The sequence below is a fragment of the Camelus dromedarius genome, chromosome 13 (assembly GCF_036321535.1).
Source record: "Camelus dromedarius isolate mCamDro1 chromosome 13, mCamDro1.pat, whole genome shotgun sequence".
Lineage (NCBI taxonomy): Eukaryota > Metazoa > Chordata > Mammalia > Artiodactyla > Camelidae > Camelus > Camelus dromedarius.
Genome location: NC_087448.1, coordinates 1,294,704 through 1,570,501, shown reverse-complemented (window position 1 = coordinate 1,570,501; position 275,798 = coordinate 1,294,704). Strand labels below are relative to the sequence as shown.

The following is a 275,798-nucleotide window of genomic DNA, read 5'->3' as shown; positions in this document are numbered from 1 at the left end:
CAGAGCTGGCACTGACGCCAAGTGGCCCAGATAGAATTTTCTGATAATTGCCTGACGGAACGGAACCAAAGAGGAAAACAAACATTGCTGGGGGACACTCTGGTCCGTGTCCTGCCATATTCCTGGTGCCGGTCGGGGGCCCTGCTTCTGGGAACCTGGCAGAGCAGTGAGGTGGGGAAGCGCGCGCACCTGTGCACTTTCTGGGACGTCAGGGACGCCTCCGGGTCTGGTTCTGCTCTGCGGTCTGGAAGTGCCGTGGTCTTAACTTAGGGGTCACTAAAACACTAATAAAAACCTGCGTCCCTGGCATGCCAGTGGGGCCCCCACCACCCTCAACTTTTTTTCCTACATGAGATGGTCAATTTCCCATCATACTAAATGCATTTAAAAAGTCTGATTTACTCGGATTAAATGCAAAATGAATCGATAGAAGAATTTTGTCTTATTTAAAGAAAAAGGGCTTTGCCCACTGTTGAGGGCTTCTGGCGTCATTAGGTCAAACAGAGAGCAAAAGGCCTGCCTTTGCCACCAGGCGCCGGAGCACTTGAAGAGAAATGCAGAACCCGGGGCCGCCTGGGCCTCCCTCTGCCCCTGTGGCGGGGGTCTTTCTGCTCTTCTGTGCACTCCGTCCCTTTTTCCTGTTTGAAAAACCCTCACCCAAATACCCGCCAATGTAGCTGCGTTAAATGTGAAAACATCCTCCCTCCGTTGTGCACTGAGCTTGGTGAGCGGCTCTGCCAAGAAAATGCAAACCCGGGGCACAAGCTTTTCAAGCCTTATTTGAAAACATAGGGGAAAATTACTCCCAGAGCCAGGTGATTTCATAAATAAATAAAAGGACAAAAAAATAAACCCACAAAACGAAAATCAACTCCATGGGCCTAAGGTTGTATTCTTGATCTCCAGGCAAAGATATACGGAAGAACCACCTCCCCAGCCCCTCTGACGTTTTAAACGGAAGATTGAATGCGGTCCCCGTGGTGCCTGCCCTCCACCTCTCTCTGGCCCCCTGGGTCCAGAGGCTGCCAGGCATCATTTGTTGATGGTGCTTTGTGGTGGGTTGCACCCTGGTTCTCCTCCCTCTGCAATGCTCCTCCCATCAAGGCAGGGGCTGTTTCTCCATCCCCGGCACCAGGGCTGACCAGGTCTGCAGTGGCCAGCAGCACGTGGGAGGACTGTCCCTGTCCCAGTCCCAAGTCCAGTCCTCGAGAGGCGTTGTGTCTTCCTGTCCCTCTCAAAGCTGCTGCTGCCCCATGAACACGCCCAGGCTCCCTGCTGGAGGCTGGCGGCGGGAGGCCCAGCCACACCAGCGGAAGTGGTGCAGGCTGATGAAGGCTGTCCACAGGTGTGAGACAAGATGTCCCACCCAGGGCGCTGGCTCCCAGAATTGAAATCTAAGCCAGCAGCTGTTGTGCACGCTGCCAGTTTGGGTGGTTTGGCAGCAAAAATGCAGCCGTCTTCATTGTGGTGGTGGTTTCCTGGGTGTGTACCTCTATCAGAATTCGTCATATCGTACATCTGACATATGTGCAGTTTACTGTACAGGAATCATAGCACAATAACAGTGTTAAAAAAAATGAAGCATCGTCACAGGCCACGTCCGTGTTCTCCTGGTTTATCCCATGTGATGGCCGAGGCTCCGCTCTGCCAGGGGTCAGAACCCTGACGTGCGCCTGCCATGGCTGACGACAGACCCTCCCTCAAGCCGCCTGAGACCCAGTTTCTGTTCCAGGCCCTGAGCCTCCGGGGGCCAGCGGGGAGTCACGGTCGGGGGGTCAGGCCCCGTCTGCGCCCGACGTCTCTGACTGGCCAGGGCCCTGCGGTCGCTGGGTGTTTTGCTTGTCTCTAGTGAGTACGGTGCGGGCTGGCGTCCACACAGCGCCTGGCGGTGTCCTGCTGGGACCCCCGGCTCTGGCCACGGGGGGGTCAGCATCCCTCCCGAGCCCAGGCCAGTCCCGGCGCTTACCTGCTGTCCCCCACGCATGTTCCCTAGCACATCCCACATGGGAGACCGAGCACCCGGCCACCGCAGCTCTAGAGAAAGCCCCTCATGTCGGTGGAGCCAGAGGAGGGTGGCGGGCAAGGCTTCTCCAGGCATGTCCAGAGCGGGGGGTCCCTTTGTGGACTTGCTTTTGGAGATCCAAGTTGGAATCGTGCTGTTGAATTGTGGTGCGAGCCCTCGGTTTCTTCCTCTGTGAAGGGGGGACAGTGTGTCTGTGCCGGGAGGTTGGTGCTGGGCTCCGGGAGGACAGAGGGCAGCCTGACCTCGGACCTCAGCTGAGGGGCGGGCTCACCCGCTGATGCGCTGGCAGGTGACATTGGTCGACATCCCTGACTGTCCCTCAGGCCGCTTCCCCTGGGCTCCCAGCACCTCAGCACCTGCTGTGCCCCAGTCACCTTGGACCCGCTGAGCAGGCGGGCTCTGCCCGGAGTCGTGGAAATCACCCTTGAAGACACTTGCGCAGGCATGTCTGCTGCGGGCGGTCACTCACCCTGCCCCCTTTGAACATCCTTTGCTTTGCCTTTTCCTTCCTCTTCTCTGCGGAATGTTCCTCCCGCTGACAGCTCCTCTCTCTCCACTTTGTGAAGAGCCTTGTGCCCGCATGTCAGCCTCCCCAGCTAACAGCCGTCAGCTGTGTTTGTTTCCTTGCTCGGATTTGGATGCACAGAGCAAGCCTGGCACTTTCTAAGCCGTGTGAATGTGTGTGTGACTGTGTGTGTAAATGTATTCACACATCATTCTGGCCGGTTCCACACCAGCAAACCATCGACTCATGGTTTTCTTATTGTAAGCTCAGCTTATAAGGGCAATTTTGACTTTGGGGTTAATATTTTTATTTCTGCAGGAGAAAAGACGTTTTCACTTCAGAGTATTGCCTTCTCCCATGCTTGATGGAGACACACGTGCCCCCTCCGCTGAGGTCCTCACACGTGCCCTCCTCGACCCCCAGGCCCCAGGAGCTCCATGACCTCCCTGGGGTCCGTCGCCTCTCACGTGGTCCCCTGATCTCCCGTCCCAGGTCAGTGTTTCCTTGTATCAGACCTTCATTTCTCTTTGCCTCTTCTCTCCAAATCGTCACCTCTTCTGTTGCCATCGGTTTTATCTCTTATCTAGACTTTTTCTTCTCTTTTTCTTGGTAAAAGAAATCCCTCTAGCTGCTCACTTTCAGATGGGACTTACGTCCAGCGACAGGGAGATTCTGAACCAGATGCAACCCGCAGGACGGGGCGTGTCCGAGTGAGGTGGCATTTCTGGGGCAGGGTCACTCTGCGGGTAACCTGGGCCGCACTGGGCTGCTCCTGCATGGGGGCTGGGGGTGAGGAGTCGGCACTCCAGTAGCTCTGGGTGAAACAAGGGAGAAAATATGTGTGTGGACTGACACCCCTGGGCAGGGGCTCTTGGTGAGCCACGAGGGGCCCCCAGACCACCTCCCATGAGGATGCCCAGTTTGTGGATGTGCCGAGGCCAGGGAGCCAGGTCCACGAGGGTTCTCTGTCCCCACAGCTGCTGCCTCCACCCTGCTCCAGGCCAGGCTGCACCGGGTTGGCCAGCCTGGGGCCTGTTGATACAGCTGAAGCAGATGACTCCGTCCTGACGCCAAGCCAGATGCCACAGTCACACTGACCTCTCTCCTGTCCCTGAAGCCCGCTAGCGTCTCTGGACAGTTTGACCTGACCTCAACTGGCCCCACCTGCTCCCTTGCCTCTCAGCCGGCTCGGCCTCCCTGCTCCGTCTTGACCAACTGCCCTTTCCCCTTGGTGTGGTGGGCTCCTGTCCCAGCCTGGCTGTCCACCCCAGCAGGGCCCACGGACCCCTTTGCAGGGCCCTCTCTTCCACCTGGACGTGGGCCTCACCAGGCCTGGACAGAGCCAGGCCCTGAGCCCTAGGAAGCCTTTACGGGGCACACACGGGGTCAGTGGAGAGAGGGCCTGAGTCAGGAGACCACCCCCTCCCCAAACCCGAGGAACTTGTTACCCATCACGAGCCCCTCTCGATGGTACCTGGGTTTATGCTAATGAGATGACCCCCGCCCCTAGGGACCAGCCCTGGGACGGGAGGATCGGGCTCTCAGCCCCACCCCTGAGCCCCTGGGAGGGCAGGGCCTGGTGACGGAGTGCAGTCAGTGCCTGTGTCGCCGGGGCTGGATTGCAGGACATGCAGCTGGAGACCCCGACCGTCTGCCCGGAGCCACGTGCCCTTCGTGGTAAACGGATAGCTGTCCCCAGGCCCACCGCAGGCCAGGCTGGGCTGTCACCCAGAGAGGCGGCTGCAGGCAGGAGAGGTGGTTGTGTCCTGTCCCCACGCACCACCCGGGAAGCCTCGGAGCCCAAAGCTGGAGGAGCACTGCTCACCAAAGTCCAGAAGGACTTAAACTTGAAACGTCCTAAGTGAGGTAGTGTATACTCTGGGTTGAGTCTGCCTGTGTTCTTCCTGTTTTATTTATGGAAACAGAGGCTAAAACGGCCCAGATGCACCTGGATTCTACGTCCAGACGTGCCTTTACTGTGAGGCCTGTGAGCCAGCTGCACACGGCCGGAGCCTCTGCGCCTTGACAGCTGGAGGACGGACAAAAGAGGGACCAGAGGAGGGGAGCGACTCAGCCAAACCACAGACTTAAAGCGTCCAGGTCATAATTTTGAAACACAGAAACAGAATAAGATAAAAGCTGGGCAGTGAATAAAAATGGAAAGAGATTTTATCCTGGTGTAACTTTTAGGCTTTCTTCTCGAGCAGCGGATGATCATCAAGTTGAACGGCAGTGTCGCCTGCTTCTTAAATGACTGGTGACTATTGACGGTTTCCTGTGTCGCCGTCAGACCCGGGGGAAGTACCCGCCTGGGTGCTTGGCGGCTGGGAGGAAACACCGAGACGCAGGCCTCGCTCCGGCAGGGGCGTTAATGCCCTCCCCACTTGTCGGCAAGGACACGGGGCCCTCGGGGGCTGGGCTCCGGGGACTCCCCCCGGGATACCGTGGCGCTTCCCTTCCGCGGCCTCCCGACTGGGACTCTGTTCCAGAGGCTTGCTGCTCAGGGGACTCGACTCTGCTCGAAGGGATGAAGTGTAAGGACAGAGAGTCACGGGACAGTCCGGACCCGCGGAGACCCAGCGCGGCCTTCTAGCACCCCAGCGACGCGGTCATTGATTTCAGATGGACGAGGACAGCAGCGGGCGCTTCCTGCTGGGCTGCATCCGCGGCTCTGCGGCGGAATCCTGGAGGTCGGGCGGGAGCTGGCAGCTGATGGGATTCACGTGTGTCCGGACCATGAGGCGGAGGCAGAAGGCGACTCCGCGCAGCAGAAAGGAGTCCTAAACTGTGTGAAAATGTAAGTGGGACCTCACAATTTTAAAGAGCCCTCTCCTTCCGGCAAACTAACTTGCGACATTCGAATTCATGGCCATCTTCCCTGCGTACGCCACCCCTTAGCGTTTGGCCTCGGCCGACGGTTGACGCAGCACCGGGCGCCCTCTCTGCTGGCCCTCTGGCCGATGTCCGCGGCATCTCATCCTAGCACCTCATCCAGCACCTATGATGTGCTGCTCCGTGAACCCCGGGCAAACGCGGGGAGCTCCTGGTCTTTGACGAGCTCACAGCTTAACAAATAGGCCGAGGAAACTGGCCCACAAGCCGGGGGCAGATGGCTGCCTGACGGCTAAAACCTGACCTTTCCGGGCTTTTTGGGGGCACCAGCGGGGGAGCTTCCCTTCCTTTTCAATCTTCCCTCTGCGCTTATCTTGAGAGCGTCCTGACCAGGGGGAGGACCTCCTGTCCGTTTTGTGCATCCTGTTGCCCCTCGAAGTTGAGGCTTGTTAAGGCCAGGAAACGGGCTTCCTGGGTCTCGTTCTTCTCAGCGTGCACAGCTGAGGTTGCCGTTCGGAGCCGCGCAGCCGCCTGGCCGAGGGTCTGCCGATGTGCGGGCCGGGTCCCCGTCGCCCGCAGGCGAGGGGCAGCGCGGCTGCTGAGGGTGCTTCTGGGCCCCTGCCCCTTACCTGCCCCGTGTGGTCAGCGTCTCTAATCCTTTCGACGGACAGCAGTGCTTTTCTAGCTTAATGAGGAGGAGGGGTCACCGGGGCTGCTGAGTTAGCCAAGCAGATTCCCAGGGCCCTGCAACAAGGCAGACCCCAAACCTCCACTTCCAGTGAACTCCCCGGTGATCATGATGTCAGGGGTCCAAGGCCCACATTTTGAGAAATTGCCCCTCCGTTGGGCAGGCACCGAGGCCTCACGGCCGGTACCCAGTGCTCCCACAGGCCCGTCTCCCCATTCCCAGCTCTGGTGGACCTGTCCCCTGGCCAGGGGACTGCTGCTCCCTCTTCCCTCAGGCCACCACTCTTCACTCGGACCTGAGTGTCACCTCTCCTGCAAGCGCAGGCCCAGCGTCCCTGAGGCACAGCTCACGTCTCCCTGTAACCCTCCATTGCCCCCAACCCTGCTCTCTGAGGACCGGAGCTGATGAACATGAATGCTCAGTCCACAGATGACGCCCCGTCCCTGCTCCACTTCCCGCTGTCTTACTCTGCTCAGGCCGCTGTAACCAAACACCACAGCCTGAGCAGCTTGAACTCAGGGGTTTATTTCTCAAGGTTCTGGAGGCTGGACATCTGAGACCAGGGAGTCAGCAGGGCACTGTCTCCTGAGACCTCCCTCCCTGGCTTGCAGACGGCCACCTTCCGCTACGTCCTCACACGGCCTTTCCTGGGTGTGTGCATGTGGATAGACAGCACCCTCCCCCTCTCCTTCTAAGGCCGCTGGTCCTGCCAGGTCAGGGCCCCACCCTGACGACCTCATTTAACCTTAATTAGCTCCTAATGCCTGTCTCCAGGTGCAGGCGCATTAGCGGGGAGGGCTTCAACAACTGCATTCTGGGGGGACGACTTCCGTCCAGGCAGCTTTCTGGACACAACAGCAAATGCCCTTAACGTCAAAAAAAAAAAAAAAAAAAAGAGTAAGGTTGATCCTCATTCACAGATTCTGTGTCTGTGAGTTTGCCCACTTGCTAAAACTTGTTTGTAACCCCAAATCGATGCTCGTGGGGCTTTGGGTGTCTCTCGTGGACGGACACATGCAGCGTGGCAAAAACTGCAGCTCGCCCGGCGTAGCCGTTCCCAGCCCGGGTCTGAGAAGACGGCTGCTGCTTCTCATTTTAGTTTTCTCACCATAAACATGTTCCACAGTATGAGAGCCACATTTTTCAAGCTTTCATGTTTCAGGGGTGGTTTGCTGTTTGAAACGGCCCAGGCGTGGCGCTGAAGTGCCGCCTACTGTTCCTCAGTCCAGGGCGGCTGTGAGGCGCCTCGCAGAGGAACACACGCGTCCGATGTCCTTCCTTCAGCCCCGGTCACTGTGCTGTCGGCTGTGGGTTCTGTGTTAATGAACCAACGACAATTAGTAAGTGAGGTGTCTTTAAACAGAAACACGCATAAAGCAAGGTCACATGTTGATCGGTTGGTGACTGTGTTGTGACCAGAGCCTTGCAGGGACCGCCCCTGAGCGTCCCCAGGGACCATGGTCAGAACTTGCCAGTCCAGGGTCCACGGTGACCTTCTAGAATGCAATCACTGTGAGAATTTGACTGCAGACGGTTGCTGCCGGGAATCCCTAAGCAAGGACAGCTGGCGTCAGTTACTTGGATCTTCATTGTCGGTCCGATGTTGAAGCTTAAACACCTGGGAGCACATGAGTGCTTGGCGGAAGCCTGGCCTTTGAAATACGACCTTTGAAAACCGTACAGAGCCGGCAGCCACGCACAGTGACGGCAGGGAACGTCGTCGAAACGACTTACAGCGGCTGGAAACCCTCCTTCCTCCTGGCCGTGGAGCTCGGCTGCGACAGAGGAGAGGACACAGCCCCATCTCGTCTTCGAATTCAACGGTCCTTGGAAAATGGTGTAGCCACCCGGGGCAGTTTTACTTTTTTGGCTGGTTTGCTTTCAAATATCAGCGCTGTTTCCCAGTCGCACACCACGCGTGCCCCGTCTTCACCCATTAAGCCGGGTGGTGCCGCGCAGGCCAGCACGTGGGGGGCCGGCCCGCTAGCTGACACGCGGACTTTTGGGGCGTCTTTCCAGGGGCGGGTGGTCTGGCCCCTCCTGAGGCCCCGCGTGAGCAGGCACGGCCCGGGCCCCCTACACCGCAGACCTGATGCGTGTGGGTTCGCCGAGCGCAGGTTCCCTGGGCACTCCCGCCAGCTTGGCCATTATTGCTCAGATTTTAGTGAAAGGAGAGGCACTGTGCACGTGGAGAAAGACGGTTCAGCACCAACACCTGTGTCACTTAAACACAGACCCCAGACCTCTCTCGTGAGTGACTGAACCCTGGCAGACGTCACGCTTCCTCGGGGGACGGAAACTAACAAGAGGACAGACACACGCCCACGGGTGGCCCCGGGACGGACGTCCCCGCCAGGGGCGGGGGGGGCAGCTGCGGTCCGGCCTCGGGGACGCCAGGCCTGCTTGCAGCCGCGGGATTCTCCCACGTTACAGCGTGAAGATGGAAACATGTTCCAGGTGGGGAGCTTCCCCTCCACGGAGCCCGAGTCATGGCTCCCCACGCCAAGGGCACGCGAAGCCCCTTCACGGTCACGGGCGCCCAACCACCCTCAGCTCCGGCCCACGCGGCGACAACGCCCCGTGAACTTTGTCCCTGGATGTGTGTATTTGGAACGTGCTGGGGTGACATTCAGCCTCTGCATCCGTTTTTATGATAATTCCGAGTAAATTGTGGGGCAATAAACTCTTCAAGCCTGTCTCTCTTGTGAAAGCCGTGAATCAATCAGCTGTGGGCCTCTCCGGGGCTCTTCAGTGTCTGGTGATCACTCAGATTTGACGTGCATTGTGAGGCCTCGGCTCGCCTCCTCTCCCCGGTCTGTCATTAATTCCAGCCTTTGCTGCTCTGAAGTACAGTGAAGGATGACTGAGAAATCATTGCCCTCTGCAGCTCTGTTATTGCACAAAATAGCAGCGCAATAATTTTTTGTCAATGTTTTACTCTAAAAGCTTTCTACGTCAGTTTTGAAAAGGAAGCAATAAAGCCCATTCAATGGTATGAATAAAAATCCTTTGCGGGTTCGGAGCAGAGCCCTTTTTTCTTCAGCTGGTAATCAAATTGGAGCTAAAATGAAATTGAGTTTTCTTATGAAAATAGCCTTTGTTGCTGGGAAGGCTGGTAATTCATAAACAATAACCTGCTCCTTTGTGTGGATAATAATATATTCATGCTATTTCAATGGGGTAAAAGCCAGACCTAGTGCATTATGGTACAGTAGAAACGGCAGAAAGCGCTGGCTGGCGCGATCTCGGGGAAGAAATGGAACAGTCAGTGACTTCAGCTCTCAGCCTCCCCCAGCAACGGCGCTCGGCTTGCTCTGCGCGCTGCTTTCCTTGCTGGCCTGTCGCTGCCATATAATACCTGGCTCATTGTGGACGGTCTCAAGCTGTGCTCATCGCTGCTACGGAGCCCGCGGACGCCCAGCCTGCTGCCACAGGACGTGCATGGTCTCAGGAGCAGCCTCTCGGTGCCACGAGGACCGGGAGTCCCGGAGCCCCGGACGGGAGGTAGGCTGCTGGGTCCCCCTGCAGGAGGGGGTGTCCTGGGGCTGCTCGGGGAGATGGGGCACTGTGGGGGCACAACTTGCCGTGTCTTTTCTGCTGAGTGGGGGGTGCGGGGGGGAGGGTCTGGGTGTCTGAACTGCAATGACTTCCTCTGCATCACAGGTGGGGCCACGGCAGCTCTGCTGTGGATGTGCCTGGCACCGTTTTGAGGGAGACTGGGGGTGTGTGCGCTGGCCGCTGGGGCAGCGCTCGGAGTCCTCCAGGTCGCTGTGTGACCCGAGGCAGAAGGACGGTTTCTTCCTGTGAATCTGTGTTTGCTGAACTCAGCTTGGAAGCCGCCTGGGCCGGAGTGACCTGCCGTGGGGTCAGGCGGGGCCGGGTGCCACCTACGGACTCATCGCTGTGTGGCTGCCGGGGCACCGGAGACGTGTTCTCACTCACGCTGGTGAAGTTATGTTCTGGGGATTGCCAAACTGTGTGGCAGCCCCACCTTTAAGTTTTTGCTGCGTTTGTGGAAGCAGCCACAGTATTTCTAGACCCAGACTGTGGGCCAGGGGAGTCCCGTAGAGGGACAGTCCCCGAGGTCACCTTCTGTTACTGGTTCCCAGCAACACATGAGCAACGTGTCCCTTTGGTGGGGCTCCTAAAGACGCCCTCACTGCGCTCTGGGGAATCAGCTTTGTTGCTCTTTAAGTTCTGATTTCTCGGCTCTGCATAGAGTTCAAAGGACAAACAGAAAAAGGAAGGAGGAAAGAAAAGCCCTTCTGAGGGCTGAGAAAGTACCGGGTGGCGTGGGCAGCGTCTGCGCCGGTCGGAACAGGGTCGCTCTCGCCAGGCTTTGACGGTTTGCAGGGCCGAGCCAGCTTCACTCTGGGTTGCCTTTTTTGTGAGGATCCTGCAAAGTAATGGGTCTTTTTTTTTTTGGCTTAGCCCAGGGCTCTGTGAACCCCATCCTAGGTTTGGAGAAATTGAAATGAAGACCGTGGGGTGTCACTTTGAACTACTGAACTTTGACAGTTTCAGGGAAGCTGAATCAATAAATGAACAGAAACGAACAGAAACCAGAAGATGAGGGGAGGGCGGAGTGTGCATTTGCGCTGAGCTCGGCAGGCAGGGTGTGTGCTAGGCTCAGTGCTGGCTAACAGGTATTTCTGTGTTGTTTTGGTATTTTAACAATGAAACTGTGTGCTTAACAAAGGGAACTTTCAGAGGCGCGGTGCAAGCTGACAGTTGTGATAATACGTGTCATTACCCAATTAGTTTACAGGAGCGTGTGTTTTTATTGCTTAACACACCTCCGCGTGTTTCCAGCTGTAACAAATACGACATTCACTGGAGTCTTTCCGAATGAGGATTCTGATGGTGCGTATTTTACTCTGCAGAAATTACTCTTCTGTGCCTTTCAATATCATGAGCACCTTAATAAATTCTGATTTTTAAATCTCTTTCATGTTCATTTTGGGGACAAAAAAAGAGCCAGGATTCTTTTGGCTTTCATTGTATACTGTGTCAGGAAAACCCTGAGAGCGCCTTCTCACTCTCCCACTGAGAGAGCTGCCCTGACATTGCCAGGGGCTGTATTCTTATGCTAAAGGTAAATCGATGGGAAAGAAAAGATCGCTAATTGTCAAAGAATTGGCTTTCAACTCCCTGTAGAGGAAATGGTCAAGAAAAGTTCACAGAGTATTTTTACTGTGGAAGAAAGGATGAAAAGAGACTTTGTTCATGATGGAAACCACTGATCAGGTGTCACAGCACATTTTCAACCCAAACGTGATGATTTCCTGTGTTTTAAGTCTTTGGTGGCCTTGGGGAAAGTTCTCCCGCGTGGTTCCTGTCTGGACATGCGTGGTAAAGAGCGGGGAGGGCCGGGGGTTGCCGTGGGTGGTGCTGGGGGCCCACCGTCCAGCCGGTGGGCACGTGTGTGGAAGGACTCTGGTCCTGGGCCTGGTTTCTCTCTCCAGTTACTTGAAGAAGAGAAAAGCAAGTGGGCCGTCTTGTCCCCGACTTGGGCGCCAGGTGCATCCTCCTGTCCCGCTCCCGGCAGGGCTGCCCTGGCTCAGGGCATCACAGGCAACTTCCCGGCCTCCGCTGTCACAGCACAACCTGACCCTTGGCCCTGAGCACCAGACAGGTGTTTAGGAGCCCGGGGGGCATTGCACCCAAGCGGCCTTCAGATGGGAACAGAAGACTGGGTGTCGCAGGGAGCAATTCTCCCACCAGACAGGGTGGATGAGGTGTCCTCTGTGGAGTCACCAAGACAGAGCGGATGTGAAGACACCCTCCCCTCCCCTCCCCTCCGCTGACACCTAGATCAGGAGGTCAGCCTGCTTCTGCCCCACTGCATCCACACCCCTGATCTTACTCTGGCCTCGACCTGACCTCGGGCAGCGAGGACAGACTCTCCTCCCCTCCTTAGCCCCTGGCCGCCTCGCACCCCAGGGACAAGCCTCCCTCTTTACATCCTGGGGACATGGGTCTCTGGGGCAACTGGGAGTGGGGGCTCAGCGGTGTGGGAGGGCCAGAGGGCGGACATGCGGGCCAGGCAGGGTCTTCATCCAGAGCTCTCTCAGGTGAGGTGCCCAGCCCTGTCTCCGCAAGTCCTCCCACGCTGGTTGGGTCCAGGCCCTGGTCCCTCCTGCTCCTTCGGAATCCCCGCTCCCCTCCCCACCACCAGCTCACGAACCATGACTGTGTCATCTTCATCCCACCTTGGGTGGCGACCCCATCTTCGGTCTCCAGCCTGGAGAACCACCAGGGCCAAGTGTCCACTCTGCCTCAGGGCTCCCGTCTCGTGCGCTGGGCTCCCCGGCTGCTGACCAGTGTGGGTGGCCACAGCTCCCTCGGTTTCCATGGAGAGAGGGAGGCAGACCACCACCCCCTCCCCATGAGGAGCTTACCTGGAACACAGGTAGCAGCTCACCTTGGACTGTCCTGCATCACGCTGGGCAGTGACCTGGATCCTGGGGTGTGAGACCGCACCGTCCGGGTCTGGCTGGGGCGGGGGTCCCGACAGGTGTGAGACTGACTGACTTCGTTTCCTCTGATGACTGTTTTAAAACTGTAAGTTGACTCTCAAGGTAGAGGAGGGAGGAATAAAGAAAGAGGGTGACTATCCAAGGAGGAAAAAGCCTCACAGGTGACCGGCCCTTTAAGTTAGGAAGCAAATAACGTGCATTTGCGCCAAGATGCTGTCAGTGAAGGCGAAAGGCTTTTCATTACTTATTTTCACAGAAACTCCCTCCTGCCGTTAACGTCACTTAAGCCTTTTGATCCTTGGTTATCAAGTCATTTGTGGTCATCGTGGCCCAGCTGGGTTTTCTCCAAGGCAAGGATGTATCTACTCTGCATGTACAGGGACTTTGGATGTGCGTTTTTTACTTTTCAGAGAATCAAAATGTAGATTAAAACTAATGACTTTTGATCATTAGAAAAAGATAACATAAAAGTTTGAAAAAATAGGCAGATTTTTGGGTGCTGACAGCCAGTGTCAACATTTCAGAGGGAGTTATGCGGATAATGATCTGCCTAGAATTGCATCTCGCGTTTTTTGTTTTGCCTGTTTTAAGCCGTGCTGCTTGACCTCCCTCCGTCTGAAACTCTGGTGACTTGGGTTAAATGCGCTTCTACTGCTCTGTGTGAATCACATCCCCACAGTTCAATGATCTGGTACAGCGCCTGTCACGACTGACTTTATAAAGATCTCCTTTTTGTCTTGCTGTTGAAAACTAAGAGCTGGTTTGCAGAAGGTCGCGCCTCGTCCGTGGCCGACACGTGAGGTTCTCAGACCCTGCTTTATGCGGTGCTCTCCCCCAAGCGCACATTTCACAAACCCAACGGCTGAGTCTTCCTCCAGCTCTTTCTGGAAATTTCACGTCACTGAAAGACGAACCTGAAAACACGCAGCTTTGTGTTTTACCCTGGTTCTAGGTTTTCATGAGTGTGCACTGCTCAGAATGCCACCCAGCAGGCGTCTGGGACGCTTTACCTCGAAAGTGAGGAAGGGTCCTGGCATTCTTTGGAAAGTATTGGATAAAGTCTCAAAATATTTCTTTCTGAAAAGTTAAAAGACTGTTTTAGGATGTGATTGTTCCACCCAAACTCCTGGCCCTGGGAGAAAGCAGTCAGTTGGCAGGATTTTTATCTTTCTAGAAATACCCAGAGTGTGTTTCCAACAAGGGGAACATTTATTTCCTGCCTCGTGTCTTTGATGTCCTTTGGAGCTGACATTTAAGGGTGAGTGTGCTTATTTCTGGAGACAATGGTTGGAGTTATTATTGGAGTTAATTTTCATTCTTTTCTCCATATTACTTTATAGTGCAGGAATCTTTCATTTTAAAGAAAGTCTATAGTAAAGGTGCATTTTATAACACGGATTACCTACCCAGCTGGTTTCACTTGTGGAGTTCTGCTAGAAAACATTTTTGCAGTGACCCTGGTTCACATTCATTCTTTAAAATGGTTGATCACCTTTGGGTGTAAATGTCTGATTTTTCCTTCTCTTGGGTTTATCGATTATTTGAACCCACCCGTGTTCTCCATTCCTGACACTGGCTGCTTCGCTGGGCTTCGTCCTTCAGCTGAGAATAAAGGAGTAACTTGTCCCTGAGGTCATTTAAATCCTTACAATCTTGTTTCCCACAAGCAAACGGCCAAGCCCCAGAGCAGGCGGAGTTGGAGTCCTGCCCCTGATATTTGTGGGGCCCAGAGCAGGACCACAGAGGGGGCCCACGTGCCACATGCCTTGGTATTTTGGTCACAAAGCAAGCTGGCAGACGCAGGCCCTGCCTCTGCTGGGCGAAGTGTCTTCACCGTAACCTGCAGGCCTGTTTGCATGTGGACTTCTCTCCCGTTTGGGAGCTTGGCCCAGGAACCCGGCAGGTTCAGGTAAACTGGCTGCGGAGCCACGGCCAGCTGCCCTGCTCCAGCCCCACGGGCCCACTGCATCTGCACCCACCAGCAGCTGTCACTTCCATCCTTGGGGAGACGACTCAGGAAACGGCCCGCGGAGGCCCGGGAAGGGGGCTTACCTCCGTCCGCACTGGGGGTTCTGAGGCCCCGGCTCCCGGTGCGGTAAGTGGGTCCAGTCTGGGTGGGAACATCCCTTGGTCGCCGTCCACCAGGGTGGCTAGAGCAGGAGCCCGTGAGGGGTGAGGGCTCAGGCAGGCGCCCTCCAGCCCTGGTCCAAGGACGGAGGAATCAGGGCCCCGGCCCGCTCTGCGGTTCTCCAGATTATGGGGCAAGGCTGTGGAACCCGAGGGCTGCGTCTCTGTGGGCCGTGGGGTCTTCACCTCAGGACGTGTCTGCTCAGCTCCGGGCAAGTCTGGCTCTCTTTAAAGGCTGTTTGTCTTGAAATGGTATTTCTTCAAGTTGGCCAATAGTTGGACTTTGTCGAACCTTAACTGGAACTGGAATTAGGCACGACCCGCGAGTAGAGAGTGGACGTCCGTTCAGCTGGAGGCAGGGCATCAGAGGTGAGACCCAGGGTCCCTGCCCTGGCACCGCCTGCGTCTCCCCCAGGCACCTCCCCGAGCCTGGCTTCCCCCCCCCCCCCGGGAAATTGGGACAATAATAAGCCCTAATGTGCAGAGCGGAGCTGAGGATGCGGCCGGCGGTACAGCCGGGGTCCGGGCCACCTGAGCGCACGACCAGCCCTCGGGACGCACGCTGCCAGGGCTGCGGTTCAGTCTCCCGGGGACGCTCGCTTTTTAAAACAATTTACTTTATTTTACTTTTGTTTTGCAGGGGAGGTCATTGGGTCTATTTATTTATTTGCTATTAGGTTTTTTTTTCTAATGGAAGCGCTGGGGGCTGAGCCCAGGACCTCGTGCACACTAAGCATGCACCTACCGCCGAGCTATCCCCTTGCTCCTTTTTCACAGTTTAATTTCTTCGACATCAGAATGTCTGCACTGTCGCAGCTTGGACTTGGTGGGATGCGGTAGTTGATCTGGCGGCCCTCCCACGATTCGCGACTTACCTGAGAATGCTGAGTTTCTGAGAGCGGAAGGGTATCCGGATTGGTTACTGACGGGAGTCTGTCTTCCAGAATCCACTTCCCTGAAACGCTCAGGGAAAGAGGAACCGTGACATCAGTGTTTGGACGTATGTTGGTCAAATCTTTGGCCCGAGATGTGGAGCAAACAGCATCTGGAAGCAACAAGCCCCGCAATCACCACCAGAACGTTTGATGTTCAGAAAGGCCCGAATTGCTCTACTTGGAAAGGGACAAGACATTCTGTCTCACATTCTGGGCACAGACAGACTTCTCAAGAGGAGGCAATTGACTTGAAACCTTTCACCTTCCCTTAGAGGCAGAGCAACTACACTCAGGGTCTAGCGTCAAATCTGCACCAAACGCTCTCGCGGAACCAGCATCTTTCCTGTGACCTTTGTAAAAGGCCTGGCGTCTTACTTGCTCCCAGATGCGCTGACACCCCTGGCCAGGCCTCGGGCAGACCCGCTTGTGCCCGCCCAGCTTCCCTCAGGATGCTGTGTCTGCCCGGGCCTGGGCTTCCAAGCAGGGCTCTCGGACCTGCGGGGCCTTCATCTCCCTCCGGAAATGCAGCAAGGCTCGCCAGGTTTCTGCTCCCGCTGCCCTGGCACCATCAGGGAGCCTGGTTCCTTCCCTCCAGCGAGCCGGGTTCTGTTACCAGGAGGCCGCAAGGGAGGGTTTTCCCAGAAAACGAGGAAATAAGTGCATCTGAGAACCAGGATGGTGTCGCCTTGTTACTTTGGGGCAAGGGAGGCTGGCCGGCCTGCAGGGCTTGACCTCTCTGGGGCGGCGTTCGAGGAGGAGGCTGGAGGCTGGGGAGGCCCAGGCCTCGCCTGGCGGGCGGCCGTGGAGGCCGGCCCTCCTCCTGCAGCTCCTGCCTGCCGGGTAGGGGTAGTCGGCGGGGCCCCAGCGTGCATTCTTACCTTCCCTCCGGGTCACCTGGCCCGGAGAGGAGCCCTGGGAGGGGCCCTGATGTCCACCCTGACTGAGAAGGGGTGGTCGAGAGCCCTTGTGGAAGGAGACTCGGTGCCCGCCGGATTGACCCGTGTTTGTTCCTACAAGTAGCTCAGGTGTTGCTGTTCAACACACCGTGACACTCGCCGGCGGGGTTGTGGCTTGGAACTCATGGCACATTCAGAAAGGGCGGGTGAGGGGCTTCAGGTAAATAACCAATTCTCTATAAAGAGGTGGGCAGGGCTGAGGGCTGGGGGTGATGGGGCAGCCCGCCCCGCTCCCAGGGCTGACGCCCCCGGGGGCCTCTGCCCTGGAGGGACCACCGAGGACCGTGGACCCGAGGGAGGAGAGCGGCCGTGCCGCGGCCTGGACTAGTAAACGAACAGCCCCAACTCCTCTTTTCTGGAATTCTCCAGCTTCCTCAAATGTCTCTTGTTGGCAAGAATCGACCAGGAGCCGGAGAACCAGGTGATGGAGTTTACAGATGACACTTCCGAGGCCCAGAGGGAGGGAAGGGGATGGGGTGCCAGGGGGTAGGCTGAGAATACCCGGCTCCGGGGCCCATAAGAAGCGATACCTTCAGGACAAATAGTTTTTAAAAAGTGGAATAAAGTGACTCCCAATAGCACAGATCCGGGCCTGACAGCCGTGTCCGACGTCAGCCAGCGGCAGAGGGAGGGCCGGGCCCCGGGTTCCCTCGGCCCCCCGGGGCCCTGGGTGGGGGCTGTACCGGGGAGAGAGTCAGGGTGCCTGGGAAGGTTCCAGAAGCCTGCCCCCTCCCCAGGACCTGGCAGTTCTATCCAAGACCAAATGCAGAAATTCCCGGTCACCTGCTGGTCCCATCAATTCTCAAATACGCCACCGATTGACTTGTGGCTGCAGTTCAGGGTCTCTGTCTCCAAGGACAATTCGTTCAAATAGGATTAGCAACATGACATGAGAGAACAGGGCGGGCTGGAACCTGAGTGACGGAAGTAAGATCAGCGCAGTTCTGTCGTCTGTCGCCTACGGTTCCTACAGGCTACATGCAGCTTCAAAACTGCAGTTAAAACTTCTCGTTAAAAATCTGCCCTCAAAAATCTACCCTGTTTGTAAAATCTACCCTGTAATCATGAAATCTCAAACGTTTGTTTGCCCTTATAAAAGTAATATAAGCTCATTATAGAAAATTTAAAAATACTCAAAAATAATCAAAATCACCCAAGGGCAACTGGACTGAATCTCTGCTGTGATTCTTGCAGTCTTTTTTCCCTCTGCCTATAGTCCACTCATATCAAGAGGAAATTTTTGACCTGAAATCCCTTTGCTTTTGTGCAAAAAAAATAAGAAAAATTCCGAACCCATCAGAAGTCAGTAAGCAGATACCGTTTGAATTGTCTTTGGCCTGGGGTTTGAACTGCTGGTCTGTGAGTCACAGCTCTGTCCTGCGTCTGCTGACTGTCCCTGGTGTGTCCTTTGAGCCAGAGAACACTTACCTGCGCGGCCAGGTTTAAGACTGGGAGAAGCCCTCCTGACCACAGCCGGAAGGAAAATGCCCCTCTCCCCTTTCGCTGAGGACAGAAATTCCACCCTTAGAGCTTTCTTCCTTTGACACAACACTAAGACGTGCATGTCTGTGCAGTGAGCGCATCACACCTTTGCCAGAGGAGCTGCCTGTGCACTGGGGGATGCATCAACCACGCCCAGCCTCACCCCCAACCTCCCTGCCGCACGTCCAGCCCTCTCACTGGCTCTCTTCTGGCCCCAGTCTCAACCCTCCCGAGCCCTGGGGACCCAGAGAGCCTTGCACTGGGTCGGCGCTCCCCGCAGAGCACCTGTGCCCTTGGGGGGTGGTTCAGCCCCTCTGTTGTAGGTTCCTTATGTGACAAGTGCCCCCATAGATGCCCCAGGAGGCAGGTTTTGATTTCCTTAGGTTGCAGACGAAGAGGCTGGGGATGGGGGTGCTCACAAGCTCACTATGGTGATGCCACTGCAGGATGGGTGGACTAGACGTGGTCAGCCTGGACCGCTCACCCCAAACCGCACATCTCAAAGAGGTTTTTCCTCAGCCAGGTTTGCAACAACGACCTCTTGTTGAATGAAAATTATCAGAAGTCATAAGTAGTAATAAATTCTTAAAATGCCACTGTGAACAGCGGTCTCGAGCGAACATTTGGAAATCCCCTCAAATGCAGAAACCAGCACTTGGATGATGCCAGGCGCTGGGAACTGAGCCCCTGCTCCGAACACAGCACCCTCCTCACAGTCGGCGCTTGATGAATATTTCCTGGTTTGCATTCTTGCTTGTTGCAAGGAAAAACATAAACATTCAGGACACGTGGGACTAGCGATTTTCTACAGAAGAGATGAGCCAAGGGAGAGAAATGTGCTGCAGCTGTCGTAACTGGATGTTCGTTCTAGAAACAGCCATTTCGTGCTAGCAGGTGAGTGACTACAACTTTGAGGAGAATGTCATCTGTCAAAGACTATGTGCAGTCACAGAGTTTTCAAGAGTGTTCATACAACATTTCCGTCTGCAATGTATGCTTTTTGACAACGCCAGCAAGAGAATGTACAATTAAGGCACTGAGGAAGGTTCTAGATTCTCTGTGGATGAAGTAGCAATGAAGTTCTTGAGCAATGGAAACCAGCTGAAGGCAAGGTGAGTGAAGCGTCCCACAGAATCTCCGATTTTCTCCTAAAGAAATAGTATTTGGTTAAACGTACACGTGACTGAAAACCATGTCCCAGATGTGACGTGGCAATAAAAATTAACCAGTTACCATTCTGTCTTAAGAAAGAGCAGATGAGAGTGTTTGGGCTCAGGAGAGGGAAATGGGCGGTTCACACGCTCGAGCACCTCCGTCCCCTGCCTGCGCGTCCAGCCCCGGCTGCGGAGCACGCTCTGCTGCAGGCTGGTTTGCCTGCGGAGGTCATCGGAAGGCTTGAGGAGGTAAGACAGAGAGAAACTGAGAGTTGTTACGAATCGGAGGACAAGGACAGCGCTCTGAGGACTTGCCACCACCCCACTTTCCCTGGCCGTGGGCGCAGTGTCAGTCGGACCCTGCCCCACGGAGAATAGTTGTCAAGTGGGGGGGGGTGGCAGGGTTTGGGTGGCAGGTGCTCAGGTGGTGGAAGAGATTTTTGCATTCTGAGACACAGGGAAGTTATTCTGGCTTATGCACGGGTTCACTTGAATTTCATGTGCGCTAAAATAGCCGATTTGTGGCCTATCAAACATACATTGGACATCTCCTTTCATTATTAAAGAAAAGAGCACACTGACCAGAAGTAAAGAATGTCCGTATGTGTGTTAGGTCAGCTTCAGTCAGGACCAGGGTACAGCCTGATGGCCCATGAGTTCCCTGTTAATGAAGTGTCCGAAGTGGTCAGGGGTCTCCCGAGAAACAAAACCAACAGGACAGAGACAGATAAATGATGATAGCAGATAGATAGACAGATAAATAGACAGCGATGTGGAGATATGGGTAGAGAGATACATTATAAGGAATTGGCTCATGTGGTTACAGAGGCTGCAAAGCCCTGAGACCTGCAGTTGGCAGGTTGGGACCAGGAGAGCGGGTTTTTAAGGTCCTGCTTGAAAACGGGAACAGACCAACGTCCAGGCTCAGCAGTCAGGGTTTCCCTCTCACTCTTTCTGCTCTGTTCATGCCTTCACCCGATGAGACACAGCCCACCCACGTGGGGGAGTGGGATATCTGCTTTGTTTGGTTCACCCACTCAAATGCTCATCTCACCCAGAAACATCCGCCCAGAATAGCATTTGGCTAAATAGCTGGGCACCTGTGCCCCAGTCAGGTCAACACATAAAATTAACCATCGCAGTGTCCTCAAACAGAAACATGCATAAAACACGGTTGTGTGTTGACCAGTTGATGAAAACAATGTGATCAGAGGCTCACAGGAACCCAACCTGTGTTTCCCTAGAGGTAACGGCGTACGATTCACTAATTCCGTGTTCAAGGCAACTTTATGGAGCACAAGTCCCACAGGCAATGAGAATCGCCATTCATGAAAGCACCCGGCCACGCCAGGCCCTCAGAAGGTTCCTTTATATTCCATTATCTTTCTGGACCTACAGCAATAAACTGAGTAAAATCTAATTATGTTCTGAGTGGGAAGAATTGGGAGAGGAAGAAGGAAGAAGAGAAAAATCTAAACCAACTGTACAGCCGGCCATGTCTTCTTATTCCACCTGTCCCCCTGCCCGACACCCCCGCGGGGCCCCATCTCACGCGTTGTTTGTGTAATTTTATGGATCCATGATAGTGCTCTGCAATGACTTTCCGTGATGGTGGGGATGTTCTGACCCAAGCTGCCCATGACAGTGGCCTCAGCTACACGTGGTTACTGAGCATTCAAAACCTGGCTGGTAAATCTCCCGGAGTAATGGAAACAAAAACAAAAATACCCAAATGGGACCTGATTAAACTTGAAAGCTTTTGCACAGCAAAGGAAGCCATAGACAAAACGAAAAGATAGCCTACGAAATGGGAGAAAATATTTGCAAATGATGAGACCCACAAGGGAAAACAGCTCATACAGCTTAACATAAAAAGCCCAAAGAACCCAATCAAAAAATGGACAGGAGACTTAAATAGACATTTCTCCAATGAAGGCATCCAGATGGTCAACAGGCACAGGAAAAGATGCTCAACATTACTAATCATTATAGAAACACAGATCAAAACCACAATGAGGTACCACCTCACACCAGTCAGCATGGCCACCATCAAAAAGTTCACAAACAATAAATTCTGGAGAGGATGTGGAGGAAAAGGAACCCACTTACACTGTTGGTGGGAATGTAAATCCGTGAAGTCACTATAGAAACAGTATGGCGGTTCCTTAAAAAACTAAAAATAGACTTACCACATGATCCAGCAATCCCACTCCTGGGCATGTATCCAGAGGAAATTCTAATTTGAAAAGATACTTGCACCCCAATGTTCACAGCAGCACTATTTACAATAACCCAGACATGGAAACAACCTAAATGTCCACTGACAGATGACTGGATGAAGAAGATGTGTGTGTGTGTGTGTGTGTGTGTGTGTGTGTGTGTGTGTGTGTGTGTGTGTGTAATGGAATATTACTCAGCCATAAAAAAGAATAAAAATTGCCATTTGCAGCAAAATGGATAGACTTAGAGATGATCATACTAAGTGAAGTAAGACAGAGAAAGACAAATATCATATGATATCACTTATATGTGGAATCTAAGAAAACAATACAACTGAATTTATTTACAAACCAGAATTAGACTCACAAGCAGAAAACAAACTTACAGTTACCAAAGGGGAAAGGGGTGGGGGCAAGGGATAAATTAGGAGTTTGGGATTAGCAGACACACACCACTATATATAAAACAGACAAACAACAAGGTCCTGCTGCACAGCACAGGGAACCATATTCAACATCTTGTCATAACCTGTAACGGAAAAGGTTCTGGGGGGAATGTATATGTATATGTTTAGGTATAATCGAGTCACTTTGCTGTGCCTGACGAACCTGTGGCCTGAAAACTAACAGCACTGTGGGGCAACTGCACTTCAGTGAACAAAACAAAACAAAACCCCACAAAAACAAACAAACAAACAAAAAGCGTGGTTGGTGGGACCGAGGAATTATAAGTTTTAAATTACAATTCATTCAGATGGAATTTGCCATGTGTGGCTGGTGACTGCTGCACAGGAGAGTGCAGATTTGCAGGTCTGGTCCTTGGCAAATGTCCTGGGGTGCGCGTGTCGTGCGTGGAACCTGCTAACTCACCCCAAACCTCCCAAGGTGGAGCGAGTTAGGTGAGGAGCGGGTCACAGGCTGGGAACAAGCTGGGAACAGGAGGGGCTGTCCGTCCAGGAGGGGCTGCCCGTCCAGGAGGCTGCCCACCCTCCTCTCTCCCCTCCCCTCAGACCCCCAGCCACTCCTCCCGGACGTCCCAGGGACCCCAGGCAGTGCTGCGGCCCCAGGGCCAGCGCCGGGGGCATTTTCAGGGTGCCCTCCCGCAGCCCGGCAGGGCCTACTCTCTGGCTCCCCCTCCTGGCGCTCCATGCGGCCCCGCTCTCCGCCGGCCCCACCTCGCCTGGAGCTGCCGCCCTCAGCGGGCTGTCAGGGCATTTGTGTCCATCAGGGGTTACGGCCTCAGAGTTTTCGACCAAGGGAAGCAGAGCCTCGTCAGAGGTGCTTGTTCTGGGGCAGAGGGGCCCTCTGGTTGCCTGGGTGCTTCACTTGCTGCAGAGAGAGATGTGGCTGAAGTCAGCGAGGACCGGAAAGACACGCGGTCAGTGTCGCCAGCTAAACGATAGGTGGCTGACGCTTCCTGAGTGTTCACTGTGCACCAGGCATCCGGCTGAATGCTGTCCTTTCATCCCACAGCCAGTGGTGAGGCAGGTGCTCTGTCGCCTGCATTTCACGGATGAGGGGGTGGAGACCCTGAACTTGCCCGCAGTCACATCTGTGAGTGCCAGGACCAGGCGTCACACCAGGTCCTAGGATCCCACAGGGTTTTCCAGTGGAAGTGACTGGGCGGTGTCTCAGCCAACCGCCCCCTTCCACGCCCTGAAATCACGTTCTCCTAAAACCAATACCCACAGCCATTACAGGACAGAGGAGTTTTGGGGGAAAAAAGGTTTATTTAGCCTCAGACTTTATCAATCTAACAATGTGGAGGTAAGTGTCAGTGAGGCAAAACATGTAACCTGTGGTGGCGACCGTGAACAGGGCTGACCAGCACTTGAAAGGTATTTTTAAATTGTCAAAGTGCAGAGTTGCTGGTGATTTGAGGCCTTGAAACAGCCCTCACGCTTCCCCAAGTACAACAGGAAGCTGCCTGGAGCCCCGACTCGCCCCTCCTGGAAGGTGAGCGGCCCCGGGAGGGGACCATGTGCGTCTTCCAGGCGGGGCTTCGCCGCAGCCTTTCACGTCCGCCCAGCATTCACACGGGACTTGACGGCCGCTGCGCCTGCTGCAAACCTCCCCGCTTCACAGTGTAGCTGCGCGGCCCGCCCTGCGCCTCTGTGATGTCAGCAGCAGGGAGGAGGTGTGGGAGTTTCCCCGCCGCAGGGGGTGGGGGCCAGGTAGTTTGTTCACACAAAAATCGCAGGAGTCCTCTGCTTTGTTGCCGGCAAAACAATAGGGCCGGTAATTAACAGCATTTGGTGATGATCTGGGGACAAAGGTGATGATCTAGGGACGGTGTCGAGTGGAAACTGACTCCAGGCTAAGAACTCGCACCCCCACCGTCCACTCCGTGGTTGGAAAGCCGCGGCTCTCCGGGCACAAAGCGGCCTCTCAACACAGAGACGGAGCCCCTCGGAGCCCCCTCTGTGCAGGCCCCGCGGACCCTTCAGGAGAGCAGCCACTGTGTGTGCGATTCTTTAGAAGGTTATAGACGTGCTTTGTGTTGGCGAGGGCTTTGTAACACTACGTCGGGTGCGGAAGGAAATGTCGCTACTGGGGACGTGGAAGCGGAGACTCTTAGGGGCCGAATTCCCTCTTTCCCAAAGGATGACGGGCCAGCCCCGTCTGCGAATCCGCCTGGAGACAGGTGAGTGCGGGCACACAGGTGGCAGTCCCTTCTCTGATCATTCTAGGAATGACCGGGATAACCTGGGAGGACACTGGACAGTGTCACCGTTTGGACCCTGTGACCTGCGAATTCCACTCGGTCAGTGGACTTCCCGCCCTGGGTGTCCTGTGCTTGTAACTCACTGCAACATTCTCAGCTGTCTGGACTTTTGTGCACAGAAAGTCTTTGCTTTTGCCCTTGCCGTCAGCTGTGCCCGACCTGCCGGGGTGATGTTCTAAACATTTAGCACCAGCAGGACCTGGGCACCCACAGCCAGAAAGGGTGATCTTGGAGAACACGGCCACACCACCAGTCACTGCCAGTCCTTCCGGCCAGGTCTCAGTGGATCGAGGTAGCAGCACAAGGGAAGATTGCTTTTACTAAGATTCCACAGTATTTTTCTGTAGTGCAGTAATTCTCCCACACTTCTCTCCAGTCATTCAGCAAAAGGTGTGCACACAGCCAATTCTGCTGACAGATTGAGGGGTTCAGAGACTCACTGACGTTCTCATGCACCACGGAGCGTTTTCTCTGCAGGGGCGAAAGGTGCAAAAATCCTGCTGCTTCCCTTGCAGGCGCTGCGATCCGTGTTAGCGGAGCCAGAGAGCAGCCAGCTTCCCCCGCTGGTAGAAACTGCAGAAGGGATGACATTCCATTTTAAAATATTCTGGGCAAATTTTTTTTTGATATAAGTTCAATCTTAAAAGCTGCAAGAATAGTCCAGTAAACTTCTACAAACCCTCTAGCTAGTTTTGTCAATTATTTACTGTTTGCACGTTTGTTTATAGTTTTCTCTCTCCCCCTACACTCACACACATACACACACACACACACACACACATTTTCAAACCATTTAAGTCAAGCCCCTTCACCCCAGTGTGTATTTACTAAGAACAAGACATCCTTTCACAGACATACGGTTTAATTATCAAAACTGGGGAATTTAGCGCTGATCCCGGTGTCGTATTAACCTGGGGTTTCTCTCAGCGCCGTCCCGGGACGGCAGCGGCAGTGTCTCCTGGGAGCTTGTGGAAGCGCCCCTTCTCAGCTCCACCCCAGACCCTCTGCCAGGCAGCCTGAGGAAGCGCAGAAGCTCCGTCAAGCCCCCGGGGCGGGGTGCGGTCGGACACAGCGAGGGCCCTAAAGCTGCTGGTCTGATTCTCAGGCAAACTTCAGATGGTACCGGTTGGCTCGGTAAGTCGCGTTGGGTGTTCCTTTCCTGTCGGTCTGGCCCACGAACATCAGGTCCTCTTCGTCGTCCTCTGTCTGGAACAGCTCCCCTGCCCTTCCAGGTCAGCCTTGGCGCTTTTGAAGAGGACGGGCCTTTTTCGGACCGACCCGGCGCTTCCGCATGCATGGTTGGACTCAAGCCCTGCACGGGGGCAGGGCTGTCACCAAGCCTGCTGTGTCCACGGAGGAGGCACTGGTGCCAGTGCTCTGATCTTGGTGACGCCGGCTCTGTCACTGCGAGTGTGGTTAGGGTGGTGTCTGTCAGGCTTCTCCACTGGAAAGTGACATTTTACCCTAATTAATTAGTAATTTGTGGGGACATACACTGAGTCTGCAGAAATTCTGTGTTCCTCATTCAACTCTGTCTGCTAATATTAGCATCAATTTTAGCTTTTCTAACCCCATCATTTCTTCTATGTCTGTTATGTAGATATCACATATTATTGATAAAGTCGGATAGAACACAGCAGAACAAAATATAATGCAATGCAGCACCGTATCATGTAGAGACAGACAAGGGCGTTCTGCCATAAGGAGCAGCTTTCTTCTTTCCAGCCCCGTCTCTGAGCTCTTCCACTGGGAAGCGCGTCTGCCTTGCGGTGCCTGTGACTCCCCAGGGTAACAGCACACCCTTCCTCTGCCTTCTTCCTCTTCTCAAGGTGCTGTCCATGGCCACCGCTCCGGTCTGCCTGCAAATACCTAGTGACCAACATGGCCACTTCTGGGCCAAGCCAAACATTTCTGTGAACCAGTCGCTGGTTGCCTCATGCCTCTGCCCTCCCCGTAAGGATTTGATCACTTTTTTTCCCCCCCACATAATGCATTGAGCAGAATCGAACCCAGGCCCACCGCTTGGAAGTCAGCTATGCTCACCACTGCACCACCCACGACCCCTGACGCTTGCAGACGCCAGCCTCTGTGAGGTCAGGCACCTCGCCAGACTGTCCTCCCTGCCCCGTGGGGTCTTCCCAAGTAGACTGTTAGCAACTCCAGAGACTGAGTTTCTTTTTTCCAACTGAAGTATTGGCAGTCGCAATGTGTCCATTTCTGGTGTCCAGCGCAGCGTCCCAGTCATGCATGTACATACCATATTCGCTTTCAGAGAGATTGATTTTTAATCATGTTTCACTCTGTCCCACCTGCATTGGTGCCTGGTACACAGCAGATGCTCAACAAAGCCTTGCCGGATGAACACTTAATGGCCCCCTGGCATGACTGAAAAAAGTTAGGTAACAGGACTGAGCGCAGGAAGTGTCAGCGGAATGACAGCTGTTACTAGAAACTCAACCACATCAAACAGACCCTCCTGCCTTTGCGGAGAAGCCCGTAGCAGCGCCGCCTTCCGAGGCTGCGGCCAGGGCCCCGCAGGCTGGAGCTCTCCCTTCTCGTCAGTCAGTGCTCAGGTGGCGTGCCATCTCATTCCCCGCACTCGGGCCCTTGCCCGCTCCCAGTGCGTCAACCACTGTGCCCCCGGGACGGGGACGGGGACGGGGACGGCGCGGGCTGGTGTCGCTCGCGCTGGGGGTCGGGGCCGGGGACAGGGCAGGCCGGGCTGGCGGCCTCTCTCTGCGCCTCTCCGCCTGTTGGCCTGGAAGGTCTTTGTTTTGTCTCTTGGGGCCTTGAGGTGGGTATTATAACCATTACAGTCCATTACTACCATCCCAGGTTTTAGGTTATAATAATCCTTGGTCCTGTCACTCTTCTTTCCAAAATCCGGGATTTGAGCAGGAGAAAGATCACTTATATATTATTGCCAATGCGAGGATCCACAGTATTAACGAGGCACAAGGCAGAGGGTGGGTGGGTTACGTGAGTCAGTTGTGTCGGGTGAGCCAGTTGAGTCGGGTGAGCCAGTTGAGTCGGGTGAGTTAGTCGCCCGCTAAGGTTGGTTCATGGCAAACCATCTCCTCTCTCAGGTTTCCTTATTTTGCTTTGTTTTCCTGAGCTTCAACTACAGTCTGCTCCTAAGTTCAGCCCAATTCCTTGGCCACAGATTCACCTTTTTGCTGAGCTCAAAGCTCAACCCCACTGCCCCCTGGACGTGTTCAGGGGACGATTCTGAGACTGGGGGTCCAGACAACACCCAGTTCATCCCAAGCCTGTTCTCGGGACATGGACAGGAGGTGCCACAGTGTTCCTGCCGGAGCCCGTTGGCCATCTCCATCCCTCCCTCCCTCCCGCATCCCCATTCCCCAAGCCTGTGCCTCCTGTTTTCCACAGAGGGAAGATCTGTCACCACTGCTGTGTCACCGAGTCTCTGGGACAGGATGCTCTGTGGCACATGAAGCCCCACACCCCTCCAGTCCCCCGACTTAGGGGGCAGCTCCTGGTCGACAGGACTGTAGACAGGTGGCAGGTGCACGGTTGTGCTCTCTGGCAGGGAGGCTTAGGGCCAAGGGGCACCGACCTGCCCTGAGACGCTGGCTGGGCCTCCGCTTTTGTGGTAATAACTGTCGCCCAGGTTCCACGGGGCCGGGTGGGGGGTTGCGAGGTGGGCACGCAAGGGGAGCAGAGTGTTGACAACATGCTTGGATGGGCCTGAGTGAGTCCCTATATTGGGGCATCCTGGAGGACCTGCAGGTCTCAGTCAACTGAACCAATGACGTTGATGAGTTGATGAACAGCTCACCCACGGGCCAGGTGCCTCTGGGCTTATGACCTGGCGGGGGGTCCTGGGGGGCCCTGTTCATGCATGGTGTCACGGTGTCATGGCATGGGGCTCCGGGGGGAGTCTCACCCTTTACCTGAGGTGAGTGTCCGCTCCAGGAGGACCCGGTCCTCAGCCCTGGCTGGAGTCACAGATGGCGCTCCCGCCCCGCTCCGTCCTCCAGCCATGATGCGGACCCCACGGTGGGATCTGTGCAGCGTGTGTGTGTCCCCAGCGTGTGTCCCCAGCGTGTGCCCGGTCCTGTGGGGGAGGACCTGGCGGCCTCAGATGAACACAGCTGGAGTCATTAAGGGCGACCTTGCCCCCCTGACTCAGTATTAAAACAATGGTCTATTCAACTGTAAACAGACTCTCCATTTGTTCGCACTTCTCCAAACTGCGCTCCCCCTGTTCATGGTAAACTGTCCTTGAGAAGAGTGTTCTCTGCACAGAAGTTTGTCTTCCTCTTTCTTCAGTCTTCAGTCTACTTCTTACCTGGGGACGGGCACTTTGCTGGATTCTGGTTCTTTCCCTGTGCTTAGAGGTCATGCAGTTCTGTTGCTGAATTTTGACATTTAGCAAAAGGTCACTGGAGAGACTCGGCCTCAGCTCAGCCGGCGGTGAAAAGGCCCTGGGGCTCCCTGCGTGTCGGGGCTGGATTTGTGCGGAAGGGGCTTCTGAGACCCGTCCCCTCCCACATCTGCCCTGTTTCCCTGGGGCAGAGGCCAGGCCGCGCCCCCTCCCCGTGGCTTAGCGCCCATGCGGTGAGCACCTTGGAAGGAAGTGCTTATGAATGTGTTCCATCCACTGAACAACCTGCTTGTGTTGGTCCCTGTAGGAGGGACCCTTAGGTGTGCAAAGCCGGGTCCCCAGGGAATGGCCTCCGGGGCGGCACCTTTTGTTGGGGAGGGGCCGCGGACTGGGGGCTGTTTGTGCCTCCTCTCCTCCCCGGGACCACGGCGCCAGGCTGCCGGGCCCCACCCTGCACCTGCCCGAAGCCCCTGTCCCCTCTTTGCCGAGTAACCAGCCTGCTCGCTGGCTGCACTGCTGTCCTCCTTTCCTCCTCCTCCTCGAGTCTCTTCTTTCCCCCAAGGCCAGAGATTTTAAAATGTCCCTCCGACATTGGCCCGTCTCTGCTTAAAACTCACTGATGCCTCCCCACCGTTTCACCCAGAGCAGAAACCAAAGCCCTTAAGTCATGACTCAGCCACTTGGGCTGCTGTCCACACAGTGCTCACGTCTCACAGGCTGGAGGCTGGAGTCGGAGATCAAGGTGCCGGCCGGTTGGTCCCTTCTGAGGCTGCAAGGGAGACTCTGTCCTGTCGCCTCCCTGAACCTTCCGGTGTGGCTGATAATCTCGGGTTTGTAAAAGCAGCGCCCATCCCTGTCTCTACCTTCACACAGGGTTCTCGGTGTCAATCTGGGTCTCACAGGTCGTGGTTCCGGTGCAGTCGTCAGAATCAGCACAGTCACCTTTGATCAGATGCCACCCGTCCCACGGCACATGTCCGCGTTCTGTCATTCGTCTCCATCATGGCCTCTGTCGATGCTTTTTCCTCGTCTGGGGTCACCTCTGCAGATCTGTAACAGTGCTCACACTTTGTCTTTCTCGATATTTGTGAAGAGGGCAGGCGAGTTGTTTTGTAGACTGTCCCTGAGTTTGGGTCTGTCTGCTGTGATTGGATCCCAGTCACGCACTCTGGCGGGAAAACCACAGCAAGATGCAGTGTCCTTCTCGGTTCGCGCAGCAGGAGGCCCAGGAGGAGGAGACAAGGGAGGAGCCGCAGCGGCGAGAGAGCCCTGCAGACTCACTGGGCGAGGTCCTGCCTTCCCTCGTCTTGGCCTCATCCCTTCTCTTCACTGAATTTAGAAAAAAGCGAAGCCATGTCTTCTGCGTAGTGGACCGAGCGCTGCCCACTGGACTTCCCGCCCCACCTTCTCCCCGAGCTGGGGAGGACGCGGCCCCGGCCGCTGCCAGGACAGTCCTGTAGTCAGCACTAATGGCAGATACGAAAGCCAGTCTTAAACCAAACCCGGTGAGGATGGCAGGGAGCACCTTCTAAAAGGAGCAAAGGATAGCATGTCTCCAGCTGGCTAAAAGGGGCATAAGACTTAGAGAAAACAATACATACGTGAAAGGAACTAAATAAAAATGAGTGAAAACAGACTGTCAGATGGGTGAGGACGAAAATAAAGGGCTGGAGGAACATTACTGCTGATCAGCGTCACAAAGACACCGAACTAGAGCTCACTGAGGCAGCCACGCGCGTGTTAGTCCGAGAATGCAGAACAGGTGCGGGCAGAGCTGATTCTGGGAGGGGGGACGTTGCCCCTGCCTGCAGCCGGCGCGACAGCCCGCGAGCCCAGATGCAGAGTCGCAGGGCTGGTGTGGGTCGCTAGGACTTAGCGACCTGTGCAGGTGCGTCAGTTTGTAAGGTGCCCCTTCCCACAAACACACTTTCTGCCAGTAATTACTGATGAGGGTGAGAAGCCTGGGCTGAAGGCCCAGCTCACCACAAAGACAGACATGTACTTGTATACATACCTGGGGGAGGAACACACCTGGGGAGGAACACACCTGGGGAGGAACACACCTGGGGGAGGAACACACCTGGGGAGAGGGACACACCTGGGACAGGAACACACCTGGGGGAGGAACGTGTGGTGAGGGCACAGACTTTGTATCCAGAGGAACATGGGCTGAAAATCCAGGTTTTCCATTCACTGTAAATACAACTTGGTGTGAAACATTTAGCTTTGCTGAGTTTCAGTACTCGAATCCGCAAGCCGAAGACAAGGCTCCATGGAATGTTATTGGGATCACGTGTGATAAATAATGCATTGGATTTATCACATGTGCTCCTGGGGCACAGCGGGCACTTGAGAACTGGCGGTGGTGGTGGTGCTGGTGGTGCTGGTGCTGGTGGTGGTTGTCACGATCGTAATACTGTGCAGCTGATCGAGAACTGAAAAGAGGTAGGAAGTTGAAAGAGTTACCTGGGATTATTTTTACCTTTCACTTTTCTAAAATGTAAACCTGCGCTTTCTCTGACTAAAAGAATACAACGGTGTGTCTTGGGTTCACCTCTGTCAGACGCCCCCTCCCTCGCGGTGACTCGGGGTGCATCGTCTGTGATTTGGGGCTGAAGTGACTGTTGTCAGTCCGCAGCCCTGTGAGGACAGGGCCCTGCGGCCCAACCCCGGGCCCGCGGGCACAGGGAGGCGCCCCGCCAGCGGGAGAGCGCGCTGCTCCCGCTTGCCCTCAGCTACCGAGCCGCGGGTACCTGGGTCTCCAAATCCCCCTTTCCTCACCCATCTGCTCGCCTCTCTCCAGCAGCTTCTCCAGTATCTTTGTAAAGTTATTTTAAATTTTATTTTTTTTTATTCCTAACCTTTTGTCCTTATATTTCTCCTTTTGATTTGGTTTTACAAATACCAACCACCCACCAAAACCAAAGCCGGGCTGACAACGCAGGACCACTTTGGGAGGGAGCGGGGGGAAAACCAGAACTAAAGGGCGCGACGAGGCTTTGTACCTTGGTTCGTGCCCTTGTGTTTTCTGGGGCGTATTCCTAGTTCGCTTGCCTCTTGACGAGAGTGCCACCTTCCAGCCTGCCACCTGGTTGTCGCCAAGCCGGACATCCAAGCCTGGCCTGGAAGTACACTGCAGCCGATGACGCTGGCCCCACTGGCCTCCGGAATCCAGTGGTTATAAAGTGACTGGCGCAGGAAGGAGCAGTGGGGAGCAGTGGGGGGTTGTTTACTTTGCTTTTTTCTGGAAGTTTTAGACGGTTCCCTTTGTCTCCGATACTCCGACATCTCTCTCTCATTCTCTCACTGGAGGAGGAGTTTCTTTCCAAAACATTCTGAGACGCTTTCTTGCATTATGGCTCGGATGCTTTTCTTCAGTCTCTCTTTCTAGACCTGCTTGTCTGGTGCGAGTCACTCCTAGTCTTCCCCTTAGCTTTCTGCTCACATGTCTTTCTTCTGTGTCCTATTGTTCTCCTTTCTAGAAAATTCCAAAACTTCATCTCCTTCACTTTCCATTTTAAACTTTCGCCTTTGTTTTTAGTTTTAAAGTCTGTCTCCTACTATTCAGTACTCCCCTTATAACATCCATTGTTCCCCCTGTGGGTCCAGCAGGTCAAACCAGAAGGAGGGAACTCGGACGCCCCCTCCTCACTGCTAGCAGAGCAGGGTGCTGAGCGCATGGGGAGGAGTGATGGTTTCCCGGGACAGCACTGGGCTCCGTGTCCTGAGAGTGATGACCTCAGGGGCTTGACCCTGGAAAGCATCTTCTGAGAGTCCTCCGCTTTGATTTTCCCTTTTTTGTCTATAAAGCACCTTCATGGAAATCTCTTTTCTCCATGTGTTGGGTGCTCCAGAGGGGTCACAGGATCCCCTCCCATGAAGCTTGGAGGACATCACCCCCTGCTCTCCTCTGGCTTTTGGACAACCACTGGGGAAGGGTGGGGACAACAAGGTGCCCAGCTTCCCTCCTCCCTCCTGTCTGGGAGTGTGGGATTCTTTTCCTCAGCCTGGTTTTCTCTTCCTTATCTCCTCCCACCCATCACAGCGGTAGCTCTAGAGCAGTGATCCTTAAGGGGGGTGACTCTGCCCCAGGGGACACTTAGCACTAGCTAGGGCATTTTTGATTGTCCTACCAGGTGCTACTGGCATTCAGCAGACAGAGGCCAGGGATGCTTCTGAACACCTACGATGCACAGGACAGCCCCAACCAAGGATCATCTGGTCCCAGATGTCCATAGCTCAGACCCCAGGAAACCCTGGTCTGGAGGCCCAGGGTGTGTCTGCGTTGGCGCAGGTGCGTCTGTGTTGGCGCAGGGGCGTCTGCATTGCAGAGCTCCGCTCACTGCCTTCTGCTGTGTTAATCTGGAAATTGAGGCTGAAAGAGGGGAGTCGGCTCGCTACGGCCCAGAAGAACTAATTTAATTTCTCTCCACAGCTACTTAGCGGGCGCGAGTAATACCCGAGTCATTTGTCTCGAGGTGACAGAGGACTTCTTTTGTGCCTTTTGCTTCCAGCCCAGACATCACTAACCCACGTGCAAACAGAAAGGACTCTCCCTGTTGTTGTGTCAGAAACAACAAAGGTTTCTGCCAGCAGACACCCAGCAACAGACGCAGAGGCTGCCTGGATTCTGTATTTTCTCGCGTAAAACCCAACAGCACACGCTCAGGCTTTGCTCTCTCTGGGTGCCGGTTCCAGAATGTTCACGTCTCAGCAGTGGTCATGCACTCAACAGCCGGGGAGCCACTTGCCAATCTCTCACTCCCTGTCTGAGTTTTAAAACATGCAGTAGTCTCTCCAAAGGCCAGCACCTGTCACCGGCTGCCTCGTGCGGTAGCCGTGAGCTGCAGGACTCTGACCGCGAAGGGCCGGGAGGGGAAGTTCCCAGGGACGCGCTCTAGGCCGGGCCCTGAGGAAGCGCGCCTCCCCTCCGGCCGTGGTCCTCCCCCAGACAGCGCTGCCTGCCGGGCTCCACCGAGCGAATCTTCCTTGAGATGCCGTGCGCGGGGAGCGACACCGGGCTTGGGAGCTAAGAGCCTGCAGGACACCGGTGGGCAAGACCTGTGGTTTGGAGCGAGCGCTGTCCTGCCTCACAGCTGCCCCCTCTTCTCCTCTCTTTCGGGGGCGATGCTCTTGGTCCCGAGGTCTAACCGGCTTCTGCACAGCTGTCAGGGTGTCTTTCTCAGCATGAAGACTGTGGTAAGATTTGACAAGCTGCCTCTTCCTGGTCCGCTGCTGACCCCTGGAGGTGTTTTAGCAGAGGCCGGACAGTCAGCTCCTTCAGGAAGTCTTCCCAGGTCTGGCACGGACACTGTGCTGTGTCCTCCGGCCCACTGGGACGGAGAAGCAGGCTGCCGTCGGGAAGCGCCCGGCAACGCGCCCGGGGCCGCAGCCGCGCTCAGCACAGCGGCCCGCCTTCACCCCAGTTACGTCACAAAATGCTCCAGAGATCTCTTGCGAACATTCACGCCCTCTGTCTTCCCTTCTGTTGTCACAGAGGCCTTTCTCTGATTCTCAGCCTCCAGGTTATAAATCCGAGAGGAAAGGGACCTGGTCTTACCTGTGTCCCCCGCAGCGCGCTGGGCAACGCTGGGACTCAGTTCCTGATGGGACGACACTCTTGCACACACACCTGACGCAGTTTCTGAAGAACTGCTTTGTGCCACACACTGTCTCAGGCCCCTGAATCCAGAGGAAAATCAGAACATTATCACACTAAGTGAAGTAAGTCAGACAGAGAAAGACAAATTCCACGTGACATCATTTATGAGTGGAATCTAAAAAAATGATACAAGTGAACTTATTTGCAAAACAGAAATAGATTCACAGATGTAGAAGGTAAACTTATGGTTATGAGGAGGGGAAAGGGGAGGGGGAGAGAGATAAATTAGGAGTTTGGGATTAACAGATATACACCACTATATTTAAAACAGATAAATAACAAGGACCTACTGTACAGCACAGGGAACTATATTCAATATCCTGTAATAAACCATAATGGAGAATAATATAAAAAAGAATCACTGTGCTGTGCACCAGAAACTAACACAACATTGTAAATCAACTGTACTTCAATAAAAAATTAAAATTAAAAAATGGTGCCAGAAAAATGAAATATCCACACGTAAAAAGGGAACTCAGTTCATACCTCATATCACAAAGATAAATGCAAAATACACATCTACATGTAAAATATAAACTTACAAAACTTCAAGAAAAAGACATGGGATAAAACTTCATGACCTTGAATGAGGCAAGGATTTCTTTACGTACATCATTAAAAGCACAAAGGCAAAGGAAAGAGTCGATAAAAAATTAAGAATTTCTGTTGTTCAAAAATGCCTTTCAGGAAATGAAAAGCCAAGCCACAGCCTTGAAGAACACAAATCTGATCAAGACCTTGTCTCCAGAACACAGAAAGGACTCCAGAGACATGCAGATGGAATCTGGTATTTTTTCAAAGGGTTAAATGTCCCCCTACCATGCGGTCGAGCCAGCCCCTTTGTAGTATTTACTCCAAATTAAAAAAAATCATATATCCAAAGACTTGGTCATGAACATTCAGAGCATGCATAACCCCCAAGTGGAAGCAACACGAACGTCCCTCAGCAGGCGATTGGCTGATCATGTCGTGTCCCGGGCAGGCGAGGGAAGCCCCTTGGGAATGGACGGGAAGAAGCTGCCACACGCACGACGGGGGTGAATCCCCAGGCTGCGGGGGGAGAGCCAGGCGGAAGGGTGCCTCCTGTGTGATTTCATTCAGATCCGGTTCTGACAAGTGTGAGCTTGTCCACAGCGATGGCAGAGGTGGAACCGTGCTGTCTCCGGCCAGGGACGGGGGCGGGCGGGAGGATCGCCAAGGAGCACGGGGAACTTCAGGGTGATGGGTGCGTGTGTTCTCTGTGTGCACTGCGGTGATGGCTTCATGGCGTGCATTTACGATAGAACTCATCATATTGTCACGTCACACAGGCCCAGTTCATCGAATGTCAGATACACTTCAGTAAAAAACCCCACCGTTCTCCTCCCCAAGCCCTCCAGCCACCTGCGGAGAAACGCCTTCAGGCAGAGCCTCAGGGAGGCTGTACGTTTCGCGGCAGGCCTGACGGAACCCACCCTCCATAATGTGATTTTCCCCTCACTCCTCTTCTCCGCCGTCAGAAAGACTCAGATTCCGGACAACTAGCTACGAGAGGCTGACGGTGGAGCAGATACGTGGAGAAAGACGCTTGGGTCTGTATTGGGCATGAGGCATGGTTAGCAGAGAGACAGGCAGTCAAACACTGAAGTTCCTGTCTTCTTGGAACGCACCCAGGGCTTGAGAGGCGTCGCTGGTTACGTTCGTGGGACGCCGACTGCAACCATGAGGTGTTATGGACACGTACCTCGGGCTGCCCGTGATGCGCGGAGTGAAAATCCACTACGGCCGGGCCGCTCTGCCTCTGTTGTCGGCGGTGACCCTGCTCCGTGTCTGCCTTCCCAGAGACCCCGGACTCACTTCCGTGCAAGGCGCACTCGTTTATGTCCACTCTTTCACTCCCGTCGCTGGCACCTTGCCTGCCATCTCCAGCCCGGTCACCTTTGAAGGATAGGCTCATTTTCCTCCATTTCCACAGTCCCTTCTTCTGCAGTCAGTGCTAGGACGCACTGAGAGCCTGCCTCGTGAGCTGTACTGAGGGGGGTTCTGGAAGAAAAGGTACCGTCCTTGAACCCATGAGCAAGAAGAACTTACAAGCAAGAAACAGTGCAGCCGTTTAACTTCCTCTTAACAGGGGGAGACAGGGCGCGAATGTGCAGGAGTTCACGGCCTGTCTGGAGAGACTTGTGCTTGGAGGTCTCCCGGTTGTGACCATGATTCGGGCAAGGCCACCTGTGGACATCGCCAGCATTTGCAGGAGCCGCCGCGGGGTGGGGGGTCCCGGGCTGTTCTCCACTGGAAGCCCGTGGCACCAGGGGCAGCAACCGAAGGCGAGGGCCACTTTGGGTGTGTCCCCGAGTCTGCTCGCCTGTGCCGTCATCTTCTCTTGGCCCGTCAGCGCAGGCTGAGGGGCGGCGGGACGGCTGCGTGGGACTCACGTTGTAACCGAAATTGCCCCCAGCCCGGGAATGAGCCTTCAGTGCATTAAACCTCAGCTGACGCCCCGTTTGCTGTCGACCCCCACAAACCTGGTTTCACCCTAATATTAGTGGAGTCTGAGGTTAACTGCACTCTTATCTCCTGGGTTAACGACTCCTAAACAGCGCCTCATCACCAGGCCTCCTTGACCACATGGAAGTCCAGTAACTGCTAGCTGGATGGCGCTCTTCTAGGGCATTCCTTGGGCTCTCTAGTGACTGCCATTTAACAAACTGAAGAACAGCTGATTTGCAGTGTTTTAAGCGTACAGCAGAGTGATTCGGTTATACATATGTATATAAACATGTGTTCTTTTCCAGGTTCATTTCCATGGCAGGTTTGACAAGGTATTGAATGCAGGTGGCTGTGCTCTGCATACACCATGGGTCCTTGTTTTACGTTCAATAGTGTGTATCTCTTAATCCCAAATTCCAAATTTATCCCTCCCCTCCTCTTTCCCCTTTGGTAACCACAAGTTTTTTTTCTATGTCTGTGAGTCTATTTCTGTTTTGTAAATAAGTTCATTTATATCAGTGTCAGCACGCTCGGTTGGACACAGGATGGGACGTTTGGTCTCAGTGGATGCAGGGGACAGACCAGCCTTGACAGTAAACTCCAGCCCCTTTCATAGTCTCCCACGTAAAGCCCCCAGCAGTCAGCAAATAGCAGGAGGGTTCTGGGGGGTGGAGGGTGCGACTGGGGAAGATGCGACCACCTACGGCCTCTGAAGACGACCCCCTGCCCACACACGGTCAACAGGCCAGACCAGGCGGACTCCCGAAGGCGCTAACCGAGGCGACACATGCAGTGTTTTCTAGGGTGGGCATGATTCACAGAACATCCTAAATTACCAGCTGAAAAATTCGCCTGCACTCCGTAGTCCAGATTACTAGTCACGTCCACAGACGTGGCACAAACAACTAAGGTTTTCAAATGTTGAGAATTCTATTGGGAAAAAGTGCTGACATTCAAATAAGAAGCAGTGGGCAAAAAGCAACAGGGAATAATGAAAATAAAAGCACCCCGTGTTCTCTGTTTCCTCCTCATGTTCCTTGGTGAAGTAACTCACAAATGCTTTAGAGAAAACGGAGGAGACAGGCTGTGTGCGTGAGAGAGAGAGAGAGCGCAGAAATATTGACGCCTGATGGGGGTTAACCTCTGAAGCTGGTCTGCACCACATGAAAACTGTTCCCTGCGTCTTGGCGGCTCCGTTGTCAGATCAGTCTCCGGATGCCCGGCCCAAGCTGTGCGGGGTGGTCTCTGCAATAGCAGGCTTGGTGCTCGGCTGGAAGAGGGTTTGCACTAACCCACTTCCTCTGGGCGGCAGACGGCGCAGGCCTCTCTAGTCTGGGGGCAGACTGACACCTGCTCTGCTCTGCTGCCTCGTGAAGGTGCTCACACAGCCGGACAGGGGTCTAGCACCCCTGGGTCCCTTCTCCCTGAGAAAACTGCTGGAAACCGGGCCGCTGGGCGGGCAGGGCGCCGGCCGACGGGGAGGGATTCGTGAGGGTGGCCGCCCTCTAGCGGCGGGACGCAGGGAGACGCCTGAGCCTGGTGCAGACACCGCGGCCGAAACAAACAGGATTTTCGCTCAGTGTGTGTGCTTCTGAGTCACACAGGTACGTTCAAAGAATTTTTTCTTGCTTTTTCGGAAAAGAATGTGCGAACCCCTTTGCACGCAAAGAATATAAGTGTATGGACGCATCTGAGGATTGATGAGCACGGGGTTATCAGAGTCACTGCCATGCCACAGGCGTCCCATCGTGGCATCCCGCCCTGGAGCGCTGATTTTGTCCCCTTTGCGTGGCTTCCTTGTGTGTCTGTGGATGCCTGATGTGTGGTGCTTTCCATCTTTTGTTACCAAAACTAAAATGAAGTTGATGAATATTTAAAGCCAGGGGAGGCAGATGTATACACGGGCACGGAGACACATGTGTATCCTCTCATACTGGCTGCATTTTGTGCATACCCTCCACGCCTAAGAGCTTCGCAGAAGTTACCGGAAACGGGATTTCTTCGTGGTCTGCTCCTACTTGTTCTCTCCTGCAGGGGAGAAAACGGGGAGGCTTTTTTCCTTGCTGCCCTCAGATTTCTGGAATATTCCCTCCTGCGGTTTCACTTCTGTCTGCCTGTCATTGGCTTTCTCCTTATATTTCTATTCTGTGTCTAGATGTGCCACCAAATATTTATTCATTTGCTAACTTAGAGTACTATGGTTTAAATTACTTATGATGCTACATTTATTTATGGATGTACTTATAAATATAGTTGTATAAATTTATAAGTTATCCTGTAGGAGTTTCTAGGGACAGAGCAAGGCTCATCAGGGTACTCACCTCCTCTCAAAGCTGCCCCGTTTCTGGGGCAGGGAGGGACCCCGGGGAAGCGATGTCAGCGTGGTGCGGGATCACGCAGCATCTTCCCTCTGGCCTGCGCGGCCCGGGGTCTCTTTAGGGAGAAAGGTGGAAACGGGTCCTAAGAAGAGTCCGTGTTCAGATGTCACGTTTAATAAAATGGTCTTACTTGTGTCATATTTGAAATCATAGTCACGGCATTTCAGGAGTTATAGTCCTTATTTTTAATTCTCACAGTTTTTGGTCTATTACAACTATAACTTTGTAGAGGTTTTACCAGTAAAGTGTCATGAAAGATTAGATTTTGAATAGATTTCAGGAAGGAGGGAACCGGAAAGTGGTTCTCAGTGGGTTCTCCTTTTCTGGGACATTTCAGCGTCTCTCTCTGCAGCGCCGGTGCAGAAGCACTCGGCAGCTCACGTGTGGGAGGCCACGTGTTAAACTGCTCATTCAACTTGGAAACACGGGTTTAATTATGTTTAGTGAACTCATTGACTATCTTGTCTCTGCCACATCCAGGCCTCTTCTGTTGATTAAGGCCCAATAATGACACGTGTGTGCATGTGTGCTTTATGACCACCTGGGCTTTATTAAGAATATGTAGGCTTAAATGAGATTTTTTAATCTAGTTTTTCTGTTCCTTTAAAAATCACGTTTTAAAAAATCAAGTCAAATCAAATCATATCTTAAAAACACAGAATAGTTGCATGTGATCAAACATGAGAACTCAGTCTCCCCCCCAGTTCAGCCCCTCAGACGTGCTCGCCTCCCTGGAGCTAATGGCTTCTTTTACATCCTCCCAAACTTCTGGATGAAAATGTGAGCGCAGCACAGAGGTGAGGATGCAGGTACCTGACACACAGACGCGTGCGTGGCTTTCTTGTTTTGCACAACTAGAGCTGTGCTGCAGAGCATGTGTGTGTGGTGTGTGCACACGGGACGCGCGTGTGGGTGTGTGCACGTGTGTTGTGCACACGCGTGTCATGTGCGCACACGCGCTTGTATGCAGAAGTCAAGAATGCTTCCAGTCTCTGGAGGCGGGGCGTGGGCTCAGCTGAGGCTCACTGGGCAGCATCCCTGACCCGAGGGGGACCGCGGTGGGAAGAGCGCGAGGGGAGCGCGGGATCCGGACTCCGGCTCCTTCCCTCCGGGGCCGGTCCGGGCTGAGCCGCGGGTCCCCGCGCAGGAGCAGCCTCTGGCGCCACCTGCTGGCCAGGTTCCCCCCCCCCCCCCCCCCCCCGCTCCCAGAGCCGGCGAGGGGGCGGGTGGGCTCAGCGCCCGGACCGCACCGCCTCGGCCCTGTGTGCTGTCCCCGTCTGGCGTGTTCCCGGCCTGGCTCCGGTGGCGTCTCTGCTCCGCAGATGCGCCGCGTCGTTTAAGCAAGCAGCGCGACGCGGCGGTGGGCGCCCGCCCTGCGCGGGCGGAGCCGCCTCGCCGCCCGGACGCGCGTCCCGCCCAGCGGGCCCTCTGCAGCGCCTCCTACCGTCCCACTCGCGCATTTCCCATCGAGGGAATTCTCCGTTTCCTCTTCTGGAAATTAAACTGCGTTCCTGTGCTCTTGGAGCTCACATCTTTCGGGAGGAGCTTCTAACGGGGAGAGGAGAGAGGTGAAGTCTTCACCCTCCCCTAATTTAGTCCGAGCTCACCCCCTCCCCTTTGCTGGGACCCCGGGAAAAAGGCAGCAAGCCTCCTGATCACGGTTCGGGTGGTCCGAGGGCAGGCGACACCAGCCGGGCGGCTGCGCGCTGGGGGCCCCAGGGCTTTGTCAAAGCGGGGCTCCCGACATTTTGAGTTTATTTCGTGTTGCCAGACACCTCATCTTCCCTGAGACCAGTCTGCGTTCAAAAGCCATCCCTTCCACCTTTTGCTGGTGTGACCCTCCTGCTTTAATGTCTGAAGGAAATATGGAATGTTTATGGTTAGTTTAGAGGCAGGAGAATAGGAAAGAGCCACAGAGTTTTGGTCCTAAAGGACCCTGACACCACCTGCTCCAAAGCTGATATTTTATAGTTAAGGAAACGGAAGTTCAGAGAGGGAAAGCTACTCTCCCAGAGTCACACAGCTCATCGGAGGCAGAACTGGGTTTCTGACTCGATTCTTGAAGGGACGTGTCCTTCCATGTCCTGATGCCACACCTGGTGGGACACGTGTGCCCGACCTGACCTGGCTTCTCATCCTCACCCCAGTCTTGCCCTTTTGATCAGGTGCCTTAGCCTCTGAGCCACAGCTTCCCTCTCACAGCAGAGGCCTTGGCTGGAAGTAGCAAGAGTGGCAGCAGGAGAGGGGCTGGAGCGGCCCGAGGCCCTGACGCCCCTGCGGCTCTGAGTGGAGAAGGTTAGGCCAGAGCTTAGGTGTGGGGGGTCTAGGAGCCCCCAGGGGGTGGGGGTGAGGGCTAGTGTGAGCTGAGCTGCAGGCTGTGTGGGCTGGTGTCCAGGGAAGGAAGTGGGAGGAGGCCAACCTCCCGAGCGGACACTGGCTCAGCCCCGAGGAGGCTGCGAAGGGGTGGCGGCGGGAGGACCGAGGGCATCTGCCGACCTGGCCTTGATCCTGGATCCCTGCAGGGCTCGTGCCTCGCAGGCCGCGGACCCAGAGGATCCTAAGCCAGGCTGGGAAGGACAAGGAACCTTTCACTGACTGCGGGCAGGGAGGGCACCATGGCTGGGGAGCCACCGGGGACGAGGTGAAGTTTGCCTGGAAGAGGCCAGTAGGGACCCGGGCCAGCCCAGGACCGGCTTCGGACGCCATGGAAGGAGCAGGTGACCTCCTGGAGAAGTGACTGCCAATCTGGGGAGGGCCTCGGGATCTTTAATTGGCAGAATGAAGTTTTCTGCTCTTGGAGCAAGTGTGGCCAGTGTGACGCTGCCCTTCAGCCTGGGCTGGGGGGGGTGGGGGCGCGGGGGGGCGGCGCTTGTCTGTGCTCCCCTGAGGCCATGGTGTGATATTTGTTCTACCTGCTATGATTGCAAGGAGTGTGAGCGACTGGCTGTTCCATCCATCCCGTGCCTGCCTCCTTTTCGGAAACGGAAGGGGCCCATCACAGGGGGGTCAGGCGTGTGGGTTCCCGCTTTCACACTCACACGTGGTCCAAGTGGACCTAAGATGCAGAGCCCCGGTCCGCAGGGTCCCCAGGGGTCCTGGGGCCACAGATTTACTTTTCCCACAGAGAGCGCCCCCCTCAAAGTCAGCCCAGGGCCTCCTGGTGGAGACAGTGGTGTGGGGCGGGCAGGGGGATGGAGGAAGGCCCAGGGTGAGGGGCGAGGCCCAGTCAGTAGGGGCAGGACACCTGGCTGGCCCGGGCCTCGTGTGAGGGTGAACCGGGGGCAGGAGGATGGGGGCAGTGGAAGGGGAGAGAGGCGCAGTCCCCGAGGGGCCGTTGGGCCTGCAGACCCTTCACACCCCTAAAGTCACGGATTCCCCCTTGGCCGGCACCTGGTGTCTGCTGCGCTCGTCCGTGGATGCTGTTGTTCAAAAGCACTTTCCCAGCATCTGCTCTGGTGCGGTGATCGGGGCAGTGCTGGTGGCACTGAGCGCGAGCAGGGCAGACGCGGACAGCCAGCAGCCTGCCAGGGCCGCGCTGGGGCCGAGGACCTGGGCTCTGCCTGGAGCAGGGGCTTTCAAGTTACTTTATCTATTTGGGCGAACAAAGGAAAGTCCTCGGGTGGAGTCTTCTCCATTCAGGCAGGAAGGGATGTGATAAGGCGTGCCTTTCACTCAGCTTGTTGCGAGAACAGGGCGCCGGTTGCAGGAGAGGGGCCCCGGGGGTGGGGGCTGTCCTCCAGGGGTGGGGGCTGTCCCGCGACCCGAGGACGTGTGGGAACCTGCTGTCTACACAGGCTTTATTTTCTGTTTTTGTTCTGATGAAAAATTATGTTTCACCATTGCAGACAACTTGGAAAAAGTATGAATGTAGAAAGGTGAGGGTTACCGCCTCTGACGACACCTGAGAATAGGAAGCAACTGGCGCGCCCTCCTTGTGGCCCTGGGGCGGAGAAGGGGATGGGGAGAGGCCTCTGTCTCGGGGTCTCCGGGGGCCCCGTTCACGTGGCTCTGGCTCACCCCTGCGTTGTGGGGTCCCCTGTGCTTATCCCCGTGATTTTGTGCTGTAGGTGGGAGAGACATAGCCTGTGCGGGACGCCAGCCACCCCAGAACAGCTGGGAGAACTTCTTGGCTGGAGGAGGAGTGAGAAGGCCCAGTGGGCTCAGGAAAACCGCTCTGGGGTCTCTGGCCCAAGTCGGGGGTCTTGCAAAGGCCTTTGCTGTAATGCTGCAAACAGTCCCATTTTTGGATTGTTGGTCCTTCCTGAGTGTGTTCAAATCCATGCCCCGGCTCCGGATTTGTCATCTTGACCCTGGAACGCGGTGCCCAGAGAGTCAGGATGGGTTTTGTCTCCCTCCCAGGTCCTCAGCTCCCTTTGGGAACACGGAGCCTGGCTGCTCCTGGAACTCAGAGTCCGGACAGGAGCAGCAGGGCTGAGGAGGCGGCACCTTGTCCCTCTACATCCCTTTCTTCTTTTATTGTAAACACCTTCGTTGTGGTGTGGTTCCCAGACAGTGAACCACTCGTGTTTCAGGGGCACAGTTCAGAGAATTTTGATAGGTGCACATACTCATGAAATCAGCACCACAATTACTTCCCTTTATTCTAGGGTCACAGTCCCTAATGGAGGGATTCAATCTCTGTACTCGATTTTTCTAAAAGTGAGTTTTCTCAAATTGCCACCAGATGTCAGTAAAATCCCTCTTAAAGTAAATGTGCGGCTGGGCAGGTGGATTCCTGAGAAGGCAGGGGCCTCGGGGTGTTGGTACCCGGGCGAGGCACGGGGTGGGGGGGGGGGGCTGGTTCTGCGCTCACATGTTGCAGAGCTGATCCCGCCCTGGGCAGCTTCCCTGACAGGTGGCCGTGAGGCCTGGGCTGGTGGCCTGTTTGTGCAGAAGCCATGCAGTAGGGGGTCAAGGGGAAGGGTCCTGGGAGGGAGCCCTGGTGACGGCCCTTCTACCTGCGTCCAGACTCTTCGTTTCTGGGGGGACTGGGTCCTTTAACCTGGGGCTTAGCCCTGGCAGGTGACAGGCAGTGGCTCTGCCTTAGTGTGGTGACACTTATTCATGCGACTGTGGAAACCCCGTGGGGACCCTCCCGGACCAGGACCGCTCTGCATGCGGTGGAGATGACACCCTGGCGGGAGGTGGAGGAGGGACTGAGGAAGGGATGATGCTGGGGGAGGAGGCACAAGGACCCATACTCAGCGTCCGTTTTCTCTTTGCCTTTGAAGCGGTGAGCGACTCCGCCTGTTCTCCAGGGCTTTCCAGGCATTTCCACACGCCACCTCCACGTGCCCCACCAGCAGCGTGGGGCAGCCCTGATGCACTGACGTTTGGTTGTGACCTTACTTATGGGGTTGACGCTGATTCTAGAATCTCCAAACCAGCAGGGGGGTCGGCCGGGCCGGGTGGGCCTGGGGTGGGGGCAGGGTGGTGACCCTGGGCTTCGGAGGGTCACAGAGCTGGATTCAGATCCCAGCTGCTCAAGTTTACTTGGTCACCCGGGGGAGTTTCTTAATTATCCACCCAGCTTCCGCCTTCTGCAGCGACCACAGGGACACCTCTGTCACAGTTTGAGGAAACATCTGTGGTGAGCGCACGCAGAAGGGCCTGGGGAGGACGAGACCCCAGCCGGGGGAGCCCGAGGAGGGCGGCCCAGGTGGACAGAGAGAGCACTTTGCAGTTGAATTTTCTCGTCCTGTCTTACTTGGTGAATTTTATCTCATCGATGGCAAGACCCCGTGAAAACAGGGAGCTTTGAAGAAGAACCAAGCTGAACTCCTAGACACGAGGAGCCAGTCTTTAAAATGAAAACGTAAATGAATGGTTTCAAGAGTTCATTGAATCCAGCCGGAGGGAGGATCTGCTAACGTTCGGAGCAACCACTGGCAGTGAGGTGAGATGGTGGCAGAGGCGAGACCGGTTCACAGCTGGAGACGAGGATGAGCCGTTCTGGTGCGACTTCCCTGACCTGCAGGTGAGGCAGGGAGGCTCGGGGACACGCGGGGTGAGCTCGAGCGTCACACCACCTTCCTGGTTCCGCGTCCCCGAGGTGCGCGGTGTGGACGCCAGGGCACCTGACACCACAGAGGGTGACGTCAGGGGCACGGCGGGGGGCACCCCTCAAAGGGCCCCGGGAGCGGAGGGGTCGACATTGTGAAGGGGCTCAGAAACCTCCAAAGGCCCCTCACGGGGTGACTCGTCCCCACCACCGCACACCCGCCGCCACCCACGCCGCCCACACTGAGAGGCGGGAGCGGAGTGTGCCTCTACCGAGACGCTCCACTCCCCGGGAGGGGACGCCGTCAGCAAACGAGGGCTTACTTACGTTTTGGAAAAGATGGATTTTTTTGGACCATCACTCTCCAGTATTTGAGCAAAACAATACCGTAACGTGTGAGCAGAGGCGATCTGTGCTTCATATCAAAGTGAAGCACGTCCCAGGGGCACGTTTCCTTCCATCCGTCTGCCCCCTCCCGGCCTCCCCACAGCCCATTCCTCTAGTCCTGTGGGTGTGTTACTGGTGCTCAACGCGCACTTTCTCCGGCTCACCACTCCCTGTCCTGCGCTTTCACAGCTTTATTCTGGGGAGTCAGCCGTGAGGGAGGAGCCGTCTCTGAAAACCTTTGGATCAGAGTGGGGCAGACCAGGGGATAAGCCAGCAGAACGGTGACCGCGGGGACGGCTCCGGGGACCGCGCCTGGGGGGGTGTGTGTGACTCCACACTGGGAGCAAGGGGCCGACATCACATGGGGCCACCACGCGTCACAGCGAGGAGCTGTGGGGGCCCAGGTGACGGGCACCTGTGAACACAGCCACAGAGAAGACTGGCCGCGCCCAGTGGAACAGATCGGGGGCCCTTGGCAGCTGAGCAGATACACCCTGGGGACATCGCTGTCACTGAAAGCCCCAGAGGAGCCAGGTAAGTACAGTGGGCGGCCAGCTGCGGAGACAACGAGTCGCGGCTCATCTAGGAGCCCTGGGGGCACCTGGGAGTAGACGAGGTGGCTGCCGCTGGCAGTGCTCCCCGGTGGCTTTCACACCTGTGTCAGGTAGGGTTTCTGGCACAGACCCGGGACCTGGTTGGGATGCTAGTAGGGGGAACAGGAAGCAGTGAATTCTATGTTATCAACACTGTCCGTCTGGGCAGCCGATTTACTTCAGCAGAAGCTTCCTCAGCCGGGGAGGTCTGCTTCCTTGTGTCACAGTGATGTCTCTCCCTGCTTCAAACCTCGGCTTCCTGTGCCCACACTGTTCTGATCTGAATGCTCACATGCAGAAGAATTCCACATCTTTGCGGGTGGGAATCCAGCCCATGCAAGGGGTGGCTGCAGAGGGAGCGGGTGGCAGCCCGGGCGGGGCTCCTGGACCAGCAGTCAAGGTGGTGGGACTGCAGAAGCCCTGGGTGATGACGTGGGGGTACCATCAGCTTTGCCATCATCGGACTGGCCGACGTGTCAGCACGCGGGCCTTTCTCTGCGGCAGGGGGAAAGTGCTGGCCACAACCTGGGGGGGGGGCATGCCCGCCCACCGTCGAGGGCTCAGGGAGGGGCGGATGTGCAGGCCTTGTGGAGGGGAGCTGGCCCAGCGAGCGTGAGCACGCGGCTCCTGAAGGGCCCGGCTCAGCCCGTGCACACCCGCTCGCAGCCCTGGCTGGAGATTGGGCGGGTACACACCTGCTTAGGGACTGGGCAGATGGCCCCTCCTTCAGAGGAAGGGCCAGGAGGAAACCCAGATGGGAGGGAAAGGCGTCAAAGAGGGGAGCTGCCAGGTGGCTGAGAGGACGCTGGGCTTTGTTGTTGGGGGTGTCAGGGGTTGACTGGTGTCCCTCAAAGCCCCAGTCCCTGGAACTTGTGAGCATGACCTGACTTGGAGGTAGGGTCAGATGAGGGCATCGGGGTGTCCCTGATCCAGCGTGACCATGTCCTCACGGGGGGGGCAGTGTGGACACAGACACACACAGAGGACAAGGGACACTGAGGCCACCAGCGCTGAGGGAGGCGGACCCAGTCGTCCCTCAGGCCCCAGAGGGACCAGCCCCCCTTGACCGCAGCCTGGAGGACACACGGGCCACGGTGGCACCAGTTACAGCCAGTCACTTTACTATCGTACCGTTTCAGAGTCTCTTGATGTGGTTTTGAGGACCTGCCGTGTGCTGGGGTATTACCTGCCACGCGGTTGTGTTAAACTTTACTTCCTCTTGCGAATCACATTGTAATTTAAATTAATTTCAAGAATTTATCATTTACAAAAGGAACCCTTCGTAATTCTTCTGTGTAAGGAATACTCAGCTCCTAATAATCCGATTTCAAAGTTTACATTTTCAGCAGGTGGGGCGTTCATTTCATACCCACGCCTCCCCAGGCCCCCTGGACGTTCTACAAAAGGCGTGATTTTCAGACCCTAAACACAAATACCTAATGAGGTGGTGACTTGACGCCTCAGTGAACAATGGAGGCAGAGAGACAAGGGCTCCTTCTCACGGCTCGCGGTGTTTCTTATTACAAGTTAAACTATTTAAAATGATGGCTTAATAGGCGCTGCCGGGAATGTGGGGGAGATAATGAGCATGAAATGCGTAACTTCTGCATTTCCTGGCTTCTTTGTGTTGAAATTAGCAAGTGCACTATCACAGGAAAATGGCTTTTTGGATTTAATTTTCATTCTTTCTACGCCCTCTTCCCGAGAGAGAAACGAGAGAGAGAAACGGGGAGGAGCTGGGTTTGAAAGCAGACCCAGTGGGCTTTCAGAGGCCCTGCTGCCCTGAGCGGGGGGCTGGGGCCAGAGGAGGGATGGGTGTGGAGACAGAAATCAGGCTCGAGATTAAGGCTCACCTGTCTGTCCGCACACCCCTGGGGGGAGGGTGACACGGACTGGGGCGTATTTCCTCTTCCTTCCTGGAGTTTATAATCCACCAGAGAGTGGACACTGGGGGCAGGAGGTCCAGATCACTGTGGTCACGTGGGGGTCCCAGGAAGGGCGGGAAGGGGGCATCACCCCATCTCCTCTGGGGCGGCCTCTCCAAGGCCAGGCCACGTGGACACTCGAGGCTGTGTTAGGATGATCGGTGTTCCCAGGACGGCAGGGTTCCGTCAGCACAGGCGAGCACAGGCGCTGAGCTGCCCACTGATTCTGTTTGCTCTGCCATCAAGTTTTCTTGATTCGAAGAACAGGTGTCGCAGGTTTGACATTCCTCGTCCAGGACTTGACGGCTCACGTGACTTTCCGGGTCTGCCGGCTTCTGTGCGGGCACGGGGAGTGTTGCCCCTCTGGTGCCTACTCGCTCGGGCCCCAGCCGGCCATGGGTCTCTTCTCCGGGGACCTGTCCAAACCCGTGGCCAGCAGAGTGGCCGGTGGGCAGCGCCAGTTCCCGAAGGGGCCTCTCTGCCCCCGGGCCATGTGCGCATTCAGGTCGTGGCCTGGTTTCCTCACTGGCCACCTTCTCCGCTTCCCTCCACCCCCCAGCCGGGCTCCACCCGTCAAAAGCTCAAGGCCCAGCTCTGCTCGGAAGCCTCCCAGTTTCCCCCAACGACGGCGCGGGGCCAGAGCTGGGGTGCGGGCCGTCTCAGTGGTTCCCTGTGGCAGGCCCTCGGACCCTCCGCTTGGACGCCCTGCCCTCCCCCAGGAGACAGGGCGCGGTGACGGCAGGGACTCTCGCGAGAGTCAGAGACGTAACTTGTGCAGCCGTTCAAACCTGCGGAGCAGCTCGCAGCGCCCGGCGCACTCCTGGTGAGCAGAGGACGCAGCCGTGGGATGGAGACGGGGCTCCCCCGGGAAGACCGGGGGTGTGGCCTTCTCCTCAGTGGTAACCTGGCTGCTTCCCAGCCCACTGGGCCTGCCCGGGGCTCAGAAGGGCGGCCAGACCGGCTGGGGACATAGAGAGCGCTTGCATTTACGGATGGCGGTTTCATAGCGAGGGCAGCACCCTGAGGAGGTCCCACAGCTGGTCCTGCTCTGGCGGCCTGGGTCTAACTGGAGGCGTTCATCCCAGAGCAGGGCCGCGGGAGGGTGACGGCAGAGAGTCGTTCAGCGACCCCAAGACCCAGGCATCAGCTGACCCAGCTCTTGGATGTGGTGTGGTGCCTCGTAAAAGGGTCGTTCTGGGTGTGATCATATCGGTGGGGCCGGGGTGTGGTGGCAGACACAGCGTTCTCACGTGGACAGGGTGAAAATGACACAGGACGTCAGGGACAGCACGTTCCTACTGCATGTTTGCCTATTTAAATGCTGTAGCATCGCTTGGGTTTATGTTTTTTGTATAATAATAAATTTAACAGAAATGTCATATATATATATAATTTCCTTCCTTCCTTCCTTCCTTCCTTCCATCTTTCCTTCCTTTCTTTCTTCCTTCCATCTTTCCTTCCTTCCTTCTGTCTTTCTTTCATCTTGCTATGGGAGAAAATATAACTTCGGGGGAATTTCTTGGATTCCATGTGCTTAACTCTTCAAACTTTGCATTAATATACATTTTTCTTTATGTTTAATTTCTGTGACAGCCAAATTGCATGCCTTTAATTGAATTAACACAAATCAGACCTGAAAGGAATTGAGGAATGAGAATCTGGGCTGTTTCTTGAAAGCTTTCTCATTGCTTGAGGCACTCTGAAAAAATCTCTCTTCCTGAGGAACGACACCAATTAAAGGCATAGGAGAGTGATACCGGCAGTGTCTTTCCACAGCGGGCGTGATTCATCACTGCTTCTGATCCTATTATTTCAGGACTCAAATGTCAAGCACTCAAAAGCAGGACTGGTGTCAGGGAGGAGCCTGGGTCTGGGAGGACCGCGCACACTCGGGAAGGGCGGATCCTGGGGAGCTGGGAGTTGACCTGGCTGGAGGGTGACCCAGAGATTCACCAGTCAGCGTGCACCGGGAGAGGGTGTGGGAACTGTAACCTCAGGGACTCTCTTCCAGGACGTCGGGCTCAGTCGTCCCCTTCCCCTCCCAGCCCCCGCTCGAACCCCTCACCTCTTTGCAGGTGACCGCTGGACACCCTCAGCGGGCTGTGCTTACCCCCCGAGAGCCCAGGCCGTCTGCCGGCCTCTGAGTCTCTGAGTAAGTGACCGCTTGGGTGAAGCGGGGCTCAGTCGCCCGTGTCCCAGGCCCTCGGTCCTGGCCGCACCGGGAAGGCATCGCCACGTTTCCACGCTTGCAGGAGTGGCCCTCTCTGTCTCGTCAGCTGCCACCCTGTGCCACGGATTTCTGTTCCTTCACCGGCCCGTCCCTTCTTTCCAACCACGAGGCTCAGATGGCTTCTTGAAGGTGTTGGTCTCCAAGTGGGGTCCGCAGGCCAGCAGCGCCAGCAGCACCTGGGAGCTTCTTAGAAATGCAAACTGTCCAGGCCCCTCAGACCCGCTGAGTCAGAAACGAGGGCGAGGGCTGGGCTGAAGGCTCTGCGTTTTAGCAAGCTTTCCAGATGGTTCCTGCGCTTCTGGAAGCTAAGGATCACTGATCTGGTTTCCTAACTGGTCTGATGCCAATGCGTCACAAGGGTTCAGGAGTCCTGCTCCCTCGGGGTGCAGGGTGGGGCTCAGGAGGGCCCCGGGGAGACCCTGGGCATCCTCGGTGTGGCGGAGGGGGAGGGCATTTCTAATATTAATCTCAGGAAAAATGCTCTGGGAGACTTGCTTCCCACTACAGAGGACCCCCCAGGCAGCCATGGTGCCTTCCTTTGGGAGGTTGGAAAACTTGACTTTCCATTCCTTTGGAGGGGCAAAGACTGGATGGACCCCATGGCTGGGCGGCCTAAGCCAGACTTCTGCGTTGTCTGGGTCCCGGGGACGAAGGCTTGGAAGTCTGGGGCTTGGGGGAGGAGGTGGAGACCTATTTTGTCCCGAGCAGAGCGGGCCAGATACTGGTGTGCAGCTCTTAACCGGCGCGACCAGCAAGCTGCACCTGAGGCAGATCAGAGCCGTGTGTCTCCTTGCAGGTGTGACGGGGTGGGGGCACCCCGGAGTCCCCACGTGGAAGTGTGACAGGTAATTCCCATAAAATGACAGACCTGTAACAAAGGAGAAAGGACAGCCTCCCTTTCTTCCTGTTGTTCTCTAGGGAGTGCATCGGGCAAATGGCCTCTACACACCAGAAGGGCCTTAAGCAGGCAGATGGGCTTTCCCTCTTAGCTGCCTCCCAGGCACCTGTCCGTCGGCTGGATAATCTAACCCATGTGCTCAGTAAGAAAACTGTAACCGCTGACTTTCTGGACTTGTAGACACACTGCCAGAACATCGTCTTGAAGATGTTTAGTGCATTCTAATCTGCGGAAGCACATTGGCTACACCGTGAGGACAGCCCACCCGCGGAGCTGGTCTCGGTGGTGTTGGGATGTGGTCCTCGAGATCTGGGACCTGACCTCCCACCTGCCCCAATGGGCAGTGCTTCAAGGCCACTGGGCCTTTCCCTCACTTTCTGCCTGGGGAAGCCGACCACGTCTCAGGTGTGTCCCTGGTTCTCTGAGGAAGGCTCCTTTCTGTTTGCTCCCTTCCCTCCCTGCCAGGCTGCATGCATCTGCCTTCTCACTGTCCCTTGGGAATTTCCTGGAAGGTGGTCACACAGGCGATGCTACCTGCTCTATCTCCCCGGGCACCATCAGTGCCTCGAAGGGTGGGCAGCCGGAGACCCGGGCTACACCCAGCGCCTGGCGTGTAGCCAACGCCCCTGGAAGGCGTGGAACAAGGCTGCGTGGGCCTCACTTCAGCCCTGCCGGGAGAGCCAGGCCTGGGGACATCTGACTCTGTTGCTCGTTTGTTCCTTTTCCACTTGGCAACGGAAGGACGCCTTTTGCCAGAGTCTCTGTGCTGCATAAAATACAGCGTGGCGTGACTATGGCTCCCTCCCTCTGCACTTTCCCCAGCGGAGGGCTGTGGTCACTCTGGGCTGCAGCTCCGAGTGCTGGAACAGATGCACCGAGAATAAACCGGAGCCTCCGCCGGCTGGCTGTGCCGGGTGATTTTTCATTCGTCAAGGGGACTGTCAAAACTCACCATCCTGGGAAGTGTCTTTCTCCCTGTCACGAGTGAGATAAACTCCCCCAGACGCTACCCTGGCCGAGCGGCCAAGTCCACATTTGCATTTAGTGGTTTAGTTACAAATTAAATGTGTTGCCAGAACACTTTTGTTTGGTTTGGGAAGGTAAATTGTAGTAATTATATTGGGACACAGAAATGCGTACTCAATTTGAAGAAAAACATATTGCCAAGACTTGAATCTGTCATTCAGAGATGATTTTGCGCGTTGCACGGCGGGAAGTGTATGTGCAAACTGTGGTCCAGTCTTTCCTAAGACGAACTTGCCAAAATTAACCAGCCGACTGTTGGTGGGAGCCTCTGAAGGACGGTGGGGAGGCTAACACGCCGGAAAGTGCTGGAAGCCACAGGAGGCCCTCCGGGTCTCGCTGGGAACGCTGCCTACAAGCGAGGTCAAGCCTGCCCCAGAGGAAGCGCGGTCTGCGTGAGGGCCCCGCGTCCACCCCGACGGTCGATACCCGGACAAAGAGGCCTCAAGCTGGGCTTTGTCTAGTTCTGTTCAATAAAAGTGCTTTGCTCGGAGAAGAAAGTGCAGCTCCCAGTTTTGAGGGCTTGATATATATGGATATTAAACTCCTCATCAGAACAGAGTGCCCACTGCGTCTGTTTCCTTTAAGAGGCGGGCGAGGTAATTGGAAAGCCCTGGCCGGGGCCGTTGTGCTGAAGCGGCATAAATCTCCGGGGTGACGGGCGGACAATGGCCGCCCCCCTCCGCGAGCCGGGTGGCCTGGGCCTGAACTATTTATTAGCTGGGATGTGAATGGGCCGGCGAAGGGCCCATTTATATGCTGCACAGGGAGATGTACTGCGGCCGCCTTAAACATCGATTTCCTTCCTCGTTTGCGCTTGGTTGGGATACAGACGCAGAGTTCTGCAATAATGTGGGGGTGTCCTTATCAGATCTTGCATATTTCTCCAGACTGTCTGCAGCCATTAACCTTGCGTATTATCTGACTTTAGTGATTAGTACAAGGCACATAAACTCGCATTGATGGCCAGTCTGGGTGGAGAATGGTGAGCTGAGTTATTGGGGGCTGGATTCTGCTGACTCTGTGATACAAATGATAGTATTATGCTGGTGCCGCGAAACGGCTAATTTGTCATTTCTTTCATGGTGTCGTCCTCGGTGCGGTACCTAAGTGTGGGATGTGGCCGTGCTGGGGCTGTGTCAAGTGAAGCGTGTCACGATGCGCTGTTACCAACTCACAGCCCTTTCCAGAGCTGTGCTGGGACGGTCTCGGGAGCACCATGCTACCACGTTCTAAGTTTCTACTCCTAACTCCGTTCACCCTGCGTTATTGTCCATCCCCACGGGCAGGCGCGTGTGGTTACACCTTGATCACCTGTACTCAGATTCAGAGACCTCCTGCCCTGGGAAAGACACTCTGAGGGGCAGCTTCCTGTGTGACCTCTCTTAGCCTCCAGCAACACAGGTCTCCGGACCCCGTGAATGGGGGCACCCTAAGCTTGCTCTTGAAAGGGAGCCCCAAACAATGGTTCATAGACTGAGAGAAACAGTCCCACCCTCCTCGTAGTGTGGGGTGGATGCCGACCTGATCACGATGGTCAGGACCAAACTCCCAACCTGCACACGGCATCAGTAAAGCCTGGGGCAAACTTAGAGTTCTAGCTCCTTAAAGGCTGGAAAAGGCTGGAATGACTACCTTGCCCAGAAAAGCCTGAAGTCAGCCGGTGGCTAGTGGACCAACCAGTCTGTTCCAGGTCTCCACCTTCCAGCCCAGAGCCTTCCCCATCCCTGGGTCATCACAGATGCCCAAGGCAGCAGGTTGACTGCCTACGAGCTTTGTTCAAAGACTGGGTTTGCTCAGACGTTGCTGGAGGTGGCCAGCTCCTCCTTGTTACGTGTCTGTGAGTGGGTGAGTGCCACCAGTGGACGGTGGGGCGTGGAATTGTGGCCGGTGGACGGCTAACCTCCACAGGCAGTGAGGGAGAGAAAGCCTCCAACAGGGGATTTTCCTCTAAAAAATTTTCAGTTAGACTAGGTGTTACCTGTGCTTTGCAAGGCATTAACAAACTCTGAAGTATGAATGACAGCAACACGTAAATTGGATACAACCATCTAGGTGCAGTGCAAGGCTTCTGGAAGAATACACATTAACAATAGTTTAATACTTTAAGTCTGGGCTTGGGCACCTATGTTGGGTCTTTTCTTGAAGTCAGAAGCCTCCTAAGGACCTGTGTGCAGCCTGTGGGCTTTCCCTACACCGCTTGCTTCCCCCAGCCTCTTGTGCAGGAGATTCTGAGCGTGACCTCACGCATTCATTCATTCATCAGTGCTCACCGAGCACCTACCTTGGACCAAGTCCTGAAGGTGGAGTGGGAAGCAGAGTGGACAGGGGTCTCCCACCTTCAGGAGCTTCCTTCCAGCTCCGAGCTGCAGGTAGACAGCGGGCACTCACCGGAAGGCAGGCATGTGTGACCTGAGCTGGGGTCATGAAGAACCTCCAGGTTGTTCCCCTCAGGACGCCTGGCCTGAGCGTCTCCTGGCCTCCCCTTCCGAGTCTTTCCCCGGGCTGTCTTGTACAGAAGCGAAAGAACACAATATCGGGTCCCCACTTTAATTCCGCTTGGCCACGACCTGAAGGGTGTGGGCCCCGTCTGCTGGTGCACGTAGCTGCTTCTCTCCTGGGAAGTCCCGCAGCGGGTTGTAGAAATCCTTCCTGAGTGGCTGACGGAGGCGTCAGTAAGCCAAGCATTCCCGTCTGCCCAGCACCCACTCTCAGCAAGGCGTACACCACGCTGGGCACCAAGGCGTGGCGGCTTTCAGAGAGGATTTTCCAGGACAGTTCTTATTGTTAAAAGCTCTCCTAACTAAAAAAAATAGTCTTACAGAAAATTTCAAATACATAAAAAAGATCACAATATAGTGAAGCCGTGCATGTGACTCACCCAGACGCAGTCATGGCCGCTTATGGCTGCCCTTTGTTTTCTCCGTGCCTCTTCCCACTTATCCCAGCTCATATTTTTTAAACTAATCCAAGATGGTATCTTATTTGTAAGCTTTTCAGTGTATATTTCTAAAATAGAGGACAAACTTTAATATAATAACATCATCACGCCTGAAAGGCTACCGAGGTTCCCTTAGTGTCACAGATAACCAGTGCTCAAATTTTCAGTAGTTTCGGACTGTCTTTTTTTGTCTTGTTTTTATTATTTGATTCTTTTTTTTTATTGAAGGGTAGTCGATTTGCAATGTTAGCTTCAGGTTTACAACAAAGCGATTCGGCCGTACATACACACACATACATACGTGCATGTATGTGTCTCTTCAGACTCTTTCCCATTACAGCTCATTGCAAGAAATTGACTGCAGTTCCCTGTGCTGTGCAGTCGGGCCTCGTTGATGATCTGTTTTATGTACAGTTGTGTGTATCTGCTAATCCCCAACTCCTCATCTCTCCCTCCCTAGTAACCAGTTTACTTTCTATGTCCATGAGTCTAGTTCTGGTTTGAATCAAAATCCAAGTAAGATCAATACATTGAAATTAAGCCTCTTTTAATTCATAGGTTTCCTCCACCATCATGTTTTCTTCCCTTGAAATTCACCTGTTGAGGAAATCGAGTTGTTTTGTTTGTTCTATAGAGTTTCCCACAGTTTGGGGTTTGTTGATTGCACCTCCACGGTGTGTTTAGCCTGTTCTTCTGTCCCCTGCATTTCTTCCACACTGGTGGTGGGCTGTGGAGGTTCTCAGTGGGGAATGTCACTGCTGCACAGGGCCACGTGGCCATGGCTGGAGACATTTTGGTTGTCACGGCTGTGGGAGGGGGGCGTGCTACTGACATCCAGTGGAAGAGGCAAGGATGCTGTTTAACATCCTAAAATGCACAGGACGCCCCCGCCACCCACAACATCAGTGGTGCTGAGGTTGAGAAACCCTGAAAGCTTGAACAGCTAGGTTGAAACTCTTGGCAAGACCACTTCACAAGCTGCGATGAATTCTCCCACTGGTGGGAGGTACCGTCTGGCTGTCTCCGTGGTTGTGAGTTGCAGTCATTCTTCCCAAGGACGTTAGGGGTCACAGCGTGGTGATGTTCCAAGTCTGTCAGTCTTGTCTCATTGACTGGCTGGAATACTTCCCAAAGAGAAACCTCCTGAACTTTTGAAATGTTCTCTTAACTGCAGATTTTACCGTTCAGGCTGTGTCTCCCGGGCGGGCTCTGATGCCCAGAGGTGGAATAAGAGTCCTTTGCTGGCGTGTCTGTTCCCGATATTGGTCTAGACCTAGAGCAATCGCAACTGCTCTCTTTCCCTGCCGTCAAGGTAATTTCTGACAAAAATAAGGCGATGAGGTCTCCGTGGTCAGTTAGGCAGCACAAAGTGTGGAACGACGTAAGACGGTAAGACAGACCTCAGCAACGGCGCAGTTAAATTGCAGTGTGGTTGTGCCGTCACGGATGCGGGTGTTTAAAAGAGAAGCGTCACTCTGGTCTGGGGAGATGAAGCTGGGGGCGGGGTGTCCGGCCTGGGGAGATGAAGCTGGGGGCGGGGTGTCCGGCCTGGGGAGATGAAGCTGGGGGCGGGGTGTCCGGTCTGGGGAGATGAAGCTGGGGGCGGGGTGTCCGGCCTGGGGAGATGAAGCTGGGGGCGGGGTGTCCGGCCTGGGGAGATGAAGCTGGGGGCGGGGTGTCCGGTCTGTGGAGATGAAGCTGGGGGCGGGGTGTCCGGCCTGGGGAGATGAAGCTGGGGGCGGGGTGTCCGGCCTGGGGAGATGAAGCTGGGGGCGGGGTGTCTGGTCTGTGGAGATGAAGCTGGGGGCGGGGTGTCCGGTCTGTGGAGATGAAGCTGGGGGCGGGGTGTCCGGCCTGGGGAGATGAAGCTGGGGGCGGGGTGTCCGGCCTGGGGAGATGAAGCTGGGGGCGGGGTGTCCGGCCTGGGGAGATGAAGCTGGGGGCGGGGTGTCCGGTCTGGGGAGATGAAGCTGGGGGGTATTTGGTCTGTGGAGATGAAGCTGGGGGCGGGGTGTCCGGTCTGGGGAGATGAAGCTGGGGGCGGGGTGTCCGGCCTGGGGAGATGAAGGTGGGGGCGGGGTGTCCGGCCTGGGGAGATGAAGCTGGGGGCGGGGTGTCCGGTCTGGGGAGATGAAGCTGGGGGCGGGGTGTCTGGTCTGTGGAGATGAAGCTGGGGGCGGGGTGTCCGGCCTGGGGAGATGAAGCTGGGGGCGGGGTGTCTGGTCTGTGGAGATGAAGCTGGGGGCGGGGTGTCTGGTCTGTGGAGATGAAGCTGGGGGCGGGGTGTCCGGCCTGGGGAGATGAAGCTGGGGGCGGGGTGTCTGGTCTGGGGAGATGAAGCTGGGGGCGGGGTGTCCGGCTGGTGACAGGAAACAGCACAGATTCGGGAATGGATTCTCTGGGTTAGACTCTTGTCTCTTTGAGGCCCTGGATGTGTGGCCTTCGCTGAGTCACCTTCCTTAACCTCTCTGAGCCTTATTTCCTCATTGGTAAGTGGGGGTGACACTAGGACATGGATCTCTAGGGGTTTTGTTGGTTCCACGAGGTATCCTCTGCAAAGCACGTTGCACAGCACCCGCGCATAGTGCACAATTCAGCTTGCATGACTCGTGACATGGGAGAGGTGAGTGGATCTGATCTCCTTCCTCGCTCCAGCATTCTGTGACTGCGACCAGAGAAAGCTCCCTGGGAGACGTGGGATCTGAGCTGGGCCCCCAGGGTGGGTTCGGGAAGCTGGCAGGTATAGGAAGGTCCCCAGTGGCTGGACGGCCAGGTGGGGCAGGACCGCTCCAGGTGTCGCCCAAGACGGCGGCCTTCGGACGGAAGACGCAGGTGGTGGTGGGAAAACACAGAGAGGCTCCCCCAGTGGTTCCTGCAAAAGGTGGAGGTGGCACCAGACAGACCCCAGGGTCTGGGGGCTTCAGTTTGGGCTCTAAGGGGCCATCTTCTCTCCCTGCCTGGCCCAGGCCTCTCCTTCTAGCCCCAGAGGACAGCTCAGACTCGACTTCTGATCACCAGTGACAGAGGAGGGAATGTCCTGTTTGCTGGCCATCCCTGGACACCAGGCGTGGGCTGGAGAGCTTCCCAGGGGTCATGGGCCAGCCCAGCCAGGGACGCAGGCACAGGCAGGACCTGTCTCACCACCAGGGTCTGAGCGTGTCATTCAGGGGCGAACAGTGCTGAGGTTCTGTTTTAGCGAAGACTTGATTTGAATGACTGCCTGACTCTCCATGAGCCAGGAGCCAGCCTCACTCAGCTGGGGAGCACGAGGCCCGAGGGGACCCTGCGCTGCCTTGGCTGAGAAGCTGGTCAGTGTCAGGGCCCTTACTTTTGTCCTGCAATTCTGAGATGGCAACATCACAGTCAGTCCAGAAAACTCTATTTTTCCAGCTTACTTCCTTTCCGGCCACTCTTTGTGGCCAAGGAAGTACCTGTGTGTCCCTTTCCTAAGAAGGTCCCTCTGTCTTGCAGGCACGTGGTCTCCGGCTGCCGCTCCGGCTGCACGGGTGGGGCACTTAGCAACGGGCTCCTATTTTAGTCAGAGCCGGCACAGAGGCAAATGAGTCGTTTCCAAGCTCCCCCCTCTCCCTGCATTTGTCACTTGCCTCCCTGCGCCTGCTCAGCCCACACCCCCACTTGCCCAAAGTCATTTAGAGTCACACGCGCTTTCTTTTATTTTCCCTTCCATCAGTCCCCAGAGTTCAGGGTTTTGGAAGTGCTGGAGGTGTAGAGCGCTTTCCAGAAAATGCTGGAAGTTGAAAATACTCATCATTCATTAATTTGCTGTTTAACAGTGCGGTACCTGCACCAGAATGCTCAGCGCGGCGTGTGGTGCAGGGAGGGCGAAGCAGGACACAGCGTCTGCCCCAGTGCTCGGGGCATGGGCCCTTGAGCCGCGGGCCTCACACCTCCTGTCCTGAACCGCGCGCCTGCGGAGAGCCCGGTTTACCCGGGGAGCCCCAGGTGCAGCGTGAGGCTGGGTGAGCCCGCGCAGGCCGGTTCACACCTCTGAAAACTGCTCCTGGTTTATTTTCTGGAATTATCTTCAGTTTGGATTTACAAGCTCCAGAGAACTTAACTTCTTCATTGTGTAAGACCCCAGACGGCAGGGTTGGGCTTCCTTCCCTCCCTCATCCTGTCTTGACTCTGAATGAAAATGCTTCAAAATGCCTGTTTTATGTTGGAACTTAAGAGGGTTTAAAACTATTTGGTGGGAAGGGCCGAATTTAAATGATAGCGTTACGTTCAGTTAATTTACTAGGACACATTAGGCACAGGTATTAGGTTGAGGAGGTGGCGATACTTGACCACCTTTGATCTAGAAAAACAGCAACTTGATCAGTCTGACCCCTGTGACTGCGCGGTCCCTGTGGACTTCCTCTCTCCAGTTCGCGTGGAGTTCTGTTTCCCCTGACCCTGCTCCCCTCACCAGGACACGGGGAAAGCACGAGCTGGGACTAGCTGGTGATGTCTGTCCGGGATGGACCAGCTCCTGTCTCTTTCCTGGGCCCCTGATGGGGTCCTGGTTTCTTCGCTGGTCCACGTCTCAGGCTGCGCCCTCTTCCCCCACCACCCAGTCACGCCTTTGTTTCACGGCTGATGTACTGACCGGGAAGAGCCCCCAGGCAGCCAACCTGGCTAACGCTGGCCCCACCTCCTACCAGCTGAGGGGTGGTGGGCCAGTCCTAATGTCCCTATGGCTCTGTGTCCTCCCAGATTAAAGGGTTGTCGAGTGCTTCCTGCCTCCGGGACGGCTGCGGGAGCAGAAAGTGAGCTTAACGTGAGTGTGTCTTTGGTGCCCGCCACCTGGTAGGGACCCGGCCTACCTGCGGCCATTTTTACTGTCAGTGTGGCCAGTACTTAAAAGTGAAAGCAGGCAGGTTTTACTACCCTCGAGCGGAGGAGAAGAGAGCTTCCATCACGACCGCCTACTGTGTGTCCGCCTCCTGCCAGGTGTTTCCAGGCTCGTGAGTTCATCTGGATGCTCTACTGAAGATACCGGGGCTCAGAGAGGTCGACCGTAAATGCCAGGAGTGCTAAAGCAGCCGAGCCGTGTGTCACTCTCCCTGGGGCCGGGCGCCGACCTAAACTCATTCCTGCCACAATCCTGAGTGGCCACCGCCATTTCCCCGACTCATCAGGCTTGGAAAGTGGAGCACAGAGAGATGACAGGGGTTGTCCAAGGTCACCCCAAAGCTAGACGGAGGTCCGCACCCAGAGTGGCCTGACTCCAAGCCAGCACCGTGGCTCACTTGCCCACAGCCACATGCTCTCCTCTCAGGCGGCGCTCGCTCCGCTCGGCAGCCCTCACGTCTGGGACACGTCAGTGGTGAGCACTTTCTCCTTTGATGGTGCACCTGGCGAGGTCCCCGTAGAAGCATCCTGACACCTCTGGGCTTGGGGCGGCCACTGGGGCTGTGGCCACGGCTCCCCTCCGCTTTTGCCGAGGAAACGGTGATTAGAGGCTGTGCTGGCCCCGACAGCTGCGCCCTCCTACCCACGACGTGGAACTTCTCCCTGGGTGTGTTCCCTCCCTGTGGACTGTCAGGGTTTAAACACTCAGACGTCTCCCTGTCCTGGGTGCTTGCTTTACATGAACGCCTGCCGGGATGGCTGAAGGAAAGGCTCCCTGTAGAAGCGGTGCCAGCCTAGAGTCATTCAATTGCAAAGGTGTGCAAGGTATTGCAGAGGTCAGGCAAATCAAGTCATGCCAACAACAAAGGCTGCCTCTGTGGCCTCCGATCTCAGGGCAGGCACAGAGACGTGGGCTGGAAGGCTGCTCCTCTCCTGCCTGTGTGTTGCGGGCTGGAAATCTGCACAGTGTCCATTTCCTGGAGGTGGACAGAGCCGCTGGCCCCGCCCCTTGGAGCATGCGCAGCCGTGAGCGCAACGGTCCTCCCTGGTCTCTGTGTCCGTGGGGGTGACCGTGTCCCACACTGTCTGCGGGGGCATCCAGAGCCTGGCACGCAGGACGCCCTTGGCACGTATGTCATATTTGTGTTGGGACCTGCACTGACTCCCTCCACCCCTGCTGCTCCTTGAGGACCCGCTGGGGTGGCTCAAGTTCAGGGGTCACCCCTCCACTGCCCAGAGCCGCCCAGCCCCTTTCAATCTGTCCTCCGTCCTTAGAAGTCAGAACGTTCTCAGCTCAGGCTCCACTCAGCCTCCTGCACCCGAGACCCGCAGGTTCTTTTGTCTTAATTACGGTAAAAAACACATAACAAACTTAACCATCTTAACCGTTTTTAAGCATACACTGCAGTGCGTGAACTACGTTCACACTGTTGTGCCGCCGTGGCCAGGACTTTCCCCAGCCTCCCAAACTGAAGCTCTGCCTCTGTTAGACCCCAGCCCCTGTGGCCACCGACTACGCTCTGTCTCTGTGGACTTGACGACACCAGGTCCCTCATCTGAGTGGAGTCACACAGGGCCAGTCCTTCTGTGACTGGCTTCTTTCACTCAACATGTTGCCTTCAAGGTCCATTGTGGTGTAGACGGGTCAGAAGTCCTTCCTTCTTAAGGCTGAATAACACCCCTCGTATGGATGGACCACACTGTTTATCCACCCTGTGTTGGGGGACACTTGGGGTGTCCCCACTTTGGGCTGGTGTGGATGATGTCACCATGAGCCTCGGTGCATAAGTGTCTGTTTGAGTCCCTGCCTGTGGGCTCTCGAAGCCCCTGCCCCACCCCTCTCTCCTCCAGGCTTTCTCAGGTGCTGTCCCACATGGGCACTGCTCCACCCCCAGGCTAACTGCCACTTGCCCTTTCAAGGCTCTGTCTACAGGGACCTCCTGGACAGCCCGGTGGGTGCACCCTCCTCTGGGTTACCGTCACACCCTTTCACCCCCGCCCCCGTCCCACCACCCGACCCTTCTTGCCTGCTTAGTCCCGCAGCTCAACTGCAAGTCACTGGAAGACTTGATTAGGTGTGAACCTTTTGTGACCCCAACAGACAGACACGCATGGACTGGATTAACGAGGAGAGAACCACATGTGGACCACTCAGTGATGGCTGATCTTCTAGTTCACTTTGAACTTCACTTTCACCCCATCCCTCCTCAGTGTCTGCCCCTCTTTCGTCTTCCGCCCCAACACCCACTGCACCTTCGTTCACGAGGCGCTGTTGGGGCGCTCCGTCTCCCCGACCTCGCACCCGCACCCTGCAGACGCTGAAAGCATCACTCGGTGTCCCACGGTTGGGTGGGCGAGCCGAGGGCGCGGGGCATATAGAATGTGAACCCCATTCACGTGGGGAGACATTATGGCAAAATAAATAACGGAAAGCACTTTCCATTGACTTCTCAGGTCATCTGACCTGACCCCGCATCCCGGTGGCCAGCCCTTTGGCTGACTGCTGATGCTGCGCTGAGATTAGCTTTGCAGTTTCGCGCTGATATCCTTGTTTGTCAATTTCTCAGTTTTATGTTCTCGAGTTTGACCCACAACAAAAGCCAGTCCACCAGGGCGACAGCACCTATTTGTCACTGGCCAAGCTGCATACTGGGAGGGGAGTGGTCACAGATCAGCGTCTTCTGAGACAACAGCCCCCATCCGGCAGTCCTGCCCAGAAGCAGTGTCCGTGGCACCAGAGTTGGAAGGATTTGCCCAAGGTCACGGGAAGCCCTACTCTGGTGGTTAACAACCGTCACGCCCGTTGCCACCTCCGTCCTCCCACCGCCAACTCTCTGGCCCTATTTTTATACCGATTTTTAAAGCAAGCGGAGTGAAGCTGCCTCTCCCGCAGTGCGTCTGTGGGTGCTGCCGAGGTTACGTGTTAAATGGCCTCCCCCGGAGCAGGTTTGCGATGAACCTCTCAGCAACCAGCAAGTCTGTGTGTTTGTCCTGGGTAGTTATTTGTTTCGCAGAGATTAAGGAACTCTGAACTTTCAGCGTGTGCTTTTTATTGTATCGAGCTGTGTTTAAAGGAGAGCTACTGCTTTTCCACTGACGGGGGCCTCCAGCTCCCAGCACTTTGAAGACGTGGAAAATGCTCGGTTATCACCCAACGTGAGGGGATCGATGGTAGTTTAGTGGCGCCTGGTAATTGGAGGGGCTGTTAGACACAAGAGCTTCTGCCTTCTTGAGTGACTCTCATCAGTCTGTGGTCCGTCATCATCTGATAATCAGACTGAAAATATGGTGGGGAATTTTCCTTTTTTTAAATCAAGCTGGTGAAAAACATTTGAAATAATGATGGAAAAAAAACCTCCCCTCATTGTTCAACTCAGCAGGGAGGAAAATCCAGGAGCGGGTGGCTTTCTGCTAGACAGATGGAAACCAGTAGGTGTGTGCCCCATCCAGAGGTGCAGTAGGCATCTGAGAAACTCGGGGGTCAGAGCCTGGAGTGGCCCCCGGTCTCCGCCTTCCTGCCCTGTTCCCTCCTCTGCAACCCCGGGCAGGCGTCACGGCATGAGGAGCTGCAGTCAGAGGCCTGGCAGGCATCACTCCGGTGTTCTGACCGTGCCCTGGGGTTCCCATGAACCCTCTGCCTGGGTCTAGGAAGGCCTTCAAGAGGGGAGTTCTATGACCTCGCCAGGAGGCATTCCAGTTCCACCCAAAAGCACGCCCCAGCCTACTCTGCGGTTGATAGAAGTCTCTGCAAACTTCCAAGGTCTGCTTTCGGTTAATCCTCCACCCAGTCAAGAGCTCCTCAAGCCCTGCCTGCCCTCGGGAGACTGCTTCGTGGGGAGGTCACAGCTGTGACCTGCCACCGTCTGGGGCCCTCATACCTGGCCACGCACACCTTTCACTCTAGAAAAGTAAGGAGGAAGCAGTAAACGGTGCAGGGCTGCTCTCCAGGCCTCCGGAACCGAAGCCACGTCTGTGCTCTCGAGACCTGGGGTCCTGTGGGGGCTCTAGGGGCCTGTCCGTCCTGGTCGATGGACCTTGTCCGGTTCCCACCTGCCCGGCCATGTGACTTGCTGCATCTCCCGGGATACCAGGCCGAGGGTGCTGGACCCAGATGGCTTTGGCCAATGGGAGGTCTACAGCTTGATGTGTATGGATGACTTAAACGTGCTTGTGTGGACGGCCTTGACCGCGGCAGCCCTCACCCCCTCCGCCTGGAGGAGAGCACGCCTGGGCGGCTGCCTGGCCAACATCTCCTGCGCTTCCCGAAATGGCCCCCGGCAAGATGGTGGGGGTCTGTGCTGCCCCTAGGGAGGACCCCACCCCTGCCCCATCATACAGGTTGTCCCCACCTGGACCTGGGGAAGGTCGGCCACTTCTGCAGGTGGTCACAGGACCACCGTCTGGCTGGAATGAGACAATGGCATGTGCTCGCGCGCACTTCTGCAGGGCTGACCTCTGTGCTTGCACGGGCTCCTCTCCCGAGTCCTGCCCCTCAGCCTCGCCTCATGTGCCCTCGTCTCAGCCTGACCTGGTGGGAGGAGTGGGCCGGTCCCTCCATGCACCCTGTCCCCAGGCGTGTGTGTGCAAACTCACCCAGAGCCCACACTCACCATGTACATACACACTCACTCATGTGCGCACATACTCACCCAGAGCACACACCCACGTGCACACGACTCACTCATATGCATACCACTCACCATGTATACACACTCATGTACACACACACTCACCATGTGCACCCACACTCAGCTATGTCAACAGGGGAGGGGGTGCAAGTACGGGACCCCCTTGGTGATACTCATGGCAGAGCCTAACTCTCCTGTGACCCTCGCTGCTCACCCACCTCTGACTCAGGCTCCCCTGGACACCCACATGTGGCCTCGTGCCCTCTCAGCATGGCCAGACGGCTGATGTACCTGAACCATGGTCACCAGGCCCCGTGGGCCACGGGCACCACTCTGTCCCCTTCTGTGGAATCATCTCAGACTTTGGCCTCCAGCCATGAGCGGGCACATTTCCAGCACCAGTTTGTGACAGTTTGTTACAGCAGCCCCAGGAAGCTAACACAGGGGCTCTCCTTCCATTTCTCAGACCTCCCTTTCCCCTCTTACCCCTTCCCCCCGACCTCCGATCTTCCAGCCCATCCCAGCCCCAACCCACCACTGGGCGTGACCAGGCCATCACTTTGTGCCTTTACTGTGCCCAGTTCCTCCCCTTCAGCTCACGTCACAGCTGTGATTCTGCATTTGTCCGTGTGAATATGGTTATTTTCTGGTCCTCCCACTGGATAGGAAGCTCCATGAAGACATGGGTTCTGCCTACCTGGTTGGTTTATATTCCAGCACCGAGCACAGAGCCTGCCACTAGGGAGCTACCCAGTAAATGTTGGATGGATGGGTGGCTGAGTGAATGGATGGATAGAGGGGTGGATGGATGGATGATGAGTGGGTGCGTAGATGGATGGATGGATGTTAAGGGTGGATGGGCAGATGACATGGGGGTGGTGACATGGGTGGATGGATGGACAGATGGACAGATAGATGATGGATGGATGATGAGTGGGTGGGTAGATGGATGGATGGATGTTAAGGGTGGATGGGCAGATGACATGGGGGTGGTGAGTGGATGGATGGGTGGGTGGATTGATGAATGAACGGGTAGATGGATGGCTGAAAATGAATGAAAAACAGACAGTATTCTATGACAGTCTTCTGAGTGTATCACTAAACGTAGTCCTCTCTTCCTCCGTGCTGTGCAAGCGTACCAGGCTCTCATAGGCTTTCTTGGAAACCTGGAACAAGATTCTATCCAATGTTTGCAGACAGTTCCTTGAAGAACCCTGTAAACTTTGTACTCTCTGTATTTTACAAATGAGGACACCTAGACTGAGCAGGACCTGCCCACAGTCATGTCGGGGCTTCTGTCTACACCCATCACACACACAGCCACACGTGCTCCCCAGCGCCCGCCGTGGGGATGTGTCAGTGCTGAGACAGAAGTTGTGGGCTGGTCTGGGCAGTGTCTGGAGTCCTGAGTGCCTGTGTGCTGCCTGGTGCTGAGGGCCTGTGGGAGGGCTTGGCTGTCTCACTGGGATGTCCTCCCGGCCTCTCTGCAGCAGGTCCACAGAGAATGAGCTTAGAGAGACCGCCTCCCTGACTATCCTAGAATCCTCCCCGGGGTCTAGCTGAGAAGCTATGTGCCTGACTTCATCCGTCGGTAGCTAGTAGTAAACAGTGACTTTATTTCTAGGGCCTGTCATGACCCACTTATGGTTTGCAAAACGCTTTGGGAACTGATCTTGATCCCCAGACCCCTGTATGTATTTCTGCATCCTCTGGTGGCATTTTTCCAGAAGTGAGCAGAAATTTATGACAGTGTCTGCATAAAACAGAGCTTCTAGAGGACGGGAGCCAAATTAAGCAGCCACAGTGTACACGCACGGTCTTGGCAGTGGGGTTATGGACAGAAACCAACTGAAACTGATGTAATTGTGGGTTCACGGGCAGGGCTGCCACCTTCCTCCCAAAGAGTGTCCTGGCTGCACGGCCCCGAGGAAGGCAGGCATTTCCTGGGCCCCGAGATAATAATACACCTCCTCTTTGTTTGAAATGAACAAGGCACAAGAAGTGAGATTAATGATATGTCCAGTCCCAGGGTAATCACTAAAATTAGCAGAAGCAAGTTGCGTAATGCAAGCGGTAGAAGCCTTTCTGCTGGTGCTTCTGAGCTGAACTGAATGGTCGGGTAATGAATAATGCTAGGCCTGTTAATGAGAACAAGGATGCTTAAATGGGGAGGCTGCAAGCTTCTCTGCTGATTATTATCCACCGCTTATGGATGAATGGTGTTTGGGGTGAAATCTAAGAAACTGCTCTCTGCCTCCCTGTTTCTCCATCTCCCTCCTCTCTCTGCTTCTTCACTGGTCATTTTATTAAGAGTGGTCGGGGTCAGGGAGGCTTAAAAAGACACCCTCAACAGAAAATGAGAATTGGCAATGTCCCCTGGAAGAACGCCTCTGCGGCCATGCCTGGAAGGGGCGGTGACCTTGGCCTTCTCCCCCGCGGCCGTGGACACCTGGCCCAGGCACAGAATCCACCCGGCAGGCCGCGCTGGCTGGGCGGTGCAGTCCCCTGGGCTTGGCGCCCCGGTCGGCTGCATGTTGGATCATCAGCATCAGTTCCTTGTTGCAGCGGCCAAGCAGGTCGGCCAGCGAACGAGAGAGCCCCAGGCGCGGCAAGGCAGTCGTTGCCGAACAGGTACAATTTTGCAGGAATTTAACCACCACAAAAATAACAAACTGAACTCCTAACCAAGAACCCAGTTTTCCTGTAGCCTTGGCAAACACTCCTGACTCATCAGCCTCCTGGTGCTTCATAACACAGCCCAGGGTCGCCTTCAGGGGAGATGACTGTCGTCCCAAAGCAGCGTCTGAGACCACACTGGCAGGGCAGGTGCCTTCCCTGGGGTTTCACGGAAGGTTCCCCGTCCCCCCTTGTTGTCCTTCCCCCTGAACAGCCATGCCAGAGTCGCATCTGTGGAGTGGCCTCGTCCACCTTTCCTCCCCGTATCCCTGCTCTCCCGCCACAGGTGACGTAAGCAGGGCAGGTGGTGGGGGCCCAGTGTCCGCAGTCCGTGGCCTACCTGTCCTCTCACAGCTGTGACCCTGGTGCCCGCTGTCCTCCTGGCCTGTGTCTAGGGCCAGTGTGACCAGAGGTGCAAAGCTGAGGATGCACTTTGAAGTTTGCTTTATGGGACGGGAGATTTTCAAAAACTAAATTTTATTTTTGGTAATTATCTTCCAAATCTAAAGTCAATCGACAGGTTTAAATTTTCCTTTGAATGCTCTCCAGTCTTAATAACCTCCCTGACTGGGGCCGTGCCTTCTCTCTCCTGCTTCATTTATTCCAGCGTAGTTGTTCTTCACACGGAACGGTTCAAACTTCAGATGCGTCCCCCCGTCCTTGGCACCTTCTAATTACAACCAGCTGCACATTTCTTCCTAGCGGTGCACAAGATTTCAGTGCATCTTATAACTGATGGAATCCTGCCTTTAATTTAAAATGTTGTTGCGTGTGTCCTGTCCCTGGAAACGAAGCTGGTGCCTGCTGCCCTGCCCTGCCCTGCCCTGGGGCGTTGGCGTCACCTTCCCCGGCGGCCGGGGACAGAGCAGCAGCGCAGAGCGGCAGCGCTGTGACCGCTGACGCCTACCGTCAGGACAGGTAAAGCACCGCCCTTCCTGATATGGCAGGATTCAGTATTCTGCAGTGTGTGTGTGTTGTTTTGGGGTCGCTGGTGAGTGAGTAGGGTGCTTTACAGATTCCAAATCCTTTTTGGAAGATGAACAGGTTTCTTTTTTTATTTTATACTCGGTTTGCTACTTTGAACGGAGCCCGGCAGTCTCTGGCTTTGCTGTACTAGACGCCCACCGCCTTCCTTCCTTCATCTCTTTCCTTCCCTCCCTCCTCTCTCCTCCCGGCTCCTCGCCTGCACTGACTGCGCTGAGGCTTCTCCAGCTCCTTGCCCATGGCAGCTCTCTCCTGCCCCTGTTTGGCCAGAATGAAACATTCCTTTTCCTGAGGTTTAATTTGGAAATCTGTTGGAGCCTGCGCTGCTTCTGCTCGAAGCCAGCGCTGCCTCCACTGATGGCCTGTTGTCTGAGGCGGTCTGGCCGGCGTCCTGACCTTCTCGTCTCAGCCAATTGCCACACAAGGTTCCTGTGCTCCTGGGGCACAGGGCTCTTCCTTACAGAAGTAACTTCAGTCCCAGTTCTTCTGGGAGGTCCCTGGGAGGCCATCGTTGCCAGTATTTCTCTCAGGGAAAAATGACCACGACCCAGACCACCGGAAGGCCCCCACTCCCCGCTTTGTCCTGTCGCTAAATCGCCTTCCTTACCGGGGAGAAGTGGAGGCAGGAGGAGCTAAAGCAGGAGGGTCAGCCAGACCACTGAAAGGCTTCCCGTGAGTTCGCAGCCAAGACAGCGCTCCTGATTGAGCTGCGGATGGACCACACGCCCTCTTGAGGCCCGTTTTGGCCCTGTGGACGTCAGGATGGCACAGACCACCCTCACCCAGGGACTGGCATCGTTGCTGTTGGTCTGTCTTCAGGTCGCCTGGCTTCTCTCACAAGAGAAAAGGCACCCCCCCCCCCGCCCCCGACATCGTTGAGGAAGGCACTCCATTGAAGGAGGGGCAGGGCTCCTGGGACTGCGGTGTGGGTGTGGGAGGGTGGGGCGGGGGTTGGCAGGAGTCCCTCGGGTCCTTTGGTTTTCTGAAGCCATAGGTGAGTTTCCCCAGAGGGACGGCTGACAGGCGGGCGCGCTGGTGTGGTCACCCCGCAGGCCCCCAGGGGTGCCGGCTGGCAGGGATGCTCGCACAGGCCTGCAGGGGAAGTCGGAAATCTTCCGGATTCCCACTCAGAACCACCCCCAGCGATTACAGGTCAGCCTGAAGTTGGAGCCTGCTTTCACCTGCCGGGTCGGAGGCAGTAGGGTCGGCCGCTGTGCAGCCCCATTTCACTGGGCAGCTTTCGGGTGTGAGCCCGCGGGGAGAGCCGCTGGCCTTGCCTCTCGCGTGCCTTCCAGTGGAAATTGCCTGTGCTTGATCCCGACGGGGAAAACCACTTTTAGGGACGCTGGGGCCACCCTGCCTCTGGGCTTAATTTCATGCAGGTGGAGTATTAGAGCTTGGGATTCACCGGCGGGGGGGATGCTGTATTTTGAGACAGGAGGAAAAGTGTTCAGTTAGACAACAAGGAGACCTGGAAGAATTCCGGCTCCTTGCAGGGCCCTCTGCTTTTCACCCCAGGAGCAAGAGGCTCCCTTTCTCGTCAGAATATTCAAAATCAGAAAGCACCAGAGTGTTGCACTTCTGAACACCACTTCCCTTGCCGGCGTTTTTCCCTCCAGAAACGGGTTAAGGATTTCTACTGTTAGCGTTTTGTTATAGGTTTAATTTCTACTGTGTCACTCAAAAAACTACTAAATATATATATTAAAAAATCTAAAGGTAGAATACATTCATTCTTAGGCAATGTTTTGTATGGCACAAATTTTTTGGGAACTGGATACTGCTGTTTTTGCTGAAAAATGCACTGTAACAGTTTTAAATAGAGCTGGCGCTAGACTTGTAAAATATCGTACAGCGTGAACATGACAGGAATCTGTTTTCATTTATGTGTTTTAGTGCTGGAGTTTCTCCTCCCCTGCTGGGCTCACCGACTCCTGGGTCTATTGCTGGCCACGTTAGGAGCTCCAGGGCTGGAACTGGGGGCGGAGGGAGTTTCCACTCTGAGTTCAGCTGCATTTCTAGCTTTTGCAAATAGATGGCACTTGTGACTCACCCAAGAACAGCCCATGAGCGCTCAGCACAGGAAACACAATGGTCTCTGTGTAAGTCAGAAATGGCATTTGTTACTATTCACATGGAGGTTGGAGAAGTTAAAATTCAGCCTCTCCGAAGACAGCAGTATTGCATCTCTCTAAACTGCTAAAACCTTTAACACACAACTGCCCCAGGTATGGAAATAAGCGCATTTTATGATCTGTTTCTATGATTTTTATTATGCATTGGTGTGTGGCGATCTTTGATCAGGAAAAGCCAAGAAAAGCGGTGTAATGAAAGTTTGATTGGAAGCAGCATTGTGTGGGGGCGGAGGATGTTTTTCGTGACTAATTTGTTGCTAGAAGCCCTTGTGAATATCTGGGTTCCCCCTTTCGCTCCCATCTGCACACACGTGTGTGCAGTCGCGCGCACACGCGTACACAGGAGGCTTACAGCCCCTCACGCACACAGAGGGGAAAAAAACCCGGCTGTTGTCTTGCAAGTGTTACTTATCATATTAATTAAAATCTGGTGACATGATAACACCGCCAGCTGTGTGGGAAAGCGAGGGAAATTAACAAACGTTTGATTTGTTGTCTTGCTAATGTGACACTTATTATACAGGTCAGAGTAAAACAATACCTCAGCCAAAATATGCTAATGTGTGGGGAACTGTTGCAGTTGTAAAAACATTGGTGTTTATTATAATGAGGCAAAACAGCACGTTACCTTTAAGAGAACGGAGTGATCTTTGAATCTATGGGCATAACTACATTTTAAAAAATTAAGTTGTTGGAAATGAAAAAATGTATTAAAAACTTTCCCTATGTAAGTTTTGAAGAAACAATATGAGAACTTGTTTAAAGTGATTTTGGTTCAAATAAAACACGTTTTAGTGCTTAGTGTTTAAAGTGTCTTTACTAGGATGAGAACTAGTGAGTCCCACAGAACACGGGCGAACAGCCATGTCATTATCATGAGTCAAACGTATAAAGACGGGGGTGGCTTAACATCAGGTGTAAATTCACTTGTTCATCTTGGAGGCTATACACGCTTCTACTAAGAGTAACCGTTGAAATTCTTTTAAAAAATAGGCTAAAACAAAAGCGTGTAATTTAAAAGGAATCTGTTACTACAAGCCCTCTTCCTCCTTGCCTGGCTCCCCGCTCCCCCTCCTGCAGTTAAGAAACAAAAGCAGGAGGCAAACTGCCCCCCTTTTCCGCTGAGTCAGCAGTGAGGACGCTGGTGTGGGGTGTGTCTGTGTCCGGGGGAGGGCGGGCTGCAGAGCACTTGAGTCCAACATGACTCGTACCATCCACTTCTTGGAGACCTATTCAGCACTGTGCAAGTCCCTCCTTACCAGGGCGCCCGATTTCCACCCTGCCAAGGGTGCTCCACATCAGCGCTCTCATCCCAGCACAGCCTTCTCCTTCCTCCCTGCTGGTGCTTCAACATGGAAGTGTGAAGTCAAACATCTGTCTGACAGTCTTGGGCAGCAGAGTATGTAGGTTTTCCCCTAGAGAACACCAGTCGTTCAGAATTGAGTTTTGAGTGAGCCATTGAGATCAAAGATCAGATGGCGGGCTCAGAGGGGGCTGGGACCCAGTTCCCAGGTGGGAGCACGAGGCTGGGAGCCTGGGAAAGGGGAGACGCCTTCACAGCCACCTGAACAGCCGAGCCACGTGCAGGTTCAGCAGCTCCTGCTTCCCCGGGTCCTGTTCTACAAAGTGTGAATACTCTGTAAACCGGGTATAGAAGCCACGTGGTGTGCGGGTGCGCACATCTGCCTGCTGGCTCCACCACTCTGGATCCCCGCCGCGACGAAGGCAGTTTCTAACCCGCGTCACTGTAGGTTCCTCTGGCAGAGGAAAAATTGTTTTGTATCTGTTTATCACAATATCCTGGATAATTTCATTCCAGAAGCAGAGGCTAGATAATTAAGTCAAAATGGTAATTTCCGAGCGCCGAGGGATTTGGTAGTTTGGGCTTCGAGCTGTAACTTGAGAAATGCTGCAATAACAGTTGGCTTTTCAAGCCATGTATGTGAGCTCTATTGAGAGGGACCCTTGTCACTGATCAAATCTATATAAATAAACACGGCTGCTTCTGTGTGAGAGCAATGCGATTAGGTTCAAAATATGATACTGTGTACACACATTCCCAGCCATTAGGAGGTAATTTTCGGCTCTGTTCAAATTGACAGAGCATGGAGAGGTTAGCTCGCCAACAAAACTTCCTTTTCTCTAAATCCAGTAGCTTTAATTAAGCCTGCATGACAGAACTGGCATTTCAAAATACAAAGACATTTAACTCAGACAAAAAAAATAGTTTATTTAGCTTTGAATGGATTTTTTTGTGCTTTGAAGAGCTTTTGTTTTTTCTAAACATTAAATTATTAATGAAAGAGCAAAAGCAATAAATCGGGGACAATAATAACTGTTAGCATCGTGGCTGCCAGATACACACTGGAGACAGAATAGAGTTCCAGCGCTCTTAGGGGTTCCCCTCGCGCCCTGGGAGGTACGGGGATTCAGTGAGCAAGCTTTTGTGTAGGCTTCCCACCGCAGGAAGACCTGGAGCAGACCCAGCCTGTGTTCAGTGCCATGAGGGAGGACCAAATCAATAGCAGAGATACCCGGAGTACGAAGTGAATCTATTAAATAAATGTCATCCAAACACCATTATATATATTAAAAAAAACACTTAACATTGATGAAAAATCAAGGTATGTTATTCTATTACGGTAAGATGATTGGACTGGAAAACACACCATTCAGGCAGCCGTATTAAATAGTTTCCGAGTCTGATCCCTCAGCAGGCCCCTCTCAAGCCGAAGAAAAGAAAATCCTATTTGCAGTGGCCATTAGCGTAAGGTGAGTCCTCATCGCGCCCTGAGACAGGCCGATTTGCCCAGGCTGTTAAAATTCATTACTGTGTAGAGAAGCCAATGGCTGGTTCATACAGTCTGCTTAAAAAATAAATTACAAATCACGCGAAGGCAGGCAGTGAGGCCGTGGAGGGCCGTCTGCTGTCCTCACACGGGTGCTGTCCTCAGAGGCCCAGCCCTGCCCCGCCAGGCAGGAGGCGAGAGTCGCCTTAGAAAGAGGAGCCGGCAGGCTTGGACTGAGTCCCGTGACAGGAACACCGTGGTGGCTGAGCGCGCGGGGCCGTCCCCAGCGCGTCTGTGCCGTTCGCTTCCTGCTCTCCCTCCGTGTCAGGGAGGGAGACGGCCCGCCTCGGCCGAGGTATGCTCAGGTCTGAAAGAAGCCTGTCAGCCCGGGAGCCCTTGCTGTTGTGTCTCTCCCGTTCGGCTCCCCACCCTCCCCCGGCTCCCCGAGCCCCCTCCTCTCCGACTCTCCGACTCAGACTCAGCTCAACTGACTGCCGGGGAGCCCACGGCCTCCCGGAGGGTGTTGCCCTCCACGCCGCCCTGCTTCCCAGGAGGTGGTCAGGGCCGTCTCTGCTCTCCGGCTGCTGCCCCTCCTTCCGGCGACATAATCTGTGTAACGTGCTCATGTTAGCTTTCACTGCTCTTCGCGTGACAACTAGGGCAGTGCATTCTCGCAACGCGGCAGACTGTTGTGGTTTCCAATTTGCCTAAAGAATTCGGAAGACCATGGTGTGAAAAGAGACAGCATCACACGTGTCCCTGCGTGGTGGTCCTTCACATGAGCTGTTACAGGCTGCGCTTCTTGAAGTTATGGTTTGCAGTTTTGTCCCGATCCCCTTCAAAACTATATTTCACATAAGACCAGGTGACACAAACCTGTTTTTGCATACAGAAAATGTAACTCTTGCATAACTAATGGAGAAAGGTGTTATTCAGTTGTTCCCTTACCCAAAAGCGAGGTAAGGAAACATCTGACTTTCTGAACGTTAAATGTTGTTACCCCGTCTGCCGCCATAACTCCCCAGCCCTCAACTCACCTTCTTGCGTTTCAGCGGTAGTTAAAATGAGCATTATCCTGGTCTCCCTGCTCCTGGGCTGTGGCAATGTGGCATTAATATACTATTTATTTCTTCTAATTCTCCACAAATACTGGGGAGGGTGCGGGTTAGAAAAAAAGAAATTCAGAATATACCATTTGGATTTTAAAGAGTTTTTTGAAAAAGAGCAATTTCTATATATGCACGCTTTTTGGTGTGATCCACGAAACATTTTGATATGGTTTAGCAAAGATAGCTTTTGCATCAGGAACATTATAGTTACCTCATCTGCATATGCAAAGAATGCAAAATGGAATCACATTAGGTATAAATTCAATGCAAAAAAATAGACGGCTGTCATTAATGCAACATTATAGTAGAAAATTCAAATGCCCCAAAGTCATAAAAGCCAGCTTTCCGGTTCTCACAGCAATCACAGCTGAGTCGCTTTGCATGGCTGGCACTGTGTGTGCAGTGAGGTTTCCACCTGAAGTGGGGGCTTGGGCTGTGCTTAGCTCAGCAATCCTAAGAGGGGAGGACCAGGATGATGAATAAATTGCAAAATGTGATTTTTTTCCCGTTGAATGACAGTTTGTATGTCCAAATGGAAACTGAGGATAGATGGGTCTTTTCTTCTCAGAACACTGCGTGGAATATAAGCCACAGGAGACGCGGCTGAGGCCCTCCGTGTCCGTGAGAACACGAACAATGTGGCCGGGGTGTGATGACCAGCCTTGATACTCCTTGCAACCAAGTGAATGTTGTGATTCTCTGGTGAGATCCCTGGGGAAGGCTGCTGCTTCGTTAATAAATGGTTTGGAAGCAGGTTCAGGAGGCCCACAGCTCAGTCCCGTTGGGTGCTGGCCTCCGCCTAGAACTGAACGTGCTCAGGTGGGCACTGCAGAGGACTGCTGCAGCAGCACTGCCATCTCGTGCGGTCTTATTCCTACTCGCGTGTTTCCTCTTCAAGCCCGAGGAAACAGACTTGGGGGCTGTGCGACTTTTCAGGGACAGTATCCAACTGGCCAGGATTTGAACTCAGGGTTGTCACTGCTCCTTTGTGCTGCAAGATTCTCCCTCCTTTTTCTCCCCGCCAGCTGCTGCTGCTGCTGCTGCTCCGCCCCCATCAGTGCTTCCCCCTCCCCCATCATCCTCATCCTCATCTTTCCAGATGGTGTTTTTTGAAAACATCACTGGATCTCTGCTCCAACTCTGTGGTTACTGGAAGGTGTTCTTACTGTGACTTTTGCATATATCCAAGGTCAAGGCTGAACCAGCCTTGAATCTCAGAGTTCTGACTCTAAATTCCTCTTGCTTTTACTCGCAGCCTTCAGCCTCCTGCCTGCAGGTGACAGGTAGTAGGTGTACCTTTGTTCTGCAGAGCTGGAATCTGGAAGGCTCACAGTGGATTTGGGTAGAGGGTAGTCCATGTGTCACACGTGGACTTGCGCCCAGCTGCTCAGGAGGGACCACTTGACCGCTTTGAAGATTTCCATCTTCCTTTAACTTCTCTGAGATGCTGAGAGGATGCATCTCCCAGGCCTGCACCCCCACACCAGGGTCATGGCCTCTACAGTTACACCAGTGGCAACCAACCCTCCCGGTTTTCCCGGGAGTTGGGACTGTCAGCGCTAAACCGAGAAAGTCCCAGGAAAACCAAGACAGGGGTCACCTGACCACATCGCCCCCGACCCTGGAAACCACTGGTCTCCTTTCCATCACTGGTAGGTTTTGGAGGTGAAGCTGGCTGGTCCAGTCACCCCTGGGGCTGCATCTTACAGTGTGGAGCCTCTGAGCTGTCCTGTCCCTTGGCACCTGGCTCTCTGACTGGGAACAGTTATTCCCTGGTGTGGATGCACCTACTCACCTGCTGAAGGACATCCGTGTCATCTCCAGCGTTTGGTTTCACAGATACAGCTGCTGGGAACACAGGTGCAGGTTTTCGAGTGGACCTGAGCTTTCATGCTCGGGCGTCCTGTGGGAAATGTGTCAGTTTCCTGAGATGGGCTGGGTTTGCCAGAGTGTCCGGTGGCCCCAGGGCCGGCTCAGCGCCCCTTCTTCGGAGGCGCTCGGCATGCGGCCCCAGCCGGGCGGCCTCTCCACGAGGACACAGGAAGCCCCGCTGGGCCGCCCCGGGGGAGGCACCCCTCCACCTGCGGGCGCCGCAGCCCACCGACGGCCGCTGGAAAACATGGGAGAGAGAAACTCCAGAACATCCCGAAAACGAAACCGTGGGTTTGCCACACGCCGTGTTACGGCCCTTCCGAGGGGTCCCCAACAAGGGTCCTCCTGCCCGGGGCGCTGGAGCCGGCGGAACGCGACCGAGTCGGGCTCAGAAGCAAAGGCAGGCTTCCTGGTTCCGAGGGAGAGGCGGCGCTGGCGCTCCAGAGCACAGCCGTCCCCCGGGCCGGCGGGGCTGCTTCGTAGGGTCCAGTGGCGGGGCAGGGGCGCCTTCTCTCCCAGGCTCAGTACTGGGCCTCCGCACACGCCTGCGGCCCCCGCCTTAAATCTCAGGGTCGAGCTCCGGAACTCTGCACACGCCCACAGCCATGCGGGACTGAGGGTCGGGGGCGGGGCTTCTGCACACGCCCCCCGTCACCTTGTTGGACTGAGGTTTCTGGGCGGGGCTTCTGCACACGCCACCTCCCCCCCAACTGCCATGTTGGGTGGGGCGGGCAGTCCGCTTGGCGTCTCCACACGCTCCGAGCTGAGGTATTGGCAGCGCCATTCTGCACCGGGAGCCGCGTCTGAAGTGCCGGTGGGAGGCCTCTGCCCGCCGTCCCCTGTGAGCCAGTGAAGCTGGACTAAGCACAGAGGAGGAAAAGAGGTGAGGCCTTATCCTGTTACCCAGACTCTGTTTTTATTTCCCTGGGAACTGTTGGCGGGCTTCGCCGTGAGGACTGGACGAGCACTTCTGCAGGGTTTAGCCTGTCACGGCTGTCACGGCGCGCTGCCGCTGCGCTGGTCTCGTGAGCAGCGTGGGGGTGGCCCGAGGCCTGTGGGGACGAGGGCGGGTTGTGTGCAGACACCGCGCTTTACGCGAGGCACTGAGTGCCCGCGGTCCCGGAGCAGCGAGCGCCCAGGATGCCGCGCCGGCTGTGCGCGCGGTGCTGCTCTGAGGGCTGCGGGAGACGGGGAGACGTGTGCACGGGGAGACGCGGGTGCGGGGAGATGTGGGTGCGGTGAGACGTGTGCACAAAGGGAGATGCGTGCCCTGGGAGACGCGTGCATGGGGAGACGTGGGTGTGGGGAGACGCGTGCACGGGGAGATGTGTGCACAAAGGGAGACTCGTGCACAGGGAGATGTGGGTGTGGGGAGACGCGTGCACAAAGGGGGACGCGTGCACGGGGAGACGTGGGCACAGGCCCGGTGGAAGCGGCCTCCCCGTCCCTGCCGACGCTGCACCGAGGCTCCTGGGCGCTCTCCCGCAGGCCGCTTGGCCCACCTGGGGTCCCAACGCCGAGGGCCGTCTTTGCTGTCTCGTGGTCCCTGAGGCGCCCACATGCTGCCAGCTTCCTGCAGTTCCCGCGCCTGAGTCGCTCAGACCTCGTGTTAGGTCCCACCCCCCCCCCCCGCCCTCCACCCCACCTCCGGCTGGGGGGAGCCTCGGCGCAGCTCCTGAAGTCGTCTTCCTCGCCAGGCCGCCAGGCCGGTGCCCAGCGCTGGGAAAGCCCCTTCCCTCCCGGTAGCCCCGAGCCGCGCTCTCCCAGCCCTGCACCGGGACACCGGCCCGCCCAGGGCAGCCTCAGTGTCAGGAAGCAGCGCTCTTTGTCAGGTGACAGCGCAGTGACTGTCCTCGTTTTATCTATTCACCACTTGTAATCTTTAAAATAAATCCTGACAGGAGCGGAGAGGGGTGGATGTGAGGCTGGGAGTCAGATTTCGCCTCTGAAGGACTGTGAGCTGGGTGGGGAGGGGCTTCGTGGGGGAAGGGGGGGCCCAGGGGTGGGGATGCGGGGGAGGGGCGAGCCCTAGGCCTGAATCCTTTTCTTGGTAGTTATTGAAAAAGAAGAAAATACGGTAATAAAGTAATAGAAGCAGACACTTGCCTAGACTGAGCAGCGCCGTGGAGCCTGTAGGCATAATTTAAATTTGTTTACACAGCGGAAAAAAAATGTGACAATGAATATATATATGTTCATGTATAACTGAAAAATTGTGCTCTACACTGGAATTTGACACAACATTGTTAAAAAAAAAAAGAAACAAATGTAGAAATCTAGATTATGTGGAAGAGCAATTTGGAGAGGAAACATTAAATTGCTCTAAAATCTTTTAAAAATTTGCTTAATTATAATTTTTAAACAAAAATTAATTTAAATTTTAATCTAATTAAAGTGGAAGAGATTGTACGAGACAGATATTTTGGCTGATCAGTCCCTGCATAGGCCCAGGCTGGTTGGTGGTCCCAGGAGATGATTGAGGATGGGGGTGGGTGTGTTTGTATTAATATGTGGAATCTGCTGAGTTTCTCAGACCCTCTTCACTCTCCAGAATGTAGATCCCACTGATGTGGAAAATGGCCCAGTGCCTTCTTAATTGTTGTGGAAAACGTAATTCTCTCACTAGTCAAGAATTAACAAAGGTAGCATGAAAAAAGATGGGCTATCTTGATGTTCTTCCCTGCAGTGAAATTGTTTCCCTGTGTTTCTAGGCGGTGGAAAGAAACGCAAGTCTGTTTATCTTTTAGAGCCTGAGCAGTGGTAAAGTAATTCGCTTAAGGATTATTAAACCCAAGGAGTGCACAAAAGCTACAGGTATTTAATAAACACAGGCAAGAGCTGACTCCATCGGAAAGGAAGAAGAAATATTCAGAGGAGATAAATCGGTCAGAAAGTCCCTCAAAGCCCCCTCTGGTTCTGCTGAAATATGTTCACCTGAATGTCTGGTAGCATTAGTTCTGGCGTGTCAGTTTCTGGAACAGATGACCCCCGCCTCCTGAACAACACACGTGTTTTTGTAAGCAGTTAACTGGGAAAACATAATCACCTTTCCGTACCTGAGGCTTTAGGTACCGAATCCCATCATTTTTCTTCCCCTTGAAAGATGTTAATTTTTAAATAACAGCATATTTATTCATTTGACTCTAGGTTTCTAATGATAACCAGAGCGACATCCAATTTAGAAGACCGTATTAAGTGATCCAAATACCTAAGTGCCCTTGTAATTAAGTTTACTTTTATCAAGCGCGGCTTAATTGACCACTGACTCTAAGCTGTCCCCAGGCGCAGGCAGCTTCCTGCTGGCTGTGGAGTCCCTTAGCAAAGATGGCAGCAGAGTCTCCCCTTGCCTGCTGTGCACGGGCCACCTGCTGTGGTCGGGGCATTTTTGGTGTCACAGTGGGTGGGGTGCCCTGTGCCCGGCAGTGGTGGGCTGGGTGTGTGGCCCGTCCCCATGGTCCTGATGAGGCTGCTCTTGGGGCAGGGGTGGAGCTGGGTGGTGGCATGTGGAGCAGGATAGGAGGAGGCCCTGAGCCTTGGTGAGAAAGTTTATTTTGTCTGAGAGCAGCACTGGCCACTGACACATCGGGGGTTGGGAGAGCCGTGGGAGGGGGTGGGGCACACTTCCCTTCTCTTTTCTTGAGGGATCACTTTGACCATGTTTGTGGAAGTTGAATTGGAGGATGCCAAATGTGGAGGCTTTTTCTGGCTCCTTCTTTGGATTCCTCAGGCCATCCCACTGTCCACTGGCTGAGCAGCATGCTGTCCTCTGGCCATGATCTTTGACATGTGGCTCAAAGAAAACTCAAAATCCCTGCATGAGCTGAAGGAGTCCTTCGAACAGCAGGTCTGCAGCTCAGATTCAGTGCCCGTCAGGCACCTTGGGTGCAGGTGGGCCTGGGACAAACGCTGGGGGTCTGTACGGCCAGTGGGTGGCCCTTGCTGTGGGGGCCTAGGCCAGGGTCTTGTCCTCCTTCTCAACAGGGTGCCCTGGAGCCTCACCTTAGACTGGATGGGGAACCTAGGGAAACAAGTCACCAGAAACCAAACCACTGTGAGGCCCCCTTGTGCAACCTCAGACCATAGTCCCCACACGCTGGAAAGACCTGTGGTGAGCCTGTGGTGTGCTGCTGGGAAGCCCTCAGGAGGTCAGGCCTCTTCCCCAGCTCTTGGCTGGCTAAGGGTTCTTGGATCAACAGAAATCATTAACCCCGGAATCCGCACAGGATTAAATGAAAAGTCAGACACAGTCGGGAGAGCAAGTATTCAGTGTTCAATACAAACTAATCTTATTATGTTCCCAATCCCCGAATAACACTTGAGATAAAGATTTGGTTTCAGAGGGGAATGTGTGGGTCTGTACATGCTTGTGTGTAAACGTGTGTGTAAACGCATGTGTGCATACATTTGTGTGCACATGTGTACACGTGTGTACGCATGTGAGTGTTTATACATGTAAACAGGTATATGCACACACGTGTATATGTGCTGTGTAGCGTATACGTACACGTGATTCGTTCATGTGTACACATGTGGGTGTGAGCACGTGCATTGTGTACACACGTGAGACTGTAGAAGAAATCACAGGAGGGACCCATGCCAGGGCTGTGGTTTTGGTTGTGATAGTTACTTTCAAGGAACCCCAGTGCTTTGTCAACGTTTCAGACCCGAGCGTAGCTGCCAATGGATAGTTTACTGTCAAGTGTCCTCGTGGTCATCTTGGCAGTTGGTGAAGTCAGGAGCTGGGCAGGTTAAGTGGCCTGACAAGGGTGAGACTGTGTCAGCCCGGGATGCCCCCTGCTCCGGCCCTCTGCAGAGTCCCCGGGCCACCAGCATGTGACCGCTGCTCCAGACCTTGCTGTCCGGAAGGGCGGCGTTTACATACTTGCTCGTCAAAACGCCCAGGGCTAGTGGCCACCCACTCAGCAGTTAGCTTCCTGCGACCCGATTTCTGCCAGGACCACGCTCTCAGTCAGGGAGATAGACAGGTCAGAGCGGGCAGCGGCAGCAGAACCTCTGGACGTGGGGAAGGTCTCTCAAAGTGATGTTAGGTGGGTGAGGGCTTCAGTCAGAGAAGCAAGCTGAGCTTGTGAAGTGGAAAGTGGTAGATTCATGACAAATAATTGCTCTTTAATCTCTGGAATGTGAATTAGAATTAGGTCTTCTCTTGTAAATGACACAGCATTGTAGGATGAAATCTTTGGGGCAGACACACAAAAGGAAGACAAGTGTCGTGTGCCCGTCACCGACCGCAACAAGTAAGCCATGGTGGACGTAAGTCTCCACTCTCCTTCCCCAGAGGTGACCACTATCCTGAATTGGATATTTTTAAGACCAAAATGCAACGTTAATGTGCAGTTGGAAGTGTTACATGAGCAGCTGCCTGGTGGAAGTCATTTGCGTGCTGCTTGCTGCTGCTCAACGTCGCGCTTTAGAGACTTGCTTCTGGGAGCCGACAGGTTTAGCTCACCCATCTCACTGTTGACTACGTCTCCATTGTATGAGTGGCCCTGGTTTCTCAGTCATCTAATTGACAGGTGTATAGGCAGTTCCAGCGTTTTGCGGTATCAGTGCAGTGGTGAGCAGCTGTGCGTGCACAAGTGTGTTTTACTGGGTGTAACACCATGGAGGGATTGCTGGGTTGTAGGGACGCGCGTCTGCACCCTTTCTAAGTATTGCCTTCGTTTTCGACACCCTTGGGTGAGCTTCAGTGCTGACCGTCTTACTCTGTCAGATGACTAATAATCTCTCACCAGCTGCGGGCAACAAGCACCCTGTTCCCAGTCAATGCTGAAGGCTGGTGCCTCGTGAACCCCCAGCTCATCAACAAACAGAACACAAGACTCAGCTTTCACAGCAGTGAAGGCTCCTGGGCCACGTCACTGCTCTCTCTTCCAAAATGGCTCATGTGGGCAGGAGAGAATTTCAGTAAGAAATGGAAATTAGGACTAAAACCCCCTCAGAATTCAGTCATCTATTAGAAACATCCTAGTAAAAAGCTGTCTCCGTTGTGAATATTCTTAATCACAGTCATATTTTCTATGGGGGTGTTAGCAGTTAACCAGTTAACTAGGTGGAAGGGGGCTCCGTAGATGCATCAGCCCCTCGGTAACAACAACGTTGTTCTATGAATAAAAAAAAATACCGCTCCTGGGCGTATATCCAGAAAAGACAAAAACTCTAATTCAAAAAGACACCTGCACCCCAATATGCACAGCAGAACTGTTTACAATAGCGAAGACTTGGAGACAACCTAAATGTCTACTGACAGATGACTGGATGAAGAAGATGTGGTCTATATGTACAATGGAATACTACTCGGCCATAAAAAATGAAATAAGACCATTTGCAGCAACATGGGTGGACCTGGAGATTGTCATACTAAGTGTAGTAAGCGAGAAAGAAGGAAAAATACCATATATCACTTATATGTGGAATCTAAAAAAAAATACAAATTTTATTTACAAACAAATAGATTCAGATATTGAAAACAAACTGTGGTTGTGGGGCAGGGATGAGCGATAAATTAGGAGTTTGGGATTAGCAGATACACACTACTATATGTAAAATAGGTAAACAAGGACCTACTATACAGCTCAGGGAACTATATTCAATATCTTATAATAAATGGAAAAGAATCTGAAGATGTACATATATATATGTATATTTATAACTGAGTCATTTTGATGTGCACCAGAAATTAGTATAACATTGTAAATCAACTATACTTCAATTTACAAAACCAAAAAGCGAAACCCCTGGTGGTCTGATAAAGTGTGGTAAGAGCGGCATCCTAGTCACGTGGAAGTGCCTCCCCAGTAAGGTCGCTCCAGGATGCAACCTTGGGAACAGCTTCACCGGCCGCGTGGCCTGGAGGCCATGCAAACAGGCAAGTTTAGGAAGAGCCTGTGGAAGGAGGGCGGCTGGTCCGCGAGCTCTGATGTCCACTTTGCTCCTTCAGCCCTGCGGTCGCCAGCCCTTCTCATTTCCTGTCCCCCAAATTAACAAAATCCTTTCCTACACGGCTTTCCTGTGTGGAACCCAAGTGAATCCACTTGGCAATGAGTGGGCCCTTCCTGTACCGCTGGCTTCAGAGCGTGCAGAGCTGCAGTGAATGTTGGTCACTGGCTCTGACTGGGGAAAGGGGACACCTGGAGGATGCTGGCCTGTGGCGTCCACGCGCGAGTGCTGTGGGGCCAGGAAGTGGGGAGCAGGCTGCTGGCTGAGCTGGCTTGTGGACGGGAAGGGGAGGGGCAGAGACAGCCATGACGGTGGGGTGAACAAGAAAGGGAGGGGGCGCGGCTGGGGGCCAGCTTGCCTGGAGCGGAGGGCCTGCTCTGGAGGCCACACGCACAAGGGCGGGCGGCTTTGGACGGGGAGGGGCGGTGCCTTTGGCCTCTGGGTTCCATATGTACATCTTGGATGAAAAAGCTAAGGTTTACTTTCTTGGACGCCACTCTCAGATCCAGAGTGGGATGGTCTGTGTCCCTTCCTCTTGCGACTGTCAGTCAGCAGAATAGGGCGCAGTGATGCCCTGGACTTCCAGGAGCGCATCACAGGGATGACGAGCACCTCTGCGTCCTCTTTGGGGATGCTGCTTCTGACACCTGGTCACCGTGCTGTGAGGAAGCCCATGCGGAGTGTGGGCAGGGCTGCGTGGGGAGGACAGAAGTCCTGCCCATGGCCCAGCTGAGCCCCTGGCCTGCAGCGGAACCACCTGCCGGTCATGCAGCCGCATCACTACCAGAGTGAACCATCCAGTCGTGGTTGGGCTCTCCAGCTGAGGCCATACCAGGCAAGTCATCCCTCCCCAAGCGCTACCAAATGACAGGTTAATCAGCAAGTAAGTTACTGCTGTCTTACTGAATTTGGGGGTGCGTTATTACACAGCAATAGATAACTGATAAAACACCCTTAAAAAGTTCACATTGCCACTTCATCCACCTCTGCTGACCTGTCCAGAGGTGGGGAGGGAGTGTGGCCCTGGAGCTTTGTCGTGGTGGCTGCTGTCCTGTCTGCGTGTCTATAGGAACCTCTTGGAACCTCTAAGGGTGGGGGCCCAACTACTCGCCAGGTGGTAGTGACCCAGGGACACAGCTCAGCACAGGTGTCACTCTCTTCTAAGTCCTGGAACCCAGGGTTCACCAGCAGCAGTTTTTCTAAACCCCAACATATTTCAGAGCAAAATTTGTGCTTGTGTCAGTAACAAATGGCCAGAACTAGAATCTCGGGGCTCTGATGGTTCCTTCTGGGCAGGAACACAAGGGGATTCTTCCCCTGTCACTGCCTCTGTGATAGCAGAGCCACCCCCTCCCCAGGAGCCAGGAGTGTCCTTAGACCCAGGGCAAGGCCACAAGGTGCTTTCCTGGGTGCAGGGTGGAGAGGCGACTGGCACGCAGACCTGGGCTCGCTCCGTCCTGAGCAGAAGTCCAGGCTCATTGTGCTGAGGCAGTTTGTGGAGCTGGGGGCTTCGTGTCCCAGTGGCTGAGGACACTGCGCTGTAGAGCCTGTCCTCACATGAATCTGGCAGCAGCAGCCACCTGGGAGCCGCCTGAGATGCAGAACGTCAGGGTCCTGCCCTGCCGAAGTCCTGGTCAGTTGTGGAGTCGGGAAGCCCGGAGGACCCCAGCCTGGGGCGGTGACTCCCCAGTGTCCATGTGCAGTGGGGCCACCTGAGCTACTGAGCTGGAAGGTGTGTGTTTCTGACAGGATCTTGACTGATGCTGATGCAGCCGGTCACACCCGGAGAGCCTCTGTGTTGTAGAGAGAGGCTTTTCAGTCTCAGCTCACCTGCTGACCCCCTGGTCACCTGCTAACCACCAGGGGCTTATATGGCACCAGCTGGGTCCCACCCCGAGATATTCAGAGCTAGTTGGCTGGGCTGCGGCCTGGGTGAGTCGAAGGCCCAGCCCACGCTGAGAACATCTTCACTGTGATGGTTCTGTGTGTGGCCCCAGGCCCGTCGTTTCTAATGCTGCCGATCACCACGAACACAGCACTTACCTAAAGCGTGTTCCGTGTCTCCCAGGTTCTGTGGGTCAGAAGTCCAGGCAGCTGGACCCCCCTGCTTGCCTGGGAGTCTTTCTCACGGGGCTAAAATCCCAATGTGGGCCGAGTGTATCCCACCTGGAGCTCTCTCCCCAATTGTCTGGTTGTTGAGACAGTTCAGCTCCTTGAGGCCATGGGCTGAGGCTCCTTTTCCGGCTAGTCATCTGCCCTTTGCGGGCAGCAGTGAAACCCCTCTTACTCTGAATCCCCCTCCTCACCCAAGGCCTAGAACCTTAAGGGGCTCATCTGACAAGGTCAGGCCCACCCAGGATAAACTCCTTGATCAGTCAGAGCCAGTTGATTAGGGGCCTTGATTCCATCTGCACAATGCCTCACCTTTCCCCAACAAGGTGACCTGCTCATGGGCTAGAAATCCCGTGTCTGTGAGCCCCGCCTACACTCCCCATTATAGGCTCCTTCACCAGGGGTGGGGGGTCCTGGGGGCTATTCAGCCAACTGCACCAGAACTGCAGCCTGCGCGTCACCTGGGAACCTCGTTGCAGATGCCAGCTCTTGGTCCCACCCCAGACCTGCAGCATCAGAAGCCCTGGGGAGGTGTTCTGTGATTTGTTTCCACGACCGTCCAGGTGGTTCTCGTGGTATCCCAGCACCGTCAGGCAGAGTCTACACAGATGCTGGCAAGCGGGGCTGAGAGCCAAGGGTCTGTGCCAACATCCCTACACCTGTCGTCTGGGAGCAGGCTTTGGAGGAGGGTAACTTTATTATCAACATTTCATAACTGATGAGACAGGCGAAGACAAGTCGTGTCACAAGCTGACATCCGACAGAGCTGGGTTTCCTCCGCCTGTCTGACTCCAGAGCGTGAGCTCCTGGTGCCTCACCTGCTTCCCCGAACGGGGGCTCACCCCGGCTGAGTGTGTCTGCAGGGATCCGTCCTGGGCGGCCGCAGGTGTCGTCACCAGCAGGACCTGAGCTTATAAATCGCTGCTCATAATGTCACATGTGAACCACACTGATACAAGCACAGGCTGCTTCCCGGGGGGGGGGGGGTGGCTTCTCCAGCCTGTGAGGTGTAGGAGGAGGGCTGGGAAAGGTCTGGATCACAGAGGACAGGCAGGTGTGGACTTGGACCCGGAGAGTGTGCGCCTTTGTCTGGCTGTGGCAGCAGCCCTGGGAGGCTGTTAGAAACACAGTGCCAGGCTCTGTCCCAGGCCCCCAGCATCAGAAGCTGGATTTGCACAAGGTGCCTGGAAAGTTCGTGTGCGCACTAAAGCTCAGGAGTGTCTGCCACCACTGTATGCGGTGCTCCCTCTCGCTCCCAGCTGGGCCTGTAGGAGCGCTTTGCAGGGTTCCGATGCAGACTCTTTCTCCAAGGTTACTGGGGGTGCGTCTGTGGTCTCCCCGCCCGGCTAACGTTTTGCCTAAGGCACCACAGGTTCTTCCTCACTTGCTGGTTCATTAGAAGCAGCACCTTTTCATAAGCAGACCAAGGGCTTAGTTCGCATGGAAAACAGTGTGAAAACCAGACAAAACAAAATGGCCTCTTCTTCCTTCATCTTAGCACGGGAGCTCTCCTGAGGGCAGCCCCATCGGTGTGTCTGTTGGGGAGGTCTCAGCCCGGCCCACGAAGCCAGTGGGCCGGGGTCTGTGACTGCAGTCGTTGCAGGCTAGCCTGCGCGGGGCTGACATGCACCCGGCCACCTTTCTTAGGCGGAATTAAAGGCAGAAGCGATTCAGTTAGGGCTCAGCTGAGCCGTGCTGTGTGGCACTGAGACCAGGCCCTGCCTCTGACTCATAGGCAGTGGTGACAAATGCTCACACCGGAGCGGGGGTGGGCCCGAGTGGCCTCCCCCGCCCCTGCCTGCCGCCCGTCGCCTGTGACTTCAGAACAGGAGGGAGGAGCGCAGGCTCATCACAACATGCAGACATGATTATAGTGACGCTTCGTTTTTACCGTATTCCCCCTTACCCCTCTGTTGGCAGGGTGTGCCCGTGGAGCCTTCCAACTGCCCCCTTCCACCTGGCGCCCCGACCCCTTCCTTGCACCAGGCCTGCAGCCTATGTTTCCCAGCCCCCTCCCCGTGGACCAAGTTCTACACTTGTTTCGGTGCCCCCAGCGCCTGGCCCTGCGCCTCCACACCCCGGACCCTCAGCAGATGCTCTGAGCGAATGTGGGATGAGTGACCGTGTGGGCCTAAGCCTCAGGGGCGCTGGTCTCTGTGTCGCTAGAGGTGGCGCGTTTTCTGTTGCTTCGGCGTCACTTGCCCATCACCCTGGGCCCTCTTCTCTCCATTCCCCATCTCCTTTTTCAGAACAACACTCATGACTCCTGAGTGATCTTAATGAGTTGCTTGGCGCTGGCCGGGACTCCAGATCATGTAGGAGCAGGCCAGTGGTCCAGGGTGTGGCCCCTCTGTCTGCCCAGGTACCGGGGAGCGGCAAGCCTCTCCCAGCCCTGGAACGAGGCCTCGAGTAGTAAGACGTTATTGACTTTTGCTGAGAACACATATCAGATGTATTGATCTGAAAACTAAATGTTGACCAGTGACAGGCTGTGGTCAATATTTCACCTTGAAGGACAGCACGCTTGGATGGTTTGCAGAAATATGTATTCTTCCATACATTTTGAAGGTATTTACTTTTTTATTGAAGTGTAGTTGATTTACAATGTTGTGTTAGTTTCTGGTGTACAGCACAGTGATTCAGTTACACATATGTATATGTATTCTTTTTCATATTATTTTTCATTCTAGGCTATTACAAGATATTGAATATAGTTCTCTGTGCTATACAGTAAGACCTTGTTGGTTATCTGTTTTATATTTGGTGTGTATCTGCTAATCCCCAACTCCTAATTTATCCCTCCCCTTCCCTTTCCCCTTTGGTAGCCGTTTGTTTTTTATGTCTGTGAGTCTATTTCTATTTTGTAAATAAGGTCATTTGTATTATTTTTTTTAGATTCCACATGTGAATATCATATGGTATTTTGTCTTTGTCTCTCTGACTTACTTCATTTAGTACGATCATCTCTAGGTCCATCCCTGTTGCTGCAAATGGCATTATTTTATTCTTTTTTGTGGCTGAGTAGTATTCCATCACATATATACACACCACACCTTCTTTATCCAGTCATCTGTCGATGGATATTTAGGTTGCTTCCATGTCTTGGCCATGTAAATAGTGCTGCTGTGAACACTTGAATGTGTTTATTAGTGATCCCTAAGAAATAGTTTGTGTGCTTGGGATCCCACAGTGAGAGTTGTCACTTTTGCGCTTAAATCCTCTGAGAAGGGAAGTTGGAAGACTCTTACGGTGATGACCCACTGGGGCCAGGGGACACACTGTCCAGCTTTGTTGTATTGGTCACCTTGGGGAGAGGCTTGGTGCTCTCTGTTTGAAGGACACAGAGCCAGGTTCTAAGGGAACCAGGATGGGGCCAGCTGACCCAGAGCCTCTAGGATGAATATTCAGATGGGTCATTTCAAGTTCAAGTTGACACTACATTTAAACTATGTACATATAAGTATCATTCAGGTGAAGGTTCAGTATTGTGTGACCCTGCCCCTGCACACAGGAAGCCGGATGGGCCACGTGGCCCCAGAGGACAAAGCTGGGCCTGAGGAGGACCCTTGGTGGGCTCTGCAGAGCCTCCCTGGGGCAGCCTGTGCCTCTTGCAGTTTCTCAGACGCCCGGGAAGCTGGGCCTGTGGTGATGTGTTGCAGACTCAGCTGAGAGTCTGTCCTGGCAGTGACATGACCGAGTCGGGTAGAGCTGGCCTCTCTGTTTCTCAAGGGGGCCCAGAAACCCCCAGCCCTGGCCCACGGGAAGGGCTCGCACACATCTCTACTCACCCCCTGTCCTGAATTCATCTGTCTGCTTTGCCCTTTTCAACTCCAGCTTCCCCAGCAGAACCAGAGTTCAGATCAGGCAATGCTCTGCTTCAGCAGAGGTGCCACCTCCGGGGAGCGTTTCAATCCCTACGAGGGAGGAACTGGACCTTCCTCGGTGCCTGAGACAGCCCCACCCACTGGACACAGCCGGGTCCCCGTCACACACACAGCCTTCCCGTTCCTTCCTGAAGGTGGAAAACTTGCTTCTGAGTATCTGAGCCTCAGAGCAGCTGCTTTTTCCAAAGCATTTTCACATAGTTCTAATGCATGCTAAAATCTCCAGAAACGCTCGTGTACTTAAAAGGAGGGAAGGTCATCCTTTGTGTTATTTGGAGCTTTACCAAGAGCTGGTCACAGTTTCAGAAGGCCACCTCTGAGTCACCACGGGCCCCCCGTCCCTGTGGCCATCACGTTCTCAGCAACTTGAATGTCAGTGCAAACCCGGGGTGACTTCATTGTGCCTTTGGGCAGGTCATGCCTGGGAACTGGTGTGAGTCGTGTTACTTCCATCTTGAGTGTCTTCCTTTTCATTCTTTTAGGGCATTATGTTGATTTTTGAAACTATGACTAATCAGGGTAGATTTTACTATTTGGAGTTTCTTTTTAAGGTAGCATAGGAGATGGTGAAACTTTCCTTGAACCTGGCCTGGGATCTGATGGGGCTGAGACCTGCTGTGTCGGCCCACCCTCTCACGTGCTTCCCAACGTCCTGCCCTCGGCCCGCCTCCTCTTGGAACTTAGACTCTGTCGAGGGCGTGAGTCGGGCTGGACACTCCTCCTGGGATTTGACGTATTTCAGGTCCTTCTCCTAACTCTGCTCTGCCCTTAGCTAAGCCTCTTTCTCTTTGTCACGTTTCCACCTTCTCTCTCACTCAAATACAGGATGAGAGATTATCTCCTGTTGCGCTGTGCATCATGACGCGATGTGAGAACTGCACCCCCTCCTTTAGGTCTCCGTGTGGTCAGGTACCTTATTACTTAATACGCACAGGTGTTTTCCACTTGTGTTGTCTGTAGTTTCAGGCTTTTTTTCCTCTGTTCTCATTGACCTTATCATTCAGATTATGTCCATTCTAAGAAACATATAAGTGTTTAGTTTATGACCTAAATCAGAATTTTAAATCGTACTTCATGATATAGTGGCAAAAATGTAAGCTGGCTGATTCATTATAAAATTGCCTTTGATTTTACTCTTGTATGTATCAGTGGATATTTTTAACTTAAAAGGCTTCTTTTGATTCATTTTTTTCTCTCAAAGCATATAAGGTCTTATAACGGATCTCCTGTAATTATCCAGACAGCAGGCTGTTTTGGTTCTGTGAATTCCAGTTGTCGGTAAGTAGTACCCTCTTCAGCCTCCAGCGCCTGCGTCCCCGTGTGTGGTGACGGGGAGAAAACCGCAGTGTAAATAAGACAGCAAACGGAGTGGGGAAAGCACGACGGAGGCATTTTTGCCAAGAGGGGGTCTCCTTGACGTGGCCCTGCCTGTTTGCTAATTCAGTTCCTGCCACTCCGTCCTCCGTCATCAGTCATCAGAAGCGAGCCCCTCTGTCTCACTCCCTCCACTTTTCCCGGGCTGGGGTCCTCTCAGCTGAGGGCAGATGGCCTCCTGTGGTGTCGGAAGCCACGGGGGACTGTGGCCACCTGTCCCGGGGTGTGCGCGGCCGGGGAGCAGGATGGAGTCCGAGGATTCTCCACAGGTCCCCGGCCACACTGCGCGGTGACTGAGAGTGGCAGTGGAGTCTCAGAAGGGGGCTCAGGAGCCCAGGAGAGAGGCCCGGCGCTGGCGAATCCAGAGGTGCACCGTGTGTGCGGCACCTGGACCCTTGAACTGCTTTTTAAGGAAAAGCAAGAGTTTTCAGGCGGGGGCGGGGGGAGCAGTGGGGAGGCGTGCAGGTGGCGGGAACAGCATGTGTGAAGGCTCAGAGTCCCGAGGGGGCCGGCACCTTGGTGACCGCAGGAGGATGGCGGTGTGGGGTGGGGAGTGGTGCTGGAGGTGCTGGGGCTGGGACCAGGCTGGAAGGAGTCTGCTGTGTCAGGAGGAGAGTTCAGATGGCCTGGGGGACCTTGTGCAGGACCACGTCCTGACGGGTCTGTGTTCTGTAGATGGTGGTGCTGACCACCATGCGTGGGGAGAGCCTGCTGAGATGCCGGAGGCTGCACGGACAGCCGAAACCAGGCTGTGGAGGGGGCTGGGTTGGAGATACTTGTCACACGGGCTCCACAGGTAGAACGGGTGCGGGGGGAGCAGGGGGGAAGGGACACGGAGAAGGGGAACATGAACGTTTTCAGATTTCTGGGTTGGCCAACTGAGGAGGGAACTCGATACAACAGGTTTCACTTCGTCTTTTCACTGTTTCCAGTTCTGGTTGATCCTGTGGTTTCTAAAAAGTCAGTAGCAAGTGGATCATGGATGCACGGTGGTCCCATTGCTGAGGTCAGAGGAGGGACGTGTTTTCTGTGTGGGCTCTGCTGGTGTGGGGCCAGAACTCTGCAGAGGGGACATCCAGGGACAGATGTTGGCAAATCCATTCTTTGCAAGTCACATATCCCACAGGCCTTAAAAGACTAGATTGTAACAGTGTACTGTGACTGACATGGAGGCTGGTGGTAGATGTGTTAGGGATGGTGGGCATCCTGGGACCTCTCTACCCATTTCGTAGATGAGAATATGGGGCCCCAAGAGGTTCCAGGAGGGTCATGCAGCTGGTTAAGGATTAGGAACGAGATTGGACCCCATGTGGCCAGGCTCTAAGTTTACTCTGTTTTCAGTCATCCGTGCTGCTGCATCTTGGTTCCTCAGGACTGCAGTGTGTAACGGCCATATAGATGCTTAGGGTGAGGCCTTGACCATGAACGTGGTGGCTGTGTCAGAGGGAGGAGACAGACATTCAAGAATTGTGAGGCAAAAGGGCGTGAAGTATGCCACCTGCACTCAGTGGCCCAGGGGAAATATGTGCTTACCGCATGTCTGTGTACAGACATGTGCAGATACACGTGTATATGTGCACAGATCTCCATCAGTGAGTCATCTACCTACCTGTCTACCAACCTGTCTACCTACGTGTCGAGAGAGAGGAGGCTCAGAGCGTGTAGACGTGAAACCTGGTGGTCTGGGCTGGAGCCCGCACCCTCCACCTCCTGTTACATCGTTCCTTCATGTGGGTATGTGCTACTGTTCGTGGCCCGGAGGCAGCCCATGGTGGTCACCTGCCCAGTCCTCATGGTGGGTCAGTGATGGTGGCACAGTGGTCACTTGCCTACCATAGTGTTAGCACGTTTCAGGTTGCTCTGACAGACGTGACCTTGTCTGTTCTCACCGAAACCTCTCAAGCGGGTGGGGCAAGATTACTACCTCTGTTTCCTATGTGAGGAAACTGGAGACGCTGGTTGAGACTGTGCCGAGACTCACAGAGCTAGTGGGAGACAGACTAGCCTTAAAGAAGGGCCCTGGGGGTTTGTCCTCTGTCACCTGCATGCTCTCCACAGACGCCTGGTCTGTGTTCTTTCAGAGGGAGCCGGTCATGGGGTCTGTTTGGCTGTCCCTGTTTTAAGGTGCCCTGGGTGGGAACCTCAGCGGTGGTGGCGGCGGCGCCCGCAGGGAGCAGTTCCAGCCCTGGGGAGTGTCGTGCCAGGAGGGAAGATGTTGCGTCTTCTGTGGGGGCGACGGCCCTGCGGAGTCGGGCTCAGCTCGCCCCCCGCATTTTCACTCGGTTCCCTCAGCAGCTTCTTCTGGAGGCCAGGCTTCCTGTGCTTCCTTCTTTCTCTTGAAAGCGACGCACCTTAGATGCCCTTGTCAACTGTGCGTCTCTAACTCCTGAGGAATCTGTTCTGTCTGAAATTCAAGAATGATTTGTTCAAAGGCGCTAGAAAAATCTGGAGGAATGGGGAGTGGAGGGTGTTTTTCTGCTTGGGTTTGTTTGTGCACCTTGAAAAAACCTGGACGAGCAGGTGATTAGACTTGTCCCTGGTCATTCTTCTTCCTGGGGGACCTCATTCAAGTTCCGAGCTTTTTTCCTGCGGTTACTTGATACCAGCGTTTTCTAAACTGTGTTCTGAGAAACACTTCTCTGCAGTTAGTGTTAGATAAAAAGTTCCGAGGACAAAGAAATCAATAACTGGTCTGCCTTGCTCGTGAAGAGTCACAGGCTCTCCAGCTCATCCAGGCCCAGGGAGGGCCTGCTGGACCTTGTTGAGCCTGGTGATTTCCAGGTTCATGGACCATAGACCCCTTTTCATGTAACATCACTGACACCTCCAGTGCCGTGTACTCCTTTACGCACTCTTAGGGTAACATTTGCAGAAACACCTAGTTTGGTCATTAGGAAAAGGAAGTCACGAGCTCCGCTTCGACTTGGGACATTCCTTCTGAGCTCCTCTCCGCGGAAAGATTCCGAGAGCACGTTTGGAGTTTGCTGATGTACATTTTAAGAAATACAGAGTGCTTTCAAAGTGTTGATTTTTTTGGAAGCCTGAGCTACATGGTGGGGAGCCTGAAGCTACATGTCCCCTTCAGGCTGGCCCCCGACACACCTGGAGGGTGAAGGGTCCCTGTCCCCCTGGCTGGCCGTGCCCTCTTTCCCATCCCCGCGGGCCTGTCCCCCAACACACTTGTTTGCCTGCACGTGCTCTGCTCTCTGCCTGGTTTGTCACCTGGCTGTCTGTCTCCGTCCCCTTCTGTTGGCTTCTTCAAACCCACACCATCTTTCTGCGTTTGATCTCGCGTTCATTCCTGTCCGCCCGCCCACCGTGTGCATGAAGCTGTGAGCAGTCTTCAAGGACAGCAGCGCTGCGCTCAAGGACTGCGGAGTTGAGCTGAGAAACAGGCCCGTGGAAGGACTTACTCAGACCCCACGGCTCACCATCAAGGCCAGCTCCCGCCCAGTCTCCTCTAGGAACGAGACTCCTTCCCCTGTTTATGTTCCCCTGGTCTCCCTCCTGCTGGAATTATTTATGTCAGTACTGTCAGCTCTTGCTTGTTCCTTTACTGTTTTAATGGAACTCGCTTAGTTTCCTCACCTCCATGGTAGGTTGAGAACCAAGATCATACCTTGGTCCCCCCCCCCAGTGCTGGGCAGGTCTCATGGATGATTGTTCATTTTCCATGAAACTCACTGTGCATTGAGCACTGCTTGGAGATGCGGGCACAGGAAGGACTGAGAATGAGGTCCTTTCTCAGGCTTTCGTCACACACTGTGCGAGATGCTCATCATGGGCTGAAGACACCTCAGTTCCCTCTAGAGCAGTGGATTCACAGCGTTGTGGCCAAACCCAGTACAGAGTGGATTTTAAGTCGGTGCTCGGCGTGCATACATGCACCCACACATGACAGAAACAAAAGCTTCACAAAGCTTCGCAGATGTTGGGCGTTGGGATTAGCGGATAGAAACGGCTGTATACAAAACAGATAAACCACAAGGCCTACTGTAGAGCACAGGGAGCTACATTCAGTATCCTGCAATAACCTATAATGACAGAGCATATACATGTACCTGTACAACGGAGTCACTTTGCTGTACCCTAGAAACGAATACAATATTGTAAACTGACTATACGTCAATAAAAAACCGAAAAATAGAAAAAACAAACTATAAAAACCCTTTACAGATGTAATCAGATTAAGGGTTGCACTGGAGTGGAGTGGGTCCTGATGCCATCTGACCGATGTCCTCACAGGCAGAGGGAGATGTGGATACAGACACATGGGGGAAGGTCTATCATGGCCCTCATCTCAGAGGCCAGTGTAAGGATGAAGTGGGTCAGTACACATGGAGGACACAGAAGAATGCTAGGCTCGGGCAGGCACAGGTGGGGTCCCTCCTCATGACCCTGGGCTGGGCACAGACTGGACACTGCATTCCCAGCTATGACTAACACACACCCGGATGTCTCCGTGCTCCGCGCTCTGCGCTCTGCACCTCCCACTGGGTGCTTGCTCTGGGCACACTCAGATTCTTCGAGTTGTCAGTGGACTCACATCTCTCTCTCCTCCAGGCTTCGGCAAACCACTGCCCTGTCTGGACCTCTCTTACTCCCTCTTCCTCTGACCAGCCCTTACTGATGCTTCAGCTTTGAGTTCAGCTGTCACCTCCCCTGGGAACCTTCCCTGACACTCTTGCCCCCACATCTTGGCACGGTTCCCCACACCCACTGTAATCTCCCTTTGCTGCAGACATGTCCCCCACCAGGGCCCCCATCTACTGTAGGTCACTGATTGCTCAATGAACCACACCTGTCCTGCTTGGCAGTGAGCACAGTGGGGACAGATTCTGTGGCTGTTCTGTGCCTCCCTGGGTCTCCAGCATTGGTGATCTGTCTGGCACACAGTAGATCAGCTTTCCCCCAGTCTTCTTAATGAGTGTTAGTGGTGGCGTCTCACTTGCTCTGAAGAAGTGCATCGTCCATGAACAGCAGATTTGGCAGAAAAGCTGGGTAGGGGCCCATGATCATATAGAGACTAGTGTTCATTTCACATCAAATGTCAAGTTGGTCTTTAAATAGCAGTCTCAGAAGCACAAGCCATTTTATTACCCGTTAAGTCACTTAGCATCCACCATACAATTTTTCAAAGTTACTTTCCCCAGAGGGGTTGCTGGTATACAGTATTCTTGCAAAAAGGGTGGCGGCAGGAGAAGGGAGAAATTGTTGAAAAGAGAGTATTCTGCAAGTAGTCTCTTACTGCGTTTGCTTTATCATTTAGGGGAAGTGCAGACATCGAATTTGAGACAGGAAGTTAAAAGGAAAACCTCAGACACTGCTGTAAACTCAGGGCTGTGTGTGGTGCCGTCCAGCGAGTCTTCTGTTTTGCTGTCTTTGTTGCTTCTCCCTGTAGCCCTGCCGCCATAGGTCCACTGCTCTGTCCCCATTCTGAGCAGGACCCTGTATGAGGCCAGACGCTGGTCAGAAAGAAGCTGGGCCCTGCGCCCCGGCCACAGCCCTGTCTGGCTGAGGGGGCGGGGCCACACACAGAGCAGCCCGCAGCCCTGCAGGCCGTGTGGAGGCGGCCCCTCCGGCCGGCGCCGCCTGGACCTGGGGACCTTGCCTGGGTGACCTTGAAGTGCCGCAGCAGCAGGGCCCCTTCAGCAGCACGGGCTTCAGGGGCCTTCAGACACCCAGAAAGCCGCATGCCGAGTGCCCGGTGTGTGTCTTTGCAGACTTCTTGTTTCCTGGGGCAAGGATCCAGGATTTATGAGACTCTCAAGAAGGTTAGTTCTCCCCACCAGAAATGAGAAGAACATGGTGCCAGAGCGTTAGACTCCCCCAGAAGGACAGGTGAAGTTGAAGTGAAAAGCTGCAGGTCAGCCCGGGGACCCCTGATCAAGTTGCTGCCCCATGAGGGGTTCATAGGCAGCCCTGATGGGTGGGCCTGGGCTAACCCCGCGTTGAGGGGGGTTGCTTCCTCTGGCAGACACCCTCTCAGCTCCCAATCTTAAGTTGAGCCTCAGCAAGTTTGAAATGTGCATGTGTCGCAGACTTTGGACCACCTGTGGACCAACTGGACCAGGGTCCCCGACACAGAGGAGGCCCGTCCGTGTGTGTCCCAGGACGTCCAGGGGTCGTGCTGCGCTCAGGTTGGATGGGGCTGCAGAGAAGCCTCCCTCCACCTGGGTCCCTGTCTCAGGGCCCCTTACTTTTCTAGGCTTTGGATCATTGGGGATTGTGTGAGATTTGGAAAGAAATTTCCTTTTTTTGGGAGTCCATCACCAAGGTGAATCCTTGAGGTCAACCAGAACCTGTGCAGGTTTCTTCAGTTGTGCCCTCCCCACCCATGGGGCCTTAGGGTAGCTCAGGGCGTCAGGCTGTCCCATCTGTGCCCATTGCTGTCCTAGCCTTGCACGCGGGCAACCAGGGCTCTGACTTCCTAACGTGTCTGGAGTTGTTCATGCCCTTTGTTCCAGCCCGGTATCTGCTGATGCCCGTTAGTGGGGTCCTAGTGTCTCCCACGGCCAGGCTGGGCACGTTCACAGGTGCTGGGTCACTGAGGTCCTACTTGGCTCTAAAAGTTTGCATTGGTTTTGGGGGCACCTCCTTGGACCACTCAAGCCTGGGACTCCTCCAGGGTGCTGTGGTCACCCTGTTGTAACAGAATACCCAGACTGGGGCTCACAGACCACAGAGACTGACTTCTCAGAGCCCGGAGCCTGGAAGTCCAAGGTCGGGGCTCCAGCTGGTGCGCTGCCTGGTGAGGGTCCTCCTCCTCGTTGTGGGTGGCCGCGATCGCACCGGGTCCTCCCTTGGTGGAGAGAGAGAGAGATGGTCTCTCTCCAGGTTTCTTCTTATAAGGACACTGATTCCATCATGAGGGCTCCACACACGTGACCTAATGACTACCCTCACGTTGGCCGTTAGACTTCACCACGTGAAATTTGGGGAACACAAGCACGTGTTCCACACATGGGGGTGGAATTAGAAATACTTAATAGCTGCTGTGCTGTGGAGACAGTGAGACAGAGTAGGCTTCGGCCGCGACATGAGGGCACGTCTGGAGCTCCTGCTGGCCAGAGGCCACCTTCTGTGGGGTTTGTGGGCACCCAGGGGCCTAGGCTGAAGCTGTTTACCAGGCAGCATGGGAGCATTTCAGTTCTGCATCTGGTGCAGCTGGATCACAGCTTAATGAGCTGAGAGGTTTGAGTCTGTCTTGCTGACCTCCCCCTGCCCCTGGCTTCTCTGAAGTTCTACAATTCCGTGATCATCCTATTTGAGTCTGGGACTGAGTGCAGGTATGTACCTAGAATACCTTACTTCCAGTTTCCAGAAAGACAGTGTCTAAACTGTCATCTGTTCCCTTTTACTTCCCTCTTCTCTGCAAACTTCCAAACCTCATGTCACTTTCCTGATAAATATCACACTTTTCATCCCTCTAAATCCTGAAATTTAACAGCTCTCCTTAAAAACTCAAAGAGATGGTGGCTGTCAAGCCATTGGGTTCCCACCAGGCAAGCAACCAGATACGGGAGCCTGGAAAAGTCACAGTGTGCTTTGTCCCCAGGAGGGAGTGGGCATTCTCTAGAAGTGGGGCCCCAAAGGTGGTCAGCGGGAGGAGGCAGCCTCTGAGGGCTGGTCCTGCCCAGGAGGTGCGGTCACCTGTCCAAATGTGTGCCCATTTTGTGTCTTTGCTCGGCCGTTTCCCTGTGTGGGATGTTCTCAGCCTACCTGCAAGTGTCCACGTATGCTTACTGTTGAAGGCTAAGTTTGAACGTCTCCGCTTGCTCACCTCCACCTGCTCTGAATGCTCTGCCATCCCCTCTCCTGGATGCATCACTTCCCACCTGCGATTCCAGTTACTCCTCCGCACCTTCTGTCCCCTACTGTGCTGTGAGTTCTCTGAGCCTAAGGCTCTTGCACAGATCCTAATGTTCCCTGAGAGCCTCTGAGACTGTGTCATAAGGCAGGAAACCAAGGGAAGGACAAGCCGATGTGAGTTCCCGACGTTTGTAGGCGGTGCAGGATTGACTGACACTTCGTGTGTGTGTGTGTGTTCACTTGATTCTCACAGCCACCTGTGAGCCGGGTTGATGGTGGGCTTTTTGTACTGGATAATCTGAGCAGGTTGTAGGAATTAGTTTCAGAATGAAATGGAAGCAGCCACTCTCAATGGCTGAATGAATCCTTGATAAATCTGAAGATGCATGTCAACTGTGATCCTGGGATTAATTTGACAGATTATGAAGCAAAATCATCTTTCAGCATTTTTCCTGTGAATCGCTCTGGGTCAACTGGGCTTGTCCCGTACGGCCGTGCGTCAGGGACTCAGCTGCAGGGATAGAGCATTGCCTCAGGTCCCCGAGGAGCTCTCAGCTTACTGTGGGGACAGGGGAGTGGAGGTTGGAGTTACGGAGTGTTTTGTTTTGCTGTGTAACCCACCCCAACAGCAGCATCCCCTGTGGTCCTGCAGGTGGACTGGGCTCAGCTGGGTGGTCCTTCTGAGCGTCTCACTCAGAGTCACTGGTTAGGTGGCACTTGGGGCTGCAGCAGTTGTCTGATGGTGGAGGCTGGAGTGACAGGCCTCCTCTTATGTGTCCCTCCCGCCCTGCCATGGTCTCTCTAGTCTTTCCAGTAGGAGATCCCACTTTTCACACAGGGGTTCGGAGCTTCCCCAACCATGTTCCAGGAAGAGGGCATGGAGGGTGCGGTCCTCTTAGCAGCTGGGCCCCTGTCATTTCAGCACCTTCTGCAAATTTATGGGACTCGGGTCCAGCCAGAGTCCACACGGGGGACATGCCAGGGGGTGTGGCTTTGGGCCACATTTGGAGAAGACCTACCCCACGAGACGAGTGGGTTTTAGGGCACACAGGCCGTGCTGCGGGTGCAGAGAAGCCTTCTGGGAGATAATGCGCCCAGAGCTGTGTGTTTTCCAGTAGATAAGATTTAGCCAAAGGAGGGAAGAGGAATGTTTGGTGGCTGAGTGAGTTAATAAGTGAAGGACTCGAGTCAGAAAGGGAGTACTGGGAATTACTACAAGAACTTCTGGTGAGGGGCATGGAGGTGACATGCAGAGCAGTTTGGGCTCAAACCTTGGCTCGCTTCTGTAGGCTTGCTGACCTCAAGTCGGTTACTCCGTTCTGCTGAGTTTGTGAGTAGACTCATGAGAGGGTGACCATAAAGGTTTGTCATGAAGAGAAAACTAAAACACCCGCCCTCCCACCTGATGAAGTGCGCTCTGCGCAGCCGTCTGTTTCATTTCCAGGAGAGACGAGACACGTCTTCGTGCACCTGCAATAGAAGAGTCGCTGTCGGAGTGCAAACGTTCCCTTTCCTCCAGGCCCCGCCAGCACCACCTGTTGCTGAGAGCACAGGGGCGCCCCCTCCCTGTGCAGCTGTCCACGAGCACCACGCGTGTTCGACCCTGCTCCACAGGTGCCGGCCAGTGGGCCAGGGCGGGAAGAGGGAAGGAGAAAGCATTTTAGAGCAGAGAAGATGATAGCATTGTTTTCAGAGTAAGATTTCCGATCTCGAAAACTCAAGAGAATCAACTGAAAAACTGAAGAACTATTAGGATAATACCAAGGACAGTAGGTGGCTAGTCACAAACTGAATCTTCAAAGACGGGTAGCTTTCTCACATACCAGCGATAGCCGGAAAATACAATTAAGGAAGCATGCTCCTCATTTGGCAGCAGCTGCAAAAGTTTACCTGAGAATTAACTTGACAAAAGCTGTTTAGGACCCAACTAAAGAAAATTATAAAACTGTACCATGAGACAAAAGAAAAACAGAAGATTTGCATGATTGGGCAGGCACACCCTGTGCCCAGCTGGAAAACCTAATACTGCAGAGAGGTGCTTTTACAGTTCCTGTACAATTCCTGTAAAAACTTCAATGAGACTTTTCTTGGAACATGAGAAAAGAATTCTAAGTTTTATATGTAATAAACTGGTAGTAAAAACTTACAAAAACACATTAAATATTTCATCAGATATTCAAACAAATTATAAAGTTATAATAACGAAGATGGTGTTTTGCTGCTCTAAGAGCACTTGGACATACTAATAGACCAAAAAAGAAAACCCCCAAACGGACTCAAATGTATATTTAATACATGAAAAGTGTAATACTTCAGTCAGCGAGGAAAGATTATTTTATCTTGAAAGCTGAAATAATTGGTTAACTGTTTGCAAGAAAAAAGTTAATTACCTAACTCCATATATCATATATAAACAACAATGGATTAAAAGATTAGATGTGAAAAATGAAATCAAACAGTAGGAAGAAAACACAAATGGATATTTATATGATCTTGGAGGTGTGGAGACTAAAAGGCACACATAAAGTAAATTTGAGAGCTTTGGCAACAACAACAAATTTTTTTTTGTTCAAAATATATATTAACATAAAATGACCAACTAGGTGAAACATTTGCAACAGAGACATCAGCCATGACACATCTGACCCTCTGCGTAGAGGGGGTTAGAAGGCGAGGAAGTGAAGATGAACAGCCTGGTGGGAAACTCAAAGGCAATGTAGAAAAGCAGAAGTACAAATGGCTGGTAACCCCTGTATAAAACTCATCATCTCCAGCAGATCGTGGAACGCTGGTTAAAACGAGATGTCATTTTCATCTGTTAAACTGGCGAAGGAAAATTGTGAGCGTCCCCAGTGCTGGGAGGGCAGAGAAACGGACACAGTCCTGCATTAATGACGCAAGTAAAGGCTGCTACAAATATTTTGGGGTGTAATTTGACCTCAGGAGTTTTATAAAGTATAAATGTTACCTTTCAGCCTGGCAGTTTCTTGTCTCAGAAATTACTGCAAGACAAAAATCAAGAATATGCACAAGATTTTTATGGTAACATATTCACAGTGTTATATATAATTGCTAAAAAGGTAAAGATGGCCTACATGTTTACTTAAAACATGTAAAGTGTGACAAACCCATAAAGTGCCATACTGTTCAGCTATTAGAAATTAATGTTTAGGCTCTAAGAAGATGTGAAGAACCGTGTACTGCAGATGTCAAGCAGAAACAGGCCCCGTCCCGGCCATCTTGCTCTGTCTCCCTCTCTGGAGAAGGAGAAAAAGTTACATGCAGATGACGGAAGTTTGAATAATTTTATTTTCTTCTTTGGGCTTTTTAGAGCTTACCCAGTTTTCTACGATGAAACTGTCATTTTTCTTTTTAATCCAAGTGGAAAATGTTGCTTGAAAATGAAATCGGCGAATGTCAGTAGTTTGCTGAGCTCCCTGAGCCGCTCGGACGTGACTTTCATACCCGACGCGGTGTGTCCGCACTGACAGCGCCTGCGTCCCTCCCGGAGACCCCGGCACAGCAGAGGCGCTGGGACACAATGCGCTTTGCTTGGCATCGTGGGCCTTCCGGGCTGCTTTACACACAGCGGCGGCTTAAGCAGCTGACGGTGATTCCTCACGGTTCCAGAGGCAAGAGTTTCTGGAGATGAGGCGCCGGCCCCGTGAGATTCTGGGACGTTTTCTTCCTGGCTTGCAGACGACGACTTCTCGTGTCCTCACGTGGAGGAGGGGGCGAGGACTCTGTCAGCAAAATAATAAACAACCAATAATAAGAATAGAAGAGCGTTTTATTTGAGCCCAACTGGGGACTAGCGCAGAAGCCTGCTTCCCAGATGACTCTGAGGCGCTGCTTCAGAGAAGCAGGGTTTTTAGCAGTTTTATGTCTTGTCAGAACAAAGAACACTACGCAAGTCAGGATTACGTTTCTTCAAGGTTTCAAAAAAAGCAACAGACCAGCACTGCGCAGCGAGTCAGCGTGGCCTCGGCACCTGGGAAGGGAGTCTCACCATCAAAGGAGGACCGGCACTGGTGTCCCAGGAAGAGGGGCATTTCACCTTTGTTTTTAATATGGACCTTCTTTACTTCTGGCCAATGTGCCCTTTTCTTTAGTAATTGTAACAGTTGTACTGTGTATGTTTGATGGGCCACAAACAGCTATTTTGGTGAGCATGAAGTGCAAGTTAGCTCCCGTAAGCCAGAACGGCTTCCCTGTATCTCACCACGTCAGAACTTTTATCAGACCTCTCTGGGGCCTCTTTTATACGGGCACTAATCCCATCTCGGGGCTCTGCCCTGACGACCTGCAACCCTCCCCCACCTCCTCATGCCATCACTGTGGGGCTAGGGTTTCAACATACGAAAGTTGGGGAGACACGAGCATTCAGACCACAGCAGCTGACTTTAATGCTACAGAGTATTTGGGGGAAGGGGTTGGAGAAAGTCAGACTCATGATGACCAGATAGAGGGCGTCTCAGCATAGCTGTTTCTCGGGGCGCTTCACCACTAAAAGCCCGAGGCGCTGTGCCTGGTGCTCCCTGTCAGCACCTCCGGTTTGTTCTGGGAGGGGCCCTGCTGGGAGGGCCCCTGTGAGCTCGGGGGGCTTCTTCCCGGGGCCCTTCTTTCTGAAAAGGGGCTTCTCCCAAAGGGCAGTTTCCACTGTTGGAAAGTCATCCCGGGAGGAACCCCGAGCTCTCGATCTCAGTCACACTGTCTCTGCTTAGAGCCGCTGGGGGTGACACTGAGTGTGGCCCACACAGCCTTTTCCTCCCCGTTCCCTTCCTTGTGCAGCTCAGAGGGGGCACATCTCGGCTCCAGGTGCCTGTGGAAGGGCCACGCATACGTCTGCACCGAGTGCTCTGTGTGCACAGCAGCAGCTGATGGTATGTTTTTCACCCACGTGCTGAACGCAGAGGAGGAGAGGCTCAGCGCTCTGTAGGTTAATTTGGAATGTTTTTTGTTAACAAACACATCTTTTTAAAGTACCAAAAAAAAAAAAAAAAAAAGAAGAAAGGCAAAATGAAATCTCTGACAGCCCTAGTTGTCCTGGCTGTGTCTTTGCAGTGGAGTTGCCCGTCTCCTGCTCAAGAATTCAAATGAATTTTGAGAATCTCCTTAGAAGTGACAGCCCGAAGTGTAGGAATGATAAACGGCTTTGGCCTGGATAATTTTTATTAAGCACTAAATGTCACATTTAACCTGCATTACCGAAAGCAATTACCCGTGTATCAACAGTCAAGCCTCGCGGAGCAATGCCTGGAGCAGCACATTTGCCTCCATCTGGGAATAAGGATTTTCAATTAGGAGGCAAATGTCTGCGGAGGGGCTGGGGTCCTCCACGGCTCCCAGAGGAGGCCCGCCGAGCCGAGGCTTCGCACCGACATCCCGCCAGTGTCAACAGATCAGCCCCAGCCATCTGCTGCCAGAGCCGTGCTCACTTTATCAAATCTCAATATTTACAGACGCTGATCAGCTCGTGGGACCAGGATGGCTCCCTGCCAGGGACTTCTGGGAAATTTATTTTGAGGTGTGTTTCAGGAGGCTAATTAATTTACAAGCACCTGTTTCATCGCTGGGAGCCGTTAGCGCAGCAGATGAGCCTCAGCCCGGGAGGGAGACTTTATCCCGGCTAAATTGATTTCAATTGATTTTAATTTGCCGATGGCACAGTTGTAGGTTTAACGTGAGCATAGCCTGGAGCCCCGTTTTCTTCCCTTTCTGGAGGGAGCCTGTGGTTGGCTTATTTCTTGGCCCTATCACTGTGGGGAAGTGGCCTCAGCAGGAGGTTTGCCTCACAGACACGGGCTGCCATGGGCTCCTGAAAGCGGTATTTACTGTGTCTAATCAGACAGGGTCATGTTGCCAGTTAGCACCCAGTAAGAGTGGATTTCAGATAAACCAGGAAGAATTAGATTTGGATTTCAGATAAACCTTGGATTATTTTTTAGTGCATATGTGTGCTATGGGTATATAGTTCTTTGTTTGTCTGAAATTCACATTTAACTGGGTGTCTTGGATTTTGCCTGTTAACCCTGGCCATCCCAGCTAGGGGCCACTTTGTCTGGGAGCAGGTTTTGCCTCTATCTGGGTAGTTCCCCTGCTGCAGAGAAGTTCTTGTCCTGGAAAATCGGAGTTGGGATCAGAATTTCTACCCCCAGGCCAGGTGTTGGTTGTAATCTGCACACACATACTGTCTGAGAGTGAGAGCCACGTTTCTCAGTCAGCCGCTCGCCCTGGAGGAGCAAGTCTGTTATGTGCTGAGCGCTTTGTGTCCCCCCCAGACTCCTATGGTGAAGCCATAGGAGTGAGGAGATGGGGCCTTTGGGAGGTGATCAGGTCATGAGAGTGGAGCCTTGTGGTGGGGCCTGTGCCCTTAGAAGGGAAGACAGGAGACGTGTCCTCTCTCCCTGCCTCCTCCCACGTGAGGACACAAAGAAGGTAGCTGTCTACAAACCAGGAAGAGGGCCCTTGCCGAAACCCGACCGTGCCGGCACCCGACCGTGCTGCGCCCTGATCTCCGACCTCGGCCTCGGGAACTGTGAGAGGTAAATGTTTATTGTTTATAGGCCGTCCGTCGGTGGCGCTTTGCTGTCACAGCCCAGCTAAGACAGAGTGACGGGCTGGCTCTTGTTGTGCCGCACAGCTAATTAGGGTCAGGACCAGGGCCTTGGCTGGCATTATCTTCTGGTGACAAGCAAGGCTCTTCCTCGTGTCATTGTCGTGGCCCAGATGGAACCCACGTGCACAGGGACTCAGCTCCCTGTTCCGGCGTCCCTGCGGGCACCCCCTGCGCTGCCTTCCCCCCGGGCCCCTCCCTCATGGACACAGAGGTTGTGATCCTCCCGCCTCACCTTGTTCCGTGTCTTCACTATGTCACAGGACCACTGTCAACCTGGTCCATGTCGTTTTGTTCATTCTGCATTGGTATCATCCAGATCTTAAGTTCTCTATTTTTTAAAAAATATGTTTTTATCATTTACTCAAGGCATTTTTATTGCATACCTACTTAGATAAAATGCTGAGCTACTTCTGAGGGAGTCAAACTAAACGTGGGGTCTAGGCCCCTGTAACAAACCCCTGGCCTGTGACGCCCAGTCATTTCATCCTGGTATTGAGACCTAAGAGTTTCCTCTTGGAAGGAGGGCTGCCTGGGTTGCTGAATGCCGCCCTGATGGTAGCCAGGAGGACAGCTTTCCAGAGCTGTTTCTTACAGTGCCTTTTGGACGGGCCACTGGTAAACCCAGGTCCAGTGCAGTAAGAGTCCTAGAAAGGGGCCCCAGAATAACTCTGGACATGCTCGTGGGCTGGCTGGCGCTGAGCAGAGCGCTGGATGCCCACATCCTCACCAGCCTTCCTAGTGGTGATTTCTCTCGGGAACTGTGACAGGCACCCAGCAGCCCTGGCTGTCAGTCAGCCATGTAAGTTTTCACTGCCTGAACAGAGCCTGCCATGCAGCTACTTAATTGGGCTTGAAGTTGAAGGCCAGAATCAGCTGTCCCCCAGACGTCTTCATTCTTATCCGCCTTCCCGGGGTTTTTGCCATCCAAGGGCCACTAGCATATAATGAGCATTTTCTTTAACTTAATTTCTGCTTTAAGACTTAAAGTGTGATTTTCTAAGTTACTGTTTTAGCTTATAAGTGAGCAGTACCATGAAGTCAGCTCTCTCCCACCAGGGCAGCTCCTGACAAGGGCTGACAGCTGAGGGCGGCCCACCAGCCGCACGTCCTGTGTCTGGAGAGCAGGACCTTCGCCTGGAGGTGGGGCTGGAGAGGACCTGCTGCCCAGGGAGGAGGCAGCGTGGTGATGGCTGGTGCTTACTTGCCACGTGCCACAGCCCTTTAGACCTTGTGTTACAGGCCCTCCTGAAAGACGGATGAGAAAGGCATTTTGTCACTGCCATCTGTATATGACAAAGCTCTCATGTAGAGATGGCAGAGAACCTGGCCCAAGGCTCCACACGTTGGGGAGTGGACGAGCCACAGTGTGAAGCCAGAAGGGCTGCCTCCAGGGCCCACCGCACTCTGAGGAGTTGATTTCTGCGTCTGCACACGCACACACGTATGCATCTCCTTTATACACTTGTGCAGTTACACATCTGCACGTGCATGTGTATATGGTGTGGGTACAGGTGTGGATATATTTGTAAATATGTCCCACCCTCACCTGGTATGCTAGTTCAGATGCTATCAGAGGTGATAGTACATGAAAACATCCCTTGGTTGGTGGATGAGATAGAAATATTACTTCCTATTGTGAGTTGAAGACCATTCAAAAAGGAGGGAGGCCCAGACTCCGGAGAATGAGGATGAGTCAGCTCGTGAGGGCGAGGAGGCAGGGCTCCAACACTGGGAGTCCAAGTTTCTGGCCACCATGACCCCATCACAGCCACAACCACGGGGGCGAGTGAAGCAGCACTCGAACGGGAATCCCCCCCAGGAAGGGAGGCGCGGCACAGCGTCCACCCCAGTTCAAGGAGGAGAACCTCACAGTCCACCTGGTGAAGGAGCCGGACTCTCCAGGGAGCGGGGCTGGCACAAGGCCCCTTCCCCTCCAGATGCAGCCACTGCTGCTCCCCATCTGGCCTCCGGCGCAGAGGGTGGTCTGGGAAGCAGAGCGGTAGAAGCTGCCAGAAGAACCTGTGAGACGTGTGTCTCTGCAGTGTCCTGTGGATGACTTGCTGTGGATTAAGGCCTTGAAATTTGGATGCAGGTCAGCATGGCTACAGCTCTTTTATCCTGGAAGAAAACCCCAAACAACTTTTATAACAGGTGCTCATCTCGACCTTTCGGAAAAAATGTAAGTAAATCACCTGTGTAGCAGTGTAGAAAAATGCCATACTGTGAGCCTCCAAGATAAACAGGTGGCTGATTCCCCTCAGGGATAACAGAAGGCGTTAACTTGCTGCTTGAGATGGTTAATTGTAACCTAGCTGAGTAATGGTGCCAGGTATCCATACTGTGGAGCTGAATTCCGGAGTGTATCAGGTCCTCGTTAGTGACGCTAGAACCGGGCCATCTGCAGTGGGAAGTACTCGCGCTTTAATTTTCCAAGGGGCAGAGTGGGGAAGCGAGCGTTCGGGCAACTCATCCAAAAATATACGAGGTTAAAAATACTCTCTTGTTTACCATGTGAGAAATTATCATGTGATTTATCAAAAGGATTTTGCTACCCGTGTTGACACTTGATGTAGCATTAAGGGGCAGATTTTGAATGTGTTAATCACTCGCGTTTCTAAATTGGGCACATATAATTTAGCCCGGTTGGATTACTCTCACATATGCAAAGGTTGAGGATAAATCAATAAAAGCTGTAAATATGTTTGCTTTATGCCAGCTTGAGTTCTGCAAGATGATGAGGAAAACAGCACCGTCTGCAGACTGCATCTGGTGTGCTCTTCATGTACGTTGCTGTCCTGGGAAGCGGGACTTTCCTTAGAAAAGTAAACAGGTGACCACAGAAATAGTGTGATTAGTGTCATGGAAGGTCCTCAGCTGAAGACGGGTGTGTGATTTCCATTTTAAGAACGGCCCGGATCCCTCCAGACAGGGCTCGTTTATTTAAGACAGTTGAACTCACAAGCATCAGAGTTCATAATTCAATTATGGAGGCAGATAATCTTCCTGGGGTGGTTTATTTAACTTCTGATTTTTAATTAATTCTGCTCCGTGAGGGAATCCTGCGGAGAGCAGCCTGGGCCCGCAGTCCCAGGGCTGCTGGTCTCGTTTTCGGCAGCTGCGCCCGGGCACGTGCACGGCGTAAAATGCTCCGCCGGCCTCCGCCTCCTGGGGCCAGCTTCCTGTTGTAACACCTCGATCACCGTGTCACCCCAGTCTGGGGGACAGTTGTGTTTCTCCTCAGGGGCACTTGATCCATGGTGGGCGATCAGTGTGTTAATTGATCAGGTGGAACTTTCTAGAAACCATTGGGCTGCGTCTTAACCCTGCAGAACCTGCTAATGGCCCCCACCCCACTCCCCTCCACCAGTGTGGACACTAAAACTAAGTAATAATAGCAGATTCAGCTCCAGGGAAGACTGTTTAGTTAGAGCCCCGTGCTCTGCGCCTGTCCTTTGGGGGCCCAGCATGTGACCCTAATTTTACCTCCTATGTGGATCCTCACTCCTGCCCCCTTCTCCTCAGGGCTAAACTGTGACTGACTTGAGTGCCCTTGGGTTCTGACTTCTCCCTTCCCAGACCTTTGACAGAGGTGAGGGTGTCGGGTGGCCCTCACCCGTGGAGGCTGACCCCCGGGGCTGGGAGAGGGACAGTAGCTGGACCCCGAGGAGGACAAAGGCTTTGAAGTGTTGATGATGGATGCCACGTGCCGTCCAGGACAGTGATGAGTTGCTGTCAGGTATGTTTGGGGGCGCTGACTGCAGACTTTGTTTTATTATAATTTGCTCACATAGGTGTGTGTACCTCACTCAGTCATCTGGCCAGTCTTGGGGTGACTGCGCAGGACCGGGCACTGGGCGTCCGAGGTGGGCCAGCTGGGAGAAGCTAACTTGTTTGGAGGGAACAGACAGACCCCAGATCTCAGAGACCGCAAACAGGAAAGGCTTATTTCTCATTCACACGATGTAGGCCTGAGGCCCCGTCGGCCCTTCCCTGGGTCCTCCTCCCTCCAGGACCCCTCTCTGGAATTGCCAGCTGCCCTAGAAGTGGGGCTGGGGTCCCAGAAGGCCTTTGTCCAGCAACTCAGTGCTGTGGGTCATTATTTTCTTAGCTCCCTTGAGTATGAAGCAAAATTTACAAAATTTACTTTGTTTTGTGGAATACACCCTATTCCAAAGTTTTCTCTTGTCTCTTTTACACGTATGTTCTCCAGTTCTTTTGTTGCAGTAAAAGTTTTGCAAAAATTTCAGTTTTTTTTTCTTTTCCGTTCTTCCTTTTAGATTGGAGGGGAGAAATTCTGTCCAAGACTGAAAGAAAAAAGAGAAAGAAAACAATTTTTTTTTGATACAAAGTGCCTTAGCCAACATCAATAAATAGTAAGTTAGCATTTATATTCCATGAAATTAGAAAGTTAAGTTAGAAATGTAAGGAGGAGTCTTGATGCCAAAAATTTGGGGATCCAACCAGATCTGATCCAAGACAAGAGCCCGCAGTGATTCCGTCTTCACGAACCCGAGGGACAAAAGCGGGGCAAGAGCAAATGCTTGTTTCTTAATAATTTAATTAATGAGTGAAAGTTAAGTTTCCAAATTGTACCTAAGCTCTGTCACTTAAAAATTTTTACTCTGTAGGTGTGTTCCTTTTAAGATTGAGCCTATTTGTAAAGTGTGAAGCATACATTTAACACGGAATTCTGCTTAGACAACAACCAAAATACAGGGAGGGGACAAAGGCAGAGAAGTTCCCAGGCCAGAAGCCCGGGGGCTCAGGTGCAGAGCCACTTTCGACCCGACTGCCCCTGCACCCCCAGCTCGGCAAAGTTCTCAAAATAGAGGCCTTTTGAGGACTGAGCTTTGCAAACCCAAGCCTTTGAAGTGATAGAAGAATCACAGCGCTTGGAAGATCAGCGTCCATGCATCTCTGTAGTCCCGTTTAGAACTCCCCGTGGTTTCTCACAGTGAGTGATGGGAGCTGGTGGACCACGCTGCAGGCGTCCTCCCCTGAGGGCCTGCTGTCTTTACCTGTGGCTTGTGGGGGAGACAGGTACGGAGACCGCAGCCTCTGATACCGTGCGCTCCGCCTCCGTGCCCCACCCCAGGTACGTGGCGGGTGGGCTGGCAGTGCCTCCCGTGCGCCTGTGGTTGTGTTGCCTACAGGGGTTTGCTTTCCCAGGTGTGCCGACTGGAGCTGCGGTGTGTTGTAACAGAAAGCCGTTGTTAGACAGTGTTAGCCTCTCAGCAAATCGCAGAGCCTTGACGACTGCTTTGGAGACTTCATACACACACTTTTGGGAGCTAATAATTTAGTTCCATATGCAGAGCTGGAGGAGTTATTTAAATAGGTACCATTTGAAGGAATCAAGCAATCAGAGGCTTTCTGGGGGATAATGAAGATTACTCTGAGCTTTTAAACTGGACACACAGCACTTAGACAAGCCGTGTCCCTCAGGCATCTCCTGGCTTCCCTCTTCAGCTGGTTTGTTTATACCAGCAGGACGTTTTTACAGTTTTATCTGGAAACCATGAAGATTTCTGGTTAATAATATTAACTTGAGAAATAATATTCCTTTAAATGTAGGGAATGAAAAATAATTCTAGTGGAGCCTAGGGCAGGGCTGGGGAGCTTTTCAGGAGGTAACTTCAGTGCTAACTCTTCAGTGGTTTCCGGCTTCTTTTTTTACTTTCTGGTTTTGTCCAGATTCCAGCTCTCTGTGTATCAGGTCCGTGGCTGGAGTAAGGGATGACGCGCTGTTGTCGCCCCCGCCCTCCGCCATGTGGGACGTGGAGATGCCTTGCACTTTCACTTTCGAGGCCCTTTAAAGCAGGGAAGCACAGTGCGGTTGGTGGTCCGACCACAGCCCCACCAGGCCATTCCCTCTGAGTCGGTCACTCCCCACGGGGGCTGCAGGACCTGAAGCACAGGGCGTGGAGGCAGGCGTGTCTCGAGCCTCCATGCTCCTGCCTGCAGGTACCGTGCTGCTACTTCAGAACGTCGGCTGCAGTTACCAGTGTCACCTGTGGCCTCGTGTCCCCTTTGTTGTCAGTGAGCGGCAGCTGTGATGCGACGTGAGACACACGCATACAGACACTGCTTCCAACGACTTCACTGTCCGTGTAATCTCCAGCCATGTGTGTATGTGCCCGTGTACACTTGCGTGCGCCCACGTGCAGGGATGAGGGTAGAACTGAACTCTGAAGCTGCCATTTAGAAACCTCGGGTGTACTCCAGGTCCGTCCACATTGCTGCAAATAGCATCATTTTATTCTTTTTTTTTAATGGCTGAGAAGTTTCTACTGCACAGGGAACTTATATTCAGTACCTTGTAATAACCTACAATGAAAAGAATACGAAAATGAATATATGTATGTATATGTATGACTGAAACATTATGCTGTCCACCAGAAATGGACACGGTGTTGTAACTGACTTCACTCCGATTTAAAAAAACCCTCAGATGTGAAGATCAGTTCCCGGGAAGTCTATGATGTTCGCTGGGAGGCATCGAGGACCTCCGGTGCCTCTGCAGGGCTCACCACAGCGGGTCTTGGTTCTGCTCTTACCAGAGATGGCTCAGGCTAGAATCAGGACCTATGAAGTTGCTTCCTGGTTCCACGCCTCCTGCCACAGTTGTCTGTGGGTTTGCAGGATCTGGAACACCTTTCTCATACCGCTCAGCCTGCCTCCATCCCTGGGATCAGAGTTAATTCCTCCTTTCTGACCTTTTGTTCCTCCATCAAACACCTAATCCTGCCTAGTCCTGGTTGGGCGCATATTTGCTCCTCCACTCTGTTGCCAGTCCCTGCGAGTCAGAAGTTCTCAAATTCACTTTGAATCTCTCACCTGCCCGCCAAGGCCCCGTGCACAATAGAGGCTCTCAAATACATGTTACATTAACTCAGAGAGTGAATCACCTTCCTCCGGTAACCGCCTGAGGTTGTACCCTCTCTCCTCTCTTTGAGTCTCCACTGACAGCACGTGTCACCCGCATGTGGACAGGAGGCTTGAGCGAGTGGTGGCTGGACCCACACTTGGCCTTACTCAGCACCTGGGCTGCACCAGCCGCTGAGCTCTGCTGTTCTGATCTCAGCACCTCAAGCCAGTTCCATTCAAAATTTCAGAGAAATAAAATCTGGGTTTCTCACGAATGTTTCTGGGACGAAAGATGTTCCCCGCCTTCCCGGACACAAGACGAAGCCGCGGTTCTCTTTCCCTGCGTGAGAAGTGTCTTTGTGGGAGCGCGCCTTTGTTTGGAACGGAAGAGAATGAGCTGTACCGCGAGGTGCCCCGCCGCCGCCGCAGCTCCGGGAACACGTGTACCGCGGCGTCTCGTGTCACGGTGCGCTGTGGGGAATAGCAGTGAATAGTTTGGACCACAATAATATGCATTGTTGATGTTTGTTAAAATAAAGATATTCAATTCATAATAAAAGGGATTAAAAGCTCAATTCATGCCTATGTTAATATCTGCCTGCGAATACACAGATAAATGGTGCCGCGCCTTATCACGTTGAGCACCTGCGCGCACGAGTTCCTCCGCCGAGATCTCCGTGGGCTTGTGTGTTTCACAGAGCTTAAACTTCCATTTCCCAAAATAATGATATCATGCATTTACAGATATAGATAGGCTCTCCTCACTCCAACTCCATCCTGAAACGAGCATTGTGACTTCAGCTACAAAAACACGGGATTAATTGCAGCCGTGATACGAGCGATCTTCCCGCTCCGAGAACAGATGGCTGCGCACGCAGCAGCCGGCAGCATCTGCACCTCCACTTCGGCGGAGCTGCGGGCTGCACGCGGACCAGCAGAGGGGTTCGGGCACACCTGGCTTTGCGGGAGGTGGCTGTCACAGATGCTTGTAAATCAAATCATGTTTTAAATGTTCTAGGGGAGTTTGCCCTTTGAAAGAGGTGATAAATTCTTTGGATAACGTTCCCTGATGGAAAATTCACAAATGTTTGTGAGCAAGTCTGACGTGATGATCCCTGGGCTAATTACCTAGAAGATGCAAAGATAAGCTTAGGACCAGCTTTCATCTGCCTTCAGAAAAAACTACCATGAGTCAACTACCAGAGGTGCTGAGCTACACATTTTATTCCTCAGGGTGTACGTTGCGTAGATGGCAGATTGTTAATATATTTGAAGCTCTTAGCTGTGTGTTCTCTTCCCGGGGCTGCCGTTATCAGTAACGAAGGACCACAGACCAGGTGCCGAAAGATCAGAACTTCACTCTCTCACACCCTGGAGGCAGCAGTCGGGGAGGGAGGTGTGGGCAGGGCTGCTTCCTCTGCAGGTGCAGGGGAGGGTCTGTCCTGGCCTCTCCAGGGCGTATGGTGGTTCCTGGCAGCATGACTCCAGTCTTCCCATGGCGTCTCCTGGCGTCTCTTCTGTGTCCAGACTTCCGTTTCATAAGGACTCCAGTCGCTGGATTAGGGCCTCGCTCCCCCAGTGTGGCCTCAACTAATTGCATTTGCAGTGACCCTGTTTCCAAGGTCGCCTTCTGAAATACAGGGGGTTGGGGCTTCAAGATATGAGTTATCCAGGACACGATTCGGCCCATAACCCTGGTGTTGGCAGTTACAGTTTTGGGCTAGGCGGGTGACGGAGACCAGCACGAGGCCGGTGGGCAGAGCAGATGCTGCCACACCCAGCAAGGTTCCTGGAGGAGCAGGGCCCTGGGCCAGGCTGAAGCTGCTATCACCAGGGCGGCTTCATCTCTCAGACTTCCAGGAGCCAATGAGAAGAGGGGAACTGTGGACTGGCCCCTAGTCCCTGGGGAGTGAGCTGCTCCATGGCTGGGAGCAGAGGCAGGTGTGCTCCTAGCATCTTGGTGGACCAGGGAGGGGACCGGTCTTGGAGTGGTAACTGTGCTGCTTCTGGAGTCAGAGAAGGGCCTCCCAGCTATGGGTTTGACGTCTTCCCTGGTGCAGGTGGTACTCCTGCCCAAACTGGCAGCTGGTGGCCCCGGGTGTGTTTCCAGGCATCGTCTCACTCTGAGCAGGATGGGAATGAGCGAAGCCCTGAGCACTAATGGTTTCAGCCGCTCAATGAGAGGGAGCTTCCCTGCGCCCTCACGACCTGCCAGGCGCTGTGCTGAGCATGTGCGCTGTCGTGGGGTCTGGCCCTCTCCTGGAGGGAGCCCTGATCCCGCTGTCTGGATAAAAGTGGGTGTTGAGTAATCCTTTGGAGGGTCTTAGCTGTGTGCTGGGCTCTGCCGCATCATTCCGGGTCCAGAGGGCATGGTCTCAGCCATGTGCTATGCTCCCTTCGCCGCAACTACGAAAAGATTCAGAAGGATGCCTTTGAGGAGGCCTTGCGGAGGAGGGGAAACGTGGCGGGGCTGGGCTGTAAGAACTGGTCAAGCCTGGTGTCTGGGTTGGGTCTGAGCACCGCAGATGGTGGTGGGTGAGGTGTGCCTTCAGGAGGTGGGAGTCTGGCTCTCGTGGGCACAAAGCAGTGTGTGCAGTGGGTGGGAAGTAAGCTGGGGAGGAAAAGTGGGAGCGATCAGACTGTGGAAGGCTTTGACAGCAAGCAGCGGTGTTTAAAGTCGAGTCTGCTTGTGTGAGCAGGTGCTGTAAGTTCTTGAGAAGGGGGTTAACTTGACGAAGAGGAGTAAGAGGCAACTGACCAGAGAGTGACCGAAGGTGGAGCCCTGGGGGCCCGGCTCCCCATGGAGGACAGTGGCAGTAACCCAGGTGCAAAATGATGAGCTTTGCAGGATCGAAAAAGAGGTAGGAACATTTTCAACGGAAGGCACTAAATTAGGAACAGACTTGCTGTAAAGAACAGGCAGTTTACATCCCTGATTATTCACAGCTATCGTAATTTCATGTCATTTGATATTTACTGCAAAAAATCTATTGCATATGCACTTAAAGGTGATTTTAACGAATAAACACTGTGACTTTGCATACGAATAAATTCACACCTCTGAGAAGGGTTGTCAGATCGTGTGTCCTGTTACGAGTTTTGGCTTGTAGCTGAGAAAACACAAGTCTAGGAGCAGATGGATCGGGGGAGCTCTGAGCCAGCGTATCGTACCGTGGGTGGGCGACTGTGGGGACAGGCGGCCTTGGCTGGGAGCAGGCACCACTGCAGACACACACAGCTGGGGGTGACCTTGAGGGTTTGGGGACGCAGGCAGCACGTCTCCGGTGGGCGCAGAGCCCAGAGCCCGGGAAATTGGAGAGGCCAGAAACAGCAAGTGAGAGGCAGGTGAGTCCCCAGCTGGGGTCAGAAGTTGGGCTTGTTTCACTTTGTTTGGCTGGACATGGACGAGCCTGGACGCCCAGCTGCGGACTCTGCCATTAGGATGGGAGAAGGATGTCTACCGTAGGCTCTGAGCAGGGAGCACTGGCTGCTGGTGCGCAGGTGACCCAGACTCCCCGGTGGCTCGCCTGACTGCTTTCCTTTGCAGTCTCTCTTCTCTGGTTAAATCTGCTTTTTGGAACTCAGGGAAGGCCTAGGAGGCTAAAGCTTTTCTACAGACAAGAGGTGGGGGCCTGGGGATCTATCCCTGGGAAGGCCCTACGGGGCCCTGCTCAATTTTGGTGACTTCTTAAACCACCCTCTAGAGGTACGAAGTGTGTTCTTTGTTGCTCACCTCTGCTGCCAGCAGGAAGGATGCTGGGAGGGCCAGAGCGGTAGCAGCCATCAGGGGCCAGGAGGCCTCCCTCGGGAAGCAGCTGTGTCTCTGACCTTGGGGGCTTCCTGCTCAGGGCTTCTCACCTGAAGGGGAGATTACCTCTTAATTGGGTGGAGTCACTCTCCTCGCAGATTTTTGTTGCTGTTACTCTCAGCTAAACTTGACCCCAGCTCATACTCCGGGCAGGGGCTTTCCCACACCAACCAGAAGCAGTGCTCCATAAAGGAAGTGTTACCCGTACCCACCAGAGGGAGACCTGGGGCTTACTGTGCGGACAGGAGCCTTTGCCTCATCTCTGCTTCTAGGAAAAGCCAGTTTGAATATAAACTTCTCATTGAATCTGCCTCTATGTAAGGGCGTCACAGTATTTCTCTTTGGGTTAAGCACTCTTTTTGACAGGAATTTGGTCCAGCTGATCTGCTAAGCAAATTACTTAATTTCCATGAACTTCAGTTTCCCTTCCTGTGGAATTGGGCACCATAGCATCGCTGTGAGAACGGGTGGTGAGATGTGCCTGGCAGAGTGCCGAGTGGTGGGATGGACTCAGTTCATGGCGTTGTCAGTGCAGCAGTGTCGTCATGGAACTTCAGGGACATCGTAGATTTAAATAGAATGAAGGACGGGATATTCCGCTTTCCTAACAAAGGTCTGATTCTGATTCCTGTTTTGCTTTTGACTTTATGTGGCTGCTCATTCCAGTAATTTACAATAGATTTAAATAATAGCAAAAATAATCTGCAGGTTTTGATAAGTGGGGCTAATCTCTAAATCCCTGGTATAAAGTAAATTCCCAAATGTGTCCAGTATTCTGTATCTGAATTACTGCACTTTTGAATTTTGGTTGGTAAACTATGGTAAGCTTGCCTTTGGTCTTCTGTAACATGGAGGGAAAATGTGTGTGTATGTGTGTGCGCGCGCGTGTGCGTGAGTGTGGTGGGGGCGCAGTATTAAGCAGTTTTAAATAGCTGGTCAGGCGCCATCCCAGTAAGAGAGTAAATGTGGGTTGACAGGCGCCTGTTTAAGAGCCTCTTTCTACAGGGCTTTTGCGACCCAGTCCAGACCTTTAGGCTGAACATTTAAAAGATAACCATGTTTTGTGGAAAGATGGGTTCCTCCCTCTTCCCTCACACTTTCATTTACACAGAATGACTTTTCTTTAAACGCTGGAACTTCTGTTATGCTAATCAGACAGGAGCCATTTCCAGTTCAGTTTCTCCTGAGCCTGGTCAGCCAGTTCCTTTTGTGGCCTCTCTGGGGACCTTCCTCGTCTTCTAGGCTGTAGTGTGGTTGGAGCTGCTGTCAGGTTCCTGCACTCATTCCATTTGTGACGATATTGCAGACATGTCATCCTGCGATGCTGCTGGCCCGGAGAGCTGCGTGTCCCCAGGCTGGCGGCTTGCCGGCCTCAGTCTTCCTGGCCACGCAGCCAGCGCCTCGCCCAGACGCCCGGCTCTCCGGCTGGTTTGCACTGACTCTGGGGCTGGAAGGTTGGCTCCGCGGAGGCTGACAAGAGACTCCGCTGCTCTGGAGTTAATTAGTGATTTCACCAAGGAGGCCGGGCTGGGGCCACCAGCCCCATTGCTCTCATGCTGACCCGTCTCGGGGGAAATGAGATTCTAAACCCACTACTTTTAAAGTCGGCACAAGAGACCCAGTCATTAAGAGTGTTCTGTGATTAGTTTTTATCACAATTACCAGCTGTCTCGGAAATCCACAAAAGGAACCTTCCTACTCCTGGTCCTGCCAGCCGGTCCCGCATCTGCGTCTGGTGCCCAGTGCTGGGAAAAAGGGAAGAACATGCCTGCCGGGTGGTGCCGGGGCTGAGCCGCCATGAACAAGCAGGGAGCCAGAGAGCAGACCGCCGGGCAGCTGGCCGTCCTGGGAGGTTTCTGTCCTGTTTGTGGGAAGACCCAGAGTTTCCGGATCAGACCCAAGCATGTCACATTGGTCTCCTAATCGTGGATGATTAGTCACAGTGGTCTTAAAAAATCTGTCTTCCTGGAACATGTGAAGGTGCTGTTAACAAAAAATAGGAGACAGAGACAGAGAGAGAAGGATATATATATGGGGGGGAGGGGGGCTGACCTGTGAACCTCTGGAGCGTTCCCTCCCTCTGCACTGTCCATCCCCAGAATCGGTGTTTCCGTGTGGCCCCCTGCAGCTGCAGTCCTGACATTGGGCCGGTGACTGCGAGTTCCCACATGGGGCTTTGGTGTCCTCACTGGTACAATGGGGATGAGGAGCTGCCTTCTGGGGGTGTGTTCCAGGAACACTGGCCCCTCAGCCTCCGGTCCTGGGAGCCGACCCGAGGTGGTCCAAGAGCAGGTGCTGGCCCGCTCCTGTGTGCTCCATTTCTGGGGCCCGTGTGGCCAGGCCTGGAGGCTGCCTGTGGCTCCATGTCCAGGAAGCCCATTGGCCCCCATAGTTTTGGGGGTGATTCTGGAGCTCTAAAGCCGAAACCTCCTGCCTGGCCTTTTGCTAAGTGAAAATTGTAGGGACAGCTCTGCCCAGGACAGCGTCACTCGAGGTCTTGGGAAAACTGAGGAGCCGAAGACAGACGACCACCAGGGGATGCACGAAAAGCGGCTGTCCTGCAGTGACACTTAGTTCTCTGGAGACGCTTGGACAGTGGAGAGCCTTCCACCTGCAGGCAGAATGTGGCTCTGAGTGCCAGCCTTGCCAATTGGAAGCTGGGTGACCCTAGGAGGTTCCTTAACTTCTCTGGGCCTCCATTTCCTTACACGGGAACTGAGGGATGTACTGTCGAGTAAAACAGTAAATGGAGAAGAGCCTGCGGACAGCTTTAGGAGCATTCACATGTCAACTATTTTTGTACTTAGAAAAGAAAGTGCCCAAATCATTTTATCACTTCAGACTAAGGGTATAGTCTATTAATTGGACCTAAATATTACCTACTTTTTAGGAAAGTGTGTCTGTGGCATGGTCAGAATTATGGCTGTGAGACCACTGGCCAAGTTAGAGGATAGTCAGACCCTCAGAGTTGATTTGTTTTTATCCGAGTCCTACCTCATGCTTGATTAAGTAGTTAAGGATACGGTAGGGAACTATGTTTTGTGGTTTTTTTTTTGGTGGGGGAGCAGCATCGTGCTCTGGCAGTTGCCTTTGAACTGTCTTTGTTTCCTTGCAATTGGAAGGTTGTGGTCTGTAAGCACCTTTTAAAGTGTAATAAGCTAGAAGGTGAGAAGTGATCCTTCTTGCAGTCCATTCCCTGGAAGAATGCTTTCCGTACCTGCATCCTTTGATGGGTCTCGGCCTTTACTTTGTCCTGCACGTTACTCATGGTAATAGAGCCCCTTCTGTGTCCTGGGCACTGAGTTTTCCACCAGTGGGGTCAGCATCACACGACTCTTACACATCCGCGTCCGGGACATAGTCTGGTTTGTTGCCACTGCCAGAAAGGACGTGGTCGGCCTCAAGGAGCACTGTGCTCACAGCAGAAGGTGGGAACTGGAGGAGGCGGAGGCGGGCTTGGCACTGCTGCTGGGCTGTGGAGGAGGCAGGCACGACTGTTCACCCTGCTGCAGGATGGGCTTCCCGGGGGAGGAGACCTCCATGGGGTTGGGCATGAGCCCCTGTGTCCAGGGGAGCCTTGAGCAATGGGCAGGTGAGTGATGGAGTTAGGGAAGCAGAGAAGATGGGACCTGCGGTGAGGACCAGGCAGAGGACATCAGCCACTGTGAGAGGCAGTTCAGGCACCACGGTCGACTTTCCAACAGGGGATGGGCATAGAAATCCTATTGTAGTAACACTGCCCAGTGACTGGAGCTCATCACAGGGAAAGGGACTGGGACCAAGAGGAAGGCTGAGTGAGAAACACGGAGACGAGGAGCAGGACACGTGACTGGCTGGATCCAGGCGGCAGAGACAAGAAGAATAGAGGACGGAGAGGCCCCCACGACCCGTCGTTTCTCCTGCACTTGGTGCCCCTTGGCCTTGGGTGGCAGGTCGGTTGCTGCTGATCTTCTTGAAGTGGGAAGCATTGTGAGCCACCTGGAGAGAAGGCCAGGGAACCAGGAAGGACCACTACCTGTGCAGGAGGCAATGCTGGTAGAGGCCTGGGCTCCTGCAGCAGGACCTGGCGGACAGGGACACACCCATGATGCACACTCTGCTTGGGAGGAATTTGGTGCCTGAAATGAGCAGCGACCTCAGTGCTGGTCAGCAGGCCTGTGCAGGTAGGCCGTTCGCTGGTACAGCTGGAGCCTGGGGGCCTCTAGAGTTGTGGCAGTGTGACCAGTGTGTCTGGGGATAACCTTAGTGATTCCTGGCCAGTGAAGAGTCAGTCATTCTGTTTCAAATTTGTATTAAGTTAAAAATCCCTTTTATTTGCGGATAGACTGTTACATGTGGCGACATCTTTCTTTAAGGAGTCCTTCCTGGGTTTCCACCTTCACCTCCTTGCCGGGGCTCTGCAGGAACCCCGACCCGTCAGCACAGGGAGTCTAGACGAGCAGGCAGTTGGAATTCCGCCTGTGATGCACGCCAGCGTGTCCCGGCCGCACGCAGAGCAGCACCTCCCGCACCCACGGCACCGGGGCCCTGGGGACGAGATGCACCTCACCCTGCCCAGCGGACCAGCCTGCGACACCCGTCTTATGTCTGGAAACCTTTCCTTTTGCTCTGAAGTTGTAAACAGCGTCGTCTCAGTCTCACACCTTTGGGGAAGGGAGTCTGGGAAGCACACTGAGCCTCGTCTTCCCGAGATGCTTGTTCTTGTACCACAGATAGGCTTTCCCTCCAGACACTGTGAAGGAGACTGGCCATGGGGGATGGCCTCCTAGTTCAAGTTTCAGCTGTCTCTCTGGGAAAGCCCCGTCCCCTTTCCTTGCAGACTCACACACAGATGTTTGCAACGGCTGTTTTAATTCAAACCTGGTTCAAATGTCGATCATTTCAATGAACTACAATTAGTACACTATTTAAAAAAGATTATTTCATCATTTTGAGTGTAGTTGAGTATTCAGTCCTTTTCAAAATTAAGTCTACTTTGGGGGCTTGAGGAAATCAAATCAGACATCGTGGTGATGAAAAAGAAAGCAAAATGTTACAATGCTGACTGTTGGGTCAACAGACTCCTTTAGATCTACGCTCTCACTTTGACAGTCTCCTGGGGAGAATGGATTTCTGGCAACACTTGTCTCTGAGCAAAACCACATTGTATTAGGGTCAAATAAAATTAAACTGAAGTTGAAATGTGATTTAAAGGTCGATGGGTCTCAGTCACTAACTGCGGCACCCAGGAGAGTCCAGATAAGTGCTCTGCCCCATCAGACCTGTCCTTTTATGAGTCTCACCAACCACCAGTCGTCTGGGGACTTTGGTGACCCGTGGACACTCAGTTAGCTCTGCTAGCGCGGCAGCCACCAACAGCAGACCGAAGTCCCAGAGGTGCAGAAACCCGTCTCTGTGACCACTGCATCCTCCTGGACTAGGAGATGCAGCACCAGTCTCAGTAAAAAAAAAAAAGCTGGAATAAAGGTTTGCTCTTCTCTTGTCTGAGTAACAGCTCCATTTATTAATCGTGGATTAATTGATTTTCCTTCTCATTCTGAAAGAACTCTGAGGAAGCTGGGTCACCAGCCCGGGGAGCAATTCCCATCCTTTGCCGTTCGGGTTTTGCAGAAAGTGTGAAACCAGTCCTGTTGACCTTTCTCGGGAAGCGGACTCACTTTCTTGTCCAAGGCTCAGAAGGGAGCACCCAGCCTTAGAAGAATGTGTGCTCATGCCTGCCTCCCAAAGTCTCAGCTCGCTCCCTCCCCCCAAATCTTTCTCCTCGCCAGCAGTGTCGCAACCTGAAAAAGAAGGTTCTAGCCCCCGGACTCCTTTCCCTTCAAACCCAAGTCTTAGGCAGTGGTGTTTCTAGAACTGAGAAACGGAAACAAGACATGGTCTTTAAGTGCCCACTAGAGCAGTGACTGCTTTTGACTGCTTCCTCCAAAATACAGCTGCCATCTAGCACAGATGGAAACTGAGGCACGGGGTAAGTGACCTTGGTCAAGGTCACTTGGCAAGTATGCATTGGAGCCCTGAGTATCTTGACCCGTGCAGAGCTCGGATCTGGATCTCCCCAAGCCCCCTGGTGTGCTAGCACGGAGGTGGTAGAGACCCCCGGGAGGGGCAGGAAGGCCGGACACAGTCCTCTGACTGTGCATGCTGATGTCTGCGTTCATCCGTGATGGCACGCTGCAGCGAGTGGTCCTCACAGTGGGGACACCGCGTGGAGCGGGAGACTGTCATGGGGCTGGGGCTCCCTGGGCGGCCACTGAGGGGTGTTTTCATTTTGCAGGCTCGTAAAAGCTTTGTTTCGGAAAGGTAGCTTCATTGAGATTTCTTTCCCAGTGGAAACATTCACCACACTGGAGGGAACACTTTGTATGCAAGGTTGTTAATTTATCACCTTCTATGATTCTTTTGAAATAACACATGCTGGCCCCTAACCCTCTGGTCCATTTGGGAAGTCACCTGGTAGTGGCCATTTTTTTAGAATGAGAAAAAGCAAGGATGGTCTTTCTCTGACTATGGAGGAAGGAGATACGGCGATCAGGAGGGTCTCGTGTAAGTGTGGGTGCCACCAGGGACAGACACTCGCCAGACCTTGAGGAGCTCCCCACATCTTCTGCATGCCTTGAAAATACCTCAAAGGATTCACAGTGCCTTGTATGTCACCAAAGAAATATATTCTTTTAATGAAGGTTCTTGAACTCTGTGAAAAGGTCCCAGAGAGGCAACAGCCCTCAACATTCAAGACCTTCAGGAGACAGGGCTGAGCGTGTCACTGGAGTGTGTCTGGGGACTTTTAGGTGAAAGTGTGACTATGCAGATGGTTGGTGACTTGCACATTGGATCAACGGGACTGTTGTGTGTCTGTCTGCATGGCCCTGAACGCAGTGACCACTGCAGTGGTGAGCTCACCCTGGTCTGTTCGCCACAGGGTCTCAGCATCCAAAGGTCAGAGTGGGTGAAGACACCTTCATGGCGCCCACGACCTAGGGGCAGCCACTCTCCACTCTTCTGGTTGTTACTCTGGGATTTCGTGTGTATTTCTAAACACAGTGCTGTTTTTGGCTTTTCATTGTCAGATATGATTTATTGACCCACTAAGGACAAGGAAGATTTCACTTCCTTGCATCTGCCTGGAAGCACACGTCCTCTCCCCTATCCTTTCTGTAAAGGGCTGTTTTATCTTTTGGTTGCACTGACATCCAGCACCCATGTTAACTTGCCGATCTACCTGCCACTCATGCTGAGTCTTGTGGTGAACAAAGGGTGAGCTTTTTTCTTATACTTTGTTTTTTCTGGAGTTTTGTTCCATTTGCATAATTTCCTACATCCTTCCCCTGTTTCCACCCCTAAGATTTAAATACAAGACAGTTGACTGACTCTGTCTCATCTGGGCCGCCTGCTGTCCGACCTGCCGTCTCGCTGATTCTCTGGGCTTGTCTGCTCTGGATGTGCTGGGACAGCTTGACCCCCCGCCTGCTGGGTCTCACATCAGTCCCTCATGGTTTACCTTCCTTCTGGTGGGGTACATCTTCCACTCAGTTTCTAGAGAAGGTGTGTGGAAGATAAAGGTTGGGTCATGGTCTCACTCTCTGCACTCGCCCTTAGCTGGTGGCTTGGCTGGGGACAGACATCCAGATTTGGCATGGTTTTCCCTCAGGTTTGAGAGTTACTGCCCCGTTGTCTTCAAGCTTCTGGTGCCCAGAGTCTTGAGGCTGTTCTAATTCTCCATCCTTGTAACGGACTCCTTTTTATTTCCATCCCTAGAAGCGTTTGGAAGGGATCTTCTTTTGACCTGAGTATACTGAGCTCCGAGACTGTGGTCCTTTTTATTTATATTATTTATGTGTGGGTGTCGGTCTGTCCGTTCTGTAATGGGCAACCACAGCCCAGATACGCACGTTTTTCAGTGGGGGCGTTTCCCTTAGTTCTCTTATAATTTCTTCCTCTGCATTTTCTTTCTTTACTCTTTCTGGAACCATACTGATCACATATTCTGTCTCCTGTATGGCTCATTTAATTTTTCTTATTTTGGCTCTATTTTCCGTCTTGATGATTTTTCTGACTTCTGAGTAATTTCATACTCTTTTTCTATTAAATTTTTAATTTTAATCATATTTTTAATCAATCATTTCTTGAGTGTGGCTCATCTCCTTGTTACTAGGTTGCAATGTCTTCTCTTCTCTCTATGGTACTGTTAGTGATTAGTTGTGCTTATTTTTAAATTTTCTTCTGATCCCTGTCGAGGTCCTCTTCGCTGTTTGTTCATTTGTTTGTTTCAGCCTCTGTCTTTCTCTCGTCTGGTGACTCCTGGCTCCGGGCACGTTTAAGGAGAGGCACTAAGTAAACAGCCATGCAGAGTTGGCTTGGAATGGCTTGGGAGAACCAGCCATTAAATTTTCAGGAATTTTGTGAGCCCATTGCTATATACTGCCGTTATTAAAAATTGAATTGTGTAAACTCACAATTATAAATTATGTGAAAAACCAAAGTAACAAATACTTCAAACATCACTCTATTTCTGTTTAGTGTATTTTACTGTTGTTTATGCTCTTGAGGTTACTTACGTCTACTGTATGCTGGTCGTAGCACATGGTAGCATGTACCACTTTCCTTCCCAACTCCGAGTCACCACTGCAGTGGCAGCTTGACACCAGCCCCGGTGGGGGTGTTCTCACCGTGGGAATTGGCTGGCACTACAGAGCAGGCCTTCCCGACCCCCGACTGTCCTGGAGAGCCTGCTGCTACGTACCAGCACTCCACTGCAAGAGCCCTCATCTTATCCTGGAGCTGGCGCTCACCTGTCCAGAGGATGTCCACTTGGTTTCCCAGTGTCAGTGTGGACTTGCATTGACTGATGCCATGACCCCAGCCTCAGCCAGGGCTCCAGGACTCACACACTTCCCTCCCCAGAAGGCAGAAATTCTTTTTCTCCTCAGTCGAAACCCAGTTTCCTCCAATGTTAGGTCTAAACAAAGACCAGCATTTGACTAACAGTCTTTCTGAATTTCACAAAACCCTTTTATAAAAATGTTCACATTGCAGTTTTGAAATGACTGCTTTCCAAAGACCAAGGCTGTTCCGGAGTAGCTTTTACTTCTCAGTGGGACTGTGGGTTTCAATTCTTTTGTATGTCTAAGAAACTGTAGTTTTTGTGGTATATGCATATTTTATTCTTCTATTGAAAAATATTTATAATAGTAATTAACAGCATATTCTGCAAAAAAGTGTTTAATATTTGCTGTAAAAGGAATTATGGCTGTGAATGCACATTGCATTGTGATATTTTAAAGCAAAATGGAGAGTCCTATAGTTAAGACACAAGATATCTTTGCATTATGGTTGATTTTCTTAAAGTGTTAAAATAAAAATTAAATCATACACATATATCATTTATAACAAAATTAATATTCTCTAAGCTCAATATTTTAATCTGAAAATTATGACATCGTGAATGGGAAAAAATATAAACAGCCAGAATAAGACAATCATGAAGAAATGAGATAATAGTCTTCAGATGAAACAATTAAATATGAATTATGACATAATTACAGCCCCCCCGCTGGGTAAAGAAGAAAGCTCCTGATGATATAATAGTGTTTTCTGTAATGTCTGCTGCTGTTTAGGCTAGAAAGATATTTATTCCATTGAAAATTCTTCTATTATGTTGTCTTAAACTTTCTCAAATATTCCTTTAGACTGGGTTTTATGTGCTTCAATTGAATCAAAAGTAATAATATTGAAAAAGTTTAATGGAAGTCCCAGTGGATTTGTACATTAGAATGCTGTTCCCTTAACTGCTCCTGACAGGCATAGAAACACAAAATCCCCCCCTCCCCCCAGTAATTAGTTTGGTATCATTTCAAAATATCAACAGTATAAACTTGAAAGTCACCAGAACTTGTTTTCTAAATACTTAGGCTGAAAATTTACTTAGAAGTTGAAGGTATTTATGTGGATTGTATCAACTCACATAGGACTAATGTAATTATTCTGGTCTTAAGGTTTAAAAAGCTTTTTGACTTACACACTTTCATTCAGCACATACATTTCATTCAGATGATTGTCATCCAATCAGTCATCACTTTAGAGGGAAAGCTTGGTTTCTGGAGTTATGTAGCTGAGGGGAGACTCTGTAATGTGCATGTAAACAAACATACGCACATTCACATATATATGTGTATGATACTTGTATACCTACTCAAGAAGTGTATTCACATATATACATAATTATAAACATAAACAAATATTCATGTGCATGCACATAGACATATAAACGTACACATCCATCAACATTTATATATGCATTCACATATACATACTCCAGTACATGTGTGATCATTCATATAGACACAGCCACACCGATACAGACCTGTCCATCAACACATACATATTCATGAATATATGCGCATTCGCAGACATAGCCACGTACACACAGAGATGGCTGGATGGAAAAGGTGGTGTGTCTCAGGACTTGTGCCACCAAACTCAGGTTATAGTGTGTTTGGAGGAATCAAATGCGATGCAGCAGCTATTCAGATTTGTCTTTTACTTACTTTTAAGTTAGTGTGAGATTAGTCGCGACTTGTTGACACACTTGGGCACCTGTCCCCAGTTTGATTTGTCAATGACCCTGTTAGTAAATTTACCCACAGCTGTGTTCTGCTCTCCATTGACTTCCAAAGATTAAGGTAAAAATGTACAACTCATTCGGGATCTTTCATTTGTAAATTTACAGCATCCTTTTAAAAATAAAACTTTTTTTCTTATATTTAATGTAATTCCTGGTTATTATAACAATGTGGAAAATATGGCAGAACCAGGATCAGCAGGAGCTCTTTGGCCCCGGTGGTGGTTCACGCAGCCGCAGCACTCAGCCGGAATACCCGTGCCTTCTCTTCCACGGAAGCAGTTTTACAGCGCTGAGGTCCTCCTGTAATAGGGTTTTCATTCTGCCTTTCTTCTAGCTGTGTTACAGCATTAGCATTTTCCCATGTCATTAAAATTCTTGGTCAGTTTTCAGTAACTGTAAAATTTCCCAGGTTTAGCTGCCATGAAACTTACCCTTCCATGGCTCTGCTAGCTGGCAGTTAGAGGCTTTCCCCACTCCGTAGTATTGCAGTTATCTCACAGTGAACACCCTTCAGTTAAGGAGCATTTTCTCAGACAGGATCTTCAAAAATGAAGTTACTGTGACAAGAGATATGAGCCCATCTCAGGTTCCTGATACATTGCCAAATTGCTTTCCCCTGAAAAAGGCCTGACCTTGGAACTTGCTGTTGGTGTGTGAGCCCAGGTTTCACACTCATGCTTCTGCTGAACTTGGTCAGTGTGGTGGTTTTTTCCATCATGCAGTTCTGTTCCATACTGACCCCAGTGTGAAACCCAAGCCTTTGGTTGTTGGCTTTCTCAAAGCAAGCACACCAAAGCCCTTTTGACTTCGTTGTTTCACAAATGAATAAAAAGTATAAATAAAAGTTCTGAGCATGGGGATGGGGCCAGAGGACTGAAGCTGCTGAAGGAACACGTCCACCGGCGTCCACCGGCTTTCCTCCCCTTGGTCTGCAGTGAGGGTGACATCAAAGACCAGGAAAAGGTGGAGGGACAGTGTCCAAAACGAGGGATAAAGCAGGAGCAGGGAGGAGACCTTGTCGTCTCCCTGAGTTAGGAGTCAGGTATTCTTAGGAGCTGCCTCCGTTCTTGTGGGCTGTGATTAAAACGGAGGGAACTCTCAAAAATGCACTGTTTTAGGCCCTGGGGGCAGGCCCAGGAATCTGAACATTAACCAAGGCCCCAGGCGCTTCTGCGGACCCTCCAGTCAGCACCACGGACAGCAGCCTGCCGCTCCTGAAAGGTGGGGCTGCTGCATCCTGGCTGTGGCTGTGGCTCGAGGGGGTCCCCGTCCTGTGCCTTTCTGTGGTTTCTGTGACGTTATGTAAGATGTTCAGTGGGGTTGGGATGCTGGGGACAGTGCACTCCGCAGGTGCATCACTCAGAATGGTTTACGATGACAGAGCTGACACCTTTTTATGTAATTACAGTCCATACTTTTTCATTGTTTTCTGCTTAGCTAGAGATCTATATACTTCCAGTCGATGGAGGACATAACATGGGAACAGTGAGTCTGTATAATGCATACGTGTGTATCCACCCACATTCAATACCTGTGCAGATAATACCTTATGATAATGTGGTACACCAGAGTTTTAATCAAAGCATCCTTTTGTCAGGGTGCAAAACTAATTGTGTTGTTGTGCCTTGGGGGGTCAAAGTTGTTACAATAAAACATCCATCTTGGAGCTTTTTAGAGGAATCTGTTTAAAAAGGTTAAAGTGGGTAATTATCACACCCTAATTTACAACTACTTGGCAATAAGAGTTGCTTTTCAATGAACCATTTATTCATGATCCGCTGCTCCACACTGCAGGATTCTTCTTGACTAGTTAGGAAATGTAATTAATAAATGATAGGATTATTTATGGTTCACGGTGCCAGATTGGGAAACACAATGATACACAGAATGAGCTAAAAATGATTCTCCCTTGCAGCCAGCAGACTTTAATCCATGGATTGAATTGTCATATCACTTGATGTAATGAAGTGAATTCTGGGTGGAATTCGTAGGACGTTTCTGCATGTTGACCTTACTGTTTTGGGGGGCTGATGGAAAGCAGTCATGGTCGTTCCCAAACGGAGTTGCGGCACCGTGTGCCCTTCTTGGCCTGGGTGTGTCTAAGTAGTTCTCTTTGGTGGTGAGGGCGTGGAGGGTGGTGAAGGGATCGGCGTGCAATTACCTAGAGTAGGAGTTCTCTCTGTAGGATGACTTCCAAACATAAAGTAGGACCCAGACTGGACTCATAACAAGAAAAGAAATCTGACATTCTCAACAAGTGTGGCTCCAGATTATCAGATCAAAACATGTTCAGCCTGTGCTGTTTTCCCAAAAGTGATTTTTTTTTGCATAAAAACAAACATTTATGTTTGTTTTCCAGGACTCTCGTGACTGTGGCACATAGGGTGCACTTAGTAAGCACGTGTGTCCTTGAAAATGACTTGTTCGATGGGTGAGAGCCCAGAGCCCCCCCCACGTCCCCCCCACACCCCCCCACGGATGGTCTGGGAGGGTGGACAGTAAGCCGCAGGGCTTGCACACTCAACATCAGCCCAGGGGCGATGTCAGTGCCCGCCCTGGGACAACCACGCCCGGGGCGGGGCTCGTCCCAGCAGCTGTTCCTTCAGGGGTGAGGAGTCTGGGCCCCAAACTAAGCGCTGTGTCCAGGGGGAGGCGCAGCCTGTGTGGACACAAATCGGGCTTTGTTCTTGAGCTGCCCGGGGCGCTAAGCACTTCCTCTAGGTGTTTTACCTTGTAACCCGCTAGCTACCCGTGAAGTAGGCCTGTTATTTATGTTTGTATTTAAATGTGGTCAGTAGGAGTAAAGGGGGGTGGGCGGGACTGTGAGAGAGAAGCAGCCGCAGCGCAGGTGGAGCCGCCTCATCCATGGTCCAGGAGGGCCCGACGGGAGGGCACTGCACCAGGGTTGGGAAGGGCTTCTTGCGGGCCAGCAGTTCTCAGCCCTTTCGGACCAGCACTCCCCCTCTCCTTGTGGGATGTCCCTGCCCTGCCTGCTCTGGGCTAAGTAGTGCCCTCCCCCATTCACGTCCCTCAGGAGTTTGACTTTGCTTGGAAATTGGGTCTTTGCAGAGGTGGTTAGTTGAGGTGAGGCCATGCTGGAATGGGGTGACTCTGGCGTCCTTACAGAGGAAAGTAATTTCTGCAAACTTCCACTTACTGTTGGAAAGTCACAAGGGTGGGGCATGTCTTCCTTAGATGGGGCTCTGAGGACTTCTGGACCATCAGCATCCCTGGTCTCCACCGCCAAGCCCAGAGCAGGCTCCCTACCAGGAGGTCAGACCAGCCCACTGGTCTCCAAACGCCCTGGGCTTTCCCAGCTCCGCTGAGAACCACCATCGGTACTGTTGATGGTGCCAGGGTACACTCCTCGTCCCGTGTGGGGCCATCTGTGGGATGCTGTGGGACTGGAAATCGTGGGTCCATTGGGGCAGAACCCGCGAGGTGGGACGTGTGACTTCCTTTTGTTCGGGCGCAACTTTCTATTCCTTTGGGTGGGGCTGTGTTCGGGTAGAGGTGGTGGTAGGAGACTGTACAGCCCTGGGAGCATTTTCCTGGCTCTGAAAAAGGAAGGTTCAGGCCAGGCAGAGGGACTCCCTGAGCTCCAGGCAGGACCTCTCCAGAGGCGGGCTCCCAAGATGCAATCATGGAACTTGGGGGTCTGCAGGTTTTGGGTTAGATTGCTGCCTGGGTTTTAAATGGATGCTTGTAAAATCCCCTTTTGGGAGGAGAGTCATAGACAGCTATACATTCTTCTCCACTTAGTTTTTGGGTAGGCGGCCGGGGGGTGGCTGCGTTGAACGGAGCAGTCAGCTTCTCAGTGGCACCAGCTGCCACATGCCGAGTCTCCCCTGTGGCACGCACGTTTATCGTCGGTTTTCTGATCTTTCCAATAAACTGGAGTGTGACTATCGTTTCCTTTTCCAGTTGAAACTGAGACCCAGAAGTTAAATATTTACCAATTCAAGGCTAAAAATTTCCAAGTATCTGAGAGAATACCTCTGCCCCACTACCATGCTGTTTCTGCAGTGCTGCAGAATTTTCTGGCTCTTTTCTTGAATAAAAATATTCCCCTCTGACAGAGCTAAGAAACACAAATGCTTTTATGTCAGAAAAAGTTGCACTTACTGTTGAGTTGGTCAGGTATAAAATGAATCAGACATAGCCTTCCATCCCTTCCTGACTTGTCAGTGTTTTCCCAAGTTTATTCATTGGCAACTCTACCCAAATAGGAACAGCAGCTGGAGAAATAAAATTAGAGTAGTTACTGACATTATATTGTAAAGTTCTCGTAAAATGGTTGATGGGTGATGAAGCATCCATTTGATAAAAACGTATGATTGGGAATTGATTTAGCCGTGCCCTTCCTGTTCTTAGAGAATGGATGGTTTAGGTGCCCTAAGTACTATTTTATGTAATGAGATAACTTGCAGCTTTTTTGACAGACAGAGCAATATTTCTTTACCCCAAAGTCTATCATTGTGGCTTTTGAGCTTCACTTAATATTTTGAATAATGAAATAGAAGGATCTTTGTTTGGCAGCTTGAGAGTAGCATGTCACTGAGAGATGAAGGTGTTGGAGCTAATCAGGCTGAACAGCACTGACATTTGCAAGAGGAGATTGCCAGTGAATTAGGATGGGGAAGATGTTCTTAAAGTTGAACAGATTCTTCTGTGAATTTAAAGGGAGAAAAAAAAACACTTAAAAGCACAATTAAGTTTTCCTGGAAGTATTTTCCTCCATGGAATAGAATTTTAGCGTCTGATTCCAAAATTAGTAGTTACAACACCGCTGTTCACTAAACACCTGAGATGGGAGTGAACAGAAAGGAACAATTTGAAAGTCTTCCGCTGTATATATTTTTTTACTGAATTTTTTTAAGGTGGGGAAGGGTTATTCGAGTTTCATTTTTGATTTATCCAGCTTCCAGTTGTTACTTGGGTTTAAAAACCATCTAGTAGAGAGACATCTGTCTGGTCACCGCCCAAGAGCTTCAGTGCCGGGGCGGGAGCCTCTGGTTCCTCCTCCGACATTGGCCAGTGCTTTGGTGGGGCCTCTGTTTTGATTTGGATGCTTGTTTTCGGGTAGGAGATTCGATTCTGCCAATTAAGGTAGAACACCTGCTTTTTCTCTGATTTTTCAGTAGATTTACATTTTGAAAAGCAAAGCAGGTGCTTGAATTCTGTGGCATTATAATGAAATGAAAATTGTCCATGTCACCAAAGTGATGGAAAAATTTCCAAAAGGGAAGTTGAATTCATGAAATGTTATGAGGCTGTGAGACCAAAATTCCAGCGTGGCTTTTAAGGAGAGATTCAGCTGGGGAGCTTGGTGGGAGAATCTGGAGAGACTGATTCTTTATGCACTGATACCCTAGGACTCGATGGATTCCCAGAAAGAGTTTGGGGGGAAAAAAAGGAGTGTCGGGATGCAATTTTATGTAGTATATTTAATACAGCATTTTAAACGTACCGTGAATAGCAAATTGTCAGGAACTCTTAGCAGCGCTATTATATCTGTGATTCTGGAGCCAGGAAGAGAGATCCATGGGAAATTGCGGCAATTACAGTTCCATCTCATTGATTAACGCCGATTGCAAAATAGTCACGAAAATATTGGCATTGCAGCTTCAGTCTGTTTTACCTAATAATGTTCATGCCAATCAAACCAGACTTTTCAAAGGAAAGCATTAAAACGGCAGTGGCAGCCCATGTGCCCTCTCAGTGTGGCAGCTTAATGCACGTAAGGCGAGCACAAGCACACTTCTCCTGAACGCATCTCTTTCCAGCGCTGATGCTGAATTCTCAGTCACCATTTCTTGCTTAATCACGAGACACAGAGGAAGTTACCTTTAAAATGCTGCGTGTTTTGATACGTAAAAAGGCCGTCAAATGGGACGGTCCTGTTACCTGTTACACAGCGAGTCACTGCAGAGACAGAAACCTGGAACCGGATCATTTCTTCCCTGGAAAAGATAATTAGTCCAGGAATTATGTTTCTATTTATATGTCTTTTCACCAAAAAATGAGAGGTTGTAGTTTGATGAAGTTTCCGAGCGTCTGAAAGTTGTTTACATTTCCTAGTGTTGTGTTGTGTTGTTTCACAAGTGATCTTGTTGCCTTTGTTATGCAGGAAACTCTGGTTCCATCTTACCACGTTCTGCACCTTGTCCTGTATCTTGTTCTGTAACTTGTCCATGTCTTTATGCAGGAACACCTTTGGTCAAAGCAAAAACTGTAGATACAAAATTCAGCGCATTCTGCAAAGCTTTCCTTGCTTATGTTAGTGTTCTGCCCAGCCCTTGCCCCTGTGTTTTGGTGAACCAAGAGTGACAGGGGTTGGGAAGATAGGAGACCCTTTCTTCCAGACCTCTAGACGGTGATTGCAGGGCACCATCAGCTCTCTGGAAAGACACCTCCTGAAGTTGCACATCCCCTAGATATGTTTGGTTGGGATGCAGGGAGAATGAGAGAAAGTTCTTGAAGACATTGTGGTAGCCACACTAGAGAAATCTCATTAAAACCCTCCAGTTTAGTTTGTTGCTGATTGAAAGCTAAGAAAAGAGCAATTGTGAACAAGAATTAAGCCAGTCTTACAACTATAAATTCATAAATTGCCAGTCCCCACTAAGAGGTTCGTGTGTACATGGAATCAGCAGTGACAGCATGAGGTATCCATCTAAAAAGCCTTGGAGCCGGGGAGGCGAGCAGAAGTGCAGACAGTGGGTGGCTGAGTGCCCTCCATCCTTCAGCCTGCCCCTGCTCCTCTCCAGCTCGGTTACGTGGGCCCTGCAGCACTGCTCAAGCTCTTTGCACAGACTGACTCTGGTGTTGACTCCCTCTGAGGAAGGGGGCTGATGCTACCTTAGGGACACTAGCCTCAGAGAGGGGTGGTAACTTACTAAGACCACGTGGCCAGTAAGAGGCAGGTCTGGGATTCATGGCAAGGCTGTGTGGATCCATCTTCCATGACACACAAGTGACTGCTGACTGAGCGCCTTCCACCTTAAGGTGTCCAGGGTGTACTGTAATGGTCAGCCGTACACCATTTCTTTAGCATTCAGGGCAAAGTGTTTCATCAGAGATTAAGTCAAGCAAGTTGAGCTATTCTGAAAGATTTTGCTGGATTACAATACAGTTCGTTTTCAGAGTGAGTCTGGTCCAGAGAGTGAAATAAATATGTTAGCTGTTCTCAGATGTTTTGGTTCCAGAATCCCGTTACACTCCTAAAAATTATTGAGGACCCCCAAAAGCTTTTGTTTCTGTGGGTTCTATTCACTGATACTGACCGTATGAGAAGTTAAAACAGAAACATCAAAAATTTTTATTTATTAACTTATTTAAAAATTATAATGATAAACCCATTCTATCAAACAAAAAACACTAGTGAGAAGAGTAGCACTGTTTTACATTTTTCAGATTCCTTTGATGTCAGGCGTAGTGAAGGCGGCTGTGTTTCCATACATGTTCTGCCTCCAGTCTGTTACAATATGTTGTTTTGGTTGAAATAGATGAAAAAAATCCAGCCACACACAGCTATGTAGTTGGAAAAAGAAGTATTTTAACAGTCTTTTCAGAGATTTTCAGATGTTCTTCTTTGGTGCGACACCAGAGCTCGACAAGCCGGAACACCTGCAAGGCTAGCCGCGGTGCGGCACCCGGGCGCGCGCCCTCGGGCTTCCACGCTCTGCTGCGCCAAGCCCACTGCTCTGTGAGCGGGCCTGCTTTACCCAAACGTGATTTGTAGCACTGTGCATTCGTTGGTCATTTGAAAAAAATGCTTCCCTCAGTTGTGTAGATCTTCCAGATGCTCCCAGATTCCATCATCCAATACTGAAAGATCATATTCGTTAAAAATGCCATCACCCATGTCGTCAGAGGCGTCCCTCAGTACTGCCAGGGTGGCAGGCTCACCGAGGCCAAAACTAATTCTGCAGCGTTGGACGTTTCCTTTGAAAGCTCACACATTTGCTTGGCAGCAGATACCCTCATTGTTTTCCTTGAAGTCACCGGGTCTCTTCTGTGTGAGTTTTTGAGAAAACGTCTGCTGAATACCCAGGTCCAAAGAGACACTGGTCTTGGTTGGTCTTGGACACTGGTGTTCTAGGGTAAAGGGTGGCCGGTGAGCTCAGACACTTGTCATATCTCGGACGTGGCCGAGAGCCCAGGAGGACCTGAGCTTTCGTTACAGTCCTTCTCTTCACTGCTTCAGCGGCAGGATGTTCCTCCTCTTGAGTTTTTAGCTCAGAGCACGTGGTGGTTAACAGTCCAGTGCCGACCAGTGGAATCTGGTGTCAGCCTTGACTGGCACCAGGAGCCAGGGCTTTGCCTGCCTGGTGGGAAGAGAAGCTGCTTTCCTGAGCTGCCATGTGGGCTGAATTGTGTCCCCAGTAAGACATGTTCCAGCCTGACTTTATCTGGAAACAGGGTCATTGCTTATGTAATCAGTTGAGGTCACACTGGGGGAGGGAGGCCCTAATGCAGTGACTGGTGTCCTTGTGAAAGGGAAGTCTGGATACAGAAGAGACCCCAGGAGACGCTGTGGGAAGACTGGAGTCATGCTGCCTGGAACCACCAGACGCCCTGGAGAGGCTGGGGCAGACCCCCCCTGCACCTGCAGAGGGAGCGGCCCTGCCCACACCTCCCTCCCCGACTGCTGAGCCCGACCTGTGTGTCCTGTGGTCCTTTGTTACTGCAGCCGCAGGACATTCCTGCACGTGGTCTACGGAGGAGGGTTCTAGGGCACGTGGTGGGCTTGTTCACATAGTGATGCATAACGTTTGACAGTCCTCCAGCTGTGGTCAGCAGATCTAACGATTGTTTTGCTTTTATGCATTTTCACTTCTTTCACAAACTTAACTGAATGTGCTTATTGGCCTAAGACATAAGTGCTTACTGCATTCACCAGTGATTCTCAGCTTTTTCATCTTTGCTTCCTGTTTATTATTATTAAGAAATTTGTTAAAACTTAAAAAATAAACTTTATCCAGCTTTTCTATCTTGCTCTGGAGAGAATAAACCCATCCCCGATTCCTGAGGTGACTGCCTGCAGGACACATCATGTGACGTTTTGGGTGGTTTACGGTCTTTATTGTAACCACCTTCAGTGCTTTCCAGCTCCTGCTCAGGCTCCATCGTGGCTCCAACAGTTCAGGTGTGAAGGAAAAGCCGGGCTGGGCTAACAAGATAACTCACAAATTTAAGTATCGGAATACTGATCTGAGTTCTGCTGGACTAACTTGTAAATCTAAGTTAATTAGTGTTGGTTTGCTGCCTCCCTGCCTCCACTTTTGTGATAATGATGCTGCTAAAGCTGTTCCATGCCTATTGGCCGAATACCCCAAGCTTGTACTTTACCCTATAAAACCTCACGCGCACGTCCTGGAGGTGCTCAGAGCTTCGGAGCAGAAGCGCCTCTGAGCCTGCCGGCGTAATACATCTGAGTACTCCAACCCTCCGAGTGGTGCTTGTTTCTTGGCTGGCCTGTCGTTTCCGTAACACAGGCACACAGAGGGGTCAGACACAGAGCAGGCCTGTGCTCTCGGCTCTCCCGCCGGCCCTGTACGGAGGGAGGGGAGGGCTGGGGGTTCCAGGCTGGTTCCTTTGGAAGCTGCGGGTGTCCCAGGTGCAGAAACAGAATCGCGCTTGCCCTGCTGATAATGTCCCCCCGCAAACCCAGGGAAGCCGGAGGGCCAGGGTCGCTTCGCCTCAGCACGTGGCCCGGAGGTTTTGGCATTTTCCCCCAGACTTTGCTGCCTGATACTCTACACCGTCTCTTAGAAGGACGGTCCTGGAAGCCCCGCCTCCCCTGCCAGCGCCTGCCTGCAGCGTGCAGTTCTGGCTCTTCTTTCCTTTTGAGCTGGCGTGGCTGCCCTGTTGCCATTTGGTGGAAGGCCCGTTTGGAGGGATTATCAAGTGACTTGGTGCTGCTTTACCTTCTGAGCTGCCAGGGAAGCCTCTCTGCAGAGGAACTGGAGTGGTTAATTAAAATGTTAATAGGATTTGTAGGAGGATTAAAGAGGAAATGCATGCAGGAATTTGGAGTGAAGGAGAATAAGGAGCCTGGAGTTCAGGAAGAGGCCTCAGTGAGGAGGGGGCTCAGCCCTCCGCTGCCTCCCCGCCACCCACCCCCGGGCTGCGCTGCCCTCCCTCCTGTCTCTCCAGCCCGGCCAGGGGCTCAGTTTGGCTCACTGAGAAGCAGCTGTGGGACCACCACCCCACAGCCTTTCCACTGGCCCTTCCAGCACCTGTGCTCATGTCGGGTCCAGCCACTAAGTTCCCAACACGTCTTGCCTCCCTTTCAACCTGAGCTTGGAATTTAGAACACGTGACCTCCACGCTCTTATGTTCACACGTTGTGCGATGTGCTTTCACAGGAAGTGAATACGACGTTCAGCAAACCGGCAGACAGACCCTTGGCTGCGGCGGCCACTCACGATGCCGCAGGAGGTACACAGATTTCCTTTTTTTCTGGGAAACATATGGTGCTCCTTTGACTTCAGGCATAATCGAGATAATATCTTGATGTGCATCAACTCCGAGGCCGTCCTGTGTTCTGTAGGTAAAAGTGTCACTTGGGTCTAATTAAACTTATTGGAAACAGTGCTCAGGAAGCAGGTTCAAAGACGCTGTGATCCTGAAGGTGCGCGGAGCCTGCCCCCGTCCTGCGTGCGAAGCCGAGACTGTCTCCACAGCGCCTCCCCACCGCCCCGGGCTCCGGCGCGGCTGACCACCGGGGTTCCGACCTGTAGGAGCTTGTCCCGCTTCCTTGGGGATCATTGCTCTGACTGCTGAGGGCCCAGGAGCAGGTGCAACAGAATGTGCTCTTCGGCTGTGAAACAGCTCTTGGTGTTACGTTTGTTGGTGAAATGAGTCGACGCTCCAAAAGGCTGCGACATTGACTGACTCTGATGGGCCAGCTCTAGGGGCAGCCGGGAGAGGCTTTATATCAGGATCGCCAGCTCGCTCCCCTCTGGGGTCAGAAGAAAGCGTAGCATGGCCGCGAGGGGGGCGTCTGTCCTGTGCTGCCACATTGCAGCCACGAGCTCAGGGAGGTCTTTTCCAGCCCAGCTTCCTTGTTTTTCACATGGGGGTGACATGTCCCACCTCCTTCACGAGGTGGTCGTGAGGAGCAGTGGAGGATGGCTAGAAAGAGGCTGTGTGTGTCATGTAGTCGGCGGGGTTCAGGGAGGTCTACCCTTGGTCTCACCCAGCAGATGCCCCACATTCCTGCCTCTCCACGAAACTCTCTCTGCCTGGGTCCCCTGACAGCCAAGACAGGAGGCCAGTTTTACTCAAGTGGCCCGTGGCTGTGGAGTTTCAGTAAGTGTTCCTGAGAACCACCACTCTTCTTGGCAGACCTGCATGTGTAGTTGTCCCCAACCTGACAGCCGTTTTCTGGCTGGAGAGTCGGATGAATTTATTATGCTGAAAACTCTGTCTTTGTGTTGCTGAAAACGCATCCGCGCAGTCAGTGTGAACCTCTTCCCGCGGTCCCATGGAGGGAGCCCCTCCCCACCCCTTCCCTGCTCCCCTCTGCCTGCCTCCCCCTGCTGCTCTCAAGTCTTCAGACCGGCTTTGATTTGGAGCCTCCTTTCTGCCCTGATGCCCTGGCCCCATGAAGCTCACAGCTCACACGAGTTTATCAAAGAAATGCCACTGACCCAGGAGTTCACTTTGGGAGCCGTAAAATTGACCCCAGAGCATGGAGAGAGGCCGTGCAGAAGTCAGCTTCTAATAGTAAAGAGCCCTGGGGAACCGACCACAGTGCGCGTCTCCATCGCAGAGACGAGCAGTGCAGGGAGAAGTGAGTGATGGAGGGCGATACGGATTCCCTTTGAAAAGGAGTTCAGTGTTCAGACATTTTTGTTAATGGTGTATAAAAACAGCTTTCATGTTAAATGCTGCCGTTTTCTTAGCAGTGTTTCCTGCCGGTGCAGGACAAGCAGTAGGTCGACTGCCCGCTAGACACACAGGTGGGAGTACCTTGGGTACAGCGTGGGACCATGCCTGCCCCCAGGACACGGGCCATCTCGTCAGCCCGCTGCCTGGAACAGGAGGCAGAAGGACACGGGCCTCCCGACTGGGCCATTTGGCTGTCATGACCTGGACCCGCAGCCTGCCTTCCAGCTCCCATTTTTGCACGCCAGCCCAGCGGACCCTGGTGAGGTGAACGGAGACAGCAGGTTCCCAGCGTGGAGCCCCGTCTCCCTCCCAGGCCCCTGCAGGCAGTGTCCACCTCTCTTTCCCTGGCATTCTCAATAAAGCCCTTCCCTCGTCACCGCTTCCCTTGGACCTGAGGCAGCTCCTGTATGTTTAGATGTAAGGTTATTAAATTCAGATCCAGCCACCCTTAGAAAACTGATGCTTTAGAGGACACAGAATTCCTGAAATTATATGCAGGTTTGGTATATATATGAATTTTCTGAGAAGAAAATACAGAACTACCTTCAAATTCTCCAGACTGTTCAGAACATGTTTCCCTGGTGCAGGTTCTCTCTGGAAGGAATGTACAGCAGATCGACATGGGATGTGTTCTGTGAATCTGTGTTGCTCCAAGGTTCAGGGTCAGTGTTTCCGGATCTAGGGGAGGCTGGTAGGCAGGGAGGAGCTGTCGGATGTGGTCTGTGATGGTTGATTCTGTGTGTCACCTTGGCCAGGCTACGGTTCCCAGAAATTTGATCAAACACCAGTACAGACACTGTGGAAGTACTTGCTGATTGTGATGAGCATTTACATCAGCAGACTCTTGAGTAAAGCAGGTTACTCTCCCGGATGTGGGTGCGGCCTCATCTCATCACTGGAAGGTTTTAAGAGAGAAAGACAGAGTCCCTCTTAGAAGAGGGACTCCTGTCCCGCTCTTCCCCAGGCCTCCAGCCCCTGGCCTGCCTGCAGGCTTCAGACTTGCCAGTCTTCGCAATCACAGGAGCCAGCTCCTTAGCTAAATCCATCTCTCTCTCCGTACGTACACACAGACACATACACCCTATTGGTTCTCTGGCCAGTAAGTGGGAACCCTGACGAGTAAGTAGTCCTATTTTTCCATTTAACCCCGATTAGTAATTTCTCAGAGCTAAGTACTTCATATACACTATTTAATTCTCAAAATAACCCCATGAGGTGATGATGGCCCAGTTCTGGGGCCAGGAAGAGAGCTGGGGTCAGGCTGCCCTGCTCCTTCCCTCAACTCCACCAACCCTGCCGCTTTCCCATAGTTCCTGGGCGGGTAGGGGGTGGGCTGCAGCCTTAGCTTCTGTGCGGTGCTGTTCCCTTCCTTAGGGTGGAACGTGTGTTACCCGAAGCTCTTCAGGGTCAGCCGGTGCCCAGCTCCTACTTGTGTTGGTCTGAGGCTGTCTTCTCTGCAGCTTGGCCTCTGCCCCGCCTGCACAGCTCCCTTCCTCTCCCCGCTCCATCCTGGCCGGTGAGCACTTCCCAGGGGAGCCTCGGGATCGCGCTGGGCTCCTTGGACATGGACCCCGGCCTGCCTGACTCGTGAGAGGCACAGACGGACTTGGCGCCAGCACAGCTGTGCAATCGCTCCTGCTGGGACACAGCTCTCTTTCCTGGCCAAGGGACTTGGCAGAGCCTAGACCCCGTGGGGAGGTGAGGGTGCCTCATCGCCTCTTCTGTGGAGCAGGCATCTCCAGCACCACTCACCACGTTGACCACACACTTGAACATGACACCCCTCATCATCTAGTTATTCCCAGGATGAGGAGAGAAAGGACGCAGCCAGGCAAAGACGGAGGAACCCAGGCCCTCAGCCCTGCAGAGCAGCCCCTCTCCTGTCTGTTCTTGGGCTGTCACCTGTCAGAAATACTGGGCCTGCAAGCAGCATTTGGCAGCGCTCTGGGCTCCAGGCTTCTTCTAAACTCTTGGTTTGGTGGTCCTGGGGGCCCTGGAGGGCGGCATGACCCCCTTGCCCCGCACGCCAGTCCAAGGAAGGACAGCGGTGGGACACCACCTCTGGGCTTGAGCCTTCAAGAATAAGCAGGGCACGCTCAAGTTGTCACTGACAGCCCAGACCCATAGGAAGTGGCTGCTTGGCTCCTTCAAGGGAGAGGCAAGGGGTGGAGAAGGAGGGACCAAGGTCAGTGACTGGGGTGATGAGGTCCAGGGGCCTGAATGTGAGGGAGGGTTGTCAGGTGCTGCCTGTGGGCCGGGGTCTCTGACCCCGTGTGTCACCTCTTACTCCCTGTCAGCACCATCTTCTGACATACCTTGTGCTCTTAAGTTTCTTCGGCCTCAAAGGAAAGGTCACCTGGGAGATGGAGGCTTTGCCTTTTGCGTCCTGCAGCCGCCTTTTGCACACTCCTGTCTCTCTGGCTTCCTGAGGACCCTTTGCTGCAGACAAATGAGTTGGCTCCCCCAAGTGGGGCTTGGGTATTTGTTCCACAAGGGGAGCCCTCGCACCCCGTGCCCTCCCGCTTCACTGTCCCCTTACACCTGCGCTTCAGATCTGGTCACGGCCTGACCTTCCCTTAAGCCTCCTCCGGCCGCGTTAGGAGGACCGTCTCACCCATGTCAGTCCCCTGTGGGCCTGATGCAGCAGTGGTCCCTGCCTGCATGGCAGACGGTCTCCATTGGACCCACCTCTGCTTGCATGCTCTTGGAGGCCCATGACCATGGCATGTGCTTCTTTGCAGGCCTGGCACAAGCGGGTGCCTGGTGAACAGTGACACAGACATGACGTGGGTGATCTGGCCCTGATAGATGTCCTCCCTGGCCAGGACAGAGTTGTCGCCGGCATCTTCAGTGACTTGGTGGCTTTCTGAGCCCAAGGCAGAGAGGAGACTGAGACTTAGATTATCATGTGTGTGGAGATGGAGGGTGGAGACAGAGGAGGGAATCTGGTGGAAGGGGAAGGAAGACAGCAAGGTGATCTGTGATGTGTCCAGTTTGGGATGGAACATTCAGGAGGGGAAGACCAGTTAGCGATATGCCTAGAGATCAGGGGCGGGTTCCGGGCAACTGGGCATCTGGCTAGAGGGTGGCCGACCGTGAGAACATGGACGAGATTCTGCAGGAGGAGGACAGAGCTCGGGAGACCGTGGACACTCCCGTGGATGGAGGAGAAAGAATTAGAGTGAGTCAAGGTCAGAGCGAGTTACCAGGAGGAATAAGCAGTCGGTAGACTGACCATGGCTGCCAGGAGGTCAGGCAGCCGCCTTCCACTGGCCCTCGGCCTCCTCTGCTGTCCTCGCCACACTCTCCCATCACGCATGGGTGCCGTAGTGAATGTGGTTGCAAGCATTTCTCAACTCTGGCTGTAACCAATTTAGGAAACATTTAGAAGCAGTTGCCTTTGATGGAAGTCACGGAAACTTCTACAGTTTTTGTAAACATTAAATATTAATTTTGGAGAAAAGCAAAATTCTCCCCCCTCCCCTAGTGCTTCAGAACAGGTCTGAGAAGCTCTGTTCACTGTTTGGAACACGGCTGTCACCCGCCGCACCCCCGCCACCCCGCCACCTTTGCTGCAGGAGGGCGCTCATGTCCCCGTGTTTCACAGGCCGCCTCCCCCGAGGAGGTTGTACGGTCTGTGCCACAGACGGGAGGGCTGACAGGGAGACAGATCACGGCACGTTCAGGTTGTTCTTGCCAGTGCTCCAGGTTCCACAGCGGGGAAATCTAGAAAACGGTCCCTGATCTGGCTCCCCGTCTCGGAAGAAGCACATAACTAACGTGGTGAACCGTCTCCTCTGTCCTTCCTCCCTTCTTTTTCTGTGCTCCATGAAAGGACAGCGATCATGGCCATCGCGTCCCTCGGCAGCTCTGTGCCTCCTCACTGGCTGTTCAGCCAGGAATCTTCGATTGTGCCCACGTTATTTGGACGGGGGGGCTTCTGCGTGTTGTGAGTGAGCATAAAAGCCCCACGGTGCATTCGGCCATCTTGGCAGTGTCGTTCGAGACTTTTTAAAATTAAAAGTCTGCCTCAGAGTATGTCAAGTACTCCTGTGTTTTTGCCATTCTTCTTATTTCTATGGCAACGAAAATATCTCAACATTTACATGGACATCATATTCTTTGCTAATGTACCATCTGAACTGTGTGTATGCCGGGAAGGGAGCCGGCAGAGGCTGCCTTTGCTGGCTGGGAAGCTGGAGTTGCCAAGACAACCAGGGGGCCCAAAGATGTCCTCATTGGGAGCATTAAATGGAAGCTTTAAATTAATTCACCCTCGTGTGTTTTGTAGCTTATGCTGTTAATTGAAATAATAGGAATGACCTTCCCGTACGTTCAAAGCACCTGTCCTATTAAAATCATCTGTGCTGTTTTCTTAAGTACACTCATCTCTCAGGTAAAGCTAGCGTGAAATGGGAGAATGGAAGACACTTAAAAGGCTGCTGCGTATTGACTTGCAGGGACGAGGGAAGCGGCTTTCCTTTTGTCAGGCTTGAAATACTGGCAGTAAACATTTTTATTTTAAAACTTCATTTACTTCTGTTCTCTTCCTTGCTGGCTCCGAATCTGAGAACTCTGTGGGCTGTCAGATGCTGGCGCTTGGTTAGAGAGAGCCTTACAGAGAGCCGCGTTTGCTGTCCCACCAGTGCGTTTAGGGAGACGGAGACACTGACGCGCCTGCTCCACCTGCCTCGCTCCACGAGCAGGAACGATTCCATCAGCCTGGCTCCTAACGACCTGGGTGCCCAGCGCCACCTCTGCCAGTCTGGGTGACCCGCTTCTCAGGATCTTCTACCTGATAAAGTGGTAACTTGGGGATCCTAACTGACTTTCCCTCCACCATGAAAGTCACGGGGCATAAGTGCAGAACACCCTAGAAGGAAGAGTTTTCTCATCCGTGTAAATGGGGAAACCGTGGCTTAGGGCTGCTTGAGACACCTTGCCCACAAAGAATGTTCTGTTTGCAACTGTGGATTTAGAAGCTAAGCATATAAATTCGGGAGATGAGGGGGAGGAATTAAAGCACACACTTAGATGCTCCACATTTTGGATTCACTACCAGCTGTAGAAACAAGGTTAATGGGCTGGTACCGACCAGAAGTGAACAGCCACACCAAGGGTCACCAGTAAGAGCTCGTCCTCCCTCACCTTCCACGAATTCCCTTTTCATTTAATTCTGGTCATTCGGGGATGGTGACTCCATCCACCATCGTTGCCTGGTAACAGCTTTCACGTGTCTGATTGCTGGAGCAGGAGGCCAGTCCCGAGGCTCCGAGGTGATGAAGCCCAGGGCAGGTGCACACCCGCGAAGGGGAGGGTCCGAGGCCCTGGCCAGACGTCTGGCCCGGTCGAGCCTGTGTGGAAGCCTCAGGCTTTGGGAGGAGGGGGAGAGGGAAGGCGAGAAGTTTCTAAAGGCGAACTTCATACATTGCTGCTTCCTATCTTTGTATAAGACCAGCTCACTCGTGTGTGAGCAAAAGTTATCTTTTCCTCTCTTCAGTCCCTTGCACATAGTGCAATTAAGAATTGGGAGTTTGACCCTGTAATCAACGTTTATAGCTATAGAACAAAACAAAAACAAGAAACAGAACGGCGGATCGCGAGCAAGCAGGTGTGCAGAACCCTCTACTGCATTTGGAGGGAAATTCTGTTTGTTCTGGATGTATTAATACTACTGTTTTAGAATGTAGAGCCGTGTCCTGGGGGAGGGTCTCAGTAGTTACTGTTCGTTGTCACCATAGAGTGAGAGCCCGCAGGGGAGGAGGGGGCAGTTAGGCCTTGGGGCAGAAAGGCCAGACTCCAAAGTCGGCAGCTTCCAGACAGCACCCCGGCCCCCCACCCCTGAGCTTGGCTCCTACTCTGAGTCAGTTAGAGGACCACCCACTCTCTGGGTGCTGGGCCCCTGTGAGGTTTCACCCCACCCCACCCCGCAGACAAGCTCCAGTCCACCCCCCCCCCCCCCCGTGTCGGCCGGTCACCCCCATCCCTGGGCCCGGGCTGCTGGTGGGTGGAGCCGGGCCGAGGGCGGCGGCGGTTAGGCCCCAGGCGGTGACACGCAGGCTTCGGGGTGGCGCTCACCCTAATGGTCGTCTGGCTGCCGATTTGGAGGACATTACTAGGAGGGCTTTTAAGTGACGACGTTTGCTTCAAGGCTGCAACGGCTCTGCCTTTTCACGCGTGTGACTGAACCGAGAGCCGCCCAGGCTGGGTTCAGGCAGACTCACCGGTGAGGAGGCGTGAGCGCTGCTTCTTAACTGGTGGACGTTTTATTTTACGGGGGTCTAGCTTTTCTTCATCATTCAGAAAATAATGGTAAATGTTGCTTTGAAGACGTAAGATTTCTCCTCCCGATTTAAACCTTTCTCCCTCCTTTTAGGAGAATTAACAAGTCATTGTGGCTGTATTTCAAGTAATTTAATTGACTTACTTAATTCAAATGACTTCAGTGAAATGGCAATTGAAGGCAGATTTGCTGCCAGAAATAATTAAATAGTAAAAGAAAAAAACAGCTTATAGATAACATATCTGAGCAAGTCATTCACACTCACAGCGTTGTTGTTGCCACTTCAGGATAAACTCTCCAGTTTTCCTCCAAAAAAAAAAAAAAATTAAAGTTTGAATGTCAACATGTGGCTGGTTTTAAAACAAGAATGTGTGCTAAGTGTACCTTTGACCACATACACGCCTGATCACTCCTTGTTACACTGGTGTGTGCAATATCAAAAAGAGAAAGTCTGGTGGAGATGGGGTAGAGCTTCTCAGGAGATCTAATTTGGGGGAACATATTAAAGTGAATAACTGGGCACTTGGATAATCAGAGAGGACGCCTCCCAGAGAGGCGCACCATTCCTTCTCCCGAAACTTGGCTCCTTCCTGACCTGGGACGCGGCCCTCGTCTGGGCGGCTACCTCGATGCCCGCATGTGATCAGCAGGGGTCTGTGCACACACGGGTGCAGGGGGCTGCCAGCCACATCTGGGTGAAAAGTGATGAATCATGAGAAACTGAGAAGGGAGCGAAGGCTTCACGTAAGTCATCTTTCATTTTCTTCCTTGGACTTGCTGAGTTCATTATTTCCTCGTGGTGATTTTCCCATACCTTTGTATATTTAATTTCCTTTTTAATGGACAAACTGTCATGGGAGGTTACACAAGCATTATTATTCAGAGGAATGTTTATATCACCCAGATAAATATCATGGAGAATTATGGATCAGGGGTATATTTATTACATATACAACCGAGAAAAATGACTGTGTATTATCAAGTAAATACATGCTATATTTAAATAACGTGATAACAATCACCAATCACTGAGCTTTTCCTTGGTGTTCTGGAATTAGAATATACAGAAAAGCAAATTAATATTTAAACTCTGTGTATAACTTCGATAATCCGTAATATGCATAACAAAGATGACTCTGGGCCACGCTGGGGTGAGATGATATCACACGTGGATTTACTGCGGGAGGCCAGTGAGAAGCCCGTGTCGGCACCGGGGCCTCAGGGACTGGAGGAGATGCCTCCACACTGAACATAATTCCATTATTATTAAGAGCTTTTGTCTCCCGTGGCTGCTGGTGAGCACCATATAAAGTACTTGAAACAAAACAACTTATGATCTTTTAGAGCTTAGAAATCAAGGCTGCAGATAGGAAGCAGGAGCTGAGGTTAACTGGCTAATTATCAGACACGCATAAGCATGTACGTTGCTTTTGGAAGCCAAAGATGGTAGCTGAAGCACAGAGTGAGCCAGGGGATGAGCAGTTTAGCCAAGGTGGGGCGTCGGCCGGCAGGCATGCGATCCCAGCTCAGCGACTCGGGAGGCCTTGGAAGTGGCTTCATATGTAGGATGGTCCCGTCGGAACGAGGTTCCAGCGTCTGCACTTCTGGGCTCTTCTTCACTTGGGTTTCCACCCTCAGTCTTATCCAGCACGATTTCCTGTCCACCTTGGAGGAGTTCAAGGTGCAGCTCTAAGTTCAGCTCTGCCCCCCAGGTCCTGTGAGCTGTGGTGATGCTAGCCCAGGATGGCCTGTGCTGAAGGACGCAGAGATGGAGCGAGCGACGTGATGCCCTGCGCCACCCAGATATGTTTGTCCTTCTCCCTTCCTTCCTTAGCAAGGAAACGGGAATCAAGAAGCAGTTGTTGGGGCTGGGGGTGGGGCATTTTAGTGGTAGACGCACGCTAGGTGTGCACGAGGTCCTGGGTTCAACCCCCAGTGCCTCCATTGAGGGAAAAAAACAAAAAATTTTTTAAAAAAGGCAGTTGTTACCAGCATACACGTCACAAGAGACCACGTAGTTGGGACTACCTAGTTTACGTATGTTTAGGGAAAGGACAAAGTAGGGGCTCCTGTGTCCAGCAAGACAGCATCTCTGCATTCCCTGTGCATGTCTAAGAGCAGAGACTCCAGACCAGCCACGGCGGTTCATTCCTGGGCTTGCCCCATCCTGGCAGTCACAGGTCTTCTCTCTTCAGGCTAACCAGAATCCCATTCAGGCCACTGGAATGACAGGACTGGCCAAAGCTTCAGAGACTACAGGCACACCCAGTTATTTCCTCAGTAACCGGAGCCCCAAAAGCTGATGCTCCCTGCGCAGGGTTCCCCGAGAGATCACGGCGGAACAGGGTCCCCTCTAATGTGGTCTACAGGGACAGACAAAACCTCCCAGAAGCCGCTCACACCACCACACCAGTCTTCCCGGGACTAGCGGCCCTGGTTCCCTGAGAACGTCCCACTGTCGTCTTTTCCCTCTCTCTAATTTTTAATCAGTGACAGATTGAACAGAATACATGTAATATGTAAATATATAATACAACGTGGTAATGGTACATAAAGACACAATCTTTAATAACCACCTAGTAGGTACCAGCAACTTTGGAAGATTCTTTGAGACAGTATCTTCTATAATCCTCAGAAAAATCCTCGCAGGTAGATAGTATTCATATTGTAAAAGGCAAGGAAAGCGAGCCTCACAAAGGTTGAGCATTGGGCCCTGATGGAGTTAAGAAGTCGTAACAGCAGTGTGACTTCTGTCAACGTCTGATCCCGGGCTGCTGGTGTCGGACATGCCCATCTTCCCGACCCCGTCCTTCTCTAGTCTCGTGCTGAGACTTAGGCACCCCAGTAGGGATGTGAGTGAGGAGGTCCCGGCGATAGCACTCCTTCCTTGCTCAGTGTTCACCTCTTAGGGCCCGCTGCGTGAGCCCGCGTCACTGACCACCCCTCTCCTAGCCCTAATCCCCGTGCTGATCCCAGTGAATGCTTCCGGATCGAGGCTCGGTGAAACCATGGAGCAGGCAAAGAGCACCAGGGTTTGCACTGCGATCTAATAAAGCTTACCAGCACATGGGGACGCCTCACACAGCAGTCATTTTTTGTATGGGAGTTAGCATGAACGGCAAGCAGTCCCATAAATGACAGTAATGAGTTTACTGCCATGGAGCCAAACCACTTCTCCCATTTTCCTTTATTTTATTCATATCTATAAGCAGCATCGATGCAGTGGGTTCCCTAACTTTCCTACAACCTCATCCTCTCTGCCTCGGAGCCCCCGCCCTTCCCCACGCCCTTCTTCCCTCTGTCTGTCTCCCTCTCACACTCCCGCACACTGAAGGTCAAACAGCAGGCACCTGTCTGCCCCACCCGCAGCAGGGACCCTCCCTTTTCCTCGCAGTGGTCTCCTGGTGTCCCGGTGAGGCCCTGATGCTCTGGAGCAGGAGGGCGAGAACACAGGCCAGCAGAGGGGCCAGGTCCTGGGTCTGTTCCTGCGGCCACCCATGTCTCTCCTCCCCTGGGAGCCCTGGTTTGGGGTGGGGGTGTGGAGAGCATGAGGACCCACGACTCTGCAAGTCCAGACAGGGCGGTCGCATCAGTGCGCCGTGCTAAGTGGTGAGACAGCGCTGATTCCCCTTCAAGGAAGTAGCGTCCCCTGACTGTGTTTACTCTGTCACCACAATCACTGAGTATCGAGTGACGGCCGTGTCTGTGCTTCTGAGAAGAAAATTCTCAAGTGACTCTTCAAAGAGCTAAAAGAGGGCGAAGTCATTTATTCGGCCTCAAAATATTCGTTGCTGTGGCTTGGACTCGACAGGAAATGGAAATTGAGTGAAAGGACCCCACCCGGTCGGGAGGCACAGAGCAAGAGAGAGTCCCCAGCCAGTGTGTTTCAGGTTTGCGCTGAGCTGGCACTAGCAGAAGGTGACGGTGGTTAGGGGTTTGTCTACCTTGACGGGCCGAGCCAGGCCAGGGATCCTGAGTGCCGGCTGGGGTCTGGTCCTGCAGCGCACCGAGGGGCCCCGATCTTTCGTGCTCTGCTTGTGTGGTTAGCACGAGCTGGTTGCCTTGTGGTCTCTGGACGGCAGATCCACTGTCAGCGCCGACTGCATTTCAGGCAGGAATGGGGTGTGCCAACCAGGGTGCCCCCGAAAGCTTCCCTGGAGGTGCCCCTTCCCCTCAGCAGCTTCTCTACAGCCCACTGTCCGGGCCCTGATCGCACGACAGCCCTGGGGAGACTGCGAGTGGAGCTCTCCCTGGGCACATGGTCACTGCAAGGGCCAGTCTTGCCAGTAAGGAAGAAGGGAGACTGTCCATCCCATAGGTGGCTGTGCGTGGGGTGAGGGAAGGTCTTTGGAGGTTGACTCGGGAGGAAGGGAGATGGCGGAAGACTGGGCTGGCCCAGCCAGGATGGGCCCTGCAGGGGTGACCGTTGTGGACATGGTGGCAAGCCTGCTGCAGGCAGGGCGGCCCGTGTGGGCTGGGTGCGGGATGTGGGCTTGCTTACCAAGGGCCTGTTATGTTCTAGAAGCTGCATTTTATTATGTGCACTAATTATATCCATTTAATCACTGTAACTGGGAGGCAGTCTGTATAGTGGTTATGGGTGTGGATGCTAGTTAGAAAGCCCCGGATTAAGTCCCAGTTCTGAGTCCCTCCGTGTTGGAGTGGAGGTTATGCATAAGCAGGAGTGGCGCTGGCTGGGCTAGAGTTGGAGACCTGGGTGTAAACCTGTCTTTCACTTAAGCGGACACAGGTGATGCGCACAGAAATGCTGGTGGTGTGCTATGCAGGCGAGCACACACGCGTTTCTCTTCTGTGTCAGCTCAGAGGGCTTGGGAGCAGTGCAATCTTGGTAACACCACGCACACTAGCACCTAGATCTTGGTCTCTAATAACCACTGTCCAGTGAAGGGAGCTGGGTCTCCCAAGACAAACAGCTGATTCCAAGGCGGGGAACTTGCATAGGGAACATACAAGATGAGCCTGGGGCGTTGTGTTGGGTCAGCAGGTGAGGACGGCTGAGAAAACCCCTCATGATGACAAGGGGTGTCACAGGGACACAGGGACACCGAAGACCTTCCCGAGGTCAAAGCTGGAGCAGTTTGAGAAACATCCTAAATAAAGTAGCATTGGATTACAACATATAAAATTAACGTGCGGGAATCTATATGGATGTGGTCAGTGACTGACTGAGTAAACCAGTGGCGAGAAGGCAGCTCCCCTAGCAGATGAATCTGAGATGATTTACATAGGTGCCCCCAAGGAGGGGGAGCCTAGCCCCCCTTCCTCGAGTGTGGTGGGAGAAAGGACTGTGCCGGGGCCGTCTGACAAACACACCTCCGCCAGGTGACCGAGGCCAAGATCCATGGTCACGGCGGACGGCGTGCTCCCGAGATACCACACGGTGAGCAAGGCACCCCCATCTAGTGGCGACGGAAACGGCAGATGAGCTCCTGGCGAGCCGCACCCTGCGGAACACCTGACCATTACCCGTCCCGGTCACTGAAACGGGGAGCCTGAGAGGCCGTCACAGCCAAGAGGACCCTGAGGAGACGCGACAGCTAAATGTCACATGGTGTCAGGATGGGACCTTCTCACAGAATAAGGACGTCAGGTGAAAACTAAGGAATCTGAATAAAGTACGGACTGTAGTTAATAGTAACGCATTGATCCTGGTTCATTAGCTGTAACAAATGTCCCATCCCGTGCAAGATGCTAAGAACAGGAGAACCTGGGTGCAGGGTATGTGTTATGTCTGTGCTGTTTTCACATTTTTTCTTGTAAATCTAAGACCCATTGCTGCCCCTTCCCCTGTCGTCTTGGCACGGGGCTTCCTCGTGTGTAAGACGGCCTCATCGCAGCGCCCGGAGACGTGGGCCGTCCGCTTGGTGCCTGGTGGGCGGCAGTCACCGCTCCGAGCGGGCAGAGTTGGAAGCACCGCAGCGGGTCTGCAGCTCGGGCACCGGCTGTGTCCAGCGCCGCCCGGGGGCGACCATGTCACATGGGCAGGCATGGCCTGGAAGGGGCCCTTCACCTCCCTGTTTGCTGTGGACTGAAGGTGTCGAGTCAGAAGACAAAGAAAAGGAGGAGGGGTTTGAGGGACCTGCCATCTCCCGTTTTCTCATGTGAGCGGCCACCCCACCTCGAAAGGAGGAGTCAGCCCAGGCCCTTCGGACACTGACCCCCCAGCCCAGCCTCCCCCCAACCCCCGGCCCAGCGCTCTGGACACTTCCCGGCTTCCGCCCGCCAGTGCCTCCCTTCCTTGTCCTGTAAACTCACGTGGCCCCTTGTCACTTGAGCCAGCCCAGGTTCGCAGTGCTCACGTGGGCCTCGCCCCTTGCGAAGAGGAAGCGGGGGCCTGAGCGGCCGAGTCGCCCACTGAGGCTCACTCGGACAGCCAGTGACAGCTGGGACCCTAGCGCATCGCTCTTGTCTTTGGAATACTTGTCTGCCTTCTGGTGCCACTGCTTCCTCTGACACACACCACTGCTCTCCAGTTGGAAGGAAGGAAAGTAGAAACCGAAGGCGATCTCAGGAAGGTTTCATGGAGCTGACGCTGGAAGAGGCTGGGTTTGGGAGGGACCAGAAAACCCTGCCCCGGAGGAGGTTCCAGATCGAAGGTGGAGTCGTGTGGATGGCGTGCGTCCCTGTGAGCGGGCTTGGAGGAGCTGCCTGGAGGAAGGACGGGGCGGGAGTGTACGGAGGGCCTCAGCTGGGCCCACTGTCGCCAGGCGTGGTCTCTGGGGGGTGAGTGGCAGAACCCACTTGCGGAGGGCGTGAAGGATGTGGCATGCTGGCAGCCCGCACGCTCCTGCAGAGACGCTGCCAGTGATAGAATGACCGTTCTCTTCTGGAGCACGGTGTGTCCACTTGTTACTTCACAGTAGGACTTTGTCAGTGTGGGGCTTCAGCTGCAGAGAACCTGGGACAGCATCATGAGACACAGGACGGGCCCAGTGACCACGAGCACTCCTGCCACAGCTGCTGTCCCCAAGGGCGTCACCGCCGTGCCATTGCATCAGTCCTCCTGAGAAGGAAGGCTCCTCGGGGCTGGCTGGGACAGCCTTAGAGGGCCACAGCCCTGAGACATCAGGGGTCCTGGTGGAAACACCTCCTAGTGACGGCTCCTCCCCTCTTCTTTCTGTTCTCCAGATCTGCGACCCCCTCCTTTGAGGATGAAGAGTCACTGCAGATGGGAGAAGGGCCCCTGAAAGATCCAAGGAGGTGCAGCTTTGGCTGTTGTGTGGTTACCACTAGATGGATGGGTGGTGGGGTGGTGGGGTGATAGATGGATAGGCAGGCAGATAGGCATGGGTCGTTTCCTCCTGTGGGCACCTGATTGAAAGCCGTGTGGTTCTGTTGCCAGGCCCCCTGCTGTGCTGCTGTGTGTTTAATCTCAGAACGTCAGTTCTGAGGGCCGTGTTTCCTCCGGCTTCTGCACCAGAGTTCCCGTTCTCAGCAGAGGCCACAGGACCCTGCAGGAGCCGGGAGCAGGGGGCATGGCACACACACTTGCTAATTCTCACACGTGCGCCTCAGCCTCTGAGAGCCTGGAGGGAGGTTGGAGACCTGTGCTCCTGGGGCTTGGTGGGACGAGGCTGAGGTGAGTCACCTTCTCGGGGGGAGTCAAGTAGCGAGAAGCTGCTCTTCGGGACGAGTGAAGTCTCGACGTCCTTCCGGCACGGACGAGGGTCCCTGCCGGTTGGAAGGTCACTAACAGCCTGAGCGTCTTCTCAGGAAGGCACGGGATCAGGTAGGCCAGGCCTCTTTGCCCATTAACCACCGAGGGGGACCGGGCCTGAGGTGTGCAAGCAGAGGCGGAGTCGGGGTGCCTGTGAGATGGGCATTAGTTCGAAGAGCTAACAGCAAGACCGTTGGCATCTCCCCACTGATGTGGCATAACATGCTGCGCGGCCAGCGGGAGTCGCCGCCCGTTCGCTGCTGTGCCTTTTTGTGTGTCCGTGTCATTCCAGGGTAGGGGGTGTCTGTCAGTGTCAACACGTCTGGGCCAGTTCCCTCCGCTCACGGCTTCCTCCCAGCGACGGGGAGTCTCCGGGCCACCCAAGGCCCGTGCTGTTAAGTACCCTTCAGACCATTGCAAGCAGCATACTCGGGACGTGAAGGAAAGTGACATCTAGTGTCTCACAGCCACAAAGTGACAGGCAATGGTGCTTACGAGGGAAAGAGGGTTTTATAGGAGGGTTTTTTCCATTGAAGTACGGTGGCCTCCCTCTCCAGGAGAAGACACTCTGCTCTGTAGGCAGCGCTGGGGGTTCTGGGAACTGGCACAGATGTTAACAGGGCTAGATGGGAGGGTTTTAAGACAAGTGAGTGGATCTCTGGGCACAGATGGGCCTAAGAGAAGCAGCCCAGGAGGGAGCCAGGACAGGAGGGTTTTAACAGGAGGATTCACATTTAGAATCACATGTATTTTAAGACTTGGGTGAGTGTTGATACATTGTAGGGGTTATGTAGGAAGGATCACGTTATGTATTAGATGTGGCATTTATTTTGTAAAAGATCTGATAAAAATAAAGGCTAATCATGCAGTAAGTTTTCAGTTGTCTCTTTAAAGTTTCATGACTAGACAGACGAAATCGTATACGTAAACGGGTTGTATTTGGAAGAACGGACATCAGCCTGCGTGGCAGAGAGGTGCCGTCAAGATGAAGAGGCTGCAAGGCCCCCCGTGGGCGGGGCGGTGAAGCCGGAACGGCCGGGACGGCTCGGCAGGGACTCGGCACGGAAGCTGCAGGAGTCACGCTGGCTCCACACCCCTCCTGCCAGCGGGAGTGCGGGGAGCAGGGATGACTGTCCCGGCTGCTGGCCCTGTGGGAGGGTTTGGGGACGATGCTCTGGGTGGAGGCCGTGGACAGAGGGAGCTGATGAAGACTGAGTCATAAAGGAGAGGCATCTCTGGACTTGCCCGGCATCTCTGTCTGCAATGCGGTTGGTGCCCAGCCCCACCGGTGATGTGGCTCAGAGCACAGGGACCATTGGCTGCTCACACATCTATGAGGATGTTCACAAATCCACAAAGAGTTCTGAAAATAAAAAAGTAATGAATTGGATCAGCAAACCCCAAAACTGAAATTTAAACTTTTTAATTAAATATTTTAGGAACATAACATGTCAGGTTCTTTAATGGTTAAATTTAGTTTTCATCCACATTGTATTACATTTGGAAATAATTTAGAAGCTAGCTTTTCTTACACAAGAATCCCTTAGTGGGCATAATAATTGCCAAGACAGCACAGCCAATTGCTGATCAAATGAGTTATTTGTTTGCCCAAAGACCCAACATAAAAGAACACTTGCATGGGGTTCATTTTGTGCCAGACACGTTTCTGCTCCTACCGCACGCTGGCTAACCTGCGCGCCATCATGACCATGACAACAGCACTGTTGTTATTTCTGTTTTATACAGGAGGCAGAGAGGTGTTAAGGAACTTCCTCCAGGTCACACAGATGTAGGGTTTAGCACGGCCCTTAGCCACTGTCCCACGCTGTCTCTTAGAGGAGCAATTACAAAATACTCCCAAAACTTCAAAGCAAAACTTAGGTTAAATGTGGGATGTTTGGGCATGTGCGTCTGAGCTGGCTTGGGGGAGGGACTTCACAAGGGAGGGTGTGGGGCCTGCAGATACTTCCTCTGGCTTTGAAGGGGGTCGGGTCTGAACGCGCCTTGTCCCCTGGGCCCGAGGCTTCGCTGCCCAGGAGACCTGACCCGGGAGTGGCAGGCACATCCCACCACTGGACCGGCACACGGGGGTCCCCTCGGGCAGGGCAGCCTTCCTCAGCTCTTTGTGGGGCTAGAATGGCATCCTCTCTGAATGTGTGATCTTTGCACGAAGGGGGGCTGTTCTGACGGTTTCCCCAAGCACGGCGGCAGTTATGGAGGCTGGGACGAAATGGCAGAATTGTCAGTGTTCAGTTGAACACAGTTTATTTTAGCACTGTGATTCTCTGATCATATCTCCAAGTGCAGCTAGCATTACAGAAGTAATTTTTATAATTGTCAAGCCCCTCACTCTCAGATGATTCGGAATGACTTTAGAGACCAAGTTACCAAATTTTCAGCTTAAAATTGACTTTATCTTATCATGTATGTAACTGCAGCAACATGAACAAAACTGGAGTTCCCTGTGCCCGTGGCCAGAAGAGCTAAAGTCCTCTGCGCTGTGAGAGAGTTGTCACGTGGCCTCTCCCTGTTAAAGGTGTTTGCCAGTATTTTTCTCCCTCCTGTCTTGGGCACCAGGGATCTACCCCCGTCTCACTCTGTCCTTCTCCCTGGGACATCTCCGCCAGAGTTCAGACAGCGCGTGCGGAGGTGACCGGTGTGTGGCGTGGCAGGTCCCCAGGATGGGCCTCGTGCTGGGTGGACGGCCTCCGCCTCAGCCAAGGGTGAGCACCTGTTCTCACGAGTGGACCAGCTGGAAGTGCGGGCTCGTGGTGTGCTGGTTCACTCGCAGTGACCGTTGGTGAGCAACGCTTGTTACAAACAGCACCCACGGCCCTTCTCTATAACGACGGCCCCTCCAGGAGAACGAGCAGCAGTGTTTGCAGGGGGAGGGGAGAGCTGCCGGGACCCGTGTCCCACTCCTGCTACCTGGCCCCTCTGCTTTAAAGGTCGTGCACAGTGTGAAAAGCCACTGGTAGGCGTGCCTGGCTCCTGGCTTTCAGGGCAGCTTCTTGAGGACATTCTGGAGATTAAAAAAGGTTTCAAAAAACGTCCAGAGGTTGCCAGCGTGCTTCATCTTACTGCTTCTCCCGTGTTCTGTGTCCTGCTCCCCGCCTAGGAGAGCAGCTGAGTCCTGAGTCACAGCCACCACGTGGTCAGCTGCCCAGTGGTGTCACCAGGGGTTGTCACGGCACTGCAGACAACAGCTGGCAGGGTGCCTGGGATCGTGACCGTGTGAGAAACCACAGGTGTCCCGTTCTGAGTGTTCGAGTACAGCTCGGAGATGGCAGGTGACCTAAGGAGGAAAGTGAACGTCTGTTTGCGATTTTACTCTATAAAATAGTGTCACTAGACAACCCTTAAGGTCCTCGGCCAGACCCGGGTTCCTCCAGGCCAGCCCTTCCCTGCCTGGGGTTGAGAGGTTGGAGGACGTCATGGGCCTTGCCTGAGACCCAGGAGCTTGTCCCCGACACAAGCTGCCTGGCCAGTCCTGCAGTGCAGGAGGGACACGGACGTGGACACAGACCGTGACCTGTCACTTTCACTCGTTCTTACTACGGTCATTTCTTAAGTTGTCACATGCCCAGTGTGGGCCCAGACGCTGTCACTCAGAGACACAGTCTATGCCCTCATTTGAATCGACTGCTTCTTTTCAGCTAAAAGCAAAACGTTTAAACCAAACAGCGATTTGTCTTCTAATCCGGACAGGCTGTTCCGGGCCAGGTCCGTGCTTGCCATGTCTGCCCCTGGTTTTCCAAATCTGCACAGCGGGGGTGTGTTCAGCGTGACGGTGAGGGACGCTGACTCAAGAGACGGGAAAGCAACACACCTGCCGTGCTGGTCTCCGAGCTCAGAGTGACCAGTGACCAGCCTGTGACGTGACAGCAACTGGAAACCACATGGCCGTTCCGGCATTTCCTGCCGGCAGAGGAGCGTCACGACTGCCAGTTCTTGAGGCTGTGTTTTTTTGTGAGCTCCTTATGATTTCAGCATGTGGACATATTTCCATAATTTCATAAATCAAATGTAATGATGCCTTTGAACCAGCCCCTCAAGTGCCAGAGTGGTCTCTGTGAGACGCCATGTGCCATAAAGGAAGTCAGCTGGAGAAAACTTCCTGTGCATCCGTTGGAAACAGCTTATTGTCAGCCCTGCCTTAGTTTGGAGCACGCTGGAGAGCTGCTTCGCTTTGCTGCCAGTTTACCTTCGGGTCTTAGAGATGAGATGCTCAGGTTCTGTCCCGCACCTGATGTTAGTGTCGCAGACGAGCAGTGACGGCGGTGGCCCTGACAGCGGCGGCCATCTGTGGTCGCTGGTGTGGAGGGGGAACTGATGCTGATGGCATTTTATAAGCAGCCACTGAGCACCTTCAACAGGGGAAGCTAAAGCAAGAGGCGGTGCCAGGCCCCACAGCTGTGGCAGAGGAGCCAGCACCCCGAACATGAGGACCATCCCTCCATTTGCAGAGGCCCCATTCCCTCCACTCCAGAACGAAAAGTACGTGCAAGCTAGTTTCCATCTCCAGGGCCGGCTCTGCGTGGGCAGGAGCGACCTGCGTGACAGGGTCCCAGAGCGCAGAGGAGGCTCGTGAGAAAGCAACCGAGGACAGCGCACAGCGTCCTTACAGCAAGGCCGTGAAACTAGGACTTGGCGTTGGTATATTGTTTTATTATTATAAAATGCTTGATTACAATGATTCAAAACAAAACGCTTATGTATATTGAAGTATTAAAATGTATGGGAACAAAGTAAAATAATTTTAACGATAAATGAAGTAAAATACTCGTGTACTTTCCCTGAATGGGGCGTGGGGCTGAGTGTCAGGTTTTGTCAGAGTTTTACTGTTCTTCTTCAATGAAATACAACTAAAGCAAAAGGTGGCTTCCCTCAGATTTATAAAAAAGGAAGCTCAAGCCTGCCTCAAAGACATGAATGCCTCCTTGGTGCTTCTTAGCAGCAGCATATTATGAGGAAAAAGCACGGTACTGGTTAAACGGTCACCCCTCCCCCACACATGGCGCCACGTGACATTTTTGCAGCCCCAGAGCCGTGGAGGTGGCAGCATCGCTGCATTCCTCCCTCTGGGTGTCCAGCAGCGACTGATGTAAATATTTTATTAGGCAAACCTACAGGTTTCTGAAGATTGTATGTCTTATCAAGTTGACCCCTTATAATTATGTTGTCTTCTGCAGCTATGGGATCTCTCTTAATTTCGCAGCTCTTTGGTAAATACTGAACCATGAGAAAGATACACGAGAGTAGGCGGCGACGACTGAGGACGCGTGGCGTCCAGGTAAGGGAGCCTCTTCCTCCACTGCGGGAGCCGTCACATGAGGGGGGCCCACTTAGCAAGAAAATCATCTCCCTCCTTTCTGCCCTTTGCGTGGTCCTCTGTGGTGCTGCTAGGGTTTGGACCCACTTCCCTCCTCCACTGCGCAAGGGAACTTCCTGCTGAAGTCACATCCCCCAAGGAGGGGCTGGGGTGCTGGGGCAGGAGAGGCTCCTTTGCGCCCGCTCCCCCGGCCTGGGGCAGTGGTTTCTTCCTGTCACCGTTTTGTGTTTTGGTTCCACGGCCCCATGGGCACGGCCATCAAAGCGCCAGATGCCTGACCCTTTGGTGCAGACGCTTGGCTGTCCTGCATGGGATAGGGAGTGTGCGCGGGGAGGGGCGGGCGCAGGTCATCCCGCGTCCTTGATGTGCTGCCCTCCCCTCCCTGGCCTGGCTCTCATCTCCGCCCGTGCCCTCGGAGCCCGGCCGCTCACGGTGCCTTTGAAGCTGATGGAGGCTGCGCCTGCGATGTGCCTGGCAGGGACCCTTCCCTTGCTGCTGTGGTCACGTCTGTGTCGCTTTCTCCCGTCCTGCCTTCCTCATCCTGCTCACTGGCGCTCAGGGATAATCACATCTCTCACACCCCACGCAGACGTGGCCCCAAGGGGTCCTTGGAGAAATGCTTATGAGCTGAAGACAATGGCAGGCAGTGAGCTAGAGGCCCCCCCCCACCCCGCGCCGTGTTGGATTCTGAGTCATAGGGGACGTAAAACGACCTTTCCACGGAAGGGATGCTCTCTCGTGCCCCCTTTAATGAGGTTACTTTCTGCCAGCTCTGTCTCGTGAGTCTGTCTTGTGAATGGTGTTGATGGGGCTTCTCGCCCTGGGGTCCCCTGGCGGGCCACCTGTGTTCAGTCTTGGGATGAGACCCACCAGGCGCGAGGGGGACTGGCTGTCAGTCCAGCTGGAGTCCGTCAGCTCTGGACACTCACCACCATCCTGACCAAGGGCTCACCCCGAGGGAGGCACAGTCAAGGGCCGCAGTGGGTCAAGGCCAAGGCCTCCAGCAGAAGCAGGGAACTTCTGAGCAAGCACGGTGACTGCCAGCTGGACTTGGTCGTACTTCCACGCACTTGGCACTGAGGAGGCAGATAAATACGGTGAGCCGAGGACACAGGAAGCGCCGTCTGTCCTCTGGACGGCGTGCTGTCGGGGTTTGGAGGCTTCTCTCCCTGTGGAGTGTTTTCTGGGAGAGGGGGCCTGGGCTGTGGGCACAGCATGGGCTGGACCTGTGCACATCCCAGTGGAGACGCGGCAGGAGGTGCTGGCGGGCTGGGTGGCAGCCGCTCTGTGGCTGTGTTGGGCACGGTCAGCAGCACCCTTGCGGCACTAGCCCCCAGGTGGACCCCAGGCTCGGTGGCTTCTTGGGGTGTCAGGTCCGCCTGTTAGGATTGGTGTTGGCAGAAGTGGGTAAAGTGGCTGCTGTGAAAAGAGCTAAAGAAGACAAACCTGGTGACCGCCTGGACAGTGAGGAAAAAGCCATGGACACCTGGAGCAGCACCTCCCTAGGGATCCCCCCTACATTGAACTTACAGATTCGGGGAGAACTGACATTGGGACCAAGTTGCGTTTCCTAATCCACGAACACGGTGTGTCTCCCCAGTTATGCAGGGCTTCTTTTGTTTCCTTCATCATCATTTTGTGATTTTCAGCACACGAGTACCTGTTTGTTTCTTTGGAGCAATTGAAAATGGTATTACATTTCTGATTTTGGTTTCCCCTTGTATATTGTTAGGTTCTAGAAATATAGTTGATTTTTATAGGTTTATCTTATTCCTGTGATCTTGCTAAACTCACTTATTGACTCTGGAAGTTTCTGCAGATTCTTTAGGATTTCCACATGGACAGCCATATTATCTGTGGTTATAGGTCATCTTCTCTCTCTTTCTTTCTAATATGTATTCCTTTTGTTTCTCTTTCTTGCTTTATTGCACTGGCTGGCACTTCTAGTGAGAGCAGACATACCTGCCTCTCCCCAGACTTGGGGAGAGGGTGTCCACTCTCTCACCGTTGTGTGACGTGAGCTGCCGGGTTTCTGTGGCTGCTCTTTGCTAGGTTTAGAAAGTTCCCCTATATTCCTGGTTTGCGCAGAATCATTATTGTTAATAGCTACTGGATCTTTGTCAAGTGCTTTTTCTGCACCGGTTAGTGTAAGCGTATGGTTTTTCTTTGTTAGTCTGTCAACATGGTGGATCACGTTGATTTATCTTTGAATAGTGAGTCATCTTCGCATACTTGGGGTAAGTCCCATTTGGTCATTGTGTATTATTCTTTCTGTGCACTGCTAAATTCAGTTTGCTAGTATTTTTTCAGTATTTTACACTTAAGTTCATGGAAAATATTGGTCTGTGGGTTTTTTTTTTTTTTTTTGTCTTTGACTAGTTTGAGTATCAGCATAATATCGGCTTCATAAAATGAGTTGGAAAGTATTTTCTCTGCTATTTTCTGGAGGAGATTTTGTAAAATCAGTGTTTTATTCTTTAAATGTTTGTAAACTCTCCCGTGAAACCATCTGGGCATGGAGCTTTCTTCTTCTGGAGATTTTAAATTATGAGTTCAATTTTTTATAGGTTGTAAGACTACATATTTTTCATTTTTGAAAAGCAGGGGCAGGTGCTACGAGAGCTTCTTGGGTAAGAAGCCCAGGGCTTGTGGGGGAGGAGTGAGAAGTGGAGGTAATTCAGGTCCGTGCCATCGTGATCCTGAGATGTCTCGCTTACAAAATGGTCCATTCGTTGTCTCCCGCACGGGATGCAAAAGATCATCTTTAGTTTTATACATTATATTCCTAAGACATTTCTGGCATGATTTTGTTGAACTTCAACATTTCTTGTTTCTCTTTCTCTTTTTAAAATTTAGGACTTCTGCGTGTAGAAACCCTTCTGGTCTTAACCTCATTTCCCCACTCTTTCTTTCTGTTATATTCAGTATGTGTTTCGAGTCAATTTATTTTCTTGAGTTTGTTACAAAAGAAGCAGGCATCTGCCCAGATAACTGATGGAAGCCGAAAATCCATTCCCAGGGTAGTCCTTACTCGTGCGAAGTAGAGTTTTGCAGAGATTTCATGTTCTCTGGCAGGTAACCCAGGTCCACCGCCAGTGTCTGCGGGGACCGCACTGGTTAGAAAGCCAATGCTCTGAGAGTGTAGCGTCCCTTTCCGTGGCTGTTGCACACACGTCTGTGCACAGATACACTCTCCCCGTCTGCTGTGCTGGCTAATGCAATGCGGCCTTTGGCAAATTTGTTTCCCTCTGGGACTTAGAACCATTACCAGGTAATGTTTATGGAGGGCTTTCAAATGCATTACTTCAAAAATACATTTTTTTCATTAAGCTGGGAAGGCAATGTAAATTATGTCAGGAAGGCCCTCGAAACAGTAATTTGTCTTTATGGAATGTATCTTGCAAATGTTCCAACTGTATTTTTTTTTAATGAAAAACACATACCGCACAGAACGTGTGTGTGATTGCCCAGAGTGATGAAACGGGGGGTGGTTTCTTCTCAGAGCGTGTGATGCACACACAGGATGGCAGCGAGGCCGCTGCTGGCTTGGCTGTTGTGTCTGCAGGGACAGGAGAGTGGTCCACATGCTGCCTGGTCACTCACCGCTCAGGCTGGGGCCGCTGGTCCCACCGTCGCCCCCCGCAGCCCCTGGTCATTTAGACGCGCACTGTTGTCAGTAGAGAAGCGCTGTGATCTCAGGGTTTGTGGCTGAAGCGAGCGGGCTGCTGCACGGTCGCTCGCATCCCGGAGCACATCTGTGTCCCTGGGAACAGGCACCGTACGAACAGCAGGTTCCCACTCTGTCAGGGACGTGTTTTTGGACGGCTGCTTATTTTACCTTCAGAACGCGTGAAGCTGCTGATCGTTTTTTCTTCGAGGATGAACAGTTGCAGCACAGACGTTTAAATAATGCTTAATTTTTAAAGCAAGAGAATGAGACAAATGGATGTGTTCCGCCCAGACTGCACATCAGGTTTCTGTTTTCTGAGCTTAGTGTGTGATATTAGCCTATTAAATGGCGCGCTTTTATTTGATATGTTCTCCATCCCTGTTAGACGTCACTTCCACTGATGTTTCGTATTGTGTGCACGTTAGCACGTCTCTTATTAAAATACGGGGGCTGAAGGGGGAAAATAATTAGATTTATGGCTTTGTACTTGGAGTTTCTGATTTTAAGGTCTACTGAAAACTAACTCACGCTATGGTAGGTCCAAGGCCACTATTCAAATTAGCTAATCAAAGTGAAGCATCTCCTTTCTCGCTTGCTCTGGAGAGGAATAAAGCAGAGGGCCAGCCTCCCCACTCAGGACAAAACAATTTGGGATTAACCGTCGCAGCAAAACCCTTCAGCACAGTGTCACCATTAACCAATTAATGACGGTAGTTTCTCCCTAACATAATACTCAAGCTTCTTTGGGACAGCTGGAGGATGGTGATTTCCTGAGTCTCCAGACAAGAGGGAGGGTTTTGGGGTGACCGGTCCTGTGGCTCTGGTGGGACCTGACCTTACAGCTGTCCACCCAGGAGGATGTGCAGGACCGGGGCTCAGGCCTGGGACTGAAGTGCCAGGCCAGTCCTTGGGAGTTGTGCTGAGAATTCTAGGAGCTTTCTGCAACAAGCTGACCAGCAGCTAGGGCCTAACTCCTGCCGGGCGCTTTCAGGAATGTGCTGTGGGATGCCATCCTTGCAGGCCTGGGAGGCACTACTGGGGTTACTGCCTTTCCCCAGACACCCAGGAAGGCGCGGCTCCCCCAGCCCTGCCACGTAAATGTCTCTTGATGAGTTTGTGGCCCCCCTAGACCCAGCCAGCGTTTTCCCTCGGGAACTTCTTCGAAGCCGAGTCTCCCCCTCCCTGGCCTGCGTCTGAAGTGTTCACTAGTGATAATTTTCTGGAAACCTTCGTCTCTGATGACGGGGCGGGACTCATCAGAGCCCTGTACATGTGTTCCCGGTGACCCAGGCCCTTTCTCATTAACTGCAGCTTCTTTGCGGCTGATCTTCTGTAGTGTAGGAAGTGGCTGGAGTCCAAGTAGGATCTATTAACAAGTTCAAAATAACTGGACGCCTCTTGCAAACTACAAATAATTTTTAAAATTAAAAAAAAAATGAGCGTTTTCAAGGAGGGCTGTCGCTTTCAACATACATGTCTCTCAGAGTTTGTCTGATGATACCGTTTAAGCTTGAGGCAGCATTATTCCACATGTGATGGGAGGAGAATGATATTTGCAAAAATGCCCTGTACTTTTCCCTGAAGCTGTTAATATCTTCAGAAGCCACATGTTCCCCGAGGGGAACGGTATCAAAGACGTCACGCAGGAGACAGCCTGGATCTGCCGGCTTCTGGCTGTGTGACCCAGGACAGCGCACCCTGAGATCGCATCATTCAAAGCCTAATGCTCCATGTCTGTAAAATGGGGTAGTGCCACCTACACCTTGGGTTTCAAAGATTAAATAAAGAAACATACATAAATATACATAAATCGTGTGTCTCAAACCTTGATGCAGTGTGGGTGTCTGAGACCTCCTCCCTTCTGTTCCCATGATTATGGGGAAAAAGCAAAAAAGCATTTAGTAGTTTATTAAACGTTCTGTTAACACGTTTCTGACCTTGGGTTTTGCAGTCTTAAACACCTACCCTCCAAGGCACCTTTTATCTCCAGAATCCCTGCGAGTTACAAACCTAGTAAGTGAAGGTAACCCGCCGAGATTCACAGGGGCCACTAATCCACTCCTGGAGTGTGACCACCTCTGAGTAAAAAGATCAACGCACATTTATCAGCTGCATAACACCTCGACTAGAGTCAACGGGGTCCTTTTATAGAATTTCCTAAGGACGGAAATAAGAAGGCCTTCGTGACGGGGGCGTTACACCTGTGGGTGTTTATCCAGGTCTTTAAAAGATAAAAACTGTAATCAGGGAGTCGAATATTAGGCAGTTACACGACTTCAGAGACTAGATGATGAATTCATTCCCTTTCTCTCCCGTTGGGTGAGGGATTTAAGTCAGAGACAATCATCTTGCCCCCAAAGGGAGTGATACTCCCTCGTGGACCGTGAAAGTGGCGGCTGAGAATCCTCTGCCTTCTGTTTGTTTGTTTTTCTGAACAAGTGGGTGCGTCTTCGCCGGCAAACCTGGGTGTTGACTGGAAAACGGGCTGCTCACCAGCTCTGTCCTCGGCTTGCCCATCGCATCACCATTCTCCTGCGGGCGGGGAGGACGCGGCCGCGGGGAATGCTCAGTCCATTCTAGCCCCTCTCCCCAAGTGTCCTGTGGTCTGTCTGCCTGAGGTCATGAGCCACGTTTTCCTCTGAGAGGTCTGCAGGCCTCGGAGCACACACGGCTCCCCCGGGGTTGTCAGAACTCCTAGAAGATCCGCTTTGCTGGATGTTTGTGGCCGGCCTTCACTTTGTCGTCGCTGAGCTGCCCGAGTTGGGACAGCCTTGGCTTCCAAGTATGTGACATAGGATTGACAGCTGGTGACCCCTGAGCCTCATGCACGTGAGAGACCTGGAGGCGCCCCGGGCATAGTGGCCAGGGGCCGGTTGCCGCAGAACTGCTGGCTCCTTTGGAGGCTGGCCCCGAGGGCCCGGCCACTTCCCTCGGCCGCACTTGGAAGAGCGGGGCCCTGCTGTTTGGATGCGGAGCAGGCTTCAGGGGAAGGGCGATAGGAAGGAGAGCAGGCCTTCCAAAAAGGGTGAGACCTGCCACGCCCAGAGCCGTCCTCAAGATGGGTAGGTGACAGCTCAGGAAGAGGGGGGCAGGAGGAGTCGGGAGGTGACAGGAAGGAGGAGGAAGACAGGCCCCGGGAGGCCGGGATGTGAGGAGCAGAGGTGTGCTCTCGGGAGTGACGGGCAGTACCAGCCAGAACAAAGCGGGTGTGACTGGAAGTGTGTGGTCCTCACAGCCTCCCTTTGCTGAACGTGTGGTGTGTCAGGCGCTCCCCTGAGCAGTCGGCGTGCACGTCTCGGGACCTTCCCAGGAAACCTGTGCAGCGGCATCCTGGTCCAAGTGTCACAGGTGAGGGAGCCCCGCCCCCGGGTGGCAGAGGCAGAAGTCGCAGCCAGGTAGGCCTGCCTGGCCTGCTCGCTGTTCAGCTGCTCTGGTTCTGTCTCCATCAGGGTGTCGGAGCTTTTCTAGAAGGGGCTGGATACTAAATGTTTTAAGCTTTATGAGTCCTACAACCTGTGTCACCACCACTCAGTTCTACGCTTGCAGCTCAAAAGCGGCCGCAGACCACCTGTAAACGACCCGCCATGGCGATGTACCAGTAAAACTTTATTTACTGAACTGGCAGTGGGCCAGACTTGGCTTAAGGGCCTAGTTTGCTGAGGCCCAGTTTCCATAAAAGGGGGTGGCGTCACAGGGGGTGGGGAAGGCCAGTAAGGCCCAGAGGGGCAGACAGAGGAAGTAGGAATTTCCGGAGAAGGGACACCAGGACCCAGTGCCGCCGCCTGGCCACAGCGGGTCACAGCGATGGTGGTTCTCACGGCAGTTTAATTTCATAACCTTTTCTACTGAAAAATTTGTCATATGCTTAAGAAATATGAGTTAAAGGAGTCAGTGTCCTCAACTTGGTAGTTTTCTTTCCTGAGTGCCCGTGCCCCCACCTCTTCCTTCAGCGCTGTCCCCTCCCTAGAACAGGCCCAGGCGGGTTCCGAGAGGCGCTCGGCCCTGTGTGAGAGGCCGTCTGAGTTCACAGAGCACGGCATTCTTCATCTCAGTCCTCTCATCAGCTCCAGCCTCTTTGTGAGGGGAGTCAAGAGAATTGCCCAATGTCTTTTTGTGTTTCCTACAAAAAATACCAAATGCAGGACGGTCCGGCTGGTGAGAGGCACCTTACAGTCAGTTTAATAATCTGTACGTGTGTTTCCTGTTTGTTGGAAGAGCTCTGCTACAAGCAGACCGTTGTATTATCACTCATTTTTGTTGATGGTGACACACCTTCAAATAGAACACGGAGGTGGCGCATCAGAACAGGCTTGAAGCTGCAGTTTCAAAGCATCGCTCTGCGGCAGCGGTTCAAAGACAAATAGAGAAAACACTGCCCGTCGTCCACAGGAAAACAGCTCAAGGACGCAGCTGTTGATGCTGCTGAGAGCGCGGTGGCTCATCTTGTTCTGTGCCCGGCGGAGGGTCCTCTGAGAGCACGACCGCGTTTGCTTTATCTTTCCTTTTCTGCTGCGTCAGCAGCCTGGCTGCACCTTTCCGCCGGCCACGCCAAACAGATGCCTTCTCGTCCTAGTTAGTGTCTCTGTGAGCCTCACGCCAATGGTCTCACCTCCGCCCGGCCGATGCACCCGGAAAACAACTTCTCGTTCACCACTTAAGTATTTCTCTAGGATCATAGGGTGTTAGAGTCGTCAGAGACCTGTAGGGCTGCCTGGCTCATTTCTAAGCCGTGTCATGCCCATGAGAGAGCTTTGGTGAAGTCTGGGGGCCCCCCCAGGAACAGGTGTGCTTAAACCCCACATACCCAGGGGTCGGTCCTCGCGGCTCCTGGCATGCAGATACAGAAGCAGAGTGCTGTAATCACCAGAGAGATGCCTGGGTGTTTAGCCCAGAAATGAGGTCTTTTCAAAAGATTAGCAACCTGTTTATCCCCATTTCTGCTTTCATCGTTTGCCTGAGCTGCGTGAAATCGGCAGTGGTCTCTTTGAGTCCTAGAAAACAGGATTTTGGAACGCTCAACCAGGAAGCCAGACACCCTGGAAGCCCCGAGTTCCAGTTTTCATCAACTGTGGAAGTACTTTGGGTTGAGTGATTCTTTGGGGAGAAGAAAACCCACATCTGCTTTCCCCAAGGACAGGGCGTCAGTCAGGCCACCGGGTCTGGCATCCGTAAGTTGTAGCAGTGAAGCCACAGGGTTCAGGCCCTTCTCAGGCGCAGAGTAGGGCGCGGCCACCTACATCCTGGGGCCATATTTGGCCCACACCCACTCCTGTAGGGTTGGTGGTCTAAGGCTGGCGTTCACATTTCTAAAAGGATAGAAAACAAATTAGAAGAATGGTATTTCATGGCACATGGAAATTATATGAAGTTTCAGTGTCCTTAAATAAAGTTTGATTGGCACATAGCCACGCCCATCGTTTACATAAGGCTGCTTTGGGGCCACAAGGGCAGGATTGAGTGAGTGCAGCAGAGATGGTTTGGCCTGCAAGGCCCCAAATGTCTCCTGTCCGTCCCTTTAAGAGAAAAAGTTCGCGACGCCCGCAGTAGATGGAGGTCACGCCTGGTGCCCTGTGCTGTCTGTCATTCACACCATCTGCTCTGAGCACTTACCAGGTTCTGTTTAGGTACCTGGCACCGTGGTTCTGAAATCCCCCAGTCCCCTCTCAACCCACAGTGTCCGGAACTTCAAAATGCGACAAAGACAGGGACACTGATGGATAATTATAATACACAGTAGCTGACCGTTTGACCTTAAAGACCCAGGCATGGCAGGCAAACCAAACCCATTTCAAATGATTCTCCCTAAACACAGTGCATTTTATCAAAGGCTGAGGAATCCCGCTTGTTTTCGGGCACAGCGGCCACAGGACCCAGGCTCAAGCTCTGGACGCGCTGAGTGTGTCTGCTTCCCTCCTCGGGCCTCTGGGGCAGGCCTCCTGGGGCCCACGCTTCCGGGGAGTACCCTCCTCCGTGCAACCAGGCTTGCAGAGCTCACGGCCGGGACAGCAGGCGAGTGTGGGCAGGACCAGTGCTGGTCTGAAACCAAATGCACGTTTGTCTGCCTACTGTTTGGCCCAGAGTTTCTGGAATCTTTCAGTTATGCGTTATGTAATAAGAGCCAGTCAGCTCAGTGAAAACAAGCTTCTGAAAGACAGAAAGTGTAGTTTTAAAAAAAGGGGTGAATACACGTCAGGTTGTAAAACCGAGGTCGTCTTCTGTTTGCCGCCGGTTGGCTGCCTGTCCAGTAATTGACTCTGAGAGCTGGGTCCCTGGTTCTCAGAATTGCCAGCGGGGGTTGTAATCCTCTCCAGGTCTCCTCAGCGCCTCAGGACTGGATTATTGACGTGTAATGAGATCAGGCTGTCACTACACCAGTGTGGGTGTGAGCGCGGCGGAGCAGACAGCTGCTCCTTGCAGGGCCTCCCCCGGGAGGCCAAGGGCTTTGTCAGCTGTCCTACGCCTGGGGCCGGCAGTCGTGGTGGGAATCTGGCATCTCGAGCTTTCCCTTCGACGTTCTGACTATTCTATTACTGTCAACATCGAAGGGCACCAGTGACGGTGAAAAAGGACATGCAGGGGACATGCAGGTTCGCCCTCCGCGGCGTTTCCTCCTGCTCCCTGTGTCACTTCCAGGGAGAAGCAGGTTAGCACAAGGCACCTGAAGTGCCCATTGGAGTTTCAGCTTTAAGCCCCTGACTTTTACATAATGAGAATTAACTTGAGGGAAAGGAACTCAGTCTCCTCTTCTGCGATGTTCAGGGATACCGGTGTCACCGGCCAGCGGTGGGCGGTCGGTAGTGGGAGCAGGTGGACTTGAGCAGAGGCAGAGGCTCACTTCGCGACGGACCCGCCTCTCCTGCCGAGGGCGGCATCCGTGCGCCACGGTGGCCGTGTGAGCGCGCGCGGAGCCCTGGACTCCGAGCTGGGCGTCCGCGTCCACCGCCTCACTTAGCCCCTAGCGCCTCTTTGAAGTAAGCACTTCAGTAACCCCCTGAGCCAGCGGAGAGGCGGAGGAATTCAGGTCCATGTGACTGTTGCCACCTGTGCTCTTAGCTGTCGAGTTAAGTGGCGACGGGGGACTTTGCGTCCTTCGTCATGATCTGCGCTGGGAACTCCAGCAGGGCAGCCGCGCAGGAGTTCTCCATCGATGGATAACAAATCCAGGCAGTTTCTAGGAGGTCCAGCAGGTGGCCCAGACTCAAAGCAGGAAAACTCAGCTCCCAGCTTGGTTCCCTCCAGGGGCTCAGTTTCCTGCAGGACGAAAGGCAGGGCCCTTGGCCGTGGGTTCCTGCTTGTTCTTGGAGGAGCCGGTCCCCAGGGGTGGGTTGGTGTGGAGGAGGCCAGTCTCCTCTGGCCTCTCCTCCAGCCTCTCCTCCAGCGAGGGCACCTGGCCTGTTCTGGACGCTGAGGGTTTGGGCACTGAGCGACCTGAAGCCTTCCTTGCCGAAGCCATCACGGAATGGCAGGGAAGAGCAGGTTAAAGAGGAGAGCCGCTCGGGGAAATTTCTGTATTTTTAATGGAGCAGAAGACAGCGTTTAGCTTCTAAAGGGAACTGCAGAAAGAGAGCTCTTCATAGGCTCAGCCTACTCTTTCTCCCTGTGGGCGCAGCTGGCCCTGATGGGACGGCGCATGTCATTGAGGGCAGGGTTTTGCCCAGAAAAAATTAGGAGGTGCTGTGAAGGGACAAGCGGCGTGTGGTGAGCGTGAGGAGAGGACCGTGAGGTCAGCGGCCTTTCTTTTTTGGAGGAGAGACATCTGGTGACCGTGGCGAGCTCTGTCGATGTCCTGCCACACCAGAGGCACTGACCGTGTGGCCAGGGGAGGCTGAGGGCTTCCTGCCGTCTCTGACATGCCACCGTCCCCTGAACTTCAGTCTCATTGGCGGCGAGATGCCAAGGGCCCTTGCCTCGTGAATGCCCTACCCTGGGGTAACTGCTCACGGAAGGGTCCCGTTTTATTACCGCGAGGCCTTTGAAGGCGACAGAAATGCTTTAGAATGTCACATCCCTCAGTAACGCGTATGGCATCTGGTGGAGATAAATAGCACATCTTACCTTCCCTGCAGTGGCTGTGCGTTATACTTTATTTCATTTCTGGTAGCCGCGCTTGTCTGGCATTTTACTGCTGCAACACAACGCTGCAGCAGACCCCTTGGCACCACGTACTCACTCCACCGTCCCGATTTGTTTCCATCAGTGTTTGAAGACTAAGTCTCTGTGCCCCTAGACTCTGTAACGTGATGAGACTCTGAACGCAGGTGGGGACAGGCCAGGGGCCACCACTCTGGCTGGAGTCCTTGAGGGTTTCTGGCGCTGGAGTGGGTGTCTCAGATCCCACGCCCCGACCTCCCAGGGTCCAGGCTGCTGCCCCCATCCCGCCCTACTGGGCTCGGAGCATCTTCTGGAACAAGCTTGGGCAGCGGAGAACCACCGTTCTGAGAGTTGGGAGCTGAGGCTGTGACAGCTGACAGCTTTTCACCCCCTTTCCCCACGCCTTCCGGCTGTGCTGTGAGGTGGCCTCAGGGTCAGGATACCAATGAAGAGAAAGCTTCAACTGGACGTCGGCGTTCTTACCCGAAGCCTCGGAGAAAGCGCAGGAAACAGGTGAGGAAGCCGCCTCTCCGTGAGGAAGGCGGCCCGAAGAGGAAGAGCCGTGGCGGCGAGTGGAAGGCGTTGTGCTTGATGGCCCAGCAGGTGCCCGGGCTGGCTACCTGTGGTGGACGGTGACACTGTGTGACACGGCACGTGCTTAGGCTCAGATTTACCCTCTGACCCGGCAGCCCCACTCCTCGGTGCCCACCCCAGATGACCGAGAGTAAGCGCTGGACGCGGGCGTACAGTTGGGGTCCACGCAGGCTCCCAGAGCGCCGTGCGGCAGGGCCCCAGACAGAAGACGGGCGAGCCCCGTGCGGTCCCTCCGCGCAGGCTGTTCCTCAGCCTCAGAGAATGAAGCACCGCCACCGCCTGGACCAACCTTGAGGACATTCTGCTGCTCGAAAGAAGCCAGACATGGAAGTTCACATGGTCTCTGATTCTGGTTCTAGGAAATGTCCAGAAATGGCAAATCAGTGGGGACAGGAAGTAGACAGACGGCTGCCAGGGGCCAGGGAGGGGAGGACTGCTTTGGGCGAGGGGTTTAGAATCGGGCGGATGCGGTGGTCGCACGACGTTGTAAATGTACTAAATGCCGCCAAGTGGTTCACTTTAAAATGGTTCACGTCACGTTATGGAGACTTCACTCTGGTAAAAAAAAAAAATTTTTTTTTTTAAGAAACACTTCAAAGGCACAGTACAAGGAAAGAGAGCAGACTTTTTTTTTCCTGTTTCCTGTTCCGTTCGCAGGCAGAGACGTGCAAGTTCCATTTTGACAGTGGCTCTGATTGAGGGTCAGCTGGCTGTGCTCAGACTGCAGGCCGTGTGTTGACCCTGGCGTTGGCTCAGAGCCGCTTGGTGGGGCTTTGTGCAGGTTTTCTCCTCACTTGCCATTTGGATCAGATGTTCCCGGGTGGGTGGGTGATTCTGGCTTGAGCAAGTGGCAGTATCGATCCTTTATTTTATGATAAAAAGGAAAACTCAGAAGTTTTCTGTAGGTTTAAAACTAGTTGGTCACCAGGTTCTTTTGGTACAACTCTGTCACAGGCCGATCCTGTCAGCTACCACCCTCCCCACGGGAAGCGGAGGTATTTCGTGAAGTGAGGTGTCTGCTGGGTGTCCACCTCAGAGGCTCAGGACATGTCACGGGTGTGGGTGATGGGTTTCTAAGTGCTTCCTGTTTCACAGAAGCTTCTCTTCCCTCCACTGGTCCTCCCTCCGGCCGCACCCTCACTGGACTGTCTGCAGTCCACGTCCATCACAGCGACTGCTGCGTCTGCCGCAGCCCCTGGCTAATCCAGGTGGGAGTTCACAACGGGTTTCCAAGAGGACCGGCTGCGTGCCTTCTTGGTGCAGGCCCTGAGGGGCGAGTGGGATGGACACAGTCCTTGCTCTCAGGAGCCCCCGGCCTTGGACGCAGCGGTCAGTGCTCAGACGGTAATTGGATGATGCTCTGAATGTGGAGCTCAATGAAACTCACCCCTAGGGGGCACAGGGACCGCACAGCAGGCTGTGGGAACTGGGGACAGTTGTCACGAGAGGGATTAAAAGTTCAAGTGGATTTTGAAGATTGGGTAAAATTTGCTCTGTGTTTTAATTTAGTAACTGTTACTATTTTACGTAACAAAGCTAGACATAGCTGTTATCCCCAGAACAGACACTACAGACAGGAGGAAAAAGAATAGACTGAAAACAGTCGTATCTGACTAGTCAAGACAAGACCGGGGCACGGTGGCACGCCTCTTTCCAGAAGCCCTCCCCCTGCCGTAAGCGCTTGGTCACACGCGCTGTCTGTCAGCATGCTGCTCAGCACGTGCCGGGCACGGAGCTAAGGGGACACATACAGAGAGAGAGGAGTGGAACCAGGACATTCACGACGTTTTGTAATCTGCTTTTTCTTCTAGTAGCGTGTTGATTTTCCCCCATGTAAACACATTTCTTTCTTCAGCATCATTTTAAGTGACTGCGAACTGTTCTGTCACGAAGCTCTGACAGTCACTCACGTGAGCCCTTGCGGTGGGTTTTCCACTCTTGCTGGGATGTCAGGCTGTGATGAGCCCCTGGTCCAATCACTTGCACACCGTCCCTTAATTCCTTCGGGTCAGTTCTCAGAATCGTTGCATCAGGGGCATGGACGTGTTACAGGTCTTTCCTGGTGCTCCCCTGGACGGCCTCCTCAGCTGCACACATTTCCACTCTGCTCAGCAGGAGTGTTGTGTCTGTTGCCCTGAGAGCGCACCGAGAACGCTTTGCCAGTTTGTTAGGTGAGATCCACCACCTGTTTGCGTTGATGTGATTACACTGAGCACTAGGTTTCACACGCTACCTCGCGATTTCCCTCCTTCCCCCCTCTCCTCCTCCCCCTCCTTCCCGCCGGCCTCCTCCTCTCTCCCTTCTTCCATTTCCTCTTCCTCTGCTTTGAATTGCCTGTCACACTGTTGGCCCGTTTCTCCTGGTGTTTTTATTACTGGTTTGTAGGAACTTCATTACGTCTGAGGAGACGCCCTAGGAACGGGCAGGGGGCCCAGAGCACATGAGGGTGGAGAGGCCGAGGCCGGTGCACAGAGGCCTCAGAGGCCAGGCTCAGAGCTCTGAACAGACACTCCGAAACACTCCTGAGCACGTCCACGGGGGCCCGTCTGGTTGACCGGAGGCCAGTGAGCTGTTATTTCAAGATGGTCCTGATCTCTTTCACCTGCAGGAGTGGAGGGGTTTCCAGGATGAGGATTTTCAGAAGTGCCGACGAGCTCAGATAGCAGGTCTGTGGCTCCCTTGGCCGTGGGAGTGCGGGTTCCTGGAGACTGAGCCTGACTGCGAGTGACTGTCACCGGGTCAGGGAGTCCCTTGGTCAGGGAGGCATCACTGTGCCTGGTGCTGCAGGAAAGCCCCAGGTCGGGAGATGTTTCTAACTTGTGGGCCGAGAGGCTGGGGGTGAATGAAGCCCACCCAAAGGTGACATCCCACAAGATAGGATGGTTCCAGGAAAAAGTCACATTTGATTGGAAGCAGAACAGACTAAAAGGGCTCGTTCAGTGGGTTGGCTGGCGCTGGGGCTCGTGGTCCCCTTGGACCTTTGTTTGCCAGGCCCGTTCTGGAGCGAGGTGCGTCTTCTGCACCCAGCTCACCTGTGTCTTGGGTGGTCGGGGGTGCCTGTGACGCAACCACAGCCGGGGAGGCCTGGGGGCTGCTGGCTTTTGTTTCACTGGGTGGCTTCCCGTGAGGGACAATTACTAAAGGGTTTCAGGAAGGATCAACTTTTTAGGTGAGCCCGGTCTGATACACAGGCCGACTCCAGCTGTGATGGGCTCCAGGAAATTGCACGTGTCCTTTGACCCCTCTGAACTCTAATCACCTCACATGTCACATCATCCTAGTCGTGCTCTGTGGCACCCAAATTCCTACCTGGAAGCCCTGACGTCCAGAATGTGACTTTATTTGGAAATAGGGTGATTGCAGGCAGGATTAATTGAGGTCACACTGGGGGAGAGAGGCCCTAATCCAATGACTGGTGTCCTTATGAAAGGGAAGTCTGGACACAGAAGAGACCCCGGGAGACGCCGTGGGAAGACTGGAGTCGTGCTGCCAGGAACCACCGGACGCCCCGGAGAGGCCGGGATGGACCCTCCCCTGCACCTGCAGAGGGAGCGGCCCTGCCCACACCTCCCTCCCCGACTGCTGCCTCCAGGGTGTGTCTGTTGCGGTGTAGCTTTGCCACGGTCCCCCGGGTACTGATCCGCACACCTACCTGGGAAGATGTGGGAGTGCTGGGTGGGATCCATGTGTGGAAGGTCCTGGCTCCTGGCAGCAGGCCCACTGCGCCTCTCCCATCCCCAGAATGTGTCCTGGGGCCCCACAAAAGCACTGAAAAATAAGCCATTTCAGTTATTTTCCGCCTTTTTCGAAGTTAAAAGGCAAACAGGTCATTGTTCATTCTCGACGCTTCTTTCTGAACTTGTGTGATGCAAATCCCCAGAACTCAAGGAAGACCTCTGGAAGAACTCTGCGATGTGTGGCAGGGAAGGTCAGATTGTTTGGAAAGAACTAATGATTAGTTGACAGTGGCTGTACAACAGGTTCCGTAACAACGGAATTAATCTGTGGAGGGAAAATTAGGAGGTAGTTTGCCCCTGAGCGAGCTGTATGGGGTTTGCACGTTAGCGTGATGAGTGCTTGTCGGGACAGACAGCAGCACCCCGGGGTGCCTCATTTAATCAGCTGGGAATATCAAGTTGATTAATCCGACAGAGCTGCCACCACCCTGGGCCAGCTGCCATCCTGCAGGACGCGCCCGGCTCCACGAGGCAGCCCCGCAGAAGGGCCGGTTCGCGGCGGGCACGTCCCTCGGCTGCTGTAACTGGGTCGTTGCAAATGCTCACCTGAAGGGCTGCCCACACGTGGGGAGGGGGCTTTTCTTCCCCTGCCCCAGGCTTGCAGAGGGGTCCTTGATGTCCGTGCCCAGGACTCTGGCATCCAGGTGAGCAGCAGGTGGCCCTGATGGTGTCCTCGGACACTGCTGAGTTGGACGTCTCTCGGGGACCCACACCCACATCTGCAGACAGGGCCACCAGCATCTGACTGAGCTGAGGACTCTGCGCAGCCCAGGTGGGTGGCTCCACCCCGATGTCCCAACAGGACCACTCCTTTCCTGTTACGGGAGAATTACCGAGAAGTAAGAACTGTTTTCTGCAGGCACCTGGGAGACATTGCAGATCTGGTCCTGGCCGCCGCCATACAGTGAGCACCGGAGTAAGAGTCACAAGGCTTTTTGGGTTCCCAGTGCACGTAGGGTTACGTCTTCACTGCCCTGTGGTCTGTCACGTGTGCTATGGCATCAGGTCCATCAAAGCCAATGAACATAGCGTGTTTGAAGAATACATTATTGCTAAAAAGTGCTAACTTTCGCCTGAGCCTTCAGTAGTAAGATCACAGATGACCTTACAAATATAATAATAATGAAAAAGTCTGGAATATTGTGAGCATCACCAGAATGCGACACAGAGGCAGGAAGTGAGCAGATGGTGCTGGGAAAGCAGCTTAGACTTGCTCCGTGCAGGGGTGTTCCAAGCCCTCGGTCTGTGAAAAACTCAGTAGCTGTAAATTGCAGTGAAACGAGGCCTGCCTGTGTTTCGGTAATAGGGTGAACGTGCTCCTTTTTCCGTTTTATGTGCGTCCAGGAGCACCAGCGTGTGGCAGTGGGGAGCCGGGGGTGTGAGGGGCCCCACTGCTGCAGCCCCCGACTGAGGTTCGGGCGAGCTGCAGGCCCGCACGGGGCCCGCGCTCCTGCTCAGTGTGACCTTGTGTTCGCACGGATGCTGGACTGACAGGGTCGGGGTGGAGGTCGGGGGAGCAAACTGGCCCCGAGGGGAAGGAAAAAGCGTGTGGATGAGTAACGTCCTTATTTTTAATCAGGACGCCCTGCGCGGTTGTGAAGCGCTGGTGGGACAACATGGTGTGGTGTCCTGAACTCGCTGCATCCAGCCCTGGACATTTGGATTGTAGCTCGCTTCTTGGTCTTCGGTCTCCGTTTGCACAGTCAAACAGTTCACTGTCTCCTAATTTTAGAATCTTGAAATAGTTCTCAAGTGGTAGCTTTGGCAACTTCAAAATCTTATTATAAAGGCAACAAAGAAAATTAGCATGTATATATTAGCATGATTTTTTATTAGCCTTGAGAAATAAAGCTTGCTATTTTAAAAACTGCTCAACAGCAAACAAGGAGCACTTACCGGTATTGCTGACGAGCAGAGGAATTTTCTGGCGTTTTACCTTGTAGCACAATTAAAGAGTCTTGGTGAATATGTTATTATAGCTGTGTGGTAAAACCTACATTAAGACTTCTACTATTTATAAAATATATTGTCTTGTAAAATGTTTCTTGTTTGACTTTATGAAAACACGAAAACCTCTTACGGCAACAGCATTCTCTGAGCATCTCCGACAGCACATTAAGACCACACGTGCCGCCGCGCTGGCGGGAAGGGGCCCTCTGAGCTCCTGGATATTTGCATGTTAGTGATTGAAGGGTATTATTTTCTGTCAAGGGAACATCTCTTAGCAACACATCATCTTATGAGCAAGATTTGAAAAGATACGTATTTAAAATAAATCTTCATTTCACTTTTGAAAGAAAAGTGCAAACGTAACAACAGTTTAGAATCTGCCTGCCGGGAGCGTGGGGGGCGCCTCGGAGCCCCCCAGGTGCCCTGGGGCCTGGCCCAGCTTGGGCGCTTCCTTCCTTCTCAGGCCGGAAGCATTTCTCTTGTATTTTCCACCTCTGTGTTCACATTTGCTTTCATGTGATCTCACTCCTGTTTCTTAGTCTGATTAACTTCCCCTGGGAAAGAAAGCAGCGTGGCCCCAGCGTTGTTAACTGCCAAGTGGGCGGTGACCCTCCGTGCCTCAGGTGGGGGTGGTCTTCCCTCGGGTGACGTGCTGGGTTCTGTGGGTGGTGCCTGGGAGCTTCCTTACAGCAGTGAGCGCCACACGTTTTCCCAAATCCAGACGTGGGAGGGCCTTGCAGCATTGCCTTTTCCTGTGCCGGGATCTCTCTGCTGGCCACCGTGTTGCAAAGTGGACTTAGCTTGTTGGGAAAATGTGAAGAAAATAGGTCATGACAGGGTCCGCTGTAAACACAAGAGAGAGGCCTCATCCGTGGTCCCACAGGCGGCCCCCGCCCTCCTCTTCCATCTCTGTGTCACCGTCACCGTCTCTGGACCAGCTCGGATGGCTGGTCCCACATCCAAAGTGTGCAGCTGAGCCAGCAGGGAAACTACCCATGTCTCAGAGCCCTGAGCTCGGGCCGTTTACCGAGCACCTGCTGTGTGCCGGGCCATGTGAGCACAAGTGTGTGTGCGCGCCAGGCACCTGCGACCACCTGCCGGGCTCCGACGCCCTCACTTTGTAAGTGAAGACGTCCACACCACAGCCTGTGACCGGCAGGATTCCCACCCGGGTCTGCTTCACTGCAAACCGCATGCTGCAGCCTTGTGGTTATGAGGACATATTTGAGGGGATACATCCTTTGATCCAAAGGACGACCTGACCAGTGAGGGTTGTAATAGAGCCACCTGCCTCCAGCTGGAGACAGAGACAGAGCAGAATTTCCTCACAGCGAAGGCATGACTCCTTGGCAGGGCGCTCGAGAGAGGGCTGCGGGCTTCCGTGTGTAAGTAAGCAGCAGGCTTTTCCACCTGGGTAGGTTTTCGCGTGGACCAGCGAGTTGCTCGCCCCACTTTTAAACCCGTCTTTTCACAGTAAGTAATGAAAGCTGTGGAAGACCCGCTGGGAACCTGCCTTTAACAGACACCTGCGTTTCTACCTGCTGGTCCCGGAGCACGAGGCGGGGGCGGGCCTGGTCTCCCTCTCCTGGTTCACTGGCAAGTCGGGCATGACCGGCAAGAAAGAGCTGTCAGGTGACACAGAGTCACGGCTCACTGGACGCCTCGGGTCTTTTCCCTCCGCTCAGATCCCTGTGAAACAGGGTTGCCACTCAGGCCCACGGGAAGGGCCGTGTTCGAGGGCGGGGGGTGAATCTTCGCAGACAGGCTTCCCACCAGGACTTGGATCCGGTATTGGTCCCCCAACCCTCATAATTTCTGACAGTGAAGATAATCGTGATTCCTGAGAACACTTGTATCTAACTTTGAAAGGGCTTCTGCATCCCACCTCACGTTGGACTTAATGCAGCAGACAGTTGGTCACTTTGTTGGTGAGGGGGCGGGGCTCTGGCAGCCGAGAGGGGCATGAGTTCCTGCGACGGCGGCAGGCAGGGTGACCGCTGCGGTCGTGCCTGGATCGGGCTGAGAGAGGTCGGTCTCCGAGTGCTAGGCGTACACGCCTTACCCGGGCCTGACCCAGGGGCACAGTTTCATAACGGGGCAAAACGTGGGTTTGGGGTGGGGGGTTGGACATGCGGTGTCTGTCAGCTGTCCTTCATTCCTTCAGTCAGTGAGGTTGGTAAGACCCTTCCTCTATTTTAGACCCTGCCTTGTGGCTTCAGATGCCGCAGTGACCACAGAAAACAGCCACATATGGTTAACCGAGGAGACAGGAAACTGACTAAGAAAAATGTGTGTGGTGAGGAGAGACGTGCGGGGTATGAGGAGCGCACAGCTCCTCTCCAGGGAGGATGCGGGGAGCAGGGTCCGGCGGCAGGGATGGTGTGGCGCCCAGGCAGGGATGGTGTGGCGCCCAGGCAGGGATGGTGTGGCGCCCAGGCAGGGAGCAGCGGGTGTGAGCCTCCTCCTGACCGGCCCTGGAGTCCCAGCGGAAAGCTGCTTTGGGATGAAGGGGGGGGGGTAGCAGGTGACGTCATAATCAGACTTGCATTCTTGTACGTTTAGGGGCTGAGTGGGTCCCTGGGGCCCAGGCCAGGGGTTCAGTGGGCCAGATGTGAGTGGACCGTGGTGTCTCAACGAGGAAGCCATCAGGGAGAGAGACAGGTGGGAGGTGGGAGGTGGGGCTGACGGCACGGGGGCGGGAAGGCAGAGTCAAGGGTGAGGACTGCTCGCCTGGCTCCCGGGTGGGTGAGAGGCAGCAGCCTCTCCGCAGGCAGAGAGGACGAAGCAAGGACAGGCGGGGGCTCAGGGGGAGGCGAGTCTGTCCTGAGATGCGGGTAGAACAGTCTGTGGGTGTGTCCGGCGGGGGACTTGCAGGCAGGGTAGGAAGGGCGACCTGGGGCCGTGGCGAGCAGGCACCGTCTGCAGGCTGCTGAGAGACCAGCCAGACCTCGGGGCTTGCGTCCCACCTGTGTGCGTCTGACGGGCCTTCCCAGGCAGGCCCCTCTCGGGACATCCTTCCCTCTTGTGGGGTTGCCCTCTCTTCCAGACTCCTGGAGCCCTTCCAGCCAAAAAGCAGGTAGAATGGCCGTGTGCGCATGTTCCCGGGGATCTTGTAGGCCCACGGTCCCGCCTCCCAGCCCCGCTGTCTGTCTGGAGGGGGACGGGTTCAGTCAGTCTTTGCCACACCTGGGAATGGTCTGAACCCAAGAGGATTCTGGTTGTGAGGGAGGTCACGGGGGTGGGGAGGGGTCCATGGGAGGCTTCAGGATGGAGGGGCTGGCATCATGGCTCTGAGGTCAAGGTCGCACCCACCAGCGTTCACCATGAGAAGCTTCCCGTGGTTTCTGACCTGGACAGTAGGCGAGGCCGCCCGTCTACGTGCTTTGTCTGTTCACCGAGCAGGGAGGGTAGGGGTGCTCCTGTGCAGTCAGAGCTCTCGAGCTCTCAGCTGGCATGATTACAAGGGTCGGAAGCTGGAATTCCACCTGTGCTATGTCAGCTTAGAAGGAGGCAGGACTGGAAGTAACCAGGAGCGATGATTTGGACTTTGGTAAGTGAAGTGGGGTAAATTGAGAGTTCTGAACGGGAAAAATGGCCATGTCTATTCCTGTAGACCTCAAATGTTACCCAGGGCAGAAGTCCCAGCAAATGGGACAAAAATAAAATGGGCTGTTCGTTAACGTCTATTTCAACACCTATGAGAGACGGTTAAAAATTGGCTTTGTTATATTGGCAGCTTGCTATAAATTGGTGCTGTTAATATTGCCCATTTTGAGCAAAGACCTGGGCTTACCATACATGAGCGTTTCTGATAAGGATGGGTGAGTAGGAGGGCACCTGAAGGGCTGGCCCAAGGCCCAGCTCCCTCGGCGCAAGGCTCCGGGCAGGCGGGACACGTTCAGTGAAGTCGACCAGCTCCCGGGGTGCTCCTGTGTGTTGCTGTCACGGCTCACGGCACGTGTGTCCTGGCTCCTGGTCTGTTTCTCCCTGTCGCCCCACCGTGCGGCATCCTCAGGGCTCAGCTCAGACACTGCCCCAGCAGGTACGCAGTGAGGGCGTGTTTGAGCTAGCTCAGCGCCCTGCACGGTGAGGCAGGACAGATGGCACCCCTGTTTTCGCCCGAAGATGTCAGGAATGAGAGGAGACTTGTCCTGGTGGGAGGAGCGGGAGCTGTGACATGAGCTGGGGTGTCCCTGACTGGGAGGCAAGGGGCCGTCCAGCTGCTCAGAAGCATGAAGCACAGTGGCGTTTTCAGACCCGCTTGTTCTGCCACGTTGTCGTCGTTCAGTTACCGTGTCTCAGTTTCAGGAACCTAGAAAGTAGCCATTTTCTAATGGGCCCGTGTAGCCGGGGCCGCTGTAACCCGATGCCAGCTGGGCGCTGTGAACCATAGAGCCTCCTCCTCCTGCCGTCTTGCGGTCCCGTCTCTGGCCGGGAGCCCACGTCTGAGGTGCCGGCGGGGCCGTGCTCCCTCGGGCGGCCCCGGAGAGCACCCCTCCTCGTCTCTGCCCAGGTGGGGGCCCAGGTGCTCCTTGTCTTGTAGACTGTTCCCCCGTCTCTGCCTCCGTCCTCGCAAGGCCATCTGCTCTCCGTGGTCTCCTCTGTATCCACACTCCCCTCTTTTATTAGGACACGGGTCACACAGGATTTGGGGACCATTCTGCTCCAGGGTGACCTCATCTTTGCTAATTGTATCTGCAGCAACCCCGTTTCTAATAGTGCCGTGTTCTGAGGTCCTAGGGTAGGGCTTCACCTGTCTCTTGGGGACACAGTTCAACACATTAGAGCACCCACGGCAGAAAAGCATGGACTCAGAGAGTGATACTTGGAATGTGTAATAATCACAAGGTACAGGTTCTGACTGATGAGAACAGACGCTTGGCCGAGACACTGAACACGAGCCAAGAGGGGTGGACCATGGGCTCCCACCTGGGGCCCTCCGGTCAGGCCGCGCAGCGTCGCCAGTCCCTGGCCAGGCTGAACGTGCCTGAGGGTGACCCCGGCCGGCACTTCTCAGCTCTGCCGGAGGCTGGACACTGTGTGGGCGTGCTGTCCTGTGACACAGGCAGCCTGTGTCAGTCACATGTGCCCTGTGTTGGCCTGACCAGAGAATGCGAGCCCCGGGACGGGGACGGGGACAGGAGGGCCCTGCCGCCCTGTCACAGCAGGCGAGGCCAGCCTGTGGCCTGAGGACGCCTGTCATCCCAGTGCTGACTCTGTGGGCATCGGGCTGGGACCAGCCGTCCTCCTCAGGGATGGAGTCTTCGGGGCGGCAGCCACGCCCACGTCCTGTCCCCGTGTCCTGGCCGCGGGGGGGCGGGTCACGCACCACAAGCTCAGCATCCTGCTTTGAGGAGGCAGAGCGCCTGATAAACGTAAACGCAGGCTCCCGAAGCTCCAGGGCTCCTAGCTGTAGCATCGCAGCCAGTGTTGTAGGTTCTTCACGATTATTCGGATCTCCCCCCGAGGTCCCCCAGGAGGGGGGAGGTGAAAGGTGCAGACCGTTCCCAGCTTCGTCCGTGCTGTGTGCTGACCCCCGTGTCCGGGGAGGCTGGCTCCCGGACTCTGCGCCCGTCGGCTTTCTCCTCGTCGCCTGAGGTGGGCCGTTGGGCTGAGAGCCTCTCTTTCTCCTTGTAAAGAAGATTTCTTTTTCCTCCACGTCTTTAACTTAAAAACAAAAATCAAAGCGTTGCAGGATTCCCACTGGGATTCGTGGTGCAGGAGGAAATTATTCCCTTTAGAATCCAGCGAATTTCCCACATATCTAGAATTGCTCTTGTAATAAAAAATAAATGTTCTGTAAGTGACGGCGCCGGGGGACTATCACCAGTCCTGACGCGTCTCGTTGATTTTGGCTCAGAAGTCAGGTTTCTGACTCCTTTATTTTTCATCTTCCTGAGTCGCCATTATGTCATCTCACAGTGTCTGATATCTGATGGGTGTTCTTAAAAATAACACTTTATTTGTGCCTTAAATCCTCTTCACTTAGATTCCTGGCGGGTTCGGGGTCCTTGCACCGTGTTGCTTTGCAGGGCTCTGCCCTCCCTCAGGGACAGAGGAGGGTGGGGACACTCCCTGCGAGACGCTCGAGCAGGACGGTGCCCCTCGCTCTGCTGCGGGCAACCTGGAATCTGTCGACCGCAGGGTGACAGTTGAAAAACAATATTGGAAAAAATATCCCCGCACAAGGAGAGTGAGGCATGCTCGGTGTGAAGAGAAGGATTAACCATTCGAAGGAGGGCCGCTGACAGGCGGTTAGGGAGGAGGGGACACCGGGCTCCCCGTGCTGGTGCTTGGGGCTGCTGTGCTTTAGGACTGCTGGGGCGATCCCCTGGAGGTGGACACTGTCAGTTAACACACCCAGCCCACACGGAGGCGGCCTGAAGGTCAGACTCTCTTAGTCGTGTACAGAATAAAATCCAAGTCCCCCCCCCCACCCACCGGTTGTGGCTCTCTCTTTTACACACACGCGTGCACCCTCACACACACACAGAAAACAATAGTGTATTTGTGAGTCTTTGCAAAGTTCACAGTGTTCAGGTGGGAAAACCGTTCATACACCCATTTGGAGTCTTTGTTCCTTCAGCTCCCTTTTGTATTGGGGGCAGGTGAGGATTCCAGGGGAGAAGGGCTCGGAGGCTGCTGGCTCCAGGAGCGGTCCGGCCTCTTGGAAATGAGGCTCTCTTTATGTTAATTAAAGAAAACAAAGTCTGGTCTCCGTTTTTTAATGGGATAAAGCAGTTTCTTCCGATTGCTTGAACTCTCCGCTAGATTTAATGGGGAGCACCGCTTACAGACGAGCCTCGTCTCCTGCTCGCGGCCGCGCGGCATCCAGAATTCCACAGGCAGACCCTCCAGGCCCGCGGGGACTTCCGCGTCTCCTCTCCGGCGCTGCGAGGGCTGGAGCAGACTTGGGCCCACATCGCCGTGTGCGGTGCTGACTAGGTGGCATATGGGTGGGGGACTTTCCTGCCTGTCCACTGCAGCCGGGAGGGGGTGTTTCCATAGAGATAAGAAGCGAACGTGCGTGGTGCCACCTAATTGGTATGCGTCCGCAGTTCAGGCTCATTGTGCTTGTGCTAATGACAGGGCTGTCTCAGTAATAAGGATGGTGCACTGGAGAAATTTGCTGCCTTGGTATATTTTTCCCTGGCAGCAAACTACTTAGAGACTGTAGTCAGTAAGAAGAGTGAGTGGCAGGCTGAAGAGGCTGCCTCGCAGCATATGGGGGAGGCTGGTGCTCGGTGCCACACGCATATGCTGCTATTAAACCCCAGCTTTGCGCTTTGTGTGTTCCTGGGCCCGTGCCAGGGAGCCCACCTGCTGCAAGAATACTTGTAAAGCCCAACTCAAAAGTGATTGAAAAGCTGCTAGAATACACTGTAATAACACAGGGCTTCACAGATGGGGCGTAATTGCAAGCTAAAGTGTACAGCCTCTGCCGTAATGAAAACACGAGCCATTAAATTAAAATCATAAGGGAAAAAACGATGAAAGTCTGTTGATTTTTTTTTTTTTGGTTTTATTGCAAAAACTTCAATTTCCCTGCCCTCATTAATCAAATACCATAAAACTATACTGTGACTTTGTTCTGGTGGAGGTTCAGGCAATTAGAACGATGAATGTTGATGGAAATGATGTAACTTTTGTTATTTCCTTGCTCGGGCAACTTAAAGCCTCCGTCACTGGAGCCGCCCGATTCTGACACGCAGCCGTCAATTTACCGATGGGAAGAGACGTCGGGACTTGCCCTGAGAGCTTGCGAGTGGTTTGTCTCAGCGTGTCCAAGGCCAGGGCAGCGTGAAGGCGGAGCTTCGGGCTTTCCGCTGGATGCTGGTACACATGCAAAGTGAATCCTTTCTCCCTAGCCAGCTCTCTCTTTTTTCTGAAATTTTAATTGTTTCCCTTTTTATTTTCTTTGTGATTTTTTTTTTTTTTGGACAGTTAAAAGAGAGACACGCCAAACTGTAAACCTGGGCGCTGCCTGAGTGTTGTGGCCGCAGCTGGGGGTGGGGGAGCCGCAGGATGGAGTCGCCAGGCTGACATGTAATTAGCCGGTCGGGTGGGCTGTGTGGGAGGGAGGGTGGCCCGGGCTGAAGGGGCCGGGCCGGCTGGGAGGCCTCTCTGCGGCTGCCTGTGCCGGGGCCCAGCCCGTTGTCCCGCTCCCTTCTGTGGGTGGCCCAGCAAAGAGAAAGGAGCATCTGTGTCATCACCCAAGTAAACAGCCTCCAAAGGCTTTCCTTTTTCATTGGTAATTATGCATTTTTTTGGCATTCCTCATGGCAAAGTGAATGAGTTCCCATCTATTAAAAAAACCCAGCAACAACAGGATAAATATGTTTTCAGTTTATAGGTGGAGACAGGTGTGCAGTCTGGTGGCATCCTCCTTATGCTGCTTCCCTGGCCCCGGGGCCCCTTCACTAGAGGTGCTGCTGTGTCCATCACCCGGGCCGGCGCAGCAACGTGCGCTCACGGCCGTTCGGGGGCGGGGGTGGAACTTCATCAACAGAAGCCAGTGGCATCGCGGGGTCCCTGCTGAGGACCAGCCGGTGGGCACAGGGGGAGGAACGGGTGGGCAGAACGCGACTGTTTTGCTGCTGGTTGCAGGTTGTTTCTGGGGGTGAGGGCGTTGCAGATGGGGGCCCGGGTGCAGGTCTGTTTCGGGGTGCGTGGCGCAGCTGCTGGACGGGACGGCTGGATGTCAGCCTCCATCTGCCCCACGACAGGCCCCTCCCTGAGGGACACATCCCCTGGAGCGAGTGCCCTGAGCTCGTGGGATGGAGGCCTTGTGCTGCCCCCGTCGCTCTTCACATCTGCTGGCCACGCCTGCCCGGCCAGGCCCTCCCAGAGCCTCCCTGCTGCGCTCGTACCCTGGCGGGGGCGCCAGAGCACTCAGGTGCCTCCCACGCTGCCCTCGGCTTCGGCCACATTTCCCTGAGGGTGGCCTGTTCAAGAGCGAGGTGCCTCAGATGCTGCTGGGCCTGCTGTCCCTCTGGGTCTGGTGTCCCAGGGGGTGGGCCCGTCCTCTGCGAGAGGAGGAGGAGAGGCCTGGAGACGGCACAGTCGGGGGGACGTGGGGAAGGGCTCTTGTCTGACGTGACTCAGGCAGCGACGTCCGCTACCTGGGCTGCATTTCAGGGGAGCAAAGCTGCCGCGAGCCCCGCAGCCGTGATCAGGGGCGGGGTGGGAGGAGAGCGGCACATCCTTCCACCTCCCTCGTGGGGCCGGCTCGTGCCTCTGCCCTCTGCCCTCTGCCCTGACCCAGCTCCGGCCACATCCGGCCCTCTGGGTGCTGAAAGGGCCGTACGCTGTGTTAAGTCTGAAGGGAGATCGGTGTTCATACCGATCATTTCTCCTCCTTCAGCTGAACAGCTGATTCTTGGAAAAAGCATGGAAGTGTCTGCCCAGCTTTGAGGTCCATGGCCGGACCGCCTGCACTCCCCTGTGAAGCCCGGGAGAACCATCTGAAGGCCAGCGTGGCATAATAGTAATAATTTACTGGCGGTCGTTTTCAGGGAGAGATGAGCAGCCCAGGGCAAACGAGCGGTGTCACCACTTGGAGCCGCCGGTGCCCGTGCCGGTGTTCTCCCCGCGCAGCCCAGCCCGCTGCGCCGGCCGAGGGCGCCCCAACCTGAGGCTCTGGCCAAGGGCCGGGCCGCAGGGCAGCTCCGCGGGACTGAGGAGGCCGCCGCGAGGGCAGCGCGGCCCGAGCGGCTGCTGGAGGGGCTGGCTGCTGCGCTACACCGCCCTGTTCGGGTGCGTTTAGAACTGCTTCTTAAGAATCCCTTTTATGAGTGGTCTTACTAAAAAAGAAGGACAGTTGAGCCTTAAACAACGTGGGTTTGAACCAATAAATATATTGGACAGTTTGGGGGAGATTTATGATCATTTGAAAAAACTCATAGATGAACTGTGTGGCCTAGAAATATCGAAAGAAAGAAGGTTTGGGTATGTCTTGAATGTACAGAATTTTATACCTACGTGGAACATACAAAAATATGTGTTAATTGGCTGATCGTGTTATCGGTAAGGCCTCTGGTTAACAGGAGGCAGTTAGTGTTCAGCTTGGGTGAAAGTTCCAGGAGGGTTTCTGACCGCGTGGGGGGCCGGTGCCCCCGGCGCCTGAGCTGCCCGCGGCTCCGCTGTGTTTGTGGCCGGGGCTTGGAAGGGACCGGCGGCAGCCTGTGTGACCGCCTCTGCCCTGTGGGGTGCGGGTGGCGCGTCTGCTCCTGGCACCTAGTGAAAACAAAGACGCAGTCACCTTTGTGAACTTTCTGTGTTTTGGTGACAAACAGCTGGTTTCAGGGTTGGCTCCTCCATTTTCTGTAATCTCTCTAATTCCTAAGACCAGACCCGTGAGGTGCAACGTGGGGGGCAGGCCGAAACAGAAGCACTCTGGTGGTGCCCCCCTGCCCCAGGCGCCGTCTTTGGGGACAGGTTTGGTCGGCTTTCACGTTGGATCAGTTGTCTCCTCTCCACCTGGATGTCACGTGTCAGAAGGGCACCGTCTCTTATAGTGGAATATTCCCGGGAAGAACTGGAGGGAATGAAACAAACAAAAAATGCTGCTTTAAGAAAGGAGTGAACGGCCACGGGTCTTTGTGAGGAGCCGCAGAGAGCCATGGGCTTGGGTTTTGCTGGGCCGTCTTCCTCGTTTCTGCCAGCTCGCCGTCTCACGGCAGCAGAGGACCTGGCACGGAGGGTGCTGCGGTGTCTTAGAAGGCTGGAGCTGACGGGTGTGGCCGGCGCTCGGGTCTGCTGCCAACCCGGCACCTGACGTGTCCAGTCATCACAGGGTCACTCCCTGCCTCTCGGGCGCGGAGCTGCGGGAAATGATGGACAGAACACAGTTACCCCGCCGCGGACTTGCTGGGCCGCACTCCTCTAGCGGGGCTGTGCTTTAGACGCCAAGGACCTGCCTGTGCTCGGCTGCAAAAGTCAGCATCCGCCGCCCTGCGGTGCGTCCTCCGCATCCTGCTCTGTGCGCAGCCTCCCTGGCCTAGCTTCACCCGCCGATGCTGGAAACGTCCAACTCTCGGGTGAGAAAACTTTCTTTGCTCTTGTTGGTCCTCAGCGTCGCCTGACCGTGGGGCTGACTTTCCTGTCTGTGTTCAGTCACTGGAAGGTTCTGCATGAATCCACGTTGTACGAGGTGAGTTCGGAGACAGTTTGTAAGACCCTGATTGTACCCCTTGGAGGTGGATCTGTGGAAAACTCAGCTGAGAGCCCTGTTGGGGTCCCCGAGGTGTTTCCCCTTGGTCAATGCCTGAGGCCGCCCTCTGATGGCTGGGAGCTTGTTTACGGACGCGGCCTTCTGCCTGGGAAATTGCCTCTGGATCTCAGCTCCAGGCAGGGTGTCTGCCTGAGACATGCTGGGCTACTGTGAGTCCAGCTAAATCACTGAATCTCCGCCCCGCCCCGTGTGACCTGCCTGGTGGCAGCGGTCAGTCGAGGTGGCGCAATGCCTGGGGACCCCACCATCAGGCCAGCGCCCGTCACCACCAGTGAGGGGAGGGCCGCCTCCACCGAGCCCTCAGGCTGCAGAGCACTGGCCCCGGCCCCGCTCCAGGTTCTAGCAGTTTACTCACAAAGTGCAGGGAGGGTGACGCTTCCAGGCCCAGGGCCCCCTGCTGCCAGCCTGGCGGTGAGTGCAGCAGAGGGAGCGGAGGGCTCCGCGTCTCGGAGGATTTCACTCAAGAAGCCAGCACCTGCCAGGGCTTCACCCCGTGATGGACCGGTCTGTGACCACAGCAGGTGTAGCGCCTGGCTCCCCCCAAGAAGTGCGCCTGTGTGCATGCCCACTCAGGCTTCTGGGATGTTACAGCAGAGCAGAGCAGCGTGGGCGGAACTGCTCATGAAGTGAAGGAAAGGTCGTCTCTGCAGCCCACCAGCCCGACACTGCTCTCTGGGAGGGCTGCACACAGGATTGGGGAGCTCTGGGTCGGGTGGCTCTTCAAGGGTTCCTTGAATTCAGGCCGGGGAAGGGCTAGGCAGCGCAGGCGTGTAGCCCGAGGCAGCTGGAACCGCGGACTGCAAACCAGCACAAGTGTACGTCTTACTGTTCTGGAGGCTGGAAGCCTGAGGGCAGGGTGCCAGCTGGGCTGAGGTCCCCGGAAGCCTGTAGGGGAGGGTCATTCCTGCCTCTTCCAGCTTCTGGTGCGCTCTGGCTCGCAGGAGCCTCCACTGCCACGCAGCTGTCCTCTCTGTGTGTGTCTCCGCTCCTCTTGTAAGGACACCAGTCATGCTGGAAAAAGCCCCCTACCCTGTAACCTCTCCTTAACTAACTGCATCTACAAAGGCCTCATTTGCAAACACGGTCCTCTTCTGAGGTTCCTGGTGCCGTAACCTTGGGCGGCACCACTCCTCCTGGTACAGAGGGGTGGCCTCCTCCGGCTGAGAAGGTGCCTGAGGGGTTCTCAGCTGTGAGCTGTCAGCACCCCCTGAGCTGGGGGATGAGGCTGTTGGTCCTGAGGTCCTGGAGGGGAGACCGGCCCCCAGGCCGCCTCGCTCCCCCTCGCGTGTGCTCCCCGGGAGCTCTCAGCTGGGCTCGGCAGAAGGGGCGAGGTCAGGACGGAGTTCTTGCACTTGGGGGCAGTTATGTTGAGTTTCAGCTTCACACTTTGGTCCTGGAAGGGGGATCTGGACCCTTGTCTGCTGGCCTACTGTCCTTACCTCCTCCACTGGCTGTTTCCTCGGCACCCACTGAACTGACCCCCATTCCCTCCTTTCTCCTCAGGTTGGGAGGAACGGGGCATGAAAGGGTCTCAGCTCTGGGCGAGCGAGGGTAACCCATCCGGGGACTGAACTGGAGCAGGAGAGCGGGGGGTGGGGCTGTGGTCCTGAGGTCACCCTCTGCCTTGGAGGGCCGGCTTCTGAAAGGCCCGTCCCCCACATATGTCACCTGGGACCACGGGCGAGGACTCCATGTGTCAACTCAGCGTGACCCTTGAAGGTTTGTACACTGAGGTGTGTGGGAGGCAATGTAGTCGATCACCTGGGGTCAAGCTCTCGTAAAACGAGGGAGCGGTGCAGTAGAGGTGAGGCCTGGCCAGGCTGCTGTCATTCTGCTGAACGCGGGTCTGCGTCTGGGACCCCGAGGTGCGTCCAGCACGCCCTGGGCAGTCCTCAGCCACTCACAAGACTAGAGGGTGCGTGACCTTCCCGGAACCTTGCTAGGAAACAGAGTCACTGCAGGTGCACTTCGTTAAGGTGAGAGGAAGTTGCACAGGAGGAGGGTGGACCCTTAATCCAGTAGGACCGAGGTCCTTACAGGATGAGGAGAGGAGACGCCATGTGGTGACGAGGCAGGGACCTGGAGCCGGGGAAGGAGCACCGTGGACTTGTGGGACAGTGGGACCTTGGGGAGGGAGCAGCCCCCGGCCTCTTGATCTTGGCCTTCAGGCTGCACGGCTGGGGAGCACGTTCCTGTTGCTCTAAGGCGCTGCAGGCCGCCGAACAGAGGGCTGAACCACCTCTGGGGGCACAGGAGGAGGAGTTCCCGGAGGGGTGCGTGGGGGTGGTGGCAGGGGCCGCGCGTGCCGGGCTGTGGGCCCAGGGTTCATGCTGGGAGGCTGCTGAGGGCTTGTGGCTGTCTGGGCAGGGGGACCGGCTGGGCAGGGAGGGGGCACCGTGACGGTTGCGCCATAGCCCTCCTGAGTCAGCAACGTTCCGGCACCTCCTCTCCCCTGCCCACCCTGCTGCTCCGACGTTCCACAGCGCCAACGGGAGAGCTGTAATTTATTTTTCCTTCTTGGCTACAATTAGGCTTCCAACCGGGGTGAGCTGTTCCTCCATCCCTACTGGAGACTGGAGAGAGGGTACGGAGTCAAAGTCACCCTCCGGCGGTGCTCCATTCAGGCGCTTGGGCCTGGGGCGCCGAGGCCCCACTTTCTCCAGCAAGACACATGCCTGAGTGTGAAATGTCATTAAAGCCTCATTCCTCTAGTGCTGCTTCTTTTTAGAATAACAAAAACACATCAGTGGTGAGTTTCAGTGTTATTTTTAATAAAAGAAAACCCTTTAATTTACATATGCTTAAGGCTGAGTAAATGAAAATGCATTATGTTGCCCCCGTTCCAGGGAATAATGAGCCCACAGGGGCAGGAAAACGTTGCCTTTCAGACCCGCACATCCAGCTCAGCCTGCCGCTGCGACGGGTGGGCGCGTGCGCTGCTGTCAGGGCCCTGCTCCGGCTTTACAGGGGGCTGGCAGTGCCGCCGGGGGAGGCTTGGGGACAAATGGATTCGTTGCCTCGAACATGGTCACAACAGCACTTGCCCTGCAAGGAGGCCCAGGGCGGCCCTGCGGCCCGCATAGCCCCTCTGACCCCCACACAGAGCGAGCCAGCAGAACAAAAGAAACCATACACGTGGGCAAACACACACGCACACATACTCACAAACACACACACAGAAGCACACGTGCACACACATAAACCGGGCATTTATGGGAACTCAGTCTCTGTTCTTAGGTCTCGCTTTCCAAGGGTGCAGGTGTGGGGTTCTGTTTCGTGTCCCTGGTTCTGTTTTGCATTCTCTACCCACAAGGGCGCATCTGGGTCTGGGGGCTCTCCGCGTTCTCTGGCCCTCATGCTCTGGCTGGATGCAAGGGGAGGGGTCCACCAGCCCCGAGGCCGCACCTGCTCCTCCGGCCCCGCCTCAGGACCTTCCCCTGACGAGGTCCAGACGTGCCCACTGTGGGGGAGGCAGCCGACCCACCTGTGAGGATGGTGACCTGGGGCCTCCTGGGTTGGCAGGGGCTTTGCAGAGGCGGTGGCTTTTGTGCCTGTCCCTGTGGCCAAGGACGGAGGGATGGAGCCAGCCACCTGCAGGCCAAGGAGCCTGGGAGGCCCCCAGGAGACCGGCTTCCGTGACATTTACTGCCCTGGGCAAGGACACGCTCTTTTCTCTCTGTTTCTATTTTCTCCAGTTAATCAGGTGACCTGAAAAGAAGCCAGATAAGTGCATTGTTTGCCCTGACAACACCCTGATGACACCGTCTGGGGACACCGGCCGAGATGCTCCCCTTCTGAGCGATGGAGGCATTAGGGAGACCTCGCTCCCCACAGCGCACCCAGGTTAATTACCGCAGGAGACCTGGGAGTGGGCAGCTGTCATTTTTCTTCAGAAAGCACTGCTGTTTTCACTCTTGCAGCAAGAAAATGCCAGTGAAGGAGCTTCGAAGGACCGCATTTTTCGGTTCAGTGGTGTGATCATTTTCCTAGAATGGGTGTCTGCGCTCCTATTCGAAGGACATTGTCTTGTGCATGTGATTAAATTTGGGCTGCAAGTTATGAACTGGACTAATGAAATCCATTCCTGTCTCCCAGCGGCCCATTGGCCAGCAATGAATGTGCGAGTTTATCCACTGCAGTGTCTCTCCGGGCGTCAGAGCCGGGGCATCTGCCCGTGCCCACCTCGGCACCAGCTCTGTTTGGAGACTCATAAGCAGGTGTGTACCAAACAGCACAAAGTGGCTTCCGGCTTTGCACTATCCTCGACATTATGGCAAGGAATGCCTTTCAGAGAATTGCACGGGTGGTTTTACTTCAGACCCTTATGAACCTGTGTGAACCTCGTGATGTTTTAAAAAGGGAACTAGGGAAACAGCCTGCACTGAGAGGCCAGAGAAGCGTGTTGCATTCCTGCTGAGGTTCCCCAGGAAGGACATACTGCTTTCAGGGTTGTGACGTCTCTCTTCCCTTGGTTTTTAAACTGGATAAAGCTGGAAGTGACTAATCAGAGAGCCTGGTTCCCAGAGCTGTTTCTCCTGCTGGACCAGACTGTCTTCAGGGGAATGTCGTGTCCTGAGCCCACATCCCCGGGCTCTTGGCTCTCAGGGACGCCTGCCCTTCAGTTTCGGTCACAGGTAGACTTTGGCACACTGCGCACAATCCTCTGACACTCAGAGGGGTTGGGGAGAGTTACGCTGAAATCCTCCTCCTGCCCCTGTTTGGATGCGGGCTGCCCATGCTGGCCTGAGTGGGTCCTTAACAAGCTGGAGAGGGTGTGGAGGCTCTCAGAGTAGCAACCAGAGTCTCAGGAGGGTGACGCTGAGCCAGAAGGACGTGCTTTCCTGTCCAGTCACAGGTCCTCCGTGCGGGAAGTGCCTTGAGCTTGCTGGTGAGGAAGGCCCAGGCCGCAGAGAAAGTGTCTGTCCTGGGCCTCCGGCCCGCCTCCCAAGCCTGTGGGGAAGCGGGGCAGGCATCTTGGCGGATGCAGACACCGCTTACTTCGGGAAGCCCGGCACCGATTCCATACCTTTGGCGCAATGTCTGTGGTTGTGTAAGTGGCGCCTGCGCCTCCGCAGACGGCAGGTTCCGTGCAGGGGGGCCGCAGTTCCCTGGTCGGGGTGTCCCCAGGAGAACGCGGGGCCAGTGCCTGGCACCTGCCTGGGGAAGGATGCCTCAGGGTCGGCGTGGTTCGGCCCAGGTGCTGCGCAGCCACACTCCCCCAGGGCCGAGGCCGATGCTAGGACGTCCTGGGAGGGACCCGAATGTCTGCAGGTCGAAGCAGGTGACTCACCAGGATGCTTCTGTTTGCCTTTAAGGACATCATCTCAGCAGGCACTTGTGGGGCTGTTTCCCAAACTGAAGGCGAAGCGTGCTGCTAACCTTGCTCCTTAGCTTACAGAGAGCGGAGCATTTGGGAATGAGCTGGTGTGGGTTCGGAGCAGCCCCCCAGTTTCCCTTGGGGGGGGGAGTCATCACTGTCAGAAGCATGATAGAACTGTCAAAAGTGCATGAAATCAGCTCTGCAAATGGTGAAACAGGAGTCACGTTCCCTTTGTTCTGTGACAGGGTGAAAATTTCAAATTTTTCATCAAAGAGGAAAGAGAATTCCAACACTTACACAGCTAAATGGGGCCCGTCCCCCTGCTCCCAGCTCGAAACCAGTGCTGAGTTGTGCAGAGCAGATTAATTCCTCTGACCCAGGGTGACGGACCAGCTGGCAGTGGCTGCATCCTCACCAAATATGTTTTGTCTGGAGTAAAACCTGAAGCTGTAAGATGGGGTGAACGTGCATGTTCAGAGGGGACCCCGAGTTCCCGAGCCTCTGCCTGGCTCCTGCACACAGCTGAGGCGTCTCCTTGCAGAGGAAGACCGCCTCCCTCGCTCTGTTGACACAACCTGCTCTGGGGGCTTCAGCTGCTGGGTTGGGGAAGCTGCGGGGGGCGGGGTCTGCCGGACCTGGGGGCTTCAGCTCCCGGGTCTCACTGGCTCCCGTGTCCTCAGTGGCCCTGTCTGGGTACCTCCTGTGTCTCTGGGGAGCAGGGCCAAGCTGGTCCGCTGTTCCCCCACACTCCTGGGGAGACCACAGTGCTCGAATCAGACCTCCAGATGCTGTGGGTCCCTCAGAGACGCCCCCTTCTTCAGGGGCCAGCTGTGTCCAAGTGGGCCGAGCGGTTCCATTGTCCTGAAGCCAGCTCTGAAGATCCAGAGGGTGTGACCGGGGCTCCCACACGGCCCGGCGCGGTGGGGGTTGGCTTCCCGCCGCTGCTCAGGCTGGATGCAGCGGTGAAGGGCCAGCTGGGCCAGCGTCCTGTGCAGGGTGAGGGTGCTGGTGCCTTCGCGGGCAGGGCTGGCCCTGCCGCCCGCTCTCCAGCAACTGCGGGCTGTCCTGGAGGGGGCAGGGTGGGGCGAAGGACTGGGACTGCTGGACCAGGGCAGGGCCCTCCAGACTGCTTCCATTTTACCAGTTTACATTCTCACCAGCAGTGCACGAGGGTTCCCATCTCTCCACATCCTCGTCAGCACTTGTTATTTCTTGTCTTTTCGGTGACGGCCATTCTGACAGGTGTGAGGTGATACCTCGGGTGGTCTGGATGTGCATTCCCTGGTGATGGGTGGTGTCGAGCATTGTCTCCTGCACCTGCTGGCCGCCTGTGTCTTCTTTGGAAACCCCCCCCATTTAGGACCTCTGCTGGCTTTTTAATCAGATTGTTTTCATAATTTTGAGATATGAGTTCTTACACTAAGTGAAATAAGACGGATGGAGAAAGACAAATTCTGGGTGCCTTCACTTACATGTGGAATCTAAAGGACAAAAATGAGCAAATACAACAAAACAAATACTCACAGATACAGAGAACAACCTGGTGGTTGGCAGGGGTGGGGGGCTGGGGGGTGAGGGGATGAGTGAAGCAGGTGAAGGGGATGAACGGGTAGCAACTGCCAGTTATGAGGTAAGTCAGCCACAGGCTGTGACGCACAGCACAAGGGACACAGTCAGTAATGCTGTGACGACTTTCTGTGGTGCGTAATTGGAAAAATAACTCATCACTGTCGTAACCTGAAACTGTGTGATACTGTAAGCCAACTTCAGTTTTTAAAAAGACTATTTAAAAAGGCAGCTTTGAAATTCACATATCCAAGTTCAGATGTGGTTTTCCTCCAGCTGAGGGAGGTACGGAATCAGAGTCGCCGTGTCCCTTCCATTCACACGTGGAAGCAAGCTTGTCTGGTGTGCTCTGTAGCTGGTCACGGCTCGGGGTGGGAATAAACATGCCGTGAGGCCTCGTGTACATGCTCCAGGCGAGTATGGCGGAAGGACAGCTTCGCATCGCACCTGTGTGCTCGGCCGTGTGAGCAGAGCTGCCTTCCGCGTTTCTCTGGCTGGCACGCGCATCGGGCTTGATTCCGATTGCCGCTTCCTCCTGAGGCCTCTCCTCGGCCTGCACACACGTCTTCTCCCCTGGCCTCGCGTGGTCCCTCATGCGTGTCTGCGTCCTGATCTCTTCTCATGAGGACGCTGGTCAGACTAGATCAGGGCCCACCGATGTGGCCGCACGTAACAACTACCTCTTTAAAAGCCCCTCCTCCGAACGCGGGGTCCAGATTCTGAGAACTGGAGGTCAGGGCTCAACATACGGATTTGGGCGGGGCACAGTTCAGCCTATGACGGCAGCCTTACCCATCCTTGCCCTGCACACCTGACTGTAGGAAGAGGAACGCTTGTGTCCCCAGATAGGGGGCTGGGTGTGTTTGCAGTGACGTCGAGGATCTAGATCACTTACTGAGGAGACGAGCTGAGTTCAGCCTCACGAGCCACGTTTTAGGAGGAACATCACTCACTTTTAAATATCTAAAAGTAACCCCTGTGTTACCATTTTCTTTTTAGGTTTTCTATACCTTTTTTTCATAATTTAAAACCGTGTTAAGAAACTAAAGTTATAGAATGTTTTAAAATTCAAAAACTTTTACTGAAAAATCATGGAGCTCTTGTTTACAATCAGCAGCCGCCTTCCCAAGAGTGTTTCCCGCGGGTGTGTGTGTGCCCCAGGCAGACTGCCGGCTCAGGGGCCCCCCCACTTCTGGGCGGTGGCACGGGGTCACAGCGGCCCTCCTATGCTGCACACCTGTCATCAGCCTTCGGTGGATTTTGGGGACGGAAGCCTTTCCCACAATTAAGGAGCCCCGAGGGGATTAATCTGCTCCTTGTAGTCTTGTCAGGAACAGGATACTGTAATCCAGGTGTTGGATGGCGTCCAGCCCTGGCCAGCTTGGCTGGGCCTGCCGAGGGGCCACCCCGGCCCCCTGCCCCCCTGCGCCCTTTGTGTCCGCTGCAGGACGAGAGGTGATGGTGTCACTGACTTCCAAGCCACTTGCAGGGCCCTGGAATAGCTCTCGTTGTTGGCTGGCTGAGGGCGGCCTATGCTGGGGATGAAAAAAACAGTCAGGTTCCCTTCTCCCAAAACCTGTAGGACAGGCAGCTCCTGGTACCTGGGGAGCGGCCGCTGCCTGTCGCATTAGGCCGTCCCACCTCTGTCTCCGAACTAGTTCTGGAAGATGCCTAATATGCTTGATTCTGGGAAGAGCTTTGTGCTCGTTCCCTGTGGGAACTCAGGGCGCTGAGGACAATTTCCGAAGAGGAGTTTCTGTTGACCTCGATCCTTTTTGGTGGTGAAGTGCTAATAAAATGGGACCAAGCTGGCTTAGATGTCTCCCAGCTGGTGTTCCGAGCTCCCCGACAACTGGCGTGCATCAAACGTGAATCCCTCCCCTGTGTCCTTCCAGGCATCGTCACCCTGGCGTCATCACCCGAGCACCGCGCAGGATGGACTGGGCTGTGCCCAGGGTCTCCCTGTCCGCCTTCCTCACTGGGGACCTCACTCCTGCTTTACCACCGACCTCATCTCACAGATGATTCCATAGACTCAGAGTTTCAGCCAATGGACCTGCCCGACGTGGTCGCAGGGGCTGGAGAACCGCCACCCTTTTGTGGGCCCTCCCCCGGGAGCGGAGTGCAGATTGAGCTGGCAGGTGCAGGGCCTGGGCGGCTTTCCTGTGGCTCTCTCCTACACGACAGGCCACACGTCTCGGGTGGCCTCCTGTGCCAGGCAGTTGTCTAGAAGGGCTGTCTTTTTCTCTGAAGGATGGTATTTTAGAACTTGTTCTTTACTAAGAGAGTCGCCAGGGTTGGGCGCCTGGGAAGACACATTCCGAGCCCCGATTTTGTGTGGAGGAAGTTTCTTGGGAGGTCTCTTGAGAATACTCTGTGTGTGGGCAGAGGAGGGGCTGAGTGGCAGTGAGGCCTCGGTCATCCTTGGGGTGGGGGCTCTGTGGCAGGGGCGCCCCCTCCTCCCGGGTGCTGCGGTCACCCTTTCCATCTGCTCCACCAGCTGGTCATGAGGGACCTGCCCTGCGGGGTGGCTGGGGGGAGACGGGCCAGCAGGGGGAGAGGACTGGGGGTCGGGCCCTTCCCTGGGAGTGTGCGGCCCCAGAGGTCCCCCGTGCCTGGCAGGATTGCTAGGGTCTGTGGGCGTGAGGACTTGGTGGGCCTGACAGTTCCCACTCACGACACAGTCCTGGTGACCTGGTTACTCGACGTCCACTCACAGAGCCAGAGAAGAGTCTCCATCAGCGTGCTGCCCAACGCTCAGCATGACATTTCCGTGCTGTGGACGCTTCCAGCATGCAGTACTAGGGCCTTCCAGGCCGCAGAGTCCCCGGGGAGGGCTGTCTGCGGCGCCGTCTAGGCCCACCACACGCCCCTTCCCTTCCCTGGGCCCCTGAGAGCTGGGACGTGTGCCCCAGCCTGCAGTGTGCTGCCTGCGGAGCCCAGAGAGGCCCTGGGTCCTGGCTTCTCCTGCGGGGTAGACGGTGTGAATGCTGGCCATGTCCCCTTTACTCCAGAGGGCGGGTCTCAGCCCGAAACTGCTGGATCCTAGGGCTTGTCAGCTGCTCCCTGGAGCTCCCGTGTCTCAGTGTGGCCTTCAGCGTGGCTCCATCGGTCCGATGGCATCGACACAGTGGGCTAGGGTGGGTTCTAAGGAGAACTGGGGCAGTCCACTTCCTGCAGGGCCCCCTTGGCAGAGCTCAGGGAGTTAACTCTGCATCCATCCACGTGAATGTGAGTGGCTTCTGGTCCGACTTCTTGTCGGGGACGGACAGAGCTCTTCCCGGACCAGTGCCTGCCTCCCGTGTTCCTGACACCCTAGGAGCCTTTCCTGGTGGGGGTGCTGCACTGGGCACACAGCTGCCTCACCGGGCCCTCAGCTGCTGCACCGGGCACTCGGCTGCTCAGCTGAGTCTGCAGCTCTCGGGCTCCCTGGAGGTTTCGCAGGGGACGCGCGGGTGAGTTAGGTGGAGAGATGGCCACCCCCTCATCCTTCAGGTCCTTCTGGAGAACAGTGTGTCTCTGATTTGCTGATTTACCTGGGAGGGGCAGATTCTGAGGCTTCCTCGAACCCTCTCCACCCTGATAGCTCTCATCCCACAGTCCAGCAAACCACCTAGGTCCGTTCCAGCTTTAGGAAATAGACGCGTTCCCGGAACAGACGTGGGAGCCAGGAAGACGGCCGCCGTGTGGGTCTGTGGCGGGGGCCCTGCTGATGTTCCGTGTCTGGACGTCCGTGCTGCTTCAGGCCCCGGTTCCCCCGAAGGTCGGGCTGCTCTCCTTTCCCTCCGGTCCCACGGCCCCGGCAGTGGCTGTGGGTCCGTTTAGAAAAGGTCCGAGGAGCGAGTTACCATGTGCACTGGGTGTTATGAGAAAACTGAGTACCCCCCGTGGAAGCCGCAGAGGCCCGAGTCGGTGCAGCGCGAGCCGGGCTGCCACGCGCGCCGCACGCTGCCAGTGCTTCGGAAGAGGCGCGGCGCCGCGCCAGCCTCGCCGCTAGGCCTCTCACAGGGGCTTCCAGGAATGTTGAGTTGGTCTCTCTAAGTTTAACCTTTAACTGTGTGCGCCCCCAGCCCCTCCCCCACAGGCCAGTGGCACAGGAAGCTGGGGTGGCGTCTTGTAGCGCGGAGAGTCTTACAGGACCCAGCTCCCGCTCCCGGCCAGTGGCGACGCAGGGATCACCACCAGTGCCGGTCATGGGTTCCACGTCCAGCGGCTCAGAGCCTCGCGTCAAGGGCCGGGAGGAGGCTGGGGCTGAGGCTGACCCTCGGGGGTGACTGCCGTCGCAGTGGAAGGTCGCAGTGCTTCCTCAGTGTGATAGCAACGCCTTCGGGCTGGTTTCTCCCTAAGCTTTCACCCGGGCGGGTTTCCCCGGAGCATCCCGACTGCTGCCCTCATTTCCGCCCTTACACCACGTAGACTTCCTTGCCCAGGTGTTAGCTAGTGTCTTACCGAGTCTTCGGTCCTGACGAGCATTTTTTCAAGCAGCTTGCTTCTTCTGCAATTGCTCTGTTCTTGTGAACCCATCCTAATAATTTCCCATTGCCACTTGCTCTGTAGAAAGCAGAGCTCCTGATAAACAAGAAGATCGTTGGGAAAAGGGCCCTTGAACTGTGGGGATTCCCTAAGAGGATGAAGTGGGATGCGATTTTATACTTAACAAGATGCTCTCAAGGTAAAGCTGGGTGTATTTTTATTTGGAAGACTGTGCGTATAAGTATAATAATTTAGTAAAATTAGTTAGCTCATACCTAGAATTTTGTTTCAAAAATACAGCTGTTGAACCGAACAGGAGGGTCTCCTAGAGGGCGCAGACTGCGGACTGGCCTTCTGCGGGAGGCTGCGTGCCAGGTGGGGCAGCACGGCGTTCGGAGCAGGCGGGGCTGAGTGCAGCCGGCGGGGAGCAGGGCGGCCGGTCTGGGGATCCCTTGCTCACCAGCGGATTGACTTCTTCTCCCCTCGGCGCCCCTTGGCAGGGCTTTCCTGCCCCCCCGCCAAGGCAGGGCTGAGCTAGTCCATTTCCTGTCTAGGCGTGTTTGCTTCGTGGCTTCTTTGGCGGATTTGTTTGGTGCTCCTCCAATGCCAGGACTGTGAGCGTAGGAGGTGGTGTGTGTAATTGCAGAGGCCCCTTTGGTCGTTTTAGACAACGAGATTTACGTAAGGAGAGTGGACCCGAGCGCAGCCGGGGGGAGGGAGGCGAGGCCCGAGTCACTCCAGAGGCTCGTCACTCGGGGGGTCAGCACGTGAACAAGTGCAAACAACTCAGACGGGCGTGTCTCACACACACGCTCGCACACGGTTATCTCTTGCGGTCTGGAGTCGACACAAGCCCTCTGGAAACAGCTTGGCCCTGGTCGTGTTCTGATTCAGCCTAATCGTGTGCAAGTCGCTGCCTCTGGAGCTCGGACACGCGGGCAAGTTCCTGGGGACCCTGACATAGTGCAAATTCTCATCCTTTCGGTTTGAGGGGGGCCCAGGAGACACTGGTGCCGTGGGTTTGGGGACCACACTCTGAGCATCACGGCTCTGGGCCCCTTAGGGGATGAAGTCTAAGGATGGGAGGTCCCCGAGCCCCTGCAGCTGCCAGATCAGAAATGCCACCACTGCGGGCAGGGAGGAGCCTGGCAGTGGGATGCGGCCACCACCCGGCCTGTCCTCACAGGGTGACCCCCTGCTCCTGCCTGGCTGCCACCCAGACCTTGGCCCGTGGCTGACCCTGGGGTGAGGGTGAAGGTGCAGGCCAGTCACTCAGGAGGACAGTGGGGGGTAGGCCCTGGGCCCTTTCCTCTCCTGAGGTCTTTGCAGAAGAAACGCACCAGCCTCCCAATGGTCCAAGTCAGAAAACACGCTTTTCTTTTACTGAACTTCTCCAGCCCGTCTCCACCCTGTCTCCTACGCAGCCCCCGGAGCCACTTCTCTGACCTTCAGCCTCTGCTGGGCACAGACCCCTCACCGCTAGCCGTGACTCCACCCGCAGGCTGCCCTGTCTCAGCGCCGTGGGTCCCTCCGGAAAATGTGAATTCACTGCTCTTCCTTGTGGAAGTGCCCAGTGGCTTCTCCTTGCCCTGGGGACAAACTTGACAGTCTTAAATTTGGCTGAGAAGGTTGTGTCATTGGATCCCTGCCCCTTCACATCTCACCTCTCACCCTCTTTCCAGGAACCGTCACCTACTGTGGGGCCAAAACAGTGAAATCACAACAGTTAACAACTCACAGTATGATGGTAGGAGTGGCTGCCGCTCGCTGAGTTCTTCCTTAGGTAGCAGGCACGGACGCCACTCCGATACTGTTTTGTTTACGCTCATGATTGCTTAGTGTCACCAGTATAATTACTTTTGTCATACAGGTGAGGGAACTTCAACACGGGAAAAAATTTTGAATTGTGTAAGTTAGCCCAGCTAACAAATGGAAGAGGGGCACTGGCTTTCAGAGTGGTCTAGCGATGCAGGTCTTCTGGGCGATGTGATGGCGGCGTGTGTGTAAGGGTGTGTGTGTGTCTGGGTCTGGGTATCTGTGTGTGTGCGCGTTTGTGTGTAAGGGGGTGTGTGTCTCTGAGTGTCTCTGTGTGTGTGTCGGGGTGTGCGCTTTGGGTGTGTTGAGCTGAGGAGCGAGGAAGACCACTGCTTTCTTTCTCTGGGACTAAAGACACCCCCCCATAAGAGGCCCAACCTTGTCCTGCGTCTACGTGTCCAGACTCTGCTCCGTGCAGAAGACACAGGGATTCCCTCAGACTGTCTTTTCTGACCCACAGACTTCAGTCTTCCCGGAACTAGGTCACGTGACGGGCTGGGATTTACGTCGCACGTCGCCGCTCGCTTGCTGTAGAGCTGGTTGCTTGGTGTGCTGACCTAAAGAGTAAGAATCTCGTTTGCCTTTAAAAATGGTTAGACCCAAATGTTCAGTTCGATACTGAAGCCCTCAAGTTTGGAGAAGAATCTCCTTCAGCTTCTGCTCTCGCAGCAGAAAGAAGAGCCGTGTGGGGCTGACAGGTCTTCTGAGCTCCCCCGTCTTTCCTGAGCCGGCGAGTGGGCGTCACGACCGTGAGAGCCTGCCTGCTGCTGTCCGAGCTCCCCGGACCGACAGCATGCTTGTTCCGTGACATCGGGCTGTCTCGTCCAGGTCAGTGTTTTCAAAGGTGCTGGTTGGGCACGGCTCTGGTTTTCTAGGTCTCCTCGCCCTGGTTCAGTTGTTCGGCATTATTTGGTGAGGAACAGAGACACCACAGCACGCCAGCCCTCATTTTATTCAAAACAACAAGCAAACAGAACTTTCCTTCGGGTTTTAGCAAATCTTAGGAGACCTCCACCCACAAATTCACAGGGCCCCTCCTCGTGCGTTTTGGAGGAGAAAGTGAAGAGTGATTCAAATATATACTAGCTCAAAGTGAAGCCCAACCATGACATGCTGGGAGGAAGGCGGGTCACCCAGTAGGAAAAAGGTGAGAGATTGGCTTCTTTCACTTGCAGCCTTAATTGAAAAATGAAGGCGCTCTCTGCCTATGCTGCTGTCAGGAAGGAGGGCATGCGTCCGGGGGAAGGCGTGCAGACGGACGGAAGAGAAATGTGCAACGAAGGAGTTAGTACAGAGAAACCGTGTGAAAAAACACGACAGAATTTCCGGATGCCGTTTGTTCTCAGAAAAGTCTTAATAGCGACGCATCAGGTAGACCCTCCTGGGGACTGAGCGAGGACGTGCAAATCATGTCTATTTAGGGTTCACCCAGCTGGCCCCCTTCTCTCCCCCTCCAACCTCCCTCAGACGGTGGGTGACCCTCTGCTCCTCCCCTTCTCTCCCTGAGCGCAGATGTGCGGCAGGGCGAGCCGGCTTTTTTGTTTTTCCTGGAAAGGAGGAAGTATAGGCCGTGGAATGATGGCGAATTCCCCTCTTCTTCCTCTGGTCCCCGACTCTGCTGCAGTGAATACTGGGGACCCACGGTGGCCCTGATTCCCTCTGCCCCCGCCTTCCTCCTCTGAGCACCTGGTCTCTCTCGTGCCAGCAGTGGGCTCCGCACCTTGCGCACAGTGGGTGCGTGGTAGATGCGTGTGGAAGGAAGGGTTGAGTGAGTTAATAAACGCTTGTTGAGGGGACCTGTGGCCATGGGCCAGAGCTCAGGTGTCGGGGCGAAGCTTCGGGGAAGGGAGTCTGGCTGAGGGCATCCCCTGCCGGCCCGGCAGCAGCCCGCGGCCCGGCTCTCACACCAGGTTCAGACTCCTGGTAAAAGCAGTTTTCCTCAATACTGTTTATTCTTATCATTTTGTTTCGCTGGTTTAAAATCTGTTTTATGCTCCTAAATCTTAATCCATTGATCCTGAAGTTTTTGCTTTGCTTCCGGTGGGTTGCAGACTCTCACCGTCTCCCCTCTCCTCCATCTTTTGAGCTTCTTATCCCAATGGTTTGGGGATTCAGCTTTTATTTAAATCTCATCCACCATCTCTTATTTTCAGTATGACTTCCTTTTGGAGGCGCACACCCCAACTGGGGCTGCTGGCAAGGGCTCTGCAATCAGAAACTCAGACGCGAAGCTGCTCCACACGACATTCATGAAGACGTTTCTTTACACCTTCTGCTCAATGAGGGAAAAACCCTGCCCCGCGAAGGCTTCTGAGTAACTGTTGCTGTGCACGGCGTGAGGCAGGGAGCCTGCTTCTTGGCATCTTGGGGTCACCAGTGGTCCGTCCTTCCTCCCTCGTCCCCACGGCCGGCAGGGTCGGAAGCTGCGCTGCCCGGCGGCGACGGGGTCCGGTGTCCGCCTGCTGGGCGCCGCGCGTCCTGATTACCACGCCTGCACAGCAGGTCTCCACGTCTGCTCTGGATCGTTCTAATTAAGCTGTTCCTATGATAATTGTAGAAATACGGGTTTTGACCGCTTTTAACGCAGGAGTAACCCTGAAGTCGTTCCACGTGGACCTGGATTAAATTTGCTAACGATGTGTTAGCACTTTTGCGTTTGTGTATCTGCGTGGTTTTGTCCATGTGTGAGGTTGGCCTGGCACTTTGTTGTGTTCCCTGTGGGTTTGGTAACGAGCCCTGTAGCGTGAGCTGAAGGAATGCTTAGTCTTCACACAGCCCCGGACGGGTGAGCAACGCAGTGGCGCAGCAGGTGCTGGAACTCACCTGTAAAACCATCTGCATTTCCTTCGTGCATAGATTTTAAAATATCGATTCAAGGCATTTCATGGTCACAGGATCATTCAGTCCTATTGGGGTCAGTTCGGATAACTTATTTTTAGGAAGGAATTTGTTATTTTCACATTTTCCCCAAATTATTTGACCTAGATGTGTTCTAGTACTCTTTGATATTTAAACTTTCATTGTATATATGTAATTATTTTTTCTCTTATGCTATGCATATTTGATTTTCACTTCGTATTCTTCAGAGACTTGTTAATTTGATTAACCTTTTTCAAAAAGCCAAATTCTGGCCTGGTTCACCCTTTCTCCCGTTCTTCCACTGTTAACTGCGTTGCACTTCGTTCCTTGTTCTTTCTTCGTTTCGGTGGGTTTGTTCTGCTCTTCATGCAGTTAATTAATCTCCAGCCTTTTTTTCTTTTCTAACATAACTTAAGGTGATAAATTTGCCCTGTACCATGCGGCCACATCTCAAAATCATTGATACCTAGTATTTTTATTAAGTATTTTCTAACTTCCATTATGATTATCATTTTGGTCCGTAAGGTTTTTCTTCTCCCACTGGTATTAAGAAGTGACTGACACACAGCGCCATGTAAAGCTCAAGGTGTAGAGCTTGCTGATTTGACATCATGTAGTGATCATGCGGTTTCTGAAAGCATTTTTTTTTTTTTTACTTCGCAGATAGATGAATTTGTTTTAAAATCATTTTGTCACTGATTTTGAACTTACCATATTTATTGGATCTAAAATGCCGTACAAGAAGTATTCAGATTTCAGAAATGTTAACTTGTGGGAAAGTGGCAGCAGCGATCGTAAGTCCCTGATTGTAAGACTCCTCTCCATGTAGGGACACGAGAAACCTCTGTCTCAGAAGCCGTAAAAGTCTGTTGCAGTCAGAAACTACGTTAGGGCGCAATTTATTTTATTTCCTGGTATGTGGTCAGTATTTGTAAATGTTTCTCCTGTGTTTAAAAAACATTTAACTCTCTGCTTCTGTATCTTCCTGTTATGTCCGCCTCTTTCATAGTGTTACTCAGGTTTTCCGTACGCTTGCTGAATTTTGTCTACTTGATGTATTGCTTTTTCACATGAGGTGTTTTAAAAATCTACTTCTGTGATGCTAGATTTTTCCCGTTTTTCCTGGTAGTTCTGTCTATTTTTGTTTTATATATTTTGAAACTGTTATTAGGAGCAAAAATGCTTAGGATTATTATGCTTTCCTGTCATACTGAGGCTTCATGCTCTTTATCGATATCTAGTAACCTTTTTTTAATGTCTCTGGTAATGCCTTTTGCTCTAAGTCCTTTTGTTTTCAACTTATACCAATACATCAGGACCAACTTTCTTTGGTTATTTGTTTGGAACATTATTTTTCCTTAAAAATTTTTTTTTACCTGTCTGTGCTTTTATATTTTAGGTATATTGCTTACAAACAATGAATGTGTAGCTGGGATTTAAAAAATTTGGCATGATGATCTTAATCTTTTAATTAGGAAATTTTATTTGTTAATATTTATTGCAATTAGTGATATATTTGAATTCTTTTCTACTATTTTACTTTATGCTTTCTATTTGTCTTGCCTTTCTTAGGTTTCTTTTTTCTTTTTGTTCTTAACTCCTTTTAAATTAATTGAATCTTCTTCCTCACTTTATTTTCCAACTCAATTTGGAAGTAATATATTCTATTTCTATGAGATTGTTGATTGCCCTAAAATATCAATAATCCATAAGCCATTTGACTTGACAGAGTCTACAACTAATATTTACCCTCTTTACAAATGACACAAGAAATGTAGAGAGCTTTGATCATAAATTATATGTTGTAACTGTTCTGTTTCTGAGTTCTGGCTGGTTATTTTTGATTTATTTTTTATTGATTTATAATCATTTTGGCTGGTTATTTTTAACCGCACAAATTATATGTTATTATTTTCCACGGCTAATGTTTGTTTAGACTTATCCATATATTTACTATTTTCTTTGATAAACATTCCTTGTATCTCAGATCTGTTGTTTTTTATGACATCCTTCCTAGAGTTCTCCCTGTAAAAGTGCATCTAATAATAGTCAATCAGGAAATTTTTGAAGTGTCTTTGTTCAATCATCATTTTAGAAAAATGCATTTAACTGATTTTATAATTTCAAGTCACATCTGTTTCCCCAGCATTTTAGATACGATGCCCTGCCTCCTGGTTTGCCCGTCACTACTGAGAGACTGGCTGTGTTTCTGAATCTTGTTTCGTTTTACGGAACCTATTTTTCCCTCCCATTAAAAAGAGTCTCTTTCTGTCATCTGTTTTCATCCGTGTCACTGGGATGTGTTTAAGTGTGAATTATCTTTAATTACCCTTTTTGGGGTTTATGAACATCCTACATATGAAGTCATATCTTTGAAAAATATTGGGAAAACTTCACCCATTAATTTTTCAAATAATGTCTTTCTTCCATTCTATTTTCCTTCTAGAATTCTGACCAGAGACATATTTTATTTTCTCACGTTATGCTGCACCTCTTAAATATTACTCTGTATTTCCCTTCTATTTCCTTTCTCTCTCTGCTCTGTTCTGGGTAAGTTTTTGACAGTGAGATCTTCCAGTCGTAGAATTCTCTCTTTAGCTGCATCTAGTCTGCTGTGTAAACTTTCTATTAGGGTTTCTAGCTTTAATTATTAGATTTTTCATTCTTTTAAGCTCAGATTCTCTGGCTGTCATTCTGCATATGGTCCGGGAGATTCTAGCTCTTATTAGTGCATTTCCCTTGTTGTTAAATTCACCGTCCCCTGTGAGAACATACTAAGAAAAATAAAATGACTGTTTGATACCATTAACCTTTCCTTGAGCCTTGACCCTGTGGGCAGAAGTTGACCCGGGCACATGTCACATCAGTTCAGCAGAAATCCATAGACATCGATGTTTAAACTGAACTTGTGCACTGATGCTCCTTGGAGCCGTGGCCAGTTTGTCAGAGGAGGCAGGAATCTCAGTGGGGAAGGACGATGCTGTGTCGTAGATCCCTTCTCATTAGATTCCTGGCACTGACTGAATGGCTTGTAGGTGAGGCAGGGGACCACCTCCATACGCAGAACACAAATGTCCCCCTGCGCACTCTTGTACGGCAGTGTTCTGTGGCAGATCCTGACCTCCAGCTGAGGTGACACTGTTTATAATCTTCATACCGCTTGTTCCGAATGTTCTGCACTCTCCTGCAGAATACAAATGTTTGATTAGTCTGCTGCCTGAGATCCCCCAGCATGTTAAATAATGTGTGGCATTTGGTACAGTTCCCTTTCTAAAATACAGAAAGTTAACGATTCTGAAAAACAACCAGCCATGGGGATTTTAGACAAGAGAGCGCAGCCCCATCATACTTGCGTCACTGGGTTCTGGTGAGAATTAAAGAACACAAAGTATAGCTTTTTACACGCTGCTGGGTTTGGCGTAAACCCTCAGTAAACCGGGACCACTGCGCCGGTGGTTGTGGGCGCGGGGCAGGAAGCGCCGCACCGGGCCCCTCCGTGCGTTCGCGGAGTCGGCCCCTCACACGGGTCGGCATGCGAGCTGCCTGAGCATTTAGAAACTCCGGCGGCGCAGGTGTACGGTGGGGCGGCGAGACTGAGAACTTAACGTCTGAACTACTAACCGGGGAGGGGGAGTAACGGAAGGCGGAACAGTGTACTTAAGAAGTCAGATTAATAAAGACGCTGAGGTCCTTCCCAGGTCCTTAGGGGGGCCAGCAAGATGGGGCCCGGCGTCTCAGCTTCAGCGGCTTTGTGACTGACACAGCCCTCTGGTGTGAAGGCTGCCGTGAGCACCTGTGCAGACGGTCCGTTCTGCGCGTCCTCTCAGCCGTGCAGGGGCTTGGCTCTGGGGCGCTCGCTGCTGCTGCTGCTGCACCTGTGCTCTTGGTCCCCAGGGCATCGCAGCGGAATTCAGCGGACGAGATCTGTGCAGCTCTGAGCCCGCAGCCTCCTTCACCTCCACTCAGTCTGGAAGAGACGGGGCTCTCTTCCAGGCAAGATGGAATGGCTTGTGGCTGAGCCCTCCAGGCAAGAGGTCAGCTCTGTGACACAGGCTGCCCTCTGAGCCCAGCTGTGGGCCCACTTACCCTTGATAATTAGGAAGACTCTTGATAATGAAGAGAGATGCCCCACGAGTGAGAGAAGGGAGGCTTCGCTGATCCAGGAGCAGGTGTAGGCCTGGGAGGTGGAGGACCCAGGCTTGAGCCCCAGGGGGTCCAGTGTAAGCCGGAGTCCACAGGAGGGTGGGAGGGTCTCGCCGACCTGTTCATGGCAGATCCCCGCCCCTGCCCCGCCTGTCTCTCAGTGGCAAATTCGTATGACTGAGCTCTGATGGGGGCAGGAAGCTGAGTAGGACGGTGATGGGCAGGGTTGAAGCCGGAGGGGCGGAGATTGGAGACAAAAAGGAGGTGAGTCCTTGCTCCGTCCCCCAAAGAAGATGAGTTCTGCCCCAAGCGTGTGGAGATTAGGTGCCAGCCTGCTCCTCGGGAGAAAGCGCTCCAGGTGGAAGGGGGTCTTGGGGGCACCCCCGTGGCGCCCGACAAGGCTGACAACTCGGTCCTCAAGCCTTCCCTGGTCACTTCCAAACCCTGCCTATGGCCGGTGCCGTGGTGAGCTGGCACTGGTGGGCCCGCACAGAGATTCCAGGAGCAGGGCCCAGGCAGTGTGGACCTGAGTGGGATGAACAGAAAATCAATGTGCAGGTACTTGTTTGGGGATAACAGCCTCCACCACCACATGTGACAGTTAAATGTCAAAAACCTTTCAAAAGTGTGTGACACACTTTGTACCCTTTTTTGAAGCCAGAGGAAACATTCCTTTGTGAAGTAGGCATGTGAAATCATAGAAACATAAAATGCAATCTGTTACTGAGCAACAAAACAAGAATATTAAAAATACCTCCATCGGTGGGAAGAGTATGATCTCTAAGAACTGAAACCCAGCGGGTGGCACCTCGTGTCCGTTGAACAAACGGCGGAGGAACTGAAATCACGTTTACACAAAATGTTTACACAGAAGTAAGAACGTTTTTGAGTGTGATGTAAAACCGCAAGAGAGGGATTACTTTCAGCTCATTAAACCAGCAAACACGGGGAATAAATACATAATCCAAGTCCGAGGGGCTGGATCAGACCAGCCCACAGAACCACTGCTGGCGGCAGAGAAGGTGAATGACACACACCCCGCTGGGAGCCGCGGACAGAGCTCAGGAGCCCCACTCTGGGCACGAGGTGAAAGGACACCACAGCTGCAGGGACCTACGCGGGACAAGAGCTGTGCGCCCTCCACCCTCGGTGTTCCTGGCTGAGAGAAGTTGGAGGAAGTCAGACCAGCTCGGGCAGTGGCTCCAGAACAGGCCTGTGCTGCCCTCACCCGACTCCACGGTGCTCTCGCTCCCTCGTTCGCTTTCTCCACTGTGGCCCGAACCACGCTGTTCACACTCAGCGTGGTGCCCTCACTTTCTGGGCTGACACCCTTTGACCACCTGCTAAGGGCCACTTTGCTAAGCAGGATCACACACGGCTTTCTGGAGCAGGAGAGAAGCTGGGAGACGTGGATGTTCTGTAGATGGAGATACTAGACAGGTGGAGCCCCAGGGGCCCACCCACCACCAAGCCCTGAAATCAAGCAGAGAGGGGAAAGGGCTGCCGATCTGATTCTCTGTGTTCTGATTCTTGACATAAGTAATGACGTGACAGGCTGGGTCCTGGACCCAAAACGCCCCATGTGGAGATGCTTCCTCATAGTTCTGTTTTTAAAAGAATTATATTGAACATAATCACTCTAATTGAAAAAATAAGTGCATGCTGATTATAGAAAAAGTAAATATTTTAAAGATCAGTAGAGACCATAACGTATGGGGAATTTTATATCATGCATTTTCACTTAGAATTACACCAGGAGAATTTTTCCGTATCATTAAATGCTTTTCTAAAATGATTTCTGAATATTATCCAGTGGTCTCTTATAAAATCATAGTTACTTTAAGTTGACTTATTTTAAAGTATTTTCCTCTTGATGAACATCTAGGTCTTTATTCTCCAAGTTTGATATAGAAATTACAATTTAAGTCCTTGGTCAAAAATCTTAGTGTTTATTTCTGATTATTTCTTTAGGGGACAAAATCATGAAACACGGTTGCTGGTTCGATAAGAGGAAAACATTTACAAGGCACCTGAGATGCTGAGAAACCTGCACGCCAGAAAGTTCATGCGAATGGACACACCCATCAGTAAGGTATGGGAGTGATTCCTGATTCCGTTACGCTCGACAATCTGAGTATTGTTATTTTTGACAAATCCTTGCCATTTTGACCATGAAGAACAGTATCTAGTTTGAAGCTGTGTTCTTTCGGTCATTAGTGAGGATGAAGAGTTTTCATTCGGCGACTCGCTGTGTGTGTATTGGTCTGCTTTCTGAATTGGTTATTTGTGTCCATAATCTGTTCTTCTATGGAGGTACTTTTTCTTGATTTGCAAGTGCTTTTTATATATTGAGGTATTGAATAGCCTTCTGGGTACTGTACATGTTCGTAATATTTCCCCCAATTTGTCGTTTGCCCTTGTGTATTTTTTAACAGTAAAAGGGCCTGAAAATTTTAGGTTGTCAAATCCATCAGAATTTTCCTTAGAATTTCCATTTTAATGCTCTGTTGACAAAATCTGTCTTCACATCATATAGCTACGCATATAAAATTTTCTTTCTCTGGTTCTCTTCTGACTTTGTTGTTGCAGTAATCCTGTAGTTTATTTAGATGTGTGATGTAAGTGTTAACATTTATCTATCTATCACTAATAGATAAAACGATTATGTCAGATGAAGTTATTTAATATTTCTGTCTTTCTCCCCTGATGTGAAACGCATTTGTACATTACGCTAAAGACTAAAGCACAGTCTGGCTCTTCTTCTGCTGTTTCGTCTGTGCTGTTGGCCCGCTGAGCTCATCGCCGGAGCTGTGCGGTCCTTGAGCTGGTGTGGGCGTACATGCTGTGTTCTACGTGCAGCGATGGTTCACCTCCGCATTATTTTTTCCTTTAAAGATCTGTCTGTTTTCCTTACTCACTTATGCTTTCTTATGTAGTTGAATATAACTTAGTTAAAATTTGCAAAACTATGCTGTTAGACTTTTTATTGGAATTTCTTCCAGGGGTGAACTGACATTTTAATGATACATGTTATGGCTTTCTTATCTAGGAAAAGTACATGCTTTTATGATGTTATTTATATCTGTTCCTTCAGTAAATCTTGGTTGATAGAGATATATTTTTCATTAGCGTTATTTTAATATCTTTTATGTTGCATGATTATTCTGAAGTTTTTCATTGTTGTCAATAATAGGAATTATGTTATTTTTTTGTATGTGTTTTTCTACTGGCTGTCTAAATAGATACTGTTTACATTATTTTGCAATTTTTGAATTATTTTTTGAGAGAGAGCTGAGAAGGAAGTGATGGTAATTTCGCCTCTTTCTAATTCCTCCAATTTCTAGACATGATGAACAGTGGGAGTGAAAGGGTGTCCTAGCACTGGCCTGTGCAGAACATCCTTGCTGAAACAATACAGGCTATTGATTCTCCATTTTGGATTCACGTCCCTTGTGAAGTTTTAAAATAATACATGTGTTTGGTTCCCATTGACCATCATTTGATCTCATAATCAAGCATTTCTTATTCTCGGCCTTTCCTTTGACATTTCTCTATCTCCAAATAAATTATATATTTTTACCTTTACTGATTAGAAAACAGTCAATTTAGTTTTTTTTATTTCTTCAGTGGCTGCCATTCATGTTCTTAGATCTGGGTTCAATCTGTTATCCTCTGATTATCAGGGTCAAAAAGTAACTCTCAGCTGTGAAAGGTGAGGAAATTCTCTCTCCTTCCTTCCCCTGAAATAATTTCTAAACATTTAAAAATATAATCTGGGGTTTTTTAAAGCCAGATGGTAATGATAATGGTGATAATTTATAATACTTTGTTTTCCAAGAATATTTTGGTTTTTACTTCTAATTTCAGAATCGTATTTACGATTGTATAGATTTAATTCTACAGTTATATCAGGAGGTCCCCACACTGAGTTCTGGGCTTATGTCCCCGGGGGATTTCCTGTGTCTCATACACTTTGTTCAAAGAGGTTGAGAAGATGGTTTTCTTTTTGAATTCTTCGTATCTGAGAACGTGGTCTTGCTGCTTTTTGCATTTGAAATCAACTTGCATGGGGTTGGCGTTCCCAGGTCACCACTGTGCGCCTCGGAAGGCGGGGTCCCCGGCCCCCCTGCCACAGGGGCAGAGCGTGAGGGCCACTTCTGCTTGCTTATTCATCTGGAGTTTACCCTGAACACCAGGAAGTCTGTAGAATTATTTTCTCTGTGTTTGAAGTTTAATCCACAAGTGCATGTTCAGCAGTGTGTAGCTTTCCTTTTTTTTTCTTTTTCCCAAAAGCTAGTTCTTTGAAGGTATTCTCTCCATTTTTTTACTCTTCAAGTACATAATGTTTTTCTTTTTTAAAATCTGCCGGGTCTTTAACTTGCACTGAAGGTATCTTGAGCTGGAAGCTCTGTGTTGCCGATGGGGCTTATTCTTGCTTTAGTGAAGATTTCATTCTGCTGTTCTTTCTGCTTTCTCTGTGACCTTCCTTCCTCCCTCCCCTGTGCGTTCCTGCCTGATTCCTGCCTGGGTCCGTTGCTTGGGGCTGTTTCCCATCTCCTGGTGCCCACAGAGTGTGTGTGTCATGGATCGTGACTGGAAACACAAAGCCGTGGAGGCTGCCCGTTCACCTGCCTTTGCTCCGCCATGGACGGGTCTCCCCTTCCTGGGGCAGGACTGTGTCCTAGACTCAACACTACACACCCTTTTCTAATTGCTCGTCTTGGTCTAGAAGGGAGACCAGGGGCTGGGTGGACAGCTAGCTGGGGCAGCCTGCTTTGGGCTGAGGAAGGCTGACCTGTTCCTCCTCTAAATACAGAGAGAAGCACGTGTTTGTGGATACTCTTAAGAGTAGTCCATTTTTCTTCCCTTTCCTAAAACTATGCAAAATTCGTCCCCTGAAATCCACGGCTCTTCCCCTCCCCCTTTCTACTACAGTTTTTTTCATTCCAAACTGTATTGCATTTTTGGTCACGACAGCCCCAAAATGGGTGCAGAGACCACACTAGACCCCGCTCCCAGATCCTGCCCCGTCAGCAGTGCAGGAGAAGGCAGCCTGTGTGTCGTTCTGACTCAGTAAAATGCTATTTTGACTCCTGGCAACATTTATGAGGTTTTATTTGTCTCCTTGGCGGGCTTGGTACCATCACAATTGTCATAATTAATTCAAAAGAAAAAAAGTCTTCTAGCAGGGTGTTTTGCAGTGTCAGCCGTGCAGAGGGTGTTCTGATTCTTGCTTTGTCCTGGGGCTCTTCATCTGTGAGTTACATTCATGTCTGTTCAGATGGTTATCCTTGTGTTCTTGGGTGGAATGAGGCCTTATCTTGAAAGGCGTGAGAAAGGGAGGGGAGCTGGAGAAGTATTCAAAATGGTGACTGGTTTTTCAGGGATAGTCCTTCCCGCCCTGTCAGCTGAGACCCACGTGAAGCAAACGGTCCCTGCACCATACATGGCACAACCCTTTCTTAAAGCGAAAGTGAGGGGAGCAGCTCCGTGTCTAGTCTGGGAGCCACTGCTGCCCCCAGAGGACGTCTCACCTCTTGGTTTAGGGCTGGGAGGAGTCTGCTGGTTGAGAGCCCCGGCTCTGCAGGTTTCAGGAAGGAGGAGGTGAGCGTGACCTTGAGCCTGGGCCCCGAGTCCGTCGTTTTCCCTAAATTAGCACCTCTCCGTGGAGCACGTGGCACAGCGCTGGCCTGTGGCAGGTGCCCCAGAGCTGGTGGCTATGTGGGCAGTCACGTCTGGGGTTCACCAGGACTCGGCTCACCGCCGTGGGGCACAGGCGGGACTCCCAGGTATGGCCCACTTCTAGGTGGAGGCACCACACAGGCTGTGGCTTCTGGACCGCAGGCTTCCCTGTTGACCAGACCCCCCTGAGCTGTGCTCTCCATCTGCGTGGAAGGCGGCTGAGCTCAGAAGGCCGCGGCTCCACGCTTGGGGGGTTGGGGGGACACAGGGCCCATGTTGCTGTGCAGTGGACGCCCTGTGTGAGTGAGACCTGGGCTTCTGGGTCACCTGGCCAGGCCGTCCCTGCCCGCTCTGCCTGCCACACGGCATCATCAGTGTTTCTGCCAAGCCAGTGGCAGTACAGAGGGGGCCCCGTCCACCTCCTCGGAGGTGGCTCTCTGGTTCCTCGCCCACGAGCAGGTAAGTGGCACCACAGGAACCACGAGCTAAAAACAGAGTTACCTGTGTCTGTACTGGGGGGTCTGGTTCGAGCTGAAGGGTTCCAGTGTGAACCTTCCTTCTAGCTCTAGAGGAAACAAGACTCCTGGCAGGATTTCATCAGAGGGGGGCCCCCAGCTGTGTCTGTGGTCTGGCACCAGGACACAAGCTTACAGGATTAGGGCCCTGGGCTCATCGGTGAGCGGGCGCCCAAGGCCGAGGTGGGAGGAACTCCTCCAGGCTGGGGAGGTGCTTGACTTTGGAAAACCTCTCGCCCTCCCTCTGCTGGGGCTCTGGCTGTGCTGTGACGGTGGCCTTGCTGGACGTGGCATGGTGGCCTCTTTCCCCGCCCACGGTCAGTTGCCTCTCTCAGCCGGGAGCCTTGCCCAGTAGCAGGTGGGCCTGTCTGCTCTTGGCCTCTTCTGTCTGTGTCTTGGGGGCGAGGGGGCTGGTCCTCAGGGCGCCCTGCCTCCTTGGGTGCTGGCTGACCCCCCCAGGCTGTTGTCTGTCTCTGATCCCTTCCCGTAGCCGCTTCCTGGGGCTCCCGCGGCAGGAGGCTGTTCTCTCCCAGTCTGGAGCCTGGTGGTCGGCGGGGCCGTGCTCCTCCACACGTTCTAGGGCGCCCCTCCTCTCTCCGTCCAGAGTCTGGTGTTGCCGACGATCCCTGTGTCCTTGGCCCGATCTCTGCCTGTCTCCACGCAGCCTCTTCTCCCATGAGGACGCCAGTCCCAGTGGATCAGGGCCCACCCGCCTCCAGAGTGACCTCATCTTACCTAGTGTCTGCGATGACCCCAGGTCTGAATAAGGTCACACTCAGAGGTGCTGGGAAGGGACCCTGACCAGCCCAGGACACTTGTTACCTGCTCTGTTCAGGCTGTTGCTTTAGGCCAGGGAGCAGGAGGGCTCTCCCTGGGGACTGGCGGACTGCCATGGGGGTGGACTGCTGTGGGGGGTGGATGGCAGGTGGGGGTGTGTGAGCATGTGCCCTCCCGTCCCCCCCCCGTCCCCCCTACGCTTGCCCGCAGCGCCCTCCCCGCTGTGCTGGGCTCTCTCGGGATTGCTTCCTGCTGCCCCCTCACTGCACCGTGTGGACCAGCGAAAGCACTGATGGGAAGCAGCACGTTCTGACGGGCCAGTGTTCTGTGCTGAGGTGAGTCAGCTCCTTAGGGCAGGGAGGGGCTGGCAAACATCAGTGCCGAGGCCTGCAGCTCGCAAGGGCACAGCTGCCCCCGCTGTGCAGCAGCAGCAGCCCAGGCAGCTGAATCGCCCGCAGAGAAACCCCTATGTCAGGATGACACAGTAGCAGTTTGCTCCTGGCGGGGACGCTCCCCAGCTGGTGAGTCAGGGGCCTGGGCCTTTTCTGTCTTGGGCTCCATCACCCTTCACATGATCTCTCTAAGGCCCTGGGACGTGGTCTCCATCCCAGCCAGGCAGAAAGGGGGCAGAGAGCTCAGGAAGCACAAGCCACCTTCTCTCACGTTCTGTTGCACCTGCTTCCTGCAAGTCCCGTAGGAGATGCCGCATTAGACAGGACAAGTGGGGCCCGCCCTCTGGAAGCGCACAGTCGTGCTGGGTCCTTGTCACCACCAACCCGGTCACCCAAGCCCGAACTCAGTGAATCAGCCCCCTTCTCTCTCAGTTTGGTTTCCGGCTAGGATTTTTATACCCAGCCAGACTCTCAATCAAGACGGACATTAAAATCAATGTATTTTCCCTCACTGTCTCCTGCGTCTGCCCTCCCTTTGCCTCCAGAGCTCCCAGCTGGGCCTGCCTCCGAGTGGTCTCTTCAGCATCCCGGCCGCGTTCCCTGCCCGCTCCCAGCAGACTGAGCCTGTCCTGCATGCCGCTTGCTGCTGTCTCCTGCTTTGCCCGCTCCAGAGGGTCCCGTGGTCTTCCGCTGGGGTGCAGGGGCCACCCCCAGCCCGCCTGTGTTGGCAGTGGGGGGTCCAGGAATCTGACCACCACTAAATGAGACTTTTAATCAATTTCTTTATTTTTATCCCCATTTGATTCACGGCTTTTAGAGGTCCCTGTTTCTGGCAATTCCTGAGACTCTGGTAGGTTTTGTCCTGTGATGTCAGTTACTCCTCAACCCCGACTGCTGTCTGAAGTTCAGCGTTCCCAGTCTTTCAAGTCAGTCCCAATCACCCATCTACTGTCACGCTCCCAGAGCCATGTTACTAACCTCACCTCTCCTTCCCTCCGTATCCTCGTGCTTTATAAGAAACGGTCCTTATGGGGAAGAGCACAGGCTCCCCTCCTCTTTGGTGCCCTCCCTGATCTCTGTCCAGCCGCCTGGCACAGTTGGCCACTCCCTCCTCTGTGTGGGTCACTCCTCAACCTTCATCGTACTGTCTGGGTTGTTTCCCCAACTGGACAAAATGTTCCTTGAAAGTAGGGACGGGTCTTGGATTTCTCATTTCCAGCCCCTACCGCAGCGACTGGTGCTCAGTCATTCAGTGACTTATCAAATATTGGTAGAAGGATGTTCCAGGCGTAAATACTGGGAACACAGAGCTGAACACGATGTGGCTCCGGCCTCAGTGTTGCAGGGTAGGGGTTTGGAACGACGTGACACACGCAGTTCACATAGCTTTATATGCATGTGACTGTTTTGCATGCATATATACACATAGACATATTAAAATGTATAATACCCAATAAAATTTGTATAACAAATGATACATTTTTCAAAATATTTCCCAAAGCACAAGGAGCTAATATGTGCAACCTTTGCTCCACTGTCAGATTTATTAATGTGACACCATCCTATTAAATGCAAAGGAAGTTTTCTGAGTCTGAAGTGTGTGTGTGTGTGTGTGTGTGTGTGTGTCTTCTGTGTGTGTGTGAGAAATATGTATTTGCTCATTAATTCATTGGCTGTATCTTGCAGGCAGACAGAAACAGTGGGGAGATAAATTTGTCCAGCCATGGTTATTTCTCTATTTATTAAATCGTGAGCTACATGTAGGAATCATGTCTGACTCACTTACTTCCCCCACAATGCCCAGGAAGTAGTTTTTTCAGAGTGCACAGTACCTGGAAAAGACTTAATAAACATGTAATAAACAGATAGGTGGATTGAGTGGATGGGTGGGTGGGTGAATGATGGATGAATGGATGACAGCCTTTGAATTTGGACTAATGATCTCAAAGTATGGGCAGCTTTAGGATAATTAAGTGACGTGATGTTCTGGAAAACACTTGGAAAATTCTAAACACAGATGCATACGTTAAAGCATTGCTATCGGGCTTTGGGGCTGCGTTCCTTGTACTGTGTCTCTTCTCAGGAGCATCACGAAGTGCCCGTAAGATCCTCGCACCAGTGAACCTTGATTGTTGCCCACCTGGCACGCCAGAGGAGGCGCGTGGCCCAGAGACCCTTCTCCGCCCTTTGTGCTTTTCCGTTTCTTCTAGACCCGAGGACTTCTAAGGACTTGCCCCACTCATTCCCTTTTATGCCAAAGTGCTGAAGTTAACCAGGAGGAGAGTGCTTCGGAAAATCAGAATTGTGTTTATCAACCATTTGATTTCTATTATTGTATGTCTGATGTTTTCAGTTTCGTTTAGCTCCAGAATTCCTCTGCTGCTGCTTTTTTTTTTTTTTTTAAAGAAATCATGAGAAACTCTAGGCAATTTTGAATGTTTAAACTATGAGCTCCAAGTAACCACATTTGTCCCTGGTTGGGGGAACGAGGGTGTTTCCTGTCCTGAAATCTGGACAGTGATTCTCAGTGGTGCTCAGCTTGGGGGCAGGGGATGTTCCCCTCGGGGGCATTTTGGCAATATTTGGAGAAATTTTTGATTGTCACTAAGGAGGGGAGGGTGGCAGCCCTGGCATCTGGTGGGTAGAGACTAGGAAGGCTGCTGAGTGTGTCACAGCCCACAGGACAGCCCCGTAGGGCAAAGAGCGATCTGGGCCGAAGTACCAGCAGTGAGAAGCCAGCCCAGACGCAGGGCAAACAGCAGGGGCTTAAAGGGCCATGCGTTGCTGGAAATTTTGAAGAGGTGGCTGCACACAGAGCACCTCCCCCTTAAGGACACCCAAAGACCTACCCCCCTGCTTCCCCCAAACGAACGAAAGAACTGGTCCAGGACTGTTTGCTCATTTTCCTTAGTAACTAATTTATCCACTAAACATGGAGCCTAATGAGACAAAGCAGAAGTAGCCTTTTGCTGGATAAAATAGTCCGTGAAGAGCTAACCTGGGAAAGAAGAAAGCAAGAGCAACGTTTCCCATAACCTCTTCTAAGGAGGAGGAGAGCAGGCTGTTTGGCTTCGGGTGTCACAGGTTTTTTAGTTTGGAATTTTCCTAAGTCCACCTGTCTCGCTCACTAAAGAGACCTGCCTTGATGTCTAGGAGATAACCTGCCTCAGAGTCACTGTGGTGCTTTGTGCAAGAATTTGAGTGAAATCTGGGACCTTTGTTTAGGAGGGGAAAAAACACCACATTTTACCCAAAAATCTGAAGGACTAAATAAAATGCTGAATCGTAGAGAAAAGGCCTCAAAGGAGCCATTGGATGGAGAAAAGAAAGAAATTTTTCTTTGATTGGCTTTTTAATGATTCTCTGTTTTTCTGTTCTGGCCTTTTTTTTTCTTTTCTTTTCTTTTCTTTTCTTTTTTTTGGAAGGGAAAAAAAATCCCTTAAAACAGAAAGGTTAATCTAACTATACATTTTAAGCTTTTAAAGACTCCATTACAGGACTTATTATGCTAAAAGAAACATACCTGGCATGTTGCAGCTTCTAAATGTCTCAGCGATGCACGTAATGACTCACTTAGAACCCCGTGGTCAGAATTCTTTCGCGTTATTTCTATGTAAATTGGATGCTTCACAATTACTATAATATGTGTGAAATTCCACTTATTATTTCTTTTAACATAGAAACTTTTATCACTTAACTCACTGGACAGAATATTTGAGCCATTTGCAATCATTAGAGCATTTCTGTTTGGTCCAACCCTTATGGAATTATACCTTGGAAAAGACAGTGAATTATATTCATTGCAAGAAAACAGCAATTTTAAATATATAAGGGGCACCGGGAAACTTTTCATTTTAGTGCAAATTCAATATTATATCTTACTTCTTTTTACAGCAGGGTAAGCTTTTATCTTTAAGCAATTTATAAAACCCAGCATGTAATAGGAGCGAGGCCTGCAGAGCGCAGATCAATCTGATGGATAAATAGACTTGGGTCAGGGTGGAGGCGGGACATCGCTGGGATTCAAGGTAATCGCTTTTTACTCCGGGAGCATTTCCTTGTGATCTTGGTGGAGGTCCAACAATGATCACTGCCTTCTCCCCGGTTCCAGCATGGATGGGGTCCCCCTTCCTCCTGCCGCAGCTGCCCTCAGCCCGCCCTCTCCCGGTGAACTTTGTGGAGCAGCTGGTTGGGAATATGGTCCTTCCCTTGGAAGAACGTTGAATTTTTTCAAACAGATTTGGGGAAGAAACACAAAATCAGAAAAAGAGTGGTGTTACTATCTATGGAGCTGATGTCTTTGGGGGGCTGAAGGGCTGTTCGGGTGCGTGACACTGCAGGCCATGTCCCCATCGTGGGGTGGCATGCTTGGAAGTACCCTTTGTGCCTTAATCATTGGGGATGCTTCTTCCTAGGGAGGAGAAGCAGCGGCTGAGTGGAGATTTGCACGCACGTCCCCTGAGTTTTAAGACAAAGTATGTGTATGCGTGTTTTTAATACATGGTGGAGAAAATTAAAATCAGACCTTGATTAGTGCTAATTATGTAAATAAACATCTAAATTATTGGGCACTTTTTTTTCTCTTTTTTTAATTGTGCCATTTCAGAAAGAGGCAAATCTTAAGGGGCATGGCATAATATTAATTTCCCAAATTTTATTCTCCAAACTTTAACAAAGACAAGTTGACAACTTTCAATGGAAGCTCTTATATATGGAATAAAAATTAAGTGATTTTTCTTTGGACTTTTTTTCTTCAGCTACATCTCTTAAAAAGAAGGTATTCCTATTTCCCCAGAAAACTGAAAACAGTTGTTGTCATTTTTCTATTAATGTAATGTTACTTCACATTTTGATAGTAATCTTTTTAGGCATGCACAGGAAATTTGAAATATGCCATGGAACAGACAGATGATCATTAACTGCTTGTGTGTGGGTGTTTGTGTGTGTGTGTGCAAGAATGGTCGGTAAACTGTGCTTTGGTTTCACCTGGAAGTTATGTTGTGTAGACTTAATGTTGGAACTGTATTAACTATACATGTTAGTATACTATATAACATTAATTATGTAATAGGTATGCTGTAATAGTACTTGAACATATAATGAACCTCATCATTAACTGTGCCCTATAGAAGACGATTTTGGTTTTTAAACAAAAGTTGGAGACTGAAATTTAAGTTCATTCAAGTTCATTCCAGGTTCAAATAAAGAACAATAAGAAAAAAGAAAGGAAAGAGCGCAGGGAGGCCACCCAGGCCGGCGGCACCTGTGTGTGCAGAAAGCAAGCAGCGTCAAACCGAGCGCTTCTCCAGGCCAGCGCGGCGCGCCCGGCCCCGTGCGGGGGCACCCTGAGCCTTGGGTCATGGGACTGCTGGACACGTGTGGCCTCAGGGCAGGGGCAGGCTCATCCTACAGCACAACCTGGGTGTATCTGAAAGAAGCGGCAGCTACCACGTACTGGCTAGAGGATCTTCACTCTGCAGTGAATTAAGTAAAATGCATGCCGATCGTTTAACCGTTCTTCCTCTGCTCTTCAGTGGAAATGCGTGCGTTCCAGACACTGAGACTGTGTGCAGACTTCTAAGTAGGTGTAGACGCCCTAAGAGAGTTAAGGACAGGAGGCTGGAAGAAGGGCACTACCCCCGTGGGGCTGAATCATTAGAACAGACTACTTTATAAATTTTAAACTGTTCCATTTTAAATTGCATTCATAGCGCAAGCAATAGAAAACCCAGTTCATTTTTTATTCCTTTTTTTCAGCCCGAATATTTTCAAAGACCTCCTATAGTTAACATTATAATATAGTTAGTTGCTACAAATAACCGGGGTGATTATAGGAAAACTGTCAGTGTCAGCTCAAGGCCTGAAAAGGCTGCAGCAAATGGCTTTTCTCTTTGCCATGGAGACTGGGCTCTGTTTTTCCGGTTACTCTGGAAACCGGAGCCTCCTTGTTGTTAGTCCTTTTCAGTTACTTGAGCTATTAAACCCTCCGGTTGAGACAAAAGGAGGGAGGTATGCAGACACTTTCTTGGGCAGGAAACCTCTGGGCCCAGGAGCAGAACTCAGGCTGGGGCAAGGCGGTGTCTGTTCAGCTCGGCAGGTTTTTGTCAGGGAGGCGGCCTGCCGCAGTCCCCTCCTCGTGGAAGCCGCCTCTGACCGTTAGACTCTGTCATCAGGTTGCTGCCGCGCGCCCTCCCCTCCCACCTCCTTCCCCAGAAGATGAAGCCACCACCGTAGGTGCCTTAGGCTGGCCTCTCAGCTCCGGAGGGCCTCTGGGCACAGACCCGCCAGCACCTTGCCGTATAAACCGGGGAAAGTGGACTCAGAACGAGGCAGTTCAGAATCTCGGAGCACAATGGGCCGCTTTATAATGCAAAAGCACATCTAGAGACTGCGTGCGTTTTTGTTTGGGTTTAAGAACTCAGCTCCCAAATCACTAATACTGTCCGCCCTGTTAGCAGGTCAAATAGCGACCTAAGAAGATGGCTCGCCCTGTGCTGTCAAGTATTCACGGAGCAGGGAAAAAGCGATTCAGAATCTGGAGTTAGAGAATCCTGGATTCCTTGCGAGCTAGATGGGCCCCTTCCTTTTTCCCTTTTTTCCCTTTCCCTCTAACTAAGAAGGCCTTCTCCTAGTAATAGTAGGTAATAGTTTATTATTACCTGCGTTTGCATTCATCTCGCTTTTTGGTTAAAGTGTCCTCAAGGAAAAGAAATTCTCCCCAGAAGGAACAGTAGCCTAAATAGACCACAAATAGCCTGCTTCTGCATGGAGCATCCTTTCTGGCCCGAACGTGGTCAGACTAAGTTAACACTGAACACCTCAGGCCCCCTGGGGGCACACTGCATTCAGTGGGCAAAGTATTCAACTTTGAGCTTTCACTTGAGCTGTGAAACGCGTCACCCCAAACCCCCATTACTATTTTCTCTCCACCCTGCACGTTCCTAAGGGTTAAATCCTGGCAGCAGAGTTACACCAAAACATTTGCTTTTAAAAGAAGCAACCAAATTAATAACAATGGATATTTGTTAACAAGAAGCAATATTAAGAAGGAAAAAAAAAGAGAATGAAACGCTTTCTTTTTCGGTCACTCCCTTATTGCTGTCCAGTGGTTTTGGTTATTTTACATCAAAACGGTAAGCTGGCGGATTTTCCCTGCACCTGCCAGCCTGCATCTGCCTGTGTGATGTCTCTGGTCTCAGACCCACGCAGGTATCAGGACCTCACACGTGCACCCACAGGCACCAGGAGCCTCTCTGCCCTCTCAGTTCTGGCAAATTAAAAACAGCAGCAACATGCGGTTCACAGCTAAGAGACCATCGCGAAGCCCATCCCCTGGGTACCGGCCCAGGTCATCTTGACTCTGCCCCGACATTACTGGGATTCTCAAAGTCGTCTAAAACACAGGCTTCCGGACGTCACCAACACTCCACGGAAGGCAGTATCATTTTTACCAGTCCTGTCCTATTTTCAGTCTAAATCACGCTGATTTCCCTCCGAACAGAAATCACACAGCAAATGGATAGAGGCTTACTAGTTAAAATTCAACTCGGATTCAAAGAGAATTCAGAGCCCAAAGATATACCATTAATAATTCACTAACAAACAATCATGAAATTAGCTCTGGTTTTGGAAAAACACAAGTATAAGGATTCACAGCTCCCCGCCCCCGCAGTTTACGCGGTCATTTATCCTCTGCATGATGTCATTCATTCGTCACTCATTCAGTTTTCCCAGGGACATTTGCTTAGTGCCTACTGCGTGCTATGCCCAGCTTTGGTGCTCGGAAGGGTTTCCTGAGCAAAAGCAGGAACATCTTTGGGGATTGCCCTTTTCAGATGCTGCCTGGTGACTGAGCTGCCTTCTCCACGCACCGCAAAGGGAGAGGCAGGGGGAGGAAGGGGGTGCTCCCTCCCCGGTTAACACGCCCCCCACAACGATGGATGGCGATGGCGTGGAAGGAAGGTTGGGCTTGCCACACGTTCCTTGTCGGCTCCAGCTCTCCCCGGCCAGCCAGGATGGGGAAGCCCCGTCAGCTGTGAAGCTGGCTTTTTCTCAGTCGCTCGTTAAGTTGTAATGTTTGTGTAGCTGTTTCTTTTCATGACGTCCCTGCTTCATTTGGGACAGACCAGTGTGTGAAGTGTAACTCTGGGCTCATGGCTCACTCTACACAGCCCACCTTGGTATTTTACCAGACACCAGCCTTCTGGATATTCCTTTTGTTCTGGACTTGTTATTAAAATTGTAATTGACTTTTGGTCGACTATTAGTAAATTAGTATTTCCTGTAACTTTGTCAAAGTGCATTGTTTCCCTCAGTGAATTTGGTGGCTTCTTCAGAGATGCATGTAAATTCTTAATTTGAATTTTCTATTATTGTTTGAAAATGGTTATGCAGTATGTATGTCCTCTGTGTACCGTCAGACATAACTCTAGGGGTTTGTGTACTAGAGGCTGCTGTTTTTTGTAAGTTGCTATTTAAAAGTGAATTATTGCTCCTTTGAAGCTGGAGTTTTCCAAACAGTAGCTTGTCATATATCAGCCTGAATGCCAGATTCATGCTATAATTTTCTATCAAGTTCTCCTTTCCTTTAAGAGCAACTGCATGGACTTGTACATGCTCAGGAACGCCTGCGACCGTCGCGGTTACCCTTGTGTGCCAAATTCTATTCAAATCTCAGATGCTCTGTAATTTTTCTCTTGATTACTCCAGCGAAACCTGATTCGTAACAGTCACAGCCTGTAAAGCTAATTTGACAGTTAAGACTACTGAGTCCCGTAATATTTGCGTTGTGGCTGTACTGTGATGTTCTCTAAATCTCGCTGTAATTCCGTTTTCTGCTAGTTTCTGTCTCATCTCTCCAAGTAGACCGTTAACTCCTTGAGGGCAAGGAGGGTGTTTTAAAGACCTGTGGGTCTCCATCCCCTCCTAGCCCTGCCCCCTGTCCCCAGTGTGTGCTGTGCTGCCCTGCTCGCAGTGGCTCCTTGATTCGCGAGTTGAACCGTCACCCCAGGCTGACGCGCGTTTCTGAACTGAGACCATCTCTGGGTTTAGAGGACAAGGGGCTGGGATTCTCGCCTACCCTTTCCCCGTGGAGGCGTCAGAGTGAGGCGCGTGGGCCGGCATTCTGTTCCTTGTGAGACTGGGATGGCACTACCCTTCTGTCCCTGTGAGCATGAAAGGGGACCAGTGAGCCTGGCAGGGAAGCAGGCTCGCTGGTGCCACGCTTGAGAAGAGACCCAGAAACACAGTGACCGAGTCCCTGCGATGTCGGGGGGAAGAGGGGAGGCCTGGGGGGCCGGGGTGTGGCCAGTGTGGGGCAGCCGGGGGCTGAGAGTCTGCCTGCCCTGACTCTCCGCACACGCACCCCTCCTGGCTAACCCTGATGTCGAGGAGAACGTTCTACACGTCCGTCCAGCCTGCGCTTGCGCCGTGGAGATGTGCAGCAAGGCGAAACCTGGCGCCTAGCATGAACCGGCTGGTTTGTAATGGGCAGAGGATGGCAGATCCTGAAGATCCTTGACTTCAGTTGCATATTAAGTAATATGCTCTCTGGGACAAGGGGGCTTTTCAGAAAATACGGGCCCATTTTGTGGAGGTTTTGTTCGTACTCATTATGTTTCTGATAGAATCCTGTGTTTTCTCCTGGCTTTATAACTTGTGCAGAATATATAAAAAAAAATACACAGACATGAATGAACAAATGTGAAAGCCACAGATGTTCAGGACTGGTCTGTATATTTTTATGCAAAGGACATTTTTGGCCAGGACAGACAATAAACAGTCCTTTCCTTCCCCCAACACTGATATTTGAGTTGCTTCAGCACCAGAAATTGTGAGTGTTGATAGGTTGGCGGACGCAGTGGTTTATTCGTTTGTCTGTCTGAGCCTCAGACAGTCGCTGGGGGAGGCTTTCGGCGGGGGTTGCTTTGCTGATTCTGTTTACGTAAGTTTTACTTATTTGTGGAAGGTACACAGTTTCCAAGGGCAGCTTTCAGGTCAGACATAGAAAACATTGATGAGAAGCGTCAAGTTAAGGTTCAAAAGGCTGTGCCCCAAGGAGCCAGCACCCCACGCACGCTGAGGTGTGTGGAAAGGTAGGATGAACTGCCCCAAGATCTTATGGGGTCTGGGTGCCTGTAGAGAATTTTTGTTGCTACAGAAAATGTAGACTTTGACCCAAAAGCATTTCCTTGGGTCTGTTTGACTTTTCCCTTCCTCAAATGCCTCTGGACGTCTTTCTCCTGACTTTCCACATCACACGTCATCCACCACACTTGTGTGCACATGCACATGCCCACGGAAAGGGAAAAAAGAAGGAAGGAAAACGAGAAAGAAGAAAAGCAGCTCACGTTGAGCAGGAGCTTGCCGAGCGGTTGGCGAGTCTCTCAAGACAGCATTTGTGGTCCTGGAGTTTTAGAGGCGGGGCTGGTTTGCTCGGCTGCACACGAGTCCGCCGACCAAGGTGAGGACGGAGGCTGGCGTGGGCGCAGGAGGACACACCTGCTCTACCAGTCCGGGCGCTCGCCCCCACGGAGATCCGGCAGCTCCAGGGTTCCTCACCACGATTGAAAAATGAGGGGTGAGGAAGAGGCTAGGTGTGGTCTAAACAAAGCCCGGGTGATGGAGATGTCTCAGTCACAGCTGTTTTCTGTTGCGGCAGCCACAGCAGTCCACGCGACGCTTTGAAAAGGACAAAGAGTCTCCTTGTGTTTACGCTTTTTATTGCTGTATAGGATTAGGTCTGTTGCACACACAGAAGAGGAAGGCATTTTATTTTACACAAATCAGCTACTTAAAGTAAATTGAGATATATAGAATTTACCAATGAAATGAGTGATTTGATGTGAATAAAAGAGGTGGTGTGTTGTAAATCGACACTGACAGCCAAACGGGGAAAATTGACAGAGCACTGTAATCACTCCCAACATCCCCTGAAGGTATTGATCCAGAACCTCTGTAATCCCCTTCACATAACACAAGCAATTTTATGTAATACCTGTAATAAGGGCGCATTCAGGCTCAAGTAGCCGTCTGAAGCATTGTATCTAATGGCGAAGGGGCCGCCGCTGAGCGTGGAGGGAAAAGCGAGGTGCCTCCCGCCTTCTGGAGGTAACAGCCTCCGATAAGAGCGAGTTTAGGAGATAAACAGCTCCTAATGCCAAAGAAAACGAGCTATTAATTGCCGGCTTGCTAACTACGCTGTGGGAGAGGGCGCGGCGGGCAGTGCGGGGCAGGGGCCGGGCCGGGGCTGACGGACTTCTCGGGCTCCCGCCGCCCCCTATCTGATGCTAATTACAACCGCGGGGAGACGCTGACAGGCGTTTAGCGGCCGGGCCATTACATCCTTCCCAGGTGCTTTCCCGTGAAATGTTCCTCCAGTTTTACAAGCTCCTTCTCGCCCTGATGGATTATTCCGCAGCCTTATCAAAGCTTTGCCAGCTCCTCATTAATATATAGAGCGAGCCGCACCGCCCTATATATCATTGTCTTCCTCGCGGGGAGGGCTAATCCGTCAGCTGCTATCAGCCCGTCGGCAGAAGGTGGGTAATCAGAACCGACGGCAGAGAATCATGGGAGATCAGGGAAGGTTAAATGAGGCTGACAGTTGTGATAATGATGATTATACTATAAATTAAGATATGATGATAAAGGAGAATAAAAGACACAATCTGAAGCAATATTTGGTTGAACATGTCTCTCTCTTTCGTTACTGTTAAACGGCCATAACATTTATCACACCGAACAAGAATGGACGTTTAACTACCATGATAAAATGGGACGGCGTCAGATTGAAAACCCAACAAGTCGTGATTACAGTGTCAGGCACTTTCCACTGGTTGAGAGAGAAAACGGGAGACAGAGCATGTGTTATAATCATTCACGCATTATTCTGCAGAATGAGAAGAAAATAGATCTATTTTAGAAATGTCTTTCAGCCTCCTCCGAGCAAAACCGGAGGAAACGGTTAACATACTCTGCTTCGCAGATCGTTTTTATCAATGAAACAATAGGACGTTAAGTGACGGTCCTCCCATCAGGTCTTCTCCCCCAAATGTGTGTTTATTAGAGGCTGATTCAGAGGCTGCGAGAGGGAGTTCTGGGAAAGGCTTGCTCCCTGCTGAATTCTGAAATAAAGTCAGCTGAAGTCAGTCCGGCAGCTCCCGGTGCGGCTTTTCACAGGCGGCGTTTCCAGGCTGCAGTAACACCAAAGCGAGGCACTGTGTGCTTTCAGAAGTTAAGGAGCAGAGCATCTGACGCAGCCAGGCCGGTTACTGAGTTGCCTTTTCTGATGTATTTCTTTGGGGACAGGCTGTGGCATTTGAAGTCTGAAAGAAATTTTGACAGCACCGTGGGAAAAAAATTTAAAGGAGGCTCCACGTCCCTCCACTCGCTCCTGTGTTGACCCTTAGAGTTTCTGACCCGGAAGCTTCCCACACACGTGGACGGCCGCCGCCGCCACCGCCACCGCCACCGCCACCCAGATGTCTGTGCCTCACGCCGCTGGCACCGCACGACGCCTTCTCCGTCTCTCCGTGTGGGCGGGCTGGCAGGTAACGTAAGTCATGAATTCCACAGTTAGATGTGCATCCGCAGAAGGAAAGTGTGTTTTCTGGTCTTGTTTTCACTTCTCAGTAGAATCAGGGACGGAGGGAAAGGAACCCCATAACCCCCGTCCGCCTCCTTCTCCGCAGTTCACCTTTCAGCTGCGGAAGAAACACACCCACAGTGGAAAACGCCCCGCTGTGCCCCGCCTCTGTGCGCGGCCCTCGGGAGCCGGGGCGTCGGGGGAGTGAGAGCGCAGTGCTCCAGCTGTGCCCGGTGTTGATGGCGTGCAAGGCTCCCGGACCGGGGTTATTATCATTGCTGTTACTTTGCAGCTAACACCTGTCCGTTTGCACTAGGGTTTCTTAGCCTCAGGCCCATCCGCATTTAACACTTCGGCGAGGGCAGGGGCCGTCCTGTGCGACGTGGGACGCTTAGCAGCATCGAGGAGGTTGGCTTCTGCCCCCTGCCGGCAGCAACGCCCTCGCCCCGTGTGATGACCCACACTGCCTCTGGACATGGTCAGTGTCCTGGAGAGGGGCCTGGAGGTCGTCACCTCCAGTTGAGAACTATTGATTTAAGTACACTTAGCACATCGCTGACTGACGGTGTTGCTCTGTGAAGCCTTCCCAGTGATTCCTGCCGTCTCCCTTCCACAGTGGGTGACTCAGTGGACGTGAGTCGGGGGCCTCTTGTGGCAAATACACAGCATGTTGGAGCAACCCCTTCAGCATGTGGTTGTGAACTGGCCTGTGGTCAGTGAACTTTAACACAGCACACTTACTAATTGACTTCCAGCGTGTGTCAGCAGAGTGGACACTGCCCGCGTCCTTCATCTGGGTGGAAGGAAGGACGAGGCCTGCCTTACAAAGCCACCAGTCCATCCTGGGGACGCATAGTAGGGTCCTCACTCTGGTATTGACATCCACCCTCCAAGAAGGACGTGACAAAGCGCGTGAAACCGGGACTGTTTACGGACATACACTGGCTGTGAGGTACAACCCAGGTTGAGCACACACCGCTCGGGGCGTGTGTTGATTCCAGTTTCATCGTGTGGTCACACACCTTACACATAAGCACACAGTCGCGGGCAAAGACTTGCCGTTTTGCTTGGAGAGCAGTTACTGCTTCAGAATCAGCTCTCACTGTCTCTAGGAAGATGGGACTTTATTGTTGGCCTTTATCCTCCTGTGATCAGGTTGCTTAGCCTCCGATGATCAGACCTGCATGGCCTTTTCATTGAACAGGCTGAGATGCCCAGCTTCCCGCCCCCCCAAGTCCTGTGCGCTCACCCCGCAGGTTGAGTCCTCCGCCCTGCGATCGTTCAGACTTACCCTCTGCTCCAAATGCACCTTTCTTCTGAGATGCAGGGTGCATCTAGCAGGGCTGGGAGACAGAACCAGGAATGTGGGTTCTGCTCTCTTGGGGTCATTTCAGAGGGTGTTGGAGCCTGGCCCCAAGTCTGGCTGCAGCCCTCCCTCAGTCTTTGCCCTGACCTTGCAGCCCAGGCCCTGTGCACGCGGTGGCAGGCCATGATTGACTGAGCCCTTACGACACGGGGACCCACGTGACACAAAAGCCAAGCTTCTTTCTGGTAAAGGCGCCGCACATGGTCTCACTACTCAGCAGACACGTGGGGGCCCTCTGGCCGGCCCAATGTGCCCAGCTCCACGAACCCTCAAGCCTGCTCGCAGGGTGGACGTGGTGTCCATCATCTGGCTGTGGATTCTGACTTTGGCGCCTGAGCTGCAGCTGGAAAACAGCTCATTCCAAAATCCATTTTATTAACTTTGTTTTGTTGGCTGGAGCCGAGGGCCGTCTTAGGCCCCGAATAATCACAGTGGCGCAGTGAGCTCCAGGGCGAGAATGAGGGGCTTTCTTCTTGGCCATGCTCCTGCAGGACTGATCTGTACCCCCGGGCCGATTGTCACTGGCAGAAAATGAGAACCAGGAGCATTCAATGCAAAGTAATGTGTTCTGTACAATTACTGGATTAATAATTTTATTCCATTACCGTGTGGGGAGAGAGGACATCGGCCGGCAGATCTGCAATTCTAGTCTATTTCTAAGCGTCCTGTTAAGAGAGTGAGCAAGGGTCAGGAAACTTAATTATGCTATAACTAGATAGAAATTGCCAAGTGATAAAAAGAAACATCCAGACAGATTCAGCAGGAAATTACAGCTTTAATAATATAGCATAATGCCTACTTCTATACAATTATTGGAGAGACTCTGAATGGTTCAGAATAGCAGGCTTGAGTTTCCAGTAACGACAAAAAAAAAAAAAAAAAAAAAAAAAAACTAACCACACACAGCAAATGACATTTTGCATCTTGCTGTAAATATTTTTTTTCAGAAAAATGAATAGCATCATTATTCAATGATCAAAAATATTATTCTCTTTCCAGACCAGATGCTGTGGCCACAGTGACATTTCGAAATGACAAGAGGATTGGATTATGAGGGAGAGTCATTTACATTTACAAATTAAGTTTCTGGCGTTGTACTTTAAATTTAAAAAATTGTCTACCCCATTGGGCCTTTCAGAAAGAAAAAAACCCTGGTGGGTGGGGTGCTGGGTGGCGTGGGAGCTGGCACGTGTGTGGTCGACCGCACGCTCCCTGGGAGCTCCTGCGGGGCTGGCTTGGGGTAGCGCGCACCCTTTCACCAGAGCCACGGAGGCGAGATGAGGAAGATGGGTGTCAAGGTGAATAAGCGGGGACCGCTGGCCATCCTCCCCCATCTTCACACAGGGGGAGGGGGGGCTTGCCAGAGATCATGCCGAGAGGGGCCTGAAATGAAGCAGTCAGGCTTTGCAACGCGATCCCCCTGTTTAAACGGCAGAGCCTCGCCCGCCGCGGTCCCGCTGCACGTGGCCCGAGACCCTCTGTTGTTTGCGTGGGTCCCCCCTCCTCGTGCGGAGGGAAAAGTCATTTCTCGTGCTCACCCAGGAGAGCCAGTGTTTCATTTTGTATTCTGAGGACGCAGATTAATCAGCCAGCTCCTACCCAGAGATGGCCATTCTGCACAGAAATCTGCACATCTGCATACTGTTGCTCTGCCCCGAGTTTAATTTCCTACAGGAGCTGATATTAATCACCCTGTTTAAACAGAGGGGATCTGGGGTCTGTACAAATACGACTTTTTTTTTTCATGGAACTCATGGACTGTTTTTCTTCCTTTTCTTTTTTCTTTTTTCCAATTTAAAGGGACAATAGCCTTACTGGCTTAATCCTCAATAGTTGCGGCTGTGTTTTATTTTTGCTTGACTGTTGATGGCTGGGGTGGCAGCAGCGTACCTGGACTCGGCCTCTTGGACTTGAGAACTGTGTTCGGTAGATCTGGAAGCAGAGCGGCGTTTTGGCACCGGGGACCGGGTTTGCCCGTGACACATCCCTCTGCCTCTCAGGTGACAGCACGGAAGAACTCGCGGGGGAACAGTGGCAAAATCTAAGTAGTCCTTGCTGCTCCCCAGCCGCTCGTGTGCAGGGAGCCGGGTTCACCAGCGGCTGGTGCCTCTGCCAGGAGCCTTTGGCATCTCTTACGGCAGCGCAGCGGTGGCCCGGGCGGGAACAGGAGACAGACCCTCCGCGCCCAGAGAGACGCGCCGGGCCAGCTGGAGGGGGAGACACGCCAAGGTTACGGACTAGATGCGCCACCGTCATTAAAACAGAAGCTGCCACCAGGCTTTTGTGTCGATCGCACTCTGGCCCCTCTCGGCCTCAGAGGCTAATGCAGATTGGCGCTTTTCCCGCAGGGCCTCGTTCAAAGGCCCCAAGGACGGTGTGAGCGGAAGGCAGCAGGAAGTGTTGGAAAAGCTGGGCTCTGAGGCCAAAGACGTGCTGGAGAGCCTGGCTGCCCTCGCCTCCCTCACACAGGGATTTCCTGGCGCAGACCACCCCGAAGGGAACCGGAGGCCGGGTGTCCCGAGCTTCGGCCCTGTAGGGTCCGACCGCTCTGGGTTTCCTGACCCTCCGCATCTTTGCCGCTGCGATTAGCAGTGTGCGTGGGTGCGGCACCTCTTGGGCTGAGAGGAAGTTCCCCGGGAGGGGCATTCCTTTATTTCAGCCAGGTCCCACGGGGCACTTACAAAGCAGAGTTTGTGACTCTAAGCGAATACTCCCATGGGCGAGATTGCTCGCTAATTAAAGCAAAAACAAAGGACAGAATGTTCAGTTTTTTCTTGCTCAGCTGAAAAAAAAATGAGGAACAGTCTTGCGTTCCGTATTTTCTCCTTAGTTTGTTTCTGCCGCTGACTCGGCAATGGGAGGTGGCTCTGGTTGAGGGGAGTGAGGTGTTGCGAGGTGGACCTGTGTCTGGAGGAGAGGTTCCCAGCGTGCGCGTCACGCCTCCTGAGCGCTGACGCTGCTCTGTTTTCTCTGCCCGAGTAAACCGCGAGGGTGTCACCCCAGGCGAGCAGCGGCTTAGACTGTTTATCTGTCTGTGCTAATAGCATTTTATTTGAAGTCTTAGAAGTCCCAAGTGGCTTAAAAGGGCGCTATTACATGATTTCGCGTTTTATTGCGAAATGACTGGGTCCACCTTCATTTGCGTTGCTTTGAAGTCTTAATGCTCCTTGGCTGTCAGAGCCACGCGTCCTTTCCGATTTAAACCTGGAGCAGAATCCCCTCGAAACGAGTCCCTTTCTTCTGCAGGGAGTGAGGAGCCTTTAATAACTCGTAAGAATATAGTTTTCAAGGTCATCGTGTGGTTGTCACTGGTGCAGTACATCTTACCGGTTGGCTTATCGCCAGTGTGTCTGAAAAGAGAGTGAGAACTTAAATTACACTTTCTCATTCCCGGAGTGCGCCTGACTGAGGATGTTTACTTTCCGTTAAATTATCTGAAAGGAAGACAGATCTTCATTTCCCACCCCAGTCCTGACGTGTACACACACACGCACAGTAGAAATGCTGGAACGTTGCAGAAGCCTTGGAGTAATCAGCACGTTCTTTCTCAGGAAAAAGTGCGTTCGGATGAAAGCAGCCTTTCAGCCTGTGGGGATGTGTCTGCCCTCAGGACAGACAGGAGAGGTCAGCGGGGAGGTAAGCGGTGATGCTGGCCTCACTGCGGCGCCAGCAGCCCCGAGACCCGGCCGTTACCGGCCATCAAGGGGGCTGTGGCCCCAGAGTGCGGGGAGCCTCTCCTGAACCCCCCAAAGGTGCTGAACCATCCCACAAGGTCACAGAAAACCCTTGGGACAACGGGGCAGAAATGATGCAGGGAGCTTACAGGGCACTAGTTCACAAAGGGTTATAAACCAAAAACTTCACTGGCTGGATGTTACATGTGTGCCTGTGTGTGGTGTGTGTACGCAGACATGTGTACGTGTGTGTGGTGTGCTCGTGTGTGCACGTGTGTCTCTTTAGGGTTAAAATGATGTATGCAATCTCCTGGGAGACACTTCTGGGGTCTTCAGCTGGGCCCTTGACAAGAACACCCACCAGGGAAAACATCTCCCTGTGCGTCTGTAACTGGGGCCTTTGGAGGGGCGCCTCTCGCTGTCCCCGCAGGACCTGCGCTCCCTGGAACCGTGGGACACGGCACCACAGCCGCGACGCCACGGGGAACGGACTCCGTGGGTGTTCTCAGCAGGGCTGGGGCTTTCCTGGAGCCCTGGCATCCTGGTGACAGAGCCCGGTGGGGGGACGCCCACACTCTCGGTCAGCTGCCCTCAGCCAACACATTTGTAGGGTCCTCATTTGCCTGGCCCAGTGGGTACAGACAAGAGAGATGGTCCTGTCATGGAGCTGCCTGACTTCCACGGCATCATTCGTCCGGAGGTGCCAGGTTCAGAGGCGGCCTCCAGCCAGGTCAGAGCGGCACAGCATTCCGCCCACACCTCCAGCCCTCGCCGTGCCCGCTGTGGCGCTGAGGCTCAGGTGACCCACCTCATTCCATCTCAGACACTCGACTTCATGGGAAAAGGAGCTGCAGCTCAGGCAGAATAGACGGTTTCCTGAATTTGTCAGCAAGTGGCAGAGTGTAGATTCCCACCGAGCCTGTGACGTCAGAGCCCTGCATCCTCCCACGACCATTTTCCCTCCGTTTTATTTTGCTGTTGAAAATCAAAGCAGATGCGGGACTACAGATCCCTGGGAGGAAGCTCGACGGAGGCTCTTTGCAAATTCTCACCAGACCCCCCTGCCCGGGAGGCCGTGGTAACCCTTCTGCACCCCGGCCTCTCCATTTGTGGAGCAGAAATAAAGATTGTCCCTCCCCGACAGCGAGGGGAAGGAAGGCGAAATCTTCTCAACAGTCTGGTGGCGTGGGCGAGCCGGTGTGAGAGGAGCCCTCCTGGTGGTGCGAGCGAGGGCACTTTGTCGGGAAGCGCAGTGGGGCGCCGGCGAGGTGGAGACCAGCGAGCTGTTTTTTGTTTTTATTTCCCTTTCCTGCCCTGCAGTTCTGTTGACTTTATCCAGAAGTCACGAGAGGGCCCAATGTACAGATGCTGGGGTAGGGGAGGCCATGTCAGGAGGAAGGTGACTGACGGTAAATGTCAAATACTAAATCCTATCTGGTTATTACCCAGCACATTAGCGATGTAAGTAGCTTAACAATTACGGCTGTGATTGACTAGGTGGGAATCAAATCCTAAACATCAACTGTCAGAAGGGGTAATTATAACCCGTGAGCACCTGCTTCTGCGAGACTGGCAGCTCCGCCTAACATCTGCCCGGTCTCGCTTTCACACTTCTCATGTGCCCTTCCCCTCTGAGTGGAGCCCCGTGAGATTCCCGCACGGAGAGCCGTGGCTCACCAACCGCGTCACGCATTCGCACTCCTAGGGCTGCTTGTTGTCCACGGTCACGGCTCCCTGCTGACAGGTTCACCACTGAACGGGGAGCTGAGAACCGGCGCGGTGCGTTTCCAGCAGCCGTTCCTGCCGTGCGCAGTGTGTTGGTAAGGCGTAGTAGTGGGCTGGGTCTGTAAGGATGTCTATGTGCACTGAAGTCGGACTGGAATCTGGAACAGTGACTGCACGATCCCGCAGTGAAAGCGGGGCAGCGGGCTGGCGTCGCACGACGCGGTGTCTCACCTGGGGCCCTCGGGCTGAGCAAGACGTGTGCTGGGACCAAGGGCACCAGGGTTCCTCACCACCCTTCCACGGGGAGTATTTGGGGAGCAGGTTGAAAAAGCCACCTGTCCTTCTCCGGCTTGGTTTGTCTACGTCTCTGGAACTGAAGGTCTCGTGTTCTTGCCTGTGTACTAGGAGGGGAGGGGCAGAAGTTCATGGGAACGACTCTCTAAGCCCCTGTTCCTCAGTGTTTGGTGGGCGTTACTTTGCTGTTGAACTGTTTTCTTAGGATAAGGGCTGGGGTGGATTTGTTCTGCCTGACAGTTCTGCAATCACGGTGAATGCTTTAGCTGGCCACATCCACGTGTAATTCAGCTGGGGGACAGCAGGCAGGTGGGAGGGAGATGGCAGAACTGAACCGAGAGGGCGGGAGTTTTCTCAGCAGCGTCTGCATCTGTTCGCTGATTTCAGTCGTGTCCCCGTTCATACCTTCATCCCTGTCATGCAGAGATTCTTCCACTTTACAAGTATTTCTTGAGCACCTACTACGTGCAGGCCCTTTGCACAGCTAGACGGGCATTCCCATGGATGAGACAGCATCGGGCACCCCAGATTTTGGACTCTCTTGGCCTAAACGCACTCCGACTGACTTAGCATGGTGCAGGCCCTGGGCGGGGGTCTTTGGGCGTCTGGCTGTGAAAAAGGTGGATGTGGTCCCTGCCTCTGTGGAGCTGACCATGTAAGGGGAAAGCTGATCACTGAACAGGTGAATGCGAGCGTGGCCAGCGAGCGTGGCCAGCGCCTCCCGGGGCCAGGGGCGGGGCTGCGGGCCTCGTGGCGCTCAGAGCCCCAGCCTGACCCGCACAGCCAGGAAGCTCTGCCTGGAAAAGGCGACAGTTTGATCGAATCCTGAAAGGTAAGTAAGAATTAGTCAGGAAGAATAGCCATTTCCTCATGAATTTAGCTTCCAAAGCCTGGGTTTTGTTTAAAAAAATCGTATTAATCAAACAAATAAACTTCATAGCAGTGGAGACGTTTGTATCATAATATCCAGGCCCTGTAATTGTGAATAAAATTCTGTAAGGAAAGAGACTGTCTCTACAGCGAGAAAGACGAGTCCGCGTGAAGAGAGAACCTCGCGCTGCGCTTCTTCCCTTCGCGGAGCAGCGCCCACGGCCTCGAAGAACAAGGCTGGCGAGTAACTGAAGGAAGGATTTAGGAAGTACCTCACGTAAGACGGCATGGGTAAAGTGAGTTCCCGACCGCGTCAGGGCGGTTGTGCTGGCACGGAATCACCCGGGGCGGCTGTGGACTCCCAGGTCAGTCCTGATGGAAAGTAAGACCACAGGCTTTGGCTTGGTGCCTCTCCAAGGACTGTGATGGGGGCCTTGCCCCCATGCCTGGGCCGTCCAGGATCACACCAGGCCAGGGCGTCCCTCCCAGAAAACCTCCCTTCTCCCCGGGGAGTGCTCTGCAGGGAAGGCGGGAGGCCAGCGGTGACGGGCAGCTCCGGGACCAGGGGGCTGAGTCTCCAGGGCCGGGACTGCACGCCTCTGCTTCTTCCTCTGGAAGTGCATCTGGGCGGGAAATGGGAGACGCTCGCCCCTAGCTCAGCCAAGCTAGCGATGCCGGAAGGGGGCGTAGGGCTGGGACGCGTCTCTGCTCATCTGGACGCACGACATCCCCAGAACCCCGAGCGGCTCGTGCAGGCTCACAGAAACGGAGGGCTAATCAGTTTCCCAGTTCCTTCTCATTTCCGGTTCCATCCTCCGCACTTTATTTCTGCTTCCCCAGTTACGTTCCCAGCAAGCAGTCTGTTTAACATTGCATGCGCCTGCTCACCAGACCCCGGAGGACCCGAGAGGCAGATGCACGGAGAAGAAATCGTGGCTGTGAAAGCAAACCGGGTCTTCTAAACACGGGAGGGTCGTCAGGTGTTCAAGTAGGAAACTGGACTTAGATGGAGCGAGCTGTCCAGCTCCAGGCTGCGCAGGGAGCGAAGGCCTTAGCGAAGGCCCCGTGGAGCCGCGTCCCTGCTCGTTCTCCCTTCATATTTCAGGTTCTCTTTGACCATTGCTTCGGCATTTTGTGTGTGGCGTGGAGTTTCAGGTGTGCAGTGAGTTGAGACTCAGTGATCGGCAAAATGGCGACAATGATCGTAAATCGGAGAGTCAGACTGGTGTTAGCAAGACGAAGCAAGCGCCCGGACGTGGCAGACGGTGCTGGGACAGGCCGTGGTGGCAGGTGTGTGCGGGAACAAGGCCTTTCCCAGCAGCCTCTCCCTGGACACACGAACGTACTGGTGCTCTGGGGGTGACAGGTCTCACGGCAGGAACGGGGACGCAGGACAGCCAGGCCGCTCTGACCTTCCGCTGCTGTTCCTGCCTGCGGCCTGCACGCGCTCCGGCTCGTGGCTCTGCCCAGAGCTTATTCCAGGGGAAGAAGGCCAGCTCCTGGTCCCTCCCCTGGGAGGAGTGGTGTCAAAGCCCCTCATGCAGATCTGCCCTCGGCAGAGGCCAAGGGCGGCCTGTGGACGTGTGCCCCCGGGGCCTGCAGCTCACACGCTCTGAAACAGACGTGGCTGCTGGGGTTGAAGTCCACGGAGGGTGTCCCATTGGTGTGTGCTGCTGCCTTCAAGGATGACCGTTCCCATCGTGTTTCTTTCCAAGCTGTTTTAAGAAGTGTCTGGACGCATTCCCACCAGTAACAAATGAGAGTGTCTGCTTCTTTGCATCCTTGCCAACGTTTGGTGTTGTTACTTTGAAAATTTTTATTCGTTTATTTTTAATCTTAGCCATTCTAACTGATGTGCAGTGGTTGGTCCCTTGTGGTTTGAGTCTTCATTTACTTAATGACAAACGATGTTGAGCACCTTTCCATAAGCCTGTCTGCCCTCGACACGTCTTCTTTGTAAAGCGTCTGACCAGACACTGCCTTACTTTTTAACTGGGCTGTTTGTTTTTCTTATTGCTGAGTTTTAAGTGTTCTTTGTATATTCTGGATAGAAGTCCTGTGTCAGATATGTATTTACAGATATTTTCTGCCAGGTCTGTGGCTTGTACTTTCATTCTCCTAACAGTATTTTTCACAGAAGGTAAATTTTTACTTCGATGAGGTACAATTTACCAGCTTTTTGAAGTGGGTCACGCTTTTGGTATCAAGTCTAGAATCACATCACCAAACCCAGGGTCCAACAAGCTTTTTCCTGAAAGTTTTATATTTCTACGTTTCACAGTTAGACGTAAGATCAGTTTTGAGTTAAAGTTTTGGATAAAGGGTGACGTGTGTGTCCTGGTCCGTTTATTTATTTATTTTCATAGGTATGTGCAACATTTCTCATCTTTCACAAGTTCTTTCTCCGTTGATTGATGTTGCATTTTGCCCGAAATCAGTTGACTGCGTTTTTGTGGGTCCTTCTGTCCTGGTCTATTGACCTGTGTGTCTGTTCTTCTTGCCACTGTAATGATGATGGTTCCGTAACTTTGAGTCATGTGGGGGCTTCTGTGTCAGAATCGTCTTGACCATTTCTAGTTCCTTGGCCTTTCCATGTACATTTGAGAATCAGCTTGTCAATATCTATAAAAAACCAAAACAAAACCTTGCTGAGATTCTGGTTGAGATGTTTACAGATCAAATTCTAGAGAATCAACATCTTAACAGCAACGAGTCTCCTGTTGCATGAACACAGTATGTCTCTCCAGTTACTTCTGTCTTCCTTGGTTTCCTGTGGCGTTTTGTTGTTGAGAGGATACAAACCCTGCACGTATTTTGTTAGATTTATGGTTAAATCTAATCCTGGTTTGGTGTTACTATAAATAGTATTTTTTCTTTTAATTTCAAACTCTCATTGTTTGTTCCTCAAGAGCTCAGCTGGGCTGAACACTGAGCCGCCAGGTGTCCGAACAGCTGGTTAAGAAAACACGCTGAGTGGCAGAGACGGAGTCACCTGCCGTCACCTGCCGTGACGTGACAGTGTGAGCAACAGGCTGAGCCGGAGGAAGCGCCGGCGCCCACTCTCCACTTTGCCCGGCTCCGGTGGACCAGGGCGGACCCGGGGGCATCTCACTGCCGAGGGAGCCCGGAACGAAAGTCCCCTGTGGTTTTATGGACCAGGGGCTCGGGGGGAGCAGGGGGCAGTGCTGGGGGGGGACAAGGGGTGACACTGCGTCAGAGCAGAGCAAGGTGTCCTGGAGATTCCCTTCCCCCCACAACAAGGAGATCCCGGCATCGGCACCTGAGGAGGCCCCAGATAAAGAGGGCTGCCCAGGCTGGGAATGCGGGCGTGCCTGGCAGCAGGGCTGGCCTGAGTGCTTGGAGCTTGCAGTGCCCCTGGGAGACCCTGATGTGCGGGCTGCACCCCACGTCTGGGCTGGGAGGGCACTTCCCCCGTGAGGCCTGTGGTGGAGCCCCCGTCATTGCCACGGCCGGGCTGGAAGGGTTACGCGTGGCTCTGGGGCCAGGAGCCGGGCTCCTCAGCTGCGTGTGGGAACACAGGGTGACTGTGTGTTGCAGCCTGTGGGCTTGCTCTCTGCTCACTTAGTAGTTCTAGGTGGTTTTGAGGATTTTTGTTTGATTTGTATTTTCTACCTGGACAGTCATGTCACCTGCAAATAGATCTGTTGGTCTTTTCTTTCTCTCTCTCCCCCCGTCGCACCGTGTCAAGCCTCCCGTGCGACACTGAGTAGCAGCACTGAGTGTGGACGTAGGAGCTTGTTCCGAGTCTCGGGGAGGCGTTCAGCGCCTCGTCGCCCACCGTGATCGGGTGAGCGAAGGTGGCCTCTGTCAGGTGTAGGAAGTTCACTTCTGTTGCTTCTTTACTGAGAGTTCAGATTGTGAATGGACGTTGAATTTTGTTCAGTGTTTTTCTGCGTCTCTTGAGATGATCGTGTACTCTTTCATTTTTAGTCTCTAAATGTGGGGCAGTATATGGGTTGATTTTCAAATGTCGAGCGCTCCCTGAATCCTGAGAGTGAGCCCTAAGTGGCTGTGCTGTATTAGCATTTCGTGCATCACCGGGTTCTACTTGCTGCCTGCTTTCTGCTTTTTCCATCTGTATTTCTTTCTTTTTCCTTCTTTTACTGCATTCTCTTGGGTTAGTTGGGCATTTTTTATGAGTCCATTTAGTCTCCTTTCTTAACTAATAATTTATACCTTTTAGGAAATATTTCAGTAGTTGCCCTAGTGTTTAAAATATAAATAGCAAATACACATTTAAGGGTTTAGTCTCCCAGTAAGTGATTTTATACCCACTTCAGTGGCATGCGAGACCCTTGCCGCAATAGATGACCAAGTCCTGTCTCCCTTCTTAAGGGCTGTCTCGCTTCACAGATCCTATAAACACACAGTATGTTGCTACTGTTTCTTTCTCTTTAAACCAGGGGTTAGCAAAATTTTCATTAAAGGTCCAGACTGTGAACATTTAAGCTTCACGGGCTCCATCGCAGCTGCCTGCTCCCCCCGCAGAGCGCTGGGCCCGGGCCGCGCGGCAGGAGGGCCAGCCAGAGCGCGGGCAGGTCTGACCGACGGCACGGCTCTCTCGCCCCCACCTTTCAGACGAAGTAAAACCTGAAAAATGGATTTAAGTTTACCTTCATATGTGTTTCCAGAGCTTTGTGCAGAGCCAAGTTTTACTCTGACATGTATATATATATATATATATATATATTTTTTTTCTTTTGTCGTTGGGTCCATCTGCTGACACTGAATTCTCTCAGTTTTGGTTCTTCCCTGAGAATGTCTTCTTTCTCCTGTATTTTTGAAATACATTTTCTCTGGGTGTAGAACTCAGGGTCAACAGTTTTTCCTCCTCCTGCAACGTGAGGGGGCGGTTCCCTGGGCTCCAGTGTCCCTGTGCATGTGCAGCGTCTCCTTCCTCTAGCTGCCTTCGGGACGCCTTCACTTCCTGTCTTCAGTGGTTTAACACGACGTCCTCAGTGGCTGGTTTGTTCTGTATTTTTCCTGTCTGGTGTCCTCTGTCTTACTGGATCTGTGGCTTGGTGTCTGTCGTTACTTCTGGGGATTCTTGACGAGTGTCGTTTCAGGCACCCCTCTGCCCACCCTCGCTCCTGTCTGCGGGTTTTGCGGTCGTGCCCACTCTGATGTTTGCTGTAGTCCCACGGCTCTTGGGGTCTGTTGTTTTTTATGTTTTGTCTTTCCCGTGCTTTTCCTCTTTGTACTTCAACTTGGGTAATTTCTGCTGACCCGCCTTCCTGTGCAGTGAGTCTTCAGAGCCTGGGAGGAGTCCACTGACGAGTCTTCGAGGCCGTCCTCCTCTCTCTACAGTGGGTTTTTCATTTCTAGCCTTTCCAGGTGGTTTTTTCTTAGTCTCTCTCCTGAAATTCCCATCTGGTCTTGTGTGTGACACACTTTTTCTATTAGAGCCTTTAACATACTAATTAGAGTTATTTTAAATGCCCTGACAGACAGTTCGAGCAGCTGTTACCTATCTGAGTCTGATTCTGATGGTGGCTCTCTCTGGGCAGTGTGTGGGTTTCCCTGGCTTTCCTGGTAAGCCTCGGGGGTTTGTGTGTGAAAGCTGCTGTGCTGCACCAGCCAGCAGGGGGCGAGGTGTGGCTCTCGTGTCTGGACGAGGGTGTGCCGTTCTTTCTGCTGCACCTGCAGCGCGAGGTCTGCACCCGCTGGCTGGGAGTGGGGTGGGTCTGTGACCTGCCACTCCCATAGCCGCCCGCAGTGCACTGCCGGCTTCAGACTCCTGCAGGGACCTCTCGGATGGGGAGGGGAGGCTGGCTGCGCAGAGACCTCTCGGGGGTGGGGAGGGGAGGCTGGCCTGTTCAGTTCCTCAGTTTGGTCCTCCCTCGACACGGTGCCTGGGACGGGGCATCTTGGCTGCTCCTGCTCTTCTCCTGTCCCTCTCCCAGCAGGGTTCGCAGAGTTCTGCTGTTACTTGTGGTTTGAAGCTCCTTGGCTTGTGGTGGTGGTGGGCGGGGGTGTGGTTCCTGTGGTTCTGATTGAGGCTCGTTTCTGGGCGTCACCGTCTCCCGGGCCTCAGGGTGTGGGTTTCTCAGTTCCCCTGCCCCTGCCCTGCTCCAGTCCCGCACTCAGAACTTAAATTTAAAACCCAGGAGTAGGGCCCCCACGCAGCCTCCGTCCAGCTGCGGGGCGGGACCGCCAGCGCGCCCCGACCCGCAGAGCTTTTGCCTGTAACGGACGGCGGGGAGGCTTGGGTGGGGACTCTGGCTGCTGTTCCTGCCCTGAATCTTCACCAGCGGGGCCACTTCTCGGGCTCTTTCTGGTTGTTTCCACGAGCACTTGGTGGGGCTAACAGGGAAAGGACCTGCCAGACTAGGTGGCCTCCCCGAGTCTCTGCAGCCGCAGGGCTCAGCCGTGCCCTGCACCCGGCCACCCCCGCGGACTCTCACCAGGACGTCTTGTCGTGTCTGCTGGAGGTGGCCGCACGTGTGCCTCTCCCTCTCCCGGCCAGGACTGTGTCTCCTGAAACCTTAGGCTATTGTTTGCTCTGTGACCTCAGCTCCCTGAAGGTTTGAGCAAAGCTGTGGGTTTGAAGCAAGGCTCTTTATCACTGTATGAGTGGGGACAGCGTTCCTTCCAACTCGACATGTCCTGGGGTGGGAGCCACAAGTCTCCAGAGTCCTCCTTTTAGCAGCATGTGCAGGCGGGCCCACAGGGCCCAGACCTGGGGCCCCGCGGTCCTGTGGCTCTCAGCTTCGGTGCCAGGTCAGCATCGGCGGAACGGACAGGGGTCAGGCCCAGGCTTCGGGGTTTTGTGAAGCGCCCCAGGTGGTGCCCATGTGCAGCCAGAGCCGGGAACCTGCGTCCAACCCTCCAAGAGCCTGTTGCTTGTCACCTGTGCTGGTCACACTGGGCCTCCCCGCCGAGAGAGCCCCTTCTGAACTGATGGTGGCCGCTCTGTGCTTATCCATGCAGAAGAGTGCGAACAGCACCGGCCTCCTTGTCACTCTTCCCAACAGTGTGCCTCAAAAATGACTCCAGTGAGATGGAAAACAGTCTTGATTTCTCTGTTTGGCTGGTGACGCTGACTTGGGCCTGCCAGCAGGACTGCTAATTGGTACCCGGTGTTATTGTGCTTTCTAGAAACAGAAATAAAATCAATCTCATATAATCATCACAATTTGGTGATATGTATATTTTTTCTTTACTTCCCAATTTCCCAATCCAACCTCCTGTTACAGTTTTTCTTCTTTTCATGCAATTGCTGTTTGGCATTGAACTCTGTCACTGTCAAAAAAGCATTGTGTTTTGGCATTTGGTTCCCTCATTCCTTTCTTAAGAGCCAACTGCTTTATTTCATTATTGCCCCAGAGTTAGGTTCATTGAAACGGCTTGAACTAACTCTTGTCTCAGAAAGAAATGTGTTCCACTAAATACTGTGTGTTTCAGACGGTGCCACTCAATATTCCCTGTCTTCCTGCTGCAGCCTCCACTCCGCCCTAAGCGTTTGGATGTTCCAAAGCCAGCCAGCGGCGGGTGGGGCCTCACCTGTCCTCCCCTCTGCACATTTGACGAGGGTGAGGCCATCTCGTGCTTCCTGTAGGCCGTCTCCGTGGTCTTGCACAGTCTGACGGAATATGTGGAACCTTGGGATGTTCCAGGACAGTGCTTCTCATGCGCATGTGTGCCTCTGATCCCCGGGCGTCTGTTCCATCGCGGGGGCAGGGGGTGGAGGTGGCTGGGGCCCACGTTGCTGGCCGGCTTCCGGCAGGTGCTGGCCCTGCTGGCCCCTGGGCCTCACAGGGAGCATCAGCCACAGGAACCAAATGGAATGGCCACAACCACATTTCATCGGTTTCTAGGACCGTTTATCCTCTTGCTTTTCAAAAAACCCCAGCGCAGATTGTAAGGTTCACATTAGCATTGTGTGATTTTCTTCCCTGACTGTATCCTGGAGATTTTCCTGTGGTTCCGGGAGGACAGGCCCAGAGCAGACATGCAGCATCTATCAGTTGAGAGGTCAGTGGGCTCCCAGGAGGGGAAGAGGGTGAGATGAGCTGGGGGGCAGGCGGAGGTCAGCCATCAGCAGTAACCTCCCCCCGGCCTTTCTTAGTTTCTCTTGCAACAGAGACCTGTCCCTGGGCTGGCGTCTTCCACACACATGCGTGGAGAAACCAAGGATTCGTGTGACTCACTTTATTCTGATTCTTGATGTACTTCGTGGTGTAGAACTGAACCCACAACGTCTCCAAGGTGTGCCTGTCCCCGAAAGAGTGGAGTGAGGTTGCAAACAGGTGTCAGGACACCAGTGTCCTCGGAGCATTACTCACAGTGGCCAGAAGACAGAAACAAGCTGGGTGTCCATCAACAGATGAACAAAGGGTGGTGTGTCTGTATGTACAGTGGAACATCAATCCGCCTTAAAAGTGAATAAATTCCAACACATGCCGCAACATGGACGATCTTTGAAGATATGATGCTTGGTGAAATAAGCCAGACACAGAAGGACAAATTCTGTCTGACTGCACTGATAGGGAGTACCTGGCATAGTCAGACCCAGAGACAGAATGCAGAACCGAGGTGGTGACCACGGCGGGGGGAGGAGACGGGAGTGAGTGTTTGAGGGGGACATAGCCTGGGACGATGGAAAGTTCCAGGTGGACGGCAGGGGTGGCAGCACAGCGACGCGAACGTACCCGGTGCTCCTGAGCCGCACTCCTAGAAGGGGTTACAGTGGTGCCTTTTGTGTTACGTATGTTTCCTACGATAAAAATAACGAATCAGGAGAGCTGGTGGCTGTCAGAAGGACCATCTCCAGGTGGAATGCCCCTCTCCTACTGCACAGGCCTTTCCTGTGGGTGACTGTAATTCATCTATCCTTTTTTTTTTTTTAAGGAAAACGCAGGATAAAAAAGATTCTAAGGTTATTTTGCTCAGATTTTGTTCTCAGATACTCTAAGAGCTGTGTCAGACGTGGGTTATTGCTTTGCGCATGGAAAATACAGAGCTGTGATGGAATCTCGGGTTGGAAGGGACCGTAGGAGGTCACCATCTCCTGCCCGTGTGCAGATACCATCTCACTTAAATGATCCAAGGTGGACGGCAATCTGTTCTTCTTATGAAAAGGCTCTCTTCATATCCCATTTCAATTTTAAGCATTTCATGGACATGAGAATATTCTTTACAGATAACCTCAAACAGTCTGTCCAGAAGAACATGCCCAGAGCGCCCACGTGACAGCGCCCGTCTTGGGCACGGTGGGGCTCAGAGATGGGCAGTGAGCAGTGAGGGAAGTCATGGCTCAGTCTGGGGAGGGGCTGGCCTGGCCTCGGTTGCATCTACGCCTCACCCTGACGCCTGAACTAGGGGGGCGCCTGGCAGCCATCTTCCAGTCCGGAGTATGGATAAAATATAGGGACCAAAGATGCCTCCTAGCATCTCCTCCCCAGGCGTGCAGCCCCACTCCCTCTCTCGCCTCTGTCCGCGCATCATTTTCCCACTGTTGGATGTCCTCCTGACCCCTCCACCGCCAGCCCCAAGCACTTCCCCACGACCCTCCTGCTGTGCGCCTTGTAAATGAGCACTGTAGTCTGGAAAGGCTCCGTGGAGTTTAGAAGTCATGGAATAAATGCACTGTTTTCTTCCCACTGCCCCAGAACACGCCTAGAATTTACCGAATTGACCGATTTTGTCTTCCCTTCCAGAAAGCCCCCCGTCCGCAGGAAAGATCAGATCTCAGTGTCACGGTAGGAGCAGTCTCTAGCCGGGAAGCGTCTCCGCTGAGAGGCATTGCGAGCACACTTGCAGTTTATCAACCGTAGCACCTCAAGTTCCTGGCACGTTTCAGTTTGCCGTTTCCAAGGTTAACACCTGTCCGCATTGTATTATCTGGTCACTGATCGAAAGTATCTGGGACAAGAACTGATCCTTTGGGGAACACAGCAGTTTATCAAGTCAGTCTGTCCCCTTTATTCGTGGCGCCGTTGGTGACTCTTCCCTCTGATCCGTGTATCAGTTTGCCTAGAAGGGGCCCCTTTGTGTCCTTCAGGGCAGACGGAGCAGGCGTTGCCCTGTAGCAAGGGAACTGGGGCTCAGGAAGATCTTTTTCCCCGATTAGCCAGACTCAAACCCACGTCTTTGGGCTCCAAACACATCACGTCATTGTAGACCCAATATGAGCAAGAACTCCAAGTTTAAAACAGGTCGGGGGTGCGGGGTGGCATCCTGTGGGCCGGCAGGGGAAGGAAACCTAGTGTTCTGCCCGGGACTCCTGAGTGTGGCGCCTGCCTCTCTCCACCTCCTGCCCCTGCTGCTCTGCTGGTGCTGACCAGCGGAGGGAAGTCCAGGGCGCTGGGTGCTGACGCAGAGGCCGAGTGGCTGCCGTGATAGCGTGCGCCTGTCGTTGACCCGTTTAATCTGTCGTTATCTGCCACATTGCGGGATGGTTGAAAGCAACCGCATTACCGATCTATAAAGCTGGAGTTCCTCCCTGGGTGATAATTGACCAGACTGGTGTTTCTATTCACGGGTTTTTTAAAACCAAGGCAAAAATGGGTTGCGTCCAAGTACAGCATTTGATTGTGTTAATAAATGTGATCATCAGGTTTGAATGTACGACCACATGCCTCTCCCGAGTGGCCTGGGACTCCAGCCTGCCGGGTGCCTGTGACCGTAGGGAGCCCCAGGCCACGGTCCCCAGATTGCCGGGCTTGTTGTGCAGGATTGTTTCAACTCTGCCCCTGGAGTTATTTGTTCCAAAAGAAAGTTTTACATGAAGAGTCATGTAAGAAAGACACTCTGCTTCCTTACCCCACCTCCCCTTCGTAAGTCATGCTGGAACTTGAGCACAGGGGGGCAGGAACTCCCTCCGGTCACAGAGAAGAGCCTTTCCAGGCTGGGTTGCTGGTTGACCAGTGTAAGCTTGTCCGGTTCTCAGTCACTGAAACAAGCTGGGGAGGGGAGACCCATCCTGGGGGGAGGCCCAGGCCCTGCGCTGACCTGCTCCAGGGACACTTGCTCAGCTCGGGGCACCTTGACCTCCTGCATGGGGCTCAACAGATCGCCCACTCGAGCAGAGGCCCCGGGACTTGGACTGGCACCAGAAGCAGCCAGACTTAGGCACGGCTCTGTCCCTGCCGTGTCAGAAAGCTGCTCTGGGACGAGTCCTCCTGCCTCTTTCTTCCTCGGGCCTCCTCGCCGCCCTGTGGGTTACCGTGAGGGCTCGAGACGGGCCCCCCGAAGCAGCGACCTCCCAGCACAGCCACACCAAGGCCAAGCGTGGTTATCCACGTGGTGACGTTTACTGTGATGTTCTTCCTCAGGCTTTGACTCTGGGAGGTCCCATTTAAAAGCAGAACACAGCGAAAGCATGTGATGGAACTGTGTGGGAGGAGCGGAGTCAGTTCTTTGCCCCGAGCTCGCAGGGTGGCTGAGTGACCCTGGGTGTGTAGACGTCCCCATCGGCTGAAGCCCAGCCTTGAGTGCTGGCGCGGCAGCCCACGCAGGGACGGTGTCCTGTCCCTGGTCCTGCGAGGGCTGGGCTCGGGGCCTCTGTCACAAAACAACATATTTGGAGACACCATGTCAGCCCGGTAGCGTCTTCGATGCCGCGGACGGGGTTCCTTCCTCTGCCTGGGGGCCTGCTGGCTGCTCTGCGCAGAGGCCCCCGAGGGAGGATCTGTGGTGCTTCTCAGGAGGTCGGGGAATAAATTCAAGGGCTTCCCTCTGCCCTCGGGCCTTAGAGCTGCTGTAACATCCACCTGATGCTCGGGTTGGCTTAAAATGCCACGGCCCCGTCTTCTCTGTTTGCAGGATCCCCTGACGGAGTAAACATGCGGAAAACGCTTTGCAGCTTCCAGCTCGAGGCCCTTGCTGTGACGCACGCCTTCTCGGCGGTTGCTCTCCCATCTCTATTTCTATGACTCCCATCACCATGGAGTCTCGGGTCCCGGCAGGAACAGACTAAAAACAGCAGCTGGGGGCGGGGGGTGTGCCCTTCCTGACTTCCGCCCCTGGGAGTTCTGTTCCTCAGGGAGCAAAGTGGGAGCAGGAGTGACTCCCTCCCTCCCGGGTGCCCGCAGGGGCACCGACCTTCAGACCTCGGCACCGGGCCGGTTCTGCGCCTCGTCTTACCTCCAAGAGGCGGTGCTGGTCCAGGCGTCTGCAGCCACAGCCCCACTCGGGCCTGGGCGCCTGCGGCTCCCCGCCTCCACGTGCGAGGGAGGCCAACCAGGAGGCCAGGTGCTGTGCCGGGCCTGGGGACACGGGGAGTCACGGGCGGCCCCGTCCTCAGGGAGCGGGCAGGCTGGTCGAGGCAGAGTTGCCAGAGACGAGGGCAGCGGCCGCCGCCAGAACGTGCTGGGGCACCTGGGGGTCCCCGAGGCCGTGCGGACGGAGCGACCCTTGGTACACACAGAAAGGCCTTTTCCACGGTGTGTGTGCGCATTGGAATTCAGAGTTCAGCTCCCTCCTGTGGAAAGGTCTGTCTCTCAGCAGAACTGTGTCTCAGACGTGTCCTCGTTTGCGAGCACGTCCTGATCGCGGCTGGAGTTGATCCCATGGTGAGCGGCCGGGAGGGCGGGTGCTTCAGCCGCGGTCTGAGTGGCCGACCGGGAAGCCGCACCTGGGGCGTCTCTGGGATGAGCCTGCAGCTGGTGGACGAACGGAACGCCATCATTTCAGAGCTGAGTGAACCGAAGGGGTCAAGGCGGAGACGCCCCGGGTCCCAGCCGCCCCTCCCCTGCGCTGCGGGCTCTGCCCCGAGGTCACGCCTGCAGGACCACCTGTGCTGAGTGGCTGCCCCCTTACTCCTGCCACGCTCCCTGGGAGGGGTGTCCCCAAGTCCTCACCAGCCCTCAGAGGACGGCGTGCTGGGCTGTGTGACCATTTACACTTCATACTTTTAAACTTTAAGACATGAGAGTTTATGAACTGGAGGAACCCAGCACCTAGAGACGGCATTTCCTTCAAACCTCGAGGGCTGAGGTCGTAGCTTTATTTCCTATTGCTCGTCGCGTGGCCGCCAGCCTCTCGCCCTCTCTGGAGAGTAGTTCTGGGTTAGGAGCACAGGGGAAGCCACAGCTTCCAGCCAGTGTTTCCTAGGAAGGGGTTTTGTTGAGTCCGGCCGTAGCCACCGTCTGAAGAGACTTCCGGGGTGAGACTTGACCAGCTGAGCCGCGTCTGGAGGTCTCCTTGACCGGGACGGCTGAATGGCGTCCCCATAGTGACGCTGGAGCTCTAGCCCCCAGTGCCGTGAACAGGAGCTTATCTGGAAGTGGGTCTGTGAGGATGCGAGGAGGGAGGGAGAGGCGTTGGGGTGGCCCTGCTCCAGCATGACGGGTTTCTGTGCCAAGAGGGGGTGTCTGAACAGAGACACGTGGAGGGAGACGGTGTGAAGATGGGCAGAAGACGGCCACCTGCCAGCCCAGGAGGGTCGGGGCTGCCAGCCCTGGCGGGTCCTCCCTCGCGGCCTCAGGGCTCGCGCTGCTGACACCCCGGCCCCGGGCTCTGGACTCTGAGACGTACGTTCCTGTTACTGAAAGCTGCCTGCACTTCCAGTGCAGCCCGGGGGACGGATTCACCAGCCAGTAGGCTCCGTGGCTCCAGGATCCTGGGAAGCCCTCACGGACCCTCACCAGCCCGTCCCAGGAGTGTTCAGGGAAGAGTCTGGAGATGGAGGAGACCTCTGGCAGGAAGGACTGCGCTGCGCTGAGCGCGTGCCGCTTGCCTCTGGGGGCAGTGGCCATTACCTGCGTGAGGCCCCGGGGCGGCTTCGGGGGACTTGCCGGCGGTGAGGGCGCAGGCAGGCCCCGGGCCGTCCTGTCAGTGAAGACAGAGCCTGTGCCGGGCCTCTGTCTTGGCGCTTCTGGTCCTCCATCGGCTCGCACGCGTCCTGTGAAAGCCTGTCGTCAGATTTGGCTGCTTTCTTCCTTCCGTTCTGGCTGTGAAAGTGCTCGCTCGCCTGGACCGCTTTCAGTGTCTTCGCTTGGAAAACCCGGACGATTAGAGTTAAATCACACCACATGCCAATGCACGCGGATAGTAGCCGGACAGAGATTTCACAGGCAACCTAAGTGCTCTTCCCCTCGGCAGACGTGACCCCGGGCTGTGGGACAACAGGTTGTCTGCTCCCAGAGGTCCAGGAAGGGCGCGGAAGAGGAGCCACGGGCCCGGGGCCGAGCTGCGGAGCCCGAGGGCCGGGCTGCCGCTGCAGGGAGCGCGCAGCTGTCCTCCCGTCCTGGGAAGTGCCCCGGACCTGCCCCCTGCCGTGCGTGTGTGTGCGTGGCGCTGCCGAGTCTTCCATTCCCGCACGTGTGACCCTGGAGGACACACGTCCCGTGTCCTGGGGCGCCTTGGGGTCTCAGCACGGTCCTGCGCTCGGGGGCCACTCCCAGGCAACAGCAGGCACCAGACGTAGAAACACTGCCCCCTGGATTAGATGGGACCCCCTCCCACCCTGAGTGGAGGGATGTGTGGTGGGGGGACACGTGGACCACAGAGCGGAGTTTTCACCGGGAGTGGACATCAGCCCAGCTCCTTTAACAAGGATGGTCTGACTGTACCAAGTCTTGCACTGAGCAGACAGACAGTAACCAGGAGACGAACGTGTGCCCCGGGGGTGAGCCTCACGGCCCGGCGCTGCTCCGACACTCGGACGAGTGAGCGAGTGAGTGAAAGGGTGAGAGGAGAGAACTGTGTTCTGGACCCAGCGCCACGGCCTGTGTGGCCCGCCAGCTCAGGCCCTCCTTTCGTCTGCTGTGCAATGTTTTATCTCTTGATCAATTCGTATTCCCCAAGTCTCTATCTATCCTGCGATAAAACAGAAAAATGTTTCACGTTCAAGCATCGCTGCGATTGTTCTGAAATGCCATTCTGTCTCGGTTAAGATTTAATTATCTGTTGCAAATGCATCTGTGAGTTAGTGTTGCCCAACTCATCTTGGAATAGAAATGATCAAATATTTGGTCGCCAGAAGCCAAGTGGTGATGGCTACACCAAACACACAGCTTTCTGCTGTGGCTCGCGGCAAACAAAACGGACGGTGAATCAGAAGGGACGGGAGGGGACATGCCAGCTGAGACACACAGTGACAACTGCTGTGGGTGACTGCAAGCACTTGGTGTGCATGTCAGCCGCTCCGCCTGGTGGAACGTGTACGCACACGTGTGTGCACACACACATGCACACACGGTCTGGCACCTGAAATCTGACTTCAGTGTCACTGTCCCCTGGAGCTGCGTTCCCGCACAGTCAGGCTTCCCAAACCCAACTGAACTTGTCTCCCTTTTGAGGAAATATTTGACTTTCTCCCCAGCCATTCAGCACATCTCTTTTGAAGTGATGTTATGAATACCGAGGCTCTGCTTAATCTGGAAGTTTCTCTGTTCATGCCAAGTTTGCTGCCTTTTCCAGAGTGACGTGGGTTTAGGGCGCTGTGCGGGCCCCTGCCTCCCTCCTCTCTGACTTCCTTGCGTCTCATTAGGGTAACGTTTCTCCCATTGCGGGGGTGACATCCTGCCAGAGTTGTTCCACCTCCAAACACGTTTTTTCCGTATCCGCATGTCAGTCAGCAGCTTGTCTGAAGCTAGAAAATGACAGTCAGGAGAATTGAATCGTTAACTGTTTCAACTCCAGACTTTAGTTGTCCTAGGGTCAGGGTGACTGCGGAACAAGTGACAGCACTTTCGGAGCTGGGACACGTTGCAGCGGCTGGTCCCCGCGGCGTTCCCGTGCACTCCTCTTCAGGGCTCAGAACACAGGCGGACAAAGTCGTTCTTCTTGAGTGAGTTGGAAGCCATGTTTTTGTGCCACAGGCCTTGCAAACCTCACCCTCAGCTTTACTTTTTTAAACTCTTGTTAACTGTCCTGCTGAACAGCCCCGTTTTTCTGGCCTGCGGCCCCGAGCGGACAGTCTGCATGTGTGGGAGCGAGACGGGGCCAGGGGGGGAGGGGCTGCTGGAGGGGGCGCTTCATCGGCTGGCGGGTTCGGCGGGCATCCATCAGCCGGTTCCTTTTAGTTTTTGGCGGCTCCAGGCTGCAAGAACTGTCACGTTAACCTGCTCATAGAAAGTTCCTGGAAGGCAGGGTTCCGACGCCTGGCTTGGCATCCTGGAGCATCTTAGGGTGATTGCAGCTAGGGGAACGCCCTTCACAAAGAGACAGGCGACAAGTGCAGTGGGCAGGCGGTGCTCCAGTCAGGGCTCCGCAGGGCATGGCGATGGAGGGCGTGAGGTCTGAGAGGCCAGCGTCCCACGTGAGCGGGGTCTCTCTGCGGGTCCGGGAGCAGGGATGACGACGGCCCAGCAGGACGGGGCCGCAGTGCTGGGCTTGCTGGGGGCCAGCTCTGTGTCAGGAAGTCGGGGGCTGTGGGTTCCACAGGCTGTGGGACAGACAGGAGCCGACACACAGATGTGGGGCCACACTGGGTGCAGGTGGTGGGTTTCGGGGGGAGGGAACGCGGCCTGCCCCAGGAAGAGTGCTGACCCGAGGGTCGCCGTGGACAGGAGGCCCCAGGAAGAGTGCTGACCTGAGGGTCGCCGTGGACAGGAGGCTCCAGTGAGCCGGCTGGGTGTGGGTGTCGGGGGCGGTAAGGAGACGGAGGCCCCGGCCCAGCCAGTCCCTTGGCCGCACTGCCTGCTCCTCCCCATCCCAGAAATGGATTCAGGGAGCTGTCCCCTCCCGCCTTTCCCCAGCCCTGCTGCTCTGAGTGTGCAGACTGTCCACTCACAGGTGGGGGTCCAGGGTCCGGGGAGGGGGCCTGGGGGCTCTGCGGGCCTGAGGCCCCAAGCTCATAAACCCTCCAGCTCTTAGTTCCCGACCCCACCCGCGGTCCTCGCCCGCCTGTCGCAGCCTGAACTGGGACCCTGCTCCATGTCTCACTCCCAGAGGCTTGTGGGAGCCCACGGGGTGTGACTGAGCTTGACCCCTGGTGCTGGGGTTCTCCCCGGGCTGCACAGACCCCGAGTCCCGGCCCTCCTGAGGGCGGTCCTGACAGCCTCCCCTGTGGCTCTGTGACCAGGGACTCGGCCACCGCCTGCCTGGGCGTCTCTGCACCGGTCCCTCGACCCTGGGCTGGCCCCGCCTGGTGCTACACCAGACGAGCTTGAACCTTGTGGCCCTGGCCTAGGACACATCCAGGCGTTAGGCTGTGGACGTCCAGAAATTCCCAGCACCGTCGCCAGACTGGCTCTTAGATTTATCGCTGCCTGTTTCAGGCTTTTTCCCAGGTCAGGGCAGAGAGGGGCCGTGGGGAGGAAGGCACCCTTGGCCTCACCCCTGAAATGCCCCTTACACACCATTCGAAGCACAGGACTGAGTGTTTGGGTGAATAATTTTGCAAAAAAGAATTCTTTCCAGATGTCTTCTAGCATCTCTTTCAGGGACGACCTGCACCAGGGAGGGGACTGCGGTGCGTTTCCACTTGTGAGATGTGCGAGTCTTAAAAGAAGGAAATAGACGTAGGAAGTAGGAAGGACGGAAGGCGGGACGGGAGCCCTGGAGGGCGGAAACCCGCGGTAACAACTGAGAGATGACAGCGCTGACAGAAACAAGATGACGGAGTGTCAGAAACAGACGGTGTCTCAGCTGTCGGCTGGCAGGACGGCCCCGGGCCTGGTGTGAATGCCCTGCAGGTCCTTCCTGGGAGGAGGGAGCCGGTTCCCAGAAGCCATGTGCTTGGTGACGGGGCTTCGTGGATCACGGGTTTCTTTGGGGGACCGCTGAACGCTGGACAGCTTTGCTGTCCTGCCCGCAGATTTCTGCCACAGCAGAGTGTCGAGGACCCCAGGTGTCTGGCCGGCGGCCGGCTCTTTGATGAAGGAGGCCTTCAGAGGCCGTGAGGCCGGCAGGGACGCGGGGGCTCCCTGCTCTCCCCGTGGGCGTCGCGGGCGTGTGTGCACCTGCCTGCTCTCCTCCCGGGGAGCCTGGCCCCATGGCTGCCATCGAGACCCCGTGCCCATAAGTATCGACAACTTGGAAAGGGCACGATCTATGCAGATTCAGTACCGTCAAGCCCGTCACTTCCCAGCGAGGGTCCCTCAGTCGGCCCCTCCGAGGCCTGCCGTCTGAACACCCTGTCTCCCCTCCTTCACTTCCTCCGAGGCCTGCCGTCTGAACGCCCTGTCTCCCTTCCTTCACTTCCATGGCGCGCCGTTCGGAGCAGAGTGACTCAGCCAAGCGCGCGGTCTCAGCCGTGGGCCTGCACACCACCCGGAAGGACGGCTGTGCCCATCCTCCAGGGGTGGAGTTGCTGGTCCCTGCGCCGCTGGGGCTGGTGTCTTTGAGCCTCTGGTAACAGTCCTGATCGTTCTCTCCGAACTCTGGGTCCCTTTCAAGGCCACCACATGCCCTGTCATTATTTCGGTCATGGTCACTTTCACATTTTTTACCCCTAATCTCATTATCTTTTTTTTTTCTCCTTAATTGCATCCCCACTTCCCAAGGGGGAGCTGTCCCCTCAGAGTGACACTGGCTTTTCACCTCCGCCTTATCTGCCCACCTGTCCATCGAGCGTCATTCCAAGTGATTTCTCCGTCCTGGGCACCCTTTCCCTTCGCACTGGGCTGGTCACTGCGCCCCCGGCAGCCTCCAGTGTGTCGCCGGTGCCCGATTTCCTTTCTGGTTGGGCCCATGTCTTCCCCGAGTCCCCCACCTCCAGTGCACAGCGAGTTACTTCCGGCTGAACGTTGTATGATGAGCAGGTGGGCCGCCCAAGTCTAGTCACTTCTGTCTCCTCTCTTCCACGTCTTCAAGACAAACCAGCACAGACACACACTACTGTATACAAAACAGACAGACAGCAAGGCCCGACTGCACAGCGCGGGGAACTATTCAGTTTCTCGTGATGAGCTGTAACGGAAAAGAGTCTGTACGTATATGTATCTGTTTGTATAACCGAATTGCTCTGCTGTACACCTGAAACTGACGTAAATCAACTACACTTCAGTAAAAAATAAAATTGAAAAAGAAAAACCAACAAAAATTGATTCAGCGGCATTCTGTGGATAAAGCACTAGAGGAGTGTTCTGGGAGCATTGCAGTTGCCTGTGGTTTCCTGTCAGCAGGTAAACAAGTCCAGTTTCCCTGAGACGACTTGTAGCTGCGGCAAGAAATACCGCTGAGCGGACGCTGCAGAAACGTGGCTCCAGCAGGTTGCCGTGTGTGTGCGTGCGTGCTTATGCACGCGTGTGTTTGTACTCCTGAGTGCCCACCTTGCAGGCGAGAGCACCAAAACAACGTCATTTCTGTCCACCAGGAAACCAGCAGACCCGTGTGCCTTATCTTTCTCGTGAAGCCCTGAATGTAAATACGTTTCCCGATCATTTCTGAAAGCACCGCCTTTCAGTTTCCGGGTCCTTCTCTGCAGGGTCTGCAGGTGGACGGGTGGTGCGTCGGCCCCTCAAAGACGCGCGTTTCCTGATCACCCGTGTTGACACGAGTCCGTTTCCCTCGCCTCCCCGCTCCTGCCTGGGGAAGCGTGTGTGTGACGCAGCTCTGCTCCAGCCCCTGCGTGAATGAGGAGGGACGGTACTCGCTGCGCTCTCAGGAACTACTGCGCACCGCTGTGCTCCAGCATCCCGGCTGCCTTGGGGCCGCCGCTCTCCAGTCGTGACAAGTTGCACAGTTGATCCTCACGCTTCCTGGAGCCTTCCTCTCGTTTCTGAGCATGGCTTTCTCGCCATTTTTGGGGGGGGGGGGGCTTTTTAAACTTCAGTGTGAGATAATTTTCTCCTTCTGCTCTGCCCTGGTGCTTTTTATCGTGCGGGGATTTCTTTTTTAGTGTTCATCGTTTTTACCCTTCCTTCTTGCGTGTAACAGTGACGCTTAGCATTTATAGAGTGCTTTTCATCTGCAAGTGCTCCCCAAACTTAATTGTCTTGCCCTCCAGGCTGGCTGGGCCAGCTACCCGCGGTGCCAGAGGCTGAGGCAGGGCGCCTGCGGGCCTGGCAGGCTTCTCTCTGACCCCCCAGCTCGTTCCACGTGCAGGGCCTTCTCCACGAGGGATGAGCGGACCCGTGTCCCGCACAGCGCGCTCACCCTGCTCACCCCGTTGAAGCTGTAATCGATTTCTTAACACCCATGGCTCAGGGCCACCGCTGGGAGATGCGTGCGTCTCCGTGGAGGAGTGGGAAGTGGGTCGCACACGTGGGTGTCCCCCGTGGCTGCTGCAGGACTCAGGCCCACGGGAAGCGAGCTGCCTGGGACTGCCCCGCCGTGGGGCCTGGGGCCGACGTGCGCAGTGACCGGGCCAGCAGGCAGGCTGTCAGCCCTCCCGGCGCGGGCGGTGGCCCGCAATCATCTCCTGAGATGGCTGAGAGTTGTTGCCACAGGACAGGGGGCCCTGAGGCCCTCAGTAGCTTGTCTGACAAAAATCAGCAAAGCAACATCAGAGTCAGAAATGAGGAATGAAGAGCCTTGTGATCTGGGGCCCCGTGTTGTGTCCTTTCTCCGGGGAAACTCCCCTTAAAGAATAGCGTGTCGTCTTGAGGGAACTCCCGGCCTTCCACGCAGTGCCTGCCTCACCCGGCCCCCCAGGCCACTGTCCTCTGCACGCTTTGTCCTCGGCTCTACTTCGTTCCTTTCTAAGCCTTGAAAATAAGTGTGACTAGATAACCAAGCCGTGGAGTAAACGGTTCCTAGTGGCCACTCATGCTGACACTTCTTGAGCTACATTAAGGGGAAAAAAGTGGATTTAGTGATCCAGGAGGCGAAACGTCGGTTCACTGGCACTTCTGTTCCTCCGTAGAGGACAGTGATGCTGCCTTGCAGGCTGGTAACAGAGGCGGGCAGGTTCTGAAGAGCCTTCCGAATCATGAAGGAAATGTTAAATTAGACTTAGATTAATTTTATTGTGAACTGCATCTTTACCCTGACAACTTGGAAAACAGCGCCCCAGTCACAGCGCGTGTGTGGCAGGGTTGTTAGCCAGACGTCCTGCACGCCTGGCGTGGCGCGCGTGCTCCCGCACGTTAGAGCAGACGTGCGCGAGAGTCACGCTTCCCCAAGCTGAGTTTCTGTTTTTAAAGGCATGTGACTGTTCCAGGAAACCTGACAGAATGGTAATGAGAGCGACTTTTATCAGGATGGTCATGTCTGGATGTCAGAGTGGTTTTGTAACCCAGGACAGGCACATGGTCCGTGGGCTCCTCCCAGCAGATGAACCAGCACACGGGGCCTGTGATTAAATTGCTTATAGAGGCTATGAGTGCCCTGCAAAGTGTATTGATTTCCCAGAAAATAATGACGTCTTGACCTTGCCAGTGTTCAGATGGGATAAAGTCATTCTTCCCAGCCGGGGCCGTGGTAACGGTGAGCAGGGCTTCCTTCCTGCCCTGAACTTGCCAAAACTTGACTCCAAAAGGCTGATCGACCCCGCGACTTGTTGGACAAACAAGGAATGATGTTGATACGTTTTTCTTTTAATTACTCCTGACTGAAACAGGATTACCTTCTCCTGTGGGTTTAGCTCTAGGACTGGGAGCCCTTGTCACTGAGTGTCCTCAGATTCTGTCCTCATTCAGGGTCTCGGTTCCCAGTGCCCAAGCGCCAGGCACTGAGCTCATCAGGATGAGTGAGGCCTTGTGCTCTAGCGGGCGATGCTGTTCCCGGAGCGCGTGTGTGCGTTGGTGTGTGTTGGCGTGTGTGCATGTGTTAGTGTGTGCACGTGTGTGTGTGTGTGTGTGTGTGTGTTGATGTGTCGGGAACCACAGAAAGGCAGTGACAAAGCTTGCCTGTGGTTTGGGCCCAGCAGAGAAAGGAAGGGGTCATGTGACCTCTGCGGATCCAAGAGCCGCCAAGGCTGGGCTGAGGCCTGGCCCACAGCCCCAGACTCGTGTTGGCCAGGCCAGCTCTGGTGTCGTGGGGAGAACACTGGGCCTTTGCACCCAGACACCCCCCATGAGATGTTTGCAAGCAGCTCCTCTGTGAAGCGGAGCTTAGCCCGCTGGCTGGACCGTGGTCCCCTGCCTGCGGGGTCACAGGAGGAGTGGCTGCCGACTGGAGACAGAGTGCTTCCTGCTCAGCACCCAACGCCCGCTTGGTGGTGTCCTTTGTCCCCTCCATCCATGTGGTCACCCTGCTGTCATGAGGGGCCTGTCGTCCTGGTGCGGGGGGCCGCCCATCCACAGCTGCCACGTCTGAAGCAGCGATGCCCCCAGAACTCAGACCCCCATCCTGAAGGTGCGGGTGGGGGGGGGGTTCCAGAAAAGCCCACGGGGCCTGAGCAGGCGGCCTTCCCGTCACTACATGGCTTCATGGAGGCCCTAGGGGTTGGTGTTTCCCGGCCACCATACAAAGTCTCACAAACTGGGTGGCTTAGAACAGCAGAAATGTTCTCTCTCACGGTTCTGGAAGCAGGTGTCAGCAGGGTAGGTGCTGCCCGGGGCCCTGAGGGAGGACGTTCCAGGCCTCTCCCACGGCTTCGGGTGCTCCCCGGCTCGTGGAGCATCAGCCCGTCTGTCTGTCCACACAGGATCTTTGCTCCCTGTGTCTGCATCTTGTGTCTTCTGTTATGAGGACACCGGTCATGTTGGAGGAAGGGCCCCCCCTACCCCAGTGTGACCTCATCTTCACTCCTTGTGTCTGCCGAGACCCTCCTTCAAATAAGGTCATGTTCTGAGTTCCGGGGGCCGGGACTCCACCTGTCTCTCAGGGACACAATTCAACCCACAGTGGGGGGCTCTCAGCTTCTCAGTTCCTGGAATTCGAGGACCCAGATCCCAGAACGAGGACACTGTACTGGGTGGCCCTCACCCAGTCATTCTGGTCCAACAGAAGAGAAGACGGCGTGTCCTTGAGTTATTTGAATTAAAGTTCAGACTTGGTTTCCTTCCTCCATAAACACTGAGACTCTGTCCTGGATGGCGGGACGCCTGCGTCTAAGTGCGGCTCTGCAGCTGCAGCCCCGAGACGCTTAGTGGGGCAGTATGATCACAGACCCCTGCAGGGCCGGCTTCCTCACCTGTGGCTCCCCGAGCCCCGAGGTCCGTGGGTGGCTGAGCTGCAGCCGCTCCCTGCCATGTGCCTGCCACCGTCGGGGTTGTAAGTACGCGTTTTAGATTTCAGAGTGATAATACGTCTGTATGCTGTACACACGTCGCAGTGTCTGGGCAGCACTTTGTAATCAAACACATCACTCTTCTGCAGTAAAATGTGTGAGTATTCGCACTTAGTGCGTAAAGACAGTAGATAGCCCCACGTCTCAGCTGAGGTCCTGCTGCCCGGGAGCTGGTGGCCTGTCACCTGCCGCCCAGCGACAGCAATGGCAGAGCCTCAGCGTCCAGAACGTCCTGGATCCAGAGGTGCAGATACTGGGCTGGGGGGCTTTGTTCGTCTCTCAATGGACCGTGGTCTCCTCGGGGCAGGAGCTGGCTGCCTCCTGGCTCCGTCTGCCCTGCGCTAAGCAAAGGCTCTGAAGCGTAAACACCCAGTCCAGGTCTGCAGGGAAAGAGGTCAGCAAACAACGCGTGCGTGGCCTCGTCCCTTGAGGCCGCTTCCCTCTGTGTGGTTAATTCCTCCTGTTTGCTGCCAGTTCTTAGTAACTTCGTTTTCAGCAGAAGTTACTGCCCCACGTTCTGTTCCCTGTGGAGGGCTTGAACACCCCTCTGTACATTCCTGAAAATCTGCAGACCCCTAGGTAACAAACGTGCCCTGCGAGGTGTTGCATTTGGAAGGCCAGGCAGGCAAGCCGGGCGTCCAAGGGGCTGGGGGACAGGAAGGGGGCCGGGGGGGGAGGGGGGCGGCGGGGGGCAGGCCCGGCTCCCCACGGTGTCGCCGGTTGGCTGCTGCGGTGCCTGCGCTGAACTTTCTTTCCCATCTCGGTTGTTCAGAGCGTTTCCCAGGGGTCCGCTGGGGGATGCCATTCGTGGTTCAGGGCTTCCCAGTCTGCGGGGCAGTGAAGACACGTCAGCGGAGACGATGCGCCCCCGACGCGCGCATGGCTTGTGGCGTGAAGCAGTGGGGCGAGCTCTGCAGCAGAAGGAGCTGTCCCTGCTGCGCGGGGCTCTTGGGCCACTTCACCGAGGAAGCTGCCTTAGAGCTGGGTGTTCAGGCAGGGACGGCTTGGAAGGTCTTTCTAGGCAGAAGGAAAAGCGTGTGCCGTTCGGTGTGTTTGAAACACGGTGTGTCCATGGAGACGGGAGCTGGACAGGTTGTTCAATATTCAGGTTGCATCCAAAATCAGACACCAATGTAAAACCTACTTAAAGCTAAATAATTTTAAAGCAATGTGTTATAAATTCAGTGCAGCTGTGAAGTGACACTGATGACGTGGAAAGTGTAAGATGGAGGCTCTGCCCTGACGCAGTGATGAGCGCGACGTGCTGACCGCCGGGGACCCACCTTTGCTTGGCGTCCCTCGGCTCCCTGTATCCTCCTCACAGCTCTGGGAGTGGCGTCCTCCTCCTCCCCGACCCGCAGGTGAGGACGCGGAGGTTCCAGGAGGCTAAACGACCTTCCAGAGGTCACACAGAGGGCAGTGACAAAGTCAGAACAGGACCAGAGCCCTTTGGCTCTGGAACCGACACAGTCCTCCTGGGGTGTCAGTGTCTATGCCATTCGCTGTCCCCGCAGGAGGACGAGACACGTGCACGTCTTGGGTGCAAGCACAGAAAAACAGCGCTGTTTACCGCCAAATCTCACGGCGTGCTCTGAGGGCCAGGAGGGGGACGAGAACCACAGGAACCGTTCCAGAGTGTGTGCCGCCTTTTCCCAGGACGGTTATTTTGGAATCATTATCTGCTCTGTTGGTGCCGATGGGTTTCCCCAGAGCCGCAGCTGAGCACCGCACAGATGACTTTGTTAGAATGAGACCTGCCCTTACCTAGCGGCGCTGTGTGCGTGTGTGTGCCCGTGGGCGTGGCCCACGTGTGGATTTGGGGGGTGCGTGCGTGTGCATGCTTGGTTGGAACGTCGCAGTAAAGTGATCACGGAAAGCAGCTCCCTTGGGGGCCGGGGTGAAAACAGCGCATGGAGATTTCTCAGGTTGTCTTCCCGTCGCTGAAAGTTGAGCCGCGGCTGGCGGACTGCCAACTGGCAGACAGAACCCACAGCCCTCCGCCCCTGCCTCCTGGCACGGCCACTGGGGCGGCTTCTGGAGCGGATTAATTAGTGAGCATCTGATAAAATGAGAGGCAACATATTTCTTGTATCGGAGGTGTCACAACGATGTTAAGTTGTACTTTGCACCCCAGAACAGAGCGGCGTCAGGCGGGTTTACCCCCGAGAGACAGGGAAGTGGCCGTGAGCCCAGGCACCCGTCTCCGCGCCGGATGGGGTCTGTTCAAGGTGAAGATGACCAGTGGTGCTGGAGGGCGTCACCTAGGAGAGGGCTCGGCGCCCAGCACACGCGCACCCAGATCTGCGAGCCTGGCGCCCGGCCGAGGGGGCTTTTCCCCTCAGATCGCAGCCTCTGCCGTGATGTTGCCTCTTACAGGTCATGCAGAGACTCACCCTGGCCGCACCTGCCTGGTTAGGTTCCGGGGCCCACCTGGGTCAGAGCAGGGATTGGGGCACGGGCACACACCATGCTTTCCACCCCTCAAAAGACGGCCTGTTTTTCCTTCTTCTTTCTGCTCAGCCCGAGTCCAGATAAGCCTGTCAACTGCCTCTGCTTTTCCTCACACACGCACCAATGCACGTGCCCACACGTGCGCCGGGCACAGTGCGCATCACACCAACCACGGCACACTGGCACCTGCACACGCGGGCGCTCACACAGCCCCTCCGCCAGGACTCGTGGGGATTATGGAAACGCTCTCCACACTGCTCAGGGTGTCGCCCACTGGCAACTGAGCACACGGAGTGAGCTGGTAAAAATGAGGGACGGATTTTTAATCTAATTGAAATGTAATTAATTCCAAGTGAAGCTCGTGGCTTACGGCGGCCAACATCGGCGGCCTGGCTCTGAACAGGAGCCCCATGGGGATGAGACTGTCTCTGTCACCTCTGCCTGTCCAGCTCGGGGCTGCAGGACGTGCTTGTCCACTGAGGAGGAGCCATCGGGGACACAGACTGGCAATCTGAGCCACGGTTGGAGCCCCCTCCCCACCGCCTCCACCCTAGGCGCCTCGTGGAGCCTGCCTCCAGTGCTAAGCGTCCAGGAAAGAGCCCTGCTCGACGGCACCGAGCGCTTTGGCTGCTGTGGTTTGGGTGACGGTTTAAGACTCCGTCGCTCACACGTTTCCCAGAGCCTTTCAGAATCAGTGGGTATTTCTCATCCTTCGGCTCCTTGGGGGAGGCGTTCCGTCAAGAGTGCACCCGGGAGGGAGAAGAACCAGGCGCTGCCTCGTCCTGTTTGTCGTCGGGCTGCCTCCCCCGCTGTCAGCGTCCGGCGTCTGGCCCCGGGCGGGCTCTGTGTGGCGTTCTGCTTTCGCCCCCTTCGTGTCTCCCTGGCCCTTTCTCACCGTTTGGTCCCTCCCGACATCCCCCTCCAGTCTCCCCAGACCTCCTCCCTCTCCCCAGGCCCTACTGATTTCAAGGTATCTCCTTGGGGCGGCTGCTCAGATGACGTGCGTCATTTCCAGCAGAAACTCCCGCGGCTGCTGTCAGCACTGTTGCTGGGGAGGCGAGCGTCCAGCTCTCCTCTGTGCTCAGACGTCTCGTGTGTTTCGGGGAGCTGCCCCCCGAGCGGCCCAGTAGGAGCACAGGATGCGGGGTGCACCCCACAGCGACAGGACGGGGCTGCTAAACTGGTGTGGAATGCCCCCCAGACAGGCACCAGCATGTCGTCGTCACAGAGATGGCCGCCACCATGTCCAGGGCCTGCCTGTTCCTTCCTAAGCAAAGTTGGGCAACCATGAGCCCTGCATGAAAACTGCCAGGGGAGCTGCCCACAGCACGCCTGCGATGCAGCAGAGAGCAGACAGCGCCCGTGTGTGAGGGCGCGGCCGGCCTCCTGGCAGCTGGCCTCGGCCTGGGGACAGCTGGCCACTCTGACAAGCATCAAACACACGCGGCCCCCGGTTAAACAGGCCTGTCCCTGCGCTGACTCTCCAAGGCACACCTGCCTGTGCGGGGCCGCCCTGTTTGCCGTGGCCCCGGGGGTGGTGAGGTGGGGGCACCTGTCCCAGAAGCTGCCCGGCCTCCAGGCGCCTCCCCTTCCCCCCCGCCCTTGCCCGCTCTGCGTTGGGCCCCCCGCCTCCCCGCCTCCCCTCCTCCCTGAGCTTGTTCCAGGCACAGCCAAGCAGGAGTGACGGGGCCCCATCGGGGCTGCTCAGGCTGTCTGGGCTCACAATGGGCCCTCCTGCTGACTGGCAGTTACTTATACTCAGCCTCCCACTGAGCTACTGGTGAGCGTTCTCATTCCATGCAATTGTGAACCGCTCCCGCCTGAATGTTAATACGCAAGGTCCAGCATAGGGAGAAAAATAACGATATTTGAAACCCTTTAACATTGGATCTGCGTATAGCGAAACGATTCTGACGTCTCCGCAGAAAAGTCTTAATTGAGGGCTGGCCGAGGCGTGAGGTGGCGACAGCATTGTGGGTCACTCCTCGGTGCTCAGCTTGGCCGGGCCACTCAGGGGAGGAGACGCTGGAAGAGACCCGCTCACATCAGAGCAGACGTCGCCGCTGTCTCGTCTTTTCTCTTCGCACTCTGAGCACAGTCAGGCGATTGCATCAGACGGTTCTTAAAAACTTGTCACTGGAGGGGCAATTTGGAACCAGTTATACATAACAGATCACTCTGCGCCTGAGTGTGGAACAGCTCCTGCTTTTAGTATCGTCTTGGTGTGTAGTTTTTTGAAGGTAAATTACCCAGTACGTAAGGAAACCTGTTTTTCCTCGTCTAAAGAGATTAAGTCTTATCTTTCTGCCTTTGTAATCAACAGGCTGCAACTTCCGAGTGACAGGTGTGGGGGTCAGGGCTGGACTCCTGCGCCCCCTCCACAAAGGCCCCCACAGGGCCCCAGAGGGGGCGCGGGCCTGGGGACACGCAGGGCCCGTCTTCCTAGCCTAGTCCTCGCCAAATTCTGCCTTTATTGTCTCCTTACAAAAGTGACTCCTCCAGACCCGTTTACCAAGTCTCTCTTTCTCACCCGTCGCATCACAGCGGAGTCTGTCACCCTGCACCAGCTCCGTGGGGCGTCGGCCCTCCGTCACCTGGCTGAGGTGTGAGGGTCGCGTTTTTCTACCATGAAGTGACCGTCTTGCCACATGTCCTCCTCGGAAGGGAGCCACACGCACAGCCACACTCCAGGGAGGGGAGGCACGCACTGCTCCCTGAGGGTGAAGCGGCCGCACAGATGACATGAATTCTCCCCCGCCCCTCTGCTGGGAGAGCTGTCTCGTGCCCCCGGTGTAACCACTCATCCGCTCGCTCACGTGTGTCCGTGTGGACTCGCGGGCGCGGGGGCCGTCTGCTCTGCTTTCGTCCTTTTGAGAACACCACTCAGGAACGGCGTTCATGAGGCGCGCACCGTGTGCCCGACTCACCTTCCACTCGCTCAGACGAGGCAGGCGGCTGGGGGCCGTGCCTACCCGCGAGCGCGTGAAGCGCCTTCTGGCAGGGAAGGGGGGCGCGCTGCCCCCCGCCCCGTCCGCGGCGTGGAGCTCACCCGCGGGGTGTGCTCGTGGTGCTGAGCTTTTCCTCTGACACGGAGCTCAGTCACTCGCGTTGGGTCTTTACAGCTATGTCAGTTGGAGATAAACCTGCGCCATGTTACACCATGTTGTTTAGCCGTCCGTGTATCCCAGCTGTTGTAATGAGGTTTTTTGCCGGGAAACTGAGGAGCGAACACAGCTGACAACAGGCGTCTCCCTGGAGGCCCTGTCACAGTGCAGGCGACCAGCCGCCCAGGCGCAGGCGGCTTCCCGAGACGCGCGCTGTCACGGGCGTATCAGAGTCACTTCACCCTTGCGTCCCAGCAGCGAGTATCGGTGTGTGATCTCCTCAGACGGCAGCTGTGTGAGCGCACGCGAGGCGCGGGCAGGCGCAGGGCACCCGCGCTGTGGACGTTCCCGCTCGCGGGTGGTGAGCCGCTCCCTGGGGTTCCCTTGCGGCGTGACCTCGCCCTCCTCCTTCAGCTGCCCTGGGAGGGCGCCGGCTGAGGACTCGGCCATCGTCGTCGGCTTCTCCCCAGGGTGAGCTGCTTCGGGGTGAGAGGCGGCGAGGGCTGACTTGCGAGCGGCGCGAGCCTGAGGCGCCATCTGACTCGGGCGGCAGACGTCCCGGCGGCGGCGGCGGCGGCGGAGGCGAGGGCCGGCTTGCTGGCGCCCCGCCCAGAGGCCGGCTGTCCGTTCCGTGTGGAGCTCTGGTGCCCCACTCGCAGTGCCCTGTTCCAGGCTTCGGAGGCGGCTCCCTGCTTCACGGTTAAGTGCCGTCTTTGACTGAGGAGAGCCGTCCTGACGGGTGTGAAGAGGAGACTGGGGGTGCTGTCCGGCCAGGGTCACCCCAGGGGGAGGGAGGACGCCCCAGTTCTCGTCATACTTGAAGGAGAAGAACTCAGGTGGGAGACAGCGTTGTGTAGTGAACGATTTGGGAGGACTTCCTGGCAAAGGGACAACGCATCTCCGAGAGCCGGCGGGCTGATCCGAGGGCGGTGGCAGCGGTCTCTGTCCCTCCTCTTATGCCCTCGCTTAGAGGTGGCCTCTTGACTGACTGACGGCCCCTGTCCCTGGAACTCTCAGTCATGCCCACCCCCCTTTCTGCATGTCCTCACCCACGATGCCCACAGGAGACCCCTGGGGGGCCTACGCCGCAATGCTGACCACATTACAGTGAGCGCTGGGTCACGTCCGGGTAGGTCCTTGTTGCTCCCGCGCGGTTGTGGCTGTCGGGTTCTAACGGGTTTCTTACTGGCGCTCACTTAGAGGAACTAAGGTCGCTTTATGCTGGAGGCAGGCACACTGCCGTCTTCTGGGCCCTCCTCCCTCCCCTCCACCTTATCTGCCCGGTGCCCCCACCTGTCTAAACACCTAACACTAGGGATCACGTAGTTGGTCAGTCGGGGGATGAGCCAGGCTGTGGGTCATCTGAGTGAATGGTTTCCTCACAGAAGGGCAGGTCACCCTGGACTTGATGTGGTGCCTGCAACGCACTGACCGGCCCCAGTGCTGCCTGTTCACCAGCTGATGGGTGATGTGGGTGCAGGAGTGAAGGGCCCCTGGAATGCCCAATGACCATGGTCAGTGTGCAAACTGTGGAGGTCAGAATAAACAGAAACTTAGAACCTGTCCCACTGCTTTGCTTTCCCACAGCCTGTGCGTCAGAACAATGCGACTCCACCATTTGGAACCTAAGTTAGGATCTGAGTTCAAGGTTACCCCCAGCCAGAGTGTGCGGTTGCCTCTCTCCTCACGTACCGTGAGCACAGTGTTGATGGTTGGCTTTCCCGGTCAGTGGCTTGGGTTCAGCATGTCCACTGTACTTAAAAAGTCTGTATTCCTTTACATTCGGGCCAATTACGGAGAGACCAGTTAGCCAGACCATGACGCTGGGCACATCTTGTCATGTGATTGAGGCAGACTTTTCCTGTGCACTTTCAAGTATAATCTGGTAACCTGGTAAATTCTCCCTCCAGTGAAAACCTGATTTCAGCGAATATAAAAGAAAGTGCAGCAGCAAGGGTGTGCTTAGAGGCCGTGCTAAGAAAGAACAGCGTCTGCCCAGACTGACACTTGGTCCTGCCCAGACTTGGTGTCCTGAGTTGTGGTGACATTAAAGATTTCAGCCTAGACGTCTTCCCGTTCAATGACTCGAAATAAGTGAAGATCATCCTGTCCTCACAGAGGCTTTTATTTGATGGGAGAAGGAACAGCCAGGAAGGGCTGGAAGGGCATTCCTTGGACTTCCTAGTAACTGCTGCTCGGATGAGGGTGTTTGATTTGCAGCAGTTATGCCAAGGGCATTCTCAGCGGCCTTGGCGTAGAGTATGAGCAGAAATGGATGTTGAAATAGAACAGAGAGTTCCATTCTCTCTGAAATCGGAGGCTTTCAAACTGTCGAGAACAGCATGAGAAGGTGCCAGAAGGGGGCAAAGCGCTGTGAGCAGGAAGGGGAGAAGGAAAAATTTAGGCAAAGGAGGAGCTGGGCCTCGCATTAGAGGAGGCTCCAATGAGAAAGTGAGGAGAGTTAATTACAGGAAAAACCAGACGTGGGACTAGTGTGCAGAGCTGCAGTGTGCTGCGTAGACAGAGGGTCAGTGGGACCTCTGTAGGGTGGACACGCGTGGCCGGAGGGCTGAGCAGCACCAAGGACAGCGGGGGAAGAGCCTCCCGAGGGGCTGGTGGCCCCCACGCAGCATGGCCAGCTCAGCCGACAAGTGGGCACCGGGCTGCAGGGAGGACCAGGGGTGACGGGAGAGGGGCAGCGGGAGCACCTGAGACACAGCAGGATAGGGGTGCTCTGTGGGGGCTGGGAGCTGGAAAGGAAGGAAGCAGCTGTTGGAAACATCGAGAGACATGTGTCTACAATTAAACTGGAGGACACGGCGGGGTAGGGTGTGTAGCTTGTGCTAGAGCGCGTGCCTAGCATGCACAGGGTCCTGGGTTCAATCCCCAGCACTGCCTCTAAAAATAAATAAATAAATAAACCGAATTACCACCCCCCCCAAAAAAAAACAAGCTGGAGGACACGGGCAGGCAGGCAGGGGTCGAACCCAAATCCAGGGCTCAAGGACGGACAGGTGGAAGGACTGCATTTCTCTGCCCAGGAGGCTTGGCTGGTGACTAGTTTCTGCTGAAGCTCACGGCAAACATCTGACTGAAGGGTGATGAGAAGCAGGGCTGTGCCTTGGGCTGGGCTCCCCACGGCCCGTGACATCCAGCGCCGACAGCCTCGGTCTCCGCACGTCCCCCTGCGGTGGGCGGGAGTGGGGGAGGATACTCTGAAGAGTATCCGGCCTGTGCTGCTCCGCATTCCGGAAGCTTCTACACTACGCCACCTCTCTGTCAGCCAGGACGCCCACCATCACAGGGCAGGGAGAGCCGGAGACGCTCACTGCTCTTCTGTGGGGTTGGGGAGGAGGACCTCCAGACATATGCTGGGGCTGGCTATGGGCCACTCTCCCTGGCACAGGGGCCCTGTCAGGGCATCTCTCCCAGGCCATCTCCTCAGAAGGACTCTTGGAGCTTCCAAGGGTCCCCCGGAGCAGGGAAGAACACAAGGCTGTGATTGTCCTACTCGGGTGCTCCAAGCAGGCTGGAAGGAAGATGGCTTCCCTCTTCCTCTGCCCTGTGCAGGCCCTCGGTGGCCCTCAGCCACCCAGGGGGTGGGTAGCCGCTGTCCCGCCAGACCCAGCGCCTTTGCTCGGGGCCTTCACCCACGGCTTTCCAGACGCCCTCCCCTGCCAGGTGTCCCCTGGGGTCCCACACAGTAGCCCCTAGAAAACCCTGGAGACCATGGGGATGCAGAAGCCGGAGCAGGGAAACGTCTGTCCAGCCCGGCCCCACCCCATTTTGTTCTCTCCCCTTTGCTTCCCCACTCAGCCAAAGACCCTGCGGGGATGGGGACAGTGGCGACGGCCACTCCGAGCCCAGCCGGTGCCCCACGTGCCCCTGTGGACCCTTTGTTCCGGGTGCCATCAGCACTGCTGTGAAGCCAAGACTGCCTCCTGAAGGGCTTCCCCGCATCTCGTCTCTGTCGAAACGTGACCCTCAAATGTGAGACGGAGCAGAGATCGCAGACCCTGTGAGCCCTGTCAACCAGGTGTGACAGTGCCACCTCCTCAAATTGCTGCTAATCTACCAGGGGCCGCGCTGTCTGCAGCCTCCCTTGCGCTGTTTGCTCCCATTCGGTTACCGCTTTCAGTTCCCTTCTGAGGTGTCACTGTTTGCCATTTAGTCAGTAAGGAGAAGCGTGCTAGGGCTTCAGGCATGCGGATCTGGGAAGCTGGGAAGAGCCGACTAGCTGTTCAGGGAGGACGGTCTTGCTGAGGGTGGTGAGAGCTGGAGAGAGAGTGCCCCTCCGTCCTGGGAACAGCCTTCTAATTATGTCGTCAGGCTTGCTGGCGAGCTCTTTCCCTGTGCCGTTGAGAAACCGTGTTCTGTGTTAAGGAGATTACCAGATTGTGATGCTGTTTGTTGATTACTTTTTATTGTTTAAAGAATTTGGATGTATTAAACCAAACATTAAAAAATGATTCACATGGAGCGTAATTACTGGAGATGAGGCTGGGGGACATGGGTGGGAGGGGAGGGAGGAGATGGCGTTTGGGGGCTCTCACGGGGCCAGTGGGGCACAGGCAGGGACCCCATGTCAGTGTGACAGACGCAGGTGCTGATGGATGCAGCTGGAAGGGTTGGGAGCTGGGTGGCAGAGAGGTGCAGCTGTAGGTTTCTGAGCGAAACAAACATTTCCAGGTGAGAGATGTTCCTTACTGAGCAGGAGAAATGAGCCATTTGAATTGTGCACAAACACGCCGTCCTGGTGCCCGCCCTTCCAGCTGGGAGAGAGAACCAGAGCAGCAAGGAGGGGAGCCTGCCCTGAACGGCCCCTCCCATGCGGGCTGCCGACCCCCCCAGGGCCCCCTCTGATCTCAGACCCACTTCTGGGGGGGACAGTCGGGGACCAGGGGAACAGGCTGCACACTCTCCCTGCCTGTCCGTCGCTTGTGGGCACCAGTCTTCATGCCACACCGTCTACTACCTGCTAATGTAAATAATAAACAGCCAGGAGCTTTGTTTCTAGCTCCACGTGAACACAAAGGGCACAAGAGTGGGTATCGAAGGATTTCATGGCAGGTCCCATCAAGGGAATGCACAGTGAACCACGGCTGTTTGCGCCGTTTGCGGCCCGGGAGCGGGCGGCAGTCCTGGGGCGTGTCCTGCCCGCCGGCCCATAGCCAGGCTCTCCTCAGGAGGAGATGCAGTAGGATTTGGGTTGATTCTGACAGATCCTGCAATTGGCAAGTTTGAACTGACGCATAGGTGCTCCGGTGTCACCGCCCTGGTGTGTCTGTAAGAGCAGGAGGTGGGCCAAGGGCTTCTCCCACAGGCGACAAGCTGCAGGCTGCGAGGACGCTCGCCAGCTACTGAGCGCTCGTGGGCCGGAGGCTGCTGGGCATCAGGGAGGCGTGAATGGCGCTGCGCGCTGGAGGCGAGGCTGCCGAGGGCAGCGTCGGTGTGTGCGGAGCTCGGCTGGGAGGCCGGGTCGGCCCCTCCTCTCTGAACCTGGGCTCCCGGAACTGCAAATAGGAGCAACCGTTTACTTTGGAGTTGTTGTAAGGCTAAAAGAAGTTTTGTTTCTTTCTTTCCTTTTTTGTTTCTTTCTTTCCTTTTTTGTTTCTTGGTTTTTTTGAATGGACAAGACATGCACAGAATTCGAAAGATACCAAAAAAACCCATCTCCTGATAACTGAGTTCTTTGATTTGTCAATTTGTGAGGCCCCGTCCCCGTTCACATTTTGGAATGGGACCCAGGAATGGGACTCACTCCACATGGAACCATAAACCCAGGGAAAAGGGGGACCTGCAACAGCACTCCCTTGTCTGGTTGTGGGGATCACCATATACCACTTAGCCTGCTGTTGGCGGGTAAGTGTAACATTTCACACAGTCTCGAATGCTGCGGTGGGTTCTCTGGACACAGATATTTTGCACACGAGTCAGTGTATATAAGAGAGCAATCCCCTGAAGTGCAATTTGTGGGTTAAAGAGTGTATGCATTTTTTGATCGGGAGATTGCCAAACTGCTCTCCACGGAATCTGCACTGACTCGCCCCCCTCTTTAGTCCCTGGATCCGCCATCAGCACCAGCCTAGGGTTTGTCACACGTTTGGCCTTTGCCAGCCTGAGAGGGGAATGGTGGTGTCTCACTACAGTTTTAATCTGCGTTTCTCTTTTCATGAGGAAGATGGGGAGTTTCACGTGCGGGAGGCATTTGTGTTTCGTTCCCTGAGAACCGTCTGCCTGCACCCTGCTGTCCGTTCTGCTGGGTTGGTCTTTGGCTTATTGATTTGGAGAAGTTCTTTATCTCCCAGACAAATTAGCACCTTATAAATGAGTTCCCCTGTTTTGATCCACTTAGTCATTTGTCTTTTCTCTTTGTTCCTATTCCTTTCTGTAATTCAAAAATCTAACTTTTTTATGTAAGGTGAGGCAAAAATTTCTTAGGCATGACACCAGAAGCATGATCCAAGGAAGAAAAAATGACAAATTGAACATAAAAAAAGAAGAACTTATGCTCTTTTAAGGCCGCTGGTAAGACAATGGAAGGACAAGTCACCGACTGAGAAGAAATATTTGCAAGTCATATATCTGATGAAGGGTTTGCATCCAGAATACATAAGGCGCTTTTAGAACTTAATAATAAAAAGACAGTGACCCAACTTTAAAAACGGGTTAAAGCTGCGAATAGACAGTTCACCAAAGAAGAGATCTAAGTGGCCAGCGAGCGTGTAACAGGCGCGCAGCTGCTCCTCGCCGGGCCGCGCGCCCACCCCGCAGCGAGGCCGCGCCCGCGCCCGCCAGGACGGCTGCCCGCGGGCGCGCGGCAGGACGGGTGTCGGTGAGGATGTGGGGAAACGGGAACCCTCACAAGTTGCGAGGAATGAGAGGTGGCGCAGCTGCCTTGGGGGACGTCTTGGCCGTCCCCCTAAAAAGTCCAGCCGCCCACCGTGTGAGCCAGCCGCCCACAATAGGTGTCCTCCGGGGCGGGGGGGGGGGGCGGGAACCCGCGTGCCCGCCCAGACGCGCGTGCCCCGGGCCCTGCGGCAGCGTTGCGTCGTAGCCCCAGGTGGGAGGGGACCGAAGCGTCCACCGGCGGCGCGTGGGCGGACACATCCTGGGGCGCCGCGCTGTGCGGCGCCTGTTACTCAGGAGGACCGAGGACCAAGCCTGTGATACACACGGCGACAGTTCCGTGAGTGAAAGCGACCGGGCAGGGCGCGCCCCGCGTGGCTCCCGTTGCTCGGCCTTCTAGGAAAGGCGACCTGCCCCTCGGTGCCAGAGAGCAGGGCGGAGCTGCTGGGGGAGCCGAGGGGGGAGCCGGGAGCAGCCGGAGGGCGGGTGACCGACCCTGGGTAGAGCCCACGAGGGGACCCCGGGCGTGCCTGCGGCCCGCGGACGGGGACTGTCTCGACTGGTGACGCTGCCAGGCCGCACACTCCTGCACGTGGGCGTGCTGCACACAGCGTGCTCCCCGACTGGCTGCGCAGGAAGGGGGGTTGTACGTCGCGCCTGACTTTTCTTTATGGACTGCGGGTCTCGTGGCGTTTCTTTCCTCAGTCCCACTTTGAGGAACCATCTGTGATGTTTTTCTCCTCCTGGTTTTGTGGGACGAGGCAGCGAGCCCTTAGAAATGCCATCTTAGAGGGTTTCACTCCCCACGTGCGTGTAACTCCAGCCGGGATTTGGAATAGCGTGAAGCAGAAATCCAGCTTTTTCCTCCACTTAGGCCAGCGTTCTTCATTGTAGAAATCCGTCTTTCTGTCCTTACTTGAAATGCTGTCTTTGTCACCTAGTAAATCCTGTATAAATTTGATTGTTTCTGGACTTTCCCTTTTGATGCTTTTGTCCCTTTTTGTACCGATACTGCATTTTTTTAAATTGAAGTTTAGTTAGTTTACAGTGTTGTGTTGGTTCCTAGTGTACAGCATAGCAATCGAGTTTTATATATTTTTATATATATATATATATATATATATATATATATATATATATAATTTTTCACATTGTTTTTGTTTTAGGTTAGTACGAGTTCCTGAATTTAGCTCCCATGCGACACAGTAGGAATGTCACATTGTTTGGATTACTGTAGCTTTCAAAATATATTTTAATGTTTAACATGGAGATTCTAACAAGTTCCTCACTACTTTCAATTTTCAGAGTGATTTTCAAAGTAATTTAAAGTGAAGTTTAATTTTCAAAAACTCCTTGACTATTCTTGCTGATGACTTTTCCCTCTGAAATTTAGAATCCGTATTTTTGTTCAGCGAATCCTCCTTGGGCCTTTCTGGAGGTGGCAGAGCGTTAGCTGCGGGCTGTCGCTAATGGCACGGGTCGTCTCGCGGAGGACTGACCTCCTTGTGCTCTCGGGTCTTCCCAGCAGAGACTCTGCTTATCTCAGAACCCTTTCCGCTTACTTGTCTTTTTTCACATCTTCCAGTAGTGTTTTCATTTTCTTCATGTAAATCTTGTGCAGTTTCCTTTTTCAGTTAAACACGTATTTTAAGACCCAAGCTGCCTTGTGGAAATTTAAAATAAGATGGTTTCATCGGAGAAGTAGCAAAATAATCACATGTCAGCTTTTGTTTTATTACGGAAGTAGAGTTGATTTACCATCTTACATTAGTTTCAGGTGTAGAGCACAGTGGTTCAGTACTTCTACAAATTATACTCCATTGAAAGTCACTACAGGGTGACGGCTGTAGTTCCCTGCGCTGCACAGAGCGTCCTTGTTGCTCATCTGTTTTGTATACAGCAGTTACGTCTATTCATCCCCCACACCGTCTAGCCCCTCCCCACTCCCCTCCCCACTGGGAACCGCTGATTTGTATTCTGTGTCTGTGGGTTTGTTTTGCATGTACATTCATTTGTATTATTTTTAGGTTCTGCACGTAAATGATATCGTACAGTGTTTGTTGTTGTCTGACTTAACTCACTTAGTGTGATAATCTCTAGGTCCATCCATGTTGCTGCAGATATCAGTAGTTCATGCTTTTTACGGCTGAGTAGTATTCCACTGCATAAATATACCACATCTTTATCCAGTCATCTGTTGATGGACGTTTAGGTTGCTTCCATATCTTGGCTTTTATAAATAATGCTCTGAACATGGGGGTGCATTATCCTTTTGAATTAGTATTTTTGTTTTTTCCAGGTGTAGCCCTAGCAGTGGGATTGCTGGATCATATGGTAACTCCGTGTTTTTTTTTTTCAGGACCCTCCATACTGTTCTCCAATGTGGCTGCACCAGCTTACACTCCCACCAGCAGAGCGGGAGGGCGCCCTTCTCCCCACACGCTCTCCAGCACGTGTTATCTGTAGGCTTCCCGATGGCGTCAACCTCACAGGCGTGAGGTGGTGGTTCAGTGTTGATTTGCTTTTCCCTGGTGGTCAGTGATGTTGAGCGTCTTTTCATGTGCCTGTTGGCCATCTTTGTGTCTTTGGAGAAATGCCTATTTAAGCCCTCTGCCCAGTTTTGATTGTTTTTTTTTTGTTTAATCACAGGTCAGTCTTGGTTTCGACATCCAGTCTGTGGCTTACTAACCAGGTTTCAGCCTGTTACTTAACCTCTCTGAGTCTCAGCTACTGTGGACCCCAGACCTCACACAGCTCTCTCCGGGCAAAGCCTGCAAGAGGCCTGGGCTGCAGGGGTAGCGATTAGCAGGTGCTCACAGACTCCCGCCAGGGTCCGGCTGAGACCGCCTGCCCTCCCCACACCGGGGCACCAGGACACAGGGCCTGCAGGAGGCCAGCAGCCTCCTCCACGACAGGGCCACACCTCCAGCCCTTCCCGACGTCGTGCTGTGTTCTGATCCTTCAGTTCCTGGAGGCTCTGTTGGGGCAGGACGCGGAATCAGGGAGAAGCTGCTTGCCCGAGCACTGCCGTGAGACCCTGGTGTGAGCGGAGGGGGACAGTTGCTGCCAGGTGGCCTGTCCCCACGTCCCCTGACCATCTGGGAGTAGGGCCCATCAGGAAGTGGGGAGGCCGGGCTGTGGACCGAAGGGTGCAGCCGCGCTCGGCGGGAGCCTCCTCCCGGACGAGCAGCGCGGCTTTAGCTGCTGCGTGTGGCGCGATAGTGGAGAGAGCGCCACCGCCAAGTCTCGGGGTGGGGCGGTATGGCCGCGAGGAGGCCGGTGAGGACCGGCGCACAGCTGGGTGGCATCACCGCAGATGCAGGGTGTGGCCCCACCAGCGGGTGCTGTGCGTGCAGACACGGACCCGGTGGCCTCGGTCATCCCCTCCCTTAAGCCCTAGTGCCCACTCGCCGGTGGGAGGGGTAGGTGACAACTCAGGAGAGCACCCTGCTCCCCGCCCGAGTGCTTCAGAACCCCTGCTCGTGCCTTGTGGCACAGTGGTTCTGGGGGGCCTGGCGTGAGCACAGGGTAGGGTGGGGGGACGTCCTGATGCCCAGAGGAGCCAAGGCCTGTCCCGAGCCCCCTCCGGCCAGGCCAGTGCCCTGGGCCCCGCCCCTCCGCTCTCGTGTCTGGGTTCAGGTGCTCCTTTGCGGGTAAGAGCACCTCCTGGGCTAGGACACGTGCTCCGTGAGGACGGGGAGCTCTGGGGGCACCCCTGGACTGGAGCAGAATCCCTGGGGCGTGCTGGGTGCTTAACAAAGAGCGAGGAATGAAAACCAGGGAGGGAGGGAGGGAGCACCCACCCGGGAGGGAGCACCCACCCTGGAGAAGACAGAGTCCGTCTCGCCAAGCCCTGTCTTGGTGGGTGATGAGCAGTCTGTCAACCAGACCAGGGTTCACATGCACCGACTGTGTCCTGGGACCCCAGCCTGCAGTTACAGGCAGAAGTGCTTTATCACTAAGGTACATAGTGATTCATGCTGAGAATGTAGTTAAAGTATCGTGGCAGTTTAAAAATGACACGCCATCAGGGTAACGCAGCGGAGCGGCTCGTTGAGACTGAGCGCTTCCTGCTCTCCTGCAGTGCGGTCAGCACGTGACAGTGAGTGCTCTCGCCTGACACGTGGCGGCACACGTGAATACACCACCTCGCGTGCCACGCCTTGGACTCTGGGCGGGTGACCCTTGAAGATTTCTGTGGGGCCCAGAGGTGTCTAAGGGCAGTGTCCTGAGTTCACCCTGGGTTTGAAGTCCCAGCACCTGGAGGAGGCCAGCCTCCTCTGAACATCAGCCCTGGTCCATCTGTGCGAAGACGTCCTGTACACCCGCTTGGCAACCTTTGCTTCTGTCCTTTTGCAAATTACACACGTTGGGATTCTGAGACCCGAACGAGGCTCTGAGCCCTGGGCTGATGTCTGGGAGGGATCTCAGGGACCCTCGAGTGCAGCTCAGGCACCTCACGGCCACGGAGGTAGGGGCCCAGAGGAGGGGGAGGGTTAGCCCCAGGCTCCGCCCTCCTGGTCCCCGCAGGGCAGATGTGCTGGCCTGGAGTCAGGGCTCGGCCGCTTCTCCACTTCGTAGGGGTCTGGGAACAACGATGTACGGTCGGCACCACCCGGAGCTCCCGACACCGACTGAGAACTTACCCTAACCGTCCCACCGCCTTGGCTGCCTCAGACTTGTCTAGGGGCTGTGTCAGAACGCGGATGCTGGCCCCTGGGGCTCTGGTCACTGGGTCCAGCCCTCATGGGCTCTAGCGATGCCCCAGCTGCTGGTCTGGACGCCCTGGACACCCGCCGCCTCTGCAGGGTCGCACCAGCCCTCGTGCTGCCGACGCGCCCGAGCTCAGGCATCCGTCCCAGAGCCGTCACTGTTACCCCTTTGTGTTAACAAGAAATAAGACAGAAAAAGAGAACAAAGACAAACCAGCAGAAAAGACCACGAGGAGGGTGACAGTCTGCTCAGGCGCCCACGCCAGGCACTGACCTGTGGGCCTGGGTCCTCCCCTGGCGCACCGAGTGTGCGCACAGGGGTTGACACGGATCGAGACTGCTTCCTGTGCCTGAACCACCACGGCAGTGCTTCCCGGGGCCGCGGTAGCTGCGGACACGAAGCACCACGGAGCGGGCGGCTTAAACACCACCAACTGTCCTGCAGAGTGGAAGCCGGAGCCCAGGCTGCTGCCCGGGCTGGGGGGCGGCAGTCCTCAGCTGGCAGACACGCACTCCGATCCCTGCCTCCGTGGTCACGTGCAGCTTTCTTTGGGAGGAGTGTCTCCTCAGGACACCCGTGGTCATACCCGTGGTCACACCCGTGGCTGGAACAGGGCCCAACTTGATGACCTCGTCTTAACTAACTTCATCTGCCAACACAGCCTGTCTCCACTAAGTTCCCGCTCTGAGGTTCTGGGGGCTCGGGGCTTCCACACATCCGTCTGGGAGACAGCTCAAGCCATAAGAGAGGGCATTTTGCATCACTAAGGCCCAGAACATCCACTCTCAGCAGAGGCAGACCTCCTCATCCTGGGGCTCAGCCATGGCCCAGCTGCCTCCCGGTGGAAGTGCAGGCTGGCCTGGCACAGGAGGAAGCCCCCCAGCCTCTCCCCTTGCCCCAGCTCAGGCCTTCCCAGGGCTTCCTTCTCATCGGCCAAGCCTCCTGGAAGCCACAGCCAAGGGAGCCTGGGAGACGTAGTCCCCGGGTCCAGGCACAGCGGTGACAAGACCTGACCCTCCAGCAGAGGCTCAGACAGGTCCTTCCC

General features: G+C 53.7%; 1 long non-coding RNA gene across 1 annotated transcript; it reads left to right on the top strand.

The window, feature by feature from the left end:
• Positions 1 to 76,850: 76,850 nt before the first annotated feature.
• Positions 76,851 to 272,584, top strand: LOC135322721 (uncharacterized). The gene is made up of 3 exons (XR_010383491.1): positions 76,851 to 76,910; positions 208,698 to 208,818; positions 272,400 to 272,584. It is a non-coding gene; the product is annotated as an uncharacterized LOC135322721 (long non-coding RNA).
• Positions 272,585 to 275,798: the final 3,214 nt, after the last annotated feature.